Source organism: Drosophila obscura, unplaced genomic scaffold (assembly GCF_018151105.1).
Source record: "Drosophila obscura isolate BZ-5 IFL unplaced genomic scaffold, ASM1815110v1 contig_179, whole genome shotgun sequence".
NCBI lineage: Eukaryota > Metazoa > Arthropoda > Insecta > Diptera > Drosophilidae > Drosophila > Drosophila obscura.
This window is the reverse complement of record NW_024542766.1, coordinates 916,169-1,167,923: the sequence shown is the minus strand read 5'-3', so window position 1 is coordinate 1,167,923 and position 251,755 is coordinate 916,169. Positions and strand designations below refer to the sequence as shown.

At 44.0% G+C, this 251,755-nt stretch overlaps 46 protein-coding genes, 5 long non-coding RNA genes and 1 other non-coding gene across 74 annotated transcripts; 28 read left to right on the top strand and 24 right to left on the bottom strand.

The window, feature by feature from the left end:
- The first annotated feature begins 2,052 nt into the window (after positions 1-2,052).
- LOC111080792 lies at positions 2,053-3,664 on the top strand. Its single transcript, XM_022376608.2, has 2 exons — positions 2,053-3,288; positions 3,359-3,664. Exon 1 carries the CDS (start codon positions 2,246-2,248, stop codon positions 3,200-3,202), a length of 957 nt encoding a protein of 318 aa, XP_022232300.2. The 5' UTR covers positions 2,053-2,245; the 3' UTR covers positions 3,203-3,288; positions 3,359-3,664.
- An 846-nt stretch (positions 3,665-4,510) lies between these two features.
- On the top strand, positions 4,511-5,545 carry LOC111081783. Its single transcript, XM_022377923.2, has one exon. The coding sequence runs from the start codon at positions 4,753-4,755 to the stop codon at positions 5,422-5,424; it is 672 nt and encodes a 223-aa protein (XP_022233615.2). The 5' UTR covers positions 4,511-4,752; the 3' UTR covers positions 5,425-5,545.
- Positions 5,546-6,353: 808 nt separating this feature from the next.
- LOC111081784 (cytochrome b561 domain-containing protein 2) lies at positions 6,354-7,524 on the top strand. Its single transcript, XM_022377924.2, has 3 exons — positions 6,354-6,767; positions 6,842-7,034; positions 7,154-7,524. The coding sequence occupies exons 1-3, from the start codon at positions 6,459-6,461 to the stop codon at positions 7,462-7,464; spliced, it is 813 nt and encodes a 270-aa protein (XP_022233616.2). The 5' UTR covers positions 6,354-6,458; the 3' UTR covers positions 7,465-7,524.
- Positions 7,525-8,213: 689 nt separating this feature from the next.
- On the bottom strand, positions 8,214-17,721 carry LOC111080794 (protein spitz). Of its 2 annotated transcripts, none has more exons than XM_041592448.1 (3): positions 17,620-17,721; positions 12,076-12,289; positions 8,214-9,638 (listed from the first exon to the last, which is right to left on the bottom strand). In XM_041592448.1, the coding sequence occupies exon 3, from the start codon at positions 9,366-9,368 to the stop codon at positions 8,628-8,630; it is 741 nt and encodes a 246-aa protein (XP_041448382.1). In that variant the 5' UTR covers positions 9,369-9,638; positions 12,076-12,289; positions 17,620-17,721; the 3' UTR covers positions 8,214-8,627. The 2 variants fall into 2 exon arrangements, with proteins under 2 accessions (XP_041448382.1, XP_022232302.1); XM_022376610.2 differs by lacking the exon at positions 17,620-17,721 and adding an exon at positions 12,956-13,083.
- A 372-nt stretch (positions 17,722-18,093) lies between these two features.
- Positions 18,094-19,667, top strand: LOC111080544. Of its 2 annotated transcripts, none has more exons than XM_022376221.2 (2): positions 18,094-18,488; positions 18,546-19,667. In XM_022376221.2, the coding sequence occupies exons 1-2, from the start codon at positions 18,315-18,317 to the stop codon at positions 19,554-19,556; spliced, it is 1,185 nt and encodes a 394-aa protein (XP_022231913.2). In that variant the 5' UTR covers positions 18,094-18,314; the 3' UTR covers positions 19,557-19,667. The 2 variants fall into 2 exon arrangements, with proteins under 2 accessions (XP_022231913.2, XP_022231912.2); XM_022376220.2 differs by having other exon boundaries at positions 18,095-18,488; positions 18,537-19,667.
- An 858-nt stretch (positions 19,668-20,525) lies between these two features.
- On the top strand, positions 20,526-36,150 carry LOC121403975. Of its 5 annotated transcripts, none has more exons than XR_005967621.1 (3): positions 20,526-20,608; positions 22,307-22,619; positions 36,020-36,150. It is a non-coding gene; the product is annotated as an uncharacterized LOC121403975 (long non-coding RNA). The 5 variants fall into 5 exon arrangements; XR_005967620.1 differs by having other exon boundaries at positions 20,529-20,608; positions 22,188-22,619; XR_005967617.1 differs by having other exon boundaries at positions 20,531-20,608; positions 22,144-22,619.
- On the bottom strand, positions 27,291-28,329 carry LOC111080557. The gene has a single exon (XM_022376235.2). The coding sequence runs from the start codon at positions 28,235-28,237 to the stop codon at positions 27,359-27,361; it is 879 nt and encodes a 292-aa protein (XP_022231927.2). The 5' UTR covers positions 28,238-28,329; the 3' UTR covers positions 27,291-27,358.
- On the top strand, positions 28,311-29,260 carry LOC111080553. The gene is made up of 2 exons (XM_022376232.2): positions 28,311-28,756; positions 28,927-29,260. The coding sequence occupies exons 1-2, from the start codon at positions 28,414-28,416 to the stop codon at positions 29,250-29,252; spliced, it is 669 nt and encodes a 222-aa protein (XP_022231924.2). The 5' UTR covers positions 28,311-28,413; the 3' UTR covers positions 29,253-29,260.
- On the bottom strand, positions 29,307-30,216 carry LOC111080552. Its single transcript, XM_022376231.2, has 2 exons — positions 29,816-30,216; positions 29,307-29,756 (listed from the first exon to the last, which is right to left on the bottom strand). The coding sequence occupies exons 1-2, from the start codon at positions 30,099-30,101 to the stop codon at positions 29,338-29,340; spliced, it is 705 nt and encodes a 234-aa protein (XP_022231923.2). The 5' UTR covers positions 30,102-30,216; the 3' UTR covers positions 29,307-29,337.
- Positions 35,243-35,877, top strand: LOC111080560. The gene has a single exon (XM_022376241.2). The coding sequence runs from the start codon at positions 35,424-35,426 to the stop codon at positions 35,757-35,759; it is 336 nt and encodes a 111-aa protein (XP_022231933.1). The 5' UTR covers positions 35,243-35,423; the 3' UTR covers positions 35,760-35,877.
- Positions 36,151-37,206: 1,056 nt separating the features above from the next.
- Positions 37,207-38,095, bottom strand: LOC111080558. The gene is made up of 3 exons (XM_022376237.2): positions 37,827-38,095; positions 37,460-37,765; positions 37,207-37,404 (listed from the first exon to the last, which is right to left on the bottom strand). The coding sequence occupies exons 1-3, from the start codon at positions 37,899-37,901 to the stop codon at positions 37,240-37,242; spliced, it is 546 nt and encodes a 181-aa protein (XP_022231929.2). The 5' UTR covers positions 37,902-38,095; the 3' UTR covers positions 37,207-37,239.
- Positions 37,973-39,239, top strand: LOC121403976. The gene is made up of 3 exons (XR_005967622.1): positions 37,973-38,530; positions 38,625-38,692; positions 38,752-39,239. It is a non-coding gene; the product is annotated as an uncharacterized LOC121403976 (long non-coding RNA).
- LOC121403768 lies at positions 38,469-39,194 on the bottom strand. 2 transcript variants are annotated; one of them, XM_041592500.1, is made up of 2 exons: positions 38,805-39,194; positions 38,469-38,753 (listed from the first exon to the last, which is right to left on the bottom strand). In XM_041592500.1, the coding sequence occupies exons 1-2, from the start codon at positions 39,166-39,168 to the stop codon at positions 38,746-38,748; spliced, it is 372 nt and encodes a 123-aa protein (XP_041448434.1). In that variant the 5' UTR covers positions 39,169-39,194; the 3' UTR covers positions 38,469-38,745. The 2 variants fall into 2 exon arrangements, with proteins under 2 accessions (XP_041448434.1, XP_041448433.1); XM_041592499.1 differs by having other exon boundaries at positions 38,812-39,194.
- A 461-nt stretch (positions 39,240-39,700) lies between the features above and the next one.
- Positions 39,701-40,300, bottom strand: LOC111080542. The gene is made up of 2 exons (XM_022376218.2): positions 39,920-40,300; positions 39,701-39,856 (listed from the first exon to the last, which is right to left on the bottom strand). Exons 1-2 carry the CDS (start codon positions 40,298-40,300, stop codon positions 39,701-39,703), a joined length of 537 nt encoding a protein of 178 aa, XP_022231910.2.
- Positions 40,301-40,638: 338 nt separating this feature from the next.
- On the bottom strand, positions 40,639-41,084 carry LOC111080559. Its single transcript, XM_022376239.2, has 2 exons — positions 40,862-41,084; positions 40,639-40,794 (listed from the first exon to the last, which is right to left on the bottom strand). The coding sequence occupies exons 1-2, from the start codon at positions 41,033-41,035 to the stop codon at positions 40,639-40,641; spliced, it is 330 nt and encodes a 109-aa protein (XP_022231931.2). The 5' UTR covers positions 41,036-41,084.
- A 709-nt stretch (positions 41,085-41,793) lies between these two features.
- Positions 41,794-42,466, bottom strand: LOC111080543. The gene is made up of 2 exons (XM_022376219.2): positions 42,010-42,466; positions 41,794-41,949 (listed from the first exon to the last, which is right to left on the bottom strand). Exons 1-2 carry the CDS (start codon positions 42,397-42,399, stop codon positions 41,794-41,796), a joined length of 546 nt encoding a protein of 181 aa, XP_022231911.2. The 5' UTR covers positions 42,400-42,466.
- A 302-nt stretch (positions 42,467-42,768) lies between these two features.
- Positions 42,769-43,575, bottom strand: LOC111080556. The gene is made up of 2 exons (XM_022376234.2): positions 43,109-43,575; positions 42,769-43,041 (listed from the first exon to the last, which is right to left on the bottom strand). The coding sequence occupies exons 1-2, from the start codon at positions 43,568-43,570 to the stop codon at positions 42,889-42,891; spliced, it is 615 nt and encodes a 204-aa protein (XP_022231926.2). The 5' UTR covers positions 43,571-43,575; the 3' UTR covers positions 42,769-42,888.
- Positions 43,576-48,276: 4,701 nt separating this feature from the next.
- On the top strand, positions 48,277-49,147 carry LOC111080555. Its single transcript, XM_022376233.2, has 2 exons — positions 48,277-48,643; positions 48,701-49,147. Exons 1-2 carry the CDS (start codon positions 48,388-48,390, stop codon positions 49,057-49,059), a joined length of 615 nt encoding a protein of 204 aa, XP_022231925.2. The 5' UTR covers positions 48,277-48,387; the 3' UTR covers positions 49,060-49,147.
- Positions 49,148-52,518: 3,371 nt separating this feature from the next.
- Positions 52,519-60,501, top strand: LOC111080551. Its single transcript, XM_041592498.1, has 5 exons — positions 52,519-52,536; positions 52,634-53,110; positions 55,310-55,626; positions 55,682-56,084; positions 57,371-60,501. The coding sequence occupies exons 2-5, from the start codon at positions 52,834-52,836 to the stop codon at positions 59,596-59,598; spliced, it is 3,225 nt and encodes a 1,074-aa protein (XP_041448432.1). The 5' UTR covers positions 52,519-52,536; positions 52,634-52,833; the 3' UTR covers positions 59,599-60,501.
- Positions 60,502-63,561: 3,060 nt separating this feature from the next.
- Positions 63,562-90,783, bottom strand: LOC111080547 (mucin-16). Of its 3 annotated transcripts, XM_022376225.2 has the most exons (7): positions 79,830-80,135; positions 77,984-78,043; positions 67,381-67,488; positions 66,761-66,959; positions 66,512-66,690; positions 66,292-66,451; positions 63,562-66,231 (listed from the first exon to the last, which is right to left on the bottom strand). In XM_022376225.2, exons 1-7 carry the CDS (start codon positions 79,971-79,973, stop codon positions 65,033-65,035), a joined length of 2,049 nt encoding a protein of 682 aa, XP_022231917.2. In that variant the 5' UTR covers positions 79,974-80,135; the 3' UTR covers positions 63,562-65,032. The 3 variants fall into 3 exon arrangements, with proteins under 3 accessions (XP_022231917.2, XP_022231916.2, XP_022231919.2); XM_022376224.2 differs by lacking the exons at positions 77,984-78,043; positions 79,830-80,135 and adding an exon at positions 88,039-90,783; XM_022376227.2 differs by lacking the exon at positions 77,984-78,043.
- A 1,956-nt stretch (positions 90,784-92,739) lies between these two features.
- Positions 92,740-95,344, top strand: LOC111080549. 2 transcript variants are annotated; one of them, XR_002608514.2, is made up of 3 exons: positions 92,740-92,754; positions 93,802-94,333; positions 95,083-95,344. It is a non-coding gene; the product is annotated as an uncharacterized LOC111080549 (long non-coding RNA). The 2 variants fall into 2 exon arrangements; XR_002608513.2 differs by lacking the exon at positions 95,083-95,344 and adding an exon at positions 94,348-94,708 and having other exon boundaries at positions 93,802-94,281.
- Positions 95,345-97,468: 2,124 nt separating this feature from the next.
- Positions 97,469-144,898, bottom strand: LOC111072524. 2 transcript variants are annotated; one of them, XM_041592308.1, is made up of 4 exons: positions 144,328-144,898; positions 141,267-141,663; positions 113,602-113,810; positions 97,469-97,762 (listed from the first exon to the last, which is right to left on the bottom strand). In XM_041592308.1, exon 1 carries the CDS (start codon positions 144,725-144,727, stop codon positions 144,461-144,463), a length of 267 nt encoding a protein of 88 aa, XP_041448242.1. In that variant the 5' UTR covers positions 144,728-144,898; the 3' UTR covers positions 97,469-97,762; positions 113,602-113,810; positions 141,267-141,663; positions 144,328-144,460. The 2 variants fall into 2 exon arrangements, with proteins under 2 accessions (XP_041448242.1, XP_022220146.1); XM_022364454.2 differs by lacking the exons at positions 97,469-97,762; positions 113,602-113,810; positions 141,267-141,663 and adding an exon at positions 142,630-142,746.
- On the top strand, positions 110,996-112,876 carry LOC111072518 (heat shock protein 60A). Its single transcript, XM_022364444.2, has one exon. It carries the CDS (start codon positions 111,100-111,102, stop codon positions 112,783-112,785), a length of 1,686 nt encoding a protein of 561 aa, XP_022220136.2. The 5' UTR covers positions 110,996-111,099; the 3' UTR covers positions 112,786-112,876.
- LOC111072520 (very-long-chain (3R)-3-hydroxyacyl-CoA dehydratase 3) lies at positions 114,540-116,468 on the top strand. The gene is made up of 4 exons (XM_022364446.2): positions 114,540-114,687; positions 114,761-115,112; positions 115,175-115,520; positions 115,584-116,468. The coding sequence occupies exons 1-4, from the start codon at positions 114,607-114,609 to the stop codon at positions 115,915-115,917; spliced, it is 1,113 nt and encodes a 370-aa protein (XP_022220138.2). The 5' UTR covers positions 114,540-114,606; the 3' UTR covers positions 115,918-116,468.
- Positions 119,674-120,946, top strand: LOC111072521 (angiopoietin-related protein 3). The gene has a single exon (XM_041592307.1). The coding sequence runs from the start codon at positions 119,712-119,714 to the stop codon at positions 120,648-120,650; it is 939 nt and encodes a 312-aa protein (XP_041448241.1). The 5' UTR covers positions 119,674-119,711; the 3' UTR covers positions 120,651-120,946.
- On the bottom strand, positions 122,504-126,321 carry LOC111072517 (protein toll). Of its 2 annotated transcripts, none has more exons than XM_022364441.2 (3): positions 125,038-126,321; positions 123,043-124,403; positions 122,504-122,959 (listed from the first exon to the last, which is right to left on the bottom strand). In XM_022364441.2, the coding sequence occupies exons 1-2, from the start codon at positions 126,087-126,089 to the stop codon at positions 123,062-123,064; spliced, it is 2,394 nt and encodes a 797-aa protein (XP_022220133.1). In that variant the 5' UTR covers positions 126,090-126,321; the 3' UTR covers positions 122,504-122,959; positions 123,043-123,061. The 2 variants fall into 2 exon arrangements, with proteins under 2 accessions (XP_022220133.1, XP_022220134.1); XM_022364442.2 differs by having other exon boundaries at positions 123,062-124,403.
- Positions 137,419-139,446, top strand: LOC111072519 (sialin-like). The gene is made up of 5 exons (XM_022364445.2): positions 137,419-137,576; positions 137,641-138,278; positions 138,340-138,718; positions 138,789-139,027; positions 139,101-139,446. Exons 1-5 carry the CDS (start codon positions 137,525-137,527, stop codon positions 139,254-139,256), a joined length of 1,464 nt encoding a protein of 487 aa, XP_022220137.1. The 5' UTR covers positions 137,419-137,524; the 3' UTR covers positions 139,257-139,446.
- A 7,671-nt stretch (positions 144,899-152,569) lies between the features above and the next one.
- On the top strand, positions 152,570-153,492 carry LOC111072522. The gene is made up of 2 exons (XM_022364451.2): positions 152,570-152,719; positions 152,782-153,492. Exons 1-2 carry the CDS (start codon positions 152,622-152,624, stop codon positions 153,152-153,154), a joined length of 471 nt encoding a protein of 156 aa, XP_022220143.2. The 5' UTR covers positions 152,570-152,621; the 3' UTR covers positions 153,155-153,492.
- A 1,043-nt stretch (positions 153,493-154,535) lies between these two features.
- On the top strand, positions 154,536-155,005 carry LOC111072523 (vitelline membrane protein Vm34Ca). Its single transcript, XM_022364453.1, has one exon. It carries the CDS (start codon positions 154,574-154,576, stop codon positions 154,925-154,927), a length of 354 nt encoding a protein of 117 aa, XP_022220145.1. The 5' UTR covers positions 154,536-154,573; the 3' UTR covers positions 154,928-155,005.
- Positions 155,006-155,954: 949 nt separating this feature from the next.
- On the bottom strand, positions 155,955-163,893 carry LOC111072516. Of its 3 annotated transcripts, none has more exons than XM_022364438.2 (6): positions 163,328-163,893; positions 159,472-159,603; positions 158,910-159,367; positions 158,768-158,840; positions 156,524-157,810; positions 155,955-156,451 (listed from the first exon to the last, which is right to left on the bottom strand). In XM_022364438.2, exons 1-6 carry the CDS (start codon positions 163,748-163,750, stop codon positions 156,323-156,325), a joined length of 2,502 nt encoding a protein of 833 aa, XP_022220130.2. In that variant the 5' UTR covers positions 163,751-163,893; the 3' UTR covers positions 155,955-156,322. The 3 variants fall into 3 exon arrangements, with proteins under 3 accessions (XP_022220130.2, XP_022220132.1, XP_022220131.1); XM_022364440.2 differs by lacking the exon at positions 163,328-163,893 and adding an exon at positions 162,291-162,354 and having other exon boundaries at positions 155,956-156,451; XM_022364439.2 differs by lacking the exon at positions 163,328-163,893 and adding an exon at positions 162,276-162,332 and having other exon boundaries at positions 155,956-156,451.
- A 689-nt stretch (positions 163,894-164,582) lies between these two features.
- LOC111072525 (dynein intermediate chain 3, ciliary) lies at positions 164,583-166,741 on the top strand. Its single transcript, XM_022364455.2, has 2 exons — positions 164,583-166,248; positions 166,301-166,741. The coding sequence occupies exons 1-2, from the start codon at positions 164,704-164,706 to the stop codon at positions 166,628-166,630; spliced, it is 1,875 nt and encodes a 624-aa protein (XP_022220147.2). The 5' UTR covers positions 164,583-164,703; the 3' UTR covers positions 166,631-166,741.
- Positions 166,742-167,841: 1,100 nt separating this feature from the next.
- Positions 167,842-169,491, top strand: LOC111072544. Of its 2 annotated transcripts, none has more exons than XR_002607597.2 (3): positions 167,842-167,958; positions 168,702-168,777; positions 169,182-169,491. It is a non-coding gene; the product is annotated as an uncharacterized LOC111072544 (long non-coding RNA). The 2 variants fall into 2 exon arrangements; XR_002607598.1 differs by lacking the exon at positions 169,182-169,491 and adding an exon at positions 168,833-168,996.
- Positions 169,492-169,502: 11 nt separating this feature from the next.
- On the bottom strand, positions 169,503-171,579 carry LOC121403939 (zinc finger BED domain-containing protein 4-like). The gene is made up of 2 exons (XM_041592267.1): positions 171,428-171,579; positions 169,503-171,371 (listed from the first exon to the last, which is right to left on the bottom strand). Exon 2 carries the CDS (start codon positions 171,167-171,169, stop codon positions 169,550-169,552), a length of 1,620 nt encoding a protein of 539 aa, XP_041448201.1. The 5' UTR covers positions 171,170-171,371; positions 171,428-171,579; the 3' UTR covers positions 169,503-169,549.
- Positions 171,580-172,882: 1,303 nt separating this feature from the next.
- LOC111072493 (60S ribosomal protein L24) lies at positions 172,883-173,853 on the top strand. The gene is made up of 3 exons (XM_022364407.2): positions 172,883-172,916; positions 173,051-173,126; positions 173,192-173,853. The coding sequence occupies exons 1-3, from the start codon at positions 172,912-172,914 to the stop codon at positions 173,576-173,578; spliced, it is 468 nt and encodes a 155-aa protein (XP_022220099.1). The 5' UTR covers positions 172,883-172,911; the 3' UTR covers positions 173,579-173,853.
- LOC111072491 (general transcription factor 3C polypeptide 1) lies at positions 173,850-180,149 on the bottom strand. Its single transcript, XM_022364406.2, has 6 exons — positions 179,958-180,149; positions 179,346-179,898; positions 178,511-179,279; positions 176,398-178,434; positions 174,962-176,337; positions 173,850-174,903 (listed from the first exon to the last, which is right to left on the bottom strand). The coding sequence occupies exons 1-6, from the start codon at positions 180,040-180,042 to the stop codon at positions 173,961-173,963; spliced, it is 5,763 nt and encodes a 1,920-aa protein (XP_022220098.2). The 5' UTR covers positions 180,043-180,149; the 3' UTR covers positions 173,850-173,960.
- Positions 180,150-180,410: 261 nt separating this feature from the next.
- On the top strand, positions 180,411-181,907 carry LOC111072484 (inhibitor of growth protein 4). Of its 2 annotated transcripts, none has more exons than XM_022364397.2 (5): positions 180,411-180,521; positions 180,573-180,929; positions 180,995-181,161; positions 181,487-181,645; positions 181,707-181,907. In XM_022364397.2, the coding sequence occupies exons 1-5, from the start codon at positions 180,485-180,487 to the stop codon at positions 181,806-181,808; spliced, it is 822 nt and encodes a 273-aa protein (XP_022220089.1). In that variant the 5' UTR covers positions 180,411-180,484; the 3' UTR covers positions 181,809-181,907. The 2 variants fall into 2 exon arrangements, with proteins under 2 accessions (XP_022220089.1, XP_022220088.1); XM_022364396.2 differs by having other exon boundaries at positions 180,995-181,203.
- Positions 181,908-181,998: 91 nt separating this feature from the next.
- On the bottom strand, positions 181,999-184,273 carry LOC111072480 (interferon-inducible double-stranded RNA-dependent protein kinase activator A homolog). 4 transcript variants are annotated; one of them, XM_022364388.2, is made up of 4 exons: positions 183,595-184,273; positions 183,240-183,522; positions 182,611-182,748; positions 181,999-182,503 (listed from the first exon to the last, which is right to left on the bottom strand). In XM_022364388.2, the coding sequence occupies exons 1-4, from the start codon at positions 184,248-184,250 to the stop codon at positions 182,255-182,257; spliced, it is 1,326 nt and encodes a 441-aa protein (XP_022220080.2). In that variant the 5' UTR covers positions 184,251-184,273; the 3' UTR covers positions 181,999-182,254. The 4 variants fall into 4 exon arrangements, with proteins under 4 accessions (XP_022220080.2, XP_022220081.2, XP_022220083.2 ...); XM_022364389.2 differs by having other exon boundaries at positions 181,999-182,500; XM_022364391.2 differs by lacking the exon at positions 182,611-182,748.
- Positions 184,274-187,789: 3,516 nt separating this feature from the next.
- Positions 187,790-191,047, bottom strand: LOC111072475 (coatomer subunit beta'). The gene is made up of 4 exons (XM_022364383.2): positions 190,579-191,047; positions 189,886-190,505; positions 189,239-189,821; positions 187,790-189,175 (listed from the first exon to the last, which is right to left on the bottom strand). Exons 1-4 carry the CDS (start codon positions 190,931-190,933, stop codon positions 187,980-187,982), a joined length of 2,754 nt encoding a protein of 917 aa, XP_022220075.2. The 5' UTR covers positions 190,934-191,047; the 3' UTR covers positions 187,790-187,979.
- Positions 191,048-191,340: 293 nt separating this feature from the next.
- Positions 191,341-193,335, top strand: LOC111072479 (protein disulfide-isomerase A5). The gene is made up of 3 exons (XM_022364387.2): positions 191,341-192,165; positions 192,223-192,834; positions 192,895-193,335. The coding sequence occupies exons 1-3, from the start codon at positions 191,508-191,510 to the stop codon at positions 193,155-193,157; spliced, it is 1,533 nt and encodes a 510-aa protein (XP_022220079.2). The 5' UTR covers positions 191,341-191,507; the 3' UTR covers positions 193,158-193,335.
- A 156-nt stretch (positions 193,336-193,491) lies between these two features.
- Positions 193,492-195,496, bottom strand: LOC111072481. Its single transcript, XM_022364393.2, has 2 exons — positions 194,544-195,496; positions 193,492-194,475 (listed from the first exon to the last, which is right to left on the bottom strand). Exons 1-2 carry the CDS (start codon positions 195,204-195,206, stop codon positions 193,843-193,845), a joined length of 1,296 nt encoding a protein of 431 aa, XP_022220085.2. The 5' UTR covers positions 195,207-195,496; the 3' UTR covers positions 193,492-193,842.
- Positions 195,497-195,696: 200 nt separating this feature from the next.
- LOC111072477 (transcription factor TFIIIB component B'' homolog) lies at positions 195,697-198,096 on the top strand. The gene is made up of 3 exons (XM_022364385.2): positions 195,697-196,820; positions 196,880-197,208; positions 197,268-198,096. The coding sequence occupies exons 1-3, from the start codon at positions 195,827-195,829 to the stop codon at positions 198,018-198,020; spliced, it is 2,076 nt and encodes a 691-aa protein (XP_022220077.1). The 5' UTR covers positions 195,697-195,826; the 3' UTR covers positions 198,021-198,096.
- Positions 198,097-198,191: 95 nt separating this feature from the next.
- On the top strand, positions 198,192-198,921 carry LOC111072486 (NADH dehydrogenase [ubiquinone] 1 beta subcomplex subunit 9). Its single transcript, XM_022364400.2, has 3 exons — positions 198,192-198,379; positions 198,455-198,594; positions 198,655-198,921. The coding sequence occupies exons 1-3, from the start codon at positions 198,282-198,284 to the stop codon at positions 198,849-198,851; spliced, it is 435 nt and encodes a 144-aa protein (XP_022220092.1). The 5' UTR covers positions 198,192-198,281; the 3' UTR covers positions 198,852-198,921.
- A 4-nt stretch (positions 198,922-198,925) lies between these two features.
- Positions 198,926-199,709, bottom strand: LOC111072487 (DET1- and DDB1-associated protein 1). Of its 2 annotated transcripts, none has more exons than XM_022364402.2 (2): positions 199,580-199,709; positions 198,926-199,508 (listed from the first exon to the last, which is right to left on the bottom strand). In XM_022364402.2, the coding sequence occupies exon 2, from the start codon at positions 199,479-199,481 to the stop codon at positions 199,158-199,160; it is 324 nt and encodes a 107-aa protein (XP_022220094.1). In that variant the 5' UTR covers positions 199,482-199,508; positions 199,580-199,709; the 3' UTR covers positions 198,926-199,157. The 2 variants fall into 2 exon arrangements, with proteins under 2 accessions (XP_022220094.1, XP_022220093.1); XM_022364401.2 differs by having other exon boundaries at positions 199,573-199,708.
- Positions 199,710-199,830: 121 nt separating this feature from the next.
- LOC111072482 (immunoglobulin-binding protein 1) lies at positions 199,831-201,179 on the bottom strand. Its single transcript, XM_022364394.2, has 2 exons — positions 200,948-201,179; positions 199,831-200,877 (listed from the first exon to the last, which is right to left on the bottom strand). Exons 1-2 carry the CDS (start codon positions 201,080-201,082, stop codon positions 199,882-199,884), a joined length of 1,131 nt encoding a protein of 376 aa, XP_022220086.2. The 5' UTR covers positions 201,083-201,179; the 3' UTR covers positions 199,831-199,881.
- A 76-nt stretch (positions 201,180-201,255) lies between these two features.
- On the bottom strand, positions 201,256-202,231 carry LOC111072485 (glutaredoxin 3). The gene is made up of 3 exons (XM_022364398.2): positions 201,933-202,231; positions 201,602-201,864; positions 201,256-201,534 (listed from the first exon to the last, which is right to left on the bottom strand). The coding sequence occupies exons 1-3, from the start codon at positions 202,140-202,142 to the stop codon at positions 201,357-201,359; spliced, it is 651 nt and encodes a 216-aa protein (XP_022220090.1). The 5' UTR covers positions 202,143-202,231; the 3' UTR covers positions 201,256-201,356.
- A 101-nt stretch (positions 202,232-202,332) lies between these two features.
- Positions 202,333-205,068, top strand: LOC111072478 (ribosomal RNA processing protein 1 homolog). Its single transcript, XM_022364386.2, has one exon. The coding sequence runs from the start codon at positions 202,554-202,556 to the stop codon at positions 204,480-204,482; it is 1,929 nt and encodes a 642-aa protein (XP_022220078.1). The 5' UTR covers positions 202,333-202,553; the 3' UTR covers positions 204,483-205,068.
- Positions 205,069-205,528: 460 nt separating this feature from the next.
- Positions 205,529-206,768, top strand: LOC111072483 (phenoloxidase-activating factor 2). The gene is made up of 2 exons (XM_022364395.2): positions 205,529-205,777; positions 205,846-206,768. The coding sequence occupies exons 1-2, from the start codon at positions 205,562-205,564 to the stop codon at positions 206,698-206,700; spliced, it is 1,071 nt and encodes a 356-aa protein (XP_022220087.2). The 5' UTR covers positions 205,529-205,561; the 3' UTR covers positions 206,701-206,768.
- Positions 206,769-209,040: 2,272 nt separating this feature from the next.
- On the bottom strand, positions 209,041-211,281 carry LOC121403940. 3 transcript variants are annotated; one of them, XM_041592286.1, is made up of 3 exons: positions 210,911-211,281; positions 209,759-209,894; positions 209,041-209,696 (listed from the first exon to the last, which is right to left on the bottom strand). In XM_041592286.1, the coding sequence occupies exons 2-3, from the start codon at positions 209,872-209,874 to the stop codon at positions 209,405-209,407; spliced, it is 408 nt and encodes a 135-aa protein (XP_041448220.1). In that variant the 5' UTR covers positions 209,875-209,894; positions 210,911-211,281; the 3' UTR covers positions 209,041-209,404. The 3 variants fall into 3 exon arrangements, with proteins under 3 accessions (XP_041448220.1, XP_041448222.1, XP_041448221.1); XM_041592288.1 differs by having other exon boundaries at positions 209,041-209,672; XM_041592287.1 differs by having other exon boundaries at positions 210,999-211,281.
- Positions 211,282-213,789: 2,508 nt separating this feature from the next.
- Positions 213,790-218,936, top strand: LOC111072476. The gene is made up of 8 exons (XM_022364384.2): positions 213,790-214,386; positions 214,787-214,894; positions 215,730-215,817; positions 216,029-216,480; positions 216,682-217,388; positions 217,455-217,625; positions 217,688-217,841; positions 217,919-218,936. The coding sequence occupies exons 1-8, from the start codon at positions 214,006-214,008 to the stop codon at positions 218,471-218,473; spliced, it is 2,616 nt and encodes an 871-aa protein (XP_022220076.2). The 5' UTR covers positions 213,790-214,005; the 3' UTR covers positions 218,474-218,936.
- Positions 218,937-220,982: 2,046 nt separating this feature from the next.
- Positions 220,983-222,170, bottom strand: LOC111072494. Its single transcript, XM_022364408.2, has one exon. The coding sequence runs from the start codon at positions 222,131-222,133 to the stop codon at positions 221,048-221,050; it is 1,086 nt and encodes a 361-aa protein (XP_022220100.2). The 5' UTR covers positions 222,134-222,170; the 3' UTR covers positions 220,983-221,047.
- Positions 222,171-228,135: 5,965 nt separating this feature from the next.
- On the bottom strand, positions 228,136-228,208 carry Trnar-ccu. Its single transcript has one exon. It is a non-coding gene; the product is annotated as a tRNA-Arg (tRNA).
- An 8,959-nt stretch (positions 228,209-237,167) lies between these two features.
- LOC121403965 lies at positions 237,168-237,387 on the top strand. Its single transcript, XR_005967590.1, has 2 exons — positions 237,168-237,259; positions 237,334-237,387. It is a non-coding gene; the product is annotated as an uncharacterized LOC121403965 (long non-coding RNA).
- The last annotated feature ends 14,368 nt before the right edge of the window (positions 237,388-251,755 follow it).

The following is a 251,755-nucleotide window of genomic DNA, read 5'->3' as shown; positions in this document are numbered from 1 at the left end:
ATTTACAAATAAGAATTTTCGAATTTTAACTATCAAATAAAGCGGCAATTGAAAAGCCCCAAATCTTGTTGGCGGAGCTGTATCAGGTTATAAGGTTACAAAAGGCCATATCCTTATTGTCCTTGATGTCAAACTGGTTGTAACCCATCGAGGATCGGGATCACGAGAAAGTGTGTCACGTCTTGATCGGACGTAAAATGTGGGTTTCTTTTTATTTTATTGATTTAGCCAGCAGTGCTGCATGTCTTTTAAAAGCCGGATATATAAAAACCACTGCATAATTTTGGGGTTTCCTTTATTTACAAAAAGTATAGCATACTTTTGGGCTGGCCTATTCTGCCTTCATATTACAAAATTGCTTGTAACGGGCGTATCCATCCAGCCCTGAGGTCCTTGATGGATTCAAAAAATAGGCGAGACCTTTCCGCTCACGAGGACATGCATCACGTCTAAATCGGACGAAAAATGTCGGAGTTATAGAAATCTTATCCTTAATCCTTGATGTCCTTGATGCGAAACTGATTGCAAACGATCGGGGAGATTCTCCTGATCGCGAAAAAGTGTGGTGCGCCCAAATCGGTCGTCAATTAGCCGAGATATAGCGTCACAAAAAAATACTGGTTTTTTCTTTCCGATACTATATCTCGTCCAAATAGGGGCAGATCCTGGAAGGACCTACTTTTTCAGGATCGTGAGGATCCACACTATCGATCGGCATCCAAAAAAACGACATCCGAGGAATACTGGTTTTCGCAAAAATCATGATGTAACCATCATCCTTTTTGCGAAAACCAGTATTTGCCGAATGTCCTTTTTTTGATGCCAAGCGATGGAATGGGCTCTCCTGATTACAACAAGACATGCCACGCCCAGATTTGCCCCTATTTGGCAGAGATATAGCTTAATTTAAAAAAACCAGTATTTTAAATTTTTGGCAGCCAAAACTTTGGAACGCTATATCTCGGCCAAATGGGCTCGGATCGGGTCAGGACCAACTTTACCAGGATCGTTAGGATCCAAACTGTCCATCGCTATAGTTTTACCCCGATCAGATGGAGGCGTGGCCCGCCCTGGTCAAGCTAAATATGGCGAAGCAATAAAGGATTTCTAGCGTTTCCAAGGCAATATCCTTATTGTCCTTGATGTCAAACGATAGGGAACTATGTTCCGATCACGAGGAGGTGTGGCACGCCCAGATCGGACAGGAAATGGCAAAGTTATACGCATTTAAAAAACGCTATAAATTGCTGTTAGTTCCAGCAGTGGCCGTCTTCCATTCTGGGGGCTCCACTGTGCAAATTCAAATTTGTAGGTTGCACAGTGGCGTCCCATGATTACCGACGGCCTCTACTGGAACTAACTATTTGAAAATGCTTCGCTCAAATGCAAATTGATTCACAAAATCACGACTCTTCCCTTGTCTCTATTTAATTTCCGCTAAATTTGTTTTCACGCTAAATACATTGATTATTAATTAATTAACGGAAAATTTTAATTGAAAAACGTTCATTTTCAGTTTTTATTTATTCAAAAACTTTAAACAATGGTTTTATTACAGACACAAATATCCTATATATATTTACCCAATTGTTGGCGCCATCACACGGTAGTTGCCTGTTCCATGCTTAGTTCATGTAACTATCAAAAGAGGGCGCCAGAACAAAAATATATCGGTAGTTTGTGTAAAATACATGTCAAATTTGAAAATTAGCCAAGTTTTTTACCCAAAATAACAAAAAAATGCTAAACTTTTTTTTTTTTGTTTTTATGGTGTACGTTTATTTTGCAGTATTTTTTTTCTGTTTTTCAAGTAAAATTTTTGTAAAGATGCAGTTTAACAGTGTGACCGTACAAACGAATTCGAGCTAAATTTCTGGCAGCATCTTCCAGCACTGCAAATAGCTGATAAAATACACAAAATTTTCCTAAAACCTGCGTTTGTTTTCTACGTTATTTTATAAACAATCCAATAGAAGAGATCTTTAAAATAAGCCAATCTTGTAGAAAATTGATTCATCAATCGGATTAAATTAGATGCTTTGCGCTGAAAACTCTATGTAGCTAGTAACATTACACCGAATATCAAAATTGAGGAATATGATAGCACTGTACGTTGGACACCCTGTCTAGGTCAGACACCATTCCAGTAAAATTTCTGGCGGCAGCAAACAGCTGATGAAATCCACAACAAAACGCATTTCTAAAAAGTACAATTTAAGTGTGTTAAATATTGCCATATTTCGCCATGGAGACGCTAAACGACGATTGTGTGTGCCATATACTGGAGTACCTGCCACTGGTGGAACAAATAAAGATGTGCCGACTGTCGCCACGCTTCCGGGAGCTGCTCTGCCTGATTGTGTGGAGGAAGCCACGGTATCGGAATGTCTCCGTGTCGGATGCCATGCTGAAGCCGTTGAGCAAAGCGGACTACGTCTACTTCTTTGAGCTGACCAGCTCCGCCATGGAGGAGCTCTACATATGGAATGTGCATTCAAAGGCATTCGATTCGTACCTGGGACGCCACCTCATGCGCCCCGAACTGAGCTTCTATCTGCGCCGAGACTTTAGTAATCTGAAAGAGCTTTGCATTGCAGATGAGAACATGAACAACAGCATGGTCAATACCATAGCCAAGAACTGTCGCCAGCTGCGCTGTCTGAGCGTGTCCAGCGCCTATGTGACGGGCAAGCACATGATCGGCCTGACCAAGCTCGAGTCGCTGGTCGCCCGTGAATGCTCCATTGAGACGGAGTACTTAAGCGAGATACTGGATCAGCTGTCGCTGTCCCATCTGGACCTCACCGCCAACAGACACCAAGTGGAGGAGACTATCCTGCAGAGTGCGGGGGCCAAGCGGCTCCAGCGTCTGGGAATATCCGATGCCCAGGACTATGGCTTTCTACTGGCGGACAAGCTGCCGCAGCTAACCACGCTGGTGGTCAGCTACCACAAGGTGACGCCCCAAGATCAGCTTGATATGTTGGAAACCACACGCCGACGGGTTGAGGATTCTCCCGGCAAATTTCCCAAACGACTGCAATCGATCCTGTGCAATGTAGTGGATGTGGAGGTTGCTCTCGAGCAGATAGCGGGGCTCGAGAAGCGCCATCCCAGAGATACTCCGAAGTTTAGTGAGATATTGAAGATTATGTACTTCTTGTCCAAGCCAGTGGGGAGCGACAAGACGCCGCCTCCTTGAGATTGTTACTGGTCTAGATGTTTGCCCATGCTAACAGATAAATTTCACCCAAACGATGAGCCGCACTGACAGCAGTAGTATATGTAGTATGTATCTGTCGAATACCTACCGTGCTACCGGTAATTCCCCAGTCTAACTTTTACTCTCTATTGATAGGGCTCCATTATTTATGTTATGTTATGTTTTGCGGCAGCCTCTTTGTGCTTAGAGGAGGAACTCTGTCGGATGAGGCTGTGATAGTATTTTATTGACCTGTTAAACCTTTTCCTCAATTGATACGTGTGTATTTAAGTATAATATGTACTATGTAAATGTATGTCGTGACTTTCAATTAGGATTAAGATCGAGATTTGATAAACATTTGTAGACATACATACCCATATAAGCATTCGCTTCGCTTCTATCTGTATGCGGTAATTTGCTTGTAAATAAATGTTGTTTGTTCTCTAATCGTAAATTTGTGTATGCAGTAAAGCAGAGATTTGAATGAGGGACATCAATTCTGCAAGTGCCATCGGTTGCCGGCTCTTTACCTGATGAGTGACAATGACGATGACGAGTCCCTATCTCTCCCTCCACGGCTCTCCCAGTGAGATTCGTAGTCGTTACACTCTGAGTGAAAGGCAGATGCGAGCTATCTAAAGTAATTGAGTTAGATATGAGTTAAATAAATGTAGTGTTGCTATTTTTCTGTCTCTACCAACCTAAGATGTGCAGGACGATTCACGCAAGACAAGAGTCGTTAATTAATGTTCTATAATCAGAATCCAACCGATTGTCTGTCCAGACGCTGTGCCACAGACCTGAAACCACTTTCAGCTACCACCGAAATGCGAGTGTGCGTGCGAGTGTGTGAATGTCGGGCGAACCTTATCTCGGTACGTGCGATTTTGCATTTCGATAAGGGAGGGATGGAATGAATGACTTGCGCTCTAATCGAAATACATATGTTTCATTAAGTTGAGCAACTAACTGCTCAACTTAAATGTGCCTCCAATTACTGTTAATAACCTGTCTATATTTAGCTCCGGGCTCATGCCCAAGAGCGCCAATGGCAAACGTGCGTCCTAGCGCATAAGACTTTTCGATGGGGAGCTGCTTCCATACTAATCTTTGGTACTTACATCGTGACAGAGCGTATGGATAGCTCGTATACTTGGAATACTACGTTCAATGAGAACGTGAACGTGAACGTCCAGTTCCCCTATCAATTATATAGTATAATCCTTTGAGTCGAAGACATTAGAATGAAACGATAGCAAACAAATAGTCTGCCAGTTGAGTGCACTCAAAAAGTCGACTCGTTCTTTGTAGGCAATAAAAGCCTTTACCCCATTTCGTTAATATAGTTGAATGAAAAACCTTATGAAAAACGGTTCACAGGAGCTGTCGTTGCAGGGGTAGAACAAATTTTAAATTATCCTTTTCTAGGACATGAAAGGTGCTTAAAAGTGGAATCAAAAAGTTTAGGTCCTTGAACCATATAAAAGTAATCCTGTCGAAACCCAGAAAAATAACTCGGAGCCCAAGTTTAAATAATTGTTGCCAACATGAGTGAGAAAGAATCGAGTCCAAAAACCTCTGTGATGCAGCACATTGAAGCGGCTCTGTATGTCCTCAATCAATTGTGCATTGGCTTCGTGACCATTTGGGTGAGCTGGACGTGTTTGCGCCAGGGCCTGAGTGGCATACGCGTGCATGCGTGGCTGGTTACCTTCGGATTTATCTTCCTCATGGCCGAGGGCATGATGTGCTTCTACGACGGAAGCTGGCTAACTCTGCGCTACACTCGCAAATACAAAACGGCCATCCATGTCGTGCTGCAGGTGATCGGTGGCGGGATGGGTGTAGCCGGCTGCCTCATCCAACTGATTCGCGACAAGTGGTCCATTGGTGTTACCACACATGCCAGCCTGGGCTTTGCTGCCTTCGTCCTCTGCTTGATCTCGCTGCTGAGTGGACTGGCGGCCGTCCTGGCCCGAGCCATGAGCAGGGCGGTGTCGCCGCTAATCAACAAGACCTTTCACGTGACGCTGAGCTTTGCCGCCTATGTGATTGCCATGATGGCCCAATACTATGGATATGGACAGACCTCCATCTTCAAAGGACAGGGAGAGGACTTTGTTATCCTCATCCGAGTAGCCACACTCGTGTCCATGGTCTTGACTAGCATAGGAGCCATCAAATCGTTATACCAGAAAGTGCTCAGTTTGAATGGCTAAACCCGATGCTTGTTCAAAGGTTCCTGTGTAGTGTTCTGTGTTCCTCGTACATCCGTATTTTAAGCTATAATATTTATACAATTTAGGCTACAAATAAATAAATAAATACAACAAAATATATAAGTATAAATATATATGTACTAATGTATAATTGAAAACGATTAAATTTTTGTTTCTCTTAATTTTTCAGCCCCCATGCCTGTTCTCTGCAGCACATCATTGCCGGGAATGTACCATAAAACATGGCCATACATAGCCTGAATTGACCGGCACATGGCCTAGTAGTCAGATGGACTAAATAATATGCTTCCTGTCAATTATTCAGCGAATGAGCACAATATGACCAGGGAACAGTGGTAAGATCATTCATTCTGAAAAATGTTTAGTCAGCTTATTTAATTATTAATTTTTGCATTGCTCAGCTGCACTCAGCTAGTTACACTCAGTGATGTTAGCTGCCAACTGACAAATCGTCGCATCTACCGCCCATCAAATAAATGCAACGAGCACGATTGAAGGTCTACTTGCGGTTTAGTTTGCTATCTGATTTATGAGCAGCGCAGCGCAGCGTAGCACTTGAATAGCTTCACTTCACCAAGAGGAAACCGATACGAATTCAAATAAAAATTGTATTTATTTGTAGTAATCAAGAGCGGCGTGCGCTAATATGACGCTGCGAAAAAAGCTTCGCCAGTCGCACTCCAACACTGTTAGCGATTATTTAAATCAATTACGAACGGACGGACATAGTTCAATGGTCGTTTCGGGCCGCCTGTTGGCCGTACAATAAAGTGCGATCGGTGTTTAAATTTACGGTCTTTTACCGCTCTGGTACCAATAAATTAGTTTACAATAATTTGTCTGATGAGAGGCAGGACACATTTATCAGCTGGGAACAGTACAACAGCACTTGTACATACATATGTACCGTGTACTGAAAGCTTACTATATTAAACACGAAAATAACATTATGTCAACTCGCTGATAAGAGCTTAGAACAAATTTAAAACAGAAACTACAAAAATCAGCGTACCATGGCCGAGCCCGAGCAGCCGGTTGTTAGTAGATCACAGCGAGTTGTCGACTACGGCAGCACAATCCAGACGAGACCAGCACGCCGACTACCCTCATTTGTGTTAATCGAATCTCCGCGACGATATTCAAAAATGTCCCACAACAAACTGTCCCCGGACGAGCCACAGAATCGTTGGCAGAGATTGGAGTACTTTCTGAACGTTCTCAATCAAATCTGCATTGGTTTCGTGACCATCTATATTTCATATCTGACACTGCGCACTGGACTGCAAGGAACTAGCCTGCATGCTTGGCTGGTCACCATTGGGGTAACTACTCTAGAATTAAGGGGAAAAATCAGTCACCTGGGCAGTCTCTAAAGATCATCTCGTTCCATTGACAGTTCTCCTTCTTTATGGCCGAGGGTGTCATGGTCCACTATAGCGGCAATGTTCTCACACATAGCTACAAGCGGCATACAAAAACCACAATACACTGGATACTCCTGACACTGGGCGGATGCTGTGGAGCATCTGGGGCCCTTATCAAAATGATACAGAAAGGTTTTTCCCTGCACTCTACGCACGGGAAGCTGGGTGAGTAAACAAACTGTGACAGAGCGACACAATACGAGAGAGGGAATGCTCCATTATCTCGGAATGCTCAGCTGAATGAAATTTCCAGTGATGAACAGAATTTCGTGCTTCCCCCACAGGTTTCACTGCGTTTATACTGTGCATACTGGCCATGACCTCTGGCCTGAGTGCACTCTTCTCCACCCGGGTGAAAAGGCTGATTGCCCCATTGCTGAACAAGACGTTTCACAACTTTCTGGGCTTCGCTTGCTTTGTCATTGCATTGGTGACCCAGTATTACGGCTACCAGACGGGCTACTTTACGAGTCGCAGCGAGACGGACTTTCAAATTCTGATGAAGTGCCTCACCCTCACGTCGTTGGTTCTGTCAAGCTATGGCCCAATGAAGGCACTCTATCAGAAGTGTGAAAACATTTCGCGTCAGTTTTAAGGTGCATGATATCACCACGAATTTATCGAATGTGCATAAATATAATTTTTCATAATTTAATTCCCCACTGCCTTTCATTTAATGACAAACGGATATAGACCTGTCTACAAATTTATGGGGTCTACTTAATGAGCTTATCTTATCGTCGGTGATCGCCCCATAAACACGAGCAAATAGTTTAGCAGTGTTTCATTGCAATCTGGGAAAGCCCGCTGGGTATTGATCAATCAAACAGTCCCCCTTCCAAATAACAGCATGTCCAGAATGTCAGTCTGGTCAGAGTTGATAAAGAACCATCATAATTGAGTATTATCTTGATCATAGAATGCCCAGTACTGAAACCGCATTTATAGTCTTTCCTATAAAGACTATATGACAATAAAAAGGAGGAATTTCCAGCCCTATAAAGTAGCCCTCTGCTGAGGGTAAAACCAAGCTGACGCAGAATCGTTATATTGGTTGAACAACAGTCATGGAAACAATCGTTTCGCTGGAATAGGCAGCTGCAAGGCTCATCGAACGGCTTCGGTCGTTTCCTTAACTGTGAGTCTTTACATCCCCTTTCTGTATCGGCGTTGGATTTAATGTTCAAAAGCAACATAGCCTGGGACACCACTCCTATTTGGTCATCTAAGCCCCACAATGTTTCGACTCTAACAAGGGCAACCTTTTGGCTAAAATTTGTCAAAGTACAACGTTGTAGAAATAGTAACAGAACTTAAGTAGCTAAAAGGACAACATCTTCAACATTCATTTGCATCGTGCAGTTTCTTATGTTTATTCAGATTTTGTTTAAATAATATATATATTTCTTCCTCGCAATAAATAATACTTGGCGCGTGTTTTTCATTGTTTGTGTGTGTGTGTGTGTGGATACGTATATCAGGATAAAATAAATAGCCAGCGTAAGTAGCGTAAAATACATTCGATTTGATAATACAAAGGCTTGCTCTAGTAGGCATTTGTCTGGATTGAGAAAGTGGAATTATCTTCTATAGTAGACAAGATCTTTTTCACTGTGAACTGTGGACAGCATGTGGACAGCTTACAATTAACAATTAGTAAATAGGAATTTGGACTTTTGACTAAAGCACATTTAAAATTCGTTGAATGGAACAGTTTTTCTGTTACCCAAGGCATATTCCTGTCCGTGTCCAATTCATTCACAATTTTGTGGTGCGCCGTACGGCAAACGACATAAGGGCATGCTCCAGCCGCATGTGATAGGGCAACTTGCGTTCCTGGACGAGAGGCTCGTCGCCGGCAGCACAGCATTGATTGCGGCAGCACTCGCATTGATTCGGATCATCGCATTGATCATACTCATTATCCTCCTCCTGCTCCTGTTCCAGCTCGTAGGCCTTCTTGGCAGCGCGCTGCTCGAATCGGAGGTAGAATGCGAGGCATACGAACAGCATAAAGACCAGTGCACACATCGCACCACTCGCAATGCTGGCCTTCTCGAGCATGGGACGCGGACGCTTGGGCAGATAGGACCCGTCGATTTCCTTGTACTCGCACCGCTGACCCATGAATCCGATAGCGCACTCGCAGCTGTATACCGGAAGATCGCCGATCTTCACGGCAAAGCAATGGGCATCGTTCAGGCAGTACCAGGCATCAAATGTCTCTGGGCACTTGTACGTGGGGAATGTTATGTTGGGCCTGGGGGTCGTCGTTGTGGTGCGCACAGTGGTTGTGGTTGCTGGGGCCTGACTGGGCGGCAATGCTGTTCCCGACATGGACGACGATATGGAAGGACGCGGCTTGGGCACCGTGCGGCTGGAGCAGGCCTCAATGCAGGCCGGATATGCCAGGCAGCCGATCAACAGCAAGGCCAGCAAATACGGTCTTCCCATATTGTAGATCGTCTTCACACCAATTGTGCTTGTGGAATGCATCATTATTATTACAATTTGTAGCTTGTGTTTCGATTCGTTTCGTTTCCGGATTTTTTGGATATTTCGATATTGGTTTTCTTTTTGGCTTGCAATCGTTGTTTGGTTTCTTTAAAGCTTACAAATAAACTAGAAACTATCACAAAATAAATTAAAATGTATATTCTCCGCTCCGCTAAAGAGCGTCGTCAGCGTCGACTTTTGAATTGTGTGGCTTGAGCTCTACATATGCTGATGTTTGAACATAAAAGTTCAGTTCATGGGGCGCATGTGTATCTGCGGAGAAGACGAAATTGGCATTAGTAGTGATGATAAATAGGGTGAAGTCTATGTAGGCTCTAGAATTGTGTACTCGACTAAAACAAAGAAAAAGTATAACTGCATTAAATCAGAAATATGTACTCTATGTATAGACAATGTAATCAAAAACTGATCCGCAGCTATGGATCGTCATATGTATGATATAATACAGTTGATAAATTTTTTTAAAAATTTCTGCATTTTTCATGGGTATGTCCCCCCTTCCATATCACTTGTTGAGAATCACGACCAAATTCACTTTTTTGGGTTTTTTTTTTCAAAATCAATTTACGTTGTTTCCCGTTGATTATCCTAGCTCATCAAAGCTGGCTGTGATATGCGTTGGGTATCCATATCACAACCACTTGATGAGGCTTAGATAAGCAACATCATAATAGATGTGGCATCATTTTTGTTTTTGTTCATTGCAATGTTTAAATTATAAAAATATAGTATTGTAAATTAAAACGTGTAATGTTGTTAATATTTTGCACTCGATTATTTGCGGCGTTTGAACCAATTTCACACATCAACTCCCCCCGATAAGCTGATGGGTCTGATCGTCCGCATTACAGTCCTGGCCTGTAGACATTCAACAGCCAATTTGTTATAATTTCTGCGCATTTCGTGGGCCAAATACGTGGTGGTATTTATTTTTTTAATGAGTTAAAATTACTCTGAAATTTGTTTCAAACGCATGCAAGTGTTTTGATGTTCGTGGAAAAGATAATATGATTATTTCATTATTTGCAAAATATAAAATGGGAACGAAACGCTCGCTATAGAATCCCTATATAGAGATGTAAGTGCGTGTCGGGGTGTGCTGCATGTGGGGGTGGGGGGTGGATACATACGTATTATGATTGATGTACGATACATTACGCCGAGCTCATCAAAGCTGGCTGTGATATGCGGGCAAAGCAAAATGCATTTCACAACCACTTTGTGAGCCCAGCATGAATGTGCCAATAGTTTGTAGATAGGATTCTTCAGGATCATTGACTGCGGGATTTTAGAATTTTTCAATTTTGGATTAATGCTGATGTAATGATATATATACATATATATAAACGAAATAAACACACTTGCAACGTTACATACAATAAGCACTGTTTTCATTTTCTTGGATTTGAGTTTTTTGATTTGATTTTGTTGACGGTCTGGTCTGACGATTTATTTATCTTGTCTTGAGCATCGTGTCGCTCCTCAAAGCTGGCTGTGATATGAATAGGCATAAAAAGGCAAACATTTCACAACCACTTTGAAGAATGACACAAGGCTTCACCTTAGGCTTCTTCTGATTCGATTTCTTTGGACAGCCAGAGCGCCCCACAGATGGTGCTCGGCTGAGATTCACATTACGATTGTCTTTTCTCATGTTCTCACGGCCACGGACTGGCTTTGACTTGTACTTTTTTTGCCGCCACCGGCATAATAAATAAATATACAAAAAAAAAAAAATCGACGACAACATGATCATGATGATGCGTCTAGCGATAATACACAAATATGAATGGACATGAATGGCAGCGGCAGAAGGTACGTACAAATAGCTAATTTAGCAAATTTTCGACATTTCAACAGTAATAATATATGTAACGCGTAAACAACAATCACATACATTGATAAGAAACAAGAAACCAACAATAATGGTAGGATATATGGAATAGCCAGAATTCAAAGAGTATTTAGCTTGGGCCATACATACTGCACACACATCTGCAAATATACCCTTTGAACTCGACGAGTGCTAGGTATCAGAAACAGAACAACAACAAAACAAAAAACGGTCAACAAATTTTTGGCGCCAGTCTGTAGCAATTTGTCGCCAAATTCTTTGGCATTTCACGTGATAAGAAAGAGGATCAACGCGCAACCACGTCGCAAAAATACATTAATTACAATCGAGAAATGCGAGATGCATATGCATATAGTACATATGTACATATATGCATGGATGTGTGTGTGTGTTTTCACAGTTAACAATCGCAGCATTGCTGCACTCTCTCTTTCTCACCCAGCAGACATCTAGATTATTAAAATTTCCGTTATAAAAATTATAAGTGTGTGTTATGTGTGTGTGTGTGTACATACTACACATGTACATATTTCTTCGGGAGGAAGTAGGCAGAAATATGCGCAAAAAGCAAGTTGAATAACCATATAAATTGCGTTGAACTTGCGAGCGTGTAGGTCAAGATCAGCGGCTCGTCATTTCATTTTGATTCCATTTCTATCACAAAACAAGTTCGATGATCGTTTTCATTGCTACAACAACCTCGTAAAACTGAAAATACCTACGATTAAATGACAAATGCGTGCAACCAAAAAGTACAATAACAACAATACAAGCACAACAATAATAATAATACCAACAACATACTAAAAGCAACAAAACGGCGTGCATACATACATGACAACAACACTCGCTAATAAAATACTGTTGTACTGTTGGGGCAATCGGCATCTGCATCGGCACGGCGTCTTGTCTTCTTCTTCTCTACTTCTTTTCAGAGTTCGTTGTTGCTGTAATTTTCATGTTGCCTTGCTCTGTTCCATTCTTGGGCGTCGCTGCACGAGTTCGTTGCCTCTTCTTTTGGCGCTTGTGTGTGTGTGTGTTTAGAAAACTGTAAGGAAAGCAAAGTGTGTGATAAATATGGTTTAAGCGAAATTCCAGAACAAGAACAAATCCCAAGCAACGCTCTCTTCAAGTCTCTCTCACTGTGCAATTTAAAAAATTTACCGGTTTTTTGCAAGTTTTATGCTAAAAGAGAGCGAGAGACAACGCTTTAGCAGAGACACCAACCAATTGAGGTGTGTTGCGTGTATACACGAGAGTTCAAGTGCATGTGCCTGTATGTGTGTTGATGACCACACACAGACGCACTCTCTCTCGCTCTCTTTACCAGCAGCGTTCACGGGGGATGGAGTAAATGAAATTTGTTCACTGCGTCTGAGCGTGTACATGAATGTGTTGTATGCGTGTGTGTGTGTGTGTGCGCGCGGGAATGTTGTCAAGAATTCTAAGAATTTTGCACAAGCCGAAACGGGGCGCGGGCAAAAATCCACATCAAAAAGAGAAAACCATATTAAAATATATATTCTAGTCCGGTGCTTTATTAAATTTAAGCATAAATTTCACACAAACTAACGCACACAGCCATAAAAGGCTACTCTGTCACACAAAGAGAGGATGGAGGGGGAAAAGAGCGCGTGAGGGCGTTGACCACTTTGGAATATAGAAAAGTATACAATCTTCGACCATTTCCACAATCACAGCAAAAAACCATTACTTTTGCATAGCTGACAAATAACAAATTTTTTCAATCAAATTCGAAACCGGCCTGGCAAGGCAAAACGGCGAAAAACGTTCGCTGCCGCCGCAGCAGCTCAAAAACACAACCGCACCGCGAACAAACCGAAAACGAACTGCACAAAAATACCCCGGAGTGGCCAGACTGCTGCAATGAGAGGCGTCCATACACCGCTTCTTTTCTGGCTGCTCTCTCTCTCTCTCACTGCGAGACGAAAAATGAGGCTGAAGCGGCATAAATAACAACAATGCGGCGCGCGGCTTTCGAGCTTGTTTCGCAGTTTTGTTTTTGTTTTGGTGTTGCCACAAGATTTCGCACGATGTAGGATCAACATGTTATTGACATGCCGCCACTGCCGCCACCGACGCCATTGGAACGAGTTTGGGGGAGCAAAAAGGCACACAAACAAGAAGCGACGCAGCGCGGTGGTAAGATACGAAGGAAGGACAGGACAGAGACAAGGGACAGAGACCCGACCCGCCAGCCAGGCAGGTAGCCGGCCAAACGGGACGAACAGGATGAAGAAACGCAGACGACTTCAGACTCTTTCCCCCTCCCCATCCTGTGCTTGTGTTAGTGCCGTCGAATTCACGGAACTAGGGATTCTGGTTGCTTCAGTTCGTGCGCAGGCGCGCACGTAAACAACATTCCTCAGGAAATTTCTCGTCTCTCCCCCACCTTTCATGTAGTTGTACGTTAGATGCGCGCCAAAAAGCCAAACCAAAAAGGATGACCGCTGGCCATGGCGTTGCCAGACTGCCGAACCGGAGATACCTCATTTTGGTTTTGCGCTTAATAACGCCCACAACCATGTAGCAATTGTAATCATACATATACGTACATACATATGCACTGCACTACAACGACACGTTTCCGGTAGTCGAACAGACGGGGCTGGGAGTTCACTTTGAGTTGCAGCCGGGCCGGTTCCCCGTAAGTGGGCCGCCGACACCATTCCAAAGCCAATTGACGTCACATACAATACAACAACGAAGTGCCGAAGAGGAAAACGCCAACCTGACACAATGTTTTCTGGGTTACAGCTTACGGATGTTGTCTGGGTCTCTTTGTTGGAAGATATCAAACTGTTTATATAAATCGTTGGGAAGTTATATCTGTTGTTTTATCTGAGCAGATCTTGATACTTTCCTTATCCTGGATTAAGCAAACCTCAACCAAGCTAAATACCTCAACAAATTCCACAAATAAAACATTCTCTGGTAAGACCTGTAGACTCTGTGCAGTGGAGGAAGAAACAACAAAACATGTTCTTTGTGAATCCCATCCTACTTGTGCAACAATACAAGATACATAGCACCACACACCGCCCAAGATCAACTGTACAAAAGATGATGATGAAAATGTTAATAGATTGCCCTAGGACCTGCCCTCATTCTGTATCCATCTTGAACGCTACGCTTTTGCACTTGCATTTCCCTACAGGTTCTCCTTCTTCGTATTTTTATGCCGTGTACCTCGTAAGGTATATTGTATTTCTGCACTTCTAGTTCTTCTTATATACTTGATGGGCTGCGATGTCCTTCTGTACATATGTGGAGTCTCCCAGTAGCTCAAGTTTAATCGAGAAAAGTCCTCTGAAATCTTAAATATATATATTTATGGGCATCATTGCACCCAGAATAATGAAATGCATCTTCCCTGGCAAGTAAAATGTTCTAAAAAGCGGGTATTTCTTAGTCGGAATGCAGACTATAGTTATTACTTGTTTCTCCATTTTTTATGGTGGTGATGTTAATATTGTTGCACTTGTTGTGTGCGGTTAGGACATTGAACCAGAGGCAACACAACACAATGCACGCAAATCCATACAAACAAACACAGCGCAAATGTATACATACATATGTACGTACACAAGTGCAGATTCTACGTATGTACCTACATATCTACTATTAAAAATCAATAAAATAATGCTGCAGCTACATACATACATTTAGCGGCTTCTCTAATTTACATATTTAATAAACATACAAACAACGTAGAGTCAGTATTAGAGCGAGGCTGTGACGATAAAAGGTCAGGTTGAGAATATTTTCCAATTTCTGCTGCTGGGTCGTCTAGTCTGGGTCGCGAGACGTCTGACTAGACAACATGCAAATTGTAACGGTAATCATTAGACACATACACGTGCACACTCTCTCTCTCTATTTCACCACTCATACAATTGAACGTGCGTTCTCATATTCGTTTCATTTGCATGCATGCTCTCGCTCTTGCTCTCGCTCCCTCTCTATCTGTCACTACCTCTATTCTATGCTGAGTTCGACGGCCTTCTTACGTAAAAACAACAACACCGAATCAAATGCGCAGAGGCATTTTTCTTCCAATAAGCAAGTGAATGAAGGGGCGGGGTGGGGGGCTGGTCTCAAGGAGGGGAGCTAAACAGTGTTGCCATATCGACCGAGACATCAAACTCGTTTTCACTGTTTTTAGTGTAGTATGAGTGTGTGTGTGCATTCTGGTGAGAGAGTGTCTTTTGCAACTGTACAAGAACAATAAAAAAAAAACGACTAGCATAAAAAAAACAACCCAACACACTCTGCGCAGACGCCAAGCACACCGTTCCCTTGCTCCCGCTTTCTGTTAGCGATACAGCATAAACTGGCTGTCTGTCCGTTTGTCTGACCCGTCTCTTTATGCACGCTTGTGTGTGTCTGTGTGCAAGCGATTTTTATTTTTCTGAATGTAAAGGAAGTGGCACGTACTGTACTACTCAGCACACCGCCGCTCTGCTGCTACCGACAACAACAACAGTGACAGCCGGATCAGGCTGGGAATGAGAGCGGAGCGTCGCATTTGGGTGTTCTGATTCCACTTGGTTCCTAAACAGCGGTCAGAGGCCCAATGGTACGGTACAGTGGTTGAATAAAGTGAAATTTCAAGGAAGCTGAAATTCGTGGCAGATCGTATGCTTCTGGAAAATATGTTTCGATAGCGAGTTAAGAATAATCTGAAATATGACGTTTCTTGATCAGCATCAATTGCCGAGCCTATATCTGTCCGACTTGTTTTCTAGACTCATGTGATATTACACTGTTAAAATTTTATTTCAAAATTTCGCCACATGGTAGATGAAGATTTAGTTGACAGATGTAGCTGATGTAAAAAGTAGAGTCGTGGCCACAGGAGCGACTCACAACGTTCCTTCTCGTTTTGCTTCATTTTCAGCTTCTGTTGCCCACTGTGCAGCGTCTGAGCGGCCACACAGCCAGGCCGCGCCGCTCGCGCGCTGCTGCCGACAAGACAGACAAGTCTGTTTGTTGAAGTGGCAACGCAAGAAGAAGACGCCATGCGTATTGGGAGGCTTCCAAAGGAGGGTTGAATGACGAACGGACAGAAACCAGGGAAAGGCGACAGCGGGTGTGCCACAGCATTATAAACAGGAAATGGAATTTACAAACACAGACGCGCATGCACATGCACATGTACACGTCCACGTCCATACATATAAGTCTGTTTGCTCAGACATGTACTATGCTCATATGTATGTATAAATTGGTGATGAGCCGACAAACGGACGCGGTACTTAATTGATAAATGGGCACACGAGAGACAACAAACGAAGCCAGAGCAAAAGAGAAAGAGATGAAGATGGTGATTGAGAGCGAAAAGCGTATACAAAGTTGATTGAAATCAATAGTATACCAAAGCAAGTGTGTGATGTCTATGTATGTATGTATGTATTTACATGTGTGTTTTGAAGACGGCGCAGCGCGTGGAATGTGTGAAAAAAACGCGGCCAATGACGGCAATCAAACGGCAACGTCAAGAACAGAATGTTGAACTCTGGAATGTGGTTTGGCAGTTAAAGATGGACACGGACCTGGGGGACGGGACCGGGACCTAACCTAATAGGGAAATGTTCAGGTTACTGACTGTGTGGAGACTTATGTACGCACCTGATAAAACATAAAGATAGGTGGCAACCACACCCTGGCAGGCAAAGGCGGCAGCTGTCTTTTGAAACTATCAACATGTTGCACAATGTATGTACATACAGATTCACATGCATGACACTATACACACGCATACAGTGAAGCTATTGCAGATGGCGACGGCGTCCGCATCGTGTGTAATTTTTTTCTCAGAAATGAGCAATGAATGAAATTTTGTTGTTTTCAGCTTAAACTCACACAGGTATGCACACACACACACACGCGCGCTTTTAAGAGAGAAAGTCTAGACGACATGCGCGTTGCCAACGATGTGTAGACAATTTGTTTACTTTTTGCGCTACAATTAACAAATAAAAAAATGTCCGAAATATAAGAAAAAGCTGCAGCAGTATGTTTTAGTGCAGTGTAGTAACCTACATTTGTGCCTAGTCCTGCCAAAGTATCCGCACTCAAATAAACAAAAAGTGTCGGCAGTCGCAGGGGCAAAGCTGTATTTAAGCATGCTATTGTTAATGTGTATTTGCGGTGGCAGCACAACACACACACACAGATTATTCACGTAAAACTGTCTTATTTTTGCTTTTTGCATACACAACACTCACACACACTCAGGCATGCAGAAACTCTGGCACGCAATTTCATTCCCTCCAACACACGCGTCTTTTCTAACTACTTTGAGGATGGGAAAATATTTTATGCTAGCTAACTTTACATAAATGGTACACTTACTTTGTTGTTGGCCTCTTGTAATTTACTTTTTTCGCTTTCGTAGTAAAATTTTTTACAAATTTGTGTTGCAAGCAGCGTGACCGTGACGATAACGATAAAAAATACCATCCTGCCAAAAAATAAACACCATTAAATACCATTTCAGTATCGAGAAATACCATTTAAATACCATAAATTTAAAACATTAATTTCAAGTGTTTCTATTCCATAACTTTGATATTCCGTTTAATATTACTAGCTAGTTGGCCCTCTCAGCCCTAAACAAATAACGGTATCCATTTCCTCAATACATTTTGTTCTAGATTGGGTAGTTTTCAGAACTCTTTTTCATTGGATTGTTTACATATTAAGGTTCAAACAAAAACGGCCAAAGCATAAAACGTAAATGTTGACTAAATGTGACGTCATTGTTGCTGGTCAACCAAGTCCCAGCCCAGTCGGCTGTGTATTATTTATTACCTAAGCCTAACATTTGATATTTCATATTACGAGTATATTAATTTGAAGATGAATAAGTTCATCAACAAATAAATAAAGTCCTCCGATAGTGGGATTTTTCGACGCATCTATGAGACGAGTGAATAACGCTTTAGGAAATTTTACAGTATTGCCGAGTGGCAACCTTCAAGGGACGCCATTTGAAAACAAAAGCGCGGCAGCAAAATTTTACTAAAAATCAGATAAATTCCGATATAATGGGAGCCAAAGCGTCTAAAATTGAGGGCGAGTACTTGCCAGATACGCCAACATTGAATAAACTTCGGTTGGGCAGTTGTAAAGCCGAAAATTTGGAAATGACCACTCCAATTAAAGACAGCAACGCATTGCTCGACCCACGCTCGCCCAATGGCTGCCGTACACCCTTAAATGTGAGTTTTATACAAAGCCATTTACAGATTCACTATATTCCGCTGCAGTTCTTACAGCCAGAGCAGCAGGCACAACCTGTGAGGACAGCAGATCACCCCACATCGGCGCCGACCGAAAATGCATTTTCTCAGCTGCGCAAGCGTCTGCTAAAGGGATTCTCTCTGAACGATCCGCGTTCACCACAGCTAAATCGCACACCGCTCATACTAGATGAAGTGCGCTCCCTGAACCTGGATGACACATTTGCGGATCTCTTTGTGGATACACGTGCTCCAGCCCGACCAACAGCCGAGATGCCAGCAGCAAACAGCATCGATTCGCCATATCAGAGTCTATCACCAGCGTCTGCCGAACCAGGCGATGTAAGCTGCGACAGCTTTGGCACGCCGCCCCAGACACACCACAACAACAGCTCGCTGGAAATTGTTTCCCTGCCGTACGATGAGGAAGAGACCATGCCCTGCACGGCGGAGCTGCCGGGGACGCCGCCAGCGCAGGGGCACTATGATCCACGTTCGCCCAGCATTGGGGTCGAGCGCACGCCGATAATGTTCTGCGACGACGAAGAGGAAGAGGCACGCGAGTCAGAGATGCTGGAACAGATCTTGGAAACGCTCACACTCAATCTCAGTGCGGAGAGCAGCATGGCCTCGTTTGCCAGCGCTGGAACCGACACGAATCTGGAAGAGCCCCAAATACCAGGCACCTCGGAGAGGCAGCCGGCAAACAAGCACTTGGACCGAGTGCGACTGGGCAATAAGCGACGTGTGGCTCCCCGTAAGCCGGCACGCGCCAGCAAGACCAAGATCTATATGGATAAGGAGTCGTCACCCTCCGGCGCAAGTACACCGAAAACCACACCCCAAGCCACACCAAAGCGTACACCACTCAGCTGTGTCAAGAATCGGCCCCACTTGCGATCTCGCTCCGTGGAAAGGGAGCTGCGAAAATCGCAGTTGCCGCTGCATAGCTTCGATGATCAGTTGAATCATTCGGAGCGGTTCAATGGGTCCAGCCTGCGCAGGCTGATGTCGGGCACTGATTCCCAGATTGGCGCCATGTACTAATCCTATTTAGTAGTTCCCACCTGCCTTATGCCCAGCCATGAGCTACCAAATCATTATATCTAATCATACCCATATTCATTTCACTTTCAAATAAATCATTTTATTTCCATGCTTTTATTTAATTTGTTTTTCTATGCTTGTACATAATTTCACACAAAGGCTGCAATTACTGCTGGTCAAGAGTCCTGAAAATCTTGTTTAATTGTTTTCAATGCACAGGAAACGCATGAATATGGTCAATCCGAGAAAAGGACATTATTTAAATGTTTGCAAAAGCAGCTTGGAAAACAGCACTTAAACCTCATTTTATAAACTACTATCCAAGAAAAGAGAGTCCTGAAACTAACAAATCTTGTAGAAGTTGTATTTATCAATCGGATGGAATTTCCATATCCTAGCTGAAGCCAGTTGATCAGCATTCCGAACATACATTTCATTCCGTTCACACATTTCATTCAGGACACACATATGTGCGTTTTATGCCTCGGCCCATTTTTTTTAAACCTTATTTACTAAAAATAAACAATAAAAGAGACTCCTTAAAATTAGCCACCATTGTAGAAAATTGATTCATCCGTTTGATAAAACTATATATTCAGCGCTGAGAGGCCTAGAGAGCTGGTAATATTAAACGGAAAATCTAAATCAAGAAATGTGATTTCTGATCAACAAAATATAACGCTAACCCATTGTCGACAAGGGGGCATTTAAATTTACGCGCGAATATTGTGAAACCTGAAACATTTTAGCGCAGTTGAGGTGAAAGATGTCATGGTAATTTTTTTTTAAACTACCGGATAAGGATAATCTTGGATCTACAAGAAGGGTTTGAAATAGCATTATTTTTCGCGGCTGAACCTGTTTAAATAGTGCGGGCTTAAGTGGGTTAAGTTTCTGTTTCCTCGGTATATTTACGGCATTCTTCGGTTTATTTCTGAGGGGTCGACAGTTTATTTTATAAATCCGCGGTCACACCAGTGTGACCAGTTGCGTGTCGCTGCTGCTGCCCGCGTCCTAATGTAAAATGTAAAAGCAAAGCAGATTGTGCAAAGGTAAAGCCAAAACAAAGGCAAATAGTGAACGGTAGCGACAAAAGTGAATTCAAACACAAATAAATCAACAACAAATACAAGTTGTGAAATAGTTTCAGCGGCTGTCGCTGTCGGTGGCAAGTGGCAAGTGGCAGAGGCGATAAAAAAATAGTTCTTAACAAAAAACAGGTTTACTGTGGTGCCAGCGGAGGGGCGCGAGATGGAGTGTGTGTGTTTGTGTGCAAATGTTTGGCTGCAAGGCCCCCACTGTGCTGCACAGTGGGCAAACCTTAATGTGCCCCACTGTAGACTAGAACTTGTTTGGAGCCCGAAATCAATGGGAAGCACCGTTTGTCCGCCAGAGCCGTTAGTTTTTCGTTGCCTCCCATTGCCGATCAAATTCCAGGCAGCGTCCCTCCAACAACACCCATACCCCACCCCCACACACACACGAGCCACAATCAGCTGGCTCTGCAGCCGACGCAGCTTGGGGCAGAGGCAGTGGCAGCACCAGCTGCGGCGTCGGGCACCTAGCAACAGCGCGACCACCAGGAGCGGACTCGAAGCAGCCTTCAGACTTTTGGGGCGCGTCCATAAAGTGGCAAAAGGAAAAATAAAAATTGTAACGCTATTGGAACATCTGTCGTCGGACGACTCAAAATCCAATCAAAAGCAGCTACTGGAATACCATTAGTATTTTAGTATTCTACTACTTTGTCCTCTGATGTTCGCCCAATAGCGACTCCATTCCAGCCCTGCTTTTCGCTGCTGCTGCCCCCGTCAGCTGTGCGATCAGTGCGCAGGCGCCACACACAAACACTGACGCACGCACTCGCATATAGCCAGCAGAGCAGCCACAGCAGTCTTGTTACTGCCTAACTTTGTCCTGCAAAATTGCATTGCTGGCGTCCCGCTCGCACTCACTTACTTTGGCAGTAATGCTGCCGGAAAACGGTACTCGGCTCTCCGTTCAGTTGTCGGCACTCGGAGTCGCCCCGCAGTACCGTAGTCTCGGGTAGTCGGTTTTACATAAGTTGACATCCACATACTCGCGTGCCACACAACGCGGGGCTTACTCCGCTCCGGCTGTGGCTCTGACTGTGGGGGCCTCTGCTCTGGGGCTTCAGTGACCGGCTGCAGGTCCTTTGCTCAAGTTCTGGCCGCGCTTTCATTTCCACATTTCGAAATCAGCTGCTGCCAGTGTGTGACGTCTGTTCAGTTCAGTTCAGTTCAGTTATTTCCCCTCGTTTTTCCCCACGGAATTTTCCTCTTATTTTCCTATGTGTTTTGCGATTAGTAGTCGTATTTTTTTTTTGGGAAACCGGCTCTCTGAAAAGGTTCGCATTAACCATCATCATCATCATCATTATCATTATTATCATCAGCAGCAGCAGCAGCAGCAGCAGCAGCGTCGACAGTTGCTGTTTTTTCAGCTGTTCGTTTGGCTCGAAAAAAGTTGTTAAACTTCTTTTATTTTTTGTACTACACATTAATTTGTCTTTTTTTTCTATTATTTATGCCAACTATTTGCCGTTTGCGTGGGTCACTTTCAAAAGCGTTTTTTTCGTTCGTTTCTTTTGTGGTTCCATCATAAAACCAGAAACTTGATTTATAATCACGTACGTGCGGCCAGCAGTAAATCAATAAAAACAATATTAACCGATCGAAGAAATACCCAAGCAAATCAATTAATTTATATATTGTACAAACCAAATGCAGCCAAAGTGTTGATCGAGTAAAACAAAACAAAAATACAACAAAAAGACAGAAAATCCATCCACCAACATGTAAGGCAAGGCAGGCAGCTCCGCAAAGTTGGCTTTTGCCCCCACCCCCCTCGCCTCCTCCAAAGATGGCCGCCAGGATGTGCAGCAGCAGCAGCAGCGTTTCCATCGTCATCATTTAGCTGCAGCAGTCGCAGTCGCAGTCACAGCCGCAGCCGCAGCAGCATCCATGCAACATGTCTTCATACACATATACACACACAAATGTATATTACCAACGCACACTCTCGCATAGTCCACTCTTAAAGGTGAGTAGTACTTAAAGTTTTAAGTTTTAAATACTCTGCAGTCGTAAAAATTGGGTGAACAAAGAGTCTCTGCACTTAATGGCCAAGCAGAAGCACAAGAGACGGCGGTACAAGTCGCGTCAAAGTATGAGAAGTGCAAATTAAAAATAAAATAAATGCATACGAAGAACAACAAAAATCTATGGAATATTAATAGGTAACACACAAAGTATGATCAGAATTCTAGCGGTGCAGAGGTTCCAATACTAGTCCAAAATTTAAACGAAAAATTCATTTGAAATTGCATTGGGGAAAAGTTCTATTTAATATTTAACCAAATACCCAGAAAAAGTTTTCAATAAGTTTTTAAATTCTTGAACAATTTAGATGAAAATTAGAAAATGTGAAAACGTTTTAAATATATAATGTGCCAATTTGAGAACATTTTTGGGGTTTAGTTATTGTAAAAGAGAATCTCCCGCATACATAAATGTATATGTACGTACGTACATATGTATGAATGTGCATGAATGTATTTGGAAACCTTCGTCCATCGGAAACCCCTGAGATGTGTCCAATCAAGAGAATCGCATGATGAATGACCTCAGCACAGACTCCCCATCAATCTTCGCACACACACAATTGTCTACTTGCCCCGCACCAGCTCCCGGTTAATATTTGGCCTGGGATATTCTTTGATATTTGGCGACTCTCGTCTTGGGGCTTTTGTTTCCCTTTCGCTTGCGTGCTTAGAGCATCTCAAAGTCTAACATTTCTTTTTCGGTTTGGCAGCACACGAAATAATCTTGGTGGCAAGCGCGAATTTTTACGACTATTTTCGCTGGGAGTAAGACTCGAAATTGGAATCGGATTCGGACTCGGACATGGAGCTGGAGCTGGGAGCTGGAGATGGAGTTGGAGCTGGAGGCTGGGACCTGGTCAGAAGAGAGTTCAACCCAAGTGGAGGGCAGCAGCAGCAGTGGGGCTGAGTTTTTATTTTTATTTGGTCGCGAGCCCATTGAAAAAAAGCTCGTCAAACCAGTCGCCGCCGCCGTTGTTTTTGCTCTTGCTTTTCCTAGGCCTGGCCTGGGCAAACTGGCCCCCGTTGATGACTTTTTACATAGCCGTTGGCCCGAAGAGCGAGTGAGTGAGAGGGAGAGAGTGAGAGACGAGCGCTGCGCTACGCTGGATGGTTGGGCCAAAAGATATCAAGAGATACGATATACTCGGCACAAGAGCGGCAGACCCAAGCCCAAGCCCAAGCGGACACCCGACGACTCTGAGTCCGACTCTACAAACAGACAAAACACACGTATCTAAACTTGTTTGAAACGTGTTACATTTTAAGAACGTTCGCCGCAAGCGGCAAGTGGCAATAATCCTTTCAAACTTGACAGCGTTGCCATGATGTTCGGGTACATGGGGGCAAAGGGCTTTCTCAGTGGTGGTAGTCCCCGAGTGGGAGTGGCACATTGACTGAGTTCTTTTTTAGTGCCTCACATACATACATACATACATACATACATATATATGTACATGCATGCATTCAAGTATCTATGTATCTGGGGGATCGCTATATGCTATATGCTATATGTTGGCTGTCATTCGTTTTGGTTTTTCAGACATTTTGATTGCCGGTTTTGGGCTGCTTTTGTTGCCATCATTTTCTGTACCCTCCCCCGCCCCCCTTCTGTTGGGCCTTCGCCGTCGCCATTTTCATCTACACACAAACAAACACAAGAGTCCTTTTACCCAAATCCCACACAAAATAAAGCAAATCCAAAACGAAAGGCTGCTGCCATCGGGGAGCTTTCGAAGACCGAAACACCCTGGACAATCTCCCATTAGCGAAATGGAAGCGCTAATTTTGAATCACACGAGAGGCGCATATTTATTTCCAAATGTACTGAATATTGTCATTCGTAAGTGAAATTTGGATGTAGCATTCCAGTAGAACAGCGGCCAGCACGCTTCGAGCTCGAAAACGAACACGAACACGACATGTATTTTGTTTTTGAATTCCCGGGTATTCTCTTCAAGAGTGGACTGCATCCAAATCACAGAACAGAAGATAGGGTACAATAAAGAGTGGAGTTAAAAAAAAGTGAAATTGATATTTTCGCACAAATTGCCGTTAACAAGGATGGGGGTGGTGGTAAGGGATGGGAGCTGGGGTATGGGGGTGGGAACCTAGGCAACGTTAAACGAAATATTTCCCTGTCAAAATTTGGTTGAAAATGTTGTGGAGCAGCAGCAACAGCAGCGGCAGCGGGGAGAAGGAGGTGAAAAATCAAAATAAATGTGAGAGAAATAAAATAAAAGCGTTTTTTGGCGGAGAGGTGTGTGCACACGGAGAGAGGAAATTGTTTACCGTGGTTCCAGAATGATGTAATTTCGCGTGTTCGTGCAATTCAATTTCCTGCCGGCGGAAGCCCGCATGTCGCTCCGTTCCGCGTTCTCCGACCCATTGGAGGAGCCCCAAACATTCGTTCTCCCATCATAAAAGTACACCCATAGCCATGCAGAGCTGCAGCTCCAGTTCCAGTTCCAGCCCCAGGTCTAATAAAGTACTGTCCAAAAAACTGTTTGCCAATTCCACGTCTCTTTTTTTTTTAGTCTTCATTCAAACTTTAATTGTCCCCTCCAGAGCCGCCCCCCATGCGAAAACTGAGCTGCGGGAAATGGAAAATACATATGTACATGTGTATATATATTGTATATAGTATTGTCGTATATTCAATTTGGTGAAAATCTGCCATCTAAACAGTTTATCCGTTTTAGACAGCCTCCGCCTCCGCCCCCGCCTCCGCTTTCATGGCATTGGGAGGAGTCAATGAAAATCTCTTCTTATGGTACTCTATGTACCCGAAACATTCTTTGGGGCTCTTCCGCTTAGCTTATCGCTTTGTCAGACATTTAGATGACCATGTGCCGAGTATATTTAATATGCCAATATTTATAATTATGGATTTGTTGCAGAAATAACAAGCGAAAAAAGTAAAAGCTTCTTTAATGTTTATATACGAATATAGAGAGTATTTTTACTGAACAGATTACATAATGAATGTCCAAAGTGTATGAGAAGCTTCGTTGAATGGAATTTGTGAAAAATATTTGCCATATTTCGCATAAATAAATTATATTCAAAAGACCGACCGACCAACCGACCCCCGGTCAGGGCCTGCCGCCTGCTGGCAAGAGCCTGGAGGGGGGTAGGGGTAGGGGGCATTGCCTATATTAACAATAATTCCTTTGTGCCCCGGGCATCTTGCCAAAAAGTTGTGTGGCTGCCTCCTGCCCTGCCCAGCCCTGCCCTGCCCCACACAGCAGGCGACGAACGTTTTGTGGCCAATTTCCCGTACCCAAAGGCCCGACCGACGCTTTTTGTGTGTGTTCTGACCCATTGTCCGAGTCCAAGTCCAAGTTGAAGTCCAAGTTGAAGTCAAAGTCGAAGTCAAGTAAAGCCGGACGGACACAGGGCCTGGCCTGGGCCTGCTCTGTTCTGTTCTCCCCGTCTGACGTTTTGGGACTGGGACTGGAACTTTTTAAATTCAAAACTTTTCCAAATTGCAACCTCACGAACCCCGAAACCCGAAACCTTGCGAATGGCAGCAACCGGCGGCGGCAGCAGGACAATTGAACCTCCGCCTCGGATGGAACCGGTTTGGAGCAAGTGGCCCTGCAGCGGGATTCTCAAATGGCTGTTCGTTTGGTCGCTGAGCAGCGACCAGAAGCTGCGAGAGGCCGAAAAGGATCTGCTCGGCCACATGGCCACCCCATGCCAGACATTTTATATCGACATTGGCGATGTGGTGGGAAATTCGGACAGGATTTGGACACTGGCAATGAACACCGAGGACCCAAAGCATGTGCCTCTCGTGGCCTTGCACGGCCGCGGCGCGGGACTCGGCTCGTGGCTCCTGAATCTGGATTGCCTCGCCAGCCAGCGACCGGTCTATGCCATTGACATGCTCGGATTTGGTCGCAGCTCTCGTCCCATGTTCTCGGCCAAGGCGCACATATGTGAGATGCAGATGGTGCTGGCCCTGGAGGCGTGGCGCGAGGAGATGCGTCTGCCGCAGATGATACTCTTGGGCCACTGTCTGGGCGCCTTTGTGGCGATCTCTTATGCCCTGGCCTATCCGGATCGCGTCAAACATCTCATCCTGGCCGAGCCCTGGGGCTTTGAGGCGACTCCCTCGAAAGCCCTGGGCATGCTCAATATAATTTCGGGCTTTCTCAATCCCTACTGGATCCTGTGGAGTGTGGGGCCCCTGGCCAGCATTCTCCTGAACGACACACAGCCCCAGCCGCGTCTCAAGCAACAGTTTAGGGAACTTCTGGAAGACGATCTGAACCACTATCTGCAGCAGTGTACGGCGGCCACGCCCAGCGGAGAGTCAGCCTTCCAGACACTGGCCCAGGGGCAGGTCTCCTGCCACAACTGGCCGCACTGGCAGCGACAGTCACTGATGGAACGCACCAACGAATTGCCCAGCAATCTGGGCTTCTCCTTCATCTGTGGAGCGCAATCCCCCATGCACACGCTCCCCCATTTGGCCCTTGTCCAAGGATCGGGCCATTATGTGCATCTGGAGGAGCCGCAGGAGTTCAATCAGCATGTCCTGAACATTTGCCACACCATCGATGGCTGAAGCCCCCGCCAAAATGCCCCGAGCACACACAACACGACACACAGAAATTTTCTCGGACCAAATTTTAGTGTAAAATCCCTCAAAGAAGATGCCGTAAAAGTATGCTTATTGAAAGTGCTGCCGCTGTCTGTTATATATGTAGTAGTAGCCGCCATTGAAGCGGAGAGTGGCCACATCGTAGGCGCCCGTCGCTCCAGCGAACGGATCCCCGGCGGCGCGTGCCGTCGACGTGAAGTTGAGAGTGCGATAGAAGAAGGCCGTCAGGAAGCTGGCACTCACAACGAAGGCCACGAAGAAGCCCAGACAGAAGATGCAATCCTTGTTGATCTGCATGCACAGGCAGATGGCGGCCCCAAAGTCCCCCAAGGCTCGCAAAATGCGAGCGCCCAGGGACAGGCGACCCTGTTCGGCTGCCGCATTGGCAGGATTATTATTCGATCGGATCTGTATGGTGTGGTGGGTGCGCTCACAGGGTGGTCGCGTATCGGGCTGGTCGCTCGGCGGCGGTGGAGGTATGGCCTTCACCTCCACCCGCTGTCGGTGTGGCGGCCTTGTGACCGCCGTCTGGGTGCCCAGGTCGCAGATCTCTGGTATCTGAATAATCACCGCCGTACCAGAGTCCACCGTCACTGTGACTTGCTCTGGGTCGTTGGTTTCTTGATCCTCGCGCCGCACCTTCTCCTCGATTACGTCCAGGCGGAAGGTAAAGTTGTCCAGCATATCGATGAGGTGATTGAGGCGACCTTCAGACCTGCCAGTCTCCGGCTTTTGTTGGCTGGTGCTGGGCATCTCATTCAGCTGGCAGCAGGATGGTACAGCGGCGGGTACATCTGTTTCGGTGGCACCCACAGTGGCGTCTCTCAGCTGGACCACAAGACTGGCCGCTACAGGACTACTGGTCTCTGCGGCGGGGCTCTCTTCTGCTTCTGCCTCCGAGGACGCATCTTTCACATCATTCTTCGTCGTCGCTCTCTGAGGGTCCATCTTGTTTTTGAAATTAGAAATTTTGAAGGTCTCTCTTTAGTCTGCCAAGTCCTATTTCTGTGTGACAGCTGCCAGAACTCGATTGACTGACATTTAGCCGGAATAATGTTGACTCCAATATTGTAAAACCCCTTTTCGAACTCTTCTAAATTCCATCTGTGAACGTTAACTACTACATGGCGTGCAGAGAGCCGCAAGAAACCACCGCCGTTGTCGTTAATCAGCTTATTAGCGATCTGGTCCTGGAGGCAGTCAATGAACCTGCCCCCCATAAATTGCCCCCACCGTGCGGGTCCTCCACCTGCCAACGTCTCTTCGACATTTTGGGCTTTCAGCCATACGGCGACGAGGACGATGCTGATGTCGCAGTCGATGTCCGTGTCTATGTCGAGGACGATAAGAGCAGCCTCGATGCGGTCATCGCTCCCAGTTCCCGTACGCTGATGAACAGCAGCCTGCCACTGAACGATGACCGCATTGCCAATTGGCATAGTTGGGTGACCGAGGCCCTGGCTGAAGGTGAGTGTGCATCGCATCGCATCGCATCGCATCTAGCCAGAGAAAATGGAGGGAAATGGAACTCTCGCCCTCTGCTTCTCTCTCTCTCTCTCCCAGTGTGGCTCAGCAGTTGAGACGAGCGCACGCACACTGAGAACCGACCTCTAAGAAACATCCCCTGCCACCCACAGAGCATACCGAGGACGATTCAACGATCTACATGAAGGATGACGCCCGAAAGTCATGTACGCGGGCCGTGCAAACGGAACAGCCGCGCAGTCGTGCCAGATCCGATATCGGCTGCAACAGCATCCCAGGAGATCGTGTCTTCCTGCCCACGCCCTGTGAGCAGACGCGCCAAACGATCTACATCGACACCGTGTCGCCGCCCGTGCCGAACGTGTTGGCGCGACCCCCCCTGGCCGATCGCTTCTGCTACATGCTGACCGATTTCGCCTCGGCGCTCTACTGCAGTCTCGCCATCATGTGTTGTTGCACCCCCACTATGTTGCGATAAGTACCCCCACACCACCCCACCCCCACCCCACCCCAGTGATAAATCGATCCTGAATTTAATCGAGCGCAGCGAATCATTCATTTAACTACTTGGGGGGCTCAACCGCAATGATGTGATCGGTTAGGAACTTTCTGTAGTGTGCCAACAACAGGTAGAGGCACCAAACGCACACCAATATGAACAGCAAGTAGGGAACGTTTTCGCCCATCATTAACAAGCAGCCGATCAAAGCGTCCACGGCATTTAGAAGGACATGCCACAATCTGTGGTGCAGGGGCGCCCGTTGCATGTCTGTGGCCGATGTCACCGACGCCACTTCGATGTGTATGGTATGCTGCTGCAACCGGCTGGGCTTTTCCTTCGGCGACACTCCTTCCTCTGCTGCCTTGGAGTCGTTCTTCTGCTGTTCCAGCAGCGTCCAGGATGTCTGGATGCTCACCTCGCAGCTGGCGGCCTGAATGGTGCGTTCCGACGCAGTACCCGCCGACAGCCGCTCATTTTGATCTTTGGGAAACGGATTATAGATTAGAGATCAGATGGGATGATCGCTTCCCCACTCATACCATGGCTGGGAACACGCTTCAGTTGATTCGCAGCCACGCCCTCATGCTTCTGGTCTCCGTCCATGATCTTTGTGTAGCCCTCGAAGAGGTTCAGAAGTTCCGTAAAGCGTTTGTTGATCTGTTTGTGGCTCAGCTGCACCTGCACCAAGTAATGGGATGTGCTCTGGTCTGATGGCTGCTCGGAGTCGTTCAGCGATGCCACACTCGGATCCTCTGATGCATTCTCAGTGTGTGCGTACACGCTGGAGCTTGCCTCCCCTAGACTCTCGTCGTGAGGTTGCAGCATGATGTGTATGGCATGGGTTTGTTTGGTTGTTTCTCTGTTTGTGTTTGTTTGTTTTTGTTTTCTGTTGTTGTAGAATGTGTTTAGGTGAATTTTATTTTCTGTCTGCCATTTGTGTCATTCCCAAAATGTGAAAAAGGGTTGCCTGGCTGGCTGCTTGATGTATGTATCTCGGGTATCTGCTCGGGCGGTGGCCTGGGGCGGGGGTGCTCTTCTGCCATTGAGCTTCGTTGGCTAGTGGATAATTTTTGCGCTAAATTAAGCAATTTCCTGCCATGTCTGGGTCGGAAGCAGCCTCTCCTGGCTCTGGCTCTGGTCTGGGCTCCTGTCTCTAATCGTGGCCACTCCACTGTCCGTCCGTCCGTCCGTCCGTCCGTCCGTCCGTCCGTCCACTGACACTTCAGGCGCTTTGCCCCCTCCCCTCTCGGCTGTCGGCCATGGCATTTTCTGTCTAATATGACAATTATAACGGTCTAGTGCACTAATTCTATTTTGCATAAATGCATTTTGAGGAAGCCGAATCAAACGAAAGGGTCATCAGGGCGGTGCTGGGCCTCAGATTAAGTCTTCATTCAGCATGTGAATACGAGTAGAGTAGAGTAGAGTATGTAGATCCATTTGTCAGAGAATAATTATTGGAAGAACAAACAAGTCAGCGCAGGAAGAAAATATAATATATAACTGAAGGATCCCTCATGCAAATTTCCACCAAAGTACAGAAATAAAATGCCGCGCAATACCAAAAACTTCTTGGGTATACAAATATAATAAATTAATGAAAACTTTTGCTCTTTCACCTCACTCCACCCCACCCTACCACACCAAGCCCATAAACTAGCATTTTATTTTCTGATATTTTGTTCCTTTCTTTCCTTTTTTTCTTGTGGCTTTTTGAACAAATTTTAACCGCAATTTCCGTTCAATTCCAAAAAAAGCTGACTCCGCTGGTATATATTTCATAATTTGTTCGAGGGAAACTTTTCGATGAAACGAAACTCCATTAAAGCAGAGACATAATAAATTCATGGAATATCTGCCTCGGCAGGAGGTGGTGCATGCTGGTGGCATGGTGGCATGGTGGCATTGGTGGATGGTGCAAGACTACGCACATTTGTCCGCCAGCTGCTGGAACGGATTGGCACAGGGGGAACTTCTGTCGATGCCGTTGTCCTAAGTCCTACGGCTATTGGCGTCCTCTCTCCTGTGTCCTGTGTCCTGCGTCCTGCGTCCAGTTGGCGCACCTGCTACTCAGGGGTTGTCCTGTTCGGCTGCATCTTCTGCTACTGATGCTGCTGCTTCTGGGCGGTGGGGGCCATTGTTATCATTTAAAAGGCTTAAGTGCGCCAAAGATTTATATTTATATTTGAAAGGGAAGAAGGACACAAAAAAAAAAGAAACCAACAACGACGCATCCGTCCATGCAACGAGAAAATAAGATAAACCAACAAACACTTTATTGATTTTCCTCTTGCATGTGTCGCTTGTGACGCTCTCTCTCTCTCTCTGTGTGCGGCTGCTGTTGCCAGGCATGGGGCCTGTGGGGTCCCTTTTTCCGTAGTGCCGCAGTTTTGTCGCCTGTCCAAAAAAAATAAAAAAATTGGGGGGAAAGGGCCGCAGGGAAGAGCCCAGCCTCAGCCCCAGTCCCAGTCCCAGCCGCAGTCCCAGCTCCAGCTCCAGCACCAACGCCTGCGCTTGATTCATCTGCCAGCTGATTGGTGTTTGTGCGAAAGCGTTGGAGCAGAACAACTGTGTGGGATTGAGTGGCCGCCAGCCTTCCATCCATCATCATCCTGCACACACTCCTGCCCCATCCTTTCGTTTACCCTTTGGCTGTATGTTAAAGCTAATTTGTGTTGCCTGCTTCTGGGCGTGTTCCCCTGATCACTCGCTAGCCATATGTGCATCTATCACAAGCGGGAATCATCTGGCTTCTGAATGAATCAATCGGCAGGTTTAGATAAATAAATAAATATATATTTTCTACAACATATAATCATCCTTCTGTACAGAATTAATTAAGATCTAAGCTTTCTTTTGGTGAGGTTCCTCTCGCTGTTGTATTTTTATTTTTTGGCAATCATCCTGATTATTCTGGCCGGCCTCTTTCTCTAGAATTTATGAGGTGTTGCTGATTATTCTCAGTGGCACAAAACCCCCCCCAAAAAAAAAAAAATAATAATACTGCAACTGGCCAACAAATGGAGTAGGCGTCTAACCGTTGCCAAAACTCTCGAGACTCCGCCTCGTGCCTCTCCTCATCGCATCAGCTCGTAAATAATATTTGTTTAGAAATATTTTTGCCTTAATGCTTGTTTGTTTCCTATTACTCTTGGCCGGGTCGTTTATCATCGCTGGGCCAGCTCCAGCTGCAATTGCGGATGCTGCAAAACGGAGCCCATAGGACAACCCAAATCCAAGTCCAAGTCCAGGCGCAGCATGCATTCAATTAGCGCCTGGCAAGTAGTTTTGGATTTTCATCATGCCATTTTATCATTAAGCCCATAATTTCTCAACTCATTCTTGGACCGGCTTCTGCTCTAACTCGTGCTATTTATCATAATAATCGTGTGCCAAGATTTGTTACACTTTAGATTTGAAATCCTACTCGCAATTGGGAAAAACCTTGAGGGACAATTCCGATCCGAAATTCGATGAGAAAAACTTAGAGCTAGTCTTTCAATAACTCTGTTTAGATTAGTTAGTGCTTCTATCTATAATAGATTGCATCCAATTTCGTATTGTGGGTGCTCTATTCCATTCGGCTCAATGTACATAGAAGATAGTAGAGGTCCATGTCACAGTCGCTTACAGCTGCCAAAGTCCTCAAAGCGTTGTCAAAACGTTTGCCACTCTTGTCTATGGCAAAAGGTAAGTGAAATTTCCGGGTGAATCCTCCCCAAGGTCTCATGACGCTCAGGCCTCAGGCCGCCTGCCTTCTGTGGCAATCAGTGGCCGTGGAAGACTCTTACCTGGCCACTTGGGGCGCCTAGACCAGGGGTGTGCTTGTGCCCAGCCCCCCCACAGACCCCCCACAGCTGGTTAGTTGACATTTAATGGCATTTGACACTCTCCACGGTGTGTCCGCAAGACAGGAGCAAAAACATCACAGGCAAATACAAAATAAAGCGAAAAAAAAAAACACGGAGAAAGGAGAGAATAGAATATCCGTAATGGAAATATTGCTAAGAAAATCAATAGAAAATGGTAAAGGAGACAGCAGCAGCCACCAGGCAGGCACCAGGCAGGCACCAGGCAGGGGATGGAGCCGGTCGAGCACTTGCCTAATGAAGTTGTTGCCCAAAGAAGGGACAACAGCATCGAGGGAACGGGGAAAATAGAATAGTAGGAAGAAAACCAGTACTCGGGAAGCATCCCAGGAGCAGGAGTCCGAGCAGGAGTCCGCGTCCGCGTCCGAGTCCTAGACAACAGCAATAACAACATCAATGCACTTAATGCTCTTGTTTGCTTAACTTTATTTGATGTCCTTCCTTGCCTTTGCCTTGCTTATTTTTCGCCGTTCTTTTGGTTCATATGGGTGTGCGGATGGCAGGGTACCATCGCTATGACATACACCCTGGCAGGGGCAGGGTACCTGTGATGCAATACAAATTAAGGCCAATATTTCCATCTGCTTTTAAATACTTATAAATATAAATTAGTAAGGGAAATTGTTAATTTACATTTTTCTTAATTTTTTTTGCGTTCAGATTTAATGAAATTTACTCCTGGCAAGTGTATTCGACATTAGGTAGTTGTGTCCATTCTTCATGCTGGTTTCCTTGGCTGCGTTTTCTATTTGTTTTCCCTCGACAACTACACACACACACACACACACACATATATTTGATGTTTACGCAAAAGTCAGCAGCAGCAGCAGCAGGAGTAGAAGTAGTGGCAGTAGCAGTGGCAGTAGCAGGACTCCTGGCAGCACATGTTGACCACTTAGACTCGCAGCAACAGCAAACACAAAAAAAAACAAACACAGGAACAAAAACGAGAAAGAAAGAAAAAAGCGACACCAATTTTCTGGTCTCGAGTGTAATGCATTTAGCGATGGTCGAGCAAATGTACGTTGTCCGATACGGCTCGGCCCCCTGTCATGGCTGGGTACCGGATACTTTGCTTATTTTGCGGTCAAATTAATACCGCTGCAGGAGGCATGCAGGCAGCAGGCAGCAGGCTGTGGCAGGATGTCTGAAACTCGTTCACGTTGCATGTATTTTTAATTAATTGCGTGCCTCCTCCCTCTCTCTCTCCCTTTTGCTGGCCAGTGCAAGCAGATGGGTAGCAGGAGTCGAGTCGAGTCGAGTTGATTTGAGTCGACCATTGCATGCCATGTCCTCCCATGTGGCCAGAGCCAGAGCCTGCTCGCTCAAGTCCCTGTTCCTTGTGGTCCTTGTAGTCCTTGTACTCCTTGTGTGTGTGTGTGTGTGTGTGTGCTTGATCCTCATACTTTAATAGGTTTATGTCCACCTTTTTTGTGTGTGCGAATACCCTGCCTTAACGCAAAGGATGAAACAGAAATTCATCCTTTCCCACAGACTTTTGATATCAATTCTTTTGGGGTACATGTGAAATTATAAATTATTAAATATTGTAAATGTTTCAAATGCAATCGTATGCCGGTGGAGTGTCTCCAGTTACATAGCATCGAATAAGTATTTGAAAGCCCGTTCAGAGCTACTCAAAATATAATAAACAATGCTGGGAATATAATTTCAAACGTATTTTTGTGGAATAATTGTGATTAAATCAAAATAGATTGAAATATACACTGAAAGAAGTCGAAGCGACACTCAAGAGGCATTAGCCACTGCTGCTGGGATAGCAGGGCATATCATAGTCGTATCGTTTCAAACGCTTTACGACTGTTGGTCTTTTCGTCTGGCCTGAATCTGACCGCAAGCCAGAGCCGCCGCCGTCACCAGCAGCGCTACATCATTTGCGGTTAATTGTAATTAAAGTTCAACGGTATGCTCCACCGCACACATGCCCCCAACTCATCAGCACACTGCCCTGCCGCTCTCTGCCCCTCCTCTGCCACTCTGCCAGTCTGCCAGTCTGCCCCACTGTAGTATTCACATCGACATCCTGTGTGCGAGACCCCAGCAGTCGGTGTTCATTATGCCAAAAGTAAGTCAAACATTTTGATACGATTCGGTGCGCTTCAGACATACAACCCGAGACATATACGACAAATTTATATTGTATAAAATATTTTTGTACGAGTATATTGTCAGTGTACAGTGTCTCTCAGCATAGCGACTAATTTCGGCAAACAAAATTCTCTGAAACGTTAATTAAATACCAATTATCGCCGCAAGCATGCCGGAAACCAAAACCAAGACGATCCCCAGTCCCAGCGATGGACGCGACAACGCCGACAACGATGTGACAATGGCAGCCACCAATCGGCTGGTTGAACGCCCCCAGGCGGCGGCACCAACCAACAGTCGCCGCCAGCCACGCAGCCGCCTGACGCAGGGACGACGAGATGCCACCGACTTCACGGCCTCCCAGGAGGTGAAGCTAAAAGCCGGGGACATGCGCATGGCCAAGATCCAGATCAGTCTCTCCAATCTGCGGACCGAAATGGAGGAGACAAACAAGCAGCTGCAGAACCTCTGCAAAACCATCAAGGTTGACGTGGATGCCGAGTAGAAAAACGATTTTGGAGGGTTCCCGGATGTGTAGGATTTAGGATTGTTGCTGAGATGATATCTAAATTTATGTGAAATTCATTAAATAATTATGTAACATGCTTAAGAAGAATATAAAAGATTGGAAAAATCCATCGAATGTCTATTTTTATACAATCCCTTAAATGAGGGTTAAAAAATGCTACAAGAAATCTCTGACTTTCAGAGTTAAAGAAAATAAAAAAGAAAATTTCTTATTATTAACTTTTATACTCTTTTCAGGTGGCGTTTCTCGGAACCTGAGTCAGAGTTATTCCCGTGATTTGGCAACAGAACCAACTGTGAGGAGCATCCAACAAAAAGCATTCGGCTGCTGTTTCCCAGAACCAACAACGAGACAGAGAGAGAGAGAGAGACAGGTATGTGTACAAGAATATTGTATACAAAAGTTGCATTCATATGTTAATACCCATAAGTCCCTGCCTCAGTCTGTGCCCCGTGCCCCCCCGTCCTTCTGTTCCCTTACTCTCGTATACTTACCCCCAAATCCCTTTTGAACGTGAGAGGCAGCTTTTGGGGTGGAGAAGCCGGCGTGATGGCTTGATTTAAATTAAAAATTTATTGCATATTTTTTTGCGCCACCACTCCAACATTGCATATTGCTTCTGCATCTGTGTGTGTGTGTTTATGATGGAAAATATGTATTTGCATGTGTGTGTGTGTGTGTGTGTGTGTGTATAAATTAAATTTGTGTTCGCCGACGAACGCGCCCAGGGCCAACAACCGGCAACATGCATGAACATGCCATGAACTCAAATTTCGAACGTCAACGGGTTAAGGATGTGTCCAGGTCGGAGGGACAGGTATATCGTGAAAATGCAGGGAAGGGGACAGAAGCTAAGAAGCAGCCACGGTGGGTGCTCTGCCGAGTCGAGTCGAGTCAAGTCGAGTAGAGTTGAGTTGAGTAGAGTCGAGGCTCTGGCGGTCTGGCACTTCAGCAACCGTTTTGATTACTCGCATGTTTTCGCGTGCAACTAAATTAGCGCACGTGTAATCAAGTTCTGTTCGTTGCAAAAAACAAAAAAAAAAGCCCAGCAAAAAATACGAAGCAAATTTACATTGAAGCTTGTACAAACTCTTTCCTCTTTTCCATCCAAAAGGATTCACCCCATGCATCCATTAACCCCGCCGACCTCCTCGTGCTGAAGGGCTTCATATTTTTTGGGGTTTCTTGTCAACACAATGTTTTAAAAGTAAAGTAATTCTTTTGCAAGCCGAAAATGGGGGAAAATTTGATGGCACAACACCATCAATCACATCATAAAATATTAAACATAATGAGTGGGGAAAATTTGTGTTGCCTCATGCACCTCTCCAAGGCACATATCATTATTAATGACGCTCCCAATAGGCTTCTACTATATTTAAGATTATAGAAGACATCCACTGGTAGACAACTCTGCAGAGATATTTATTTTATTGCAAGTAAATATGATCTGTATTCAACGACCCGATTTTTGGCGAACTACGCGACCATACAGGATTAATTGAAACGCCTTCTTGTTGTATATTTTAATAGTGCAGTCCGATATGAAGTCAATTTCGGGCACATAGCTTGGTATCAACCTTGTATCGATTGTGTAGTCCTTGATATAGAATGGTGTATCCTGGAACGATAATAACGTGAAGGGGCTGCCTATAATTCGAGATGGAGCGACAAACCTTTTTGAAGGGGCAATGATTTGGGAAATTTCCAGCGCGTCGTAATTCTTCGGCAATCATTTTGATCAGATAATTTGAATATAATGCTTCGAGAGCCTCGCAATAATTGATATCCATGGTAATATAGTTGGATACCGCTGAGCCACGCTTTACACCCAAAATATATGTTCCATTGACATCTTTTACCGTGTGGGCCAACGAAAGCTCCACGGAGAATGTTCTGTTGCCATCCAAATGACAGCTGACATTTTTCATTAGTTGAGGCATATGATTCACGCACTCCATCTTGGTGAAGTAGGCATCCATCTGGTGATACATGAAAATAGGTTTCAATCCCTGGCAGCTGTAATATATCTACGTTCCTCACCTTTGCCCGAACATTGCCCATCAGGATCATCCAAATAAACAATGGAATCACATTCAGCCGCCAGCCCGCGTTCATTTTAATGGATCCGTTACACTGAACTGATTCATATTTTCGGAAAGTTATATCTCAGCAGCAAGTATTTTTGATTCCACTTTATAGAACAAATGGACTTTTAATTTAATTTTAAACGCTCAAAACCGATAAAACCATTTGAATCATTTCGCCTTCATTAATAGCGGGCGAAAGCGATTTTTAATTTACAAAATGGGAATGAATGAACTCATATTCACAGCTCAAACTTCTTGGCTGGCAGATGGCCACATTTCTATTCGTTTTAACGAGTAAGCTCCCATAAGCCGTGTATCGCAATACATGAACAATCCCTGTGTCCCAGCCTGATAAGAAATGTGTACTTTATTTTGTGGCTAAATTAATATATGATATCATGAACATAGCTGATAAAACAGCTGATACATACAGACATCTGCTATAGTATTATATGTACTTCATAAACGATAAAAAAGAGAGAGCCTAGAGCTGATAGTCATCCAAGATTTATATGCGGGCTGTAAATCAGTATAAAATCAAACTTTACTGCCAGACGGCTGGACCAACAAGTGGCCCAAGCGACGACACCAGGCCAAAGATTCCAGACAGCGGGAACATGGGAACATATGCAGGAAATGATCAAATTTGACTTATAGGTAACCTTTTTTGCAACATTTAAAATTTTTAAATGCGCTTGAATTTATTTCCCTGTTTTTTTTTCTATTCCATTTTTGGAATAAATCGTCCAAGCGTCACGGTTCGCGCACCGATTCCCTCTTTGTGTAAATACTCTACTACAGATCGGAACGAGCCAAAGGGTACGAATGTGGGAAGTTCCTCCTCATCAATATACATTTTTTCTATGGTGTAGTTAAAGTTCTGCAGGAGACGATTACTTGAATTATTTTCATCGAAATCAGAATCACCTACCGCTCACCGCTTTAAAGGGGCAACTCAGGTTCGAAAACTTTTTGAGTCCCTTTGCGTACATTTTAAACAAGCGATTCCGGTGACTTTTCCCGAGAAAGAGGCAGGCATCGACTTGTACATCGTATAGTCTCATTTGGCTAACCTTGCTGTTCTTCTTCGCAAAATCCAATGTGGCATGGGCACCCAAAGAGTCGACATTGCGTTTCAACACCATCTGAGAGTCAACGTAGCTCCGATTGTTTATCTGGGAGATTTGAAACTCGAACGTTTCGACAAAGTCCGGATCCAGCGACGACACGATGATCTCATCAAGGATAAAGCGAAAATTACGCTCTGTCCTCACGTCCCTGGGTGTGGAGAGCATGAGGAACCAGCAGATCCAAAACACAGTGCCCATAGCTAAGGGTAAGAATGTACTCGTGCTGTTCGTGAAATATATTTGTATTTATTTGCCAATACTGGCGGCGCTCATGATATCATTATTCATATGGGGGTCCATTTTAATTAATGAATGAATTAAAAATGTCTGAAAAGGTATTTCATTTTAAGTGAATATTTATTTTGTTTGTGTTACAAAATATTTGTGTATTATTATAAATGAGAGCTGGCTGCAGAGGCAGCTGCTGCTACTACTCCCAAATTGGTTGGCTTTCGGTGTGGTAGGCTCTCTTCCCCTGGTGAAGTGAAAAAATCCCTGAAATTTGAATGCCCTGGTGACTCCAGGTGGGAAATTGTAAAATGGAAATATTTGTTGCTTTTTTTGTTCTTTATTTAAATGTTCATTAAAGGACAATCATTTAGTTTTCATGCAATACATTAACTGGGAATACATTAATATAAAATATACATATACGATATACAGTATATCGATAGTGTTGCGGCACGTGGTACACCGTTTAAGGTTTTGCTGTAGTTTTGCCGTGTATTGTGAGACGTGCACTTAGTCGCTGTTTGGTTGAAAATTCTAAGAGACATAGAAATGGGGCTATCGGTACGAACGGAGGAAAATCCTGCTCATCAAAGAACAGTTTATTTAACGTATAATTGAAGTCCTGTATGAGATGATTTTATGATTATTAAATTGCATTTAAAAATTGAAAGTTTTTACCACTTACCGCTTGGAAGGGACAGCTTAGATTTGAGTGTTTCCTAATACCTTTTGCGAAAATTTTCAACAAGCGACTCTTAGTTCCAGCTTCCAGAATAGAACACCCCTCAAATTGTACATCATACACTTTGATTTTCTGCTTGTTTGGCTTCCAAAACTCCAGAGTGTTACGTACATTCCACTCCTTGAGATTATGCTTCAATGTCATTTGAGCGTCGATGTAACTGCGATTATTTATCTGGGTCAGTTGAAACTCCAAGTTTTCCATCAACTCCGGATCGAGATTAGTCACGCTGATCTCATCAAGAGCAATCTCAAAGTTGCGCTCTGTCCTCCCGTCATTTGGCAGAATGCACCAGCAGCAGATCCAAAACAAAGACCAGCTCATGGCAGAAGGTAAAAATATAATACTGACATGGGCTTATGGGAGTCGATTAAAGAGCTCAATGGAGGCAAAAACCATTTAAATATTTATATGAGGTATTATTAAAAATTTTATATGTATTCTAAAATTTCGTAGGGAATATTAATTATGCGTGAAACAGCCGGATGCATTTATATAATTTCGTAATTATTCCTACCCAAAAACACCGCTCATCACATGGGTGTTCAGGGAAACAAAATTATTTGTGTACCCGATATATAATATATATCCATTTGATAATACGAATACGAATATGCATTTATTATAAACCTTTTGGTTGAACATATACATAATATGGAAACTCAAGGTCTGGGTACAATTTTACCGCGGGTTATGATACGCGCAGTCAATTTATGTTTGCTTGAGTATTCGATCAGGGACCGAAAGCCGCCCAGCGGTATAAAGGAGGGCAACTGCTGTTCATCAATATAAAATTGGTTAAACGCGTAGATTAAATTCTGCAGAAAGCGATTGGAATAACAATGGAAATTATTGTTAAAAGTTTTGTTATCTGACACGACTCACCGCTTTGACGGGGCAACTCAGGTTTGAATATTTTCTTTGTGCCTTGGCAAAGACGTTAAACAATCGATTATTATGGGACACATCGAGGAAGAGACACGCATCCAATAGTACGTCGTACAGCCGAATTATTTGATTTCTGCTCTTCCACATATCCAGAGAGGTACGTGCAGTCATATCTTTAAAGTTACGTTTGAATATTATTTGGGCATCGACGTAGCTCCGATTATTCTTCTGGGTCAGCTGAATCTCCAACTTTTCCAACAAGTCCGGATCACGGTCCGACACGCTGATCTCATCGAGGATTACCCGAAAGTTGCGCTGCTCTGACATTGCGCCATTTATGATGAGCGACCAGAATATCCAAAGCACGGCGATCATGGCTAATGTTACGAAAATAATGGAGAATCTATATAAACCACCAGTATATACTCACTCGGATGAGGCGCAATTGCAGGGTCGATCGATTTGCATTTTCGAATAATCCATTGTAGAGTGGATCGATCGGAGTCAACAATTAGATATACAATTATATCCATATAAATGATTCTATAATTTCTCAATTTTCTGCTTTATATTTCAATTGATTTATCAAAAAAAAATGGTAGATATAATATATGTATATAGTATATATGTGAATAATTATATAAAATATAAATGATGCAAATATTTGGCTGAAAGCGGAGCAAAACTTTTTAGCAAAAATTGAGCTGCAGAACTTTTCAGAACATATCTCTCTCCCTCTCCCTATTTTTCTCCCTCTCTCTCTGTTCCAGTGTGACTTATCAGTAAAGAGTGGGCTTGTCTCTGGCGGACTGAGTAAACTAGCAGTGTGAATTGAGAAATATTTCAACGATCTCCAAGGGTGCAATTACAAGATTTCTGTTTATTTTTCAAAGTAAATAATAACTCAATAAATATTTGCTTATTTGAATCTAGTTCTTGTTCAAAAATTTACCCTGCGCGACTATGCGCGCTCCCAATTGTTTCTGGGTGAAATATTCGGTAATCGTACGGAATCTACCGACCGGAATAAATGGCGGTAGATCCTGTGCCTCCAATCGCCAATTGGACAACGTGTAGCTAAAATTCTGGGGTAAACGAATATGTATGCAAAATAAGTCACAATTCTGTCAATGGCATTTACTCACCGCCTTCATGGGACAAGTGAGATTTGCATTCAAATGCTTTTTAAAGCTTCTGAGGTAAACGTTGAAAAGCCGATTCTTATGAGCAGTTTTTAGCAGGAGACACCCATCGAATTGAACGTCGTAAATTTTCAATTTCTGATTGTTTGGCTTCCAAAAGTCCATGGCAGTTCGTACATTTATATCTCCGATACTCCGCTTCAGCACAAACTCAGCATTCACGTAGCTCCGATTGTCCATGTAGAACAGCTTGTAATCGACCTTCTCGAACAGATCAGTTGTCCAGTATTTTACGACGAACTCGTCAAAGTACACTGACATTTCCCCTGAAATGACTGGCTTCTTGAGGATGATGACCGATGCACTGATGATGATCCAAAACAAAGTGTTCATGGCTATGGCTTATGCTACAATGCTCTTTGGAGGCAGCAGAATCCGCGCTGACATGCAAATACATGGATACATACATATGTACATGACATGAATATAATAATCATAATTATGTATTTATTCTATTTGTCGATGGATGGTTATTCATATAGAATGATTCTATCATTTGAATTATCCATGCGGAACGTACTCGTGTACAGACATGTATATAGGCTCTAAACTATATAAAATTCTTGTGATAATAGAGGTTTCCTTTTAGATTAATATCACACAGCTGCATTTTGTTTTTGCATTCTCCAGCATTCTCTTTCACATTTTTCGCTTGTGTGTCTGCCGACGATTAAATCTCAGAGTAATGGGAGCAGTGGGAAATTGAAATTGGCTGAAATTTTGTTTTTCTCCAGTTTATTGAGTTGCCAATGATCCCAAAACCAATTTTCCATGCCCCAAATCGATGGGGCTAGTACTGATAATCCAATATATGTACTGCCATCAGGCCCTACTCAATCGGCCATCCAGTTGCATGTGAGCCAGTGGCTTGGACTTGTGATGAAAAATTAGCTTCATGCAGAAGGAGCATTGCGGCAGGAGCTCGGGCAGAACTTCTTCGTTCAAATAGGCGCGCGTCAGGGTGTAGTTGAAGTTCTGTTGAAGTATTCGTAATGCGGAAACTCTAATGCATATTTTATGGTCCTAAGAAATCTCTACTTACCGTCTTAATGGGACATAGGGGTTTATTGTTGAGAAATGAGGCATAACTATTGTAGAATATTTTGACAAAGCGATTCTTGTAAACATTGCTGATGACATGACAGACATTCAATTTAACATCGAAGAGTCGCAACTCCGGCAGTCGAGGACGACTGATATTCATTGAAGCACGCAGCATGATCTCGTTTAGCGATCGATTGAAGATCATATGTCCCGACAGATAGCTGCGGTTCTGCTCCTGCTCGGCGAAAGCACTTTGAGAGAGGATTATCGTGGGATCATCGACAACGAAGGTGAAATTATCCACGCGCAGCACATAGGCGGCCAGGCAGCAGCTGAAATATCCTCCGACTACCAGAAGATATAGACGGAGCAGCGACATCTGTGCTACTTGATAACTGGCTGGCGACACGGAAAAAACTACGATACCAATGGGGCATGGGCTATGAATGTGGGACTCCATTGTGCCCGGCAATTATGCGCTGCGCTGGCGGAGGCGGAGGCAGGCCCTAATGGCTTTTTAAATGGTGTCGTCTGGTCCAAATTGCCACAATCTCTCTCTCTCAATATGTCAACAATACATATTCATATTCATACTCGTACTCGTACTGTACGCACTCGTATGTGCATTAATAATTTCTTCCAGCTTGTTTTTGTATTTTTTGGTTCTTTGAGACGCATTCAAAAATGCAACAAAAATAAAAATAAAAATACATTCGTATGCACTAAAGTAAAATGAAAATGTTTCACGTGTGGCAAGATTGAGAGTTGAGAAAGCGGCTAAGTACATACATACACATTAAAAAGGGTAAAAAAAAACACACACACACAGAAGGGGAATGAAAATGAGTAAAAAGGGAAAAGAAAGCAAAAGGAAATGGTATTTTAATGCGGGTATATACGCTGGCTGTACCCTGTTTTCTACAATATAATGAAATTACTAACGCTATTTCTAGAGTGTGCAGTATTCTGATTCGAAGTGATTTTGATGCATTTTTTAAATATTTTTCAAACCCTCGAAAATTTTAACTAAACTAAAACAGGGTACTAGTGCGTTGGTAGTACTCTCTAGTAGTATACCCCTTCTATAGTATAGTACAGAAAACGCAACCCAAAGGATGTCAACAGAAATGTTAATAACACCAGTGCACCGCCAACGCAATCGCCATTGCCTTTGCCTTTGCCTCTGCCTTTGCCAAGTGCTGCTCCAGCCAGGATGAGGACGAGAACGCAGCTGTGAATAAGTCTAAGGATGAGCCGGGGATGGGCTGTGAGGATGGGCTGTGTGCCTGGTGCATAGTGCCCACCGAGGCAAAAACAGTGGCCGTAAAACAGAATAAGCAAAGTGAAGTAAAAGTAAAGTGAAGAAGCAACCCGGTCTGAGCAGCAGCAGCAGCCAGTCGAGTGTAGTTCAAACATCACACCTACCGTTGAGCGTCTACCGTCTGGGATCTGCGAACTGGGAACTGGGAACTGGAGGGTCTGCATCTGCGTCTGCAGATGGAGCTGTGGTCCATATTATGTAAACATTTGCTGCGTTTCAATATTTTTTTTTTTGTTTTCGCCCCTGTTTTTAGCCTGTCTTCTGGTTCTGCTCCTCTTTGATTCACACTGGCTGTGACTGTGCTGTGGGGGTGGAATTTGTTTTGTAGCCTGCTTTTGTCGGATTCCCCAGGCTCAAACGCTCTCAATCGAATACGTGTGGAGGCTTTTGCATGACAAGACAGAAACGGAATCGGTTTTTGTCTTTAAATAAACAGAAATTGTTGGTGGAATTTTTGGTTGGAGCAAATCCAACGAAATATATTGTCAATGTTCAACATAAATAAACAATTTGATGAAATATTAATTTGGATATTCTTCACGTGCAATTATTTTCCAAAGAGTGGAAAACAAACTAATTTTCGCATTTTCAAGTAACAATTTCCCTAAGTGACCAATTTGCTTGAATGCAATTAAAACAACAACGAGTAGCTGGTCGTCCGTTCTCCTTCTTAGGAGCGAAGCAGAAGAGAAATTTTCCGACATTTCCATTTGCATGACAAAGTCGTCAGTGCCTCTAACGGACGGGTTAACCACTGAAAACTACTGAAAACTTTTGTAGCGTTGCGTTGCGTTGTGTTGGGCTGCACTTTAAATATACATATCGCTATATATGTTATGCAAATTTGTGCAATTTTCATTCAGTCACCCCACGCCTGGAATGGGACGAGCTGGGCCACGCAGCCTGCGCCTCGATTGGGATTGAGCAAAAGCAGAGCAGGGCCCTAATTAGCCTTTGTGAGCGTGTGAGGCTCATTCCATATGCAAATTGCAGTCGATTGGTTTCGCATTACATAATTAATAATTCAATCAGAATGCATGTCAATCACTCGCACGAATATATGTACGTACACCCACCCACCAACGATGAGGCGGCAGAGAGACCGCCACGGCACCACTTAGAAGTCCGCGCAATATGTGGTTCTGTAGCGAATAGTTTTACCAACTGCTGGGTGTGAATATTCACAAGCACGGTGTACTGCGGAGCACCTTTTGCTGCAGTTTCCATGGCTCTACTAAATTATTACTGGACCTACCATTACAATTTCCATGCCTTGGAGCATACGTATAGCAGTTGCTGTATGGCACATTCGCAATAGGATCGTCCAATTATTGGCAGCGCCATGACAGAGGTATACTTATGGAAATTACTGTGTTTCTGCAAAATAATGAGGTCATCACAATGTCCTGCAAGTGAATAATACTAATAATAATACTTGTAATATCTGTGGTAATGGATCCAATGATTTATCAGCTTGGCTGCTATTTGTGGCACTAATTCCGTTGACTTCTCCCCAAAATAAAACCCACACGTATTCGATGGGCCATAGAATCTTGAAATTGTGTGCGTGGGCATCTATAGATAGGGGCACGGCCCCAAGGCCTTTTTTTTTTGCAATCAATAAATTTTACAGTTGAGTGCACAGGTGCTGCCATCCGCGATTTACGCGTTTAGTGGGTGGCATCAGCTGAATGCTGTATGGCTCTTTGGATTGGGTTTGGAAGATGTGGCACACCCACCTCCCGCAATCCTTTAATTTGTTTCGTTTGTGCTCTCGTTTAAGCCACGAATTTGGTTTGATTTTTAAACATATTACAGATGTTGCTGCAGCTCCCTGTCTCTCTCGTTGGACAGTCTTACACCCCCCCTCATGTCAGCAAACACTCGTTAAAAATCACTTAAAATTCCATCATCATAAATTTGTCAAAAATTGCACACTCGTTCGCTTCACGATGAGCGCTCGGAGCCTCGGAGCGCAAGCCTTAAAGTGCCGACATTAATGCCGTCTTTTGTCTACTATCCACAGTTCCGGGGGGAGGTGGGAGTGGGGCCTTGGGATTTTTGTTTTTCACTTCAACTTTATTTGCCGCAGACGAATGTCTTACTTTACCAAATTGTTTTTGTTGTGGAAAATCGTAATTTACAATGGCACTCCAAGGTCACAGCAAACATAAGATTCGGTGAACTTTTTAGCACATGTTTCACAATAAATTTGTTCCACTTGTTCGGTCATTAGAACTTCAAGATACTGTCAAATTACCCAATCGTGACACAATCTTTAATTTCCAGTGAACTTCTGACTTTATTTATCATTATACTGTCGTAATGAAAACCATATAGATAGGGCAAATCAAACAGCTGAGTACATAAGCACATATTTAATAATTTTTCAGTGTCTCTATTGATTGATGGCCCTTTTAAATTAATTAAATATTATTATTGATATTAAATATAAAAAATTAAATACCATACATGAAAACTCCTCCCACTGTCGTGCTAAGCCACTCTGTAACACTCCGTTCGAATTGTCATTTTAAATAGATCTGCTTTTATCCAAGCATTTTAAATTTGTTTAACAAAGAACGAGACAACATACAGACACACCCATGGCATATACTCGTAACTGCAATATGATGATATTTTTAAAACTCTGTACATGCTCTTGCCACATGCCCCAAGCGCCTCAAGCTCCAAGCCCCCAGAAACTTCTTCTAGACAAATGAGTTTTTCTTTAAGACCGTTCGCCGTCTGAGTTTTCTTATGACAACCTTTAGTTTATTACTTTTGGTTTGTGTTTTCGTCAGTTGGCCAAATGTTTTAGTTTTAGCGGCAGCAGTGGCAACAGCAGGGGGCAACAACTCCCATCCGCAGAGCCCATCTACAGCTTTTTGTGGCAAGGTCTTTCCTCTAGCTCCATGGCTCCATGGTGACTTCAATTTTTGGCAACAAAACGCAACCAAAAGTTGCTGCAACAGCAAAAAAAAAAAAAGAACAAAAAAAACAAGACTAAGAAAAAAAAAAAAATCCGCTCAAGGCAAAAAAGCAATAACAAAATATTATTATCAAAATCATTCATCATGTGGCTGCAGGCAATAAATTTTCGGCTTCTTGCTGCGAAATGCAGCAACAACAAAGGGAGGAAGAACTACAATTATTGTGGTATTGGTAGTGGTAGTAGTATTAGTAGTAGTAGTACTAGTTGTGGTAGGTACGGCAGCTAACTGTTAATAAATCGCAGCTACAGATATCAGCCAACAGTTATCACAGTTAGCAGCAGCAGCAACAGCAGCAACAGCAGCTGGTGTGGCGCCACAAGCAGCCCAGAGTGGAATTTCCTTCTATCCATGGACGCATAAAAGTTCGGGGCCCCGAAACGAACTTTAACTGGAAGCGAGGCGTGGCCAGCGCTATAAAGCATTAACATAAAACTCCCGAAATATACGTATACTAGAGAGAGCAGAAAGAAAATGGAAACAGTTAGTGCCCCAGCTAAGAATTTCCAATGTTGCTGCTGCTGCTGCTGCTGCTGCTGTGGCAGAGGGCACTGTCGCTGTGCTCGGCCAAGCTGTAAATTTTCACATTACTTAAGCGCTTTCATCAATTTCGTATTAAACAAGTTTCGCTCCATTTTCATTCTTTTGTCTCTGGTTCTCAGAAAACAGACGCCAAAAAAGAAACTCCGAATTCAATTCATTTAAGATTTCGACTGAATGAAATGCATTTTGAGATTTGGAAAATACAGCAAAAAACAAAAGCTGGTTTAAAGGGTCAAATTAATATAAGATACCCCTGCAACATGTAGTAACTTTTTGAACAACAAAGTGGATAAAACAGGAAGCAACCCGTCTTCAAAAATTCATACACACATTTCGGGAACGACACAAATAGTAGACAGAAAATAAAATTCACCTGAACACTGAACACTTTGCACTAAAAAATACAAACTCATACTCATCATGCCACAGTCCCAGGATGATGAGGGTCCAAAAGCCGAAAGCTCCACCGAGGTCGCACTGGCTGAGAATGCTTCGGAGGATGCAAGTGGAGGATGTCAGAACGGAGCTGAGCAGACACTAGATGGCAGTACATCCTATTATTTGGACCAGAAACAGATTAACAAACGCTTCACAGAACTGCTAAACTTCTTCGAGGGTTACGCCAAGATCATGGACGGAGACCAGAAACAACAACTTAAGCGCGCTCTAAGCCCTGGTATGAGTGAGGAAACTAGCATTTAATAAGCCCCAATCTATAACAGCCTTCCCAAAGATCATTCGGCGGGTATTGGTTCAGATCACACAATCAAGGCCGCCACCTGCGAGGTGAGCATTCAGACATCCCGGACACTCCTGGAACAACAGCAGAACGACTCCAAAGCAGTAGAGGAAGGAGGAGTGGCCGTGTGCACCAAGGAAAAGCCCAGCCAGCTCCAGCAGCATACCATACACATCGAGGTGGAGACAGTGCCATCGGAGACAGAGATGCACAGGGCGCCGCTGCGCCAGAGATTTGGCAACGTTCTGCTCCATGCTTTGGAAGGTCTTGTCAGCTGCTTGTACATGGTTGGCGACAATATCACCTATGTGATGCTGTTCGGTGTCCTCTGCATTTGGTGCTTCTATCGGTGATCAGCCAAATAAAATGTATTTTTCCTTTCCGTTAATTCGATTGAATCCTGGATCGGATTCTCGCATTTTGCTGATTTTTTTCATTCAATATCTCTATCAATAATTCATCAGTCCATCAGTGTTGCGTTTTCGTTTCCTCCGTCTTTTGCAGTTCCTCTTTGGAGTCCATTTTGCAAATTGCATTTCATTCTTCTACTTCCTCTCTGCCCATTGTCATTTGCAATCATCATTATCATCATTCTCATAATCAATTCACTTGTCATTCGAGAGCTGAATATAATGCAGTGCAGAGCAGTGCAGTGCAGAGCAGTGCAGTGCCCTTCCTCTGTCCCTCTGCTCCTCGCCCATCTGCTGCGTTGTTATTCTCTTTGCCACTTGTTTGATAAATAATTGTCCGTCGTTTAGGTAGGTACATAAACATGCAAAGTTAAGAGCATATTGTATATTGTATGTATATGCCCCCATACCCTTCCCCATTCTTGCGACCACATGCTGTGTGTTGTGTGCTCTCTCCGAGAATGCCTTGGCTAACGGCTCTTGCAAACCGCACGGCAAAGCTTCTCGCTGGGCCCCTGACCACATCATCAAATGCAAAATACGAAATGGTAAATGGGAAATGGTAAATGGGAAATACGAATTGCAGAACCAGAAGCAGAAGCAGCGTAATTGCCACCGCACCAGACCCAAAGCTGAAACCAATAAACCAGCACACGTCGATTAGTTGCACATGAATGCGGCAACATGGGCAACGGCGGCGGTGGCGGTGGCCTGGTCAGGTGATGGGGATGGGCATGGCGATGGGATGGCAATGGGCGAAGCTTAGCTGCTGGGCCATTTGGAGATCTGGTGGGGTAAATGCTGCCAAGACAGACAGTCACACGACGTTGAGCTCATTTAAGCCATGTCTTAAGAAGCTTTTGGCTATAACATTTTGCTGCTCTCCTTGGTGCCGCCAGTGGTACGGGGACTGTGCAGGCACTGGAAAACTAGAACCAAGGAGGGTTTGGGTTTGGGTTTTGACCCATGCGGCCCATAGGTAACCGACCAATTGGCAAAATGGTCGAACTATATATGTACATACATATGTATGTGTGTGTGTGTCGCCTGTCTGCTAGCCATGCCCCTGCCACGAGCGGAAGAGTAACCGCAACGGGACGTTGCCTGGCAACAGATTTCACATATTTGCGTAACCCCAGCGGGCCCCGTCAACCCTCTAACCAGCATCGACTAACCAAACTAACCGGCGATTGCTCATTCGTTCAGAGAGGAGTGGAACAGAGCGGAGCTGAGTGGAGCGCCTTCACCGCATTCCAGGCGAAGCGACGAGGAGAACGACCATGAATTTTGCATTTTCTGCTGTGTGTATTTTTAGCGGGGTCTGCCGTTGGGCAGGCCTGTGATTCATCAAAAGAGCGGCGACAGCTGACAGGCCGACAGCTACGCATAGAAATGAATTATACAAAAACTAGATAGACAATGGGCAACAATAATGCCTTACACCTCGCCCTCCCCATTACCACCCGCCCTAGCCCCCAGGGGGAAACACCTGAGGCGACGACGAAGCGAATGGCCTATGCTCATTCTTTATTAGTTGAACCCCCCCAAACCAGTTGACAAAAGGCAACGAACGCCGGTCAAAAGAGCCAAGTGAGAATCAAGATAAAGCCACAAAACCACACCGAACCTTGAATGCCCTCTGTTCCGAAATCCCTGGGGCTTATTTAAGATTTTAAATTTTGGAAATAAAATCAGAAATTTTGATAATTACGGGTATTACCCAAAATGTACATTTATAGGTCCCACTGCATTAATTTAAATCGCAATACTACATCATTTTTATATATTTTTTGTTGGGTTTTCGATACGACTTGTTCAAGGTCAGAACTATATTGTTTATTGGTTCAAAGAAAGTCGATGTAAAAATACTCTAACCGTTAGACCTGCTGTATTTGAAAATTCCATTAATTAAAGTACTTATCGAACATGTTTAGATGATTATCTCAAATTAGATCATTAAGATTGAGTGTCTAAAATAGCAATGGAATTCTCAACATTCTGCCCGGATACGGCACACATTTTTTGTATAAAATGCACATCTGCTTCCGACCATAAGTTCTTATATATGTACATACATACATAAGTATGTAAGCTATAAAATGTGTTTTATATGTTTCTATTTGTGTTTGTACAACAAGTCAACATTTTGCAGATCGTTAAACTTAATTTTTGATAGTTTCAATAGAAAAGCTTTGCATAGCAACCCCGCCAAGCGTACATTGTACAACCATATGTAGGATCGTTGGTTATGCCCCGTCATGCCGATCAAGACTCTTGTACATACATACGCCCTTATGTAAATATGTACTCAAGTACAGTGAAACCTACCACTGTTGTATTACTTTTGCCTGGGAGAAGCACAGTGGGAGTGTAAAAATATGAGAAGCTGGATTGGGATCCTCACAAATCTGTCCGTCAAGAGAACTTTTACTGTACCAGCATGTGCACATGTAATTGTGCACATGAGTTTGCAACATTCTGTTTGGGGTTTTTTTTATTTTGGCTTGCTGCCTTCTGGCTTTGCCTTCGCTCGAATGGCTTGCCAACATTATGACAAATATGATACTCTTTCCTGGGAAAGCACATAAAAAAGTATCAGAGCGAAGGCGAGACACACAACAAAAGCCAAAAGCATGCAGAACAATACGAGTACGTTTGTATGTTTGTATGAGTGTACATATGTTTGTACGTGCACCCCTCCCGGCACCCGATTACGTTGTCGCATAACGTTTGAAGATGACGCGCTGCTGCCAGTGCCAGACGTAGTGGCTCTTGGCTTGCCCGCTGCGATATAGGTTGGGTGGTGGGGTATTGTAGCTGGGTCGGGGTGGGTGTGGGAATCAGCTGAAAAGGTGCGGCGACATTGAACGGGCGGCCAACGAACGGGCAAGCGTCGCGACTCGCGAGAGCAGCAGAGTGTTTGCTTTGCGTCGTTTACTCTTCTGATAACGTCGTCATCGTTGCGCTAAGGCAATGTTAATTTATGCACCACACACGCACGGCCAGTCATCACACCGACAGCACACAGACAACGGCCATCAACAACAGAAGCAGCCCGGAGAGGAATACGATTTTTTTTAAAGCTCAAACTCTTTTACTTTTTTTTTATTATTGTTATTATACTCTAGGGTAGGGGTATAGGCATTTTTTATAGATGAGTTTGCTAAATCGATACCATTCAGTGAATTAATCAATGTATGAATTTATTATTTTCTGCTGAAAAAGCTGTTCGTTTATACAGCTTTACAGCTGTTTAGCTAGATAACAGCAGTGGAAATCAATATATTCTGATTTGATTAAATTACTCATAATCAAATAAAAATCAGTAGCTTGGTGTTCCAGATGCCTCGCTCGACTCTTATATCCAATAAATTTCTAAAATATCATTTGCTTTTTTAATCATTCTCACACCCAACCCTAGTAAGTGTATGCAAGCGTCATATTGTTTCTTGCTTTGTTATGTAAACTTCTCTCACTCATTTTTGCGCTCTCGCGCTCTCTCTCTTTCTCGTTACAGCTCGGCAAAAGATCGGCGCGGTGCTGCATTACTCTGCATTTCGTATTTCGTATTTGACAGTTGACAACGAGAGACGCTCGGGCGCGCACAAGCAGTTAACTTAGACCCGACGGCGACGCGTCGCAGCCGTCGTTCGTCGTCGCTTTCGCGTTTCCCTTTTGTTTTTTTTTTTTATTTCGCTCGCGGGTGTAATTGCGATTATGAACGAGACCTTCAAATTCTCCGAAATGCAACGCACTAATATCGAGTTTGAACGTCAGCGTCATTTGGCCAATTGGCTGGTGAAGAGCAGTCCGCACATGGCAGCAGCAGCAGCGGCAGGAGTATCCACACCCCCATTAGGGGCTGTGGCAAACACGGCAAATACTGGATCAACAGGAGGAGTTGGAGCAGCAGCGGCAGGAGGTGGTGCTGCGCAAGGCGGCGCGCCCAGCAACAGCGTCGCAGCTGCAACAGCAGTAGCAGCTGCATGTAACGGTAAGCATAAGCAAAGGGAAAACGGAGAGAAACGCTCGCAAGGCACGCGCTCCACACAGACAAACAGAGAGAGAGAGAGAGAGAGACGGTGTGTGAGAGCGAATAATTGAGGAAGGGAGAGAGTACGTTTTTTGTTTGCTCATTGACGTCGCTATTTATTCGCTTTAAAGAAGTATCAGCATTTTAGTTAGTGGTTTGTAACATATGGAAAATTAAAATTTCCTAATGGAAACTAATTCGGATCAACATTCCATTGTAGGCGATTCCGAGAAAAAAAATGCATAAACAAGTGTTAATATTGTATGCTTCATATGGCGAAAACATTGTTTGTTTGTGGCGCCTTCTGGGAATAGTTTAACATGAGCTTTCCACAGACACAGTTTGGTTGCCATGCATAGAAAAGAAAATATTAACTGGAAGGAAATATGAACTTGAAGATAGCGCTTGGGCATTTTTATACCCTTTGAGGACTGTCTGATGTATTTGACCATATGCCATATACACTTAATAGATTTTTTCTCGCAATCATCTGATATCCCGAAAGCTGGAAAGGGTATGAAAAGCTCGGCCTTCACTTTAGTTTTCTTGTTTGCTATTTCGTTGTTGTTGCTTCCACTGTGAATTTTGTTGGCTAGGCGCGCGCGTCGCTTCGCGTAATTTCACACGAAACGTGACGATGTCACACACCCCCCTCGCTATCGCTCTGCTCATTCTGCCATTGCCTTTGCCTCTCTCTCTCTCTCTCGCTCTACCTATCTCCTTCTGTCGTGTTGGCCGCAATTGCAATTGATATTTCACAAAAGATAAGCGCAAAACGTTTAGCTCTTTTGCTGTTATGCTGTGATTTCTGCCTCCGCATGCACTTACGTATGTACATACGTACAGATATGTATGTATTTGCGTATGTTTTTATTAAATTCGAATATGTGGTGTGTGTGTGTGTGAATGGTGCAAAAAATTAAGCCAAATGTGCGCAATTAGAGTGAGTAATGCGCCGACCGCCAATCGGTCGAAGGGAGTGGTGACTGAGGGGAGCAGTAGCAGTAAAAACCGCCCGCACCATGGGCAGCAATCGAACAATGAGCAATCAAAAGTCGCGATATCTCTTTTTAATTGCACCGTTTGAAGTTCAATGAAAACAGTGACAGACAATTGCTTTTTGGATGTCGATCCGATAGCCGATAACCGTTGTCATTGGGATGGTTGGGGGGCGGTGGTATCTGGTCGGGATCCAGAAATACTTAACTGTTTGTTTGGCTGTTAATCGCCTCAAGTGATAGACTCTTTTATTATTGCTTCAATGGAATGAACAGTGATATGGGATCTGATATTTAAGTACACTCAATGCCATTTGACCGAGAGTCATAGACCTTATGGTTTTGTTTCTTCCTGATTATCAGCTAGAGAGCTCCCAAAGCACATACGATATGTATGTATAGTCCCAAAAGCGGAAACGATTATGAAAAACATTTGAGAATCGTCTCTTTTATACAGTCCAATATTGGATACTGATTTCATTTCTCAGCTATTCTCAACTTCATATTATTCATGTTTCAAGATCCTTAATGCTCCAATTATTAATAAGAAGGTATTATTATTATTCAGGGTTTGCTGGGTCACAAAAATTTATTATTGAATGGCTTAAACTTTAAAGCGAATGGCAATTTAAATTCCCATTCAGATCATCCAAGTGAGTTTACAAATGGGAGCAATAAACTCATAGATCTTTTTCAAATAATATTGCAGACATATTTAAAAGAGGTAGAATTTAAAAAGATTAGTTTGAAATAAAAAGTTAATTTCCGTAATGGACCGGAGAGCACTTTCCACATTCTGTTGTATATATTTTTCTTGATTCTTTTATGGTCACGCTTTATGCCGATTTTCGCCCACTGTGTGTCATCGTCTCGTTGACCGTTGACTGAAAATTAGCTGCGCTTAGCAACAGTTTTGAACCACTTGCCAGTCCGTTGCGTCACGCCAAATGAAATTCGCGTTCAATGCGGCTGTGACTGTGACTGCGACTGTGGTCTCGGGGATGCACGACTACTCGTATATTTCGAGGTAGAAATAAATGTAGATGTATTCTGTGGACTGTGGTGTGGGTTTTTCCCACTGCCGACTACCGCGGCAATTATATTTTTACGCGATTACCTCACTAATGCTCACCCGCCGCCCGTTTGGCGTTTTTTGTTGCAGGTGGAGCACCAGCGGGCGCCCATCCCGGCCACATTGCTGCCGGAGCGCGCAAGCCCAAGCTGCGGCGCTTTAACTCCCACGACACCAGTTCCAACATGTTCTCGGTGGCAGAATTTGAGAACGCCCGACTGGCGCGCCGCAACGAGATCGAGCTAAACCAGAGGCTGGCCCGACGCCTGCGCAACAGCGCCAACGGCAGCTACGGCCTTGGTTCTGGCTCTGCCGCAGGCGGCGGTTACTCTGGCTTCTGTGGCGCTCTCAACGGCAGCGGCGACTACTCCACCGGCGACAGCAAGGCCTCCAAGGGGAGTAGCGAGGTGAGTTTGTCATTTCCCATAGTTCTTGCCTATCTTAAATGATTCGTCTTTGCAGTCACAGCAGGAGCCGCTGCCCGCCGACATATTCCTCGAGCGGTACTCGCTGCCCCGTGTCGTCCGCATCGTGCATGCGAGCAAGAGCTCCAACGAAACCCTGCAGTCCAGCTCCTCGCACGGCTCGTCAACGGCGGCCTCAAGCAGCTCTTCGACGGGACCGAAGCCAGTCAGTGGTGGTCCAACGACCACTAACAATACCGATACGGGCACTGGCACCCATTCATCCTCCAGCGCTGGGAGCGGCAACAACAACAGCAACAACCGGCCATGCAGCAACGGGCACGATGAGCTCTTCCTGCTCTACAGGCTGGTGCGACAACGGAATATTTATCATGGACACAATGCCAAGACTCAGGCGTCGCAGCGCAAGAAAACCGTGCTAATACCACAAGAGTTTCCAGGTGCGTTTCCGGAACATAGAGAGCGATGATTTATCGCCTCGATCGCTGTTAATTTAGTTCCCATTTACCTACTCGTAATCGTATGATAGTCGTAAGTGTAAGTGCCAGTGTTCTCTGATGACGAATGCATATTTTGAGGCATATTTGTGGCTGATTAAGTTTGTCCAGTCTCAGTTAGTCACTCACTCCTTTCTTCTACCATATGAGTAAATATCTCCCCTTGCGCTGAATTCGTTGTTTGCGTGTCACAGTCACAGTTCAACAATGAAAAGTAATCGCAACTATTGCTCATCATCACCCCACCATTATGCAATGTAGGTACGGGTGGCGGGGGCCTGCAATGGTGCTCTATGCGGGGTGCCAGTGCCAGTGGCAGTCAGTCAGTCAGTCAGTCAGTAGTAACTTCTTCTGGTGCCCTCACCCGCCATTGCGGTCGGTCACCCATTGTTTCAACTCAACGCGTAACGCCATGTGACTTTTCACAGCCATTTGGCATTTGTTGAGGCGCAAAGTAAACCAATGTGTGCAAATATTATGCAATCTGCCAATTTATAGACTGACTGACTGCAATCGGTGTATTATCATTTTTGCTCATTCAACTTTCAGTGCAGTGTACACAAAAGAGAAAAAAATCCAACTGGCTGGCAAATTGGAGTGATTCAATTTGTGTGTCCATATTGAATTTTGCTCCTCTGTTGATTCAATTACGATTTAAACGTTAATTGATTCGAATCATCCCCTTAGGCGTACATCAACGACAATGTTTTATACAATGAGATTGTAACTGCCACTCTTTATCGACTGTCTCTAAAAATAATTACTTTAATCAAGTTATTAATACGATAACTTGGGTTTACCTATGACGTTGTTCTACTAGCTGTCAGAATATCGCCCCCTGAATGGCAACTTGCCAATCTATTGAAATTTACCAGCTGTTTAGCTGTCATTCCATAAATTGGGATCTGTTTAATCTTTATCTCATTTAAAATTCTACAACTTGGGGGCAACCTTTCGTTTTTGCTGTTGCCTTTAAATGAAATCATTACCTTTTGGCAGCGTTGGGCAGGCTTTTTGACTTTGGAGTAGTTCAACAACAACAGCTAAATTGGTCATGTCAGGCACATGCCATGTATGTTGTTTTTGCAATTATGTTGGCCCTTTTGTCCATTTATATATTTATTATTCCATTCCACCTACACGATAAAAGTTTATTTATATGCTAAAATTACCTTTCTTTCATTTCTGACAACGTGTTTATCCTTCTCTTCCCTTTCTCTCTGGTACAGGCTATTTCTCGCTGCTCAATGAGAAGGGTCTGCCGACAGCCACGCTGTACAGCTCGCTGATGCATTTGGTACGGGAGCGAGTGTACAAGTTCGTTTCGGTGGACAATATGCCAGCTTTTACAGAGTCCTCGCCAGCGGGCAGCGCCAGTAGTCCCACTCACGAGGGCTGTTTGCCCGTCATCAAGGGACGGCCGCAGTATGTCAAAACGACGGCACGCGGCGGGCAGGTGTTCCGGCTGCTGGCCGTCTTCGAGGATGGCAAGCAGGAGCATGGACACGGCCAGGGACAGGGAAACTTGTCCCAGCACGGCAGTGGGAATATGGCCAAGTCCCATTCTAGTGGCTACATCGGGCGCGAAAAGGATAAGAACCGATACGCCCAGTTGCTGAACGAGAATCGTCAGGTGATGTACGTCCCCTTGGCCACCAAGGGAAAGTTCTACGAGATTGAGCCGGGTATACCGCAGTTGCTGCAGAAGCTGGGCGATGCTCAGCGCAAGCTCAATCCGGAGTGTGTGCACCGATTGGGGGCACTGGTGACGGCGTCTAAGCTGTTGCCAGTGACCCTGCGCTACATGTCGGGTCCCGCCGGACCGGAGATACCCGAACAGCTGTGCATCAGTCAGGTGGCCAAGGAGGATGTGGCCGTTGGCTGCCCCATCGAGGACGTGGACACGCAGACGCCGCTGCAGCTGAGGAAGTTCTACCCCAGTCGAGACATGCAGCTGATCAAGAGTTACCTGGGCTTCGACTCCGAGCAGAGAATGCTGGCCAACACCAATGTGCAGAACATGCTAAAGTTCTGCCAGTTTAACTGCGATCAGTTCTTGAGGCTGGTGGAGGTGGAGCTGGTGCAGCGTTCGGAGCGCTCTGGCAGCAAGAGCCGGGAGGGCCTCAGGATCCTGAAGCCCCTTCATTTGCCTAGGATTTTGAGACGGGAGAAGAGCTCCATGGCGGCGGCCCACGAAAAGGAGGATTCGATTATATTCCTTAGCAAAACTGATTTGGAAAATCTAGAGGCCAAGGAAGCGGCAGCGGCAGCAGCAGCTGCCTCCGGGGCGGATGCCGGAACCAATCGCATCTCGGAACGCATGAAGGTGTTTCAGTCCACCAAGAAGAAGTGGTTCGGCAAGCAACAACAGCAGCACCATGAGAAGCAGCAACCCGATTCGGAGCTGGATGTACAGGCCAAGCGAATGAGCATGGAACGCTATACGGACATGTCGAAGCTGCTGCAGGCGCGGTTCGGCTCAGATCACGAGCAGCCAGAGCGGGATGCCATCTCTTTGAATAGCGGCGGAGCCTCCGATACGGAGACCACAACTCTGACCACCATAGAGCCCAAGTCCTTGGACACGCTGCTGCAAAAGTCCATGTCGCTGCAGGACATCGAGCTGCTGAATGGCCAGTGCAAGCCTCGTCCCGACCTGCTGGTCACACACAGTCACACAGATGCCATCAGCGAGGCGGGCACCGAACCGGAAGATGTGGAGAATCAGACGCCGCCGCCGCAGTCGTTCATCACCGAGAAGCTCTATAATGAGTTTCACGTGAAGACGCGGCAGTACAGCAAGTCCTCGTCGAGTCTTCACCAAATGCGTCACTTCTCGCTGCCCCAGAAGCTGCAACTCCACGAGGAGGCGGAGCAGGAGGATCGCAGTCTGATGCAACTGAAGGCGCACCAGCAGTCCCTGACCAAGCAGCCCGTTACGGGCAGACGGGCGGCGGGCGGAGTCTGCCTGCTGGGAGGCGGATTGAACAATATACCGTCCCCGGCACCGATCTCACCCTTCTCCCTGGTGGAAGACGATCTGCCCTACTCGAGTGTCCGCGACTCCTTGGTCATGGTCAGCGATGGCAGTCTGCAGCCACAGGTTTCTGTAAGGTCGCGCACCCCAGTGGACTATACCAAGGAGAATATTTATGCGGAGATCTGTCCCTCGCACACCCTAGACACGTTCTCGGGAGCCACACAGTTTACCCATGTGCAGGAGGATGGCGATGGCGATGGGGATGGTGATGGTGATGGGGACTACGCCTCCCTCAGGTATCCGGCCAGTGGACCTCAGTCCGTCAGTCGCATCGAGATCAACGGTGGGGCATCTAAGAGCGCCATCAGCTACCACACAGTGTACTTGGGCGAGGAGCCGCTGGGGGAGAGGCATGCCGCGCATATTACCACCGTAGAGCTGGCCGGTGAGGACAACATATACAATACGCTCAAATGATGACTAATGTGATTCCGGCGACGTAAATTAGCCGGCGCAAAGGGACTGTTTTAAGGCACGTGGAGATGCAGATAGAAATGGGGCAAGCAAGTAGAAATCATTCATTCATATTATAATATAGTAAGTAATAGCTCGTGGAAGGGAAAGGTCTCATACTCGAACTGAATCAAAATATCATTCAAAATCAATCTCTTGGATCCCGAAATGTATTTCCAAGTATTTGAGACTTTGTTAGGACAACGGAAAGAGCAAAGAGACTTCTTGGGGCAGCTCGAACTGAACTGATAATTGAATATACATTATAATTTGAAATCTTTTTGTACACAGTCTCCAAAGGGCAGTCTTGTAATCTCTGAAAGCAAATGAATTTATGTTTTAATTTGTATGAAACGTTCTTATTCTTAAACAATTTGTCCATAAAACCACACAAAAACTGTATTATCATCATATATTTTTGATCATAGTTTTATCAAGGAATACAACATATAATTTTCATCGAATTTCCGCTAATTTTCCTTGCTTGCCCTCTGATTGAGACGCAAACAATCTGAAAATTGATGGCGCTATAGCACAAAATGAGAAATTGAGGTATTTTGAATATTTCACGTTTATCTTTGTCAGAGAAAGTGGAAAACTTCTTGGTTCAAAAATCAAAAAAGAAACATCCAAGAAAATGAGTAACGAAAAGGAAATCTCTGTCATAAAAAGAAGAAGTATATATAATATATATATATATATATTTGTAGCAATTAGTGTTAGTTATTAGCATATGGAACAACTTTGTAAATGAGACGTCCCTGTGGGCGACGAAAAACCCCTAGAAATGACAACTCAAATTGTAATATTATTATAAAATCAAGTGAAGACAAGCAATTTGTATTGTACATACGAGTATATACTAAATGTATGTACTAAATGACCCTGCCCCTGACCCTGAACTTCTGACCCTAACCCCCTGGACACTGTAACAAAGCAAAAAGATAATGAAACTGAACATTTGGAAATTGCAATATTATACAACTGTATACATTACTTATATATAGATATACCTTTATATATACAAAAAAAACAAACAAACAAACAAACACACACACATACATATACATATACTTATATAGAAATCTTAGTGCAACCTAAGGTATTATTAGCTCGTAGGCAATCAACAAGTCAAATCAAATCATAAGCGATATACACATATATCTGTACATATGCATTCGCATACGTATATACATACAAACATTAATACATACATACATCTATTGATTGTATATTTGTAAAATAGCAAGAAATTTGTAGGGCATCAGGCCAAACTTTTACACGATCTCTCGTATTTGTCGTTCTTTTTTGGAAGTGAAGTTACATTGGAGTGCGACATGTCCACATCGTACTGTGAATATTTTTTTATTATATGTAATAATGTGTAATGTACCATATGTCTGCTGGTCCGCTGCGCTGATCACCTGATGACGAAACTGTTGCGGCAGCCCTCAGGCAGTCCATATTTAAATGCATATTTAAATGCAGTCTCAAAGTAGAGTTTAGACGATAAGATCTTGGTATTTCTAGTCTAATCTGAAAAAAAACAAAAAAAAAACAAAACAGAAATTGGAATCTGGTCGATTGTCGGACATGTCGGGCTTTCGTTTTCGTAATGGATAATGGATAACTTCGGTTAGCCGAAGGACTCTTCAATATACATATACATTTTTTAATTGGGTACTACATAAATAAATATCTAGCAAGAATTATGAATTTTAAAAAACTGATTTTATTTTATTTTAATTTATCTAATTTGTTACCACACATTCAATACAAGAATGACTTTTGATTTGGAACGAAAGAACATTTGCTTTTTTATTTCCCCTTTCAAAATGGCAAACAATCAAGTTAGAACATAATAAAGAATCTAACGATAGATCTAGACTCTAGAGTAACCAGAGAACGAACCCTGTATAAAACGGAAGCAATACTCACCAAATAGCTATGATACTAGTTGTAAAACCCTTCTGACAGTGTCGACGGTGCCCACAAATGGGACAGCAACAGGATCAGTCAGTGTGTGTGATAGTAGCTAAGTAACGAGAGTACCATTTATATCGGTATTCGCATTCTGTATATAGGAATATGTACATATGGCCGAATACAGAGAGCCGTAAGGAATATTACAAATACAATATATGCATGTACAATATGTAGAATGTACTCAGAGTACTAAGTGGCATTTCATAGTTAGTAGACATGTAAGAAAGGCTTCGCTGGAGCGCAAGGGTGATACAATATTGGAGATCGTGTTGGGATCGTGTGATCGCCGACAATCCCCCTCTTTTTCCCTCTAACTGATAACTGATAATGGGTGATTCAGGGCAATGGCGATAGAGAGTTTGTATTATGATTACTATTAATTAAAGCAACTACCCGCCAGAATATAAATTGGTGTGATAAGAATGTATCGATAACAGTGGGCATCAGGGATTTTTTAATGGAGAAAATGGCAGAAAATGCCAGAGAAAGCACTGAAAAATGGGGAAATATCTCCATCTTCTAATTGTCCCGTTAAAATGCCGCCCGTGTAGGCCTTTTGAGCACATTGAGCAATACAATTTTCAATATGCTAGACACACACACAAAAATGGAAAGAAAAATTTTTTATTAAAGCGGAACGAAGTAAACCAAAAAATAAATAAATCCAGCTAAGTAATCATGTTTTTGGTGTCTATGTTAATCCCTAGAATTTCCACAAGCAATTAATCAATTAGATTTCAATGTCAAGCATTAGTAGAGCCCACACAAAAACCAATCCAAGTATATAAATATGTATATCAAATATATATTCATAAATTTCAGAATATAACCTTGTAGCACTTTTAGATTTTCGACAGAGGCAAGAGCCCAACATTTGGTATTTGTGAGAAGAGATGATTTTTTTTGGAACTGATCGCAGATCGATATTTTAGAAGAGCCCTCAGGCATGACTGAATTGATAAAATGCGAACTAAATTGATACGAATTGAATTCTAATGAAATGTTTGGTAATGGCCTACACAATCTCAGTCAAACAAACACTTACAAACACATACACACATATGCAAAAATATATATAGATATATACAAAACTGATATGATATTATTGTTGTAGTAGATCTTTTTCTAACCGCTGACCATTACAAAATAAACGAGAACTAAAACGACAAGTCTCTGTCTGCTTCACAGCAGCTTAACCGACCTCAGCAAAGGCAGCTCATTTCCACAGAATATCTCTAACTGAGGCCACCCAATCAACTCTAGCATACAAATTTATATTTCACGTTATACCTACTACATATATATGTATACCTAGATAACAACAAAAAAAGATTAATTAATAAACTCACAAGAAACCCTTTGGAAAACAAATTTAAGCCGATACAAGCGAAATAAATTAAAACAATACATTTTGAAGCTAAGGAATGTTTTTTCTCTGGAGATCTTCTGGGTATTTCCGTTAATATTTTTAATATTAGTTGCAAGTGCAAGTTTTTTTTACGTAATATATTTAAAATGCGAACTTTCGAAAAAACGTTGGAGACACTGGCGCCAGCTGTTGGTGGTGTTTAATTTAGTTCTATAAATGGGCGTTTTTCAAAACAATTTGATTTTACATGTAATATACATTTCTGTGGTGTAGAGTTCATGTAAAATTAATGTAGAAATTTACAAAATAACGGAAGAAAATAAAACGGTTATTTGAAATTTTTGTTTACAGTTGCAATTGCAGTATTCCATGGAAATCATCACACAGTTACACACACTTAATGCGATGGGAACAATTTAACCGAATGGGCTGTCCAGACCGCAGTCCACCACCACAAGGTAAGTTCAATTTCTTTTACGAACAATGCCTTTATATCCTTATCCTTGGCATTTTTTTTTGTATATATTTTTGCCCAGCTTTAGATTAAATCCAAGTTGCTTTTTTTTCTGAATTTCTTTTTATTTCTGCACATATAGAATACATACACACTAATTCATAAATTTTGTTTATAATTTTCTAAGTCTGCTGCTGCTTTGGTTGCTGTACAATACATGCCTCATACACAATATGTTAAACATTGATTCTTTCGTTTTGTTTTGTTTTGTTTCTTTGTTTGTTTTTTTATATTTTATGGCCACATTTGTGTCTATTGTAGTCTGCTTATTTTATATTTTTTATTTCGTACCTTTAGCAGCTGAAAGAGCAAGCAATTATTTCACACTGAATTTCTCAATAGCCTCAAAAAACGAAAAAAGTCGAAATGTGAATACCAAAACTGTTTTTTTTAAATTGCTTGAAATGGAAAACATTTTTCGGAACCAAAAATGAATGCAGAATTAATTTTGTTTTAATTTGTAATTGGTTGCACCGACTGTGTTTTGATTATTTCCTGCTTTGCTTTATTATGCAGACAGCATTGCTTAATACTTTTTGAACTCTCTGGGTTTCGGTTTGGGTTTTATTGAATACACATATCCAAATGCCTGGCATTGTTGGAACATATAGCCGCCTTTATCTGCGTTACATACCGTACTTGCATCGCCATTCCAATTTGGGATACATATCTAATTAGTTTTATAGTTTCATAGCTCTATACTCTGTGTTCTTTCCTTGTTATCTGCTTAGATGCGACGTCTTTCTCCGCTCACTTTTCTCCTCGAATTATATATGTATTTTATTTCGTATTATTTATGTTTCGCGTATTGAGTTAACGATATGTTTGGTATACAAACTTTATAATACCCTGGCTAAGTTTGGGGATAGTTTAGGACAGCGCGGGTTGGCAAATTTTGTTCTGGGCCACGTCAAGCATGGGGAACACGACGGACATTGGAAAGGAAAAGCTTGTTGCCACAGACACATGGGGATACATGCAACGGGTTGACATAGAAAAACAGAAAACAAACGGGACGGCGAATTATAAAAGAAGAAAGCCTCGGGGGAAATGTGTAGGATTTAGACACCGAAAGCTGTTTCTGGTTGAACAGGAGATACATATTGCATATCAAGCCGTGTTCTGAATTCGAATTCTGAATTACGAGCATCTGTACATACATATATTCCAGAAGCCCGATGGGATACCAGGTTTGCGATTGACTTGAGTTTGATTCCCAATTTCAGAGTGTTTCGAATTCAAAGCATGACTTTTAGTTGAATATTCGTGTGTGGTTTTTGTTTTTAGTTCTTCTTGTGGCACATTCAAAAGATAGTTCTAGAGTACATAAGTAATTACATTTGCTTCTCCCTCAATCTCGCACACTCATGCAGACAGCTCTAGCACACAGATACACTAACGCATTCACACAGAATAGAACCTAGACGTACACACATACACATGCATATACACTCGGACACACACGCACACACACTCGTACACCTGGTAGCTAACTAATATCGATCATTACTAAGCCTCACAATTCTACTCTACTGGCCCAGCTTCGCCGGACTGAGCACCAATTCCGGCTCACATTTACTCGATGTCGATGTCGATGCCGTAGATGTAGATGTCAACGCTTTTGGCGGCGCAAGGAGCTGGCCGCCACGCCCCCTTGTTGTGCTTGCGGATGACGGGTGTGATTTGTTTTCCGTGCTAAACGACGACGTGGACATGGCCATGCTCGACGCCGATGACGGCCGCATCGGCGTTGGCTGCATTAAGCTCAGACTCAGACTCGCGGTGTGCGTGGTGGTGGTGGTGTTGGTGCCTCCCTCCGGCACCTGGCCTGGGATACTGTGCATCGCCGTGGCCATTGTCGGTGGCGCCGGCAGCGGCAGCAGGCTGATCGTTGTCGTGGTGGGCGGCATGGCCGCGTATGCGGATGAGGTTGCGGATGCGGCTGCGGCTGCGGCTAATGGACCCACTTTGCTGGTGGGCATTGCGTAGGTTGACGTGCTCATGGACATGCCTAGGGGTCCGCGGACAGTCGCTGATGCGGAATAGGTGTGCGGCAGGGCGGGGGGTAGATCATAGCTCGTTGGATGTGACTGCGAGGTGGGCAGCCGGGCGCTGGTGGGCGTTGTCTTGGGCGTGGCGCCCGTCGAGATGCCCGGCCGCGTGGCTTGACTGGAGGTGAATGATACACTGTTGTTGGTTTTGAGTCTGGGTATGGCTCCCGTACTGCAGCTGCTCGGCAAGGGGGCAGGCGCTGATGCAGCAACTGAAACAGGAGCTGCAGCTGGAACTGGAACTGTGCCCGTGGCAACACTGGTGGCGTCTATCAGCGAGGTTTCCTCTACAACGACCATCCCATCCAGCGAATCCTTGACCGTGGACGAAGAGGATAGCGATTGCGACTTGCTGACTTGCTGTGCCGGGTGTTGCTCTTGTTTCACCTGCTGCTGCTGCTGTGGCTGCTGTCGCTGCTGCTGCAGGGCCACTCTCTGCCGCACCAGCTTGCTGTCGGGCCTCTCGTCCACGGTGCTCAGAGTCGTGGCCCTCGCTGCTTTTGTCGGTATTGTTGTTGTGGTTGGGTCTTTGGTGGTACTACTCGTTACGGCAGTTGTGGCTGTTGTTGTACGTTTGGCAATCTGCCGCTGCTGCCTGGCCTTCTCCTCCTGCTCCTCCTCACTCATCTCGCAGGCACTGAGCGCCGTCTGCAGCTTCTTCATTTCCAGTGGGGCATCTGCAAGCAACATTCACAAATGCTTTTAATCAGATCAAATTGACGGATGAATTCACTTACCGCCACTGTCCGGCTCGTTGATAATGGGCACCACGCGATTGATGGCCGTCTTTTGATCGTTTTGCATGAACAGCGATGTGGTGGCTATCTGGCGCAGTGCCTCCATTCCCTCATTGAGCATTTTGCTCTGGCTGCGCTTGTGGGCTATAGGATATTTGGGCTGCAAGAAATATTCCCTAATGATTTAATTCGATTATGGCTGGCAGAGGTAACCCCCCACCTGAACACTGGTTCCACGGGCAATTGACACCCGCTTGCTCTCGTTCCTGAGCAGCGACGTTGTGTGATCCGCATCGATCTTGTTGCCGTTTTTCTTGCGCGCCTTCTTGCTGGATGAGATGCAGTGCGATGGACAGATGCAGAAGAGGATGCGTAAAATGCAACAGATCAGGCCAATCCCTACAAGGATACGTAAGAGCGTGCTTTAGTATGAATACAAATCGGAGAAGAGAGTCAACTGTTATATTGCCTATGAGGGAGGGCCCTATAAGTCTTAGTTCCACAGTTTTGAAGCCCTTCTCGCCGGTTCCAACGAATGCTATGACCAATCCCAGCGCCACTGTGCCCAGTCCCACGTAGAGGAAGGCATTCGCGAAGGTGCTGGGGCCGCGCAGAACGCCCAGGAAATCTTCATCGTCCGAGGAGCCACCCAAAGAGGCGTCCTGAATCTGTCAATGGAAAATATTATTTCAGCAATAGGCAGGCACCTATCTTACAGGTGTGGGAAAATGTAAATCAGATTGTATAGAATTATTATGTTATATTTGGTATAGCCCTTGAGTTGAGTTGGTCAGGACCAGGGGTCAGGGGTCAGGGGTCATGAAAATCGCAGTTAAAATGAGAATGTTGAACGCGCTTTTCTTCTATGTTTTATCTTGCTGCGCCAGCTATCGGAGAATGCGCTGAACATCGAGAAAGTTGTGTGTGTGTGTGTGTGTGTGTGAGTGACAGGGAAGGAAGAATTAGCAGAGTGAGACAGATATATACGCATATTGTATGTAGTTAGCCATTGAATCGCCGCTCGGCACATGTACACAGCACACACACAGGCGTTGGGTTGGGTTGGGTTGGTGGATGGATGGGACTTACTCGGTTGCGCTTCACCCAGCGACGGGATAGGGTGGCCTGCTGTTGCTGCTGATCCTGGACACTGCAGCGTCGGCCGCGCTCCAACCATGCGGCTCGTCCCTGGGCGCACTTTGGTGTTCGTGATGGAGATCGAGAGACAACGGATAGCACACGGTGGCACACGGAGACCAAACACCAAGGCAACGACGACGACAGCACACACAGTGGTTGCGGTTGCGGTTGCGGTAGCGGTTTGTTTGGATTGGTTGGTTGGTGGTGTGGTGTTGGGGGCGGATGCATAGAAAATATATACAGTTTCAGTGATTAGTTTGGGCTGTGTGAGATCGGCTTTCGCTTGTGGTTTTTGGGGGGTATGGGGAATACATAAAGAATTTGGTTTTTGGTTTTTTGGTTTTCAAAAGCATACAAATAACAACTCATCACACAAGAGTAACGAACGTCTAATGCAAAAGCAATCAAATTTCGATATCAAAATTAATTTTTGGTTTTTTTTTTTTGGTTTTCTCTGGGAATCGTCATCAATTACAACATCGATAGGAAATTTAGATATTTAACTGGCAGCCAATTGATTGATAGATCTGTTCGGTTATTATAAGGCATAAACACACATGGAGGTAAACAATTAACAGTTAGGATTGAAAACATAAAATAGTCAAACAACAATTAATGGAAGAATAGAGACATAAAGAGGGGGGGAGACAGAAAGAGATTGGAAAAGTGGAACATCAAAAATGATAAACAAAGATAAACACTTAGACGGTTGTGGGGGGCGGCACACGGCAAGACACATGTCATCGTATATTGTATATTGTATATGGTATGGTAGTATTTATAGCATTAAATCATCATGCCTCTGCTGTAAGATTCAAACATCAAAGCGCACCAAAAGTTGGGGGTTCCACTGCAAACAAAACTCAAGTTCTCCAGCTCATGTCGGCCCGGCCATGCAGATATGTATATTGAAATTATATATAAAGAATCGAGCAGCCCACAAAATAATATTTAAAGATAAATAGGAAAAGAGTCAAAGAACTGCTCAAGAAAAAACTATTAATTAACATTAAGTTGGAACTGAAATGTAGCCTTTCTCATATTTATATTTACTTTATAGATCTGAGCACGTAAAAAGAGTATTTGTATATTTGGGATGCTTGGGAGATCTGAACCCTTGAAGGCTTAATAATTTTTTAATTGTTTGCTTAATGAACAGTGCCAAATGTAGCCATCTCGTCGCATACGTAATACACTTGCATTTGTTTGCCTTTCTAAAGTAAACTTCTGTCACACAACTTGCCGCGAGGCAAACAAACAAAAGTCAATGTCGCCTCAGCTAACACATATACAGGTACACAGGTACACTCACACACAGACCAGAATGTACATGCACGTGCAGTTGCTGCCAACATGTAGACATCCTAATGAGTGACTCGACTCTATTTGGTTCGATTCGAGCCTGGGGGGAGCATGGGGTGGGGGAGTCGCAACTCGCGACTATAAACAAGTCACTGCTACTAAGCCAGCTACTAAATATGCTGCGTGTCAGTAATAAGGCAAATAAAACGACTCACAGAGAGTGTCCTATATACCGAGGCGGAGGGAAACCAACAGATATATACGACTATATAGTTGGATTATATACATGTGTACATACGTATACATGATATATGTATGTACTATGTATGTATGTATGATGGACTTTTGTATGTAAAGCCACGTTTTCTGGTTTCGTTTGCTTTTCGTGTGCAAAATCGCAGTCACACAAAGCGAGAGGATGGTGCAGGGGGAGGAACAGAGCTGGCGAAAGGGAGTATCGATCGACTGCTCCACATAACTGTTACTGTAACTGTTGTCCTGCCCTTGACTTAATGTAGGTGTAATCAACAATTTGCGACGCTGATTGACGAACAGCGAGGAGACTCCACCGAAGGGCACCGAACAGGCCAGAGAGTCAAAGCCAACGCACGTACGCAAGAGGAGCGGCCCCCCTGAGAGGAGGCTTTCAAAATATTTTGTTCCGACCCCCACCTGATGGTCAGATATACTGGGGCAGTATGTGTGTGGGAGTGCTTTAGGCATTCTGAGCCAAAGTGAAAATTATACAATAATTCATCCATAAAAATGTTGCAAATTATTCATATTGCACAAGCGCTTGTTGGGGCACGTGGCACATTGAAAGTTTTCAGCAAATATTTGCCATTTAATTCGACCGAGCCAGCACGCACACGCCATGTGTTCATTAAACTTTCACCTTTGGCATTGTTCAATATTTGGCAAAGTCAACTTTCAATCATTGAAGAAGAAGAGCCCATATCTATGGCCGTCCATTCACTGTAGGTTTGCTATTTTTACTGTGTGTGGCAAGCGCTCCCTTGCTCCCCATACTCTTGCTAATAAGCCCGAAGCTCACGCAATGCGAGCGAATAAAATCCAACAAAAATAAAAGCGTCGAAAATGCTTTCATTCTGGCCCTGTGCATGGAGGCATGGAGGCGACAAAACGCTAATGAACCGCGCACACGGAAGCCACCGCGTGGAGTAGAGGGCCAGCCATTCTTCCTCTCTGCCGCAAGAAACAAAGCCCAAACATTTTTATGGTTTTTTTGTACGAAGCCTAATGGCAAATCGAAATACGCTAAAAAGTCAGCTAAAAAGAACAACAACACAAAAGTAACTTGAAGCATAGCTTAACCTGAAGCTCTGATAAAACAACACTGCTGGCGAGAACAATGACAGCCGTCACCAAGAGAGAGCGGGCATCTGCAGAACCCAGAGATGAAGAGAGTCGATCAATGACAGGCGTCATACAAAGAGAGCGGATTAATGACAGCGGCAAGAATGAGAGAGTGAAGAGAGAGCGGGCATCTGCAGAACCCAGAGAGGAAGAGAGTCGATCAATGACAGACGTCATACATACGGAGAGCAAAGCCCAAAGAGAGCGGATTAATGACAGCGGAAAGAATGAGAGATGACATGTCATGCTGTCATGATGAGAGTGGGCCTGGAGCGGCTTAGGAACTCAATATCAAAATGCGAAACTAGACGGTCATGGACTCCGCATCGTATTAAATAAGTGATCGGACATCGTTACCCCTCTCGGCACAACACGAGAAAACACAACAGCGAAAGACAAGCAGAACGGGGAACAGCAGGAACGACGAAGAAACCAAGAACAGCTCCGAAAAGAGTACAAATATGTAAGACGCAAATTTCTTCTTCTTTTTTGTTGATAAGCTTCGGGTACTCAAGTCACTTATTCGTAATTTGTCTTCCTCTCAAATTAATCTATAATTAAGTGAGCAGAAGACGCAATAATGTCTTTATAATTAATGATAATTGTTGAGTTCTGCGCACAGCTCAGTCTAGCGTTGGGGTTCTTTTTTCTATTCTGATTACCGCCATTGATTTTTGCTGCCATTGTGTAATAATAAATTGTTTCGCTGCAATTGCCTGTCGGCGTCGAAAATTAACATGTACTCGTCGAATTCCCAGAACTCCCGGCAGTGCGGGCCATTAATGACAGCAATTTATTTGGGCTTATTGATTGTATTTTTTGTTTGTTTTGATTGTTTGTTGTTTATCCAAGTGCTGGCCAGGCTGTTAATTTGTGGTAAATTGTGCCATTATATGTGGAAACAATTAACGTGCTATAATCGATGTTTGAGTAGGCTAAATATTTCATCGCAGTTGGGGTGGTTATTTAAGTACTGTAGCTTCATCTATCTTCGTTGCTTTCAGAAACTTAGAGCAATGTGGATAATTTAAGACCATTTATAATTTCTAGAAAATAAATCCAAAAATCACTTGTTGTGTTTGTGATTCAATTAAATATAATTTTAGCATCTTCCCACATATCATTCCATCTGTGGGAAATTGAAAACAAATCTGTAGAACTCCTTGTGCAGTCGCAATCATCCTCAGCATACACAGCATCTGGAGAGGCAGGCGTCGACAGTCCCGGCAATTTGGCCCGTGTACAATTTTATTATGCAGCTGCTGGCGAGGCAACGATTCGAGCTGAGCTGCGCAGAATCAAGTGCAAAATGCACTTGAAAAATCATCGCCAGAGGGTTGGGGGAGAGGAAAGAGGGAATCCTAGTCTGCCGGGATGCTTGGACAGGTGGGCCGAGCGCCAAACAACGTGGCTGGAAAAAAGTGCGCAGGCTAATGAAAAATGCAGAAGCAGAAGCAGCCGCAGCTGGAACTGACACACGACCAAGTCGTAAAGAAGGAAAGAAAAGCTAATGCTCTGCTGTGGTTAGACAATGCAGCAGCAGCCAACGGAGATTCAGGGACACCGACACAGATAGAGGAAGGGGAACGGGCATAGGCATGGACATCGAGACAGAGACATTACAGGCAATTTCACTAAATGACACTGAAAGACCGACTTTCGCAAGCTTCCCTTCCTTTCGATGTGTTGATGTTTCTTTTGTTTCTTGCCACTGTCCTGCAGCCCGGAGGCAAAGAGGCTCAAGGTGCTCCACAGCTTATGCGGCGAATCGGTTGGGGTTCTCAGTGTGTGAGTCCCGAAACTGGCACATGGCCAGGGCCATGGGGCGAATGTGGAGCAGCTTTGCAGCACATTTTTGGTACACAAATCAGCATTAAACGGTCCAGCCTCAGACCAGCACCAAAAAACAGTTCATTAGGACAACAAAATGCCTTGGGGCTCTCCTCCGCTTTGGACACTTCAAAGCAACCGAGAGCAAACCAACAACAGAGTGAAACCCCAATCAAAGGTCAGAAAAGTCAAAGAAAAGCCCGCCTTTTAAAGGTGTTTCAGTTCAAATTTAAAAAGGGATTTCGTATAATTATTTAAGAGCTTTTTGGGTAGAAATTGGTTGAAATTGAAGAAGTTATTGACCTGGAATTAGCGGAGTGTTAATCGATGAAAGATAATCGATGTGGATTATATATTTAACCATAAAACAAAATATTTTGATGTAAAGCTTACAAAGCTTTACAATGATTGAGTCTTGTTTTCTGGCACTTTCCATCATTTTTGTATTGATTTGCTTGCCCCAGATCTCTTATCGCATATATAATCGAAATTTGTTTGATTTAAAATTCAATTCACGTGAAACGCACAAATCGATGTGAACACATGCAACACATGGGCCATGCCACACAGGGCCCGTGCACAGGGCACACACAATCTAGACAAACGAAAATCCCAATTCAAGGACCAGGAAACCGAAGCGGAGAAATCTGCTTGGGTGGCCAACAAAACAATTTAAAGGCAAAGCCACAAAGAAAAGTGGCGAAGTTTCCCAAACGGAACTCGAGGAAGCCAAAAAAAAAAGTTGGCCTTTAAGCGCAGATTGTGTAATGAAATCAGACCAGCTGGATGTGGGTTTGGAATGGCGGGCTACAGCGCCCATGGCACCGCAAATTAAAGTCGTTTTGTGGCTAAATGCGAACTGGTGTGTGCGTATGTGTTAGTGTGTGCCTGTGTGCACGGGTTTTTTGGACTTCAAACGGAAGCAGACATTTCTTTCAGCTTTTCGTTTTTTTTTCTGCTGCAGGATTTCCGGCCATGAAATGTAAACGTCGTTTCCCAGTTTCTTCTCTTTGTTTGCCTAATGAAAATGTCAAACGATCGGCCATAGTCCAGAGTTAATTGAACGCATGTATGTACATACATATGTTTGTATACATATACATATTTATGCCTCTAGTTTCTGGAAAACTCAAGGAAACTGTGAAAAATCAAGCGTGTGCAGTAGTCAGCAGAAGCCATCGATCAGGTTCTGCTCCGCGCTCAATTTCACATTTGGCGACGACACTATAAATCAAGCCAAGTGTGGCAGAGCGCGTTGCAGCTCCGAAGAATATGCTACATAATTTGTTCGCAATAAAATTGTTAAAGTGCTGCGCCAAGCACAGCACAGCACAGACCCGACCAGACCCAGGGACCGAACCACCCGACACTCGACAGCTCTCAGGCGGAAAAACAATGAGCGAAAGGCGATGGAAGAGGAAAGGAAAATGCATGTCGCTGGTTTTTGGTTCCATTCGATTGCATTTCATTGGATTGCAAAGTTTTTGGCTTTCCGGAGCTCTTACTCTCCTTCCTTTTTCTCTTTGCTGTTGTTTTTGGCCGTCAGAGAGGAAGTAGTCTATGGCAGCTGAAACTTTTTGGCCACAAATGGCAGTAAGTCAAGTTGACAGAGGCAGCCAAGTCTAAGTCGAGCTTCTCAAGTGCACACACGAGTACGAGTGCTGCCAACCCAAGGCTTTCATTAGACACCCATCCAAAAATTGATTAACTCCAGCGATGGTTTTGAAATGTGATATGTGACATTACCGTTTACTTACACTGGCCTCTTCATGGCTAAGCTTACCACACGAATAAATACAGGTTGCGAGCGAGAAGAATCACATCGAAAAGGTTTTGGTGGGGCGGGGGGACAAGTGATTGGAATAGTGTTTTGATGGAAGACTGGAGTTTGAGGGATATACAATGTCTGGCCTGAATTTGTAGGGTGTCTTTAGTTCTATTCTGTCTATTTATGAGCAGGTAATGAACGCAATCCTTTAGCAGTCAATACTGGCTATCGAATACTGGCTTTGGCCGCAACTGAGCAACTCTACGTTGGTTGATTCAACATTTCCTATACCCTTAACCATATTCTAAGAAACTTTGCCAGGGCCATAAACCATTAAATACTTTTATGGAAACGTATAGGTATAGAGGTATAGATACAGATATGTAGTATTAGTATACTTAGGTATTGTGTGGGTTAGTCAATAATAAAACGCATTGTTGCAGTGCACAGTTCATGGATAAAATACTTTGGTAAGAGCTCACTTATGTACGAGTATGTGCTTTTGGTAAGTTAGTCCGCAATTGGCTTGTTCGATACACAAAGCATACTGTTTGTTTGGGTGTTTGTTTTTGTTGTTACGGTTTGGCTTGCATAAAAATAGCTTAATACGCAGCCAGTTGGCAGCCCGTTTGCCGACGCTGCAGAAATTGTAGTATAAATGTCATGCAATTGCTTTCTGGCCCACATATGCGAGTAAAAACCAAAGTCAACAAAGGGAAATCAAATGAAATAAATTTAAATGGATTTCTTGTTTATAATTAAGCGCATGCGAGCAATGCACAATGCACAGACTGCAAGATAGAGTCAGAAAAATAGATAGAAGGGAGCGTAAAAGAGATGGCAAGAGCAAATTAGAGCGAGACCGACAAGACAATTAAAATGCACGCAGTGGAACAACATTTGTTTTCATTTCACACAGATATGCAAAGAGAGAGAGAGAGAGAGAAAAGAAGGATATATAGGGGGACACAGAGATAAAGAGAGAGATACATATATATAGTGAAACAGAGGGTATATATATTTTATATATGACGAGCAGGGCAATGCAAACATGCAAGGAAAAATGTTGAAAATTATAAAATAGCTTTGTTTGGTTTTCAAATTCCAGTTTTTTACGGGGGTACAGGTTAGCAGTAGTGGTAGTAGTTTGTCCCAATAAGCTGGTATTCAATATGGCGCGCACACACACATACACACACTCTATAGCACGCACACTCGTACATAAATATTCATATACATATACATATACATATACATAGATGTAAGTATAAGCTACTAAACCTAGCACGCTACTAAGTTTTTAGTCACACAGAGCACGGGCCACAGCACAGACAGAGAGACAGTGTTACAGACAGAGAGAGAGAGAGAGAAACAGACAGATATATTGTATATATATTGAGAGACAGAGAGAGAGAGAGAGAGAGAGAAGGCATTGTGGTTAGACTGTTAGACACCAATATATAGGAAAATAATTGGCAAATTTGTGTGATTCACAATAACTTTGATCCTTAAATTTAGACTGTACCTAATTGTCTGTACGATTTGGCATTGTAATTCAGACTGAGCAAGCGTTGCATACTTTTGGGCGCTTTTTCGGGTGGGTGAGAGAGAAAGAGCATGATAAATTGATGTCGCGCACCTGCGTTTAAAAGAAATCAACAGTAAACGTGTACATAAGGTGTATGTGTGTGTGTGTGGTGGATGTGTCATTATTTTTTTTTTTGAATTTAGTGCGTGCTTCGCATTGAGGAAGAAAAAGTAGAGGAGAAAGTAGAGGAAACCATAAGCAAATCGTGTCGTATATGTGTGTGTGTGTGTTTGTTTGAAAACGAGGAAAATCTTAAAGTTAGCCTCAAATCAACATATAAAGCAAATATTGAAGCTCAGGCGGGAATATTTCCAGGAAAAGTGCCACATTTGGTCAACATAACCTTGATAATAAATATAGGAATGAAAACTATGAAATCAAATTAAAATGTGTAAGGATAGCCTATCCGTCTCAACGAAAGTAGTTGGGTTCCCTTTCGTATATAATAAATTTGATATATATATATATATATTTGATTATGCAAAGTGTGATGGAATGCGCTGAATTGGCTTGGTTTGGCGGGGTTTGGTTCTCTCATTGTTTGGTTTTTTTTCGGTCATTTCATGATTGGTTATTATTGGTTGGGTATTTGGCCGGCATAGCTGGATTCAAAGGCTTTCTAAACTACATAAAAAACAGTTCCTTATATCGTATTTATATAATGTATTTGTAAGATAGATAGCACGCCAACTCCGACTTACCCAGACCGCTGCAAAGGTATTTTTTTTTTATATTTATTATGACTTACAGAGCCCAGAACTAAAGGGACAACAATTCTTCCCCCCAAAAGAGCCCTTCAACTGCGGGTATACGTTTACGTAAACGCGTTTCAGTATATGTGTTCTCTTTGCTGAATTTTCATGCTTTGGTTTGGGTTGGTATTCCCTGGTTGTTTCTGGGTTTGTTTTAGTTTTCAGCGCTTGCTTCAACATGTGAATGTTCCACAAAAAAATGGTTTCGGGCCGAAATTAAAATGTGCATTTCAATTTGAGGCAAAGTTTTCGCTTTGGCAGCCGACACGACCCGACTCGGATCGGTTGGTATTGTCAAAGTGAAAATTTGTTTCGTTTTCAGTTTGCCGTTTTTGTAAAACATTCAATTTGAATTTATTTTCGTATTCTTTTGTATATCTTTTTCTTATGTTTTTTTCTTTTTTGTACATATGTTTGCAAAGCGTTTTTTTTTTGTTTTTGTACTTTTGGGTTTCGTGATTGGTTTGGCTTTGTGGAACAAATTTCGCAATTGAATCAAGTTGAGCTCCTAGATCGAAAACGGGAATGAGAGGCAAGTAAGCTTTACAGAATCTTTTGGGAAAACTTGATACCATTATTATTATTATTATATATTAATGCTGGTTGCTTGAGTGTTTTGTTTGGCGTTTGTTTATTGTTTTTGTTTTTGGGTTTTTGTTTTTTGTGGTTGCTGTTGGTGGTTTGTTTTTGGTTGTTAGTAAATGTTGCATACTTTCTTTTGGTTGATCGTTTGATTGGTTCATATGGTTGTTGTTCTTTTTTTGTTCTTTGTTTGCTTGATGACTACAAATGAAGGTTGAAGCTAACAGAATGAACTAAAAACTAGCTGAATTAATTGCTAATTGATATACTGAGAGAGAGAGAGAATGAGAGAGAGAGAGAGAGAGGGAGCGCGCACATAATGTGTTTTGTATGTAAATTAAGTTTGCCAAACTTGTTGAGTTTCAAAATTGATTTATGCTAATCATTGTGCCGATTTTATGTTAATTAGGCTGTCCTCAATTTGCATGGCCAAATAATAGCGTTAATTTGTGGCGAAATATCCCAAACAGAAGGCCGTTTCATAAATATGTATGTTTTTGAATCTTGTTAAAACTTTTCCGGGTACTGGAACATTCTGTGAGTGTTCCTTCTCCGTGCTCATGGATATGGCAATGATGGTTTGAGGGGTTCTTTGTTCACATGTTGCTCAAGTTTAGCTGGCAGTTCTTGCAGTATAGTCTAAAAAAAACGGCAGGGAACGGGTCGTTCAAATCAAGGCAATGAAAATGCTTGTAAATATTCAATGCAATTTGGACGTTAGGAACCTTTTCCTTGGCGGGCCCTGCTTTGCAGTTAATAAAATATTTAAAATATTTCATTGGTTTTGGCATAATGCTCAATGCTGGGCTGGGGGACTTACACACACCGATGCACACCAAGAAAAATATTTTAAATATTTCATGTGCAAATGCGTAGGGAATGTAGCAGAAAATTTTATGAACCAAGGCAAGTGTTTCAAATAAAAACCGAAAATTACAAAATTACAGAGGTTATGAAAAATACATTTAAAGAGAGACAGAGAGAGAGAGAGAGATGGTTTGAGAGTGAGAAATAGAGAAAGGAGTAGGCAGATGTTGTGGTTGTGGAAAGGGGAGAGGATCAAATGCAAAGCAAGATAATTATTTACAAGCATTTTCATTGTACTTTCAAGTTACAACCAACTGCAAGACGGCAACGTAAGCGGCACAACGTAATTGCATGGCGGCAATCACGCAGGTGATCATTACGTTACACATACACAAAGAAACACGTGAGACACTTGCACGTGATGAACAATAGAACGGAAGGAAACGTTTGGTTTGGTTTTGTTTTGTTTTGTTTTTTAATTTTTAGTTTTAGTTTGGGTTTCGGTTTGAAAATGAGTGTTTACGAAATGAAACTTTTGGCACTTACTTCCGGCGGTGGCGGCGGCGGCTGTGGCGGCGCCGGTGGCGTTGTCACGTATGTGTTTTTCTAGTTACGCAAATGGCAGGCGTTTCGATAACGCATTACGCAATAGCATCGACAGAGGCAAAAATCGAAAATCAAGAACGTAAGATATAATACAGATGTGAACTCTTACGCAATACGTGTGTACATGTACGTGTGCTACGATGTGTTACGTTACGTTACGTGAAAAGTATGTATGTATACTCGTACTATTCTCAGAAAGCAGAAGTGATAGTGTGGGGAATATTTTATTGGAGGAATGAGCGGTGACAGTGACAGATTTGTGTGGTTCTAGTGCGTGTTTTCAAACAGACTTATAATCGGTTGATCCTTGGACCCTAAGATCAGCTACGGATCCATGAATCAACTTTTGAGAACTGAATATCATAATATATGTATGTACATGTGGAGGATGTGTCAGTGTTGGTTAGCTATTAAAGTGTGTAAATGTGTTGGAAAATCATAAACTGGCTGATGTGCTTTTTATTTGTTATGTAGGTAGTTTGTATTTGATTTTCATAGCTCGTTTTTTGTTTGGTTAAATTGAAATCTGAGTTAGGTTGGGTTTAGTGGGATAGTTAGAAGCACTTTGCTGGGATACTCTTTAGTACTAATCGACTAGTTTGATAGGGTGCAGCGTGTGTGTGGGGGGAGGGGAGAGCGCACTAGATGTTTGTATTGTGGGTGAAGAACTACACACGTCTTTGATTATATTGAGTCTTATTTAGGCTTTACATGGAATTAAAGCAGGTGCAGAGTAGGCAAAAGTGTTGGGGTGGGGTGGGGTGGTGTGTTGCTTGAGTTGTGGTTAGAGGGGCTCGGTGGGTTTACTTGGAGTGGGTGTTGGGGGTCGGTGCAGTTGTTCAAGAGATAGAGAGTTGTACAGATTAGAGCTGTTATAGAGAGTTACATATAGTTGGATAGAGACAGAAATAGAGGCAGAAAGGCTAAACAGAGATAGATAGATAGCTATAGACAGAGAGAGAGAGAGCAGAGAGAGAGACAGATAGAGAGAGCGAGTGGTATAGTTGGACAGAGAGTAGTTGTAGAGCAAAAGCACTATAAATTGCTGAGAATTGAATAAAGGTGGTTTAAGCTAATTGTACAGCGCATTTAGTTTTGGCTGGCAGAGCTCTTAGTCTGGAAAAATATATATGTATCTATGGTATAACTGCTACTGAGTTGATATTTAGTATTAAGTATACGTTCCAAAGCGGCTCTACGTTCTATATTTTCGGGGGAGAGTTTGGGCACACGCTAGTTTAACTGCAAGATCAAGTAAATAGTTTGAGAACAATTGAATTCTATTATGTAAAACCTAGCATAGAGTTGCCACACTACTTAAGGAATGCGTATGCTCAGTTGGTTATTAACTCTGGGCTGGGGGCTTTGTTAAATCAAAATCAGTAGAGTGTGTGTCTTGGGCTCGGAACTGGGGAGATACAAATAGAGAAGGGGAGGGCTGGGGAGATAGATAGAGAGGCAGAAAAATAGATTGGAAAGATAGTCTGATGGTGGGTTTGGTTGGGTTAACGGGTTGGATAATTAAGGGCTGGAAATTAGAATTTCATTTTAGCTGATGATTTTCATTTGACGACTTTTTAGGGAATTGCGCTCATTGTTTTTAGTTTTTGGTACTTTGGTACTTTGGGTGGGGTGGGGCAGAGATTTTTGGCTTTTGCTTTGCTGAATTTAAGTATTTCATTTCTTATATTTTGAGTACTTCGGTTCAGAAAGAGAGAGAGAGAGATATTGAGAGAATGTGGTATAGATTTAATTAGGTATTTGGTTTGGTATTTTATATTATTACCCATGACTCAGGTGGATAACGAGGAAATGGAGCTATTTCTTTAGTTGCTACATTACTAGGCAACTCAAGTCTTCCACCTAATTTTCGTAGCTTTCTTCTTCTCGCCACCCGAGATTTCGATCTTAGCATCAATGCGGCCTGCATCTTGTTGTTGTTTTTTTTTTACGGTTTTTGTTCTTTTCTTAAGCTTGTTACAGCTTGTTGTTCGGTTAAATGGTAACGGTAGCGGTAATGGCAACAGTAACAGTAGCGTTAACAGTTACGGTTACGTTAGGAGGAGTAACGGTAGCGTCAGTACGTCACGTCACGTTGTATTGGGTGCGTTTAACCGTTCAAAATCAATGGTTGACACAGGTTACGTTTAGGAGCTTAATTACGACAAAACTAAACGTAAGTCACGTAAGTCGGTCGACTGCATCCGAAACTGTTACGTTCTGTTCGGTTACTCTCTACGACAGCGTAACGTTCGAGGACGTAATGAGCGCTCGTTAGATAGGCACAAAGAGGAGGAGTATAGAAATAGAAGCAAAGAGTAATTTTTTTTTTTTTAATATTCTGTGTGTTTGTAGTTCTTGTGGTAGTTGCTGTTGTGGTTGAAAAACTGCGTCAGCGGTGGGGCTGGCGCAGCTGAGTGGCGGGCTGAGGATGGGCTGCGTTGATCGCCAGTGGTCGGCTGCGTATCTAGCTCCGTTACGTCGTTGTCGTTGATGTGGACGTTGACGCTGACGCTGACTGACGCTGACGTTGTCCGGAACCGGAAGCAGCTTTTCCAACGATGATGCTTCTGACTGCGCTGACACCTGCGACGACGTCTCGTTCGGCGACGCTGTTGTGACTTCGACTTCGACCTCGACCGCGACTGCAGCTGCTGCGACTTTTGGTGACGTAATAGCGCGCGTTTAACTCGTAACTGGCGACACATAAACACGATCTACAACTATGTGAACTATGTCTATGGCAATGACTGTACGTTGATTGTGGGTCTTTGAGTTTGAGTGGCTTCTATTGGTCTATCGTTACGCGGCGTTACGTAACGCCGTGCTCTGCCGTGCTGCTACGTAGCGTTCACGTCACGCAGCATTGTGTTCGTTGGCGATTTCATTTTCGTTTGAATCTTGGCATTGAAAGCTATAAACATTTATTAATATCTATGAATTGACCGTTGCCGTTAGCGTTGGCGTAACGTTAACGTAAGCGCACTATGACGTAAGCGCATATATATATTTCTGCACTCCTTAGTCTATGCATTGCCTATGCCTATTTATCTACTGCTGCACGTAGAAAAGTCTTCTAATTCAGTTGTGTACTTATTGGGTTAATGATTTGGTTTTCTTAACCCTAGTTATTAACGTAAGTGGCTACGTAGTTTTTTTATTTTAGGCTACAATGAGAAGGCAATGTCGTTGTCGAATTTTATTGTTGAAGTAACTTGAATGTTCGTCGGTTAGATCACATTTGGTGCATTTAGTTTAGGTTTCATCAGGTAGAAAAAATATTTAAAGCTTTTTGTTGTTGTTGCACTGCACTGTAATTATAGTGTTTTATTTCTATCGTTAGGTATACAAAAGTCGCATCCAGAAACTTTATTCATTTTGATTTCGTTTCCGTTGTCTTCGTTTTTCTTGAATTTAAGAACATTACTTAGATCTGATTGTTTTAATTTTTTTTGGTTATTTGTTAATTTTTCATATCACATTTGTTGCGGTTTCTATTGGGGTTTCTGAATAGTTTTTCAAATTTTTTAAGAACGTTTTTTCTGAACTCTGCTGCTCCTTTAAATTTTTGCTGTTGGATTTGTTAGAATTTGTTTTGTTGCATTATTATGTTTATTATTTTGTTTGTTGGAGGCCGAAAAATTGAATACTTTGTGTTATGGAAAATTTAAAATTCATTTTTAAAACTCTTATGGAGATTGTGAAGATTCAATTAATTTACTTCAGACAGTCGTGGACTTTTCTTTAGTTTATGAATAGCTCTACCAAACAATGAGAGTCCAACCCATAAAGCAAATTATTCATTCATGAAGATAGCCTCTCTCGAATGCATTCTGGCAAATCTTCGACTTGAATCAATTTCCCCTTGACTGAAAAGTTGAGACAAGTCGAGTGCAAAGTTTCCAGGCCGTTGCAAATCACTTGCAAAAATCTGGTGAGTAATGCAAACATGGAAAATATTTATGGCATATAAGCCCTGTAGCTGCCCTGCAATGCCATAATTCAAATGGCAGAGCACCCCAGATGAAAGCCGTGCCCACAAAGCGCCAGACATGAGCCAGAGGGGTGGCAGGGAGGCAGGGGGGCAGCAGCAGGCCGAGAGTTACAGCACCACTGAGCTGCAGCTGGCGGAATTCATATGCAAATGCAGCAGTCGGGGAAAGCCTTTGTTAGGCAAGTGGAACACCAACCTAAGCAAAACTGGCAACTGCGAACCCAAAATTTCAATAATTCAACAGCGCAAAGCGGAAAAAGTCACTCGTTGAGCGATGCAGATGAAATTTTAATGAAATACAGATTCATGCAAAAACCACACACGCGCACAGATGAACACATACACTAGGAAAAACTTAAGTCTAAAATATCAAAATAAGTTTAAATTTAATGCATCAAGAAGGGAATTTGGCCCGCTTATAAGTTTTTATTAATATACATTTTTATGTTTCTCAACAGACTCAAACACACACCAATCCAAGATGTAATGGGACGTCGTATTTTTATGAGTGTGAGTGAGAGTCCCACTGGAAAAGAGCGGGTGAGTCATTTATTTTCTTCATTCTTTTTGGAACAATGTTTCAGTAATCAAGTAGAATCTAGTAATAATGATTTTGTGTCTATGGTTTGCTCGTATCTAAAAAATTGTGGAATTAGCAACTTCAGAAACCGTGGCTTAAATTTGTAATACACAAAGGTAATACACTCCCTGTTACCTCAAAATAATCCACTATGTGTTGCATTTTTGGGGAATTTTTTACTGTTTTAGCTCATCTGATTTTTCGTAGTGTACAAGCAGCAATGCAGTCCCAGGGCCGTTAATAGACAATAACATGGCACACACAAGCACCCATACACTCAGACAGCTGCAGTCGCTGACATGTCTGACTCCCAGACTGACTGCGTGTAACGTCTAAAAGATTGCTACATTTTCGCAATTAAACGCACAGATCCACATACCCAGAGCGCTGGCACTGGCACTGACTTCGCATCGTTTTCTGTGTATCTACGAGTATATGTATGTATCTGTGTGCGTTGCTACACATGTTGCTGTTTGGAAGCCAGTCGCCAGCAAAAGCAACAGCGACAATGGCACGCTGACAACATAAGCACATACAAGTATGTGTATACTATGAAAATTAATTTGTGTGCCATGATTTTGCCAAAGAGTACAGCATGACGGGCTTTGAAACGAGGATGAGAGAGGATGGGCCATTGCCCAATGGCAATGCGGACAGTAAGAGTGCAGTGCAAATAATATATGACATTTTATGGTAAATTTCATTAACACTGAAGTGCCCTATTGTTCTGTGAGATATTGTCTTTTGGGTAGCATGCCCAATTGTGTCAAGTGCATTACATGGAAATTTATTCAGATCTGCGCATAAAGTTAAGTGGGCATTTAAGAGATTTTATCCAAGAGAGTTTCAATCGAATCAGTCGTGTCATTAAATTGAATTATGATACTCATATTCATTCAATTTACTGCATCCATTCGCCCATTGTGTTCCTTTTGTGCCATTTCGTATTTATTGATTCATTTATGAGTCGGTAAAAATGCAATATGTCAGACTGCATGATGCAAGAAAATCACTGCCACTTTGAATATTCTTTAGCCGGACTTTTCGCACTCTGTTAAAGTGGAATCATCTGGTTTGAACGTCCCAGCAATCTTTCACCCCTAACCTTCATTCGCTAGCAGACTGCAGTCAGCTCTAGAAATACATAAGTTATTTCCTTATGCAAAGTCAACTTTCACATTTAGATGCCGCTAAGGTTGCGGGCTGCTAAAGGCTGCCAAATCAATAGCAGGTCAAAGGTGAAGTATGAAAAGCATCCGGCAAAGCCGCAGCAAAGTAGCCAACCAGATAACCTCAATCGACTGTTGCTCGGATGGCACTGGTTGTTGAGTAGCAGCTCGGGTTAATTAATGTGAATGGCAAAGCACAGTGGGATCTGCACCTGACGGGAACAGCGGCTTTTTGGCACAGCGCCCGTTGACTTGTTCACCTGCCAGTGCGGTGCTGCCGTTGTGCAGTGAGGTGCTCTCCACGGGCACCTTGTCTACAGGTAATTAAAGGCGAACGAGGCGCCCCTCGACGAAGAATTTGCATATGCCACATGCCGTGAGAAATGGCAACTGTCCTTGTTGAGAGTCATGTTATTTGATTGTCGACAGCAATTCAGGGGACTCTGCCAGTAGCTGGGTGTGTATCTGCGTGGGAAATTCTACCAGCTTTTGTGTGTGTGTGTGTGTGTGTGATGTTTGCTCAATGTGGGCTGGTTTCACCTGGAAATTCACCTAGGCCAATACACGTTAATTGAGCATAAGTTATTGAGCTTTTTGCAATATGGGGCGGGCCTAATCGTAGCTTAATTTGCGGTCAATTTGCCAGCTATTGGAGCTTGTTCCCTACACAAATATTTCCCCCCCCAATCAATTGCAAAATTAGCCATAAACTGCTGAATATAAATCGATTGATCTGAATTTTGCCTTTACTGCTGGGACTTTTTCGATTGTTTCCTCCATAAAAATGTCAAGCGATTTTTGTGCTGTCGAGAGCAGGGTGTAATTTGTGTCTTTTTAAATGATTTTTATTGTCGATGGCAGCGACAACAATCAAGTTTCTCTGCTGCTCTTTGCACACACACTGGCCAAACATCGAAGATAAATGTTGGCTGAAGGGCAATAAGAAAGCAGAAAACCATCGTGCCAAAATCGAAAATGAATTTAAATGTGGCTTTGTAATAAACGAGAAGGGTTCCGTTCCTTCTCTCCCCCTATCCCTCTCTCAATGACTTGTTGTTGTTGTCTGTTGTGTGTGTGAGACCATGAATTATGCAACCGCACATAAGTGAATGTAGCTACCGCACAGAATGCAATAAACAAGCCACTGTCGTTGGATCGGTGATTGGTGTTTGCTGGTTGTGGAAACAAGGATGATTATCGCTTCATTTGCGAGACAGACATGCCTTGCAGAAGGAGGCACTGTGAGGTACTGCAATTGCAATATGTCAGTTACAATTACGAAAAGAACCAAAATACAAGAACGACATGCCTGGCAAACAATTACCAAGGCAGCAACAAGAATTGTGAAAAACTGGAACAGCATGAACAGAATCCCCACTGATATGGACCCTGGAAAACAGAGCACGGACAGGGACTGTGACAGGGAAGATGGCGCCGGCCATGGGCGACAGTTTGAGTAATTATTGAGGCTGCATGCTGCAGTAGTAACAATCGCCAGAGCCGCACTTTTTGGCAGACATTTCGAGTAATTGAAAATTAAATTACGATGTCCCGAGGACAGCCCGGGCAAGCGCAAGCGGTTCATTGGGGACAACAGGACAACGAAAATCAAGGCATCTTGTTCATTTGGGCGTAATCGATTTGATTCATCAAATAGATATATAAAATCACAATCGAATGGCCTCGAACCGTTGATTGCACCAGAGAGCTGATACGCACTGAACTCAATCGACTGACCGTGGGTCAGATTTACGGCTAAAACGATTGCATTGTTCGACTCTCTGTGATGAGTGCTAATTGGCACTGAAAATAGATTCCGGCCAATGCAGCTGTTGTAGAATCTATAAAAAGTAACGAAGAACCTTGAAGCCACTGATTAAATTCCGAAAATATTATTGAGCATTCCAAGGACAATAAAGCACAAGAGCTTTAAGTACCCTTCATATTAGAGGGCTCGTTTCAATTAGGATCAAATTATCATCCAGCTAGCAAAACATTTATTTAGAAAAAACTATACCGTGATGCCCCACAGCCCCTCCGCCCCCTGTATGCATGCATAGTACAGTAGGCAATTAATGCTAATGCAGTTATTTATCTCAGTGTCGCCATTTTGCTTATTCATAAATTTGCCGGCTCCCCTCCCCCCCATTGCCATTTTCCACCTTTATTTCCACCTTTATTACAAGTTTTTTCGCCATTTTCATTTCACGAGACTTGCGAGGCGCACCGACAGCGGGGCGTGCGCGTGGGCGGGCGGACAAAATGGTGATGATGATATTTTTTCGCATTTCTGGCGTCCGCCATTTTGCCGCATACTTTTTTCGCTATTTGCCGGCTAATTTACTAGCTGTTGTTTTTGTGAACGCCCCGTTCAAAACTACAGACTTACCCTGCCACAATATTATACACTGGAAACACATACTTATACACAAGAAGAACACACACACACACACACACACACACACACACACTAAGATCTATGTCTCTCTTAGTGAGTAAAAGGGGGCTGAGGAGAAGGATGAGGATGGGGATGAGAATGAGAATGAGACGGAGGAAATAGAAGTGACGCTGGCGTGGGTGCCTGAGAATATAATAAATTTCAGCCGCCATTCGCTTTTGCCGTTTGCTTTCCTCGCTTATGTAGTTTCTTGTTGCCCCTTTTGTTTTTTTACACCCAGTTCTCGAAGAGTACACAGGGTACTTAAAGTGGATGGATGTACCGGGCTGTCGGAACTTCAGCTATTCCAAAACAGGAAACTGCCATATGGCTTATCAGGGTCATAAGCAGACATAGCCTCGCACTCCTATTCAACCATATATTTCTTGGAGATAGATTTACCCGGTCGTGGAATCTATTGTTATGCTGGGCATTCTATAGTCGAGCCGACATTCTTACTAGTTTTTTTTTTTTAACATTTTTCGTAGAAACCGTTCTTTCTTTTTTTTTGCAAGGCACTTCCGTCTTTTGCTCGAGCTTACAGAGATTTTCTTTTGTGCGGGAGTTTTGTTTAATTTCTGCTAGTTTTATATTCTATTTTGTGTAGATATTCGTATGTTTAGCGTGTTTCGCTGCTTATGCAAGCCAAATAATTGCACAGGGCTAAGTTTTTTAATTTTCCGTCTCTTATTCAGTGCTCGTTAAGTGAGTCATGAGCCAGCAGCCGAGTGCCGAGTGCCGAGAGTCGAGAGTTGTGTGGCGGCTTAAAGGAGAAAACTTTAAGTCGCTGCCGCCTCCACCTTGCACTTTTATGACACACATTCCGGGCTGCCATTAGCCTTTTACACAACATTTGGCAAACGGCGCCAGGCAGGGCCGGTAAAGGGCTGCGGGGGCGGTCGATGGCTGCCAAGCTTTTCGGGCACCGCATTATCAGGCCGATACAAAGGCACATTATGCACTTCCGATTCTCGGATTGTTGTTATGCATGCACTTGGCGTTATGGCATCGCCTCAAAACGGGGTTAGTTGGGAGGCAAGTTGCATGGACAGACATATCGAGCTTATTCACTCCTGCCAATGCAAACTTGTCCTTATTAGAGATATGACAACAGTCAGCAAGAGAATTCAGGGAGGAGGCGCAAACCATCGGCAATATATTATTTTTAAAACTTTCTTTCAATTATGAAATCAATAATATATTTATGTTTCCCACTGCAAGGAGAAACTTCGCTTCAATTGATAAAACTTGAGAAGTAAATAACTTTTGTTTGAGTAAAAATCTATTAAATATACCTACTAAAAGATCTATTGGGCGAACAATTTATTGCACTCAATTTTGTCAGGTCAAGGGAAATTTCAGAGAGAAATGTATCCATCCATCAGATATGGACCAGATACACAGATATTGTTTATATTTATAAATTGCACTAGGCAATACAGTCAATAAAAAGGCAATTCCCATTACTCCCAATTATAAATAATATTTGTATATGCCAGAATCTCTTACAATTAAAATAAATAAACTGATGAATTTCGAAATGAACTGGTGCCATCAAATCATAAGTGATACATTAGATTAATAGGATAATACTACACTGAATAACTTAGACATTGATTTAGTTGTAGAGCTTGGCTACCATTAACCCATTTACCACACTTTGGGCAGCATCGCAATGACATTTAAATACTGAAACACTGAAAATACAATTACTCGGCATGCACAACACAAAGAGGAGACACATAAACAGGCGGATTCCGTACGGAAATGGAGTTGTGGAATAGTTGGTTCTGGTCAGGATCTGCCGGAAATTACCTCGAGGTGCTCGCACACACAGATGCCCTCCTCGCAGTAGGCGCAGATCTGCCACTTGCGGCCATTGCCGAGACCCTTGAACAGCAGCTGGGGCTCGTCGGTGAGCAGGGGCTCGTACTGGGTCTGCTGGACACCCGTACTGAACTGGAGCTCCCGGAGCTGGCGCTTCAGGCCTCCGGTGACGCCGCCGTCGCCGTCGCCATCCTCGAAGGCATCGCTCCGACGCATGCGGTATACGCTGCACTTGCGCTCGAGCTGTCCGGGCGGCGGATGCATGGGCTCGTCCTCGTCGTAGGCCTCGCCGGCAGTGAGCGGTTGCCTCTCAGCAGCCGTTTCGGGCACCTCCTCCTCTGGCCCGGGACGACGCAGCTTGGTCACGTGGCCCGGCGAGGCCATGGGCGTGGCCGGCGTTACAATGATGGCATCATGGTGGGGTACAAACATGGCTGCGGCGCCAGCCAACTCTACCTCTATCGCAGCACCGGCCGATGCCGCTGCCGCGGCCGCCGAAGTACTGGCTAAGGGAGGAGACGTAGGCGTGGCTGTCGTTTTAACGCCGACCACAGCCGATGGCAACGCCGCCTCCATATCCATATCCATATGCGAGACAAGCGGCAGAGTGGCCGTGGCAGATTTGTGCAGCTGTCCAGCGGCCGCTGCAGCTGCCGCCGGATGGAACCCGGCACTGCTGCCCGAGTGCCGATGCACCAATTTCGGTGAGACGCGTCCGTGCGACGAGGCGAACTGCTGGTAAGGAGTCTGCGGCGGTCCCGGTGTGATGGCGGCCGCCCCCAGCAGGTGGCTAGGCTGCAGATGGCTGTGCGCATGCGCGTGGCCGTGGGCCAGCGGCCCGTGAGAGTGAGCGTGCGGATGCGCGTGCGAGTGGGAGTGCATGCGCAGCTGGAGCACCGACTGGGTGTCGCCCTCGTCGATTGGCAGTAGGAGCTTCGATTGCGTCGTATAGGTGGCGCTCAGTTTGCGCCCCAAAGCCTGCGGGGCGCGCAGGTAGGTCGTCGGCAGGTGGTGGAACTGGCGCGACGCGCTGCGGGTGGGGGTGGAGGCACCGCCGGCAAGATCGCCGGCATCCAGCCCCACAGCCCCGGGCGCTTTCGGTGGATGTAGTTTCGCTTGTAGTATTTTATTTTTCTTCTCCTGGCGCTGCTTCTGACGCGCTTGGCGCGAGGCCAGCGAAGCGCCACCAGCAGCTGCATACATGGTTGTGGGCGATGGACAGACAGGGAAAGGGACAGGGCTAGGATCGGGTGGTGTTGTACCTCTAGTTACAAACTACGCTAGTGGCTCTGAATCGCTTTAACATTCGGTTCTTTCGAGTGGCTTATATGTGTTGTTGTTTTTTGTTCGTTTGTTCGGTCGCAACCAGTCTTTGGTCGCTTCTCTCTACTCTATAGCTGATATATGTATGTAATGTTGGACTTAAGCCGGGCCCAAAACTTGATGTGAGTCCGTGTGCTACTAACCTTTGATTTCCCCTTGTTGTAACCCCTTTTTGATATTATCACCTCACTTTACTGTTTACTGTTGCTCCTCATTGACATTCACTCTGGTTGCTGGATGCTGGATGCACTTTCTCTTTGCTTAGTTCTTTTTAGAGTCCCGCCCCAACTGCAGATATTTCTAGTACTCTTCTGATTTTAGATCTGTAAATACTTTGTTTCCAACTCCTGATATAAAGCGGTTCGTAAATGAATTTCACAAAAATTGTTAGCAAAAAATTGTTCGGTTTTTTTTTTGGTTTTCTTTGGTTTGGTTTGTTTCTCGTTTGTCTATCCCTGTAAAGATGACACTTGCTGCCGTACCCCGTATGGATCCCCGTCTGAGAAGTGTGGTGCCAATGTGTGGTGTGTGTTTTGGTGTCCTGTTTGACATAAATGATTGTACTCTGGATTACTGGCTTACGCTTTAACCGAACGGTATTCGAAACGGCTCAAAAAAATTGTGGTGAAACCATCAAAATATACATAATATGTTAAGACCTAACTGAAAATATTGTTTCAACTTCAACTTAGGCTAGGGTTATCCAAAAGATATATGTTTTGTGCATATTCGCAGTGTTCACTTTTCCGTACCGTCTCTTTCTGTTTTGTTTTTGTATATCAAAAAATATGTTTCAAAAAATTTGTTATCGCTGTCTAGGTTTTGTATTTTGTCTTCAGTTTTATCTTTGGTTTTCTCTCTTTTGTTTCAGTGTCTATTAAAATATGTTTCACAAATATTTCCACTCTCTGCTTATAAACATTTAAAAAATATTCTCTGTCCACAATCAAATTGCATACTTTTGGGCGTATTGTCTGTGTGTATCCATCAACAACATCGTTATCGTTATCGTCATCCTCATCATTAACATCAAAATCAACTCATCTCATTCCATGTCGTCCTCCTTGTAGCTGGAGCTGTGTTTGGTTTGGTTTGGTTTTGTTTATTCTCGGGAGTATAACAAAATAATTCGAGTATTTTTCAAGCTGCCTGGGTTATTTGTAAAATTTGCTATGCATATTTTCTCTCTTTTGTCTAACTAATGTCCTTTATGGGGTATCAAAAAGCATATACTATACACACATATACATATACACATGCACATATTTAATATTGTTTGTTGTATTATTTTTGGGGGTTTTTTTTTTTAATGATTTCTTGCAGCTTCTTCTCGTATTAGTTAAGCTTAGCACAGAATCTTATCATGGAAGTGGCCTAGTTCTGTTGAATATTTTTGACTGTGTATTTTGTGTCCCTATATATATCATTATATATATATAACATTTAACATTTACAACTTTGACCAAACACACACACACATCAAGTACATCAGGTATTCATCATTTCATGTTACATTTTTTACTTGAATACGGCTTTTCTTTTGGTGAAAATGCCACTTTGAGCGCCACTTGGACCTGGCTCACTGCACAACATTCTCGGATAGTTTTCGATAGATAGGCTTTATCTAAACTTAGATTAGAGACGGATTTACTGCAAGGAACACCATATATATGAACAACATATTATGCATAACTTTACTTAATGTTAATGTATATATCTGATAGATACAAATGTTACAATTTATTAGCTAAGCAGCGCTGTAAAATATATTGGATTATGGGAGAGAAGAAAGCCATATATAGTAAATATGTTATTTAGTTTAGACCCAAACATCGTCATTGCAAAGTTCTCATTGATGCACCCAGCAAATTGGTAAATGGGTTAATATAGTTACGAGTAAATTAAGCTTAATAATAAAGATTGGAAATATAGTAAATTTAAATTAGAATACAAGTACCAGTTCATATGTACGAGTAAATCAAGATGGTGAGGGTCCACTTATATTTGTATGTTGTTTCCACAATTTAGAAAGTCAACCACATGAATGAAAACCATTTGCATGTATTCAGCGAACCTAAATTCAATAAAATAGAAATGTTTTACGAGCCCCTTACTTTTCCCTTTTCATTTGTGTGCCATAAAGTCCCAAGTTCAGTGTGTCAAAATCATTTTTACGATCGGCCCCGAAACGGAGAGTAAAACTACAGCATATGGCAGAGAGATATCGTATGCACATGCACATGACCCCAAAAAAGTACTGCATTCTTTTAGAAATAACTTCATTGATTAACATGCTGTTTCCTGTTTCCACTTACCGAATTTTGCTTTTAAATATTTTTTAAATGTTCTTGAGAGAAAAAAGCGAAATTCTCGGCCTCTTGTTTTATGAACATTTTGTTTTCATTTTAATGTTGGCATGCAATTTTGTCGTAAACACGCAAATTATAAAAGAAAAGGCCATCGCCCGCATTTCGCTTGTAGTTTTTTTCTGTAAGGACCTTAACATTTGCCATGGCGACTCTGACTGCATTAGCGGAGGGCGAAAGGGTTGCGAGGAATTCAGGGTCGCCAGCACTAGTATATGTATGCCAGAGAAACTTCTTCCACTTTTCCTGATTTCATTTCCCCTGCCATTTATTGCTTTACCCAGCTTTTCACTTTCTTTTTCCCTCTGCCTTTTTTTTTTCTGCAGCTCTGCACCTTTAGAACTATTATATTTTCCTCGTGGCCTGCGTACCCTTCATGTTAGCCAACTACAATAGGTGGCGACAATGTTTTAGGCCCTTAAAACACTTTGTTGGATGTGTGTATGTATTTATGTAACAATTTGTACGGCTTTTGGCTCAACCTAGCACGCACTCAAGGCTAATTAAAACTCAGCCACGGCAACGCCCCGAAAAAACTAAAAAAAAGTAAGCGACAAATATAAGGAAAATAGGGGAAAAATGGGACCGGGCACCACAGTGCCAGCTGGCAGGTATATAGGACGGCCCTGGTACGAGTATAGAGGAAAGTTGTCCCAAATTTGCTGACGCTGACGTGTTGCTTGGCTGTGCTTTTCATTATATTTTTGGCAAAAACAAAATTCCAAACAATGAGAGCAGGTAACGGCTAGGTTGGAACATCGATGGGTCAAAACATCATGAAAGTTGAAGGGGGTTCTTTGCCAACAATTAAATTAAATGCATTAGTTAAATAATTTTGAATGAATTCGTTTTTAGAACATTTTTCCAAACTACTAAAAATAAATATAATCAAAGAAATTTATGAGAAAAGCTACAAACATTTAATTTCATTTTAGGAAATCATTTCTTATTATAAAAGTGAACCGAAATCAGCCCCACCATGAAACCACACCAAGGAAACATTCAGAATCGTAAAGTAAATTATATTTAGCATTTTAAAAAGCTTTCAAGTCGCCAGGCATAAAGCCAATTAAAGGTTTTTTTATTTTTGCTAATTAACGAAGTTTGCACTGCCAGCATTTTAATTGCCAGCCTATTTACATATTGGCCATTTGTAAGCAAAAAGGTCAACGGGAAGCGATCTAACAGTTGGCAACACACCAATACACGCAGATTTCGCATGCAGACCGCAAATTAAACTGGGCCACAATAGCGTGGGGCAGGAAATATGAATTTAGATGATAGCAATTATGGCTACTCCAAGGCAGGTGGCAGGGCTGCGCTGCGCTGCACCTTCTGAAGAACAACAATGAAAATCAATAGTAGTGCATACCATCCTCCAGGGGAGCCAAGGCCACAGGCCACAAAGGTCCACAAGGGACCACACTCACACGGGCCACGAGATAAAGTGAGAAACACCAAAATCGTGTGCTAAATTATGCAAGTTCGGTAATTACAGTCTAGTGCCTTCTCATGCCCACGCGTATGCCATTATACTTAAAAAGGCCGCAATTGTTTTGTGGCAAAGACGCCCACACACGAGCTCTCAAACGCCTCCCTCCGCACACAAACATCAGATGACTCAACATGTGCCCAGTTACGCAAAGCGTGCTGTCTGACTGGCCACAGGAGACATCACATCAAGAGTCTGCCTTTCAGTATAGGACAGCGGGACGTATACGTCATATCACGAGGGGATAAGGCATGCAGCAGCAGCACCAGCCAAAAGGCAGGCAGGTAGAAATGAACCGTTGGCGAAGCGGTTCTCTTTATTCATTCATTGCGGATGCATACTCTCGTAAAAGCCGCTCAGCAATATACAAGCCATAATCATTTATAAATGGGATGTTCTGAAAAAAATGTTCGTTCACTTTTCAGAACAGTATTCCCCTGAAGAATTCTTTTTAATTTGAAGACAATCAATTTTATTATATTAACCTCAAATTAAAATAATCCAAAAACATTTGCTTCATTTGCTATAGATTTATAAAACAGGATAATTCAATAATTCCTATAATTTCAGGTGCTGTTTAAACCATGTTCCAGCAAAAACGGTTTATTTTGGCGACATTTGGTTGCAACAGATTTCCAGAACACGGGCGATTAAGTCATTTATGCTACAGTTTACCTCCCCACCCCCGGGTGCAGTGTGCACACACAGGCGTACAAAGGCCCACCGTATGCCCAGGGACCTGCCAATGGCTTCCATCAGACCGCACACATATATACACACACAAACACTGACACTGGAAAAGGCTGCTGTGTCACGGAAAGTTGTCTACGCAGCAGTGTCAAGCAGTCCGAAGGGAACGCGGAAAAAGATGGGTAAGGAAAATGGGAAAAGTGCTGCTTTCAGTACCGACACCGACACAGTCAGCTTTTGTATTACCGTCAACCGACTAGGACTCAGATTGAAATTAAAACTGAAATGTATTTAAAGTTTTACTCTACCAATCAAATTTAAAAGACGGATGTTCTTGGAGTTTTACAGTCTTAAAATTTGGTAAATGAGACACCGCTCACACTATTGGTATTCATTACCGATAAAAATAATGGTAAATATTACTAGCGCTTTGCACATGACGTCCTAAATTATAGACCTCTTGAGGTCACCTAAATCATAGATGTATAGGACACTGCTATTTATTGTTGACTCAAGTGGCCTTAAGAAAAGAAGAAAGTTGGTACAATATCAGCACCATTGCCATGCAAATTATCAATCAAATAATTTTCTACAAATGTGGAACAATCCACATAGCGCACACATTGAAATAGATATTGGAAATAAATTGAAATATGTGTAGTATATATACATATATACGAGCATATGCATGTCCGTATAGCTGAAAGAGGAACCGCCCAACCAGAGCCGGAAATATTATTGATTATCGCAAAGGCAAATGCCAATAAACGTTTATTTTCGTTCATTATTCTATTTCGATTTCAACTTCAATATTATGCATATTATATTTGCGCATTCAATGTGCAAGGGAAAAACATTTCTATTTGATAGCTCTCCCTTCTATATTTCCTTCTCTATTTTCTGGGAGTGTCTTTCCATCTCCTTTCCTGCTTCCACCTATTTTTGGCAGCAAGCCGTCGCTTGATTTCTTATGTAAGTGGAGCAAATGTTTTTCTCTTCCATTCGCATTCACATTCGACTACGGCTTGGCCTAATAATCAGGGATTTTCCCACTTTCAGTCTGCTGTCTAGTTCTCTGCTTCGTCGACACTTTCGATGGGAAAGGAACATAACATTTACTTCTTTTTTTCCTCTTTTTGATTCATATTTTTTTAATTAAAGTGTTGGAAGAACAAACTGACACCAGGCTCGTGTGCTCTACTAACTGACTGACGTGCATGGGTAGCTGCCTTGGCAAGCAGACACTGGCTCAAAGTAGTATGTAACCTATTCAAGAATGTGAAAGTAAGTTCAGAGCGCTCTCTGACACTGGCAATGGACTGGTTGTCAGCTCAGAATTAAAAGTGAACTTGAACTGCTCAATAGTTATGCATAGATTTACATTTACATTACATTTGTGAATATTTTTAAATAAATGAGAACTTTAAGAAATATGAACTCCAAAATTAGTAAATTTTGGTATCCTATGTAGCAGGCGATTGGGGGGATCCCGGCGATCGGGAGGACACGTATTACCGCCTGATCGGATGAGAAATGGCGGAGAAAAGTAAGTATGTATGACTGTGGAAAATATCCTTTATCCTCGATAAGGACGCCATCGGGAATGTTGCCATGGCGAATACTGGAGAAACTTAAATAGTTTGATCCTTGATGTCCTTGATCCTTGGCAAGGATTCCATAAAATCAAGGATATTCCCCCGATCACGAAAAGGTGTGGCACGCCCAGACCTTATGGGGAAAAGCGGAGCTTTGATGCGAAATAATGAGGAGATCCTGGCGATTACGGCCACGTATCACGTCCCGATCGGATGTGGAATGGCGGGGAATAGTAAGGATGACTGGGGACAAATATCCTTGATTCTGGTCCTTAAAAAGGACTCCATAATATCAAGAATTTTCTCTCGGTCACAAGATGCTGTGGCACGCCCCAATCGTATGAGGAATGGCGATGTTATAGCGATTTAAAGTCAATATCCCTATTGTCCTTTATGCGGTCGGGGACATCGTGCCGATCACAATAAGGTATAGCAAGGCCAGATCGAACGAGAAATGGCGGAGAAAAGTAAGTATGTATCACTGTGAAAAATATCCTTGATCCTTGGTAGGGACTCCACCAAGCCGCTGCACGACCCCATCGGGCCACAAATACAGGGATACAGTTAAAAACGGAAAATTGTAAAATTTGTTTGCCACAGTGGCGCCCCCAATACTCTGCCGGCCACTGCTGGAACTAACTTTTTGCAAATGCTTCGCTCAAATGGCCGAAAGCTAGAAAATTTTCAGACCGAGTACCAGGCCAACAGAAATCAGCAGAAGGTAGCTGGTTTTTCGTTTTTACATCAGGTCAAAAGCTGGCTGATACGAAACTGGCAGCAATTTATAGCGTTTTTTAAAATGCGTATAACTCTGCCATTTCCTGTCCGATCTGGGCGTGCCACACCTCCTCGTGATCGGAACACAGCTCCCTATCGTTTGACATCAAGGACAATAAGGATATTGCCTTGGAAACGCTAGAAATCCTTTATTGCTTCGCCATTTTTAGCTTGATCAGGGCGGGCCACGCCTCCATCTGATCGGGGAAAACCTATAGCCGATAGACAGTCTGGAACCTAAAGATTCTGGAAAGATAGGTCCTGCTCCGATCCGAGCCTATTTGGCCGAGATATAGCGTCCCAAAGTTTTGGCTGCCAAAAATTTAAAATACTGGTTTTTTTTAATGAAGCTATATCTTCGCCAAATAGGGGCAGATCTGGGCGTGGCATGTCTTGTTGTAATGAGAAGAGCCCATTCCATCGTTTGGCATCAAAAAAAAGGACATTCGGCAAATACTGGTTTTCGCAAAAAGGATGATGATCATGATCATGATCATGATTTTTGCGAAAACCAGTATTCCTCGGATGTCCTTTTTTTGGATGCCGATCGATAGTGTAGATCCTCACGATCCTGAAAAAGTAGGTCCTTCAAGGATCTGCCCCTATTTGGCCGAGATATAGCTTCGGAAAGGAAAAACCAGTATTTTTGTTGTGACGCTCTATCTCGGCTAATCGACAACCGATTTTGGCGCGCCACACCTTTTCGTGATCAGGAGAATCTCCCCGATCGTTTGCAATCAGTTTCGCATCAAGGACATCAAGGATTAAGGATTCAATTTCTATAACTCCGTCATTTCTCGTCCGATTTAGACGTGATTCATGTCCTCGTGAGCGGAAGGGTCTCTTCTATAGTTTGAATCCATCAAGGACCTCAGAACTACAAGGATTCGCCTTTTACAAGCAATTTTGTAATATATAGGCCGAATAGTCCAGCCTGAAAGTATGCCACACTTTTTTTAAATTACAACCCCCCAAAAGTATGCCATGGTTTTTTTTAATTCTGAATTTCTTTTAATGCCTTTTCACGTCTCCCCTCCACCAATTGCTATCATGGTCACGGCTACGAGCAGTTCTAGTCTGAACAGGAAGTGCCTCCTCGAGATCGGCACCGTATCTTCGATTGCTTGCAGCTAGTTTGTCATCAAGGACATAAAGGACACTGCCTTTTAATTTATTAGTTTTATTGCTATAGCTCCGCCATTTATTAAAAAATAAATACAAATTAAAAAATAAATACAAATAAACTCCGCCTTGTGATTCGAAAAAGGTCGCACATCCATTTGACATCATCAAGGGCAATAAGGATATGCCATTTCGTAAAAGACGCTAGTTAATTAAACGCTAGTATTTAATCGATTTTTAGTAAATTCGCTGTAACTCGGCCATATGCTATCCGATCCGGACGTGTCACGTATTATTGTAATCTGGAGAACGGCCTTGATTGAGTCATTTTCAAGGAACACTTCAGCCTGAAAGTATAAAATACTTTTATAATAAAACCAAACAAAAAGAAAATTAAAATCAGCCTGAAATACATAAAAACTAAATAAAATTTAAAAAAATAGGATGGTTTAAGATAAAAGATTTAAGATAAATAAAATTTTAAAAAATAGGATGGTTTAAGATCTTATTCCCAGGGAATAAGGCTGTCGATGTATCTCGGCAGAGTATCAGCATTTGCTTAACCAACGTGACGTCTGAGTCAGCTTTCACAATGTGTACCTGTAAGCCTTTATTTGACAAGGATAAAGTCAATTAGACGGCAGTCAAATAAAACTCACTGTAGTTAAGGATACAAGTTTACTGAATCAACATGAGGCTTGTGTCAGCTAGACCTTGATTGCAAGCCCAAGAAATCGAGAGAAAAGATGAATATTCAGTTTAAGTTTAAGTTTAAGTTTAAAAAAGTCGATTAAGAAGAATAGGATTCCGGATATACTATACGAATACACGCATGGTAACCGGCATTTATGATGATCTCGCACACTCATGTACTCTGTTTAGAAAGCCATCCTGGCGTGTACGTAATATGAGCTTGTGCCATTATTTCCGCTTAATTACAGCCGTAAAAAGTCGGCGAGCGCAATGTTGCGAAGAATAAGCCTCATATTAAGACAAAGCACCCATGCAAGCCGATGCACCGCCGGCAACAGGCCACTCCCGATCCCCTGCCCTTCACGCGTTCTCATAAATTACACGAGGAGGAAAACTGGTAAAAGAAAATCCAATGGCTAGGAAAAACTCCTATGAAGGGGCCCAGTTGGAGTGGCCCAGCTGTGCCCCCCTCCCTGATGGCTGTTACAGGCCCTGATGGCCCATGAACTGGCCACCAGAAGGAGGGGCAAAGGGGCAGAGCGCTGGACAGCCGAGTCGAGACTATTTGACCAGTTAAAAGCGCGCACGAAACTCGCTGCAAATGACATAAACTGCAAGTGAAGCCGACAGTGTTTATTGCTTTTTATGGTGGCGCTTAATGGTGACACTCGCATGGGGCGTGGCTGTGGCGACGTGAATGGAAGGTTCCTTGATGACGCTATGCAACAGTCGGACTACTAAGTCCGCCGCTTCAATGCAAATTGAGGGAAACTCTTTCAATCTGACTTTAACATTTTTCTACTGCATTTTTTGTGGACCCCGATAGATTATATGGTAGCTTTCCGACCCGTATGTATATATGTATGTATGTGTAGACGGTGCAACTTCTATTTTCCATTTATACCAATATATAGTATTTCTCTTCACCATTTGTTTCTTTATTTCCAGAAATTATAATGGCATCGTTTTTTATTTACTTGCACTGTGTGTCCTAGAAAGCCATAAAATATCACGCCTGGCCCGGTCCGGCCCGGCCCGTTCAGGTTTTAGTCGAGGAAGTTTGCCACTGGAAATGACCACGCCCTTTCATACCGTACCCCACTTGAAAGTTGCACTGCCATTTCGCTACCTGTTTCTTTCCCTCTCACTCTATTCTAGGCAGCCCGTCTCCCTCCAACAGTGCTGACCCCTTTGTGTGGGGGTGGGTGTCGAAGTCTCAGAATTTATTTTTGCATCTTCTGCATTCTCAACATTTTTGCAATTTATTGTTTTCTCTGTATTGAGGTCAGTTCGTTAGAAGCAGGCTCTTCCTTTGCCACTGCCTTTGTTGTCTCCTCAATACCAGCAAAAGGAAAAAAGTGAAGAGAAATGAGGTTAGTTGTGTTTAGACAACATGACCCAAGAGCGAAATACAATCAGCATATACTATATGCACTGCTTATATTAGGGGGAAGTCAAGACAAAGACAACGGCTGGCTGGCTGGGTCAGCATAAAATGTCTGACATATTGGCACACTTGGCGTTTGATTGATTTTCGTTGGCTCTGCTTCGACCTTTCAGCAGCCACTCACAGCTACAGACACTACCCTCGTCACTTACATATAAGCCTTTTGCGGAGAAGCTCCCCACTGAGCTAAGCAATTAATGGCAGCCGCACGGCGGGGAGGGTGGGCTAAAAGACTTGTTGATTCAACGCACCAGTCACCGCAGGAGGCGGTGATTTTTATGGTATTTGCACGCACACAAAACAAATCGGGAAACAAAAGAGCCGCCCCACCAATGATAACAGCACATTACTGCTGGGGTCTGGGTCTGGGTATGGGTCTGGGTCTGGGAAGGTGACAGGAGGGAGATAAAGTCACTACTGTGATATACTCGTACAAATAGATTGCTGTGTAAATACATCGAATGACACGAGAGCAGTCACAGCAACCGGCAACGGGCGATGGGCAACCAGGAGCGGTGGCAACTACAAGCAAACATCAACCAGAGCCCGTCATTGTCATTGTTATCTACTCAACGTGTTGGCTCCGCCCTTCGCCCTGTGACCCCTGATCCATCAGCCCGGCCACACTGACAATGACAGGTGAGTGTGCCAGCCAGCCAGTTAGTCAAACCAGTCAGCCAGGTGAAAATCGAAAGAGAAGTCGCGTTATGCAAATGCCAGCTGCAAATGGAAAATGTTACATTGTTGACACTGCAACAAGGAGCGACAATAGCGTGGATCAAACAAATGGTTAACCACTGGCATGGAAAAACAAAGTTGTACAAATAAATCTTCTGTTTCCATCAGAAAAACATGCTTAAGTACACAGAGTACATGGCACCGATTTCCATATATTTATCCACCTATTTTGGCTGGAGTTCTCAGGGACTGAAAGACCACTAACCGTTATAAATAGTGGGACAGCTGATTAGGAACATAATGTAGTGCTTCAGATAATATGTTTGTTTGGATTACAGATTCTATCTAATTTATGTCGAATCAGAGAACCGCAATAGTAAATGCACCGAATGCAAGCTGCCCCATTTCATTCACTACTCCCAAAGTCCGATACTGACCACAAAACAGCATTGGCAACAGCAGTTTCGGCCAACGGATGGCTTGCATTTAGGAGCTTAGTGAATAATGCAAGCCCTGGGCCAGACACAGGTATGCCACCCAGCCACACAGCTAGGCAGCCAGGCAGCCAGGCAGCAAGGCAGCCCCGGGGTGTATCTGTGCATCTTGTGGATACAAAGCACATAAACAGCTGAATGCAACTGTTATGGCTTGGATTTGTATTCCATTGTTTGCAAGAGTGCTTGTGTGTGTGGGCCAGTGCAAATGAAGTGCAGTTTAAGTGCCATCAACGTCATGGGCGATGGTGTCTGTCTGGTGGACAGACATTCTGGGCCGGAACGATGCCGGGACCCAGCCGAGGCGAACAAAACAGAGCTGAGCTGCGCTCAGCTGAGCTGACAACGAAGAGCATCTGGGGAGAACATAACCCAATTAGTTTTAGGCTCTTGCCACGACACATGCCAATTCATTTGACGGGGACACCTGAAGTGGCCACAACTGTGGGAGTTACTCTCTGATCTCTCTCTCCTCCCTCTTCTTGTCTCCCTCTCTAGCACTGGTCCTTACTCATTTGCATTTGCGTCACATTTTTAGATTTTTTTTATACCGGAATTCATTTAAGGCAAAAGAATGGAATGCTTAATGCATAAAACACAAAAGTCTTGCGAATGCAAATGAACAAATGACCCTGGCAGGCAGGTTTTTTTTTTCGAGGACAGCCACTCGAGCTCAGAGCTCGGGGCTCGAGTCGTTGCAGCCTCTAGTTGCAAAAGCAAAGCAACACTGCACAACACGGCACAGAAGAATGCGAAAAAGCTGCCTAAGTAGGCGTTGAGTGTTTGCTTCCTGCCACACAGCAGCAGGAGCGGCAGTAACAGCAACAACAATAACCGCATACAATGTCAACAGCTCGACTGAGACCAAGACCGAGACTGAGACTTAGACTGCGACTGAGTCTGGGTCTGAGGCTGAGACAGAGATAGGGTCTGAGGCCCACGTAAGTAGGCTACGGTTTACAGCCTAGAGAAGCTGCCGAGGCGAGGTCCCGAAAACAAAGCAACACTTAAAAGTTAAAGCAAATGGAAAAGTGTACTGCCTGACGAGGCCAGCAGCGAGGAAAATTACAAACATTGGAGCACACACACCCACACAATCTCTCCCTCCCCCCGCCCGCCTCCTGTAGTATGTATAGGGGCTCCAAATTAGCTCCTCAGTCATTAAGGGCTTGTTTGCGTTGCTTGAGTTAAGGGTTCGGGAATCTCAGAGTCAGAATTTACTTTGGATCAAGACAGATGGGAGGGAGGGACTGTGCTTAAAGATCTTTAAGATTGTGCGGGAGCGTTTACATTTTCCTGTGCTGCTTTATGCCGGGAAATATTATGCTTAATTTGTTGTTCTAGCTAATGTTTTCTTAGCCAACACCCCACACCCACAGCACTGTACCAGCGGGAAGCTTAAATGCAAATTCAAGTTAATAAATGACAGGCCTATCGCCACACAAACTGGGGCCATAAACAACCTTAAACCGGGCCAGCCCGAACGGGCTCAAATGGCTGATGGCTGACATTCGCCCCCCCGTTCTGTGCTACCCCAGTCCATGTCCCCGTCAATAAGCGTAAATTTGCCAAATACAAGTAATCTTTTTGTTTGGGCTCTCCCTTTAATCTGCCAGACTTAAAATCTCAACAAAAACCTGATAAACACAGAACATATACATTTGCGATTGCGATTCCGATTGCGATTGCAACAAGCGGAACGGTACGGCAGATTGTACAAAATTTAAATGAATTTAAAAATCAACGAATACTCGTAATAGAAATTGCATTCGGCTGCCAACTTGTCTGGAGCTGCCTTAGAGTGGATGGCTCCGGTCCGCTCCTCGAAGGCAACGGCTCGTGCAACAAGATCTCGGCACTCCACTTCCACTGACCCTCCAAGTTGGCCAAAAGTTTTTAAGTGGCGCACATTGCCTGATTGGCTGTTTCTGATTTAAGCTAATTGCATCATCAGAATGGGCAGGCGAAGGGGCAGGGGCAGGTCAGGGATTACTTGAACATTGTTGGGGATGGAATCCGGATGGAATTTCTACCAGAGTAAAACTGTACCTTGGAAGGATTTTAGTTGTATGTGTGAATATTTAATTTTTCGTGTAGACGCAAACCACCGACAGTAAAATAAACAGTCCCACTTGCAGAGCGGTCTATGTCTATGCGAAGAGAGAGTCAGCAAAACAACTCTAATAAGTTAGCCAGCAGAAAAGGCAGGAGCAGACAAACAGCACCGCATTTATCTCAGCCGCAAAACTGTCTGCCATATTTCATTTTAAATGCAGCACCTGCAGCTACACAGAGTGAAAAACTCGCATGGAAAACGCTGAAAACGAAATGTCAACGATGGGAAGCAGTGGACAAAAAAAATTCAAAGAAGGAGAAGGACGCGAGGAGGCCAGAGGAGGCCGACCACAAGAAGCAGCAGCTGTAATCAACAACATCAGAATAAACTTGGCTAAAGCACACGCACATCCCAGCTAGGGGCGGCTGTTGGAAAATCCGTGGAAAAGTTTTTCCTTTTCTCCTGCTTTCCCAGCTGCAGTGGGGGCGTGACCGAGAAGGAGACTGGCCCAACAAGACATATCTAATAACATTAAGTAGTTTGCGCGTCGTTTGAATTATGGCCACGTTCGCTGACGGCAACGGCAGCCTGTGCTATGAGTGGGCCGGTCGCCCATGCCTCATGCCTCATGCGAGCGAGCCTTTTTCTTGCCAACATTTAATTTCTATGCGTTTGCCGGTTAGCCACTTTGCACTACTAGCATTTGCGCTGCCGCTTAGCCAAAACTCAATTTTGAAAAATTGTGGCCAGACACGAATCGGAACGTGGCGAACGCTCCCTGAAGGTGAACTGGCAACCAGTGTAAGGAAATTAATGGAAAGGTTCCTAGAACAATATGAAAATGGTTGGCCATAAAATTTCAAGCAGCTGGGAACTAAAATATGGGCAGAAACGATTACAATATAATTAAACACAAGAAGGGCACTGCAATAATAAAACAATAATAATAAATAATAATAATGGAAAGTATTTTAACTGCTTTTTACGATCGAATTACATTCTTCAATAAGTCGTATTTTAATCCCCTACAATCCAATTAAGATATCAGGAAATCAAGAAACCAGCTGATGCTCTCAACTCTGAAGTAAACAAACTCTTAACGGAAAAACAAGTGCATTATGTGCATATACTTTTAAGAATATAATTTCCAAATTATATCATATCCTTTCGCAAACTGCTTTCATCTGCCAGAACAAAAATATAAAAAGGTCAAAGGTAGGTCCGCCCCAGGCAACCCTCAACACTCTTCACACAAAAAAGAAAACACCGAATACGTGTGCCACAAACAACCAACAGCACCTGAACAAAGTTGTCTCAACTGCCAGACAACGACGACGCCAAAAGCGAAAAAGCGAAAAACTTTCGCATAGAAAACTTTCCATTTGCATTTTTTCATATTTTGCAAGATGTGCGGCAGGATACTTTCACTACCCACTGTCTGTCTGTCCGTCTGTCTTTCCGTCTGTCAGTGTGTGTGTGCCCGTGTGTCTGACCTAATTAAAGCGGCTGTGGTGTTAATGTAATTGCCTGGAAATGAGTAACGCTCTTGTGGCAACAAATTAGCAGCACATTACAGGTAAACAACACAACACAGCTCTTCTGGCTATAATTTGCAATTTATTGCTATACTCGTAGTGAAAACTCAAATTTCTCATTAAAATTTCAACTAAAACGAATTGCTTAATTGCATCAATGAAGATGCAATACATAATTCCCTAAGGAAGAAAAATAAACGGATGCCAAATTCTATTAAAATTTGAAAAGTTATTTATGTATCAGCATATACATATACATATATGTATGTTTGTACATTGGTAAAGTTTTTGCAACAAAGTTACCCTCTCTTTTTGTTTTTATTTACCTATATATAGTCGCATATACTTAATACATTCACTTTTCACATTTCTGCTATGGGACGGCTGTCATTATCATTTTTCATACTGTCTGGCTGTATGTATTTGTTGGTGGCTGCTCATGGCTATGGCTAGGCAGCTGCCAGCTACAAATTCCCGACATTCCTCTTTTTGCTCGTTGGTTGGCGGACTGCATATTGCCAGTTTCGAGTTACCTTTTGTTATTATTTCCCCTTAATTCAATTTATCATTATTTATTCTTTATGAATTATTTTGATTATATAAAGGAATTTTTCGATTGTCCCACGGACATTTGATATATTACTGCGTGAATTCATAATTCAATTGCTATTAATCATTATACTAAATGGATAAAGACGAATTCAATATTCTGCAAAAGAATTACCAGCATCATCTGCCGCAACTCTATTTCATTGAACTGGTGGTCTCTTCTGATTGAATTCTAACCCTTATCCCCAATGTCCCCTAATCAGAAGATTACAAATTAAGATTTTAGCTCGCTGGTATCGAGAACACAAGCTGTAAGATTTATCCATAAGATATTGCGTTCAAAATCACTCGATTAAATATATTTATATTAAGAGATAATATTTTGTCAGGATTCCATTTCTTAATTTTTGTGTGGCATTTTTGATCACAGCTTTACACAACTCTCTTTTATTTTGAATATCTTCACCAACTCCATAAAAATATATATTAAATTTGCAAATGCATAAATTTGAATTGACTTGGAATATTTATGATAAATCGCATCAACTACTATTATTTCATTTTCAATAATTCGATTTGTATATTTTGCTTGTATTCCCAGATGGTTGTTATAATTTGATCCGATTCCAAATTCAATTTTTCGGCCTTCCCTATTTTCATTTATATATAATGCACGCGTGTCAATCAAAGCAATTGACGGTGGAAATTTAGAGGGTTTTGCACTTGTTATTGATTGATTTGATTTCAGTTGTTGTTTGAGGTTGTTTTGCATATCTGCAGTTGTCACTCATGCGTCGCCATTCGGAGGGAGGAGTCGGAGTTCGCGGCGGTGCCTGGTTCCCAGCTCCTGCTCGTCTTACCTGTATCCGTACATGCACCCTGAACCTGCCTCTGCTCCTGTACGGTAGCGACGTCTGAGTGACAATAACAGTATTTGATTCTGGTATCGCAGTCGTTTGTTGTGGTCACCTTGATCCGTTTGTAATTGCGATTCCATATTACATTTGCACTGCAATTTTTACATTATTTATTTTGCACGGGACTTGCACAGACAAACGAATGAATCATTAATCGCTTTCCCCATACTGCGGGGCACACACAACTATCTTTGGTAGGCGTTAAACTTAAATTATCTGAGCGAATTCCAGGGAAATCGAACTTTTTTTTGAATATTGTATTACGAGTATTTGCGAACGAGTAGAAAAATGGTAGAAATTGGATTTTTACAGGAGCGGACGCGTCGCGTCGCGTAGCGACTTTGCAAACTGCAGCTCCCTAGACCTGTGTCCTGCTGCTACTTCTGCTGCTACTGTGCTGCCGACGAGGATGACGAGGGCGAGGACGACGACAGCAGGAAACGCGCGAACCAGCACAACAAAAACACGACTGAGGCCGCCCAACGGCCACCAACGAATAACGGGGCGCAACTGAAAGCGAAGGCAGCCACGCCGATTGCGAGTGCGAGTCCGAGACCGACTTCCATTCGGATTCGGATTCGTTTCGGTTTCAGGTTGAACGAAATTGAAAGCGGCCGTCGCCACCGATACACTACCGAAGTGGGTCGCATCCTTCGTGCGTCCTGCACTGCAGCAGGAGTAGGAGCGGGAGCAGTGCGCCCAGTGGACTTGTAAACAAAGCTGGAACCCGAAGCTGGAGCAGGCGTTTGGCCAGGTGGGGCCGCCTGTTCTCTCCAGTGAGAGCGGTGCTCCGCACGAAAGCTCATTCGCTCTCCCTGGCCCCGCAACAGCTGTGCGTGGGCGTTGCAAACAGCTGATGCAAGCTCTTTCCTCTCTGTGGCCTAATTCGCTGACATTGCTTAGGTGAAAGCTTCCCCACACGAACCACACTGCCGTCCGCCCTGCGCCCGTTATCCTGGCTGACATTGTAAACATGACCAAAATGCATGTTCCCCAAGGTGCCTCTGCCTCTGCCTGTGTCTGTCACTGTATGTGTGGGTGTCTGTGTGCAGGGGGCGTAAAGCCACATTTGACGTGCCACTGCCACATTCATTTGCATATCTGAGAGCATTTTCTGGCTTATGCGTGGAGCAGAGTAAGTTTCCGAGGAAGAGCGAGCGAGAGAGAGAGAGAGAGAGAGAGAGAGCCCACTCTCTCAATTCTCATGTGTAGAGCATAGATAAGTTCGACTTAATTAAAGTTTCAGGAGGGGACACAACGTTGACTGCCTGGTTTTTCGGCTTTCGTTTCATAAATTATGACAATTTGCCAACAAGACCTTGCCTACTTGTCCTTTATCGTCATCATCGTAATTACCATGAGATGTTTCATTATTTATGTATCGTACGTATCACACTTCTACTGGTATCCGTGTATACGAGTACCTTTATAAATTTGTGCATTTTGTGTTTAAAGGTAAAGTTATAAAAGCTCTGCTGCAGTACTTAAAACTTTATATGAAAAGTGGCTTGGAGTATTTATTTATGGAAAGGACTTGGAAGCAGAGCAGAGGAAGCAAAGGTGAAGCAGATTAAAATACTTTTTTCTACTATCAGCTGGATCTAACTGAAATTGTACTGTTAGTGGACGAAGGAGAGGAATCTGCTTAGTACCAGTCGCCCACATAGATAACATAGAAAAAACACAAACGCATTCTCACTTGTCAAGTGTTCATTGGTTCAGATGGAACACAAAGTAAAGGTAAATTGTGATAATATTATTGACAAATGCATAAAAAACTTAATCGCGTTATAGATGTGATATATGTTTCGCCTCATCATGGCTGGATCTTTCCCCATAGTGGCGCATCTTCTTCATCTCATGCTCCTTTGCTGCCTGTCTGATTATCTCATTCACACGAGGTCCAGCCGAATTGGGTAGTGGATCCTCGGTTGGGAGCTGCAACTGATTTCCGCTACGGATCTCCACATAGGCAGCCGGCTCGATGCAGTGCCATGAATAGGCAGCCAGAATGATGGGGAATGGGATGTGTATGATTGCGAAGAGAGACAGCTCGCCGGCCTGGCTGGTTGCCCACAACGAAATGGCCAGCGAGTCTGATAACTTATATGGTTGGGTTTGCAGTCGCAGACGTTTTTCTAAAGTATCAAAATTCAGCGAAAACAATCATCGGACTCAGTCGGCGGCTAATATAAACAAAGGGAAATGTCGGATATCAAATCGTATCAACAAGTTTGCCAGTCCCTCCATCTATTATTTTATTCTAAGCCCCCAATCCCCATCTCAGTTTTCAATAACAATTGCGATACGGTACTGGTACTGGAACTCTTCCCTAAGGAACAGAGTGTCCGTTGAAATAATATATGGTATATAATAGCAATGACTTTGGGATTTCAAGGCAGCAGAACGCCAACAACAGGAGGAGGAGAAAGATGCAGAGAAGAAGTAGAAGTAAGTAGGCGGTCACCAGCAGTGACTACGAATGATGCTTAAGATCCGGGCCCTCTCAGCTGCATTCATTACGAGACTAAAAGCCTCAAGGAGCACTTCCAGTAGTGGGTGGACTTTTCTCAGTTCCATTGGTGATGTGACATGGAAAATGGGAGCACACACACACACTCGCAGCTGAATTTCAAACACCAGAAAAGCTCGCGAGAGAGCTTTTTACGGTTTTTATCTCCACTTTGGCTCCATTGGTTCATGTAGAATTCCTATGTGTATAATCCATGTAAAAATCAAGTAGAAGTTCCACGTTTTTTTTTGGTCTGGCGGCGGCTTTTGTTTGGTTCTGCCCCCCTCAACGTATTTTTTCAATAGCTGCTTCCCACTGTTCCTAGTGGATTGGTTTTACTGTCTTTCGGGCTCTTCTTTAATAATAGAGTTGGGTCGATTTTGGAAAATTCCAAGCCTGCAACAGGTTTTTCGTGGTAGGCATGTACATGGAAATATATGTATGTCCTTTTTGGCTCACTTACCCCACTTTGGTTTCTCCTTGGTAGTTAATAGTTATTCACTGAATACAAATTGTGCTAAATAAATAAGCTCTTCTGGCTAAATATATCATGTCAAGGCCGAGCATTACGGCTTATTGATTAGTGTAACCGGTGTCAGTCCCGCCGCCCCAATCCCAGTCCCAGTCTCAGTCCGAGACGAAAACAAGTGCCGCCCTAAGCATTGAATTAATTATGGGCTTGTACGCTCTGTGCGCCAGCGAAATGTTCGTCACGCATCGTAATAGCAGAATAATGGAAGGTGCCATTGCATCCGAGAACCAAAACAAAACAGGAGTCGAAAAGCGAGCCAAGCCAAGCCCACCAGTCGTAGTCCACCTATTCAATTATCGCCCAAACCATTACCGTTGTCGGGCAACACGTATTAAAAATTCCATTTGGTGTTCATGGTCTGACCAAGTGGTGTGATAAACACTATATTCAGCCCAGACATGGCACGCACCTTCATCGGTATTGACAGCGCAGCCATCAAGTAAATTAAAGAATACAAAAATCACAAACATTTGAAATTAATTGACTTGAATTAATTGACTAGAAAAAGGCTTCAAATACTAAAATAATAAATTTATTTGTTGTAAGAGATTATATGCCGATAAAACTATAATTTTGAATATATGTATATTTTCGTTATCACTGGTCTGCTCTCCACTGCCAGTAAATGTAAACTTTAATGCTCGTCACATGTCCAATAATCTCGTCTGACAGCCGGGGGTAGACAACCCCGGAGAAAAACACACATTCTACGACCCAACCATGACCAGGACCAACAACAAAAATGGGACCCAACATCTCAGCACACAATGTGCCGCAGAATGTTGGCGCCAGCGAGAGCAGAGTGAAAAGGCAAATATGTAGGGGATAGGCGAGAAGAAGTAGGCAAGTCGCCCGCCATACTGGCCGCAAATGGCAGTGGCAGGAGAACAGGGATTCCCGTTCTGTTATGCATGCAATGGACTAACCGTTGCACAAACTTGTTGCACTCACTTTTGCATTGCCGCTTTCAGCGTCCTGCTGCTCCAAGGGCCGTTGCAGCTGGGTGGCTGTGGGGGCTACTGGCTGATGCTGCGGCTGCGGCTGCTCATTGCCGCAGTACTCCGCCACGCTGGGCACCAGCAGGACTCCAACCTTATTTCGTGCAACCTGCGAATGGGTGCGACGATGCCGAGAGGGCAGCATCATGCGATGGGCCACCAGAGCCATGATCAACACTGAATATTAAGCACTGTGCACAATTTGGTTCGGGGATAAATTCGAAATTTTCTTGTATTTTCTTAACGCACTGAGCGGAAAAACTGCGGAGGGAAAATCAGAGCCGCGTTTGCCTTAAGGAAATGCTCGCCGCCAACTGAAAGACACCAAAAAACTAAAAACAAAAAAACGAAAAGGAAAAACATCGAGCGAACGAAAAACGAAAAGCGAAACTTTCAACGCACCGGAAAGAGGCGAAAGGAAATGTCCGACATCTATCTCGCTCGCTCTTTCACATATTGAAATTGGGTTTGTATGGGTGTGTATCTGTGTGTGTGTGTGTGTGTGGCCGGTGTGCTGTGTGTGTTTGCGTACTAAACGCCGCATGTTTGATGAGTGTTTTGTTGTTGTTTCGTTAACGTTGTTAATATTAATGTCGGACTGGCATTGTCTGCCTTCGGCATGTCTCTGTATGGGTGAGTGTCTGAAGGCGACTTTCGTGTTTCCTGTTCAACTGTGTGTGTGTGTGGTGCCTGTCTGTGTCTCATTCTCCCTCTCTCTGTCTCTCTGTTTTTCTGTATCTGTGTTTGTGTGGTAGTTTACCAACACGTGCACGCTACATTTAATAAACGAATCCCGAAAACAAGCAGGAAACATGCCACAAATGTAATATTTGTTGTTAAAATAAAATGACGAAAAGGAAAACAAGTTGTAACATAATAAAATATGAAGCGTAAAAGAACGACATGGACATACCCTACGTAAGAGTTAGAGCAGTGTGGTGTGCCTTCAACCAATCAAATTGAGGCACTAATAGGCATTTTGTGCCTAATTTATTACATTTATTATTTACATATTTTTAAGTATTTTCTTTCTACAGTCCTTGCTTTATAGCCAAGTCAAAGCAATGGTAAATCTGGGGGATTTAAAAACCTTAAAACCCTGAAAAACCTTCTTGGCATAATCTCAAAAGAAAAAGAAAGAAAAAAGTAATCTCCCATTCACTTTTTATTCAAAAACAAATTTAAATTATTTAGTTACATTTGATTTCAAATTTCGATTATAGCGATAAAATTTCCTGTGAACCAAAACTAAAAGAAACATTGAAAGAGAAAAATGCTGAAGCGCTGTGGACGCCGCTATATCGTCGGGGCCATCCGCACTTATGCCAAGGACATACGCTTTGGTCCGGAGGCGAGGGGACTGCTGCTGAAGGGCGTGGATATCATGGCCAATGCAGTGTCCGCCACCCTGGGTCCGAGGGGAAGGAATGTCTTGATCGAGCAGCTCATGATTTCGCCGAGGATCACCAAGGATGGGATCACAGTGGCGAACAATGTCCAGCTGGAGGATCGACGCTGCAACATGGGAGCCCAGCTGCTGAGACAAACAACCTCAAACACCAACAACGAAGTGGGCGATGGCACCACGACGGCGACGATTCTGGCCAAAGGTATGGCCAGCCAGGGATTGGAGGTCATCCGCCAGGGGCAGGTCAATGTCCATGCGCTGAGGGAGGGCATGCTCGAAGCATCGAGGGTGGTGTGCGAGGAGCTCCAGAGCATGTCCCAGATAGTCGAAACGATCGGCGAAGTGGAGGCCGTCGCCACGATTGCGCTCAACGGAGACAAACGATTGTCCGACATGATTGGCGACGCTATACTGAAGCTGGGCGAGGGCGGAGTGTTCCTGCTGAAGGAGTCAAAGTGCCTCAACGATGAGCTTAAGGTTCAGGAGGGTGTCACTCTGCCGGAGGGATTCGTGTCGCCTCTGTTTGCCAACCAGGGGAATGGGAATCGAGTGGAGTACAGCAATGTCCTTCTGTTGGCCACTCTGGCCAACATTGAACGGCTGGATGAAATTCTGCCCGCTCTAGAGTTGGCCAAGAGCAAGGAACAACCGCTCCTGATCATAGCCAATGATATATCAGCAGACGTAGTGAAGGCTTTGGTAATGAATCAGCTGCGAAATTGCCTGCGAGTGTGCGCCGTCAAGGCCCCCAGCCACGGTTCAGAGCAGCGAGATCAGATGCAGGATCTGGCATTGGCCATGGGGGCCAATCTACTGGAGAATGCAACTGGTCTGTCTGCGATAGAGGCTGAGGACCTGGGGGTAGTAAGCGAGGTGATTGTCGACTCCAGCTCCACCCACCTTCTCCACCCACGCATCCACAACGAGGATCAGGTGCATGCAAGGGTCCAACACATCAGAGCCCTGATGGAGGAGGCGATCACCGACGAGGAGGTGGACAAGCTCAACGAGCGTATGGGGCGACTCTTTGGCTATCTGGCCACCATCTACGTAGGCGGGGCCAACGAGCTGGAGGTCAGCGAGAAGAAGGATCGACTCAATGATGCTCTCCATGCGGTGCATGGGGCCATCAGTGATGGCATTGTGCCAGGCGGCGGCACTGCCTATCTCAGATGCATTCCCGCGCTGGAGTCGCTGGCCCCATCCGAGACACCGGAGCACCAAATTGGCAGGGACATTGTCAGGAATTCCCTTCGCCTGCCCTGCTACACCATAGCCCGCAATGCTGGCGTCAATCCGGACGAAGTCATCCGCCAAGTGCTGGAGGGGAGCGGCAACTTTGGCTATGACGCGGCCGCAGGGCAGTTCTGTGATCTCAAGGAGCGCGGCATTGTCGATCCCACAGGTGCCCTGCGATCCGCCATGTCAGAAGCCGCAGGGATTGCCTCCTTGCTTGCCACCACCGAGGTGCTTATAACAGAGGAGCGTATCCGGCCAAAGGTACCCAGGAATCAAGTGACCAAAGATCTTGCCGGCCTCATTGGAATGTAGAAAGATCTGACAAATACTCTGCTTAGCGATCGGACATTCGTCTAAATTTAGCATGTATTTCAATGTAAGAAACTAAATCATTTAAAGTGTCGATTATTGTTTTGTTTTTCCTGATACTATTCTGGCCTGTATTTTTGAAAATTCGTATTGCTGTTCTTTTACAGTGTATATACTCCTAGCTGTTGTATTTAATGCTAGACTCAATATCTAGCTCCTATTCTGACCAACGCTTGAGGTGCGAATGCGCCTATTCACCCACTCCTGCTGGACTTGACCTTAACCATTTGCTGCGTTTTGTTTGGTCGCAGGCAACCATAATGTCAAAAGGGACAGACAGCATTTTTATTAACGAGTATCTAGATATGTATACTCGTATGTACATGCATGCACACTTTATATAACCATGTAGCAAGGTGATTAGGCGCAATTAAAGGGAGACAAGAAAAGCCCCGCACGTACAGACATATATATGTATGTATGCATGTATGTATGTACATATATGTATGCCATTGTGGCCCAACAAACTGAAACATCTGTTTATTAAATCCCCACCTCCCCCTCAGCCCACACCTCACATACGGCGAAAGTATGCATAATTTAGACCTGGATAATTTTTGGTTCTCGTCCATTTAGAGGTCGTTGTTCGTATTCGCTCGCATGCCCCTCAAATTGCATTTTGAATAATGTAGAATACCGAAAATCACACGGAAATAAATATAATACTTATACTCGCATTTGAAAAGGTGTCGCCTGAGAACTTTGCAATGCTTACGATGTTGGATGTTGTTCCAGTATATAAAATATGAAGAAACTTACCTTTACACGGAGATACAGATTCAGCTAAGCATTTACACATATGTATGTATGGATAGGTAGATAGATGGGCGCAGCACGATAACTAAATCTGGACAGACCCAATGTCTAACGATTCTTGAGAAAGCGCAACATATTCTGTCGCCCGCGCCTGCGTCTGTGCCTATGTCTGTCGCGGTGTGCAAAATGATATGGATATGTGCGTGCGATGGCTGCAAAATAGATACAGAAGAAAATACTGGTCAGGATTAGCATTGGTTTTCTCAATTCCTAGCACTGATCTCACACGTATGCCCCATTGTGATTGCTTTGGTAGTATTAGTAGCTGTTGATGAATTCTAAATACAAAATACAATATCCAGTGGCAGAACATGCTTGACAAGTGGTCGCCTTTTGTTTTGCCAACGCCCACAGCCCAGAAAAAGGAAGGAAACCGGAAAACAAGGCAAAACAAAAAATAACAACAGCACACACTGACAAGTCGTGTCTATGGCCACAGAAACGCTGGGTCCCCCATTGTGGAGGGTTGGCTGTTGGTTCTACTCCTTGTTTTTGTTATGTTTGCTGGACAACTTCCGATTTTCGCGGTGGCGACATCATAAATCAAAATGTCCGAATTAGTTACAGAGCGAAAGCGGATGACAAAAATTGATTGAATTTATGCAGTAAAATGTTCACTATAAGATTTTCCCACAAAATTTAATTTCTTCAAATATTGCATTCTCAACCGAAATCAATAAATAAAGTCTTTTGGTTTGGTGCCAAGCATTCAAATTCAAATTCTCGCGGCTAACTTATCACAGCGTATCATAGCAGTTAGCTTGCGACAGCTGAAAACACTAGCGATGAGCAACAGTCGATACATTCGGTATATAATGGTATATTTTCTCAGTTTTAGGTATATTACGGTATGTTTCCGAGGGTCTGTCGGTATATTTGTTTTATAAACCCGCGGTCACACTTCTGCAAAATAACAACCATAATAAATGTTTAAAATTGTGCCGAAAAATGGCACAATTAAGCCCCCTGGTCTATTGGTCACAGACCAAACAAACGCTGCAGCTGAAGGTGGATCTCAAGGATGCAAAGGTGTGTGGATGAGCCCCACAAGAAAACTTCTTAGGGCGCGAAAAATCAATAATGTGCACCAAAATTTTCACAGGGCGCCATAGCGGACTTTTCGCCGGTTTCAGTTTCCTTTAGTGCAAACGGTCATGGGGCTAGGGGTGTGAATGCATACAAATTCGAACTGCATTTCTATGCTCTGATTGATGACGAGAACGCCACCTTTGTGGTGAGCGACAACAAAATAGAGCTGCAGATAAGAAAACTGGAGCCGTCATGGTGGCCCCGTCTTGTGGCCACTCCCCAGAAACCCCACTGGCTGAAGATAGACTTTGACCGCTGGCGCACAGAAGACGATGTGGAGGTAGAGGAGGCACCGCGCGATGTGCGACAGGACTATGAGAAGGAATACAACGACCTGCAGAGGCGCGAGCTCGGTTATGTCAAGGGTGAGTAGGGATTGGCATTTAAACTAAGAGTTTCCCCAGCTTCAATGAAACATTATCTATAGAGAAAACCAAAAAGGTATACCTGATGTTTTACAACCTGGCTATGTTTGTGGGATACTTGTATGTGGTGTCTGTCATGGGCGTGCTCTACTACCGCGATGGCTCGGACAGCATAACCAAGACGTACGCCCATGTGGGAAATGCTTTCAAATTTGTCCAGCTGCTGCAATACCTGGAGGTTATGCACCCGCTCTTTGGCTACACCAAGGGAAGCCCCCTAGTACCCTTCTTCCAGGTATCGGGACGCAATTTCATTTTGTTTTTGATGATCGAATTGGAGCCCCGTATGCATGCCAAGCCAGTGGTGTTCTATGTGTTCATCATTTGGTCCCTGGTTGAGCTTATACGGTACGTTATCTGCCCCTTAAAATTAGCATCAAATCGTATTAATTTTCTTTACTCTTCGCGCAGCTATCCATTCTATCTCAGTCAGCTGTTAGGCCGCGAGGTTGGACTTCTCACCTGGCTGCGCTACACCATCTGGATACCGCTCTACCCCATGGGTATCGTTTGCGAGGGCATAATCGTGCTGCGAAACATTCCCTACATCGAGGAAACGAAACGTTTTACAGTGGAAATGCCCAACAAACTGAACATCACCTTTGACATGGTTCTCTTCCTGAAACTCTACCTCCTACTGCTCATCTTGCCGGGCACTTATCTCGTCATGTCGCACATGTCCAAGCTGCGTGCCAAGAAGCTTGGACGAGGTCGCGGCAAACGCAGGCAACTACACGCCGATTAGTTTACGCACTGCCAGGTGCAATGTTTCGTTCCTTTTACGACAACTCGTTTAGTTGTTATACCCTTGCAAAGGCTCTTGTAAAGTTTCCCTTCTGTAACGCACAGACAAGACAATTTCCGACCGGAAAAACCCGAATTTATCTAGCCATGTCCGTCTGGCTCGATGCATGCAAATATGTCTATAAGCTTACAGCGATATCGTTGTAACTGTTCACATTTTATTATCCATAATATCATAGGGTAGAGAGACTTTTAAAGATAATCCATTCCTTGCTTTCACACTGTGTTTCTGTATATTTTTCATGTTGCCCATGTGTGCATATGTATGGGAAAAGCTATCTGGTTCACGTGAGAATTGTAACCCCATCTGTCCAGAAACAGCTAAACAAACAGATTTTTGGTTAACCCTGTCGCCCAGCTGCAAGGGTATTTTGTACTTCGGCGTGCCGATGGTATTTTTATGCATTTTCTAGTTGCGTTTTATAGAGCATGAAACCCAAAGAATTACCTATACATATTAATTATTGATGATCATTAAATTTTTTCCTTATTACAAATTCATTTTGGATTAATTGCTTGATTTATATTGTGGGATAAGGTAATATTTCATAGAATCCCATATTGGGTTTATTAGAACCACCTAAGGATATATCAACTAAATGTGCGAAATTACTATTTCATAAATAAATAATCAAACAATAGCAATACATGTCAGTGAATATAGCTGTCATAGCAAGGCCCGATCTTCAAGCATATTGAAAACATTAGCCCCTGAAGCGAGTCCTTCCTTCTGGTAACATCAGAAATAGTACTTATTGAAATTTAAAGTGTATAAAGTGTTTACCTTCTGTGCATTGATGACCTAGTCGTATTTTAAGGTCCTCAAGGCACAAAGCCAGTTGAATTGATTGATAAAGTAACATCAGCACAAAGCTCTTTTTCAAGTAGAGAATTTTGGTTTTATATACAGAGTTGGAATGTGTGTGCACTGTATAGTAGGTGTGTATGAATACAATATCTAAGCCGACATACCAATAGACTACGTGCACTGAGGGTTAACATTCTGCCAGGCGATGACTCGTCTGCGTCTGCGTCTGCCTTTTGTGCTGTTTGATGGGTAATCCAATTTGCACTCGAGAGCGATGCACAAGTAGCTGCTGATCCACTCGACTGGGAACTGGCTCTGATTTCTATCTGGCACTCGTTTTCAGCTCCTGTCTCTGTCATTTTGAGTTGAGTGGCTCACATGCGGTCCAATTATTATTTATGAGAAATATCGCGTGGATAGACCCAGACCTTTAACTCGGTTCGAATTCCCTTTGTATTTGGGTCATCAATTTGTAAGAAACGGCTGCGACAGAAACTGAGGCCGTTCGTTACTTAGGTCTGACAAAGTGGAGTACTAATGGATTTGACGCAAGTGCAGCCAGCAATTGGTGACCTGGTGAGTGAAACAAATGATCCCAGCCCAGGCGAGCAATTAATTCAGGCCTGCAGTTGGCTTCTTTACAAATGAAATATTCAATGCAATTTGCAGTTTGTAATCTACGTTCGGTTTTTTTGCTGTTATTTTTATTTTGGGAAAAATCGCATGGCACCGCACAAGGAACTGAGCCGCACCGGGGTTAACGCACAACTAATCACTAGCCATGGCCGACGGGCAGCTAAAACACCACACGAAGGGAGAAGGCTACCCACTTGCTGATAAATTAGTTTTTGATTAATGCCGAGCACGGTACACTGCGATTGATTTACAGGCACTGACCAGCCGAGTCGAGCCCGCAGCTTGGGCTCCAATCCAGAGGCAGACAAATGGTTGGACTTATGCCACATGATGGCTAGCCAGCAGGGGGTGAGAGACGAAGCTGAAGATGAGTAGCTGCAGACGTCAGCAGTTTGCTTGCATTTATGATTTAGCTCCTACTGTCCACTTTTTCCTGCACCCCCTTTGGGGGGGTGGGTCATTTATCAACCACGCCACTGGCAACTGGCAGCAGCACTGGGCGGAATGGTCAGAACAGCCACGCACCAAAAAATCCTAAAATATGAACAATTGCCCTAGCGTGAACTGCACACAATCAAAGATAAGTGTCGGTCCTGGCAGTACAGAATATATAGAATTCCAATACATAAATCTGTCTGTGGGAAGGTAGTGAATGTGTTAAGATGGCGGGAGGTGATCAATCAATTTAATGAATTAAGGGCAACAAAAATAACAGACAACTGTGTTCAAAATATACTTTTTAAATCCTTGATGGGGCTTCAAGATGTTCATTCATATACATATGTACATATGTATGCATGTATGTGTGAGCATTGCTGCAAACTGGTAGCTTCACTTTAGCCAACGCCTTAAGGCCACTGAAAACCAAAAGTTGAGGGAAACCGCACCCGAGACCACTCTCTGGACTTGTTAATGACCCCTTTGTGTCGGAAAACGAAATGCATTTTCCGTGACGACCACATGGCACGGCACTGAAACTGCTGTGAAACGAGCACTAATTGCAGAACACAACCGCAACGAGGCTACTGCCACACACCACAGTTGAAAGAGCTGGCAATAAAATGCAATAAAATCGAATTTTGCCAAATGCCAACACCACCCACGTTCTCTTACAATGCAGGCGTCAGCAAATAATATTCGGATATATTCTTATACATATATATGAGGATTTGTGTGCTGAAATGGCAGGGGACATCGTCAATGGAGCCACCAAATCACACTCAGGGCCAGCAACAATTTTTGGATCCGGGCCGGGGCAGAGTCATTGATGCACCCATCCACTCCTACACACAAATATATTAGGTCTTAGCCCCCCTTGAGAGACCCCGTTCTATTTTCGGGCAACCAGTTCATCGACAAGCATCTGCAGTATTTGAATTTCGGCTAAGAGAAGCGAAAACAAAAAACTATTCGCCATCAGGTCACGTCGGTCACAGGGACTTTTGGGTAAGGGTCGACAAACACATTTTTATAAAGTTTCTTTTCACAAAAGTTATGATAAATGAAAAGCAGTTGCAAACAGATGTTTGTGATAACTACTCAGACCGGAGTCAGACCCATACCCAGACTGCTAATGCTTTGGCTTTCAGGTTATGAAAAATGAGCGAAAATGATTATTTTATGGCAGCTTCAAAGTGTTGGGGCAGCAATCAATTGTCATTACTTAAAAGCTGCTAAGAAATCGAAAGCAGAATAACAATAAATGTAGAAAATACTTGAAATTTTAGAGGACCTTTCATATATTGAGTTCGTAGATGGACCTTAAACCATATCGCACAATACTCATATGATACACTATGAACACCGCCATGATTTTATACGATTACCCGCAGAAGATTAAAACAGTAATAGATGTTGTTCGTGAAAATAGTCATAAGAGCCAGAGACTAACCATAAGATAGATGCCTACTCGCTGTACTTCTGAAAAATGTATACTTTCCTGTTATATGCTGATAGGTACATTGTACATGCAATACTTCTGTAAGTACATACAATACTTACATATGTATATACACAAAATGCTATTTAAACGCAAAAATGCCAAATTTCAATTTTACAATAAACAATATACAGCCGACAAGGAATATTATTCACTTAGTTGATAGCCTGAGATCAAACACATAGCTTATCATGCATTGGTTATCAGTTCCAGGAATACACTATGTATATGTATGTATGTACATATGTATGTATATGTACATATAGTATGAATTGCAATTGAGAATTGATATATTTAAATGGGCATCGGATCCATTTCCCTCAGTTTGGTTTTGAATCGACAGTACGCGAACATGAACAACTTGGGCTTTGTGGCAATCATCTGCTTGCTTTTGCTGCAAGGTAATGTGGCGAAGGAAATTACCTTCCAGGAGCAGTGCAATGGATATTGTTTCTCAGTTGTCCAGCCATTCCTCGATAGTTTAGTCCAGTTAAAAGAGGCAACAGATGCCAATAATGAAATCAAAGACAAAATTCACTCATTGGAGCTGACCATCAACAATTTGCAGAGTCAGTTAGTAAATAGTGGGACCGAAATTAAAATCAAAGACGAGCAAATGAAGGATCTCAGAGAGCAAATCAAGGACAAAAACGAACAAATTAAAAGAAAAGACGAACAAATCCAGGAAAAAGACAAACAACTAAAGGAAAAAGACGAACAAATTAAAGGAAAAGAGGAACAAATCTTGCGTGCTGAAAAAAATTATCAGCTATCGAAATTTAATCAAACGACGGAGAATCTTCCCGACACATGTCCCAATGGGGGCCCAAATGGAATTTTCCAGATAAAGATCAAGGGAATGGAGCCGTTCCAAGTTCCCTGCGATTCTCATGGATGGACGGTCATTCAAAGGCGAATCGACGGGAGTGTGGACTTTAATCGAAACTGGACGGAGTACAAAGAGGGATTTGGAGACATGCGTGGAGAGTTCTTCATTGGGCTGGAAAAATTGCACTTTATGACCGCAGCTCAGCCTCATGAATTGTATATACAACTGCGAGATGTTAATGGCACTTATCGCCATGCCAGATATGACAACTTCATCGTGGGAAGCGAAGAAGAAAGCTTTATTCTTAAATCGCTGGGTGAATATTCGGGAAATGCAGGAGACTCCCTAAAGGAACACAAGGGAGCAATTTTCTATACTTTGGATCGGGACAGCGTTAGCAATTGCGTTCGTATTTTCAGCGGTCCGTGGTGGTTTGATGGTTTGGATTGCGGAAGAAGGTAATTCTTCTATTATTTTTTTTAGAGAGAACTCGCTTAATGTTAATTAATTTCATTTATTTTTCAGTTCGTTAAACGGTAAATATTTCAGAGAAGGTATCGCCAATGAAAAAAATGGAATTAGTTGGGGCCATTGGACTTCGTTTGATTACACAATATCACTGACTTTTGTGAAAATTACTATAAGACCTATGACTCCACAGACGTGAGGAATATGTCAAAATAAGCTTAAAATCATCGTTGGATCGAGAAATTCAAATTCAATAAAATTGATCACTTTTTATTTATGAAGAACTAAAATGGAAAAGCCCTTCTGTTTTTCGGAATATGAAAGTCCTTAATCGGGTCTTAAGTTTTTTAGTTTCAAGAATAGTTAACGTTCTTTGCGGCATTTGTCGTTGGGCGTTTTGCCTGGGCCGCAGATTGGCAATAGCTTTACCAATTCCTGGGAGATTTCCTCACAACGCTTCAAGTTTCTCTTTTTCTTCCGACAACCTCCAGAGGGTAACTTCAGCTCGTCGGGCAAACATTTTCGTCTTGCAGTCTGGCAATATCCATGGTCCAATATGTAACCTGGCTCGCACTTCTTCAACGCGAACGTTGATACTACTTCCACATCTCGGCATGCGTTACAAAACTTTATTTGCGGCGGCTTGCACCTCAGCGGTTCACGACCAAGCATCAGGACCGAGACGAAGGCCAACTGCAGCAGCAGCAGCAGCAGCATCAACTTTACGTTCATGATGCGATTGAGTAGGGAATGATGGCTTCAGGTTAATAAGTATTACACATTTACATCGTTCACGCATCATTGGTCGGGGATAGTACCGAGGCATTTCAATTGGTTCCGCACAAACAATGAAATGCAACTGCTAGTTAGATGATAACTATAAAGGGGCTATAGATAGAGAAGCAGGTAAAAAGGAGATATATAATATACATATTATAATCACATACATGGGAGGATTTAAATGCGTTTCATTCTAGTTGAATTATTTCAGTTATTAGAATAATTGCCTTGCTGAACGGAAGTTTTCCACTTGCCTTATGACACTCGCCTTTTCAGACGCGTCGCCCACAGCGGAACGTTGGCCAACGGCAGGCAATGAATCTTCAAAGACGCCAAAAGACCCAGACCCAGACCCCGCTCAACCCAAAAGGGTGACGGGGCGCGACAGACAAATGCCAGGCAATTGTGTGGCGAAAGGACCAAATGCTTTTTTCCCCTCTTTATATTACACACATATATTTTCACTTATTGCTGGCTGAAAATTGGCTTGGCTGGGACTTGCAATGTGCCTGGGCATAGTCCTCAATTCAGCAACGAAGGCCAACGCCTGTACTGAACTGGATAATTAGAGTTTGACGCTGGCGAGGGCTTTTTATTAAAGAGTGTGACTGAATAAATATTTAAGCAAGTTTATGGAACGGAAAGAAACTTTCCTTTGATTATTCAAGTGTGAAATATTTTGGTCGGTGTCTGAAGATAATAACAAATACAAAAAAAATACATGCATACACACATATATGTTAGCCATGGGATATGCATTCATCTATGCAGACATGGAAGCAAAAAGATAGAATTAAAAAATTCTTTTATTAATTTGACTCTCCCCAGGAAGCAGATGTAATTTATTTTCGTCTTTTTTTGTTGTAAGTATACACACAACAGTTGCCTGCATTCCATAAATGCTGATATTTAAAACCTGAATGGAATTCCTAAGAGGAATTCAAATTTATCCAACAATGTCTAGAATTTTAATTAAAAATGTACCACAAAGTGATAAAATAAAATTGTTCGCCCATAAATCTTAGAAGCAGAACAATAAGTAAAGAGGCTCCCACAAAAAGGCAGACTTAATCCAGCAGAGGTTTTTATTCTCAAGCACAGGCGTCGTCCCCTATACTTAGACGAATTATTAATTCAGAGAATAATTCAAAATTAATTTGGTTTACGTCGTAAGGCTGTCATCTTCACGGCTGCACTTTTTATTCCCTGAGCAAAAAATTGTAAAATAAATTCTTAGAAATTGTATGGCAGCGATTTAATATTAGCTTAAAATATTTGTTGTTGTTTTTTTGTATTATTAATATTGCTTTATTGTTTATCACCCGATGAAATTTCCTCTGAAAACTTCATGAATATCAAGTAGAAATAATACATTGACTCCGAATCGAATTCGACCTGCAGGCAATGGATCCAAACGTACAGAATCTAAGCATTTTCGGATACAGGTTCAGGGTATTTTCCAGGGTTTGTCCTTATCTTACAGTCCGTACGTAGAACTGAAGGATTTCTGGATCGGTGCCCACCTGAAGGAAGAAACGCTCATTAAGACCCGAGTAGAGCAGCCACAGAGTACAATATATCCGAATATATAGACTCAAATATGTACATATATGTATATCCATTACTCAGACGAGGGGGCCAGCATGCTTCTTTTGGCCCTTGAGCACACGTCGATTGTGGGGCATGGCATAGCAGAGTTTGCTCCAGAAGAGTGGATCGCCCCACTTGAGGTAGGTGTTGAGCTTGAGGTACGCCCGCAGCTCGCTGTCAATGCCATTCATGTTGTCCAGCTCCCTGTAGAGGATAATGATGATGCGCTTGCGCTTGTCCTGCAGCGTGGCCTGATAGGCAATGCGGAACTCCATGCGGGCCCACACAGAGTCGATGAAGTGCTGCGACAGGATGATGATCACCCTCTTGGAGTCGTCGACGGTGCGCACGATCTGCTCCGGAATGCAGTCACCCACCAGCCAGTCGCGATCGTGCAGACATATGCGGAAGGGATGCGGGCCACACTCAAGCTTGGGCAGGAGTTTGCTAATCAGCTCTTCGTCCTTGTGCGAGTACGAAATGAATGCATCGTAGGTCTTGTCCTTGTCCAGCTCCTCTTCCGAGACCCACCACAGGCACAGGTTGTTGTTGTACAGCCAAATCTTGAGCTCCATCTGGAACATAAGGTAGAACACGCTGATCAGGCAGACCACAATCACGAGGCCGCCCACAATGCAGCTGATGAGCAGAACATACGACGGGCACAGATCGAAGGCCTCCATTTGCTGGAGAGCCTTGTTCTGGCGACTGCACTGCAGCTCGCCAATGTCGTCCACCCGCTGGGGACTAGTTCTGACAAAGAAGAGCAGTGGCAGGGCGTCGCAGTCGCAGATTAAGGGATTGCCCGACAGCGAAATGGTCATTGAGTTATTCTCCTGCTGCAAAAATGTGATGAACTCCTCGGTGACGACACTTATTTGGTTTCGGCGCACATCCAAGTAGCTCAGGTTGACGGGAAGCTGTGCCCCCGACCCCAGACTGGTAATCTGATTGTCTGCCAACAGGAGGCCACTCACATTGGCATAGCCAGCGTGCTGGCTGGAAGTGGGCAGATGGGTGAGGCTGTTGTTTCCCACCTTCACCACCGTGCTGACGAGCGTTGTGTGGGGCAGCACTGGCAGCTCCTCCATACTGGTTCCCCTGCAGTCCACGATCAGCTTGAACGAGTCTCGCTGCACCCAGCAAATGCAGCGCTGGTCGCACTGCCACTCCTCCGACTTGTACTGGCACGTCTCGTCGTTGGTGCAGACTATTGCCTCATAGCTCATCAGCAGAGTGGCCCCGTAGAACTGGGTGTTCGTCATGTCAATAAAGTTCAAGCTTCGCACCTCTTGAAATACGTTCGGCGCCAGAGCAGTCAGGGAGTTCTTGTTCAACACTAATACATTCAGCGAAGTGAGTGGTATAAATATTGTGCTGGTGGATTAATAAGAAAGGATTATTAGACTGCGATTGATACATATACGAGTATGTGCTATGTATGGATTTTATGTTTGCTTGGGTCTGTGCCAGGGCTCTCTCTCTCTCTAGATATCTAACTATCTATTTCCTGTTTGCAACTGCCATTTATCCACTCAATGAGTGGCACTATTTATGGCCCGTTCCTATGACACACTCTGTTTACTTATGTAGGTGGATATGTGTGAGTGAGTAGCAGCTCTGAGCTTACTCTTGGGAATCACTAACACAATCGCAATACTACCGAAAAAGGTTTTTCAGCCTGGGTGCTGGGTGCTGGGTATGGGTATGGGTATCTCAACGTAGCATCGATGGAACTGTGATAACACCATTTGACTGTCTTGAGAGACACGGAATAGTCGTTGAGCTATCGCTCTGCCACAGCTGATAAGAGATAGCAGCAGCCAGACCCAGCGATAGGGCTACGGCTCCGCAGCGGAGACCCTGTTTTATTTTTGTTTTGATTAATTACTCTGGCAGTACTTCTGGCGAGAGGGAGGGCCATCTTTTAATCAGCAAAGCACAGCACAGCACAGCACAAGCATGTGACAAATGAGGCGAAACAAGAGAGCAGAGCAAGAGTACCCCCCACCTTGATAAATTGGTGAGTCTATTTTTGGATAGATCCAGACTGGTTAGGTTTCCCAGACCATAGAAGACTTGCTCCGACAGTCTGCTCAGCCCGTTGCAGGATAGATCCAGAGTGTTTAAATTCGCCTGATCTGCGAACAGTTGGCCGGGCAGCGATTCGAGGTCATCGTTGCCTTTGATTCGGATTAGTCGCAACTTTTCGCTGCCCCTGAACATTTTCCTGTTTACGTGGCCAGTGGCCTGGAACAAACGCACCTCCTCCAGCTGCTTCATGGAGCTGAAGAGATGGGGCTGCAGCTCGTCGTTGCGCCCACGTTGGGGGTTCGTCAGCTCCAGGCTGAGATTGCGCAGCTGCTGGAGCTCTCGCAGCAGAGGCGTGTGGAACTGCACCATGCCGGGACTCTCGATGGTCAGCGTCTCCAGGCTACCCGTGACCGAGGAGAGCAATTTTCCCGGCAAGAATAACACATTCACACAGAGGTCCAGATCGGTGAGGCTGTCGAAGGCCTGGAATATCGACTCCTGGAGCTCCTTGACATCACTGACAAACTTCAGCTTCTTCAGCCCGGGAACTGCTCCGAACAGCCATGTTGAGGTGTTCCCCGGAGCGACAGTGCTCTCGTGCTGATCGAACAAGGGCCCGTTGAAAATATCTTTCGTCACCACCGTCTCGGAGGTGCGGTCACGGAAGCGCATGGTATTCACTGTCTCCACTCCCAGGCCCGCGAGCAGGTCGTCGAGAAAGGTCTCCGGCCAGAAGTTGTACGCGTCGAACTCGATCTTGACCAGCTCGGTGATGTTGAAGCGCGGCAGCCAGTGCAGCCCGTCTACGGCGTAGTAGCTGACGTAAAGTGAGGCCCCCAGCTCGGACATCTCCAGCAGCAGGGCGTACTCGTTGGGGCAGTGGAACCGCACCACATTAGCCTCGGCCGCGCAGCTGCAGCTCTGGTCCACCTGCTGGCAGAACGTCGGCAGCGGTATGATCTGTCCAGAGACTGAGAGTCTCCGCGAAATGGCCCACAAGAGCCACACAACCATCACATATCTGAACATGTCTTCAGCACTTTGCACCACTATTTATTGGCATTTATTTATTGATATTTATTATTGTTACGCGACGAGGCAAATCGAACGCCGTTGGACGATGGCTGGGTGAACACGGCAACGCTTCGGCTATGACTAAATCACAGCTGTTTGGGTACCAGTACCACCAGTCAGCCGCGGTGATAACGGGGCCAATTGGCGCTTGGCCCGTACTTGTTCTCTTATTTTGTAGCCCCTTATCAAACTGTTTCGTATCGGAGTCGCCATGTGAAACCACAGCCAATGCCAGCGCAAATATCAAACTAGGGATGGCAACTTCAAGTGGCCGGTCCGATTTATATCTTAATAATGAAATACTGAGGAAAATTTGGCCTTAAATCTACGAGTATCCCGTGCTTCAGATGTTCAACGTTGAATAAGCAAAAATTACATTTAAACAAATTTTCGAATAATTTCTTTTTTTAGTGGCTTCCATCTCTAATCGACTGTTCACAAATTTACCGCACATCTTAACTGCTTAAGCAGCAAATCGATGATTTATTTGAATATAACTATCCTAATTTGACAATAATCCTGGTCTCAGAGACACATTACTTTCCCGATAATGAGCACGGAGCAACTCATTAAAATTTTGTAAGCTCAAAATGTCATAAAGTTAATGGTCGTTTTGTGTTTTTCGGCAAACTTATAGAGTCAAAGCAGCGCGCAAACAGCGAGCCGATTACAAATTGTTTATATTTTTTTTTTGGGGTTTTTTTAGCTCCGAATTCGTTGAGAATTTTTTATCAAAGAATGCGGTGACTTTCAAGTATTTGCACAGCTATTAATGGCTCACATGAGTCAATGGCCAAGTTCTGTTCCCGAAGTGCACAAAAAAAGTGTGGCAGACTTTGAGGGAGTCGGTAGACGCGACGCGACTCGACATATTTTCCCCCTGTGGTCATCAGCTAGCATTCAGAGTAAATATTAGAGTAAATGCTTGAAAATAATTCAATAATGTATAAGACAGTTAGAACTTCTGTTGGAACTCTTTAATTTTTGAAATAAATAATTGTGGGACTTCATAGAAATTCAATGAAGGAGCAAACAATACTTAGGGCTAGGCCGCACCCCCTGTCTGCTGTCTGTCACGCACTGGCCTCCACAGCTGCGCGGCCACCCACGCTTTAGTCTCAGGTATCATGTCATCTGATAGGCGGACAGACGCCGCCACGCATACTTGAAAATAAATAAGCCCCTTGTCGCACTGGGCTAAGTCAATCACTTGAATGGCAGGCAGGGCTTCTGTGTCGGCCTTGAACCCGCCAAGGACATTCGGCTGTTATGGACTCTCTGGCTCATTGTCGAGTTGTCAAAGTTGCCACATCAAAGTTTAGTCGTCGTCCGAGAAAGTTGCTCCTAATTTAAGGCGCGTTGGCGGCTTAAACTCAATTAAATAAATAGTTTTGCTCTTCGTTCTGGGTCATTGGGCGAAGCTTTTGAGCGGCATTTTAATTGGGAGAGCCCCATGTACTTGTACAATGCAGCACCGCCACAGGACACACATCAAAAGTGACCTTTTGGGGCTGGCTGGCTGGCTAAATGTGAAAAGGCAAACACAATTACACGCCCAATTACACAGATGCGAAGCTGCAAAGGACCGAGGCCCCTCATACCATCCCCCCCCATCAGTAGATATAAACGCACAAGCACACACACTGTCGCTGGCATTACGCATAGGCACATGGGCACTGTGTCACACCTTGTTGGGCCCTCTTCCACCACTCTGCACCCTTAGAGCCCGCCACGCATCAATGACAGGAATGCCAAAAGTGAACTGGAACCTCTAAGTGGCTTTCAAAACTGGCAAGTGAACAAAATTAAATTATTCGACACAATTAAAATCCAAACGGAGTACATTTCAAGCATGCAAGTAAGTGTTCTAATTTATAATTAACTAATGTTTTATATTTATTTAAACAGTATTAATTATTGGATTTATAATGCAGGGAATTCCCTGCTCTAATCACCCATACGATTTTGGAACTAGTTCCCTGACCACCGCCCTTTTCGAAATGCGCTCATGTTGAATGTGTTTTATCTCGCCCTGAACACTCGCCACGAGCTGTGGACATGCGGGCTATCTACGCATATGCATCTGTGGAGCTGGCCATCGTCCAAACACCAATCTGGAGGCTGCTTAATGCCAGTGGGGAAACAATAGAGCCCCTGACTTTTGACTTTTGGCTGGGGTCCCTACGGTCAGCGAAACATTGAGCAGTTCTCGTTCTGCAAATGTTAATGAGGAGACGACATCCATCTATCAGAGCTGAGCTTAAGCAGCAGTTAAAAGGTCATCTCCCATAAATGTCAACACTAAATTAACGCAAAATACAGACACTCATCTCACAGTCGCATAGAAGACGATTTGTGGGCTAATTTGTGTTCAGGATCTGGCAGTAGCAGGATTTTGAATTGTCTGTCAACTGTCAGCTAATGCGATTGTGATGGCAGCTGGGATTGGCTCTAACCCATTTGACATTTGGCAAATTGCATGCCAGCCCAACAGCCCAACAGGAAATGCATTTTGGTTAGCACATTGCAAATTAAATCAAAATATACACAGAGAAATGACAACGGATAAGCTGTGTGGATAAACATCAGCAGCCAGGCCAGGCCAGGACAGCCAGCCAGCCAGCAGAACGACAATGGCATTTTAAGATGTGCTTCCCTTGCAGTTTTCCAACGCAACCGCAAATACATTTTGCTCTACTCTGCCAAAGCAATTTTTGGATGAGTGGCTTTCGGGTCTGTCTCTGTCTCTGTGCCTGGAAAATCAAATCAAATCTACTCCGAAAAAAATGCGAGAGAATGCCAAGGAATAAGAATGGGGAGCAAGATCAACTTTTAGCAACAAATCAATAAACTTTTGTGTTTTGTTACCAGATTGCCAGCTGAGAGGCTTCTCTGCCCCACTTCCCTCGAAATGTGCAACGTTGCGTATACGAAATCTGGGCAAATTTGTGAGTGAAGTCAGCCAACAAACGAACAAGTACAATTTGTTTTCCTACTAGGGTTTTAGAGCATGGAAAAGCACACAGCACTGCCACTACACAAAATGCACTTGAGTCAGGCTTCTGGGTGAGCGGGTGGGCGGGTGGTCGGTCGGAAGGTAATAGAAAATGCAAAAAGGGAATCGCTTTAAGTGGAAACGAATTCTCGGTACTTTGCCGAAAATTTGTCAAGATTCACAGAACTTCCAGTCTGCCAAATATTCCCATGGAATTTACTCGACTTTGCATAGAAGAATCATGTGTGGCATAGGGGAGCAATTATTCATTTTGTTATTTTGCTGTCTCTCTTGGAGATATAATTTGATAGTAATGCCAATAATAGCATGGGCAATCTTGTTGAGAATCTAAAGAATTTAAAGTTTGTTTTTCCATCTTTAATGTGGAAAACATTATTGGCAGGCTTTTAAATCATTATGTTAAATTTATTGTAAGTATTCCAAACTGCACTGCAAACCAATTTTTAAGGCTAAGCCACCCTTGGCTTTAATCGGCGACATCTCATTTCTCATTGTGTCCCAGGCCTTATATATTGAGCGTACGCCCTGCCATGTCTGCCTCTTCCACAATGGCCCCACATGATGCCGGAGCATCCTCCTGCACCAACTGCTTTCGTCTCCTCTGTGCCAGATACTGCTTGCGCCACATTAAATGGCAAAATTGTCAAAATGCCGCAACAAATGGCGACCGTGGCACGTCCGGTTATTGTTGCTGTTGCAGTTGCTTTTTCCTTGTTTTTTCCGACATTTTCTTTATATTTTGAAGGCCGATGGCTCTTTGTTGTAGGTGTTTGCTCCCGGGCACTGGGGAAATGGGGGGATTTGGTGGCGTGGAGCCTGTAGAGAATGGGCAGAGCAACTGCATCCATGTGTGTAGCCCACGCGTCGTCCGATTGTCGTTCCAGTTTCATGCCTTGGGTGCTGTTGTTCCTATTGCAACTCCATTGTCGTGTGCAACAGCAGAAAATGTCGTCAACATTTCTTGCGGCCAGGCACATGTGTTGTCCTTTGTCTCAGTCTCAGTGTCAGTCTTCAGCAGCATCCTATGTATCTCCTGCCTCTGTCTTTTGGTCGGATTGCATTTTGTAATTTGTGCGCTACATTAAACGATTCTGTGGCTTTTGGGCAAATTCCTGTTTGATTGCTATCTTTATCTTGTTGGTAATTTAGTTTGAGCTCCAGTCCCGCCCCTAGGGAAAGTTGTATCCTTTTATCTCAGATATTATGCTTCGATTTATAGCCTGGATATTATCGATTCTCCTGATGGAAGGTGTTACATCTGCAGCAATCTAAACTAACTTTATTGTTCTTGTGCGGTGACCGCAATAAGAACATTTTAAAAATGTAACCAAGCTGACGCAAATACCTGTACCCCAAGGACATGCCTGCACATGTGAATGAAAGTTCGTCGAAATTAAACAGCCGCTCAACGAATGTCTCTTTCCCCTGGTGGTCCGTTTCCTGAATACTGGATGGCAACTTCTTTTTTTCCCGTATATTATTTGGATGCAGATGTGTCGGGGCAGCAGCGCAAGTGTTCGAATGCAACGGGGCATGAAGCAACTACGACAAAATAGAGAAAAATCCAACTGCAACAGCGGCAGCGGCAGCAGCAGCAGCAGCAGTCAGCAGGAAGTAGGGGCAGCAACAAATTCGACAGCAAACAGCGCGAAAAGAAAAGCTGAACAAAAAAAACGCGAACAACAAGAACGAAAAAGAAAAACTACGAAATGCCAGGGCAACAAAGTTGCAAGTTGAGTTCAGCAAACAGCGCGCAGCATGCCTCCTCTATATGTATATATATACATACAACTATACATATATATGGAAGAGTACGTATGTATCCAAGTCCTAGTACGAGTATCTGCAGCTGCAGGCTCTGCCCTCCTCTACCTGTGGCGCACTGAAGATAGAACGGCTATGGATCCAGCGAAGGAGAGGCAAACTTGTTCAAGTGCTGTTGAGTCTCCCTCTCTGCTACAGCTACAGTTTTTCCATCCCGCAGTTCTTGCTCCGTCGCTTTTCTTGGGTTATTCCTTTTTGCTCCTTTTGGAGCCAAGTTTAAACAACTGCAAGAGACAGGACAAGCCGTCGTCCAGCGGATGTGTAGGGTAAACTTTTTACTTAAAATTCGACAGGCAGAAAATAATAATAATAATAATACTATTGTGCTTAAGCATCGGACCGACCTCCTTCTCCTTCAGCCGAGTGCTGCGAGTCTGCAAGTTCAAGACGGGAAACTCTTGCCAGATGTTGCGGACAATGGAAAAGGGAAGCAAATTAATGCTTTTTAGGGGAGCCTCACAAATAGAGAAGTACTTGTACAGATAGCTATAAGGAGAGTTGCTGCTGGACTATCGATGGTGCTTATATTCAGAGATTCGATCCTCAATAATCTGGGATCATTTTATGCCCCAACAAAAAGGTAAAGAATTATTATTCATAGCATGATTAATTTATATTCAATTAATTCAAACAATTCTCTGTTTTTAGCCAACTCCAGTCAAGCAGATCTACCCCACTGTACAGTGTACACCATCCTCATGGATGTGCTCTGGCTAGATTACTTTTTGCAGGTTTGCCCAAAACAACTGCAGCGCATAAATTTTGCAATAGCAAACACATATCCCACGTGTGGGTGTGGACCTTTCAGTCAGCTGCATCTTTGCCACTTTTATTTGCATAAGCGAGGGCAAGTTGCACGAAATTCGGTGCGTGCCGCAGTCCTGCCAGGGACCCCGACCTGCCTTTCACTCATTTTGCATTCCACATTTGGCATGCGCTCAAGTGAAAGGCAAACATACAATAAATTATAAGCGCCCACACACAGTGCCACTCACACCCGCTACATGCCACATGGCCGCCGAGCAGCTTGATGTTGCAACTGCAGTGCTAGTGGAAATTAATGAGACGAAAGCAAAAGGTGCGCCCCGCACAAACGCAGTTTAGCAGCTGCATCATTCGATTCAGCGAACTGCAACATTCTCATTGCAAAAATTTCACATTTGACTGGGCCACGGGTGGCGGGTGGGGGCTCGGGGAATTGCCTATCTGGGTAAATTTTACTGCAGGAGAAACATTTTTTGCGAATTCGCATTAGACAAGGAAACAGAAGAGGAAAGTTGTTTCAGCAGCTTGGAAATTTCATGGCATCCGTACGTACTTTTCTCCGAAAGGAAACTCTGTAGGGGGAATTCAACTAATGATCTCCCTGCGTAGAGTTCTCAATTTTAAAATCTATCAATATTATTTAAGCAACGTAGTCTCGTACATATATGTTTATACCACACACATATATACGTATGTACTATCAGAATATTCTCCTAATTATTATCAGCTTTAGACACATTCTCAACATTTTACTCATTTCATTTCCTTGCGGCAGGCGAACTTTTTGGCCAATAAATAAAGGCAAAAAGTTTGCACAACTCTTCCAATATGGGTAAAGATACCAACTAAAAGCTAATCAACGTCAGCTTAATCATTCTCACTATAATCATCATCATCATCAGCAGCAGCAGACACCAGCAGCAACTCCGAATGCAATTAGCTGCGACAACGTAAAACTTTGCAGCTTTTCCCCTATTTTCCCCCACTCCACCCCACCCCACAAAACCCTCACACACTCGACTGCCTAATTAGGAACTTTTTTCGCATAGATGGAGGCGGGTAGAAGTCGCTCCGCTCCGTACTTTGTTATATAATGTGCCGAGAAGTGCCCGGCAGCATGAATACTCGTACTTTCAGCAGTCATCAGCTGTGACTCGTGTGTCAGCACGGCAGGAAGCAGCCTGACAGCCCCAACAGCCCCAACAGCAACATTTACCTCCTATGGATGAACCAGTTCTGTCGAGATTGCGGAAACTGCAGCCTCGATTATGTCATTCGAGTGGCGTCCCATAACCGCAGTGGCCCCCACACGCTCTCCACATCACTCTCCACATTTGTTATATCGCCATAATGCATGTCTTATCTGTGGTGGCATCGACAACATCAGCTACAGCAGCGCCACCCAGCAACATCGGCCCCAGCGACATGCAACAGTTCTGTGCGTGTGTTTTTGTTAATGTTTGCTCGTTTACTCGTTTGCTTATAAGGGGCATGCGATAATAATGAAATTACATCCAAGTGGGAGAGTAAGGAGGGTTCTGTTTAAATATTTTCAGATTTTACATCTTCATTAACCAAGCCAACAGGAAAGAGCACACAACTTGGCAATCGTTAGGACTGGCGTTTGCTGTGAGACCCACTTTGTCGAAACATTTCTTGTATTCACAAATATCCTTCTAGATTTCTACAATTATGGCAAGCATGTGTGTCCCCTAATTTGCATCTTAGTTCGGTGACTAGTGCAAATTTACTACTTTAAGCTCACTGAGAGTATGGTTTGAATAATACGGAATTAATATCTTTTTGGGCCATATGTTTTCACTGTAGTTTGTTTTTCAAAATCTATTCAATTTTTTGTGTGATTTTGTCGTAAGTCCCACTCCAGTGGAATCCTTTCGATCCAGTGTGCAATCAATATTGGCTGGCAATACCAAGTGCCTCTCAAATTTGGTCAAATTAATGCGATTTTATAGCCGCCATTGTCTACTGCCGCGGCGGCATGGTGTGACGCCATCCGACTCCGACTGGAGGCCATGTGGAGACCCTCTCTGCCTCGCAGGCAGCTATTGGGGCCATATATTTATGTGTGTACCCGGCGTAGTTGCGTATACGCAATGCCATTAAATTAAGACTGACATCGTTATTATGACTACAAACAAATATCAATTAAATTTGAATAAAAATGCAATGCACATAAATCCAGTTCGGTGGAAGAGAGTGTTTATGGGTGCATGGATACGAGGACGAGTGTAAGCCATCCCATCCAGCAGCCAGCGGCCAGCAACCAGCAGCCAGCAGCCAGCGGAAATAAAGATGCATGGAGTGCCAAATGAGGCGCAACCACTTATGGCTTCTGCCTGAATCCGCTGCCGCTCGGCCCGCACTTACTGACACGCATCCCGTCACGCATTATAAGTTTATTATGTGCTTTTTGGCCCTCGCTGCACTTGATTTTGCCACCAAGCCAGACCGGAGCCCTTCGTTCTGGCTATCCATCTGGCAGTGGTTCTCGCTCTGGTTCTGCCTCGGGTTCGGGGACATTTCCCATTCGCTTTTATGCTGGCATAAATGTGCATAATTTGTCGGCATAAATCCTCGACTACTCCTCGGACAAGTTGGGGTCTCATTTCGGTTCGTGGCCTAATTGAGCGAATCGCAGGCGGCATCCGTTCGTCCGTTGCATTGCCAGGAGCCAATGAGGAGCTACTTACTTTAGCAGTAGAGAATATTTATTCGCTTATTCATTGTGTTTATGAAAGCTTCCCCAAATTTATTTAATTTAAATGCAAATTCTGATGGGAGAACTTACTTTTTCACGTGCTTGGACCAAGGCCAGGTGGCATTCAGAAACTCACATGATTACCAAATTGTTCTTGGTAGAGCACTCCCCACGCTCCTGCCTAGATCCTGTCAGAGCCAGAAGTGGAGTCTGACCTTCCAATGTCAACCCAAGGCATTTCAAACTAAAGCCCTCCGTGTGCAACAGTTCAAATAAGAGCAAAGGCAGGTGGCTGCTCCAGCAAAAAGGTGAAAGCCAAAACAAAACTTTGTGTTTTGGCTAATTCAGGGGCAAGCACGCATGCACTTTCCGCCCCCCATATGCTCTTAGTCGGATCAGAGCAGAGGCGGAATCAGGGGCGTGGACACGAGCCGGGGAGCACAACATTTCGTAATTGAAGCTCAAGTTTTTGATGCCATGATAAGTTCAAATGCAGCCTCGTCCTGCCTCAACGCTTTGCATGACTGCCATACAATGCCACACATGCGGCGATTAGGAAGGGCTGGATGGATGGCTGGGTGGCTGGGTGGCAGGATGGCTAGGTGGGGACACGGCTGACTGGGCGCTGCAAGACGCCAACGCGTCCTTGAGCGTACTTTCCTGCCACTTGCCTTCTATTTGTAATTTTAACGAGCTTGCTTTCGCTTTGCCTTTGCCTTTGCTTTTGTTTCTGTTCCTCTTTCTGTTTTTGCTGCTGTTTTGCTTACTGTTTGTTTGTGCAGCTCAACGAGTGTCGAGCACTTGTGCAACAATATTTGCAGCAAGCAAAGGCCCTGCCACCATATTCTCCTGCTATTTGTGTTCACTTTTTTAGTCATCCATTTTCCTTTCAAATGTTTTTTAGTGCCGAGCGTGTCTCAAAAGAAAATGAGTTTTCTTTGGCATTTCCTGACTGTCTCGCTGTGCATTTGAGGAGGATTTTATATGCGACACATACACACACACACACAGAGCCATATTCCCCTCTCTTCCGTCCCACCTTTGGCAATTTCCGGCGGAAGCGCGAAAAAAACTTTTGCAGGTATTTAAGTGGCCTCTCCTTTGCCGAGCTGCAAGTTGGCGAAAAATTCCCTTAGACAAGAACTCAGCTTGGCCTATACACCCCATTCTAGATGTCGGCTCCTCGGCCTTTCGCCATTCTTCAATGTGCACACTTCCGTTTCCGGTCGTGGGCATCGAGCAGGGCAATGAAAAAAAAACTGCAAGCCCTACAACTGCTTGAGTGGAACTGGTTCTGAGTTCTGAACTTCAATTAATTTCAATTGAATTCAGATTCCGAATCTCCGTCTTCTCTTTCGCATCCCACGGACTTGGTGATACGATGATGCAAAGAATATTCACACCTAATTGTATTGAAGTTTTTAAAGCTGCCAAATCAAAATTGAAATGAAAAACAAAGTAAATTCAATCTATATGATAATAGTCCTACATCGACTATTGGAATCCACTATTAGATATGATAAATATGTTTAAAAAATATATAATATAATAACTAACATTCAAATATTAACTAAAACAATTTCAATTCAGATATCAAAACTCTGATTGGAAAACTTAAAACTTGTGCCGAAGAGGCCTGTACGCTGACCAGCTGCCAGTTACCATAATCTTCAGGACATTTAGTGGTTTTCTTTGTTAGTAATATAAACCAACGAGTACTTGGTGGAAAATTTATAAACAATATTAATAAATTGTGCTTCAAGTGCTGCCAATATATTTGGAGATCTTAAGAGAACTAAGCCACAGGAACCAGCTCATCGGGAGAACTATAACAGTCACATAAAGTATCTATATGTACGAGTATGTATGTGTATGTATTATGTACATATATTCTTGTCTTTTTCTTTGCTGAAGTTCGAGTATGTGTATGCCAAAACATACTTAAGTGCAGAGTGCTACGAGTATAGTGATTTGCATATGTCTCTCCGCTGTCGGGCCCTGGCATGAAATACGGTTTCGTATTTACTTCAACAGCAAATTGCTTTTAGTGGCTCGGACTTGGACGCGCCTAACAAATTATGTAAGCGTTTTCGCTGTCGCTGTTGTCCGGGTACGGGAGTGGGAGGTGTGGCTGTGGTGTGTGATTTATTAACAACTAATGTCTGCGACTTGCCAAAAGGAAAGAAGAAACCAACCGCAGGTCAGGTGCTGGCGCACATAAGCCAATTTTAATTAAGGGAAACATTTCAAGTGAAGTGAAATGAAAGTGCAGGAAGAATGCAATAAAAAAACGTGGCACAAACTAGGTGAATGGAAAATGTGTCATGGAAATGCGAAAAATGCCATTTGCCGTGTGAAAAGTGAAAGCAGAAAAGTATTCACCCCCGTCCCTTGCCAACTCCGACAGGGTCAAATGGCGAGCCCCGAAGGCAGACTACTGATGAATGCAATGGGGCGGAGTGGGCGTGGGGAATAAGCACATCCTTGGTACCTCAAGGACCTCTTAACTTTCCTCAACTTTAAACCGAAAATAAATTTTTCAGGCAAATTTGTTTGGGCTAAGCAGAAAAATATCTATTAAATAAATATTCTGGAAGCACTACTACTGCAAGATCGGTCTATATCCTGCCCGACTAGGAAGAGAGAGTGCGAGAGAGAATGGGAAGCCCGAAATAAAAGTGTAGCCAGGAGCATTTTTTTTCTTCACTCCAAATATTAATCCTACGCTCTGTTTCTGGCTGTTACATGTGTACATACAGAAGAATTTAATATACATATTTATGCACCCCTGTACATCCCCTTAGATACATCTTTAGTTGGTTTTTATTTTTAGCTATTCAGTGGTGCGCATTTGTTACCCATTTGGTAATGATCGTCAGAAGCCAGTTCAAACTCTATATAAACCCCGAAATCCATTAGGGCGAGTAGGATGTTTTTTTGGTGTCAAAGTATAACTCCATTTCAAGCAGTTAGGAAATTATTACAACAGATACATCTATTGATGTGAACACACAAATAATTTTTACATTTTGAAAATTTCTCAGAGAAGTCACGAGAATACCCGAAATGGATCACCGAGAGGACAGCAGACCAGAATGGGGAAAATCAGTTAGTAAGGGTAAGTGCAATGCGAGATAAAACATTATTGCATATTTGTATTCTGACACCCATGGGGCGGGCAGTCTGCCTGATGCCCCAACGTGTTGTGCTGGTGTTGATGGGATTCTTCAGCCTCATCTGCACCTTCACCTGTCGCGTGTCCTTGTCCCATGCCATCACTATATTGGCGGTATCAAATAAGACCAAACAGAATACTACCGACGAGCTGCCAGAAGGCGTTTGCCCACAGGAAGAGGAGGGGAAAGACGCTGTGGTGCATAAGGGAATATACACGTGGAGCGAGACTGAGAAGGGCTTCATCCTAGGCAGCTTCTACTTTGGCTACCTTATCTCCCATTTGCCAGGAGGCGTTTTGGCCGATAAGTACGGTGCCAAATGGGTGGTGGCCTTCTGCGTGGGGGTGACGGGGATTTGTGAACTCCTCAGCCCCGCATCCATTTCCTGGGGACCGTACGCTTTGATTACCCTTCGTGTGCTGATGGGCATTGCCCAAGGTCCGATATTTCCCGGATTGAATGGTCTCCTATCCTCTTGGGTCCCGAAGAAGGAGAGAGGCACCCTAGGCACCCTGTGCTTTGGCGGCAGTACAATGGGCATCATATTAAGCAATGCCTGCTCCGGCATGCTCCTGCATCACTTTCACTGGTCCGTCATGTTCTATGTATTCGGAACTCTGTCAGTAATTTGGTTTATTATCTTTGTAAGTATTTCAAGTAAATTAAAGTAAATGTAAATTTCAGAGTAATTATTGTTTCCCATAGGCCGTCATCTGCACTAGTTCCCCGTACTCCCATCCGTTCATTAAGCCCAAGGAGCGCGAGTATCTGGCCGACGAAGTTGGAAACGTCAATAAGGATAAGCCTGCAATACCCTGGAAGCCACTGATGCTCAGCATCCCGATGCTCAGCCTGATCATCAGTCAGATGGGCCACGATTGGGGATACTACGTGATGGTTACCAATCTGCCCCTCTACATGGCCGATGTAATTCGTTTTTCCATACGCTCCAATGGACTGGCCACCGCCCTTCCCTACATCGCCATGTGGATAGCTTCCATAATCAGTGGCCTTGTGGCTGACTGGCTTATTCGTAAGGAAAAGCTGAAACTGGTCACCGTGCGAAAACTATTCACACTTCTGTGTAAGTCATACTTTATATGTATATGGATCATCCCACATCGTATATCCTATATCATTGCTTCCCTACGCAGCCGCCGTCTTGCCTGGCATCTTCATGATAGCTGCCTCGTATGCGGGCTGCAACAAGGCGCTTGTCGTCGCCTTGTTCACAATATCCATGTTTACCATGGGCATGTACTATGCTGGCCAGAAGTTGTCGGCCCTGGATATAAGTCCCAGCTACTCCAGCACCATAACGGCTGTCATCAACGGTCTCGGCTCCTTTACAGGCCTATTCGCTCCTCCCATAATTGGACTTATTACTCCAGATGTATGTATACAAAACCCTCAAAATCTGGTATTTTTACCCTCAAATTCTACCCTGTACTTACTCCCCTATCCAGAAAAACAATACTCAATGGCGTATTGTATTTTGGATTTCTGCCATAATATTGACATTGTCGGCCATCGTCTTCTGGGTAATCGGAAGCGCTGACGTTCAACCCTATGATCCCATGTACGAAAAAAAAGACAAGCCCGAAGAAAACAAGAATAAATAATCAAATTTCCATCTACGGTGCGCGAAGGCACCTTCAAAATTTCTAATATTCATAAAATTCTGTTCAAAATTCGTAAAATTTAATTGGCGTTTCGAACCGATTCGCCTACTAATGACAACTCAAAAGAAGACGATTTTCCCTTCGAACTAGTGATGTTATGTTTACCCGAATCCTAGCTATAGAACTTACTATGTTTAATAAATAAAATCAATGTTGTACTGAATCAAAACCTTTTAATATATAATCAGTAAATCTAAAGTCAAGCCAAAATTAAACTGCATAAATAGGTTGAACATGCACCTACAATTACATTCTGCACTATAGAAAACGTTTTGAAATAAATACTTCGTGCTTAAGGAATCTAAAATGTGATCGCCGCACTGTTTATATATTTTTATAGCATTTAATTAATAGTCCCGCACTAAAAATGGCATCGATTTTCAGGGAGAAGACCGTTTATTTTGTGGCTCCGACACGAACGGTAAAAGTGAAAGCAAATCGATTTTCACCCAGTCGTAGCCTACCGGCCGCTTTTAAGGTGTGTCCCGTTCTGTAGGGGAGAGGTAAGCGTGACCAGGCGAATTACTTAATTAACGCACTTCACTGACAAAGCCAAACCTGGTCCTCGTCTCTGTCTACGACTGCGTCTTCGTCGCCATAGCATACCCTTCCTGCCATACTTCGGTGAGTAATCTGCAGTGGAAGACCTCGACCTTGTTACCCACAGACGAAATTGTGTGTAAATGTCATTGGTTTTGGCGTGAAGTTGTCAAACTTGACCTCCTGACCTCTCCGTAGTAGCCGACCGACCGACCAGTTTAAAATGACTCGAAAAAAATCAATATAATTCGTGATACCCTAATCACAGGGCTGTCAGCAACAGAATCTCCCATGGAGATGCCAAAGCCTTTAGTTTTGGTGGCCCCAATTGACAGGCCTCCATTAGTGTGATCAAATATGCAGACATTGCCAATTAGATGAATTTTTCATGTGCCCAACAAATATGCCATAAATAGTGTCAACATGTCCCACACACACACATACACACACCACGTGAGACACACACATGTATGGTTTTGACAGGAAAATAGGAAACAAAATAAAAAACAACAGGAAAAACAAAAGTTTTCCTTCTTTCATAATCTTGATCTACTTTTCATGTACCGTGCAACGAGCTCTTTGGTTTATTATTTATTGGCTTTTCGATAAGCCAAATTGCCGAGTGAGCATCGCGTAGCGTCTGTTTCTTTTTTTTCTGACATTCTTTATGACTTTATAATGCCCGCTCAGTGCGCCGAGTGGTTCGCATAAATCTTGTGATTATAGTTTGGGTTGTTTTCTGGCTCTGATTTGTTTGTGGCTCCTCCGAGTGCCATAAAACAATTACCCGGACTTGTTTAAAATTTTAAATTGGATTTCCTATTGACAAAGGTTTGGCAGGAAAGGGCAAACAGGACACAAGTCAACACACAAGCCCAGTCACAATCACGGGTCTGTTGACTGTTTACTGACTATGATTTTCCGTTTTGAAACATTTTGTTTGCCCAGCCCTGGGACAATTGTCGCATGTCAGTCAACAGATTTCCCAAATTTACTTTGCCATTTAATATTGTTGTTTGTCAAACATTTTCGGTCGAGTGGCGCACAGGGCGTATGCGCCATGAGCGAGAATGCATTACCCATACGCCCAGTGGTACGAAATTAGTGAAATTCTAAGATTTCTAGCATTACAATGGAGCATACGTGTGAGAATATTAGTTTAATGTTCACTTAACTAAATTACAACAATTCTAAGCATCATGCATTTGTTGGTCTAGAAATTGGATTTCCCTGCTAACCAATCAATGTTGATAATTGGAACTATTGTCTAGATACCTACAAATGCCTTGACTACGTGATAACCAAATTGTTGGCTAATATGATTATGGCCATAATAGACAGTTTGTGTGGAAGATTGAAGAATAATAAAATAAAAATCAATACGAGCAGTGTGCCTGCTATAGTACTCACATTAATTCAGCAATTGTTTCATAAACAGCGCCATTCGCCGTGACTGTCCACAAGAGGCCGTTTTCAATTTTTCGTTTTCATTGCGGGAGAATTGTGGTAATTATCATTGTGTTACCGGTTGCGTTGTGTTGTTTGGTTTGCTGAAAGCTTTTCACTTGCCTGGCTCTGGCACGTGCACACAATTGAAAACTGAATTTCCAATGGATATGATGAAAAAATTCACTTTGCACACACGCACACCATCTCACTATACTTTTTAGCTCAATGTGAAAATATTTTGCGTTAACATATAGCAGCTACTTCTATTGGATAGATACATGACAATACGTGGCATGGCATATACGTGTTTTAGGTAGCTGATGGATTATTTTACTGACACCAATCGATTGATTCGTAGCTGAAAGTAGACAAGAAAGGAATATATCGTATTAGCTAATATATATATGTATACATACACTGGTATGTATCCTTATTCTAGTCACATACACGTACCCTAATTTCCCCAAAAGCAATTCCACGACCTTGCCAAAAGCATTTATACCCATTATCCCTCATCTAATTTGTTGTAAATGCACGCGTAAGCGCCGCTAACCCAAAAGCAACGCCCACCAAACAATTTGATTGCACAATGGCTAGACATAGCCATAGCCATAGCCCCCAACAGCAACAAATTGACAGGATCCACTCACACTATGTAAATACATACATACATACAACATTGTCTGTGTACGGTTAGATAAATATATAAAGGGTAATAAAGGGTTTAGTTACGCAGACAAGGGCAAAGCACATCCATAGATATGCGACTGTGTGTAAACTGAATGAAAAGAGGCATCGTGTTGCACAGTGGCACCAAAGTTTCAATTTTAGGCCAGAGAAATACTACTTTCTGGTGCCTTTATAGAGATTACAAACATTTCTCAGCTTAATATTAACAATAAGGACGCGGAAAACTGTTCATGATTATCCCTGAAGTTCCTGGCCAACAATTCTATCAAAATCTTATCTATCCATTAATTTTATCCAGTGGACACTGTGCTTTATTGGAAATATTTTTCCAACACTTTCCTTCCTCTTTTTTGTTTGTCTGTGTGGGAACAGCTGTGCCATCGCCTGTCAGCCATACGACATCGAACATAAGGTCTTGAGTTTGAGTCACCCAATTTATATTTTGTTTTTTTCTGGAAGCATTTAATGCACGTTTTTCACATACTCAATGAATTTTGAATTTTATTTTTTTGGGGTAGGCTGTGAAGTGGTGGAGTGGCTTGCATAAGAGCGTTGGTCTACGCGAGAAAAAGGATTTAAAGTCGCGTAAAAACCCGGTGCTGAAGGGGCCACGCGAACTGCATATTAACTTTAGCCATAAAGTCCGATGATATAAAAATAAATTCGAAGCTGACAATATCGGTGAAGGAGCAGCCGCCATTCCTTTGCATTTACGAGCAGACCAGCATGTGAGGGCGTTCCACGAGTACGACTACATATATGGGAGAGCATTAAACATAAAACCAAAAATGGGTTCGGGCGTGTGTGCGTATTCTTGAAGCTAATTTAGGGGTTATTGTTTTGTCGAATTCTGAGTGCTTTCATGCCTGTATAACCAATATGACGTCTATGCACATGTGCATACTCAATTAAATGGGCATACTCGTACAACTCTCTACCAATCCATTTTCATTTGCTGTGCTCTTCTTTGGCCAAACACAATGAATTATTTGCCACACCGTTCAGGGGCTCGTCAAAATTTAAATGCACCTTAAATTATTCATGGGAAATATTTAAACACTTGCGACTCGCTGGATTAATGAATTTCTTGGCCGTAAACGCATTTGCATGCCACATAAATTATGCCCTGCGGCCGGCCATATTTCTCCTATTTTTTTTACAAACCTGTGGCCTGACCAGAAACTGCGCCAACAACAATAGGAGCCCGCCCACACATGTCCGAAATGTAGGTCAGCAATGTGAATTGAAAATCAAAGTAAAAGCTTGTTTGGTTTCTATGTAGATGTCCATGTTTTAGCTACCCTTACGGGTACTACTATAGTTCCTATACACTAGATTGTTTGAACACAAGAGTTTTCTAATGTTTTAAATTTTTGTTTGACCGATCGTGCGTCTGATACACATTATATAGTGATGATAGTTCGGATAGTTGCGACTTTACTAAATCGAAATACCTTCTTCTAGGGTATCTTTAAACACGCTCACACATTTCAGCCCCACATGTAAATATGTATGTGTGTATGTACATGAGTGTACTTTGAGCTTTGTCGCAGTGTAAAATCAATTTTCATGAAATGTGCCACGCGTCGTGTGAGTAATCAGCGGAGAACAGGACAACAAATAAAGCTGAGGCCAGAACGTATGCGTAATGCGTGCATAGACGGCGCTAACATATTGTGCCATAAATCAATTTAGCGCTAATTTCAATAAATCGAACTGCCACACAAAACAGCAAATTAAATAATTGGATAAATAATAGCACAGATTGGCACTAAAGCAGACAAACTAATGGTAAAGTGGTGGCTGGGTCTCATTTATTTTTAGTTAACCTTGCTCAGTAAATTAGCCCCAATGCGGCTTAGCTGAATAAGTAATGGGTACTTACTTAGTATAAATCTATGCAGCCAATACAAAAAAAAAAAAAACAAACAATCAACGCAGTAAAGCAAATTCCCGTTGGTTACTTCTTGTTTTGCATTTTCCTGAGAGCCAAAGAGCGACAGAGCGCGAGAGCGTGAGTCGTCTTACCAGAATGTGGGTGCATGGGTGTTTTTCTAGCAATGAATGCGTGGATCGGACATGATCGGACATAAACAAAAGAGCAGAGAGCAACAGAGAAACGAATTAACAGAACAACTGACAATTTTAGCTTGGAATATACAGCACAGAGCATGATAATAGCAACAAGCGATTATGATAAAAGTAATATTCAATATGTGCATACATATGTACCATACATAGGTACGAGTGTTCCTATTCATGTGCTTGTCGGAGAAGAACAAACGTACATATGTACATATATTTGTATGCATAGAATTGCATTGTATTTTACCTGCTTTTAGAGTTGGGCCGAGATTAAAATATATGTATGTAGCATTCTATTATAATTGTTTCATGTGGTATTCAGTTTGTGTCTGCTTGTAGTTTTTAGACGTAGAAGTGTATGTAGTTTTAATTGCAGTTCTTCAAATCATCAGGACTATAATGATGAAGTAGCAACAGCACATAAGAATCTTAAAGTTTGACAATTTGTGTCCTTTGACTGGCTTTTGCCTCTTTCTGTTCAGCTCGGACTGCAATTGCAATTTTAATTTAAAGTTCTCGTACTGCAGGTCGGATGTATGGATGACGTTATTCTCTCCACCCTCGACGACGGCAACTTTGTCTTGGGCGTCGTGGTCGCTGCCGTTAGTGTCGCAGATTTTGATGTTGTCGCAGTTTTGTATGCACATTTTCCACGGTTGACCTTTCCGCTGGTACTTTTCTTTTGGGTAATTTATTTGATTGCACTTTCACAGTTTCACAATTGCATATCCTCGTGTGCGCTTTATAGTTTGTTATCAAAGTCAGCGGATTTCATGGCCGCACAAAATTCGGTTTCTCCTTCATCAGGGTAATTTACAAAAAATATGCGAACAAAAATACCAAAGAGAAAACTTTAGTTAAAGTTAGCCCAAGTTGAACAAACATTTGCTGGCCCGAAAGAGGTTAATAAACATAAAATTGAAGCACCAGCGCAGACTGAAAGGGAATGCAAATGATTGGTCATTGAGGAAGAACAACAGCCAGAAAGGAGGGGCACTCGGACATGGCGTGGCATGTCCCTCGGACACCAACAATATGGAAATTTAAATGGCAAAAAATCCATTATCAGCAGAGGAATTTGTGAATATTCATTCTTTGAATAATCCAACGCGCAAAATAAAAGAATCCCAATTATATTACTTTGAAAATTTCTCATTGTTTTTTTGCCTGTTGTGACCAATCCCTACAATAATATTAGCCCTGAACACCCAGAGAGTCATCCCAGGACAAGCCTCAATTCATTTTACTAAACCCACAAACTTGATACATACAGTAGTTCATTTTCTTGGCCATGAACATTCCGTTTATGCTAAAATAGTTGACTTAATCACGCAGTCATCCCGATTCGCATTGCGGAAGGCTGTGGCATTGCAAGTTCGTTATGGCCAACGTTCGTTACGACAGAGAACGCGAAGCCAACGCGCTTAATTCAATCTAGCTGTGAAATATCATAGAAAAGCCACGTAGGCCTGTCAGTCAGTCTGGCAGCCTGGAATTCTGCCGTCCTGGCCCACCTTGCGGAAAGGAGGAATAAATTTTTGCAAAACTTTTGCCAACTTTCACTTTTCACTTCATTTGACGCGAATTTTAGCGCTCCTTTTATTGGTGCCTCTGTGTCCTGTTGCCGTTGTGTGGCATACACGATGGACTCGCTGCCGTTTTGTATACTAATGGGCAACGGCGGTGACAGGATGCCAACCAGCTGCGTCCGCAGGTCCTGTGGGAAGACGACCCCTCTCTATCTTTCTCACTCTCTCACAATCTCTCTGATTCTCTGGATGTGTCTCTCTTCTCTTCGTTTGAGTGCGCGCGCAGTGTATTCGGGAGAGCTGCCCCGTTCGCGGGTTCCTGGCTTGTTTATACCAACAACTGTAGGAGCCAGCAGCGGGAAGTCAGTGTACAGGCCAAGTCGTTGATTGTTGTTGGTTCCCTTTTTTTTCGGTATGTGCCTTCTGTGTCTTCTGTCGCTGATGCTGTTGCAACTGCACCTGCCTGCTGGACTTCGCATAAACTTTCACTGCCTTCTTGGCAGTTGCTAGTAAAAGACCTCTAGGAATTTAGAAGGATTTCACTTCATGCTGAGACATTCAGGCGTTGGCCCGACCGAAATTCCCTGTCCCAAACACACACACCCATATGTGAATGGGCCCCATCCTCTGCCTTGCGCGGACAACACGCCCACGAAATGACTTTGAAACAAATTCATGCTGGCCTTTGCCTCTGGCATTGGCCACTCGCATTAAAGCCAGAAGTTATAGCCTTCTTTGGCAAAGAGACACAATATATTATTACGTTTTTATAACATACATACGTATGTATATAGCATACTCGTATTTCCCATCAAGTTGACTAATTCGATGCTTTCAGCTTAGTGTCTGTCAATGGGTCTATAATAGAAGGCAAACAAGTGACCAGAATGGGGGGTGGAAGCTGGAAGAGTCCTACACCAAATGGATTTAAATCAACTCAAGAATGTTGTGTGGTAAAAACCAGTCATGTACAATAACTATGCTGAATTTCTAAAACACTATCAGTAAAACGTAAAATCTTGGGAACAGTTTGGTCTATTTAAATTGAAATTATACTTGAAGGTTGAGGCCAATATTTCTATACTTATGTAAGCTGTGACCTTGTGATTCGTTTTCCTTTGACGCCATTTCGATATAGGGTTGTAGTTGTAAGACAAATGCTAATTTAATCACTCTTAATTTTGTTGTCTTCTACGGTTGCGTTTTGGTTCCAAGATATGGGGACAACGCTTGAAATATCTCATCTTTTTTCGACAATTTCCATCAGGAGTCTTCCGCTCGTCGTCCTTACAAACTCTCCTGCCTGATCTTCTTGACTGCCGAGTCTGGCAGAACCCTTCCACTATATGGTAGCCGGGCTTGCATTCCTTCAGCGCCGTTTCTGATATAATGTTGGGATCTTGGCAGGCGTTACAGTACTCAATTTTGGGCGGTTTGCAGTTCAGTTTTTGGGCCCCCACCAGGAAAGTGAGGAAAGCGAAAAGGTGCAGCAGCACCAGCTTCATCTTCGGGCGATTGAATACGCAGGGAAGAATTCCGTTGGCTTTTATACGTTTACTTCGTTCACGCATGAGTGCTTTTTGACAATACTGAGACATTTCAATTGGTTCCGGCAGATATACTAAACATATTACTTCCAGTCACGGTTTAATGCCAATTCTTTAAGCCCTAACGCAACGAAATGTTAATTGATCGTTCCCTCAGCCCATTGTTGGCCCCTTACTCTGGGGTAGCTACTATGATATGCTGTATTTCTTCCATGGGCAATAATGATTGGCCAATAAAGAGATGGTTCTAAGAAACTACTTGTCGCTGACTTAGGAGTACGTATGAAAAATTTAAGCAGTAGCAGTATATACATATAGTATATAATGTATTAAATGATTAATTAAAAGGTCAAAACACACACATTTTTAAATATATTTATTCGTGTAATTTATCTAAGGCATTTTTTTTTTGTAAAGAAAAGCCTGCCTGTGGCAATAGTCTATCAAGTGCAATGGAGGATTGGCGCACCTTTTTGACGGTATCACTCTTGGCTCTATTTTCGGTTGCTCAATTGATTGGACCAGCACCAGGAAAGCGAGGGCGACAAGTTGCAGTACAATCCACTTCATGTTTGGGCGATTGAATAAATGGGAGGAATTCGGTTGATGTTTATACATTTTTACAACGTTCACGGCTCAATTAAATGGGTTACGACATTGCCACGGGCAGTATTTGGTATTTAGCAAAATTAAAATTGTGACGAACGAATTAAATGGCAAATTAAAAACATATATGTCGCGAAAACGACAATCATCCGGATCAACCACTTCATGTTTGGGAGGAATTTACGGTCTAAGGTTGGAATTTAGTTTTCTTTAATACTTCTACATAGTTTATGGATCACTTGTTATGGATTAAACCAAATACCAAACAATGCTTTGTCAGGAGCAGGAAATTTAGTAGCTGCCGAGTCGTATGGGCATGTAAATAAGTCTTAGCCACCAAGATCGGAAATATCGCTCGAAAACCAAATGAGAGCAAGTTGTAGTTTTATATGTTTGTTCAAGACTAAACCAAGTCCTATCAAACCCAGATAAGTATATCCTATCTATCCGAGCTGCATCCACTTGTTTATCGTTTTTCTGTTACATTTTTCATAGCGAAATTCTCACCATGTCTAAGAAGTTGTTGAATTTTTTGCTGTAGCTATTTTTCGTCTTTCTCTTACAAGTAGGTTTGTTGATTTAATTCATTCAAGTGTGTGCTTGGGTTCGGTTTTGGCCTTTGCGAGAGCCGTTCTTATATCTGTTTTGCATATCAGCTCAGCACTTAGCACTCCCAGAGCACCCGACCCCGACTCCGCCTTACGAGCTTATGCAGAGCGAGTCGGGGCCGAGTTGTGTATTCAACGAAATTATCATCTCGCTGTGCACGCCTCGTCCTCGTACGTGCCGCCGCCTGGAATGGACGAGCTGTACGAGTCTGTCCTTGGGCCATGGATGGAGAACCTCAGACTTTCAGACCGCCATGGTCAAGCTGCTTATCTCATGCAAAACACTGGTTGCTTTAGTGAGGAAAAAGCCAAATGGGAGCCAACTCGCCAAACAGGAACTGGGGCAAAAAATTACAAAAGTGAAATGTCGAATTCATTTCCAGCCATAAGAAAGAGGGAAAAAAGATTCCTAAAAATTATCCACAAGCCAATGAATGGTGTGCCAAGAAACTGTATGTAGACCATACAACTTGCTGAGTTGTGACTGTGCCTCAACAAGTTTCTTGTTGGGCACAATAGTGGGCGAAGGCCTTTTGGCCTGACTTAAAGCCACCAAGCCACCTAGGGGTGGAGGCTATAAAACAATCCAGGAACTGGAATTGGCAATACCTTGGTACATGCATAAAAGGCCAGAGTGGAGGGCAGGGCAGGGCAGTTAAAAGCCAGTTTTATATTCATTACAACAAGTCAAGCAGCAGGAGCAACAGCAACATCAACAATTTACGACTCCGGAGTCCGGACCGAGTGGGTCGCCTTTTTTTATAGTCACCCATCGCCCTCTCTCTGTCTCTATTTCTCTATGTATCTCTCTCCTGCTCAAGCGCACCCAACCACCCCACACGTCACGCACCCACAAACTCTATCAACATGGCCGATGGCCAAACACTAAAAAACTTCCGCCCTCTGATGCTACTCTAGTGTCAGATTGTTCTACGTTAGTTCTTGAATCCTAGAATCTCTACGAGTATCAAAGATGAGCATGCCACGAATATTTTTCAAAACGATTGCATATTATATTTATAAGTACAATCAGTTTCTCAAGTGCTTTCAGTCAGCATAAATATGGCAAAAGTAAATTTTATTTACCAATTAAAATATTCAACATATATAAAATCAACACAATAAACACACAATTATTTGAGAACAAGCCAGTCAATAAGTTACCTATTATTGTTGTTGTTGTTCTCAAATACTTAAAGCCAAAATATAAATAAATTCATTAAATGTTATAAAATCTGCTAAACCTTCATCACAAATTCTCCCCTCCCATGCTATATAGGTACATTTGTATCTGCTCTTTGCGTCGTATCTCAACAGTTTTAATGTTAAAAGTCTGAGCAGCAAGTTAGCTAGCCCCAACAGAGGTTGTGTAAGAGTGAAGCTAACGGCAAAATTATTGAAGGACGAGTCCGCGCCCCCATACACACCGTAGACACACCTAAAGGGGGGCCCCCGACTCGACCTAGACAGGAGCAAGCAGAACACTGCAGTGCAAAAAGCGAAAGTAATGGGCAGGCGAAAAACTTTTTCTCTCGCTTAACTAACTCAACGAAAACTCAGATGAAGCTCAACTCTACTCAGCTCATTCTGAAGGACTTTCTGGTTCGCAGAGTCTGTTGTTGTTTTTTTTCTTTTTTGGCTCCTGCAAAAGAATTGCCTATTTGTTTTGCGCTAAAAATTAAACGGCAGCGGCAACGAAAAGTTTGTGGGTTGGTAAATTGCTTTACACGCCACTTGAACACGCAGGCAACGAATGAACTAACGAACGGACTTACGGACGTACGGACGGCCGCTGAACAAGTTTAATTAAATTAAAAATACTAGATAATACCAGAAGCCTTAAACCGAAACCGAAAGGAAAACTTTCAAACACTTAAAGTACTCACCTACTGAACAAACAAACTCCAACACAGCTAACACAGCCCCTCCTAACCAAATAAACATTTAAATATTTAAATATACGAGTATGTAGTACCACGCAAAAGATGTTAACCAAAGATTGTCCAAATTTTAATAATTTCTGGGTAGATCGTGCCACACCTGTGATTGCTTAAAGCTATTTAAAAAGGACGCAACTAGTTCTTGTTATACTCTTCATCTCAGGTTGCAACAGTTTCTCGTAAAAAATGTGTGTGGCTCGCAAATAACTTTATTTTTCACCTAGAGTTCCCTCAATGAAACAGAATCCGATCCGATGGCCAAACAAACTCAGCACCAAAGTATCCTTCACTGAGAGCAGTCCGAAATAATTGACACAGAGCCCATCAATTATATTGACTATAAAGTTTCAATACGAATATTATTGGGGACCAAACACTGCAATTACTCAGCCCACAAAGCTGATACAGAAGTGAGCCATTTCGGTGACAAGCGAAAATAAAAGAAAAGTGAAATTGTTAAATTCCCGCAGTTTGGCCGCGTCTCTAGTGGGTAATTTTATCAGGCCGCTTCTGGCTGTTTGCCATTAAAGTGGCACGCATAAACGAAGCTGCCTGATAAGAGATACATTTTTTTTACATACATTCGGTTAAAGTTACTGCGACGACAGCCACAAGAACAACAAGATGACGACGAAGGAGACGAGGAGGATATTGCTATTTGCACTTGACACGCACTTCGGCATTTAATTTAATATAATTTAATTGAATTTAGTTTAATTTATTTAACATATTAACACTTTTTATTTTGATAACAACACACAGAAACATCCAAGCTCTTTAGGTTATATTTTTGCACGATGAATTACGAATATGTAGGTATATGTATATTTTAACTATATTTATGGGGATTTGTTTTAGCTACTGTTGCTGTTTCTTCTGTATTTGGTTTGATTTTTTGTGCTGTGAGTGTGTTAACGAAATGAGGAAAGATTGTCTACTGAGTGTGCAGAGTTGGGTCGAGTCGTGTCGAGCCAGAGGACCAGAGAGTTGCTTTCGGCGTACCACCGTATGCGTATGTGTGATATGCGTCTCGGGTTTCCTTTTTCCTTGGGAAAGTGCGCGCGCAAAATGGCTTTGGCATCGGCAAAGGCCCCACAACAGCTGTGCTGCTCCAGCTGCTGCCGAGAGAGAGAGAGAGAGCAGGAGAGAGAGAGAAAGTGCGCTGCCGCCGAGGGCGCAGGCCCAGTGAAAGAGCGGGTCAGTGCCAAAGTGAAAGTAGTTTTGTTGATTAACATCCTTCAGAGTTTACCCACATTAGAAAGGTCGCCAATTTCACTGATAATAGCTTTTCCCCCTGCTGGCAATGCTGCAACAACCAGTGGGAGAGCCACAGAAGCCCCACAGAAAGAGAGACAGAGGGAGAGAGAGAGCAAAAGAGGCAGGTGAGAAGAGAGAAAGCAGACAGGAAGTGACTTTGGTAAGTGGCATTTCCCCAAACAAATTCAAGAGGCCACAATTCCATTCGCTAGAAAATAAACGAAACGCAACTAAAATATGCAAAAATTGAGCTTCGAATTGAATCGAATGGAAAATAATGTAACTATTCTAGCAGAACCTATTATTCATTAGCGAACTTCTCACTTAAAGTAAGAATACTCGTAAGTTAACCTCATGCCTTTGGGTCTTTTTATTATCTGGGAATAAGTGAGGGACTCAAGTACCTTGAAAATCTTCAAATCACCCACCCAAGATATAATATAATTTCAATTTAAAAGATCTATATCTTAATCTATATCTTTGTGCAGTTAATTTTCACACTGCCACTGATCGAATCGGCCTCACCCCTAAACCCAGAAACCGTGACCGATCTTCTTTTTTAGTTCTCGAATTCCCGGTTTGTAGTAATTGGACCTGCACTGTTCAAATTCCCATTGAATTGTGTCTGCAGATGCGGAAACACTTGAAGTGTTTGTCTGTGGCTATTTGCACTCACGAACGGCATGCAACTGGTGGATTTTCCTTTCTGTACCTTTTGCTTGACATTCAGTTTGTCTTAAATGATTTGATTTGTGTGTGTTCAGATGAAGTTAATATTACTTTATATTGATTATATTTCTTTTAAGATTCGCAATATCAACTATAGTGCACCTACGAGCTCTTGTTATAACTGAGACTGTAATCCACACCACAAACGTGACGCTCCATCGCGAGTGATAGATATCTGAGAAGTTCCGTTTTGGGGAATCGAAATCATTGTCGGTTGCTACGCCGAACACGAAGCCCATCGTACAGAAATATATAAAAAAAAACTATCTATCGTATATAACCAAGTGCAGTTGAAAATTTGCTTCACTCAGCGAAATCTGTTGAAATGTGGAACAAACCAAACCTGGCAATTATTCTCCTCGTTTTGTTGGCCAGCGGCGGGAACGCGCTGCCAACCGACGTAGCCAGATACAATAAATTGGGGTGTGTTCCCTTAAATAACAAATAATAAAAGCAGCAAGTAAGAAAACTCAATCTACCCACAGCCAAAGCCCACCAACACCAACTGACTGCAGGAACAGCAGTACGGATTCTACGACCAATCAGCTGGGTCTGGATACTGAGGGCACGACGTCGCCACCGGACTTTGAGTACGCGCTGCTCGGTCAGGATCCTAAGGATCAGCATTGGTATCGTGTCAGTCTCACGCCCACAAAGAACCAGACTGTCTTTCGTGCCCAGTTCGCCACCCGGAAGCAGCCGCCCTTCGATGAGCAAATGGCGCACAGGCATGACAAGACCATTGGCGAACTGCTGGATTGGCTGGACCACTCCGAGGAACGCAATCTACTCCAAGTGTACCGTAACCTATTGGAGGACGAGCAAAAGGAGACAAGACACATACCAAAAACTGGATAATGAAATCGAAAGTACAACCAATTTGAGGCCCAGAAAGAAGTATTACCAAGAGAGCAACCAGCAGCTGCAGCTGGCGGCAGAGGACGCAACAACCACATCGCCAGAAAAAAGTCCAAATGAAATTGAGCCAAAGGCAGTAGAGAACTTTGTATACTTCATAAAGGGATTAAAATGAGTCCACAAATATTTTACTCGTTAGTAAAACAGTCTCTTAAAGTTCGTAAAAATTTAATGATTTAAATGAAATCCAAAACATTTTAACACAGAGTTCTTTGAACTTTTTTTTGTAGCCCCATTAGAACCCTTAGAGGAAATTTTATAAAATTAATAATCTGCATTTTAAAAATTATTCATTTTTGTATTTCTTACAATTATTACTCACAAATTCATATAAGAACTGTTTATTTAAATATTAGACCCCGAGCTTTCACCACAAAGCCGCAGCTTTTCACCATGCGCTCTCTTATACACGTGCTCTCGAATCGAGGAGGGCAACATGGCCCATCCCCCAACATGGCCAAAACGAGGCCTCGACGAAGAGTTAACTGACACTTGCTGCTCCACTTGGGAGACCATGGCCCATTTCGGAACTTTAAAGCGGGGCAGCGAAACGAAACACTCTAAGCATGGCACGAATCGGATGGTTTTTATTTGAAGATGATTTATATTTTATATTCCAGTTTATGGCTATCGCATATTTACTGCCTATTCTCATCCCGGTTCCACGCTCCACGCGGCTATCCTTCAGCTCGTGCACTCGGATTGAGGTGCGTGGTACTGCGGTCACCTAGCGACGTGAAGCCCTAATCATAGAGGCAACAGTAGGGCAGATTATGCGCTCGAATAAAGTTACAAATGTCGTGATAGATGGAAGCACAGCATTATCTCGTTCGGCTCAGCGGCGACAGCGGCAGCCCATTGGTTGCTGAAATATTCTGCTCCAGAATTTCAAAAATTTCAATAAACAAATTCAGAAAACTTAATCTGTTGAATCTGTTATCTGTTGAATAGATAAATATTTCCGTAAACTGCTGAACAATAATCCCCAAAAATGTTTTAGTCCGCCTGTTTTTGGTCATTATCTTTTTTTAGCCCAAGTACCTAATTTTTCATCAATTTATTTTTGCAAATCTGGCTTGAGGGTAGTCCAACTGAAAGATTGTTGACTTGACAAGTTCTGTGGCCCACAAATAAGTGGAGGAAATATTTGTAAATGTCGCTTTCTGTTGGCCGTGCAAAAAGTAGACTCTGCCAGTGGAGGGGGTCATTGGGTAAAGCGGAAAACTTGGGTCACTGCTTGACTCGGCAATTTCCGCGAGCCACAGCCGACAAGCTATCCAGCATATAAAGCTGTTGGGGCCAGCCGAAGAACATCGCAGTCTGCTTCCAGCCAGTCTAAGAAATCAACACACAATCAAAATGAAGTTCATCGCTATTATCGCCACCGTGTGCCTGCTGGCCACATCCGTTGCCGCCGAGAAGAGGCAGACCGTGGGCTCAGCCTACGGCGGTGGATACGAGAAGCCGGCAGCAGCTCCATCCTACTCTGCCCCCGCAGCTGCTCCGGCGTACGCTGCCGCACCCGCTGCCCCTGCCTACGCAGCCCCCGCTCCGGTTTCCATTCCGGCCCCACCTTGCCCAAAGAACTATCTGTTCAGCTGCCAGCCCAACCTGGCTCCTGTCCCATGCAGTGCTCCGGCACCAAGCTACGGATCCGCGGGCGCCTACTCGCAGTACGCCCCCGTCTACGCACCCCATCCCGTCCACTGGTGATGAGATCATGAGCATCCACAAGCATTCAAGAGCAGAAAATGGCAAAAATAAATAAAAGTTGTATTTTGCAACATAAAATTTCGATTCATTTTTTATACCCAGGTACTCAAAGAGTAAAGGGTAAAAGTAAAGTCAATGCGTGTAGATTTACATGTGCAACAGGCAGAAGAAAGAGGTTTTTTTTGCTTTTATAACATATTATAAACTAAGAATTTATTTTTGCGTTCACGGCAGCTACGAAGCATCAACAGCCCTAAGCAGAACCACAAACAGCAGAATCAACATCGTCGGTTTTTAGAACGACCACAATGTCACGATAATCATCAATCTCTGAACAATGCAACTCTCTTTCGATAATGTCAACGTCAATTGACCATGGCCATCCATGCGCCAACTTCAGCGAAAATCCAAGAATCTGTATTCGCAAGCAGAGCTCTAACATATCCAATGAATCGAGTCCAAGTGCTACAATGAACGGCAGCTAAATCCAAAGGAGAACTATCTTCGCCTCTATCCCGAAACGACTGAGCGCAGAGTTCAAAATTCTGGTCGCTTTTTAGGTCAGTTCCACGACAGCTATCGAATGGCCGCTCCCGAAATCGTACATCTGGTCAAGTGAATTCCGGGAGTTGTGCTGCAATCCGATCGGACTTAGCAACAACCAAACAAGCAATCAATAATCGTTGAATAATCTTTGTTACACGGGGATGGGGGTTGCTTAAACTCGAAACCCAATCTGGTTAGAAAATCGCCATAAATATCAACATATTGTGAGTCAACGAACTGCCTGATAAATTCATTGTATAAGTACTTTAAATCCATCGAATAAATTATTATGAGTAACGACACGATAGCGGAAGATGTACGAATTGACGTCAATGGAATCGGAAGATATAGAAATGGAATGAACCTTAACTAAAGCCATAACTATGTAAACTGAATATACGATCAAATGTTTGCAAAGAAAACCATTAAAACGAAAGTTAAAATTAAAAAAAAAAAACCCACGCAGATAACAATTATTTATAAACCTTTAAAAAATGTTTATTCACGATAAGTTTTTGTTTAATTGCAACTTTCTAGTTACCACATCAGTGATCAGTGATCTGTGGCTATTAAATATTTTTGTATAAAAGAACCAAAAAAAATATTGAACAAACCGAATGGCCTATGCAATTAGTGTGCTGCCTGAAGCAGCCGAAGCACTTGGAATCAGCTTACTATAGGACTAAGCATTAACTACTAAATAAGTTATCCACGAAACCAAAAACGAGCAATGGCAAATGTCTCAAAAGGTGAAGAGTTCAAAGAAAATTAAATTCGTTTTACTCTGATAAATAACGTGTGGAAATCTAAACGAAGACATCATTTGCATCTCTATGTGTTGGTAATCCCTCAATAATCATCGGGTTCGGCAGCATCCTCAAAGAATCGGGCAGCCTGTAACTGTTTGCGGATGGCTCCCACCTGAGTAAGGATTTTGGGCGATGAGGTGGAAACGGTGAACTTTTGCACGGCAGGCACCTGCAGAATACAAATAAGAATTTTCCTTTTCCTTCCCAAACTATTCGATAGCTGAAATATTAAGAAACATACCTCCCAACGCTTTTTGAGACTGTCGATGCTCCGCTGGCCGGGATTCATGGGCTGTGTGGCGCCCGTCTCCTTGCGCGTCATTTTGGGCATTTCACGCAGCAGCGGCATCGAGAGATTATGACCCGGAGCCTCCCTCAGGACCACATCCCGTCTGGCCAAAGATTGCGGCGTCGTTTGAGTTCCACGATGACGGGACTCACTCTTGCTGCGGTGCAGCTGCAGCTGGTCCTGCTTCATGAGCTTCTTTTGCTGCTTGGAAGCCAGATCTCCGTAGTTCTGGAGATAGCGCGATAAGCGCTGATCCGTTTGCCTTCGCACACGCTCCATGGCCTCCTCGTCAGCGCTGTCCAGCTCAAGGCTTGCGTTGGCACTCCCCGAAAATGTGGGCAGCTCCTCCACAAAGGATGGCTTGACAGGCGTCGGCTTGTAGTCGGAATGGAACACAGAGTTGCGTGCAATGTTGACGGAGTAGGGAGGCGACCCGTCGGATGGCATAAGGTTGCTGGCCGTTGACTCCTTGGCTGCTGGCACTGCAAAATTCAATTCCAGCACTCGAAAGGCATTGTCCGAATGTGGCTCTCTGTCAGCCTCCGTCTCATTGACATGCGTGCGTTCGGTGTTCCGGCCACAGGCGACCTCCTCGAGGCAAAACGAACACAAATTGCGGCGACAGTTCATGCAGACATTCCGCTCTCGCTGGCACGCTCGACACACATCGCTCTTGGCCAGGCACTGGCTGCACATGGCGTACAGGCGCTCGCACTTGTGGCAGACCAGCGCATAGCTGCTCTCACAGTTGTGCAGGGGGTCGTCCTCTGGATCCTGCTCGTCCATTCCATTCCCGTTTTGCTCCTGCGTCTGCTTCTCGTTGCCGTTTTCCGTCTGCTTCAGTTTGACTGCCAGCTTTCGCTGGCAACGCAAACAGCAGCTCTCGTAGCTCTTCAGGGGCTCATCGCATAGCGGGCATATCTTCTCGCACAGATGGAAGCACTCTCTTTCGATCTTGGCCATTTGCGGCAGCTCAAAGTCCAGCTCAACGGCCGGCGGCAGCGGCTGGCCACGTCTGTATTCGTGGTGTGCAGAGTTACTAAAGTATTTATACACCTTGTTGGCGGTTGCTTCGGTGCTAATATTACTGGTGCTGTTGTGAATGTTTTTACTCCGATGCGATCTTGGCGTTTCGGCCAGGTTGTTGCTCTCCTTGACCAGCAGCAGCTGTGCGTCCTGCTCCAGCTTGGCCAGCAACTGGTCTCGCATCAAGCGGTTGTGTTCCGAGTCGATGCGAGCCTGACAGCACAATAAGGGAAATAAATATAGAGCGGATTAGTCGAGTAAATTTCAATTAACGGCCCACTGCCAACTGCCACTGGATGCGATAACACTCGGGGCTAACTCAAATCAAATGCTCCAATATCAATTACAATTTACTTTGGCTGTCGAACGGTGTTTGTATCACGAGGACTTAGATCATAAATCTAATGGTAATACCAATCAAGGGCTATTAAGTTTAATCGGATATTAGGAAACGCCATCAAAATCTAACTGTATAAATACATTCAAGGTTCCATATTCCCTTGGCTTCCCCTCCCCCAGCCCAGCCCAAAAGGTATATTAATAGTTCCTGGTTCACTAAATGAATAGCAGCCCAGAAGAACTGGAGAATTTTTGGGATAAACAGGCACGCCAATTGGGCATGGGTACGATTTATACTAATCGAACGAGTGACCCCATATAAATAGTGGGCCATAAGGCGCTTAGATTGTAAAATATAGTGGAAATCCACTGCTGACCCAAATAAATATGCAACAGGCAGCGGTATTGAGCTGTGATTAACCCCATAATATGAGTAATGACTCATAGAATATCTGTAGACATAAGTAAACAATTTAAACCATCGAAATTGTATACAAAACGCACATTTGAAGGCTTATCTGTAGACTTATTTAGTGGAAATTCTTCCTCCAGTGAAAGTAGCTCAAGTGAAAAGCTTGAATTCGCCTTAAAGCCGGTCCAAGAGGCTCGGAGAAAAATCCCCAAATCCCCCTATGGTCGAAAGGTGATCATGATTGTATGATCACCAATCCTGTGCTCCACTATCTACTTGTGTCCTATAGCCAGACGCTATAAGTTTAATTTAAGGCATGAAAGGGCAGCTTGGTCTTACGATTAACAGCATGAGCATGAGCTATTATCCAATATTGGGTTTCTTCAAGCAAATAATGTAAATTTCAAATTTGATTTTACCTTTTCAATACGCAGACGCTCCTTTTCCAATTGCTCCTCTAGCTGTATGGTTTTCAGTTGTGTCTCCAGACGCCTAAGCAGATAAATACATTTAACATTTCTGATTCACAAAGGGATCCATACAATCCATACAAAAACCTACCTGGTCAATGCCTCCTCCTGTCGACGCTCCTTCTCCCTGAGCAGCTCGATGGAGCGGCGCTTCTCCTCAATCTGTAGCATAAGATCGCGTTGATAATCCTTTTTGCGGGCCGTCTCCAGCTCGGCGCTACGCAGATTACGCTCCATAATCCCGTCGCCCGTTACAATATTCGACAGCTCCACGTGGCCCAGATCCTGCAGCAGCTTGTTACGTGTGGTGGTCGAACGGACTTTGGGCGGCACATAATTCGGGTTACTATTTACAATTAACTCTAAGTCAGTCTTGTCCGTGGTGCTGTGATTCGAGGTGCTTGTGCTGGATTCGCTGGAACGCGCTTGGGTGGAAGCCAAAGCAGGAGCTGGACCTGAAGCTGGAGCTGGAGCTGGAGCAGGAGGCGGTTGCGATGGCTTCCTCACTTGTCCCGGTCGCTGATGCTTTGTGACCGGCGGATGAAGCATCTGCAATGGTACAAACATTAGTCGCGAGCTCGTAAAATTCACACTGATTACCATAACGAGGCATTCCGCACACAATCGGATATATTTTCACGGCAATCTCTCACCTGGTGCTTGAGAAAGTTCTGCTGGTTCTCGCGCTGTCGCTCACGCAAATAAGTTTGCCGTTTCTGATTTTCATTGTTAAAGCCGGGGAAATACGAATAAAATGTGTCCGTAACCCATTGCTCCATATCATCCTGCGCGGGAAAGAGAAAAAAACAACTAATGTGAGTGGGCGGCCTACAAATATATATGTATGTATATCCATATTTATTATATATGTATGTAGTTTTTGTCGCGCGCTTTCTTTTCTTAATTTTCTAGGTTTTTTTTTCGGCACCACTAACCACCAGCAAGAAGCTTGTGTACATTTTCGTATGGCCGATAAGGCCAGCAAAGCCAGCAAATTATTCTAGCTCCGTTTTCCCTCTGTTTTTGGGGTCAGCAACACTTTCAGCAGGAGCAGGAGCCGGAGCTGCTCTAGCGAACACTCCACAATGCCTACTGCCATTTTGCACATAATTTTTATGCCGTAAACGTCGCAAATCGCGTGCACCGATGGCATCAACAAAATTATATACAATCCGGACACCATAGTCAATAGCCGGGTATTCGAATGGAAATATTCCCAGTAAAACTGAAGAGAGAAATTCAAATAAATAAAGTCTTGATCAATAATTCGTGTGCCCATCAAAAGGTTGCGTCAACAATTTACCATGAGATAAATTAAAGTACCAAATTACATTATTAGTATTATTCCCATTATTTCTAAATAACATGTAAGTATACCCTAGCACCTCGGTTCCGCGTTGTAAAAATAAACATAAACCAGACGAAGGGTTCGTTCGTAGCACGACTAAAGGCGCTCTCCGTGCTCGGCTGAGAGTAGCTCAGCCAATGGCACTTTATCAACCAGGCCCAGCTGTTTCAGCCTGCTCTGGCTCTTGTAGGCTCCACTTCTACTTATTGGCTGCATGCAGTGCGCTTCACTCTCTATTAGCCAGCATGATGGCCACTTAATTAAAGCTCCTTTTAACGTGTTCATCATTTGAGTGGCCGGAGAGAAGAGCCAAGCATAATTAAGAGCCATTTGCAAATAAGAGGGATATTCAGAGTGGCACATTTACGGCCCTAGCTGGGGAACCAACATACATACATAATAAAATACTTTAATTCAGGTCAAGGAAACTATCAAAATGAAGACTTGAAATCCCAAAGGGGTGGAACGGGTGGCGTGGCTCGTCTAGAGCTATTTCGGGTCACGCAGTTCATCTCAGGTGGGGCAAAAATGGTGGCAAGTCTGGAGTTGGTTCTGCTTACGCAGTCGATCCAAGGAGCTGACTACAGTGGGGTGCACAGAACACTCACTTGAGACGCTCACTCACTTTCAAATTATATTTTACATGTAATTAAGATTTTCCCCTTAGAAATACCGATTGTGGATTCTCATAAGAACCTTTCACACATCGATGTACTCCACAGTACTCCCTTCAATGGGTCTGTTTACTACGCCCATTCATTGGGTACGGTTGCGTGCTAGTTCCAAATTGGGTTAACTAAGTGCCAGCTTCTGCCATTTGGGGTACAAAAAGTGCGAAAACTAATGTAAATGCGTGTCGAAGCTGAACTGGAATGGATCCATCTGTCGCCACGCGTAAGTTCAAGGACAGACGATGGAATTTAAATTGAATTTCATCCCTATTTTAAGAGAGTGCACATAGAGTATACATTTTGAATGGTTCATTCGTGATGGTGTGACCTCAAGCTATCCTACACTCGAAATGTAGCTTAATTAAGCCCTGACTGTTCACAACCTTGTCCAGGTCATGACTTTCTTTCACAGTACCATCAGAGTACACACACACACAGTCGTTACTAGAGTCGGGTTTCTCAGTTCAACCGCATTTAATTCAGAAGTTTGTTCAACTGGCCTCTAGCCAAACCCTTGGGGCAAATGAACTTAGCTAAAGGATTCATTTGTGAAGGAGATTTAATACTCATCGGAAAATCTTATTGTAGATCACATTAAAAAGGCATAATCTCGCTGGTTAAATATTAAACTGCGTATTTGGATCAGAAATAACTAATCAAAGTGAAACCTATGATCGAATTAAATTTGCAAGCGTTAAATATACCTACAATATACATATGTAGTTGAAATAACTATTCAGTTCAGCCAAGTCATTCGTTTGAGCTCCTCTCTGAACCGAACTAACGCTTTGTCCCACCTCCAAAATCCATTATCATTACCAATTAATGAGAGGCGCCATAAGGCGGAGCTGACAGTTGGGTGTGTCGTGGTCTACACACGTACTGTACATACATGGATTTCCACACCATGCCCACCTCAACGAGGAAGTGAGTCGGCAGAACAAAAAGCCACTTCGGGCCACCTGGGCACTTTGTCAACAGAATTGCATGACTGGGCTCTCCTAATTTCTAATCAAACTTTAAATCACTCGCCAAAAGGAAAATAAAAGAGCAACATAAAGAATGGGAATGAGGGGACTGGACTGTACGTACCACTGTACAAAATTTCGAGCAGAAAATTACCTGAACATTAAACCTTAAATATAATGGCAAAAAACTATCTTTGGGTAGTCTGCGATATCTATGATTATTTCAAGAGACCACTGGATGCAAATCATGCGATTTCTAATTTTCCGTTTTGGTTTGCCGTACCGTTATTTAGAATATTTTTAGAAAACGTTCAATTTTTCATTGTTTGTTTTGCGTCACTTTGATTTTTGGGTCAACTCGCGGCATGGCCAAATTAAGTCAATTAGAGGGCCCCCCAATTCCATTTGGTTCCGTTCCGTTCGATGGTTTTGATTTGCCCGTAATCCGGGGCAAGCCCCCCTCACCTCACCTCGTGTATGTATACCTCATTTATATATCAAACAAAATATAATGTATGCAAAGCAATTTCAAGTTCAGGCCAAAACAGAAGCAAACGCAACAAACGAGCTTCAAATTACAACTGAGCTGAGAGCGGTGCCAGTAAATTCATTAAACGAATGGCTCGTCCACAGCAGAGCCAGCAGCAGGTAACTGGAGCACGGAAGGGGCGCCAACAGCAGAACCGAACCACCAACAATGGGGCATGCAACATTGATAGCGGAAGGAAACGAGGCCACGCCGAAAACGCAACAAAGCACAGTAAAGTCCAAACAACTAAATGCTGAATAATTAAAATGCCCAACTAATTTCGCCATAATCACAGGCCCCTAAACTTAGAGGGTAGGTAGGATGCGGACCTGGACAGGCAACGACTCGCCAATAACCCAATAAATAATGCATATGGAAATTGAAAAGTGAAAAGGTGGGAGAGCTGGCGGCAAACAACAAGTCCACCAAAGCGCTAAATCTATCAACAAACTGACAGCAATGGCTGCAACGATTTAAAAAATTATACAAATATTCCAGTTGCTTTGTATTTAAATTAATTGCACGTGGAACGATCTCTAGAGAGACATGAACGTAACTTATAGAAATTTTGTAATTTTTTAATCATTCCATGTGCATGCCAAGGAATGATATATTATAGATGCACACGTGCATCTCATGAGAAGATCTTTGGTCAGAGTTAGGGGAGCATTAGCACGGTTTGAAGCGCATGCAGTCCACAAACAGATGGACATGGCCCTTAGAAGACTCACCAAGGTGGGAACACAGAAGGCCAGAGGCTAGAACACTACGAAATCTAATATGCAACTGATACTTGCAAGAAGATTACGAAAGATATTTGGCAGAGCTTCAGTTTTCCGATTTCTTCAAGTGGCTCAACGAGGCGTAGAGAAACGAATTTCGCACATTTATGGCAATCTTCCAGATAATTGGCGATGCGCCAGTGAAGCGCAACACACATTCTGGAGCACATCGTGCTCGTCAAATCCCCAATTGTGGCCTCCCCCTACTCACCGTGCGCCGGATTGGCAAGCGATTCTCACTTAGCGGTCGCCCGCTTTCCAAATTGCGTCGCGACGACACATCTGGCGATTTGTATTGACGGGCGCTTCCGACGAGCAGCTGACGCTGATTCGCAAATTCCTTAGTCGATTTGGATGGGCTGGCATTCCCCTCGGTCGGCGAGTCTGACCCACCCAGGCGCCTCAAGTCCAAGTGAAGTTGTTCGCTTAAGTTTTGGTTGCCCGTTGCTAGGGAAGACGATTCCGACAGGAGTTCATTGGACTCCTTGGCCCTGCGCTGACATTGCATTGGCACGTAGTCGGTGTTTTGCATTAGCAGGGCGGCGGGGCATTTCTGGGCCGCCGCCGCGGAGAGACGCTCACGATCCTTCTGCAATTGCTTGCGCTCCAAGGAAAGAAACTGTTGCAGGTCCATGTCTCCACGCTCCGTAATTCATTGCACACTTTTAATTCACTCAACAAACACTCTCCATATTGAAGTTGGCTACAGTTTTTAGTTCATACTAACTTAATTCATATTAAATGCGCCAAATTGGCTAAACTAGTGATTAGTGTGACCGCGGATTTCTCGATCAAATATACCGCCAGACCCGCCAAATACCGTATACCGATGGACGCGACGACTTATTTCCTCAATTTTAATATTCGGTTTAATATTACTAGCTAGTTGCCCCTCTCAGCCCTAAACAAATAATTTTATCCGATAGATACATCAATTTTCTACAAGATTGGCAAGTTTTCAGAAGTCCTGTTTATTGGAATATTTACATATTAAGGTTCAAACAAAAACAACATAAAACGAATGTGGCGTCGTTTTTGTGGCGCTGCCAGACTCGTGCAATTCTTAGTTGCTGCGGGCTGCCGTACTATGATATTTTGTGATATAAAATTCGTCAATTTTGATATTCAGTTTAATATTACTAGATAGTTGGCCCTCTCAGCCCTAAAAAAATAATTTTATCCAATTCCTAAATAAATTTTGTTGAGGATTGGCTAGTTTTCAGAACTATTTTTAATTGGATTGTTTACATAATAAGGTTCAAACAAAAGCCGCCAAACCAGACCATTAGAAATATACCGGACCAACCAGTTACTTCTGTTACTCTTCACATATATTTTTAACAATAAAAGTCACGGTTACTGTTTTAACAAGTGACTTTGTTCTCCATCCCTGGCTTGAGTAATTTTCAAACGCTTCACAGCACTAAAAACAACTGCTTGATGGCTTGGCGCCAAACTTCAATTCAAACGTCCGACGCCAAGAACTCACATCAGTATCAAACAGATCAGTGCCGTGCCTTTTTGTTGTGAATCAAATTTATATATATTTTGTAAAGTACAACAGCAGGAGCTGTACGAAGCCTAACCATGATGGGAATGATGGGAAATCAGTTCATATTTTCACGGGAGCGCAGCCGCTTCGGGCGGCAGTGCTTGTTCACCGATCGCAACGAGCTGCTGCTGAGCGTGCACCCAAGTGGACGCCTCCGCCTGAAGTACGTGCTGGGAAACCCATGCAACACGAAGACTCAGTTGGCCAAGCAGATGGCCTTGAGCACTGCGCTAACAGAGAACGTGTCCTTGGACCATCACGGCATGTACCACTACGAGGGCGGCTGGAATGTGAAGGAGGTGAATATACTGGACGAAGAGTCCACGCTGCGGTACCGCAAGAAGGTGGAGCGCGACGACGACTGGGGCGTCGAGGTGGGCCACTTGCTGCGGGATTGCATGTCGATGAGCTCACAAAACAACGCCATAAACATATATCAAGACTTCTTCGCTGACCTGGACGAGGACCTGGGCAGTGGCATCAAGATGAAGATCGCGGCCCGCGGCATTAACATCTTCCACGACTTGTGGCTTCCGCAAAGAAAACTGACCATGTGCGATTGGATGCCCAACAACCCCAAACAGTTCTTGGCCACATTTAACAACCGCAAGCGCCCATTGAAGCCGAGCCTGGAACCAATCAACCTGTTACTTGACTTTGGCAACGAGAACGCCTTATATCTATGGGATATCAGAGATCCGACGCGACCGGTTGCCTACTTTGACACCAAGGAGATTGTGTCACTGGCCAAGCTGTGCCCCAAGGACGATACCTTCATGGCTGGAGGCTTGTATTCGGGCAAGGTGTGCCTCTGGAATGTCGCAGAGTTCGGCCCGGCCAAGCAGATGTGTCCGCTGGAGGCGGCTCACAGGGAGGTCACCTCGGCACTGTGCTGGGTGCACTCCAAGTCCAACACGGAGTTCTACTCGGGCTCCCTCGACGGCTCCATTAAATACTGGGACACACGCGACATGATGATGTCCATACAGGATCTGCTGCTCGAACCAAACACGAAGGACATCCAGAAGCGGGCCGATTCGCACGGTGTGACTGTCTTGGAGTTTGAGTACACCATTCCGGTGCGCTACATCATGGGCAGCGATATGGGTTGCATTTTTGTGGGCAATCGCAAGGCCGTGACTCCGTCGGATACAATCCTCGGCCATTTCCAGCTGTTTGCCGGCCCCGTTCGCAGCATCGTGCGCAATCCGTTCTTCGTGAAGAACTTCCTGTGCGTGGCCGACTGGCGATGGCGCATCTGGTCCGAGGAGATCAAGCACTGCCCCAGCACCCTGTACTTCAAGAAGCGGAATCAACTCACCTGTGGCACCTGGAGCACGGGCCGCTGCTCGCTGTTCGTTACCGGCGACGACAAGGGCACTCTGGACTTTTGGGACCTGCTCATGAGCCATCGCACACCCATTCTGTCTGTTAAGTTCAATCAGAGGATTACACACGTGGCTTTTCGCCCAGATGGCCTACTGCTCACCGTGAGCCTGGCTGGCGGTAACACAATGATGCTCCTCGTCGAGGATGCCATGAGGACGGCCACCGGAAAGGAAAAGGCTCTCATGGCAGCGGTTAATTATGCTGAAAATTTTCCTATTTCCCCTTCTCATTGTCTGTCCACAGCTTTTCGAGCGGGAGATCTTACGCGGCAAGCTTCTGGAACAGCGCGAGGAGGAAATGAAGCTGAAGAAGCGGACCAGCAAACTGTTGGTGGAGGAGGAAATTCGATCTAAAGAGAATGCCCCCAAGCCCATTATAAAGTTTGATATTAATAGTCCCGAGCTATTCGTCAAACTCATTGAAGAAGACCAAGAGTTTAGCAAATCCCTGTTGGAATTCAACGAATCAATTGACCTCGTCGCTATTAAGCGCTCCAAAAGAGTTTTTCCCATTGAGCGCACAGTCTTTGAGCTGGAACCGGATTCTCAAGACCCCGACCCAGCCACTGAATAGTTATTTTTTGTTTTGATCTTGTCTTGTCATTTTTAAATATGTGCTATAGTTTATGTGTCTGTATACTTTTGCATCTTTATACCTTGCAAAATAATTTTGCATGAAGTTTAATGGCGGAGTTTATTTTGTATTATTTGCGGCCATTTTGTAAAAATAGTGGTGAGGGGAAATGTGAACCACTTTTAACAGGGAATTGTGAGCCTCTCGGTTTGTGACATATAACAAGGTAACTTTTATTGTTTGATATTTCTTAATTATTGTTTATGCAAAATGTTGAGAAATTAGCCACTGCAACGTCTACGATCGCGAATTACATTTGAAATTGACCGCCACCTATTGGATTTGCAAGCAGTGTATTTCAGATTGATTTTCTATATTTTATAATTTTCTTCTTATTGATTAACAACTATTTTTCCATTCAGAAATATAAATAAACCTTTCGTAAATAATATTTAGATCTCACTCGATGCCACTTAATAGAATATATTAGATTTAAAATTTAAGGGTATATTAAAGAACACACATAGGGTATCGAAGCTTCCATACGCAGGTTTTTTCAATTTGCGAAATTTCCGCTGTATGTGTGTGTGTGTTCGGCAAACCAGAATTGGCTTGCGCTTGTAGCATCCGAACGGAGCTACTGACCCTCCAACTCCAATTATTATTACACCAGCCAGCAAACGATATTTTTAGTTGTAATTTTTGATTTTCGGAGAATTGGTCAAACAATTTTAGCTTATCCGCTTACCCGTAGATACCTAAAACGACGCCTAATTAATGTACCTATAAAAGAAAAATATGAATGCCCAAAAAATATTTTTTTTCGACCTTTTCTGAGTTTATAAATTCAACATTTCGTTAAAAATAACCGCGCCATTTTTAATTTGAAAGTTAATTGTTCCCAGACAGTAAGTCGAAGCTAAAGATTGAGGTTTAGGTAAAACAAAAATAAACCATAATAAAACAAAAATTCATTAAAATTTTAATTTTGTTGCCTAGTGTTATTACATCTGGCAGCTCATGCGTGGGATATCTCTTCTTCTACACACACACTCTGTTTTTGTTGTTCGCCTATACATATATGTACAGCTGCTCACGCATACATCGATGCGTTCCGTTTTTGCATTGGGACCGTCGCGTGGCGTGATTTCAATTCCCTTTTGGCTCGACTTCTTTTCGCGGAGTTGAGTCAGTCGCAAATTTTAGTTGAGACGAACCGCACGCGAATTCGAATGAATTCCGCCCCCGGTACATGCTGCCCCGCAACATTTGATAACGGATGTAAACCTGGAGTTATTAATGAGTCCCGTCCCCCCCTAGTAATAGAGGTGATAGTTTTTTTATACCCGCACCCAAAAAAGAGTTAAGGGTTATATTAGATTTGTGGTAAAAGTGGATGTGTGTAACACAGAGAAGGAAACGTTTCCGACCCCATAACGTATATATATTCTTGATCAGCATCAATAGTCGAGTCGATATACCCATGTCTGTCTGTCCGTCTGTCGTGTCGTCGTGTATTGGGGATAATTCGTTGCTGTATATCACACTGTGTTCTTTTTCCGCAAATCCCCTCCTGATCCAATCATTATTGATATCATTCATAGTGTTTTTTATACAGATGACTTGGACAGCTTCATAGTCCAGATTAATTATAAGGAAAACTGTTGTGTTTATGTATTTTAATGATTGCACGTACCTTGTTGTCTCGTTTGATCGTAGTAAACGTAATTTTTTTTTCTTTTTTAGTTGCATGTATCTGTGTTTTTTTTCTTTCTATATAAATCCATTAATCTATATTCTACTTGCCAATAATAGTTAGATGATTGCGGTGCCTTAATGTTTGCCATATGTTGGAACTGAGTGTTTGTTTACATTTGTAAATGCCACTCTTCTTCTTGCCAGTCCATGTTCCAGCTTCTCCAATACAAATCACATTTGCAAATGCACGCACATCCCCCACCCTCTCTCCATAACTCTTACCTTTTTCCTTTTCCTTGTAGTTAGTTTCTGTTGTATCATAGTAGTTTTGTTGTATTTTAATTTGTTCTGTGTGCTTTTTTCCTTCTTCCAGCTGCACAAGTTTCTTCCATGGTCCAATTCTCTGCCTGCCTAGGAATATGTGCTTATTCAAAAAGAGTGTCCTCAGTGTGGGTATATCCATTTTGTCCTGTTGTCTTCGACTGATTTACTGAACTATTTCAGTCCACTATATATACAACAAAATCTAGGTAGAATCCGCCTATTTTGGAGATTCCACAAAAAACCCCGAACCCCTCATATAATAGTATATGTATATAATTGTAGTTGACTTTTGTCCGTTGGATATATGTATTTAATCAAGTTCCAATCTGTTTATTAGCGCACAAAAAATACTGACATAATTTTTATTCATTCCATACGCGTTCCCGTAAGATACATTTGATTTGTATGGAAAAAATTTCATCAACATGGGGAATTGAATAGGCAGCATTGTTGTGCTACTTTGGCACGAAATTCTGAATACCTTAAGAAAATTGATATTATGGACTTTCGATATTGTTTGTAATTTCAGGCTCCAATTAATGCAGAAAGATATTAACGAAACTTTGCAGCTTATGGGTATCAATTAGAGGTTTACGCCGACTGTGTTAGCTTCGGCGGCGGCGTAGAGGCCAAAAAATATCGGCGGCGGCGGCTTAGCCGACGAACTAGTCGGCGGCGGCGGCGTAAGCAATAAATAAATAACACTTTTCTTTTTTAACTTAAAAAAATATCACTTCATGTGTTTATTAAGTATTCAAAAAAATTAAAATTACAACAAATTAACAGTAGTCCTTCATGGACTTTCCTTACTAATATAAAAATTTAAGTCTTCATTTATATTTGACATATGAATTGAGATCTAAATTTCTTTTTGCAAAGTTAAAAAAAAATAATAAATTAAGATAAGTTTTCTTTGCAAACAATTTTATTAACGTTGTGAGGACTGAGCTGCGACCGTTTATGTGTTATTGTTAGACCTGCTATAGAAAAGACTCGCTCACTGGGTGTGCTTGTTGCTGGAATACACAGAACTTTTCTTGCAAGCATAGATAATAAGGGCATTGCAGATGCCTTTTCCCTCCAGAAACTTAAAACGTCTTGGCATGAAGACAAACTTAAAAGTAGATGGCATTCAGCTTCCAAATTGCTATTTTTGGTATTTGTAGAATGTCGCTGAGCAAGCTTTAATATTTTGCTTACAGATGGAGATTCACTTAAACTATCCTGCTGATCGCTAGCTTGTTGTACATCGCCAATCAGCTCTTTAAACATTTTTAGCAAAAAATCAGATTTTGTTAAATTTTGGTCTTTACAGTACTCTAACACACAATCTAGTGAGCTAAATCGCGGATCTAGTAAGGATGCGCAGACTAGAATATCTGATATTGGGAATCTCGAATCCAATTTACTCTTTATATTATTTTTCATTTCAAACAAAGAAAGCGGTTCATTGCTCTCAGCTTCACCCAAAATTGAGACGATCTCTGTTCTGATAACTAACGCAAGGCTTATGGATGAATACAAATCTCCAGACAGAATATTTACTGCGTCTTTAAATTTTTGCAAGAAGTCACGAAGCTTATATAAAAGCTGTACTTCAGTCTCTAATAGTATCAAATCAATCTTGTTGCTGCTAGTGAGCAATTTATTTATTGCAGCTCTTTGGCACCCAAGACTGTGAAGCATGGCTAAAACGCTGTGCCACCTAGTTGGGACCGAGTTTTTAAGAGAAACATTCCTCTTGTCCACCAAACTACTTCGCAAGTCATTAGTGTTGTTAATGTTTTTATAAGTTTGCAAGGGAACATCATCCAACGGTCCAAAATCATCATCGTAGTCAACCCATTCAGTGTCTTCGGATGCAAGCAGCTCTTCTAAATTGTCGATATTTGACAAAACTTCATTTTGAAGTGCGTCAGCTTGACATCTTAAAACATGTGTCTTAAATCGTAAAGCTCTCACAATACTTTTGCACTTCACAATTAAGTTTTTAATTTCCGACACGGAATTGTAGCCATCTACATTTAGCAAATTGTGTAGTCCATGTCCAAGGCAGAAATGGTTGTTTAAACACCCCAAATTAATAGCTTTTTTGATATTGCTACCTTGGTCGGTTACGACGAAATTAGATTCCATTTGCAAATTATAAATTTGAGTTACATCTTGAAGCTCTGTTAAAATATTACTTGCGGAGTGAGATTTTGACAAGTATTTTGTTTCCAGCGTGAAATGCTTCATACCAAAATTCGGTGACAGATAATGGAATGTAAATGTGATATAACTTCTTCTTCTATAATTGTCCGTCCACAAATCAAAGGTTAAGGCAAAGTGTTTTTGTCCAGATACTATCCGTATAACTGCTTTTAAAACGCATTCATACACATCGTCTAGTGCAGTTGTTGAAAGTGTTTTGTAATGTGGAATATCATCAGCAGTTACCACAACTTTATATTTGGTTAAGAAATCTTTAATTCCATTGTGGCTAATTGTATGAAATGGGAGCAGATCTCTAGCCATCCACAAAGCTAGCTCTCGTCCCAGCGCCCATTTACTATCTCTTAGAGACCTTATTGGCGTGGATTTGTTGAAAAAATTTGATATCGTTCCACCTGTAGCTAATGAAGTGCTAGAATCGATATCGCGAACATTGTGTTCGTTTTTAAGGTGACGAGTTAAGTTCCCTGTTGAGCAGTTCTTGGAATACGACTGAATTTTAGCACTGAAAAAATTGTCAAACACTTATATTGAACTTAAAAAAGTGAAATTAATTATTACCATGACAATATTATTGTTTCGTCGTTCTTTTTCTGCTCATCCAAACATAATTTACAAAAAACCTTGTCCTCTTCAATGCATTTGCTTTCGGTTGTCGTTGTCACTTGCAAGATGCCAAAAAGCTCCCATACTACAGCTGTTCTAGAGATGGAACAGGCAGATGGGAGATGAGACATGAGAATTATTCGAATAATTCGAGACGACTATTTTGCAACTTTATACGATATATTTCAAATTTTTTAATTTTTTTTTATTTGTCACATCTTTACAAAAATGTATGACGCCGAACGCCGCCGCCGCCGCCGCCGCGCCGATATTTTCGTGAGTCGGCGGCGGCGCATCAGAAAAGTAAAAAATCGGCGGCGGCGGCGGCGTGGCGCGGCGGCGTACACGTCTAGTATCAATAAAGGTATCGCGACCGGAATAAATGTATTTATAAAAAAAAAACATATGCCTTAATAGGTAAAAAACATGTCAATGTAGGATAATATATCATTATTGTTTCAGTGGAGCTTGGAACAACAAATTAAACATATATTAAAGGAAATATGGTATAAAAAATTCCATACGCATAGAAGAATTTTGGTTGACCAGCAACAATGACGTCACATTTAGTCAACATTTACATTTTATAACTTGGCCGTTTTTGTTTGAACCTTATTATGTAAACAATCCAATGAAAAAAAGCTCTGAAAACTAACCAAACCTGAATAAAATTTGTTGAGCAATTCGATCAAATTATTTGTTTAGGACTGAGAGGGCCACCTAGCCTGTAATATTAAACAGAATATCAAAATTAAGGAATATCACTGCATCCGTCAGTATATATACGGTAAATTTTGATAATGGCATGGTATATTTCGGTATATTTCTGGGGGTCAGGCGGTTTATTTTACCTATCAATCCGCGGATTGATAGAGCTGTCAAACGATTGATAGTTGAGCCATCGATAGTTTCGAGTGTTTTGAAAAAAACAATCGGTAATATCGTGATAGTATCGGGCTCAAATAATTATTACTAAAAAATTATATTAGACGCCATTTTTTTATGCGAAATAATACAAAGATTGTTCAAAATTAAACAGTTTATTCATACTCTCAAAATATACTATGTTACTAAGTGTTTGTTTCCGCATTGTTGGTCTGCAAAACTGCTCACGTTCTTCTTGGACCTCGATGTCTTCTTTTCCCGCATTTTCCTTGCCATGCATGTGTAAATGACATAAAAACTTTTAATAGATGCTCTATAATATTGTGCATATCTTATGTTCCATTGAACTCTTTTAGGAACTTGTCCATTGTAAAAATTAGATGTCACCAATTGATTTGTTTACAAATTTGTCTTCGTATTTTAGAGTAGCTCGATACTATCATGATAGTCGCAAAACCATCGATAGTAGCGGCTAGCAGCAAAACATCGATACTATCGATAGTGCCCTCGATGGTTTGACACTTCCGTTTCTTTTCTTTTCTACGCCCAGCAAGATGAAGTAAGTGTCAAAAATAATTTTGGATAATCGTAGGCATCAATGAACCGAAGCCGGCGATAAATACAGCTTCAGATAGTTAACAGTGCTAACTTATGTTTACTGATGAAATTTTTGAAAATGTAATCTCCTTTCAGAATTGGCTTGTGTGCATTCAGCGGGTACAAAATCTACCCTGGCCATGGCAAGACCATGGTCAAGATTGATGGCAAGGTAAGTAAACAAATCAGATATGAGCTAATTATGAGAGTATTAACAAACGGTTGGGATTTTTGTAGAGCTTCACCTTCCTGGACAAGAAGTGCGAGCGCTCCTACCTGATGAAGCGTAACCCGCGCAAGGTTACCTGGACTGTGCTCTACCGCCGCAAGCACCGCAAGGGCATTGAGGAGGAGGCCTCCAAGAAGCGCACCCGCCGCACACAGAAATTCCAGCGCGCTATTGTCGGCGCTTCCCTCGCCGAGATCATGGCCAAGCGCAACATGAAGCCGGAGGTGCGAAAGGCCCAGCGCGATCAGGCCATCAAGGTCGCCAAGGAACAGAAGCGCGCCACCAAGGCAGCCAAGAAGGCGTCAGCCCCAGCTCCCGCCAAGAAGTCTGCTCCCAAGACGAAGGCCGCCAAGGTTACGCAGAAGTCTGCTCCCCGCGTCGGTGGCAAGCGGTAAACAACACCCACGCAGAGAGACGGTAGTGAAGTGCTAATGTTTTAACAAGATTTAAGGAAACAAAGAAGTGAAACAACAAATTAAACGCTGCGAATGCAAATTTGCAGTTAAAAAAAAAGTTCAAACGCGTTTTTGATTTTTTCAAAAGTTCCCAACCAAAGTTATTTCTCTATTGCTATTGCCCGCAATGCCCAACGATATTTCCATGGTGGAAATATGTGAAAAAGTTCCCCATTATTGTGCACCGCTTAAATAAACAGTTGTCTGGAATTGGATCGGGATAGTTTGAGAGGAGCAACTTTATTAAGTGGTTAAAAGAAGGTTGACAAGGTCGTCCGTCTTATTTTCTGCATGGATTCTGATATCTGGCAGATCAGTGAACTTAAATGAACTCGGTGCTATACTTTTTGCGTCCGATGAAGCTGGTGAGGCGTCCGATAGCATCGCCGTGGGCAATGATATAGGTGAGGGTAGGCTCATACAGCTCGGTGACTGGCTGCTCACCGCACTGTTCATCCTGCGTGGTCTCCACGTGGACTTTGTGCGTCTGCAGCTCCATCAAGTGAAGGCAGCCCAAATCGGCGAGCAGCTCGAGCAGGAACATGAGATCCACTGGCACGAGGTACGGAAAGCGCAGAAACAAACTGTGGACGGTGCATCCAATGCGGGAAATGCACTCGCTGAGGACGGCGCCCAGCCAGCGGTCCAGGACACGACGGTTGAGCGAGGCATTCAGTCGAATCCATGGCTGCGGTCGCATCACAATTGCATCATGAGAGGCTTCGTTTCGCACCGCGTTCACATATGGTTCTTTCTTGGTGGATCTCCTGGGTCGCTTAGGCAAAGATTCCGCTGCCGCTTCATCGCTTTCCGAATCGCTGCTGTTCTGCTCTGCCAGTTTAATCTTTTTGGGCGGATTCGCCTGCTCCTGCTGCGCCTCCTCTTTGCGCTTTTGGCCAATGACTGCCTGCATTGTCGCGGGTGCTGCCGCCACCTGAGTCTGCACCTTTTCCCGCTCCAGCCGCTTGATGTGGAACGTGTGCACCACCCAGTTGCGTATGTGGCGCTTGTGCACGTACATGTGACTGGCGACGCCCACGCGCTTGATCAGATCGTGGTCGGCGAGGGCATGCAGGGCCTCCAGTAGGAAATCCCCCAGGGGAAAACTCGCTCGCAGCTCCATCGCAGGCACCCCCAATGGCTGCCGCTCAATGTAGTTGAGTATGTCCTCCATGTGTCGGATGGCATTGGCATCGTAGCACCGTTCCTTTAATGCTGGCAGAAGCGTCGCAACGGTGTTCTCGGTATAGCGCCAGTATGTGGCCCTGAAAGGAAGAGAAATATTCAGTTGGAAAGCGGCTTCCCAGATCTGTCCCTACTTACTTGAGCACCTTTGCCAGCAGAGCGGTGCGGAGGGTATCCGCCTCCTGTTTGGCCTGCTGATGATCCTCTTGCTGAAGAGCGTGCATGCCAATGGCCGGCAGATGGACCACGAATACGTCTTGCACCCTGGCGCGCTCCTCCTTGTTCATGGCCGGTTCGAACTCTTGCGAGCGCTCTGCCTCCCATATGTGCGCCTCGTAGTCGATTAGTTCCGAGCAGAGGACCCGCCAATCGGTGAGCTTGTGGAGGGTTTTCTCCGCCAGCAGTTTGCCCAGATCCTTGCACTCTAGCGGTTGCTGGATCTGCCGCCAATAGGCCTCCAGCTGCTGGGTCAGGGCCAGAATGTTCGACACGTCTACTGTGAGGGCTGTGCCCTCCAAATGGGCCTCCAGCTGGAACTGCGCCTGGGGTAGGGCATCGGCCACCAGTTGCTTCAGCAGGGGCCGGTGCTCATGGACAATCCGCTCCACAGCATTGAGATAGTTGCCACTCCGCATGATGCAATTTGTAAAGGGACAGTCGCCCTGTTCCAGGCGCGTGCTGCTGATGGTTACCGAATCGCCCAAGGCGTCGAAGGCACAAAAGAAGTGCATGACACGCAGGGGCAGCTTTGAGAGCTGAATATACGGACAGGACTGAATGCGATAGCTCAGGTTGGCGGGATGGAAGCGCACCCGCGAGGCCTGACGACTGCTACACTCGCTCTCCAACCGTTTGGAGTACTCCGTCTGCGGGGCGTTGTCCAAAATGCAGCTGTAGTGATCCAGAATGCGATCGGTCGAGGAGCCACTCGGCCTGGACATGCTCGTGGTGTCGACGGTCAGAATGTTGGCGGGCAAGTGCAGCGACAGCCTCAACTTGCCCTTGGCCACCCACTCGCCCAAGAGCAGCAGCTGCGCGAAATGGGGCGAGGGCAGGTGCTGCTCCTTCTCCAAATTGAGCTTCTGCTCAAACACGAAGTAGCTGTCGAAGACGGAATGGGCCAGCTTCACATAGGTCAATCGGTACTTGTACTTAGAGCTCAGCACGTGGGCTGGGCCAGAGATCTGGCGGTTCGACACGGCCTGGATGTTGCGTCGCTTCACTGCCACCAGCAGCGAATCCGCGCGAGCCTTGCTGAACGCGGCATTGAGCACCTCCTCGGAGAAGTGCTTGTATATCTCGAAGGTCTGCAGATTGAACAGCGTCTTGTCCTTGGCACAGCAGACCTGGCTGTGCAGCACACCGTGGGCAATGGCCGCCTGCAGCTCCGTTTCCGTGCTGGGATTGCTGTACAACACCTGCTGATCGTCGTTCAAGCGGCTGCACTCCCTCAGCTGGCTCCGATATTCATCTACCGTGTCGGGCAGCATAAACTGATTCCGCACAGTGCCATGCTACAAACCAAAAAGAGATTAATAAAGCGATAGAGTGAATGAACTTGGAATGGCACTCACCGAGTTCGTGATCATCTGATGTAGCTTGCTTAGGACGAGCACAAAGTGCACCAGCAGTGCCTCGTTTTGTTCGGTTTTGGTGGGATACTCTCGCTTCAGGCTGCCCATGAATCGATCGTTGTAGATCGAATTGAATTGCGGCTGCGTCTGCATCAGGTATATCCAGCTGGGCACGTCCGGGGCATCGCGCTTCATGCGCATGAGGAACTGCAATCGCCGCACACAGGCCTGCGTGGTCTTGTTGCAGATGCCAAGGTAGCGCCGGATGACGTCGCGGCAAACGAGGCCCACATTGTTGAGGGCAAACGATAGCACCGGAGCGTCAAAGAACAGATACACAGCGCGTCCCATCTTGAGTACGCGATCCTCCTCGGGCAGCCAGTGGACGCGCAGTGTGCGCATATTCCTCATGGCATCCCGATCGATATCATCCCGTGGGCCGCATTTCCTTCGCGGCATCTTGGCGCTGCTGGCCGTGCCTCCCGCAGCTCTGCGAATTGGCAGCTTGGGCGTCACCTTTATGCGGGTCAACGCTCCCAGTTTCCGCGTTTTGCCGGCATACGTTTTCAGAGCTCCGGCGGCGGCGCCCTTGCCCGGCTTCGTCTGCACCCACGACCAATTGCGGAACTGATGGGCAAAGAGAAGCGAGCTGAGGCCAGCGGCGCCCAGCTGGTCGCCCGGCACTGTGCCATTGTCCAGCTCCAGCGCCTGGTCAAAGCGTCCAGGCCCAAAAAAGGACAGGGGCTTGAGGCGGGCCGCCGTTTTCTTCTTGTCGGCCAGCTCCTTGCGGAATCCTAGCTTTGTGTAGACGCAGATGTGCTGCAGCTTGGCCCAGTACTGGGCTATTTGGTCGCGATTCTGGAACTCAAACCGCAACTCCATGTAGGTGCGATCAGCGCTGACCTTCTGGTAGTTGTGCTCGCTGCTGGCGGTCGTGTCGAGGAGTCGGGCACGCTTATTCAGATACACCCACCGCTGGACGGAGTCGCGGCCCAGCTGCAGGTCGCTCACCTGAATCAGTCCCATGTGGTTGAGCAGGCAGAGGGTGCGGGCATACAGCTTCTGCAGACGCGAGCGAGAGACTATGTTCTCCAGTTTGAGCTGGGAGAGCAGGTAGTGCTGCCGTATGGGATGCTTTAGCTGCAGCCGCAGTCTCTCCGCGCTATCCTCGCGCTCAATGCGACAGATGCGCAGCAGCAGCGAGAGCGGCATGCGATCCATGGCGTCCATAAAGAACACCCAACCCGTGGGCTTGTCCACATAGCTCGGAAGCGGCGGTATAAAGGTGCGCCAGCTTATCTCAGAGTTATAGGGCAGCACGGGCGTCTCGTCCGCCCGCCACTCTTCCAGAAACTGACGCGTCTCGAGAGCGGGCTCCACCTTCTGCCATTGCTCGACCAGATCCGCCGTCATGGCCAATGGTCTCTGCTCCCTGGGCATCTCGTAGATCACGTAGTAGAGGAACTCGTGCAGCGTTCTGGCCAACAGCAGCTTAGGGGCCGGCGTCTTGGCTGCCTGGGCCTTCTGCCGGTCAGCGTTAAGCTTCTTGCTGAGCATCAACTGTTTGCGCTCCTTGGGCGGCAGCTGCGCGGGTCGTTGCAGCCGCTCCTCGGTCATTAGGTGGAAATTACTCTTGAATCGCAGGATCTCCCTTCTAAGGAGTTCATGATCGGAGCCGATTTTGGGATGCGTCACCAAGCGGTAGACGCGCAGCCGTTGCTCATACTGCAGCGTCACCTCGTACACATTCACGATACCAGCATCGATCATGGACCGCAGCAGACGATAGAGTGAGCGGCGACACAAGGTGTCCTCGTAGCCGGCTTTGCGCTCCTCCTTCTTAATGCTGCTCGACACATTCATCAGTTGCACGATGCAACTGTCGTCAATCATTTTCACAATCTGCTCCTTGCGACGCAGGTGACGCTGCGTTTGCCTGTCCAGTTTGACGTCCTTCAAGTTGAAGCTAAATGGATTAACAGTCGCCACAATCTCGGTCACATCTCGAACCATCACGTCCGAGCTTTCAGGAATATTCTGCAAAACATTGGGGAAGGTTTATTGCTTGTCCACTGGCTACCAAGGATCAAGAGTATCTCATCATCGCCCTTACCGGCTCATCCTTGCACTGAAGCTGGAGTAGCGTCTGCTGCAGTTCGATCTTTTTTATTTCGACTTCAGGCGCTTGGGCACTGGCCACGTACCGTATGATGCGCATCCTGCCCAGCTGCTCGGAGTAGTCCTTGATCTGGCCGAGCTTCATCAGGTGCTTGAGGAAGCCGCGGATCGCCAGCATGCTGATGCCCACATACTGGCACAACTCGTTGGCGGTCAGTCCACGATTTCCGAATCGTGCAATGGCCCGATGGCACTCCCGTTCCGGCGGCATATCCAAAAAGCTGTGCTGGTGATCAAGAAAATCGAGCTCCAGCTTGTCCTCCCTGCTATCCTGATCGTTCTCGTAGAGATCCTTATACGCCAGATCGGGGTTCCTCAGCTGCAGCACAACCTGTTTGCGCTTCGATGGCTTTGGCTCCTTATTCGATTTGGGGTTGGAGCTGGAGCTGGAGCTAGCAGCTTCTGGGGCGGCGCGCGTCACGTGATTTGTCTCGAAGAACTTTCGAATGTTGTGGGTCAAGAGGAGCTTCTTCACCTGCTTGCGACTGATGTGGCCCAGCCGCTCGGGTATTTCGGTCAGCGGTATGTGGCGACTGCTGCTCTGCGTGATATCCAGATACAGCCTGTCAATGCTCTTCTGTGTGTGGCTCTTGTATATGCGAAAGAATCGGGGCAGCATCAGCAGCGACGAGTTGGTGAAGCGACCCTTGTGACGCTCATTGTACACTTGGGCGGCAATCAGTTGGAGGGCCAGCAGCTTGTTCCTATACGGGGTCAAATCAGATTCTCAGGTCAATTATGGGTTGAAATGGATGGAATGCTTTCCTCACTTGATGTAGAACACGACGCTGGCGTCCTTGCAGTAGTTGCTCAGCCCCCAGGGACCGACTGTCGTCAGTCCATTATAGCGCGAGCGTCCTATCGCCTCCCAGCACACGTATTGCTGCACGGGCATGTCCTTGGGCGTCATCAAATTGAGCGGTGTCAGGGCCATGTGCCGCAGCTCTTGTGAGGCTACCGCAACGAGTCTCTGGTCCCAGTGCTCCGTGGCCTGGGCGGCCGTCCATGAGCGTAGCTGGGCCGCCTTGACACGCTTGCGGGTCTTGTAGTCTTCACAATTGCCCATTACGTTGCCCTCCTGCACGGGGGTGTTGCGGTAGAGCAGATAGGGGCACTGCTCTGCCACCGTGGCCACGCCGAGCTCTGGATCCTGATCGTTGGAGCGATCGTAGGGGGGCATTAACGGTCGCGGCGAGGGCAGCTCATAGAATTCCACTTTGCCGGGGCAAGAGCGCAGCAGCAGGGTCCACACCTGATCCCGCAAATTGTCGGGCAGCGGGGAGGGATCAAATTCCAGTCGCACCGCCAGTAAGCGCCACAGGTCTGCGGATTGCACCGTATGTAAATTACAAGTCTCTGTCTCAGTGGGGCGAGTGTCTTACCTGGCAGCGTGACGCCCTCCAGGCCTTCCAGAGCAATTTCATCGAAGATCGCGTTGATCCAAGATCCCTCCGAGGTGGCACACATGCTAGACGCTAGTCAGTGTTTATCTTTTAGCCACAGCAGAGCAGGAAAACAAGTAATTAAATTTGTTGCACTTATTTTGCATTTGTTTGCCAATCACATTAAAAGTTATCGATAGTTGTTGATAGTAAAGTCATCGATAGTTTTGAATGTTTTGAAAAACAATCGATAGTATCGGGTTAAAATAATTCTTATTAAAAAACCATTGAAACCTTTTAGGAACTTGTCCTTTGTAAAAATTAGATGCCACTTGTCGATTTGCTTACAAATTTGTCTTCGTATTTTATAGCAGCCAATCCAAACATATCAAAAGCGCAACGACTGTGGCTCGATACTATCATGATAGTCGCAAAACCGTCGATAGTAGAGGCTAGCAGTAAAATATCGATACTATCGATGGTGCCCTCTTTGGTTTGACACTTCTATATCCCACAAACACCAGAAAATGTCCTCCGCCATGTACTTGGAGAACTATCTGGATGGTGAGCCCATTATTAGCGTAAAAGTACCTGCGTGTAACCTATTTTATCCAGGACTGGAGAGTCTGCCCACCGAACTGGAGCGGAACTTCAAGCTGATGCGAAAGTTGGACGATCGCGCCCAAACGGCAATGAAGAGCATTGACAGCCATGCGAAGGACTTTATGCGCAAGCTGGCCGAGAGCGGTGCCCTGGGCGAGGAGGAGCGTAAAGAGCGTTTGGAGGATATCAAGGCGCTCTTCGGCAAGGCCAAGGAATACAGCGACGACAAAGTGCAGCTGGCCATACAGACGTACGAGCTGGTCGACAAGCAGATCCGCCGTCTCGACAATGATTTGGCGCGATTCGAGGGCGAGATCCAAGAGAAGGCCTCGTCGACGCGCGCCAAATCCGAGGAAGCTGTGGCCAAAAGTAAGTGTAGCCTCATTTGGCTTGCTCAGATGCGTGTAACCCGTTCCGTTCTCTGGCTATTGCAGAGGGTCGAAAGAAAGCAAAGGACGGCAAGGTGACGGGGAAAAAGAAAAAGTCTGCCTCCTCGGATGAGGAAACTGGGCGCGGCGGCAGCACCCAAACCAATGCCAATGTCAGCCTCAACTCCAGCAGCAATGCTGGAGGCCAAGGTACCAAAAAGAAAAAGTCAAAGGTAAATCAAGAAAAAGAAACACGCAAGGGGGGCGCACAAAAGGTAAATCATCATCATCAACATTTCGTCTATGAATCTTTTAGAGTTTTAGTTTGATTGCCTTCCGTTTAGTTCCGTTTCGATTCGTTTCGGTTAGCCAATTGTACTCGTACTCGTAGTCCTCCTGCCTGGTAATCGCACAATATCCCACGTATTCATTTCCATCAGCCTTCTAACTAATCATTTCTATCAGTTGCATTACTCATTTTTCCCCCCACTCTCTGCACGTGTCAACCATTTGAAATCGCCTGCTCACTGACGCACACTACTCCCTTTGATCCCACAGAAAGTCGTCGAAGCGGATGACTCGGAGAAGGACTCCTGCCACACGGCCGCCACACATCCGAGCGATGTCATGGACATGCCAGTGGACCCCAATGAACCAACGTACTGCCTATGCCACCAGGTCTCCTATGGCGAGATGATTGGCTGCGATAATCCCGATGTGAGTGTAACCCCCCCATCCATTCATTGTAAACTCCAATTTCATTCCATCCTTTTTGCAGTGTCCCATCGAATGGTTCCACTTTGCCTGCGTCGGTCTCACCACGAAGCCCAAGGGCAAGTGGTTCTGCCCCAAGTGTACGCAGGACCGAAAAAAGAAATAGAACAATTCGCTGATAGTAACATACTTAGTCGCTAGCTAGTTTAAGTACACGTACAATTTTAAATAAAGGTCTACCTCCCAATGTGGAACATCAATCTGAGATTAACCACCAAAAGGTGTTTTATTGTTTATAGCCATCTGGCTGTCTTGTTTTCGAAGCCTCCTTCTGGCTGTTAAAACTCGGCTTTTAGTCAGTTTCTGTATGTTTATTGTAGTTAACGTTGTTGTTAATTTCAATTTTTTCAATTCATTGGTTTAAAAATAGAAGAAAAGAAAACCTTATCCAAGGTACATACTACAATATAACTGTCAAATCAAAGTTAGAAATAAGGAACGAAAAATGATAGATAAAACGAGCTCCTGCTCAATGATTGCTTTGGGAGTTGGCGTCTATCCATATCCTCCATATGTAGTAGCGTGTTGTGCGTTTAGATTTTGCTATGGTCTTTACTTTTTGGTCATTATCTTCAGATACTCGAGCGCATTTTGGGCGGCATGCCGTTGTGCATCCTTAGACGTGGGCCCAGTGCCGTGGCAGACGCCAACGGGCAGCGTGGACAGCTGCACCAAGCACTGGAATTGGCCCGTGAAGGTCTTCTCCTCGATGTCCACGTAGGTGACCTCGAACTGGTTCTCGGCTGCAATATCGGTCAGAAGCTTGGGATGATCGACTGTGGCGTTCTTCAGGCATGTCTTCTGAAATGAAATAGGTGAACAAATTATAATATATATCTTTATTATTATATAGAATCGAGGGGTGGGCAAAGCGCGTCGGCTGGCCATCGATTCGCGATTGAAATTACCTGTAGTTTAAGCAGTTTTTTGCCCGTCGCATTTTTGAGGGTCTTGTGGAACTGTGACACTTTGTTACTGTGCTGCGTGGTCAGCGTCGGCACAGTGATATCTTTCAAATCACCATAATAATTATCATTAATGCGAGACTGTAAATAAGAGCGCAGCGTTTTCTGTTTACATTTTGTACTCTTTGCACGAACCAAACACCACACACCCAGAGTTAAATGGTGAGTTGAAATATATCACTTGGGAGTGAGTATGGACTGGGGACTGAATGGTGCAGAATTAACCAATCAACACAAAATATAACAAATAATTACAGCCACCAACTAAACAACATGGGAACAGCATATAGTAACCGATGCTGATGGTAGACAATGCATTTAAAGGATTGCCAATTTAGAAACAAGGAACATAACTAAAGGTATAAGTAAACGTAAAATAAAAAGAAAATGCAACTGGTTAGATCTACATTCAATTTAATTGACATTTGATAGACATATAAGTTTATAAAATTAAAAATCGTGGAAGTGGAACATTTGGAAAGGGAAAATGTTTTTGAAACATGCATCTAGATTTCGAGCAATTCAAATTTGGAACTAATAGTGTGGTAGGGTTCGTTAACTTGTATACTCACATCGCCCTCAAGCTCGTTGCAGACGTCTGGTATCTTTTCTGCATCGATGGGCGTGTCCTGCAGGCGACTCCACATTTTGTGAGCGGCCAAACGTTTGGCTATCTTCTTGCTCTTGCCCTTGCCAATCTCACGGTGTTGCAGTATTGTGCAAGCGATGGTAAAGAGCCGCTCATGGGGCAAACCCATTTCGGTTTCAGTCAAATACGATGGCGGCGGCCACCGGCGCTGCATACACAACTCCTGCAGCAAACCAATGGGATTGCCCACAATCTTGTCGCTAACGCTGTTAAAACAAAAACCAAATGTTTTCTGTGCATGGAATACAGGGTTGCGGTGTCGCAGGGGTTATACTTACTCGCCAACTGCTACATTGCAATCTCCGCCACTTCCAGCGGCCGTGGCGTCAGCCACAGATGTGGCGGTGCTACTGCTAGCAGCCTCCGTCAGCTGGGCTCCCATTAGTTTGTCAATCAGAGCACGAGCCGCGGCATGCTTGGCCTCCTTTTTTGAGCGTCCGGCTCCCATGGCCGTAAAGGGCGTGTCCTTGTCCTTGAATGACACGCGAAAGCGAAACGTTGGCTCGTGTATGGCCCCCTCGATTTGGACCAGCTCGTAGCCGGGCGTGATGCCACGGCGACTGAGGATCTCCTGTAGTATGCTAACGGGCGTCTTCATGGCCAGTCCATTGGCATCGGTTTCGCTGACAAATGTCATGGCATCGTCGGTCGACGATGACGCGTCTATTTCGGTCATCTGCATCTGGATCTGCTGCTGTGGCTGCAGCGGCTGAGGCGACTGTCCTGTTGTCGAACTCTCCTTCTTCACTTTGCTCGGCCGTTGGGTCCTTGCGTTGGATCTGTCGACATTGCCATTTGTCAAACTCCCAGCTGTCGAGCTGGCCGATGTGTCATACTGACGCCGGGGAGCAAAGCCAGTCTGGACGGGCTGCGACGATGTTGGTTGCTGCTGCTGCTGCTGCAATGGCTGCATTGGGTGCTGCTGTTGCTGCATTGGGTGCTGCTGCGGTGGCTGCTGCTCTTGCTGCGGCCGCTGCATCTGCATCTGGTGAACGTGGTTCTGGTTCTGTTGGTGATGCATGTTCTGCAGCTGATTCGGCAGACCGTGACCATGATAGTTCGTCTGCTCCATATTTTGAAATGTATTCCAAACGTATCTGACTGGGAAAAATAATGTTGATGAAAAATCAATATTTACGGCCATGCTCATGCTCGGGCAAAAAATTGGAGCTGCCAAGCTGCTCCCCTTGCCAGAGTGTTTCCTCTGAGTGATTTGATTACTTACGGCTGATGACCGATTTTAGCTGCCTTTTATTTAATAATAATTTATTAACGGTTAAGTTAATAATTTATTCTTAAATAAAATACACCAAAATCAAGTCGTAGTCCGATTTATTATACCCGTCTGACTCCCAATATACCGAAATATACTTCTCATGCTAAGAAAATACCGTAAATATACCGAGAAAAACAAGGAACTTAGCCCACTTAACCCCTGTCTATTTATACAGGTGAACATCTTGAGTTAAACCGCGAAAAATAATGCTTCTTGTAAACCCTTCTTGTATATCCTTTATTTTCTTTACTAACAAAACAAAAACGACCGCAATATCTTTCAACTGAACTGCAGTAAAAATTTTAAAGTTTCATGATATTCGCGCATAAATTAAAATACCCCCTGGTCGAGAATGGGTTAGCGCTCTGTCTTGTTGATTGGAAATTATATATCTCTATTATGATATTCCGTTTAATATTACCAGCTAGCTATGCCTCTCAGCACTGAATATATGACTTCATCAGATGAATGAATTAATTTTCTAGAATAGTAGCTAATTTAAATCAGTCTCCTTTATTGAATTTTTTAGGAAATGAGGATTAAACAAAATGGGCCAGCTAACGCACTAAGGTGTCCTGAAGAGGCGGAATGAGTAGTATGTTGGTTGCTGGTCAACCGGCTTCAGCTATGATATGGAAATTCCATCTGATTGATAATATTATATTCTACAAGATTGGCTAATTTTAAGGACTCCCTTTTACGGAATTGTTTTTCAAGTTTCATAATATTTTCGCGTAAATTATAATATCTCCGGCGACAATGGGCTAGCTTTTAACGGAATTATATTTCTCTATTTTGATGTTCAGTCTTATATTATCAGCTAGCTAGGCCTCTCAGCACTGAATTTTTCATTTTATTAGATAGATGAATCAATTTTCTAGAATGGTGGCTGATAGAAAGCAGTCTCTTTTATTGAATTTTTTAGGAAATAAGGTTTAAACAAAATGGGCCAATGCATAAAACGCACATAAGTGTGTCCTGAATGAAATATGTGAACGGAATAAAATGTTCTATGTTCGGATTGCTGATAAACCGGTTTCAGCTATGATATGGATATTTTATCTGATTGATCATATAATATTCTACAAGATTGGCTAATTTTAAGGACTCCCTTTTACATAATTTTTTTTCAAGTTTCATAATATTTTCGCGTAAATTATAATACATATCTCCTGGTCGACAATCGGCTAGCGTTCTTTTCTGTTGTTTGGAAATTATATTTCTCGATTTTGATATTCAGTTTAATATTATCAGCCAACTAGGCCTCTCAGCACTGAATATATAACTTCATCAGATAGGTGAATCAATTTTCTAGAATGGTAGCTAATTTTAAGAAGTCTCTTTTATTGGATGTTTTAGAAAAAAGGGTTTCAAATGGGCCAAGCATAAACGCACTAAGGGCCTGAATGATAGGCGGAGTTTAGTGGGCTATAACCGGTTCAGCTAGTATGGAATTTTTCTGATTGACATATTATTCCAGATTGGCTAATTTTAAGGCCCTTATACATAATTGTTTTTCAAGTCTCATAATTTTTCGCGTTTTATATCTGGCGAAATCGGCTGCGCTTCGTGTTGGTTTATTTCTCTATTTTGATGTTCGTTTTTATTATCAGCTAGCTAGGCCTTTCAGCACTGAATTTATAATTTTATTAGATAGATGAATAAATTTTCTAGAATGGTGGCTGATTTAAAGAAGTCTTTTTTATTAGATGTTAAAGAAAATAGGGGCTAAACAAAATGGGCCAATGCATGAAACGTACATTTGTGTGTCCTGATTGAAATATGTGAACGGAATAAAATGTTCTATGTTCGGATTGCTGGTCAACCGGTTTCAGCTATGATATGGATATTTTATCTGATTGATAATATAATATTCTACAAGATTCGCTAATTTTAAAGACTCCCTTTTACAGAATTGTTTTTCAAGTTTCATAATATTTTCGCGTAAATTATAATATCTCCTGGTCGACAATGGGCTAGCATTCTTTTCTGTTGTTTGGAAATTATATTTCTCTATTTTGATGTTCAGTTTTATATTATCAGCTAGCTAGGCCTCTCAGCACTGAATTTATAATTTTATTAGATAGATAAATCAATTTTCTAGAATGGTGGCTGATTTAAAGAAGTTTCTTTTATTAGATGTTTAAGAAAATAGGGTTTAAACAAAATGGGCCAATGCATGAAACGTACATTTGTGTGTCCTGATTGAAATATGTGAACGGAATAAAATGTTCTATGTTCGGATTGCTGGTCAACCGGTTTCAGCTATGATATGGAAATTCCATCTGATTGATCATATAATATTCTACAAGATTGGCTAATTTTAAGGACTCCCTTTTACATAATTGTTTTTCAAGTTTCATAATATTTTCGCGTAAATTATAATATCTCCTGGTCGACAATCGGCTAGCATTCTTTTCTCTTAATCGGAATTTATATTTCTCCATTTTGATGTTCAGTCTAATATTATCAGCTAGCTAGGCCTCTCAGCGCTGAATTTATAATTTTATTAGATAGATAAATCAATTTTCTAGAATGGTGGCTGATTTAAAGAAGTCTCTTTTGTTAGATGTTAAAGAAAATAGGGTTTAAACAAAATGGGCCAATGCATGAAACGTACATTTGTGTGTCCTGATTGAAATATGTGAACGGAATTAAATGTTCTATGTTCGGATTGCTGGTCAATCGGTTTCAGCTATAAATATAGACATTTTATCTGATTGATAATTTAATTTTCTACAAGATTGGACTGGATTGTTTATAAAAAAAGGTTAACTTTACACAGAAAAGGTCAACAACAAAATAAAAGCATAAAGTAGGCCTGAAATGAAATGTCACTTAGCACTTGTTGCTTTTCTACTGGTACTATGGAAATCTTTAATTAATTTCATTTATTTCCTTTAATCAATGCTAAACAATATCATTTTTCGAGCTTCTTTGTACTCTGACGGTCTATTGGGGAGCTTCTGGATTATATTATGTTTTGATGTAGCTGATCCAATACAAAGAATGTTGCGTCCTGTGCCTAATTTTCAATCAAAGCTAATAATAGTAAAACTAAATCTACACGGGGTAGTGAAGTGTCTTATTTCGTACGATTCTGCTTTGTCCATTGAATGTCTGGTTTGATAATACATTCTTCCATGAATACCCATACTTATACTGATTTTTAATACCCATATTTAATTATTGCTCCATTTGTTGTACATATTATATATTTATTTTACTGTTGTATAGGTAATGCACGGGAAACAACATTCAATCAAATCAAATGCGATTGCATGCGCGGAATTGTGTAGCTTGAAATGCTCGTGTGGGACTCCCCTAGCAATAAACAAAGAATTTTATAGTATTTCTAAATCTGGCGCTCCACCTCATCTGCTTCATCTAATCATCGCTTAAAAAGTCATCATCGAGATTGACATCTGTCGTATCTATGTTATCATCCAGTGTTATGCCGTCAATCTCCAGATCCAGGTCGTCATCGTCGTCGTCGTCGTCCACAACATTGACGGCTGAGCTGGCTTCCTGGGCGCTGGCCACGGGAACCTGAGCGGAGAGAGGGGCCGCCTTTATTTTCTCTTCCGGCTGGCCTCCACTCTGCCGCTCGGCTGAGTTCAGTTCCTCGAGAGGATTGCGCTCGCTATTCAAGGGCAGCTGTCCAGCCAAGCGGGCTGGCACCCTGCGAGTCCTTTCCTCCTGCAGATGCTGCTCCACGCGCAGGGCATCAGTCAGCCCAGGAAAGAGATTTGTATACTGAGCTGGATCGGCCAGCGATTGGCCGGCCTTCTCGTTGACCTTGCCCAGCTCCTCGCGCCACAGCGCAACCACACGCGACATCTGGCTGGGCAGATATGTGCGGGCAAAGAATGCCGCCTCGGGCAAGCGGTTGTTTTCGATGAGAAGGTCGAGGCAACGGTGCACGTCCGAACGCAGGAATGCGGCCAGGAAGGAGGCGTTGTGACGTGCCATTACAGAGGAGACAGCCTCCACCTCCTCGAGCATCTGTGCATCGCCCGAGGCAGTGGAGAGCATCAGCAATCCACTGAAGTCATTCGCCTTCCTCATGCACTCCTGGACCAACGCCATGTTATTCTTGCGCGCCGCCACATCCGCCAGCTGTGACCATTTCTGGGAGTTCTCGGCCTCGCGGGCCAGCCTCAGGGCTATGTCCAGCTCATCGATTTGCAGGGCCAGGTCAAACTTGTGGTCAGCGTCGGTGGAGACCTGCAGAGCCTGAGACTTGAAGCCCTGCTTCTCGAGAAAGTGTGCCACTCTGGTGCGATGCTCTTTGGGTATGGTCGGCAGCACCTGATCGGCCCGCTCAAAATCGCGACGCATCACGGCCGTCTGGTATTCCAGCACCGACAACTGTAGGCAGAAGCTGATCACATTCAGCTCCTTGTCGCCCAAATACAAGCGGTTATCCTTGGGCACGTAGCCCAGCAAGTACATGGTGCGATCCAAATGCGACACGGTCACAATTTCACCGCCCACATAATAGTTGATGCGATTCACAGAGTTCGTATAGATGAAGCAGTCGCCAACCCACAGTCCCGTCTTCACAGATTCAGAGACCTCGCCTGCAAGCACACAACAGCGTTAGATGCTGGTCTCAGCAGATCTGGTTTGTATTGTGGTCTTACCTAATACATTGAAAGCACTTTCCACACCATCATCCTCCAGACCCTCCTTGGATTCGACGGCATTCGCTACTTGGGCCGTGTCCACGCCCAGTATGAAGTAGGAATCGTCTGTGGCCAAGCAAACGAGGCTGCCGCTCTCATTCCAGAACACGTTCTTTGGCTGCACCTCAATGCGACGCACCAGCTGGAGGGTCTCCCAGTCGTAGAAGGCCAGGCCCGACGAGGTCTTCACGCCAAAGTAGTATCCACCGTAAATACTCTCGGCCCCGTACTCGGGTGTGAAGCTCTTGCGCTCCTTGAAGTTGCGGAACAACCGCACGGTGCCATTGTTCTCGCGTATGGCATACTCGTTGCTCTCCAGTGCCCAAACGAATTCCTGGGCCGAGCCAAAAGCCTTGTTGCGCAGAGCCATCGATGTGTAGATTATGTATTCGCCATCGCCGCAAACAACTACAAAGCGGCCATTCGGATTATGGGCAATCGTCTGTGGGTAGATCTCGCAGGCGCCCATGTCCTTGACGGCAACGGGCAAGCGTTCGCCATCCTTAATCTCAGTGCCGTCGGCAATGGTCTTTAGATTCACCTGCAGGAGCAAAACAAAATCAGTTAATCTTGCGAAAAATCAAGGATTAGATGGGATCGCTCACCTGCTGCATTTCCGAGTGTTTGGCCCAAACGATTTTACCGCCAACTACATCCATAGACATAGCGGGCTCCTCACGGCCCACCTTGATGATGATGGAGCCCTCATCATAGCCGAGGGCCACGTTGTTGGTGCCACGCATGCTGGCAATGGTCCACACGCGTTCGAAGCCATAGTTGAGGCAGGTCTCCAGGCGGTATGTGCCGGAATGCCAAATGCGAACGGTGCCGTCCTCGGAGCCTGTCAGCACAATCGGCAATTCGGGATGGAAACAGACTGCAGAAATGTTCTGTGCGTGTCCCTCCAATGTTTGCACACACGTCTTGTTCTGATAGTCCCAGATCTTGACCAATCGGTCATCGGCGCCCGAAATCAAGTAGGGCTTATCCCCGCCATGATAATAATCGACACAATTGACGCCCTTTTCGTGTCCCTCCAGCGTAAAGTTGGCAAAATTGGAGCCCAACTGCCAGACCTTGACCGTGCGGTCCAACGAGGCAGAGGCAAATGTATTGTTATCCTTCGGATTGAACACGATCTGCATCACATAGTGGGTGTGACCCTCGAAGACACGTTGGCAGGCCCACAGCTTCTCCCAGTTCCACAGCTTGATGAGCATGTCGTCTGATGCAATTCGAGGTACGAAAGTGAAACCAAAATTATTGTGGAATGAGCTGATTAGTGCTGTGCAACCTACCGCTACTGGTCAGCACGAGCGGCTGCGTGGGATGCACGGCAATGCAGCGCAGGTAGTCCGAGTGCGCCTCATACGAGTGCACCTTCTCCAGAGTGTTGTAGTTGAAAATACGGATTTGCATATCATCCGATCCTGTTATGATCCAGTTCTTGCGTGCCACGAAACGGGCGGAGCGTACAGGGACGTCGCATACCTCGAAATCTTTAACCATTTGCTGGTTTTCATAGTTCATGATGTGTACGTGGCCATTGTATAGGGCGCACAACATCCACGGCTCGGCTGGATGCAGATCCACGCACTTGACGCGATCCGAGCGCGACGTCAGGCGACGCTTGATGTCCAGTTTGAGAGGCATCGCTTACCAATTAAACCAACCCAAACTCTGTTCAAAGAATAGTATTGCGGCGAGATGAAGAAAACTCTTTTGCTGTGCCTACGGCTCGCTCTTCTTCTTGAATGTTAATGTGTCAGACCTGTGCTAGAGTTGTCGCCTGCCACGTTCGAAAGGCAATCGATATTTCGTTGACGCTATCGGTGCTCCAACTGGTCGTATATTATTCCCGTTTTTGCAGCAAAAGGTAATGTCATATGTTGAATAATACATTTCCTTCAAGGGAACGTTCATTAATTATTAATATAGACATCTTTCTATGTATATATCGTATAACGCTAACAAACATAATTGCTAAGCAGCTGGTATCGATATATCGATATGAAGCATTTAGCGATATATCGATATGAAGTATTTAGCGATATATCATGCCATTCAACAACCCTACACGTCCACGTCCTCTTCTGACTGCATTTGGCTATATATTGAATTGCCGCTTTAAAACTGTATAAAACATGTAATTGCTCAGTTAACAGAACAAAGAGTATCTCAAGATAAGCACATAAAGCCCATTAAGCGAGGAGTGCGAACAGCCCTGATGTGGATCTCGGGCCAGCTAGTGTTGCTCCTTCTGGTGGCACTTGTTGCCGCTAAAACAAAAACTTCTGCTGTGCAGGAGGACGTGTCCGAATACAAGGACTTTAAGAAACTACTGCGCACCAAGAACAATGTCCTGGCGCTCTATGTGACTAGTGCAAAGGCAGCGGCCTCCGAACTGAGGGTGTTCCGTGAGGCTGCAGAGGCGATACGAGGCACCGGTACCATGTTGCTGGTGGATTGTGGACAGCAGGACAGAAAGAAATTGTGTAAAAAGCTGAAAGTCACACCGGACCGGTACACGCTCAAGCACTACAAAGATGGCGACTATCACAAGGACTACGATCGACAGGTGAGTGTCGGTTCCATTGTGACGTTCATGCGTGATCCGTCCGGCGATTTGCCCTGGGAAGAGGATGCTGACGGCAACGATGTGCTGCACTTCAGTGACTCTGCCACATTCACGAAACACCTGCGCAAGGACATACGACCCATGCTGGTTATGTTCTATGTGCCCTGGTGTGGCTTCTGCAAGAAAATGAAGCCCGACTACGGCAAGGCGGCCACAGAGCTCAAGTCCCAGGGCGGCTATCTGCTGGCAGCCATGAATGTGGAGCGCCAGGAGAATGCACCTGTACGCAGACTATTCAACATAACAGGTAAGCCCTCTCTCGTATGCAAACTGCGCACCACAGCCTAAACATTTTGTTTCTCAGGATTCCCCACACTAATCTACTTTGAGAACGGCAAGCTTCGCTTCACCTACGAGGGGGAGAACACCAAGGACGCCTTGGTGGCGTTCATGCTGAATCCCAATATAAAACCCACGCCCAAGCCCAAGGAGCCCGAGTGGTCAGCTGATACCAACTCGGAGATAGTTCATCTCACCAGCCAAGGCTTTGAGCCCGCACTGAAAGATGAAAAGTCCGCCTTGGTCATGTTCTATGCGCCCTGGTGCGGCCACTGCAAGCGCATGAAGCCCGAGTATGAAAAGGCAGCCCTGGAGATGAAGCAGCAGAAGGTGCCCGGTCTATTGGCCGCCTTGGATGCCACCAAAGAGCAGCCGATTGCCGAGAAGCACAAGGTGAAGGGATACCCAACGGTCAAGTACTTTGCGAATGGCGTCTACAAGTTTGATGTCAATGTGCGCGAAGCATCGAAAATTGTTGATTTTATGCGGGATCCCAGGGAGCCGCCGCCGCCACCACCACCAGAAAAGAGCTGGGAGGAGGAAGATGACAGCAAAGAGGTGCTCTTTCTCAACGACGAGACCTTCAGCTCGACGCTGAAGCGCAAGAAGCATGCGCTGGTCATGTTCTACGCCCCCTGTAAGTACGAAAAAGAGTCCACAATTGGATCAAATATTATATTTCTGTCTATTTGCTCAGGGTGTGGACACTGTAAGCACACCAAGCCAGAGTTTACAGCGGCCGCCACAGCGCTGCAGGATGATCCACGCGTTGCATTTGTCGCCATTGACTGTACCAAGCATTCCGCACTCTGTGCCAAATACAATGTCCGTGGATATCCAACAATTCTGTATTTCTCCTACCTGAAGATCAAGCTGGACTACAATGGTGGACGCACCAGCAAGGACTTTATTGCCTACGTGAACAATCCGCCGAGCACAACGGACCACACTGAGCTGTGATACGCTGTCGACACACCTAACTAACGATAGTTCTTTCTCATTATTTAGCAATCTCAGTTCGTGTAATAATTCTAGTTGTATTCCATTTCTATTATTAATTTCCCCATTAACCGCAAAGTATATATGTATGTATCTATGCCCACGCCTTGGCTAACTAATAAATTACGTTTAAGCTTCATTGGAACTTACTGGACAACAGTGGCACATTGATGCGTCTCTCGAGACCGGGCGACTGTTGTCTGTCTCTGATGTGGGTTGCTAAAAAACATCGTCGAACTGCAATTCAAAGAAGGTGATATATGCATATGCATATTCATATGCTTATGAAGTATAATTATTTGCAATTCTTTTATTGTACAAGTGTAATTTCAATAGTTTCTATTTGCTTTTAAAACAATATTTAACCTTATATTAATATATTTTGAATTCAATAGCTATGTAGAGTTATATAAAGCCTTATCCTTGTGGCACACATTTCATGGTGGCAAATTGCATGCACACTCTAGTATATTGCACATTCGCTTCGCTGTGGTGTTCTATGAAATTTGATTTAGGTTTTTTTTTTTTTGCCAAAATGGTTGAAATGGTCGCAAGAAATAGGAGAACGGATCGAAGGGTCTGTTTTGAAGGGCAGGGAGGGGGAGGAGCATTGTGAATGGGAATCAAAGAGGAGATCGAACTTAACTTAACGCTTCGTCTCATCATCGCGACTTTGGACCTTGCTCCGGCTCAGACTGCCCAGCCAGCTGCCTCGCTGGGCATTGGCCGTGTACTCCTCGTTGATCAGATTAAAGTTGCTGAACATGTCCTTCATTTTGAGGGCACGCGTGCAGGAGTAGTTCTTTGTGGCCACATACATTTTGGTTAGAAATTCGGGCATTTGCTTCTGCGTTACCCAGGACTTGATGTTCTGCGGTATGGGTATGCCAGGGTCATCGTAATAGGTGAGTATGAAATGCAGGCCAGGCTCTTGGAATCCGCGAAATGGCTTGATAACCATAAGGCTCCAGTAGTCGGTTACCCTCACCTTTCCGGACAGGTCTGGATATGTGCTGTGCTTGGCCCCCCGATTGCAAATGAATATCATCTTCCGCGTCTCATCCTTGATGTAGCGTCGACAGTAGACATAATCCCGGTTCGCAAACAGTCGAGGCCACTGCATTTCCCAATAGATCAAATGCGAATTGCTCCCCGGCACGGGATCCTCGCTTATAAGCTCAAGTCTAAGGGCCGTGTCGTCCCACTGCCGGCGATAGTCAAGATCTGTTTGCACATGGAGGAAATCGTCTGCTGTGATGTCATCAAATCGCGCATATACCTAGTGATATTGGTAGGGAACCACAAGCATTACAAGCTTTAAATTTCAGAATTTCCACTTAAGTTTACCTTATATGAGTACAAAGAGGACCGTTCCTCCCGCCTCCATATGCTAAACTCATTTTTACTAAAGTACGGCTCCCATTTGTGGTCGTCCTGAGCCTGAATCCGAACCACTCCCGCTGGCGCGTCCCGAGTATCGAACCCCATGGGTGTATGACAGTTTCGTATGGAGCCGGTGTCCGGACCAGCGTCCGGGCCCAGCCCCTGCTTGCTCGTCGACGGGACTGTTGCACCGCTCTTCCGGCACTTCTGATTCCCCAGCTGACAGTAGCAGTATTTCATTTTCTTTGCCTTGCAGCGTTCACATAGCTGGTTATTTGGCAGTGTGTTGATGAACTCAATGTCCCGGCGACACATGTCAAAATTGGAGAGTGCCAAGCGCTCCTTGTTCCAGTCGAAGCCATCGCTGCCCATCCGCTTTATGTTCAATCCCATGAGACCCACCGCACTCAGCATTAATCCACGTATGGGCGGTTGGAGCTCTCGACGGTAGTAGGTGCGCCATAGCTGCTTGAGACCCTGTGTGCCGTAGACCGACTGATAGAATGTCAGCAACTGCTGGATGCGACGAGAGCGTTGGGCGAAGATGGACTCGCACTGATAGCTCCAGGCGCGCAGAGTCTCCCGGGACTGGGTCTTTATTGCCAAGACAAATCGATTGAGCAGCATGCCGGCTAATTCAATTGTCTGCCCCCTGCTTGCATAACAGCTGAATGGGGGACGGGGCTGCTCACTGTTATTAATGGTCCTCCACGATAATTTACTCGCACACTTTGTCACATTCGTTGATTTCAAACTGATAATTTTGTTTCTGTGTCCTGGCTATTGACTTGACAGGTGTCCCAATGCACGACAGGTTGGTTATGTTATTGCTACGCTTATCATTTCTAACCAATTAAAAAAACGTGCATGCTGCACATTTGCTATGCTTATGTTATTGTTGGTGTTGTTGTGTCGTTACAGGGTGAAGTGTTGTGAAATGTGTTGTGGCAGCACTGAACAGTGGAAACATTAAACAAATATATATATAATATATATGTGTATTTACCGAGATGCCTGATAAGCAAATTGTTTCGTGCTATCTGTTTTTTCTTGTATGTAAATTATATGTTTTTCACACGTGCATTTCGACGGGCCTGGTACCACTGTCCTGCCATGTTTAGAGTTTACCAACACTAGGCCAAAGAAACTCGTGGTGCGATTTTGTGTTTGTTGCACCGATTTGTATTTCCATTCGATGTGTGAAATTGCATTTCAGCTGGAAAAGGATCTAATAAAACACGGAGAGGATGTCAATGCGGCGCCAGCGCTTCAAGGCTATGGCCAATCTTTCGCACATCAAGCGTAAGGCGCGTAAGGAAGATCTGGTGCCAAAGGAAGAGCCAGAGGAGCAGGCAATGTCAATTGGGGCAGACGTTGAAGAAGAAGCTATTGCGGCCACCGGGGAGCTGGACGATGCTGATGCAATGGCTTTCAAAATGCCCGTCAGCTCGGCTGGGCAACTGGAGGAGGTGATTCACTCTGAGATCGAGGATAATGTGATACAAATGGATTTGCAGAAAACCGCCAATGGATTTCCCATGTCCCCGAGCAAGACTCAGGCACGCCAACGTGTGCGTCCGACCCCTGTGTTTGGACAGCGAAGGAATAGTTTCGTTGGTTCGCCCATGGCCGGCGACTACGATGGGGAGTATCAATCTCCGGCAACGCCCACACGCAGGGAGCGCTATCTCAGCGGCTCGTCGATGGGCACGCCGCAGCAGGTCGCCTCGCCCATGCCACCGTCTCCGTACAAATATTTTCCACCTGTAATGAGTCCTGGAATGGGACGCATACGCACGGAATCCACTTGTTCCGCTTACTCGGAAGGCGGCGGAAAGCAGCGCAAGGGCGACGATAAGAGCCAGGCCATGCAGGCGGGACAGCGAGTGAACGCTCGCAGAGACTTCGAGACGCGCTTCAACAACGGTATTCCAGACAAATCCACTTTCAAAATGTTCGACATGATTTTCTACAATCCCCTAAACAATCCCATGGAACAAAAGCCCTTGGTAACCACAATCAAAGCCGAGTCCAGTGCCGAGGAAACGAAGCCCACTCCAGATCAGCTGATAGACGCCAAAGAAGAGGCCACATCAGCCATGCCCGTTCCCCAATTAAAACTCGACGCCAACGGGGAGATGATCATTGATGAAAAGACCCTGGAGATCGAAACCACAGCTGAGGTGGAAGCCCGCAAGGTGCTCGCCAACTCCTCGCTAATTCTCATGGATGAGACTACTGGTAGGGCTGCAACATGTTTGCAACTCGCATATTTTAATATTTTCATATCTATTGCTTAGGGGACAATGGATTTTACAAGCGTCACAGGCGCACGCCGTACTGGTCGGCCGAGGAGACAGTACGCTTCTACCGCAGCCTGCAGATTATCGGCACAGACTTCTCGCTGATGTGCCAAATGTTTCCGCAGCGCACGCGGCGTGATCTCAAGCTCAAGTACAAGAGGGAGGAGCGCACCAATAGCCAGCTGATCAACAAGGCTCTGCTCTATCCCAAAGCCTTTAACATACAGGAGCTAAAGGATCAGCTGGAGCAGGAGGATCGCGATCGTGTGGAAAAAGAGCGCCAGTGGCATGATATTATGTCTGTTCAGGCTGGGAACACCAAGAAGGTGGGTTTCAGTCGTCCCAAAATATGATTTAAAAATCTTAAAAATTGTTCCCATTTTAGCGTACAAAATCGCTGGGAAGCAAAGCAGCGCGAAGCTTGAGTGATGGAGATACGGTCTATGAAAATGAGCATGTGACTAAAAAGATGTTTGGCAAGCACGCCTGGGCCAAGAGATGCAAGGCTTTGGAGGCGGATGAGAATGAAGGAGTCGGTGTCGGTACGGCCAAGCGAAAGCCACGGCAACGCGTCTCAAAGAAGAAACAAATGGAGGATCAGGCGTCACTGAAATCGATTAAGGAAGAAGCAGTTATCAAAACAGAACAAACTGGATGTAATAATGTGAATAGGGGAGAGCTGGAGGAGCAGGAGGATTTAAATGCGCTTTTATCAGACGATCAAGAGTATATAGTAGATATAAGTAAGTCACGTGATAAAACCATCATTAATATGGACGATGGTACCCTAAGCTATGTCAGCGACGTTGAGCCTGCAACTGATGGGCCAACGGGACAACCAACAGAGGCATTTATAATTGATTTCATTGCCGATCAAACATTACCTTTACAAACAACAGTAAGCACTGACGAGCCAGTCGCGTCGCCTGCCACCGAACATGGCATAGAACAAATCCTTTCCGAGCTGGCAGAAGGATCATTGGTCCTTGTGTCGTCCCTGGATCCAGAGAACGAGGATCGAGTCGTCAATGAAATTTACATGTACGACAAAAAGACGGGCGACTTGTGCGAGAGCCCACTGAATATACCCGATCATATTGTTCAGTGCATCATGAATGTTATGCAGCTAGAAGATTAAGATGCATTTTGTATATATATTTGGACACCTACTTTTAATTTAATTGCTTATGAATAATTTATTAAATATTTTTGTTTGATACATATTCATAAAACTGTTAAAGCGAGGGGAAAAACGTTTCGCAGCACTCAAACGTTGTTGGTGCTGTCAGATGAATGCAAACTGCGACGTTGTGCCACACTACTGTTTGACAGCTGTGTTTGTTGTTGCTGTGCTGAGCAGTAATTTTATAGAATTTAACAAATTTAGCCCATTAAAACGATGGCCCAAGTCCCCTTGGCAATTGCTTCGCACAAGCGCCAGGTGTGCAGCTTGTACAAGCGTGCCCTGCGCAACCTGGAGGCGTGGTACGACCGACGGCAAGTGTAGTTTAACATGTCTGCTGCAGATTATATAATGACGAAGTGCATCTTGATGCTTTAACTCCCCAATAGAAATGACTACCGCTATCGTGCTGTGCAGATGCGGGCACGTTTCGACGAGAACCGCAGCAAGGATCTGGGTGAAGGCATTCGACTGTTGGCCTGTGGCCAGAAGGAGCTCTTCGAGACGAAGCATTTCCAGCCCAAGACCTGTAAACAAATCCACCCGCTCTAATTGTAACGCGCAACTATTAATCATTTACCATTTACAGTTGCCAACAGCGCTGGTGGGTGCGCCTTCGAGCGTGAGGTCATCCCACCCGACTGGCTCTTGGATTACTGGCATCCCTTGGAGAAGGCCCAGTTTCCCGAGTATTTCGCCAAGCGGGAGCAACGAAAGAAGGAGTACGTGATCTGGTGGGAGAAGCAGCATGGCAAGCCAGACCCAAAGGACCTGGGACACCATTAGCTAGCCGTTAAAGTAATATAGTAAAGTCCAATCATTGTCTTTAAAGAGTAAAATACATTGGAGCGCCTCATATATGGGTTTTATAATTTTTATTTTGGGTTACAGCATGTCTGCTCCTTTGACTGAGTGTGTAAGCAGGAAATCTGGTAATTGGACATCTGTTTAATACATGTGTATCCCTAAATATTTTTGTACTTGGCGAATTGAATAAAACATATTTATGTGTGTACAGTGTACAGTGAGGGGGATAAACGTAAGTATGTATGCGTGTGTAGGTTTCTTCAAAATGGGTCGGTGTCCTGCCACTCAGTTCAGCTCATTGGGATCTATTCGTGGGCGCTTTTTGCTGTTGCTGCCATTGCCATTTGGGGTGGAGCTGTTGACGCTGCCCTCGTTGCCATGCTCACGCTTACGCTGCAATGTAATCTTCTTGTCCCAGCTTTGGGTTAGATAGCGCAAAAGAACGCATCTCTTGTCCATTACAATGAGTTGCTCCGAGGCCTCGTCTTCGGTGGGCAAATATACAGAGGCACGCTTTTGCGAAGTTCGTATTCCGTGCTCGTTGCTGAGGTGAGTGAAATTATTGGAATCGTGGATTGGCAGGCCCTTGATAAAATCGGTCACAGACATCTTGGTGCTTTTTGTGTTGTGTTGTATCTACGGAATAACCCAAATATTTCGTTTTCACTTTCGTTATCAGGATAACTCGATGGTACTCAACTGCCTACTTGTGCGGGGTGTTTGCTTAACTGTTTGCAATTGCGTATTTGTGCTTAAGCAAGACTTTTGTTAATTTGTATGTGCCTCAAGCCTTTTTTTGTTGTTATTACTGGGGGTTGTGGAGTTGGAATGTGACGTGCAGTGCTGTGAAGAACCACACGGCCGTCTGACACTGCAGACTGTTGTTGTTCAACACTGCAGTATGACCGCGGAAAATTTAAATAAAAATCATTCTTAATAAAAAACTGCACGCGGAGTATTGAGTACTGATTCTTTTTATTATTTAAATACAAAAATACAAATGAGTTTCTTAGCTGCGATTGTGACGATTTCCGTCCCCACGGCGCACCACATCTTTGTACTCATCCATGCGTCGCATACGGGCCAGATTCTCTGGATCGTCCTCTTCAATTAGCTGGTCCTCCACAGCCTTTTCCTCATCCTCCTGCTCGTTGGGGTCGCGGGCAGCCGCTATTGCCTGCGCCTGATTCATTTTGGCCGACTTCTCCGCATCGGGGAATATGCCTTCGTCAACGCGCTGCTGATAAAACTCATCCACGCTCATGACTGGCAAGCTGGGATAGCCCAAGCCAAAGACGGCCTTCTGAGTGGCATTACGTGTGATGATAAATGGTTGCAGTGGCTTTGGTTTGGGCCCATGCTGATGGTGATGACTGTGGCCATGGCCATGACTGTGGCCTCGTGATCCCGACGGCTGGCCAGATGGAGCTGGAGTGTCATCATCAGTGGTGGCTTCGCCACCTGCCAGTCGAGCAATACGCATTTTACATAGCTCCGTTATCATGCGCAATGATTCCAATTCCTGCTTGCTGTCTATGATGCTCCTGTCCAGGTATTTCAAAAAGAACTCCCTGCGCACCTCATCGTCCGCCGTCTTATTTTTGACGGCAGCCCGCATTCTTATCAAGTACTCATCGATTTCCTTCATCTTGCGATACTGAGCAATTTTATCATTGCGGTTGAAGGCGGCCTCCATGAGTTCCCGATGCTCGCTCTTTTCCAAGTTGTTGTCCTTTTGCACCGTCCCTTTGGGGGCCTCGCACAGGTCGTATTCCTGACAACGTTGCAGATGATCCTTGAAATAAATTACTCCCAGATCCAAGATCTCTGTGCTGTTGGGATTGTTAATTTTGGTGGTAAGTTTGCCCAAAAAGTATGGCAGCAACATAAACGGCAGCGAATCGGTGGAGACTTCGTCAATCAGCTCGTTGGGACTGAACATGGCGACTTGATTCACAATCACTGTTGCCTCCTCAAAGAGGCCCAAGGCAGTTTTTACCTTATTCTGTAGATACAAATTACATCAATTTACATACTCGTATATGTACATACATCTGTATGTATGTATATCTCACCTGGAGTTCGCTGCCATTGAATGGAAGATCGCTAGTTTCTAGCTCGTCATAAAGATTCCAGCCCGTTAGGAAAATATCGGACAGCTTCTTATCCTCGCCACCTGCAGCAGCCACAGCGGAATTTGCTTCAGCCATTGATATTATTATGGATTGGACGACGCCAAGCCAAAAATTTATATATACAGTAGCACGAAAATTTGTGAAATAATTTGACGCCGGTGACACAGCTGATGGTGTTGTACAACGACCGTTGTAGTTGTCAGTTCAGTGTTACAAAAGTCCAAGCCCAAGGGAGAGTTTGAAACGTATTTTGTTGAATTCATTTTATTAAATTATATAAAAGAAGTCAATGGACATAGCGTAATTGTTCCTGATTTTGTTGAGTTGAGTCTAATGGAAGGAAAATGCGTTAACCTTTGAGAGTGGCTTCAAGCTCCTTGTTGGCAAGCAGTTCCTTTATAATATCCAGGCCACCAATCAGTTCACCTTTCACATACACCTGTGGGTATGTGGGCCAGTCGGAGTAGGACTTCAGGCCCTGGCGTACTTCCTCATCACTGAGGATGTCAAAGGTTTCATAAGGCAAACTGTAAATAGATAAATCCAGTTTAAAAAGTAGAGTTGACTCAACAATTAACTTGAACATTTGCGTACCTAGTGTCATTTACAATAGCAATCAGTTGTTTTGAGAACCCGCAGCGTGGAGCATTACGATCGCCCTTCATGAATATCATTAGGGGAGCCGTATTGACCAAGGCCTTTAGGCGGTCATCCAGTGATTGTCCCGTGGCTTCCGCACTGCTTGCACTCTCGGCCAACTTCTTGGATTTGCTACTGATAGCGGCAATGTCCACACCGTCCACTCGGTCCACAGCCGAGCCTTTGGCAAAGAAAATAACTGTGGGAACGGCTTCAATCTTGGTGAACCAAACCCACAAATGGTTAGCAAACATCCGTTTCGTTTAATATACCTGATATTACTCACCTGATGCTTGATGGAAATCTCTGGAAATTGTTCGGCATTTAGGCTAATAAATTGCAATTTGTCACCTAGCAGTTTCGACAGTTCTTCTAGCACATCTTTCACCTGAGCACACTGCTCGGCCCAGTCGGCGGCAAACAGCGCCACCGTTGTCTTGTCGGCATTAATGTATGTTTGATATTCCTCGGCTTTCGACACGCTCAGAACAGGCATTTTGAACACAATTTTTTGTTTTATTTTAATTTATTGAAATGTTAAATGAAATAAAAGCAAGCTGTTTCTTATATCAGCTGGGAGTAGTGTTGGTAAGCGCGTTGATGAAAACAACGAGTAATAATGGCATAAAAAAAACACACTTTTATAAATCAATGCAATATTAATTTTAAATAAAAAATAGTCTAAATATTTGTAAGCGTATGTGCCATTTCTGGAGAAAGAAACATACCCCACCTAAAGAAATTTTACCTTTTTCGCACTTCGCACTGTCCATTACCGTGTTGTCAAACGCCGCGAGGCGCTATCCACTAATCGATTTGTTTCAACACAACACGTGCAGAGGCCGCATTCAATACACACAGCATACGAATTTTTGCAATTGAAATTAAAAGTTGATTTAAAGCAGAAATGGTGACAAGGAAGAAACCAATCAAGCGCAGTGCCGAAGTGGCGGCCATTGATAAAGACGAGGAGGAGCCCACACAGCCAAAGGTTCCGAAGGAGCTACTCGTCATAGCACAAGAAGTGAAAATTGTCCGCGCCCTGGCCTGCAACGATGTGACAAAAAGGAATCGCCAAATACGCAAACTACGCAAATGGTTCAAGCTGCGGGCCAACAGCTCCTTTTCCTTCACCGAAGACGACTTTCTGAGGATTTGGAAGGGGCTGTACTACAATATGTGGATGTCGGACAAGCCGCTGGTGCAGGAGGAGCTCGCAGAGCAGTTGGCCCAAATGGTGGACAGCTTCGACGGTAATACGTCTTGCAGTCTGTTGTACTTCAGCGCTTTTATGCGCACCATGTGCCAGGAGTGGTTCGGCATTGACCAATGGAGAATGGACAAATTCCTGATGCTTGTGCGTCGCATGCTGAGGTACGTTTTGCGGCTGCTAAAGCAGAGCAAGTGGTCGACAGAGCTGATCGAAGCGTTCAACAGCAGCATGCTGCAGTCTGTCCTAGCGGAACAGCCCAAAAGCCGTGGCTTGACAATGCATTACTTGGATGTGTTCTTCGAGGAACTGGCCAAAGCGGCCGATGGAGAGATTACAGCCGGCCAAGTCAATCTCTTTCTGCGCCCATTTGTCAACTATGTGGGAACTCAGCGCGATGCCAAGCTGGTGGCCCAGTGCCGGACAAGAGTTCTCTATCATTTGCTGTACCAAAGCGAATTGGGCCGAGACTATAGCGAAAAATACAACGCCTGGAAGCAAATGGGCTTTCCGACCGCTTCCATCGATGACATAGAGAAACACGACTCGGGCTTTGATGAAGAAGATGACGAGGGCAACAGTGAGGAGGAGCCCCAGCGAGCCACTTCCCTTGATCCGCGCGCTGGCAATGTTGATGTCCACATGCCAGAGCTTCCCCTCAATTCGGATTGTGTATTGGATGAGCTGCAGACACTGCTGCGCACAAACGATTTCAACAGCAAACGTCGCAAGGGCTTGCGCAAGCTCCTCCAAGTCTTTGAGACCTATAAAAATGGAGAATTCCCATTGGGTGTGCGCACCATGCCCAAGGTGGAAGGCGCAACCCTATCCGAATTGGTGGAGCAGAAGGTAGCCGACATTGAGGAGATGGAGGACGAGGTCTTTGGCACTGGCAGAAAACTAAAAAAACTCAACAAATCCAAGCGCAAGCGTCTGCTGCAGTCCATCAACTTTGAGGAGGTCGATGAGCACAACTACGACGACATAATTGGCAAGGCCCTGCCACCAGAGCTGCAGAAGAAGGTAAAACGCAATGCAAAGGTGCGTTCCAGCATCAACAACGCCTGGGTAGTGGAGGAGGTCAATGACGCCGAGGAGGGCGTCAAGCAGGTCAAGGAAAAGCAAGCCAAGGAAGCTAAGGAAGCCAAGGAAGAGAAGCAGGCCAAACCTAAGGCAAAGAAGGTAAAGAAAGTAGAGCAGCCACAGCCCAAGCCGCAGCCAGAAACAAAAACGGCAGCTAAGAAAGCTGCCGACCCTCCAAAGCCAACCAATGGTTGGGAAGCTCCTCTCGAGACTGGTGAGCAGGAGTTTTTTGTGCCCTCGCGCAAACAGCAACTGAAACAGGTAAACAGCACACTTCAGAAGTCCACGCCGCAGCCAGCCCAGTGTCTTCCAGCCCAAGCGTCCACGCCCCAGACGGGCAGTGCCAAGCGGGTCCAGATCCAAATCAAGCGTAACAGCTTCTATCCCAAAAGCGATTACTATCGCCAGTTGAAGCTATCCCCCGCATTGCCATACGATGCGGACCGTTTGCCTGGCAAGAGCGCCCTCAAGCCGCACGTGTTGCCTGGACCCATAAATCCCAGTTACAAGGGCGGCAAGCGACTCTTCAATGACACCCTGTGACGTTGCGTCCGCTGGCTGGGATTTGGACAAGGACGTTGATGTGATTGCTCGAATGTAAACTGCAGTAATCATTCACGGATTGCCACGGATAGGCATATCCCCTAACAACAACCACAAGCCAAACTCCATTCTTGCTCTCTGGTAAATACGAAGAGAATGTCTCAAATAGCCTCCATGATATTTGAAAAGTTCTGTCGCAATATTAAAGTGAAAGATCGGAGCCCAGGCATATTATTTAGGGTTATATCTTCTGTAGGTCTTATACAATTATACAATTTCTAAATATTCGTATACTACCTACCGCTTGCATTAGGTATTCTGTTGGATTACATTGAATATTGATTCTATATGTAAGACCATTTTGTTAGATTTAGCACTGATGATATGCATCATATCCCCACATGTACTTTGGTTACTTTTATTTTGCCTACTCCAGATCCAGCGCTAAATCAAGAGACATTTTATGTACGCATATGCATACCCATATTTTAATGCTTCCTTTAATTGATTGTAGACCCCCTTCTTAAGTTCTTAGGTTGCTATCTTTTGAGCCATGATTGAAATAAAAGCTACCATAAATGTGTAATATGTGTAACACGAATCATTGAATCTATGCTATATCTACGCCATTGAAGCCACTATCGAACAGTCTCGAAACTATTCTGTCTGCGTCCCACATCATACTTACTCGCTGAGTGTTGCATGCCTGCCTCGAGCCTCGTGTATTAAAACTTGTCGAAATTTTATTCAATTTACGTGCACTTAGGTGACGATTGTGCACCAAGATATGACGCAGAAGTTGAACTAGTCCACAGCTGATCCACCTCCATATCCCCTGTCCATCATCGCAGCATTCAAATGCTCGTATTACGTATACGTGTTGTCGGCACGGTGTATTGTGCAGGAAGATGCAATTCTCACCCACTTATCCAGCCCAGACTGGTCTATTTATAGCTCTTTAATGGGTCACTGTAGGCTAAGTTATATTTAACCCAATCAAGAGGTTGGCCACCGCCTGACCCTTGATGAGGCTATAAAAGCCACTGGTCGAGCCGCACAGTTCAAGTTCAAGTGCAACGATGTGGTTCACTCCGATGGTGGTTGGGTGCCTGCTAGGCTGCCTTGCGCCGGACGCTTTGGGATACAAGAGCTGCGCTCCGGAAAAGCATTGTGTGCCCTCCGAGCAGTGCAACGAGGGTCTCATGGTGGACGGGCACTTCTATCCGGATCGCAGCAGAACCATGTTGGATGAGCAGTGCCATTATATGGAGAAGTGCTGCAATGCCCACGAAACGGTGAGTACAGATCCATATTGAACCCGACGGCAGACGGACACTCAAGTACTCGTACACTACTCCAACAGCTCCCCACAGCCAGAACTCTGGAGGGAGCGAACTCCTGGCAATGCGGAGGACGTCATGATCTTTGGTACTATCTCCGCCCGTTGGGGTACAAGCAGCAGGAGGCGAAATTCGGCGAGTTCCCGTGGCTGGTGGCCATTTATGGGGCCGATGGTTATCTGTGCAGTGGAGCCCTCATATCACCCCAAGCTGTCCTTACCACGGCTCGTTGCGTGCAGAACGAGACTGCCGAGAATCTTCGCCTGGTGGCAGGAGAATGGGATGCCGCCGTACAGCTGGAGCCGCAGCCCCATCAGACCCGTGGGGCGGCCGAGTTGCTGCTGCATCCCAATTATACGCAGACACCAGTGGCCCACAACATAGCAGTGCTGCTGGTGGCTAAGGAGACGCCTCCCTTCGAGCTGGCACCCAATGTGCAGTTGATTTGCTTGCCTCCGCCCCAGATGGTGTACAATTACAGCCAGTGCTATGTTTCCGGCTGGCGTCGAAGCGATTTCGGTGGTTCCGTGACCCTGCCCAAGCGCTGGACTCTCTACGCCCTGCCGCGGGATCAGTGCATGGCGAAACTACGGCTGTCCTACCTGGGTCGTCGGTACTCCCTCAATGACACGCTGCTCTGCGCTGGCGGGGACAAGGGGGACTTTGTCTGTGGCGATGGCGGCATGGATGGAGTGCCCCTGATGTGTCCGCTCCCTGGCCACGACGATCGCTTCGTTTTGGCCGGCCTGCTGGCCAGGCCTGGGCGCTGCGAAGGCCCGCAGCTGCTTGGAATTTACACGAACTTGCAGTTCTACAGACAGTGGATAGACCAGAAGCTCAGGGAACGCGATCTCGACATACGGCAGTACATGGTGTAACCAGATTGGGTATCGTATCGACTGTAAGCCAAACCCATATAAACAATGATTATTCCAACGAAAAACTATTCTGTGTGTGTAATTGTTTCCAAGACCGATCGGATGGCATTCACCTGACCAGACGGAGCATTGCCAGTCGTGGAATTGGCATAGCCAACGATCAAGCTTTTGGCTTCAGTCGTTTCCGGACAGAGGCATAGTTAAGTTCAGTTTTGTTTAAGCTGCCAAATATTGTAGAACTTGGGGATGTTGGGACTCTGCTTGCTGATACAGATGCTGGGTCTTGCGCTGATGCCTGGATCGTTGCATGGATGGCCTCTTGAGGAATTTTTTCATCAGGATGACTTGGTCAGTGATAACCCTAAAATTTGTAAATCCTGTGTGATGAATTATCGAGACTTTGTGGTCGTCATGGACATGGAAAAGGGTGTGGAAAAAAAAGCTGCCATCTATCCGTATATTCTTTGGATGTGGCTCAGTTTCGGGCTACTGTTGATCCTTCGCCACTACCGTCAACGCCGTTATAAAGTTTAAACAAAAAACAAATATGTTCTTCAAACTTTATACATTTATGAAGGAAACGCATAACATATATTCTATTAAATTATATGTACGATAATGGGAAATATTCAAATAATTGTATGAGTCGAAATGTTGTATTGGTGTCCCATTTATCTGCTTTTTTATTTTGTCTCATGTTAGGGGACTTGCAGGAGTCCAATTGCAGTTAAGAGAGTCGCTGGCATGAGCCATGAATATTATGCTCCACTCACAACTGAGTTGAGTGTGTGCCGGAGCCAAAATGCAGTTAAGAGAGCCACAAAAACGGAGTGGAGTGCGTGCTGGAGTCAAAAGGCAGCTAAGAGAGTCGCTCTAGCCGCTTTGCAGTTAACGTTGAGTGATAGATTTGGTCTCAAGAGAGTCTCTAGTGGTGACTCAACTCAATTTTGATTTGTGCTCAAAGCTGAGTAGATCAGAAAATCATTGAGAATGAGTTATTTAAGTGGAGTAAATTTCGGAATAAATGGTGGCTAGCTGAAGCCTTTTTTCCTGTCATAGGTTGAATTTCTAATCAACTCTTCGAGCGAGTGTTAGGCCAATTTACATAGAAATAATATTTTAGCACTGATTAAAAAATGAGTTGCATATTTACACGTTTATTACAGCAATTCTTTTTAGCATTGGGGGTGTATAAATCACATAGCTACCTGGTTACATATGTACATACATGAATATAATGTTATTCCCATCAACGCAAAATGAACTTCCGATTCGTTCAACAAAGGGATATAATAAATTTTCATATCACAATAATTGAAATTTTCACACCGCAAAACTGAATGCTGTAGTGGGGCGGGATGTGAGGGTGTTGTGTCCATAAATTGGCATCTAGTTTGAGATACGAGGATGTACATTGAACATGTGTATAATGAAACAATAGCCGTACTCGTAGGAGGCTGGGAATCGACAATAATAGTATTCATTTCCTCGAGGATAACATCTGTTCCGAAGTGTTGGGACATGATTCAACAAATTAAGTTTGCATGGCAGCAGCAGGCACAGGACACAGGTTTACTTTCTACACATTTGACGCATGTCGTGTCCCAGCCCCTTCCCCAAACATACTTCTTCCACCTCATTGCATCCTTCACAAATGTTGTTGACAATCTGTTTAAGTTGCGTAAATCTCCGCCAATGAAGTCTGTGCAACAAATTTGCACACATGTACATACGTACAGTGCGCGACTAGGTCTATTGTATGGACTCGCATTTAAGTCGTGTGTCTATCGAACAGTCTCGAAACTATTCCCACTTCCATCTGCATCTGCATCTACATCCCAATCTGTCTACACACCAATTTCTCGCTGAGTGTTGTATGCCTGCCTCGTGCTTGTGTACTAAAACTTGTCGAAATTTTATTCAATTTAGGTGCACTTAGGCGACGATTGTGCACCAAGATATGACGCAGAAGTTGAACTAGTCCACAGCTGATCCACCTCCATATCCCCTGTCCATCATCGCAGCATTCAAATGCTCGGTAATAGATACGTATTACGTATACGTGTTGTCGGCAGGGTGTATTGTGCAGGAAGATGCAATTCTCACCCACTTATCCAGCCCAGACTGGTCTATTTATAGCTCTTTAATGGGTCACTGTAGGTTAAGTTATATTTAACCCAATCCAGGGGTGACAGTGGACAGTGGATAGACCAGAATTTCAAGTGCGGAAACTGCAGCTGCCCCTTAGAGATCACCATTAAATCACAGGACTCAGCAATACGGTTGGTATACCTTTTAAATTCCCTGTTTTAGAAATCGGTTCGAGTGTGTGGATTCTTCTTTAAGACATAGTTCGAATTCAGCTATTTTATTGTTCATTAATGGCCATATTTGAATGTTAATGTGTTAACGGTGTGATCTGGCTGAACCAGACCTGCCACGGAATTGTTTGGTTACACCCTGCTGTGTGTGTCTTTTGGGCAGAAACGGGCTTTTTGGCAACTCCAGATGAATTATGGTGTCGGGCGATATGTGGCTGCTGTTTTGCATGTCCTCATCCAACCCAAGGGATGCTGTTGTCCTTGCTGCCCAAATTGAAAATTTAAAAATTGCTTATTGCAAATTTGTTGCCGCAATCGCTTGGCCAAAACTGCGCGAAGCGGACAGAACAGGAGTAACGGCAGAGAAGAATAGCGAAATAGCGTTACATGTCCTTTGCTCTTTTGAACTTCCGCTTGCCATTTGGGCGTAGTGCACGTGCCGGACAACGGACAACGGAGCTCTGCCCGTTGTCCACCCGCTGGCTGATGCTGATGCTGTTGCTGCTCCCGTTTCCTGTGCGAGAATTTAGCAATATATTTTTCTTATTTCGTTTGACGTCCCTCGTATCTGGCGAACTGCAACTGCCAGAGCACTGGCCACTGGGGCTGGCAATGGCAATGGCATTGGCAATATCGAGAGCAACACCGACGCTAAGGGAAAAGGAAAGCAGAAAACTTTTGCATATTTCGTACTTTATGCTTGAAATATTTATGATCTCATGCAATTTGTGGCTTACTTCTTGGTCTTGGCATGGCAACTGTCTGTGCTGCTGTCCTGTCCTGTTCTGTCCTGTGATGGTGTGGTCTGGTCTGGTCTGGTTGGTTGGTTCTCCGGTTGGCCACAGGACCACATCTAGCGACGTGTCTGCCAATCTGTGAAATATGCTGCTAATGCACTTATTGCCATCGTTCTATTGAATTTATGTCGAAATCGTCTCAGACTTGTGGCCTCTGCATTTGATAGCACCACCCCCCACGCAGCCCCCCTACTCAACCTCTTCCGTTTCCTCTTTTCACACTAATTTGAAGAAAACTTTTCTGAAGAAGACGAAGACGAAGAAAACTAACCAGGCACTCAGCCTAATTGTGCATCCGTTTGGGGGGCCCCCACTTAACAGCCTGACCACCAATCCCAGAGCAATCAAATATTTACGAGTATCTCCCGCTCGATGTGGTGCTAATCCATGTTATCAAATAATTTCTTTAGAAATATTTGGAGCTAAAAAGGGGACCAGAAATGTCCCCTGCTGAATCCAATGTGGCACAAAAAAACTGTAATGCACTTTGAGCGAACTGCGGGACACCCGGACGTGGGCAGATTAATTGCCCATCCATTGGATTTTGTCGGTTCTGCTCTGGCCCCCATGGATATTCTTGCTACAGCAATGCACTCGTATATGCCCATTGGAGACAGGCAGAGAGACAGACAGATTCAAGGGGACTCCCTGTCGTTGACACGGCTGGCTGTGGAAAAAATCTGTTGCCTAATTTATGGCGAAACGAAACGAAACGAAAAGAAGTCCCCAGAGTGCATTTGAAGAGTGTCGAAGAGCAGCACTGGAGAAGTTAAAGGCCACCGAATAGGGGTCGATCAGGGCGTGTTTGGTCTCCACGATTTGTTTCACATTTGCCTACCAATCGACTTGGATCCAGGCTCCAGCGTCCAGTGGACAAGATGTGGCCTTTGCTTGGTGAATTTCGAGATTTGGTGTTTGCCCACAAGTGTCTAATCAATTGGAAAAGGCTGTGGGCTCCATGAGCACCGAATCGGGATATATGCACAATTTTGTAGCAACCGGAATTTGGCAAACAAATTTTGTGCTTAAGCCATTTTTACACATTTTTCCCACATACTTAAACAACACACTATCAAACATTGACCATCTCACTGCCCCTCCACTGTTGGCTCCGTCTGCTGGCAGCTGCAGATCCTGCGGCTGCTCCTGCAACTGCATGCACATCCGTTAAGGAAATTACCAAACAAGCCGCGCATCCGGCAGATATGCGCCTGCAGTGATGCAAGGCAAGCCATTTCCAGACATCATTGTCTCCATCCCCTTACGTGTGCTCTGCCTCTGCCTCTGCCCCGTCCTAGTCCACAACTTCCCACACATATTCGTACGATAGGGAGAGCATCAAAATGAAGTGAAATTAATGAAATGCCCCGAAGCATGCCAACAGCTATCCATAGATACCAGGAAAGTAAAAGATAATTAAAAATCGGTTGGAAATAATTGCTCGGGGTTCTATGGATCGAAAATATCTGTCTGTTTTACATTAGTAGAGTAAGAATTTTGTAGAATATAACGCAAAGTTTCCCATAGAAATAAGTTATTATACTTTAGGGTCAAGACTTGGAATCGAAATATGGATTGTGGGTTCAGTAGTCCCTCTAAGCGTTCAATTAACATCAGATCAAACAGTGGTAGATCCGTGCTAATATTTGCCCATGTCTCCTCGTCGTTTTCGTTATTTTAATCATAATTTCAAACGCACTCAACTGCAGCTGGCAGAAGGCTGGAGGCACAGGTACATAAGTCCGCACTTGGCCCTCTTCGGCAATATACGAGTAACCCATCCACGTTTCTACTTTTTACTTTGCAAACTCATCAAAGTTAAGTTGCCTATGCCCGGGCAGTGCGGCTGGAGGATGGTGGTTGGGGATTGGTGTGGAGTGGCAGTATCTTAAGCTGCCACAACGGCACTTCAACGGGAAAGTTGCCGGCAAATATACGTACAAGTATGAGAATTCTATGTATATAAATGATATATTTTCGTTGAGCAAGAGGAAGGAGAATGTATCTCATAGATGCTGGCAATAGCTTGTTCCCTTCCGAATTTGTTTGCCTTGCTGAATTTTCATTTCAATTTCGTTGCAGTTTTATTTAATCTCACTTGAGGTGCAACGACGAATGCATTCGAGTGCCTGCCTCTTTGTGGGCTAGGATTAGGGTTGGGGTGCAGACTGAAGTGCATTCTGGCTATTTGTATTGCCAAGGTACTGCCACATTCTCATTTTTGTCCTTTACCCAATCTCTTAGTTGGTTCGTGCTGAAATTGAATGTGAATAGTTCGAATATTTCCCTCATTTTTTTCATTGTTAATTGATTCAATTGATGATTGCCTCTTATTAAATTATGTTTTAACGACTCTTATTGGAATGATGTCCTGTTAGATGCTGTCAGATACTGTCTTTTATATCCAAACCATATCTCCATTGGTCCTTAATCCACAGGAATATCATCCACTGTGCAGAGACTGCTGCATTGCTGACACCTTTCCTTTTTCTGGGAATTTTTGGCGAGTGCAGTGCCATTGTTAGCTTCGCAACCCAACGATGACTATACAATGACAAAAGTTTAGCAAACAAAACTGTTTTTCCCGCTGGTTCTTCGAGCACCTTTTTCTTTGCATATTTGTTTTGCAAACTTTTCGATTGCTTGGCTAAAATGTTCACACAAATGGAGAGATGCACACAGAGGGATAATGGGCGGAGGTCGTACTCGATATCCGCATACATATATTCACACATAGTATATGTACATATATGTACATATGTATGTATGTATATGCTCGCTTCTCTTTTGTCCGATTTTCTAGCTGGTCGCTTTTGCCTGTTGCAATTTGTTCCCAATTGATTTCCAAACACTTTGAATTTATTGGTTTTCAAAAAGTTTGCGAAAGTTTATTGTTTCCGCTAATTTCTTTTGTCCAGCCAGGGCTTGAGCAGAAATATTTAGTTGCCAGCCATGAGATGCCGTGTGGGATGGACCCACTCTTCAGCCACAAAGTTGCACCGGAAATGAAAGAAGCCATCGAATTGAAGCACTTTCTGTGGTGCCGAGTACAAGCGAGTGTGTGGCCAGGGAATGTGCTTCATCGTTGGCCTAAGTATATGGACTTAATGGATTTAATTTTGCTGAAAATAATTGGTGGGTTTTTCGACTGAGAATACTGTTTCCTAAAATGTATAATAAAGGTAAAGGAAGCATTTAGATATGTGAATTGGTGAATGGTTCTAGGCAGAGCACGGGAGACCGTTCTCTTCTTTGCTCCTCATGTAATGTTTCCATCAACTAAATGTAGGACTAAGTTTCCGTTAATTCGATTTGTTCTATTCTAGATGGTGGGTAGGTCTGGCAACGCATGCCCTCGAACAGCTGCTTCCCTCTGACAATGTCCTGTGCGCATGTCCTTGGAGCTGTGGTGCTCAGCTGGTGCCGCATTGTTTTCCTGCTGCTTTTGCCGAGTGTTAAATATTTTGGACTTTTTTCGGGAAATCGGTGTAGGCCATTATTTGTATAAAAAGTTATTGGCCAAAGAAATTGTTAAGTGCATATCGAAATCGGTTGCCAGGGTAAAGTGAAACGAAAATTTGTCCTGGCAGCGCAGGTTAAGTGCCGAGTGGAATGCTGTACAAAGGTGATGAAAGTTGAAGTGTGCATCTGCCGGAAGATCACCTGGGGAGCAATGTACATAAATCATCGCATAGAGATCAATCCGAACCACCAATAGAGTAATTATAATAATCAAATGGGATTGTGTCCCGTGCTTTCATGGTGAATCGTTTCGGGCAAAGCCTTGCACAGATTTTTATTGATTTTTCACTTCTAATTGGCCAACGAGGAAAAGTTCGAGTACCAAGAGAGCGCACCACTCTCTCTGTCTCTCTGTCTGTCTCTGGATTTCCCTCGCTCTCAGAGGCTTTTCTTTTTGGACTTTTGTTTTGCTCCGCTTATCCGTTAAACATATGAGAATCATTTCCCAGCTTATTTACGAAAATTGAAATGGAAATAAAATAAAATAAAATGACAAACAAATTAATAAATAAATATAAATACCGAATCATCAATCGCTTATCGCCATCATAAAGTGCACAGAGAAAATAAATATCTATAAAATCGTAAAATTGAAATTAAAAATAAAATAAACTGTTGTCTGAAAGCTGTAACTAATACCCCTGCTCCCTGCACTCCAATATAATATGCTGAATAGCCGGAGCCCCCCTCAGTACAAGCAGCAGGCAAGGGGGGGCTCCGTTAGCTCCGCCAGCTCCACCAGCTCCGTAAACACCTCGGGCTCTACGGCCTCCTTGCTGGGCCATTATCAAACAACCTACGAACATCAAGGACACTCACACGCCTGCTATCAGCATCATCAGCAACAGCAACAGCAGCAGCAGCAGCAGCAAGCCCAGCGACAGCAACAGAATCAGCAGCAGCATCATCATCACAGTGGCCGCACCTCACTGACACCCACAATGAAGCGGGGCAAGAAGCAGTGGGGCACCAGGGAGCGATCCGGCATGAGTTTCCTCATTGTCATTACCTTCTTTGCCGTCTTCGGGCTGATCATCTTGACCGAGGTGAGTGAGCTCTAGATTAACATATGATCGTATGTATAGGACTCTTGATTTTAAAATATTTATCCGCTAGCGAACTCGTTTCTTTTCCGACCACTAACTGCTAGTCGACTAATGGTTTTAATCTCCCGATACCCCATTTTTATAGGACTGATATCGTGTAGTTATATATTTATAATCCAACAGCTTTCCGCCTGCTATGCAGCTATGCAACTTAAATATTATCAAATGGGAGGAAAAGTGTAAAATTAACTTAAATTTAATATTCAGCTGAGGGCTTCATTATGTGAGTGAGGGTGGGGGAGTTTGGGAGCTGAGGAAATTAACTTGAAATTCAAATTTTTAGCCACAGTAAACATTTCCATATTGCATATTCTGTGCCTTTGTCTCCGTTTCGTTGCAGGTCTTCATGATCGACGACCGCATGCACAGCGGCACACGGCAGGTCGGTGGCGGTGGCGGCCTGCTCGGACGAATGGGCGACTCGATGCCCGATTATGATAATGTTAAGGTAAGTTTTTCTATGCAAATCTGCTATGGCTGCAAAAGCCTGCACTTGTTCAGCAGTTAAGCAGTGAAGGCTGTGGGAACACAAAAGATGTTTTTGCCGGAATATGCCAATTCTGGCGCATATTTTTTAGCTGGCTGGCCGGGCAAAGGGATTTGCATTTTTAATACGAATCTATGGGTGCCACAATTAGCACTTCAACCGCTTCGGTATGGCCCTTAAATTTGCGCATATTTTGCCGCCCAGAGGACAAAACTTTATGGAATGGCAACTGAGATGAGAACATCGCAATGTCTTATCTATGATTCTCTCTCCACCCAACGCAGGTAGCGTGAGTGCAATAATGTTCCATAATGGATGAGGCAGAAGGGGGAGTACAGGCGATAATGAGCATAGAAAAGGTATACATACACACGTATCAATTAAATGTGATGCTTTTCTATGCAATTCTCATGTGTCGTACATATCTATATGTACATATATTGTATATAAGAAAATATTAATTTTTGGTAATTAAATGAATTAAGCGAGTAAGCTATACTTTTATCCACCTGTCTATCAATCTACATACATTTATTACTATCTTTATATTTATTTGTATTATTAAATGGTATTTCCAGTAGTTAATTGACATGGAATTGACACCTCTAAGCCAAATAAATGTGCTGCTGTTATACTTTCAAATGTACATACATACATGTGTACATACATTAAATTACACAAAAACCTTATCGAAATTGTATCGAAGTGCTTCTCGCCGAATGCGCAGCGTTCTTTGCCATTCTTTGCATCAAAGGAAATGAATTATTTTTCCCTTGGATTTTTTTTTCATTTGCAGGAAGACTACGATCTACTGGATGACAGCATTCTGAGTGATAATAAGTTAGGTTTTGTACAGCTTCGTGACAATAAACTAAAAATTCAAGGTAAGTAGAAGCCAAAGTATCCGCATCCGCATCCGCACAGCATCCCTGCCTGCCTTCCCAAAGCAATCATTGACACAATGGCCCGGTCGAAATCGTTCAGCGAGCATAATGCAATTTGAGGAGCATTCGATTGCAAAGGAGATGAGATGAGATGACAAAAGGGGCCATTACGTATACGCCGCATGTCTCATGCATTTCGCAATTTTCACAGAAGCCGCAGGCGCCGATGGTCAACGCTCGGCCGGCATGCTGCTCAATGGCGCCAGAGTTGGAGCTGCAGCTGGACATGGACCTGGACCTGGACCTGGCGGCGGCACTGGAGTGGGTGCATTTGGTGTGAATGTCCCGCTTATACCCTGGGGCCAGATGCTGCCCGACAAGGTGGAGGAGACGCTGCCCCACTTTCCATTTGGCACGGCGCCCAGCGATGGTGCCTGGCAAATTGTCAACGGCACCCGCTTCAAGTTCTTTGTGTACTCCGCCTACTTTGATCGGCGCGAGGGAGCACGTCTGGTGCGCATTGTCGGTGCCACAAAGACACGTGGTCCAGAACGTGTCTGGTGCCGATTCTGGTTCGGTCCGCCCCCCGCCAACGGCACTGAGCCAGGGGCATCCGCATCCCGTGCCAAATATAACTCAGCCACAGTGATGGCCCGCGTCAAGGTGAGTCCAAGACGTTTCCTCTAAAAGTCCTCATATACAGGGTTCCTGGCAACTCAAAGAAGCTAACAAAGAGGCTGAAATTAATTTTAAATCTTACCAGAAACGGTCTAAAACTAATTTAAGATTAATAGAATGAAAAACGGTTTTGTTTTAATTTATGAAAAGTCTAAATTTATTTGGCATTGAAACATTGAATCGCAGATCATACGTGAGAACTGGAACCTGAAGTACAGCGCCTGCTTCATCCTCTGCCCGGTGCGAGCCCCACCCCTGGATGCACCACGGTATGTGAGCGTCGTGTCCCGGCTTCGGGCGCCGCCTGGCAATCTGCTTACACTTCGCAACACTGATCAGGATCGGGACTTTCCACCGCATCAGCGTAATGCGAGCGGCACTGGCGACAGCAAAAGGGGAAATGTGCCGCCTCGGGCGCCGCCCAGCGGCGATAATATACCCGACCGCATAGCCGTCTGCGTGAAGCCTTTCCATTTTAACTACGACAAGGCGCTGTATCTGATGGAGTACCTGGAGTTCTACGCCCTGCTCGGAGTCTCGCACTTCACCTTCTACAATCACACTCTGGGACCGCACGCCTCCTGCGTATTGCAGAGCTATCAGCAGGGCCTGGTGCCTGGGAACCTGACCGCCTTCGATATGGAGCCGGCGAGCCTGGCGAACAATGCCACGCCAAAAGTGTTCAAATCGCTGCACTACCAACGGCCCACGGTCAGCATTCTGCCGTGGAATCTGCGCATGCGCAGTCAGAAGGAGATCCGCACCGAAGGCCTGTTCGCGGCCCTCAACGACTGCCTCTACCGCACCATGTACCGATACAAGTATCTGGCTCTCGTGGATCTGGATGAGTTTATTGTGCCGCGCTACTCGGACACCCTCAACGAGCTCATTGGGTGAGTTGGCACGCACCCAAATTGTTGTCGCCGTCTGTTCTCATCGCTGTTGCCGATTCCTTTCAGCTCCCTGAATCAACGCTTTCGCAACCGCAACACCGGAGCCTATTCCTTCCAAAATGCCTTCTACTACCTTCAGTTCACCGACGATCCGCTGGCCAGTTCCGGAATCGTGGGAGGCAATGAACAGCTCGCCAATGTACGGGCATCGCTGGTAACCCAACGCAAGACGCGCAGGTTAGTAATCCCCTGAGGAGTACGAAGAATCAGAGTTGTGTTTATTTGTGTGTGTTCCACAGGCGCTTTAAGCTGCATCCACAAAAGCAACGATCCAAGTACATCTGCAAGCCAGAGGCCGTGGTCGAGGCGGGCAATCATTTTGTGTGGGAGTTCTCACCAGGCCAGGTATCCCTCAATGTGCCCCCCAAGGAGGCCATTTTGCAGCATTATCGTGTAAGTTCAATCAAATGAGTATGTATATTCTCCCCCATTTGATTTAAATATCGGTATGTTCTTCGCTTGAATTTAAGGTGTGCGAGTTCGGTGGCAATGACTGCATTAAAGCCCCATCCGTGGTAGATCGTACGACCTCCAAGTATGTGAACCGCCTGGTGCAGCGGGTGGAGACCGTGTACCGCCATCTGCGTCAGCGCTGCGATCTGCCAGCACTGCCAACGATGCCACAGCCCAGACCCAAAGAGGCCGATGCACAGCCCGAGATGCAGCCCAACGAGAAGCCAAAGGCACTGCATCAGATACTGCATCAGGCCCGGGCTCAAGAGAGCGCAACAACGAAGCCAAGCAAGGCCCCACCCGCGGGATCCACAACCAGAACCACAACGACTACAACGACAAAAAGGACGACGACAACAACGACAACGAAGAGAGCGGAAGTGAGGAAAGAGAAACCGATCCCAGAGCCAGTGCCAGTGCCAATCTCGACGAGCAGCACAACAGGGACCACGGCAGCGGCACCCCTGAAGCAACCGCATCACCAGTCGTCCAATGTGCGCAAGAAACGAAAGCTGATCGTATTCGAAGTCAACGATTTTGGGTTGCCCGTGGCCAGGGTGGAGTATCAATGAGTGAGGGACTGCACTGGCAACATTTAACCGCAGTCCGTGCTTTCGTTTCTGTGCCAATGGGTGGAGTCTGGGAGTCCATTTTGGTTGTGCTTCAGTGCGGTTGTCTGACCACATTTATCCATTGCCAACATGCTCAATAACGCAATCAACATCGACCCCCTTCTGAAAGATGTTTTGCTCACCTTAAAAAGAAAAGGAAATCCGCTTCAGAATTAAGTTCAACCAAAGCAATGGCTTTAAAGGTGGAAATTATATATAGATAAATATATACAACGTACCCCGTATATACATACACATACCAGTCCCTATATGTACAATGAATCGTACAATTTGATGTAAGCTGTATTTTACATAGAAGCTTGATAGAAGACTCCAATCCACATATACTGAGAACTAATTGGTAAGCACTAAGATAAATTTCATTTGGTTGTATTATGGATAGACATGATATTAGAAGCAACTCCAACTCCCATCCCCACGTTTCATTACTCTGGGCACAATGAACAACTTGCAACTTATGAACCTTATGAAACGAAAATCAACAAACAACAAATAACAATGAGACTTTATGTTGTCTAATACTTTGGTGAAATATTTTGGTGATTTTGGTACTACTAATGCAAAATTATTCCTATGCTAAATTCAGATAATTCCTAAAGAGAAATACATAAGATCTTAACCATTAATTCGTGCTAAGCGAGTACTAGTGCACAAAACTACTTATACTTAGATATAGATACGAGTATGAACAGAATATGAACTCCCTATGAACTGTTAGTTGTACGAGTAGGAAGGCATTTTAGTTGCAAGCCGATATGGGGGATACTTCCTCTGAGCTAAGCTAAGCGCATAGACTCTGAGTCGATGGGTTGATGATAGTTTAGGCCACTTTTGCTAATCCCTAGTCTAGTGCTATCCATAATCAAATTAGGTAAGGCAAACTACACAACTGAAACGAATTTTCAATGCTTCGAACTTTATGGTACACCTCGGTTTGTTTGGCTTAGGCGCGCAGTGACATCTATGAGTATAAGATACTAAATGAACGAATTCCACAACTAATTATAAAAAATACAGTGTATCTAGTTGTTAAGTAAATAAATTAAAAAAACCCCAATAACTAGTGGGTATTATGTATTCGATTACCATAACGTAAATAAACAGAAATACAACAAGGCAATCTGAGTTTGTCCCCAAGGGGATGTTACGTATACGCAATATAAGTTGCAAGTAAAGGAAATTATTATGGCTGATGTATAAAAGTAGTGGCGCCTCGGTGGCTATTTCTCGAACTAAATCCCCAAGATTTTATAGCAAATATAAGCAGAGTTACTGTTAGAACAGTTATTTTGTAGCTAAAACTTTATGAACACGATACTTGATATAGCACTTTTAACACCGTTACATGGCGCTATATTCATTCGAAACATTTAACTATAAAAAGGAGAAATAATATGAGTATATCCGAAGGTCGAAAATTACTTTTAGGGGAACCCAAGAATTCATTCTGCAATTAAATCTATAAAAAGGAGAAATGCTCTGAGTGTACATACCTATCTGACTTGAGTTGAGTGCATTTTCCGTTTTTATGCGTCCATAACAACTGTTTCAATTAGCTTCTTTTATAGTTAAAAGTATTATGAGAATTATTTGACTTGATTCAATATTGTCGTCGTCTGGCCAATCAGTAAACACATTTTATAATCAGAAGAGTAACAATATACGAAGCTAGAGTTATAGGCACCACACAATGAACACATGTGGCAACACAGTTGCATTTGCAAATATTAATAGGAAAATAATTAAATAAATAAGTTGAAAATTAAGTGCATTATGAGTACAGTCCCAGGATTGCTGAGCAATAAATTGCTGGCTGCCTCCCAATACACACAGCCATACTCCAGTAGAACTCCAAAAAGCTCCCGGCCAGATTCAAGCGACGACGATGCTAAAAAGATACCGGAAATGTAACAGGAAACAAAATGACTTAATGGTCGCGATTGGCGAAATGGCCGAGCTGACTCCTGACTCTTGACTCCCGACCATCGACCACCATCGCCCACCATCCCCACTGCCTGACTCCTGGTTCAATGGCGTCACTGAATTTGCACTTAAAAAGGCGATGCACGTTGCGCTTGGGTCAGCGCAAAAATTGCACATTTCGTGTCCAGTGGCAAGGCGGCCAATGCCAAATGACATCATAATTGCAATTAAATTGAATGCGTAAGCAGACCACACAAAAATGTGTGGATCCTTTGATGAAGTTAATCGCTAGCTGACACTGCCATACCATCGTTATTCTTACGTTTAGCTGCAGGTGTGGGACATGTCTTTTGATCGTTCTTGTGCCTGCATGAAGAGGTATCACTTGTTATATGTATTTGGCTTCTGCTTTAAATGTGGGACCATTTTTGTTTGATATACTTTCTCCTTGTAATGGTTATATTCGAATAAAACAGAAATCAGCTGGAGAATACATTTAAGCATGAAAAAACTTCAGCAAAATGTATTGCATTGAAAGTGATTTTTATTATTTTGCAGCTATACCCCACACCAGCTAATATTTACACGTAGTTATGTAGTGGTTGTTATCACTTCGGTGGAAGTGTCATCTTCGGAGGAAGAGCTCTCGTCGGAGGAAGAGCTCTCATCGGAGGAAGAGCTGTCTTCGGAAGAAGAGCTCTTATCGGAGGAAGATTCCTGATAGCGCTCAATGATCTCCTCCAGCTGGCGCAGCACACTGGGCTTTTCAAGAGCATATTCGGCCACGGTCTGGCCTACACAGTTACTGGCATCGAGACCCACGCCCAGTAGTTGCAAGCCCTGCAGCTTTAGGCTGAGTAGTGCTTTGGGTGCATCCCTTAGCTGGTTGAGGGCCTTATTGATGCCCCTGCGGCATGAGATGCTTCCGGAAGTGCGCTTCAGGCAGATATTGATTTGTCCAACCAGATCGTTGGTGGCGTTTTGGAACTGAGTGATGGTTTCGTGGACCTTCTGCTCGTACTGGCCCTGGCGAGCTTGCAACTCCTCCAGGCAGCTGTGCAGATAGGCCGTATAGCGATTCTGCAACTCGTTGATGATGTCCTCGGCCTCGGCGTTGCCACTACCGTTGGTCTGCTCATCGACGCGCTCCAGCTGTTCGGCTGCCCAGTCGTTCCACTGCTCCTTGATTTCCCCGGCATACTTCTGCCTCTGCTCTTCCAGCTGCTCGTTAATTTCGGCAATTGAGGCCTCCAGCTCTACGGCCGAGGCATTGAGTCTTTCGAGAGTTTTCAGGGCCTGTTGCAGGGCGTTGCGCCTAACTCGGTCGGACACCTTCCGTATACCACCACGCAGATTCTGCAGCGCAGCCTGCACGTTCGAGGAGAAGCCTGAGAGCGTATCAGCGACTGCCTTGTGGAGAGCTTGGGCGAGCTGTTCTCCAAAATTGGCAGCATCCTGGGCGAACTGACTGGTGGAGTTCTTCAGGCTATCCAAGAAGTCCTCAGCAATGGCCGATCCATTCTTCCCGACACCAATGATACCGTCGACGATGTGCTGGCTCGCATTCCCCAATTGGTCCCACAGCCCCTCAAGGAGGAATGGCTCCGGCTTGGCCAGAACACATCCAGCGCTGACGGTTAGGACGAGCAAGAGTAGCGTTGTCTTGTTCAAATGCATCTTCTCGATCGACTGTTGGCCAAATGAAACTCTCTTACCGACAGTTCTCCGACATTTTATACCATTTCTGGGAGCTTGGTCAATGGGATTGCCGTCTACTAATTCAATATTGGATTAAAGATTACATCTATTTAATTAGTTTAAATCTATTTAGTTAGTTAATATTTGAGCAGCTGCTTGCCCATGCTGACGTGCAACGCGTGAAAGTGCATGCGGGTTGGCTAATGATATAACGGATATATATCATATCAAATCAGACATATATAGATGAGTATGAATGGAGTTTTTGAGTGATTCTTTCGTATATATACATATATGGGACACATTTGAGATCCACAATAATCGAATGGACTAATTTTAATTGCTGTAATTTTTAAATTGAATAAGCAAATTATTCGATAACGCGAATTGCGAGCTGACCAACTGCTTTGATGCGGGTTCAGCACACATTCCTTTATGTATCAACACACACACACGCACACACACACCCACATATCCTTCGGTGACAAAGGCAAAGGTTAAACTTTGCTTTAATTTTGAAATTTATATGCCTGCAAAACAAAGGGAACGACGCGGGGGCGACCATCAACGTCATGTTTACGCTCGGGTTGTACCCTTTTGTGCTGAACTTTATGCATAACTAACCGAAAGCAGAGTGGGCGAAAGAACGTGGGAGAGGGAGAGGGAGAGGGAGAGGAAGGTGGCCTTTTGGGGCAGGTGGAGAAGGACAGGTATAATGATTGTCTGCTTTTATTATGACTTTAATTGTCGCTTGACAAACGTCGACACACACACAGAGGCGAAGAACGTTTAAGAAGAAGAGAGAGAGAGAGAGAGAGAGATAGATGCAAAGATAGAGCGAGAGCGAGAGAGGTGGCAAGGCCTTGAGCGACATGCAGTATATACATTTTATTAGTCTGCTGTTAGTTTTGTTTAATTATGCTGTCATTAACTTTGTCACACAGATACGCTGGCGCACACAGATACCCATACACACACAAACACACGCATGACCGTATAACAAAAGCTTACATGTCTAAACGCAATTATTGCCGGAGCGGAGGAGGCCAACAAAGAGCTCCGCTCTGCGAGTGGACAAGGAACGACAAACGTGGGGCAGCACCAGCACCAGCAGCAGCAGCACCGACCATAAGTCGACTGTGCCAGATGGTCCTGCCTTGTCCCTGTCCCTGTCCCTGCCCCTGCCACCCACAGCACTCTCTGTCTGTCTACCTCCTCGCACCCTGTGCAGACAGCCAAAGCAGACATTTAATTTTGCATTTTCCACTAATTGGCTGGCATACTTGCCACATTCTCGCTTCGCTTAATTAATTTAATTAGAAATATGTTTGGGCACAAAAGAAATTCAAACCTCAAAATCGTTTCCATATTATGCAGCCCAGTGTAGCTTATGATAATTATGTGGCCAGTGCAATTACGTCTACGTGGTTGAGCGGTGGCTGGGTATGCACGGGACAGCCAGAGCCCGTAACTTGCTCATTTGGTGGCTCATCATCGGTTTCATTCAAAGGCGGCTGCCAGCGGTTCATTGAACGATAGGACTTTTATAGATGCTGGCCGTTGAGGCACATTGAATTCCTCACCTGCTTTGGCATGGGCTTAATCAAATATTGAAATTAAAACAGCATCAAATTGAAACTCTCTTCTGGCAACAACTCTCAATAAGAATATAAATGATGTACATATTTAATATTTCGATTTGTGAAAGAGCATAGCAGTCATGCCATAGCAGCGATAACCTTTCCATTATGCTTTTATGCTGACCTCGGCAACTGCAATGAATGGCCAGCATGGCCAGCAGGCCATGGACCATGGACCATGGACCATGGACCAAGGAGCAACGAGCAAGGACCAGAGGACCAGAAGACCAGAGGACGATGTCTGAAACGATTCCATGCCGTGGCAATCGCGGCCATTAAGTCATTTTGTTTCCTGTAACATTTCCGGTATCTTTTTAGCGTCGTCGCCGCTTCGAGTGTTGCGGGCTGCCAAATGGTTGGGGAGGGGGGGGAGGGGAGGGGAGGGGAGAGGCTATGACCATCCCGGGTGGATCTCTGCTAGTGGCACGAACGGTGGCTGGAGGTGGAGTGCCCGGATTGGGTGGGGCAACAAATGCTTTTAAAGTAGATGATGGCGTTGGCTGCTTGGTCAATTTATTGCTTACCAAATGTGTTGCTGGTCCGGTCCGGTCCTGTCCGGGGTCTGAATGCAACTGACTCTCCAAATTGCACCACGTAAAGTGTTCTCTGAAATTAACTTTGGCCTCTTCAGGCCTGCCCCTGCCGCCGATAAAAAGTAAAACAAAAATTGTTAAATAATGGTTGCATTAATGCTGGGCCTTCGTATTTCGTGCAATTTATTGGAATTGCTGTGTATATGCTGTGTGTATGGAATATGCATCCGAATCAGATACGGTCGATGATTTATTGCGGCTCAAGCCGTGCAATCCAAAGGTGTGCAATTATTTGAGCATTATCCCAAGTACCCATCCCATCCCATCCCACCTCATTCCACAATCTACTTTCCAGCTATCATAAATACTAATTTGTCGGAAAATCAGAACGAAATGCGCCTTCGCATTCAGATATACTTGTACGTATAATTTTTGTGAGATTCACTTGGACTAAGTGAATCCAGCGAGCATAAGAGTAGTGTGCGCATTATTTTGCATATGCCAGGCCAGGCCAGGGCCAGAGCATTGCTCATACGCAGCGTTGCCCGAGCCAAAGAAACAGTCGGGGAACTGCAGCGGATGTTTGGCTGAGCTGGTCCCGCGCGTCCCTGGGCGCACATACAGCAGATTTAGTATGGCAGCTTTTATCTTGTCGCGTTGTTCGCTCTGGGGATCAAGCGCCAGGTAGGAGAGCAAGTCGTGTACATTTGTTCATGTGAAAGTGCCAGCAGCGTCCATGGCATGCTCGCCTCTAACTGCGGCTGTACCTGTACCTGTATCTGTATCCGTATCTGTAGCTTTAGCTTTAGCTGTATCTGTGTCTCCATATCACCCGGCAATCCCATCAGCCTCCGCTAAATGTGTAACAGCAGTCACTTAGCGTACCCTTAGCCCATCCACATCCAAGCCACATCCCCCACATCGCTAAAGCAGAGTGTGTGCGGTCGGGTCGTTACTTCATTGGCACAATCCCCAGACTCGCAACTCGTAACTGGGAGCTGGGAACTGGGAACTGGGAAAGCGCGCTGCCATTGTTTAGCTGTGCATTTTATTTTCCACTTTTTTCCCCGCCACGTATTTTCTTTTAATGCGCTGCGGATTTGCTGTGAAATATGCAAAGGGGTGGGTTGGTGGGTGCACCAGAGAGCGTCTGTATCTGCCGCAGCCACGCTGCAACATAACCCCCCGCCCACCTGGTCTCTATCTAGCTCCCTGTTGGCCCAACACTCTTATGCTAATTAAGTTTATGCTAATTTAACTTATTGCCACTAAGTTGGCCCACATATGCGGCCAGCCGCAGAAGCCGTCACTTTTTTTTTTCTGTTTCGGCTCCCTCTGCGGCATCCGAAAATTGCGCAGCGCCATCCAAGGACTACAAAATTTGGAATCGAAGTAATTTATGCAATTAAATGCAACGCATCACTATAATCCAGCTGCCAAAGGTAGTGAACCCGAGGAGTTTCATGTGCAACGTGGTCATCCAATAGATTCGTCTAAGGATCAGTTTGGCATCTTATAAGAGTCCTTCGAAAGGTCAATATATTAAGGTGTAATTTATTCTCCCTAAAACTGAGAAAATCTCATTATCTCTTTCGAATCTTTGTGGAATATATTTGTGGGTAAAACTCCTGCATAGCCTGTATTTCATGCGTTCATATTTGGATTGGTTTACAACATTTTCACTCACTTGCGCAATATTTACAACTTACGTATTCAAAAGCGTTCCGTTTTTCCCCATTGCTCCACATTTTCAGCCCAAACTTACTGTCTGATTTTTATGTAAATTGCATTTAAAGCAATAAATCAGTTTTAATCAGCACACGGGTCCGGGCAGCTGAGCCGTCCTCGTCGTCGTCGTCGCATCGCCGTCGTTGTCGTTGTCGCTGTCTCTGTAGTTGGGTCTGTGTCGTGTCTGTTGGACGCATGATAGGACTCTACATACATGTGCATACTCGTACTGGCATTGTGTATGCGCGGGGCTTTATTAAAAAAAACTGACCAATAAATGAATTTCTGGAAATGGCTGCGAATCGAAATTCGTTCATTAAAGAGCACAAAATGGAAAGTTGCGCTCACAGAGAGGAAAGCCAATCGATAATGTCAAACGTAAGACAGTGAATGGATAATACGAAATGGAATTCATTAACAATACGAGTACTCAATGGAAAGAAGGATACAGATACGCAATATATGTGGGTTCTGCACGGAGACATCCGATTCTATATTCTCTGTAACAATCTGGCCCTCTTTTGAGTCCGTCACCCATGCGCACCACAAATATTTTGGCATCCGTCGCGCCAGTAGCCAAAATGAAGAGCTTATTTGTCGGGGAAAACATTGCACTGGCATCTCGACTGCAGCCGGCCAAATACCGCTTTCCAACTATTTGCAAAAGGGAGACACACGAAAGCCGCTAATTAAATTAGCGAACGCCAACAACTGTGGTGCTGGCATTTAATTTTGCAGCATAAATCAACGCACAAAGGGCAACACACAGCAGGGCAGGGCCGAGAGACTCGAACAAGGGCTGGCCAAAAAATGTGATCAAACTTTTGTCAGAGCCAAATTATTTTGCGCATGTAAAACTGTCGTCCAGCTCCAGCTCCAGCTCGCACAAACAAAAGCAAAAACAAAAACAGCAACGGAACACACACATCCAGTTGAGTGGGCAGCAGTTCCAGAAACGTTGTCGCTGGTATACGTACTATATACGGGCTTTGGGAAGCAAAAACAAAAAGTTAATTCGAGGCAATTATGTTGACATGCCAAATGTCCTGGTGACTGGTCGGGGTTCGAGCTTGGGTTAAGGTCCTGGTCCTGGTCCTGGCACCACGCCATCGCTGAATCATTGGGCTATGTGCTGGAATTCCCTTGTCCGTCCCGCTCTATCATTCTCTGGCGGTGCGTTTTTGAATTATTCCCATGGCAGACTTGCGCTCAAAGCGCTGGCACAACATTCCTGAAAAAGAAACATACACACAAAATAAGGTAAAAGGTATTCGAATTTTATAGACTCCCTGTGTAGAGATCCGGGAATTTTAGTTGCTGGAACCTCTATGTCTTATACCTCGTATCAAATATATATTTCCAGATTCGGTGATTCCACTTAATCGGTATTATGAATTAACAAAATTAGCTTAGTAGGTTAATACTTAAACTGAGACAAGCCAAAAATATAGAAACGGGTATCAAAAAGTCAAGCTAAGTCATCCGTTGAAACGTTTTTTTGCTGTTGACTTTTGGTTATTCCTCTTCGGGCCATCCTCCTTCGCCCACGCGTTTTGCAGTTAATTTGATTTAAAACAGCAGAATTTGATTTTGAAACGTTTTCCATGTGCTGGTAACATCAGCTGGAACAACCCAAACACGAAAACCGCTACCCTGCCCCTGCGCTAGCGCATTGTTATCAAATTTTCTCGGTGCTCGGTTTTTGTTATGTTTTTGTGAGTTTCTGCGGCATTTTTTTGTCGCTTTGTTTCGAAGTTTTTTTTTTGAAGTGATTTGTTGTTCTGAATATGCAAGTTAAGTTAGTTTTAGTGTGTTTTTTTTACTATTGCAGAGTATCGAGATTTTCGTCGACTCCATACGCTATGTGCATATATATCTATTATCTGTATACCTCAGATCGATCGTAAAATCAGACTTCGTGTCGTTGCTTTTATTCGATTAAAATAAATTATCTAAGCATTCATGGGTGCAGGGTATTCTTAAGTAATATGAGCAGATTCATTTTACTTCTGTACTCCCTGACCACCAGCCACTAAAATCTAAATAGCTAAAACCACGAAAAAAAAAGTATTTCACTTAAAACCCCAGGTGGGACTTGAACCCACAATCTCCGGCTTAGGAGGCCGGCGCCTTCTCCATTAGGCCACTGGGGCTTGTTTTGAAAGTAAAAAAAGCGCCTATATAACCCTTCCGCACATCCTGTTTTCCTGCACACCATATATATTCTCAGGAACCATCATGAATGATCGCGATCGTTTGAAACAGAAATCTTTGTGGTAACAAATTCTTCACTATATCATATATTTAGGTATGTAAGTAAAGATGGACGATGTGTCGATGTGTGCATAGAAAATGTTGATGAAAATCGGACAGCTATGCCTGCTATGATTCATATGCTGCTGCCATTAGAGCGATGCATTTGCAAGAGTGCTTCAAGTTTAGGTCAGCGAATCTAGTTTGGTTTTTCTTGTGCCTACTGTGGGTTGTTGCTTCTGGGTTGTATTTCAGTGCTGTTGTTGCTGCTGCTCCTGCGGATGTTTCAATTGTTGTTGTTATTTGCCCTCGAACATTTTTTGCTGACATGCCAAACTTTTTGCTTCAATAAAGTTTTGATATTTTTGGCAGAATGTTAGTCAGTGAAGAGGGGCCGGAGCAGATACGGCACTTACATGAAAATGCATTTATTATTTCAACCAATTTGTTGTTTATGCAATGTGTGAAATTCATGATATGATGGCGGGGATGTCGACAACGTCCTTGCCACAAATACTTTTTTTTTTTCTGTGTTTGCATTTTTTGATATAGGCCAAATTGATAACTTTCTATTGCACTCTGAAACATTTTGATGAATTTACATTTACATGGTGGAAATTTCAGATTGAACTATATTTAGGAGATTTAGTTTGGAGGTTAATGAATAACCACGTGGTCATGAGCCTGTAGTTGCGATATTTCACAGTTTGATGTCTATAAAATAGTATAAACAATAACAGAAGGTCTTTAAAAAATAAATAGTAGGTACATTTTTCATTTAAATTGACTATGCCATTAAATTCTGTCACCATGATGATAAATATTCAATTGTGTACAATTTCGGCTTTATTGTGGTTTGTTTTCTCAATTTATCCCCAATAGCATGAATTTGCTTCAATCTCTCTATTTTACTTTTCTTTTATAATACTGAAATTCAAATGTTCCCTTTTTGTGCTTGCCTGCCCACAGGGCCATAGATCATTATTAGGAAAAATAATAAAGTCACCTGAAGAAAATTTATCAAAATCATAAATCATTGCAAATTGCTACCATTTTTTATTCACCTGCATTCATGCGTGCATGTGGGCGTGAGCGTGTGATTTTCCCTCTGTGTGGGTGCAATAATTTCTCAATACATGCCACATGTCGGTGTTGCAATATTTGCAACCTGGCGCTGAAATGTATGCTATGGAAAATAGTGTGCCGAGTGTGCAGAGCTTCTAAGTGAGTTTCGCTCGGAGTAAATTATTTTAGCTCAAGAGAATAACTTGAGTTTGAGCTGAAATTCGTGCTCTTCATTGGTGCTAAGAGAAACGGAGTCGTTTATTTTAAGAGAATCCTTACGTTGAGTGGAGCTCATAAATATTGAGTGCTGCAGAAATTTTAACAGCAGAGAAGAAATCAGTTTAAATTTAATGGACTAAAATAACAGTTGAGTCAAAGTTAATTTGAGTGCACTCAATTAATTTAAAACATATTGTTTTGCCCAATAAATTAATAATACGGGCATTGAGGGTTTATCAAAATTATGAAGTGGTTTAGGTACTTCGAAATCTATAACTTTCCATGCATGTACATATTATCATAATAGAAAAAATTGTTTTAGTATATGTAAGGATGGACTTGTATACTTTTTAAGCTCTTAAATGTGTTTATAGGGTATGGAGACGTTGTTACAGTCATCTACTTAATGAGTAAGGGAAAAGGGAAAGTGCGGCGAGTCCACAGGAGACCGGCTGCATTTAATTAAGAATTTAATCAATTCAATTCAATCAAGTGATACTACGATGGCTTGAGCGATAATCGGCGAGGCAACAAAAAAATATATATTTTTATCGCATTTATAACTAAAGCCTCTTTAATCCACAAATATGTGGGTTGGCGGGAAACTTTGGTAGAGGACTGCAGACCAGAGTCTCAAACAAGCAAACAAAATGAAGCCATAAATACATTTGGCATCGGACGATGGCCACTTGAATTGATGGTGGATGGACTCGACCGATTCGCTTTGTGACGGAGACTTTTTAATTAAAATAAAAATGCAATCCACACATGCCGCGGCACGGATGATGGTGGCGATGAGAATGGGGTTGATGATGCTGAGAGAGTGGGAAAATCACGACAACAATAAAAATTAAGTTAAAACGCATTTTATATGCCAGTAGAGCCCAGCTCCAATCCCCGTCCCTCGCGGTCCATCCCGACGGGACGAGGCATGAAATTAATGCGCATAAGTTTAATGCAATTCACACAAACGGACCCTGGTCACGGCCATATTTTGTCGGCAAAGCAACAAACAATTGAAAATAAATAAGAGTGATATTAATTTTTCCCTTTTTATTTACAGTTTTTGTTGTTCAATAATAGGCTTATAAAATATTTTAATTGATGGTAGCATACAACATTCCAGCCGTCTGGTGAGTAACCCATTCAGGAAGGTGTTGGAAATTGAAAGAAACCGTTTTGAAACAATACTTTATTGCAGGATAAATGCTGTGAATTCATTTTGGTTGACTTTTGATGTTGCTGGTTAACTCCTACAAGGGAGACTAAATGAAGCGCTTTAAGTTCGAGAAGGAAAAGTATAATTAAGTGATGATGCGTGTTGTCTTCTTTTGTCTCCAGCTTATTCAACATCGCTTATACGCCACGTGGATTCGGCCTCAGAGTCTCGCCTCATTCATGGAGTCGTCAAGTACAAGTGCATTTGCATCGAAATTGATTGCTCCCAAAACTGCCGATCTGGCAAAATTGCCAGTTCTGGGTGCCCAACTGCATTGTGTTGGCCCCAGTGGGCGCGGCCATGGTAGGCGTGTGCGTCTGCTGATACCGTTGCAGGGGCCAATGCTGCCTCAACAGTTTGTTGATTAAAAGTGCGTTCACACAAAATGGAAAGTGGCCGTCGATTTAAGAGTGAGTGCCACACGTGATGCCGCTCGTGTTGGATCTCGGAGACTAGCATAGAAGTATAAATCGCTTTATTTGTTCCGAAGTAGCCCGTGGACACAGGTACCCTGGAACTGTTCTGGTACTGTTTTATGTAGGACCTTTTGACATTTGCCGGAACCACCTACCATCAAACAGCCGCCCCCGCCGCTCCTCATTGGCAGATGAAAATGCACCCGTAGGCCGTGTATGTAATTAGTTTTTGGCGTGTTGAGAGGTCATTTTTGAAAATTTTGGCAAATTTCTTTTTTTATGCGACAGCCAGCCAGTGGCAGTGCCAGTCGACGCAACCCACGTGGGGGCGGGTGGCCGAGAGGTGAGACCGATTTTGAAGGCTGCCAAAATCGCTGTGCCTAATTGCAGGCAATCATATTTTGTTTGCCAAAAGCTAGACGTACGCGGCGGCTGCTTGAGTGAAGTGGTGCTGGGGATTGCGGTGGGCGGGATGCAATCAAGAGGCTCTGTCAGTGGCAGGACTGCACGTCCTGCACGACCTGTTCATGTTTGCTTATGCACTCGCACACCCACTCACAAACACGGCCAGGGGTGAGGCCGCTCTTCGGAGGCCGCTTATCGCCTCGGCTAGGCAAATCAATCAATTTAAAAGCAATTGCCGTTAATGTGCAACGTTTGTTTGGCAGCTGTCAAAAATTTGCAAACACACACACACACACACACACACATGGAGAGAAGCACAGTCACAGATACACCCCTTCAAATACTGGCTGCCAGGACCCTCGAGTCCTTGAGTCTTTGGTTTATTAGTTCGAGGCCAACTGAATCGTCGATGTCTGCGTCTTTGGGGTCAATCGTTTGGCGTCTGCCACTGTGGCCGCTGATTGATGTTCAAAGCAGCCATAATTGGCCTTTCCAAAATGGAACTACTGAATGTTGAATGTATCCTCCTGCATATAAGTATGTAAGTATCTTTTGGGTGTATCTGTGTGCCAATTGCCAACTACTACTTATGTGCGCAAGGCGATTGGCGGCTCAATGGCTTCGCCTGGGCCTGGGCCTGGGCCTCGGCCTGATTGATGTTTGCTGTCGGGGAGCCGGCTTCAATGATGAGCCATCATGTCTGGGTGTCTTCCTTATTTAGGAAGCATTTCTTTCATTGGTTTATTTGCATTTAAGTGTAAAGAATAGCATCCTTCTGGCACAATTATTTAATCCACTAAAAAGACTTTAAAGTCCTCTGCACCTTTAGTTTTTTAGTCGCAAAAACTGCTATTGGAAAAAAATGTTAATTCAAATTTAAATAAATTATTAGCAGAGTGGGGTCAAGGGTCATTTGAAATTTCGTTTCAACATTAATTGGACAAATATTGTTGAGTTTTATAGACTGGTATGCAAACAATGAATAAATTACGAGCGAAGCGTTCGTTGTATGTATTATCTGAATCGTATTAGCGAAATCTTTATTATTATTGAAAAATATTATTAAAACATAAAAATAACTTCATACATAGCTAAAATACGAACGGTACCACACCTACAAAGTGTAATCTCTGTGAACGCAAAGATACATTACCCGAAACCGAATGGAAGGCGGTTTGCTAATAAATTTCTAATTGAATAAGCCCTGAGCAAATCCGGCAAGCACGGACACTCGCACTCGCACTTGAGTAACTTACAATGCCATTCGAATGGCTTAAAAGCGTTATCATATCTTCATGTCTTGGTGGTCGGACAAAAGAGGCAAAAAAGAGTAGAATATTGTATGCATAACGCATATGACCAACAAGGCGAAAGCCAGGGCAGGGCAGGTCAGACACAGACACAGACACAGTCGGCGTAGAAGGGGGCGGTGTCGCATTTGCATTTTACAAACAATTGAAAAAGTAGTTAAAGTTTTTCTCTTTGCTCTGCAGCTCACACATACACATGAACTCACACACATTAGCACAGTCGCTTCTGGAATATGCAACATGTTTTTTTTTTCCCCATTTCGTTTCGTGCATAAGCAATGGTCGAAGCGAGGTTTTTAGCTTTGGCTTGTGTTTGGCATATTATAGTCAATGTCAAGCCCAGCCCAGCCACTTCCCGCTCTCCGCCACTCAACCACCTGTCAAAGGTTTTCCTGTTTTTGTTCCTTATTTTGTTGCAAGGAGCCACGAACTGTACATCATATGGTGCTTTGGTCTGTTTTTTGTTTCTCACACTTTTGGCGCAACATTTTGCACACTTTCGCTGCACGGGAACGGGTCTGATATGCAGTTGCTCGCCGGTTTTATGTAGGTACATATACACACATGCCGTATCGCGGCTGACACATTTCTTTCGGTAAGCAAATGCAGATGCAGTTGCAGTTGTCACTCCTGGAATTCCACATGCTCAACGGATTTAATATTTAATAATAAGATAAGGAAGAATATCTACGCATTATACAATTTAGTACATAGATAGGAGAAAAATTGATCCAACTTTGCCAAATGCTCTTCGTAATCAGGCTAGCAGATCAATTAGCTGCTCTCAAGCAAACCTGCGACGGAAACAGAAACTGAAACCCTAACTATGCAAATGAAATCGTTCATTATTTCGACTATCAATAACTGATTTACATTCGTGCTAAAGCTGCCCCAAATAAGCTGCAACAAGCAGCGAAACAGAGGAAGACAGCGGAAGTAGTGAGAAGGAGGCAATTGGGCGCCCTGGGAAGCGGAACTGAATGCGGATGCGGACGCATTGCAAACAATGGCAACAAAATATGCTGCTGCTGCGCTTAAATGAAATGCCAACAAAACCAAACAGTTAAATCGCTTGGGTAAGGGCTGCGCAGGAATGCCAGCGAGGGGCCAGGGATGGAGATGGGGCTTAGTCCTGGAACTGGGGACAGGGACAAGGACTGGGATTGAGACTGGGACTGGGACTGGTAGGGCTCAACTGGACTGACGTTGGCCTCGGGGCGCGACTTGAAAACCAGCTTCATTTTAGCGTATAATTGAGCGAGCACGAAATATGCGACAAGCGACAGAAGCCAGGGGGCGGTCGGTGGCACCAGAATGTGGGCATGGCAGCCACCAAAGACACCCTCTGGTGTATGTGTGAGTGGGGATAACAAAGATTTTGCGGAAGTATGAAATTTTACTATTACTTTGTCGCAGCAAATAGAGCGGAAGTCAGTCAACGAATGGCAATACCAAGTTCAGACGACTTGATTGTGTCTTTGACTGTGAGGGAGCGGCAGAGAGGCGGAGAAAATATGCGGTAAAGAAATGGAGAATAGCTGAGAAGCCGAAGAGCCGGAGGCAAGGAAGTGTCTGCGTGGAAATCAATGCAAGTTGCAACAGAACAGGCTGCTCCTTTTGGGTGTTTGTGGTTTTGTGTGTGGGAATATTTTTGGCATATAGTTGAACTATAATAAACTTCTAAATTGCTGGCCCACTATGCAGGAACACTGAGATTTGACTGGCAGGTAATGGGCTGCGATGGCACCTGAGTGACTGCTGCAACGGAAACCTTTCCACTGGCAATGAATGAATTTGTTCACTTGAATTACATATTTAAAATGCCATTGTGCAATGATCTGTGGCCTATTTGGCTATAAAATGATGGATGGATGCATCTGGGACTGCAAGACTAAACGGCATCTACTCATCGGAGTAAATTAAAATAATACCTTCAGAAATAAATTGTGTGCAGTTCATTCGAAATACAATACAAACTTAACTTCCTAAACGATACCACAATATTGTGAGAACTCCTCTAGCAACTGTTCCCTTTGCTTGATTGCTGTACATTCGGCATGTCATTTCCGAATGAGAAAGCCCTTTGTCGTTAATCAGTTGATGGTCTCGATTCCCCCTCAGAGTTGTCATCTCTTTGCTGTCAGTTTCGATGCGCTGCGCTCATTATTTGCTCTGTCTGTAATTTATCGATGAAATACATGCCCATGCACACATACGAGCATGCATATATCTCTCCATCTGAGTGAAATTTCAGCTTAATAGTTAATTAGTGACATTTGCGCAAACGTTAATTGTTCTTGTCGTGTTGTAAATTTACTTGGCATAGGCCAGCACAGGCCATAATTGTTTATCGAGACCCAATGACCGCGCAAAGACAACCAGCTCTGGCTCTGGCTCTGGCTATGGCTTTGGTTCTGGCTCCAGACCAATTCCAAGCCCAGCCTCCGAGCCAAACGCTGATGCTCTCTCGCCCACTCTCCCTCGGTCCTGTCCCTGTCTTGCGGGGTCTTTGGGTGTGTGCCACATAAATTGTTGCATACGAATACCAAGCAGGCGCTTTAAGGCACTCGGGCATGGCGTGCTGCGGTTTGAAGCCTCAATTGCATAGCAATCTCATGCATCGCATACATGTGTGTGTGGCGTTTTGTTGATTGATGGTTAACCGGAAAATCAATATCACTATGCTAATGAGACTAGCATACTCGTCTCGTCTATGTACGAGTGTGTATGTATGCACAAACGTATGAAAGATGGAGAGCCTTGGTAATGAACTCTGCCGGCAATTAGGCAAAGAACCTGGGCGAGCCGCCTCTTTCCCACTCGATGCCAGCCGGACCCAACTGATTAGCCATTAGACCCACGTTAAAGACAATCAAATGTTTAAGTGTCAAACGACCAAGCTCAGCCGAACCCTTCTCATTCAATTACATATTCAGTTCTCTATGCGTTCTCAGTGATGCGTAATGAGTCGACTTTTGTCTCTCATTGCTTGTATTCATTCATTTTGTCAATTGTCTGGCCGACTGCTAATTTAATTAGATTTTAATTTATAATCATATATGTTTTGGTTCGTGCCGTGTAATTATTTCATTTTTTTCGCATAGGCTTTATTCCGCTGTGCATTATTCCAGTCGGCTAATTACAAAACGTTTCAAATGACACGCGCCTCTGGTCATGCGTTTGTCTATTAATAATAAATTCCCCACACCATTCCCCTTGGCCTGCGGAACATTGGTCGCTTCATTTGGTCCACTGACAGTCCTTTGTCTCGCACATAATTTCAAACTGAAGTTTAAAATATAATTTTCAATGGAATCACAAAATGTTGAACCCTTTTAAGCGGCAGAGGCATATAATCTGTGCATGCGTACACATTCCCTTCGCATGATAGCTGCGACTCTTGCTCCCGTCGCGTGACTGCAGTGGAATGACTTACAGCATTTATTTATCATAAATTTAATTTATAATTAATCGGCTTTGCACCTTAATCGGCGCTGACAGTAGGCAACCGCCTGTCAATTATATTACGCATTGGACTCCACATTGGAATTCCCATTCCTATCATCCCTTGGGCTGGACAACTTTTACTCCAAACTGTGGCGGGCATTTTAATTATTCTGACATTTCGCCATTAGCTGTGAAATATAATTAACTGCAGCAAACACGATTTAAATGAAAATAAACAAAGGCTTAACAACTTATATGTCTACAGGTATATGCAATCAGGAAAAAATATGTGGAGCTCATCTTGGAGGGAAAAGAAAAATATTAAACTCAAATATATATATATATGTACATAGCGAATGACATATGTGTGCTTATTTATAGAACAGTATTTGATTACATTCATATGTATATTTATCGCGATGTAAAAGACCGAAGCGAATTTCCAAGCACCAATTGTATAGCATTTTAATTATATTTTGCTGTTTTTCGACTGCGACAAATGCAGAAAATAATTGCATTAATGTGTACACACGCATACTCATCACTTATGTATGTATTCATAGATGCACTGTAGATGGGTGGGTGTATTTATCAATTAATTGAGTAATACGGCATTACATAAATATTTGGTCTGCTGTCGCCCTAGGCATAAGCGCATTAAAGTGCCACAAAATATGCAAAAATTACATACTACCATATGTACTCGTATATAGCTGAACTGAATTGGTTTATGAAACGGTCGATGTGGATTGATGGCGGCTGGCAATCAGAGGGCTGCCAGGACGGACTCTCCGGCTTACAGCACTTACTGGAAAATCTTTAGAAATGGAAGTGGAAAAAGTAGGCAATCCAAATATGTCAAATAATCTAGTAAGTTAATAACTTATTTTATGGAGTTATTGAATATTTTGCCATTCGGCGTGACTGTCTTTATATTTTAACAGACTTCTCCGATTTATTGTCAGCATGTCAGACATCCACACCTCTCGTTGGTACAACAAGTGGTACAATATAATCATGGACATACCAGTACATATAATATCAGTGCTCATATACCACAAGATATCCAGAGTAAAGCTGAGTCGCCATGGTATTCAACAATCAGAGCGTCATGGCCCCAATACACGAATGGAACATGAGCCAAATGAGCAAATGAAAGATCAACCTTAGGGAACAGAGGATCATAAGCCTGGTCGAAAATTGCATACATTTATTAATGTATTCTAGAGTATTAAATTCTTGCTGGTTTCTATTTTATTATCAGAGCATATCTTCCTTGTCGAATTTTTAATTCAAATCGAATTGGCTGTTAGACTTTTAATATGCCAGACGACAACCTTGCCACATCACTGTAAATCGTTTAGCTTTCAGCTTTCACAAACTTTCCCAGAGCTTTCACTGCTTTCAAAGCAACTTTTTTAGATTTAAGTGCTGGTAAATGCTTACATCTTAGTGGCAGTTACTTCTTCAAACAAAATTCAAACAGAACGGTGCCGGAAATATACAAAAATTGATTCTACCCATAGGTATTAATTCCATCGCGTTGCTTCCTTTAAATCTACTACTCAGCGCATAAATTAATTTATTTTAATAACAATTTTGCTTTACCATTTACAGGCTTGGCATAGGGGAGGATTGTGCAAAAGAACACTTCGGAGAACTTTGCCAATTACGGACAGTTCTAGGCTTTCCACGGCAAGTGGCTGCTAATAAAATTTTAATGCAACAATGCCAACCTGCCAGCGCAGCAGTGATAACAATCGCCGGGGCTTGCAATTAAGCGGAGATGCCACCAGGCAGGGGCAGGACTCTGCTAAAAGGGAAAGTCTGCGGGCCAGAGGGACGAGCACTTTCACTTTGTCAGAGAGACCTCCCCACCTCCAACCCCCGGCTGCTGGCCTAGGTTGGGTGGGCAAACAACAAAGGGATAGGATAGCTTCATTTATCTTGTGTTTGGTTGCCACTTCGGCTTCTTCGGCTCCCCGGTTGCAGCCACATTTTGCAACTCTGGCCGATGCCGAGTCTCCGAGTCGTGATGTGTGTGGCAGTCAAGGTCTGTGGCGCAGCCACGCCCACGCCTCTTGCAAAAAGCACAACGCGCAGCTTTTGTCTGTTAAAAATTTGATGCTGCAGCAGCCGGGCCAACAAGAACAACAACCACAACTAACCTTTCCTAATAAAAAACGATTCCGACGGCCTTCAGCCGCTGACGATGTTGCCAGGCCACCGCCCGCCCCAGACAGGAAGCGCCCTGCATATTGCATGGGGGCCAGGCCAGAATAGAATGTGTTACATCAAATTTGGCGAAGAGCTTTTGCGGGAGAGCACAGCAGCTTTTCATTGAGCACGAACATTGGGGCAGGTACGTGCTGGCTCTAACTGAGGCGTCCTTTCGACTACCCACCCAGCTCTCACTGCGAGAGAACACCAGAGAGAGAGAGAAAGAGACAAAGAGAGAGCATTGGCGCTGAGAGCAGACGCCGCTGTGTCTGACTGAATTGAATGGCAGGGACTGTAGGCGTCTCTGCAGGGCGCCAAGGCAGTCAGAGCTTTAGAGTTAAGATCGGCTAAGAAGGGTTAGGAACCCCGAGACGAGCTGCTTATGCGAAAATCCACCATGAAGTCATCTTTAACGGCACAGTACCTCTGGTCTGACTTTTATGCCAATACACTTCTGTTCCGAGTATATTGTGGTGCTCGAGTTATGATTGTGCCACAAACCACTGTCAGATGAAAGAGCTTGACTTTTTGTTAAGTAAACGCCATCATCACGTTTTGTATCCAACTTCAATCGATTTTCAGCATTTGGCAAAGCAGACCTTCACTTCTGACTAATGACTCATCCATCATTTATAAGCCCACCTGCTTGAAATCGCGTTTTGCGGTCTTACCCTTCGAAGCAACCAATATAAATAATCGTATGTATGTAGTTGCCTTTTTATCCCTTAAACTTTCCTACTTCTGACACATTCCCATCCTTCTACTACCAGCTAACAGCTACCAGCTACCACTACCACTACCATTGCAGAGAACCGGCTTTTTGCAACAAAACAACAACCAGAAAATAAATGTAGAAAAAAGTGACGCCACATCAGGTGACGTGAAGCTCGAATGGAAGCGAGAGAGAGCCAGAGAGCTTTGAGAGCGGCTTGGCTTGAAGAGGCAATTATGCTTTTGGCATGTCTCGCGCGGCCTCCCTTCGGCGTGGCACAGCTGACGCACGTTCACGTGGCTCCTGCCACCAACACACTCTCACCTCACTTTCACCTCTCTCTCTCTCTCTCTCTCTCACGCTCACTCACACACACAAATGGAAACAGAAACACGCACTCTTCGTGATAGCTTTTCTGCATTCACCGATGGCTTGGAACGGTCTGCTGCTCCGCTCTCGAGTTCAGTTGGGCGACAGACTCTGCAAACGCAAGACACGACGAAATCGAGAGCTTGGGAGACGCATCGAAAGCTGTGGCCCGTGTAAAATATCTGAATAATGCCTGCAAATGTTTGGTGACAGCCAACCCGAGAGCTGAGAGTCCTCGAAGGATATGCTTTAAAGTGTGTGTCGAAAGGACAGAATAGTTTGCTAACTAAGAGAATTATTTTATCGCAGCAACAATAAATACGCATGCAACATGCGAAGTGCTCAAAGCGTGTGAAAACCGAGTGTTAAATCCGTTTAGAAGCCATTTCAAGAAGTCGTTCCCCGAATCCAATGTAGCGCCAAAAGTTCAGGTAAGAAAATTGATAAACTTGCTGCAGATTTGTGGGCCATCTTCAATTTCTGGGAATAAAAACATTGGACAGGAAGAGAAGTGGCAACAACAATTGGGCCTGCAGCATGCTGCAGGCAGCCAATCAGCGAGTGGCGTTCTCTGACATTGGCTGCCACAAATGTTGCTGTTGTTGCTGCTGCCTCTGCTTCTGCTTCTGTGCTGCTGCTCCTGGTCCTGGTGGTGCCTCTGTTGTTGCTGTAGTCAGTGGCTCGTATCAAGCTTAAATGTCAGGGGCATGTGCACCCAGCAAGCAGAGGATATTATAAATGCCTCTTCTATTCGCAATATCCGCCCCTGTTTTACTCTCGATTTCTTTAAAATTTTACTTTCACTCAACAGCAACATTCTAAAAAATAAATTACAATTATTTTGTTCAAGAATTTCCAAAAATTGCGTGCAGCACGAGTTTTTTTGTGGCCGGCTGCTGACCAATAACAAAACAAATTAAAATACATAAAAACAAATTATAGGTGAACCTTTTTTGCTCTTCCTTTCCCCTCTCCCCCCATCCAACTCTGCCGATCCCTGGCTCTACCCGACACGCATGAATGGCCACCAACAATTCCGCTCGCTATCGCTATCCTGCCTCCTCTCCGAGCCATGCCTTGGTCCTGGCCAGGTTAACACGCGACTTTCTGGCTGATTATGCCAAATAATTGTGAGTCAAATTCAAGACGCAACAAAGACGAGCCGAGAAATGCCGAAAACTTTTAATGAGATTTTTGGCCAAAGTTGTTCATACTCTTCGCCTCTTAGGCATATGCGCTTGGACAGCAGCATAATCTGCTTAGCTTGATATTGATTGCAAGAAGAATCTATGCGTTTATTTATCCAAACATATTTAAACATTATCATTAGTCCATATACATACATGTCATACTTTGTTATCATGATGAGCAATGAATCAGTTAAATGGGGCTTATCTAAATGATTAATAAGATTTATCCCAAAACAAATTTATTTTATACATATTTGCTAGTCCAATTAATGATGCCAATTAGTAATGTATCAATTTTATCCATAGATAATTTTTGTCACAAAAAGGATGCTTCTGATTGATTGAATTTAATATATAACTGTATAGTACTAACCTTACTATGACTATCTCTATGAATTTGTATGAATACCATGAAACACCAGAGTAAACTTATTCGTTGTTCTCCAACTGAAAATCCGCTTCCTGAGATGTTTTGGCTTTTTTTGCGTAGAAAAACAATCGAACGCGGAATGCTTTCAAAAGACTCGACAGCAATCAGCAGCTGGCTAGAACTGCGCGATTTGCATGCTAAATGAAATTAGACCGGGCTAAGAGCGATGTAGGTGTGAGGTGTGGGGTAGTTAGGGAGGGGCTTTGGTTTGGTTTGGGTTTGGGCCAGCTCGGCAGGATAAGCTGGCAACAAAGATAAGCGCATAATTACCCAATGCGCAAAGTTTTTCCGTCTTCCTTTTGCTGTACGGTCTGTTAAAGTTTTTCGTTTGCCAGGAACCAGAAGCCATGATGTTGGATGTAAAAAAAAAGCAGAAATTAAAAATTAATGCCAGGCTAGTTTGCAGATTCTTGGCAATGAGTTGCCATGGACTTTGGTCATTAAATTTGATTTTGTGAAATTGTTTTGCAAATTTCTAGCCTCCACAGATTATTTCTCAAAGCGTACAGCAGGCTCTGTATTTAGTAACAAGACCCTAAGGCCAGAATTATTGAGCAGAAACTTGAGTTGGCCTTCGTTAGAATTTAAAAGTTTCTGTTATACTTCGCTTGAAAATTGTATATCAGAATCTAATAATAATAAATAATAAAATATATATAAATATTCGTAATTAGCTGAAGCCCATAAAACATTATGCTCCAAAAATAAATTAGAAATAAAAACCGCAAATTCTCGAGGTTCAGCTGAAGTTCCATTTGTCTTACTGGGATATAATAAATTTCAATTTCTTGATATACGAGTATTTCATTAAAGCCTTAGCCACAGTACTGCTCGGTTTTCCACTCGGCAGGGAGGCGCAGGGACCCAGGCTTGCTTGCGCCTAATGCATTTTAATGGACGACAAATGAAAATGAAATGTTTTGGCAGTGCAAGAAGTACTTTCCCCTGCCCAGTCCCTAAAAGAATACTGCAAATGGAAATAGAGGGAGCGGGAACCAGAGCTGAAACCAAAACAAATTAGTGGAATGCAACGCAATGAAATTAAAATGGGGTTTTATTTTCGGTACACGTCAGGAGAGTGTCTGTGTGTGTCTGTGTGTGTGCCGGCCTGCCGCCGTTGCATACTTTGGTGGATGTTTGCTATTTTTGGACCCACGCTGCAGCGTGCTGGCAGGGATGTCCTTGGGCCGCACTTGGCCACCCGCACCGGGGGAATTATTTAAGCTGACGGCATAAATTTTCCGCAGGCCTCGGCCGCTGTTGCACTCGTTTATTTGGTTAATTCTGCGGCAAGCCCTCTCGCGCACGTTGCTGCACGTGTGCGGCAGATGCGTCGCTCTTAATTGTCATCTGTGCAACCTTGGGGTCACGCATACGCCGTGTCGCACTTTCTTTATAGAGATCAGAGACTGGGCCGAGTGGGCCGGCTGAGCTCCCACGCCGATGAGTTTATTGCATGTGCGACGTCACCGTGTCGGTCAATTAATTTGAACCAAGACAGCAATAGAACGCGATCACGATCGTAATGGCTCGATTGATCAATGTGCCCCAAATTGGGGGGCAACTTTCGTTCGCATGTGGCAAGCAGCACCTCCAATTGACACGATGCTCTGACTTACCTTGCTGGCCCCGGCTCGGATCAATCATTGGGCAATGTCAAAGTCAATGCATCCCATCCAGCAACATCCTCTTCCCCACTCCGATCACTCCGATCGATCAGTTTGCATAATTGGCCTGATTTATAATTTATGAGGGGCGCAGCCAACTGATTCAATTGAATCAATTAAGCATATATTGAATTATCTGTTGATATTGACAAATGGCAGCCAAATTGCAATCGAAATTTGTGGGAAAATGTTTGCACCCTTAATAAAGTGCGTACGATCGGAAACACATTAATTTCAATTTCAATTGACCGACAGGGATTGAAGTCAATTGAATGATTTGGCAGAATTTTAAACAATCTTTTGGCATCCCCCAGCCACATGTCCAGAAGTACATAAATGAATATATACTTTGGGTCTATGCTCTTTAAACTTGTTCTTTAAAATGACAGATTTCTATAGCTGTACCTTAATGAACATTATAGAATAATAAAAGCATTGGCCATAAATCAGATGCTTATTTTCCGATTCGATTGCTACAACGGCTGAAATAGCAAAAATATGTTTTCATTGCATTAACTCTTTACATGCTCGAGTGACCTGTCACACTTTCCCTGCCACCTCCCCTTCAATGGATGACAAAATGCTTTGTTTTTACGAATTTTAATATTTTGTTTTGACACGCTTCGAAGAGCAATGCAAATGAATCAAAACAGTAAAATTTATTCAAATAATAACAAATAATTATCAAAAATAAAAAGTAAAAAAGAATGTCCATTAATATGGCCAGATTATCAGTTAATGTTAAGGCGGAATGGCCTATTACATGGCTCACTGGATTTCCGTGAAAATGAGGGTTTCCGAGAGATGGTATCACATTCGGAGGGGCAGATGAATAAATAATTACTAAAAAATATTATCTGGTCTTGAGCATCGAGACTGGCACGCTAAAAATAACCTGAATCCGAAATGCTGTCATAAATATTTCAATTAATGTTGCAGCAAAGGTATATGTAGTCTCAGCCATCGCCAACAATTCCAAATTGTTATATGCCTCCAGAAAAAAAGAAATAAAAATCAAGTGTGGAAAGATTCTCGCAACAATGGGGCACCACTGATACCCTACAGATTGATTTTCAGCTAGTTGGTGCGAAGGAACTCTTGCTGAAAACTACATAAATATTCTTTGTCTTCATTTCTTTAAAGATCTCATATTTTTTTAATGATAAAAGTAATAAGTATCTTCCGTGCAGCACATTCCCTTTAGGTTGCAAGTACCAGGTTTATTTTGAAATATCTTTTCATGGAGTATACACGTTCGGGTCTGCCCTTGTGCTTCTCATTTAATGGGTTCTCTTTTCTTGCTGTTGTTATGCCTGGCACGCGTTTTATACAAAATAAATATTGCATACTTTACGGCACGCCAGGCAGGACCTCCACCTCCAGCTCCGACTCCGGCTACGACTCAAGCCCACACTCCGGGCAGTTGACTTTTCGTCAACGCTGTTGGCTTTTGTGTGCCTGAAGTATTTTCGTCTTTTATGACCCGGCAACAACAGCCGCGCGAGCGCCAACAATGTTCATTATGCTTTGCGCTGTGCAAATTTGCTGCCATCTCTCATTCAACATTCAACATTTAACCCTCTTTCGTAGAGCCCCCCAGCTCTCCGCTTGTGTTTGTGTTTTTCCCACGATATTTAACATGTGGCATTGATTTTATGGCACAGTACCGCCAGCTGCTGCCAAACCCAAACGGGCCTACTCGAGTGTCGGCCCAAATTAATTTCTGGATAGGTGCGAAAAGGGCAGCCATGATGCTCCAGCAGGAAGCATCTATGTATTTAATTGCCAGAAATTGTGTTGCGAATCCAAGAGCCTGTGAAAGTGGGGTAGAAATAGAGTGGGTAAACCTATTTGTTAATAAACAAAATATTTGCCTATCAAACAAACGCAAATAGAGATAAATAGTTACGTACATAGACATATATGTAGTCTATCTAGTCTTCTTATATGTTTGCTTATTGAATTGATTTTTAAAAGGAAACACTGGCAGAACTGATGCACAAAGTGATTTAAGCTTGGGTTAATAAAAATAGCCCACGTATCCGGTGCGATGAAGCATCCGCTTTGGGGAAATGCATTAAATCTAAAAATACTTACAACAAAAAGGAGAAATGACTTCCTTTATCCTCGAAGCAGCTTTTTTATGACACAAGTTGGGAAATTAAATAGATTTATTCGATAACTTTTTACGTTTCCTCTGACTAGATTTCCCTTTCAATTTGATTTCAGTTGATTCATTCACTGATGCACGACTTCAATTTATTTTTAAATATAGTTTAAACCCAAAACCTCTAAAATAAAAGTGAAAGATCATGGCATAGAAGGTTGAATATATTTTTATCCATTAAGGGGCATAATTAACAGACCTCAAACCACTTTTCAAGTACATTCACCTCACACAGAACGGCATTTGAGAAATTATACCCCCGATAAAAAACCTAACCACAGAGCTAATTAGACCTCAACCCCCTACACTCCATGACCATTACAGGCTGCAGTCAAGCGCGTAAATGGCCAAAATAATTCAAAGCTAATGTGCCGTTATATAATTGACTATAATTTAAAACAAATTTTCTGCCATTTTCCTTGTACACACACACACACATACACACAACACAGTTGTTGCTTTTATTTATTTTTTTTGGTAATCATGCCGAATAAGATTTGCATACATTAAAAAACGCTTGGCCAAAACAAACAAAGCCGCTTAATAGGCAATCAATCATGGGGGCTGACTTTTATTTTCTTTTATTTCATTTCCCCAACTAAGTGTAATTAAACACACAAATTCTATCAAGGAAGAGATACTCAGATACCCAAAAGAGGAAATCCCACAGGATTTTGTATAACTTTTATGTTGGACTTCGTTTTTTGCGGGTCAAAATGAGGGACGAGAGTACGGACGGCAGGCTGCGATACAAAGAAAAGCTTTTAGGCTAAGTATTCTATCGACAATAGCAGGAGGCAATCAATGAGATAATAATTTCCTTAAAGTGAAATTTCAAATCGAGCTTTAAGGAGGGCTGTGAAGGGGGATAGGTATTTTAAGTGGTGGAGGTTTTTCGCCCTTGGTATCTACTGGAGCCTCATTTGAGCTTCGGCAGAGTCTGGGGATTTACACAGGGTTTCTCGAATTTATTAAAACAGCCAAGGTTTTCCTATGCTCCTGATTTGACTCCTTCGTTCGACAATGGCGCAGTACACCAAATCATTATCACACATACGCCATACGCCGTGTCTTGTAATTGCTATTTACACATTTTCCGCATGATTTGCCAATTTTAATGAGCATTGCTTGTACCCATCTCCAGCACCTGCAGCAGCATCAACAGCATCTCCTAAGATAGACAATAACAAGGCCACAGCATTGGATCCAATCCATGGGAATGGTAGCATTGGAAAAACTACGCAATTGCCATCCATCCCTTTACATACGAGAGTCGATTAAACATTCACAAAGTCTGTGAAAACCGATGGTTAGGAGCTCACCCAAGTTTATTGCACTTCTGGTTTGAAAAATTGCCATCAGAAAAGGTCGTACCTCTGCGAATTAATCGAATATTTCCAATATATGTACAATGTACATCCCTAGGCTTTGCAAGGGACTTGTTGAGAGACCCTCGCAGCATCCAGTGTATGTGTGTCTGAATGGAAATTGAATTCGCTCATGATTGATTGCGCAGGAGCCCCAAAACAGGCCACCTTCTCGAATGCTCGAATTCTCGCATGCTTTAAAGCAACGCACACACATCCTCAGACCCACTTCAATCCTCAATACACAACATCATCTCGCTCTCTCGGCTGCAGTTCATCGGAATTCGTTTACATTTTGTTTCAATTTAAATTTACCTGCAGCTTTGCTCTGCACCACGCAGTGTTTGCATAAAAAAATAATTTGAAAGGGAATGGGTACCGTTAGGAGGGAGGCATGAGGATGATGGTCGGTAGTAGTAGGCAGAAGCGCTTGTTAGAAGATGGTTGTTAGAAGCTCCCCAGATCCCTTTCAACACAGGGGAATGACGGGGGGCGGTCAGAGGGAAAAGGAGTTCGTATGTTAAAGTATTCAACTTTCTATGTAGCCTAAATGGTTGACCTGTTTTGTAGGAATAAGCTTTTTAGTATATGTAAGTATTAACATTGGATAGGTTAAGCATTTACTTGAGGAGATTTTTTTTTTATATTAGTTACACGGCCAGGAGAGCCAGTTCAGTTAATTTGAATTAGTGAATCACCTTCGGGAGGATACTGATAGGCCAGCATTACTGCTCTCGAGAGCAATGACAGCCGCCACCAAGAGAGAGTGGGCATCTGCAGAACCAAGAGAGAAAGAGAGTCGATCAATGACAGCCGTCAATCATGCACAGAGAGAGTGAGAGAGAGCCGAGCAGTGACAACCAACAGCCATACACACTGAGAACCACGAAAGAGAGCGGTGAATGACAGCTGGAATAATGGGAGGGGTGGAGCGATGAAGTGTGGAGAGCGGCTTGGGAAGTCAATATCGAAGTGCGAAACGGGACGGTCGTGAGCGCGGAACGCAATAATTGATTGGACAACGAAATTCGTATCTCTAGTGTGTGTAATGATTATATTTGAGGATCTGATATTGAAATAAAGATTCATATTTGTATGTAAAGCAAGCCTCGTAAGCCTTCCAGTTCTCCTTCTTTCATTCTAACCTAACTATCATCGGTGAAATTCTATTTATTATTTAAAAGCCAACTTGCTAAACTTTATCCGTGTCTTCACCGTCAACATTAATTATTTGACTTTGTAAATAGTAGCTCTTACCCTTGCATTTGACCATTCCGGACAAAAAGCCACCAGGTTATCTTAAATATACTGTTCAATTCATTCATATTTATACAAAATCCATTTGAATTGATTGACAAAAACAATCGCTCTTCCGAATCGGCATTGAAAACTCAAATGTTGTCGTAAGGGGGAGGCATGGGGCATTCCTCAACAAAAAGGAAAAATAAATAGGAAACCATTTTTCTGTTAAATGTTGTTTGATATTTTTTCAACATGTGTTTTTATGACACTTTTTTGGAACGGAAATTCGAGGCTGAAATGGCTATGAATGTGGTTCATGTTTGTTATTTACGAGTATCACCAGCAACAGAAATATGTTATAATAGCCACATTGAGGCTTGCAAATTTTGTTTCCTCAATTTTGTCAATGGCAACAGTTTAAGCAAATAGATTTTTTATGCCCTTGGCAATATAAATCCTCACGCACAATTGTTTCATTTTATATAAATACTATAAAGAATATTCTTTTTTATATTTACAAGTGTGCGAATAGTGAAATAATTTGTGTTGCATATTTCTTATTTGATCTACTCTACCCTTCTGGAGGGAATTACAATTTTTTGTAAAAAGATGCCAGCGCAGGAAATATATATTTTTCGATTCTTTAAAAGTATGTACATAAGTATGGCTCGTAGTTTATAGCTTTCGTTATACCGCAGATATTAAATAGCTGCCAAGAATTTAGATAATTCAGGTATTCGGAGTGGATTTTGCGATTTACATGCCGACAGCATTCAAAGTAAACTTAACAAATCCATTAGCTACATTAAATTGCTGAACCATCGACCTGCAAGGGTACCTAGTGATTCGGCTCTCGGAATGTTTCCTTCTTGTTAAATGTGCAAATATACACATGTTGGTATTTCGGGGTTTTAGTTTCCGTTTCCTTTTTTTCTCTTTCGTTTCCAGTTGGGCGAATCTTTCTGGGAAATAATTATATGAAGTATTTTTGTATGTGGTCGAATGCAATTTGCCACAGAATAGTCAGGAATTTGGAAACTGCTATGGAGAGCGTGACCCTCCCACAGAGCCTGTCAAGTTGGAGGCGTCTCTGGGGGGCGAGTTGTGTCAATTTTTGTTAAATTGTTTTGCAGGCATGTGAAAGGGGATCGGAATCGGAGGCTGAAGTATGGGCGGAGCCGTTGTGCGTCAGAGGGAGTGCAACCTCGCTGTAGAAAGTTGTCCCCTGTGCCCCGACAAATACAAAAAGATAGTTATATAGTATAGGTCTGTGTGTCTTTGTATCTGTGAACTTGTGAGTGCGTGCGTTTTGCATTTTGCCAGCACACATTTGCCATGGCGTTTTTGCTGCGGCTTTTGACGCTCCTCGCTGTCGTTTGGCAAACTTGTATCTCCTTTGGCTAAAATTGGAGGCACCTCTTCCTCGTAATTTTCAACTTCTACTCCTTATTGTATTTCCACCAACCCAACTAAAACTATTTGTCCTTCTTCCACGCCCCGGCACACCCAGTAGGAGGAGTTGGCAGTTTGTTGTCGCAATTCAAATTGCATTTTAAATCGACATACGTAAAACGCAAAAACTGCACAGCTCTGTGTGCATGCGACAGAGAGTAAGGACGTGAGATAGAGTAAAAAAGAAAGAGGTAAATAGAGTGCGCGAGAAGGAGAGACACACAGTGACACACAGTTCCGCTGTCCTTCGGCTTAGCATCCCTCGAGGTATGCAAGGATTGCCAGAAACAGTCAAGTGAAATCCATTTGCCAAATTTGTTGCCAACATTTACAAAACTGGCTGCGGGCTGGGGCAGCGATGGCAGAAGATATCCAACAGGGAGAAGTCACAAATGCAGATAGATCAATAGGTACGATGAATCAGAAGCTTAAGTTCCGATTCAATGATTCGGATAGCTGTAAAACAAGTAAAGGCAAAGAGTCCTCTAAAATTCCGAATCCAAATTATTTTTTATTGAACCTTATATTTAGTGATCTATGATTTGGTGCATATGTAGTCGTTTTATGGTCGACATAAGCGTGCTGTTGGGAGAATGCTTTAGGCGAATATTCGAGAAAACCCAAAAGCCCACACACCACGACTAAAATAATCAGAAATGTTTCATTTATTTGACCTCGAGAATCTTTTCCTATTCTCGTATTGTGGGTCATCTCTAAAACATTTCAATTCTCTGTCAGCAAAGCAAAAATAGCAACTTACGATTTAGTTGTGCAAACATACCTACATAGATATACCTACATATACGCTCTGGCAACGGGGTGGAGAAACGGGGAGAGATTCAGCAGTAGATCATGGTTAGCTCTGCACATAATTGCAAAAACAAAAAGTAATCAATTGTCTGCTTATAAATATGAAATGAGCTTTCCAGTTGCACAGGCAGGTGGCATCTGACTGGCTACGGATTCGATCCGGGGATATCCTGTAACTGCTTTCAAGCGGTCAAGTCAGGTAATGCAAGCATTTATATTCCTGGCTATTATTGCACTTCAATTTGTACCTGCCAGCCCTGCTTTGCCTGTCCACCTGTCGCTCATAAGAAAGTTAATTTCCAGTTCCGTTGCCTACTTTCCTCTGCACAGCCATTGCAATGGCAATTTGTGTCTGTCGGTGCTGCAGCTGTTGGACCTGATGTTTCTGTTGTTGCTGCTGCTGTGCTGTTTTGTGGCTGCTTCAAAATGCGTCACAGTTGCACTTGTCTGTTTATTATGAGGCCACTCGAGTCTGAGGGCTGATACTGAGACCACAGATCCTTGAGCCTGCCACTTGGGATGCTCAGTCGCCTTTGACGTGGCCTGGCCGTGCTCCTTTGAATTAAATTTATTGTTTTCGTTTGTTTCTGCTGTTTGCCCCTACCCCATTCTATCTGCCTCGCGTTTCAAGTGTCACAACAATGTCGCAGTCGCTTTTATTGCAACAAAAAAATGCGTATTTTTTTTGCGCACTTATTTGCGCTAATTTAATTTCTTGTGTAATTTTATTTTTATGTAGTCGACTGAAGGCGGCGGCTGCCTTGAAACTGAGACGACCTCCCCTTCCCGTCTCCCCGGCACCGCTGCGGCGCCTGCCACACAGCCTTCTTCGCTTTGTTTGCCTTGAGGCAAACTTTGTCAACAATTTCGCGTACAACATTGAAAATTTCTGCTGTTGTTGCGAAAAAAAGGCCGCGCTCGACTGAGACAGAGAGAGAGGACAGCGCGAAAAAAGCATCTCATCATTATGAACACGAGCCTTGCCTTCCTACCCAGCTTACCGCCTGCCTAGTGGGTGCATGGGTGTGGGGCGTGAGGCGTGGCAGTGTCTCTGCGAGTGGTTCACTTTCTCCAGCGACAAACATGAATCCCAGTCCCAGCCCCAGCACAAGAGCCTCCGTCCTGTTTGGCTCTGAGTGGCTCTCAGGATTCGCCTTTTGCGCCCTAAGGTCAAGCGTCGTTTTTGTCATCTGGCATTGCCAACTTTCGGGCGCAGTGCGCGCAAATAACAAATAGAATTGAATGGAGAATGGGTAAAATGGATTCCGGCACTTAACATAATTCAAAATGCCGTCGCTAGATGGCGCCAATTGTCTATTACCTGTTAAAGTTCAGTCTGGCCTGCCAAAAAGGGAAGCACAATGAAAGGAGAGCCAAGTGGGCGCCACAATGTCCCAATGCCGTTGCAGTCAGACGCCTATTATGGCCTCTGTGCAATAACTTTTGTACTTCTGCATTTGGTTTCCTAATTAGGGTCTAGAAAGACTCAAAGTAAAGTGCCATGGAAAGTGAAATTCAATTCAATTCAGTTCTCGATTGCTGTTCAGATTGATTTAATTTTGGTAATGCTGTCATCAGACCAGAACTAAAACTTTTACAAGCCCAGCTAGCCCAACTAAGACCTGGGGTGCAATGTTGAACTTTTAATTAGGACTAAGTAAACCTTAGAAAGAAACCATAACGCCTACCGTGCGGTGCCATTTTGTAACCATTCTCTAGACCACTTATACCACTCAGCCA

Excerpts from the sequence above, each read along its gene's own strand:
- LOC111080556 (XM_022376234.2), bottom strand. The coding sequence starts at position 43,570 with ATGGAGTCCCACATTCATAGCCCATGCCCCATTGGTATCGTAGTTTTT. Across the intron at positions 43,042-43,108 it reads CCCTATGTCCCATTAAGACG|AACTTCAACTACACCCTGAC; the intron begins GTAAGTAGAGAT and ends ATACTTCAACAG.
- LOC111072485 (XM_022364398.2), bottom strand. The coding sequence starts at position 202,142 with ATGCCTGTTCTGAGCGTGTCGAAAGCCGAGGAATATCAAACATACATT. Across the intron at positions 201,865-201,932 it reads AGATTTCCATCAAGCATCAG|ATTGAAGCCGTTCCCACAGT; the intron begins GTGAGTAATATC and ends TGGTTCACCAAG. Across the intron at positions 201,535-201,601 it reads GCTATTGTAAATGACACTAG|TTTGCCTTATGAAACCTTTG; the intron begins GTACGCAAATGT and ends ATCTATTTACAG.
- LOC111080547 (XM_022376224.2), bottom strand. The coding sequence starts at position 89,253 with ATGTATGCAGCTGCTGGTGGCGCTTCGCTGGCCTCGCGCCAAGCGCGT. Across the intron at positions 66,960-67,380 it reads GCTGGGTGAAGCGCAACCGA|ATTCAGGACGCCTCTTTGGG; the intron begins GTAAGTCCCATC and ends TTCCATTGACAG. Across the intron at positions 66,232-66,291 it reads CAACGAGCCGGACAGTGGCG|ATGCCCCACTGGAAATGAAG; the intron begins GTAAGTGAATTC and ends TGTTGCTTGCAG.
- LOC111072479 (XM_022364387.2), top strand. The coding sequence starts at position 191,508 with ATGTGGATCTCGGGCCAGCTAGTGTTGCTCCTTCTGGTGGCACTTGTT. Across the intron at positions 192,166-192,222 it reads CAGACTATTCAACATAACAG|GATTCCCCACACTAATCTAC; the intron begins GTAAGCCCTCTC and ends TTTGTTTCTCAG. Across the intron at positions 192,835-192,894 it reads GGTCATGTTCTACGCCCCCT|GGTGTGGACACTGTAAGCAC; the intron begins GTAAGTACGAAA and ends CTATTTGCTCAG.
- LOC111072521 (XM_041592307.1), top strand. The coding sequence starts at position 119,712 with ATGAACAACTTGGGCTTTGTGGCAATCATCTGCTTGCTTTTGCTGCAA.
- LOC111080551 (XM_041592498.1), top strand. The coding sequence starts at position 52,834 with ATGAACGAGACCTTCAAATTCTCCGAAATGCAACGCACTAATATCGAG. Across the intron at positions 53,111-55,309 it reads AGTAGCAGCTGCATGTAACG|GTGGAGCACCAGCGGGCGCC; the intron begins GTAAGCATAAGC and ends TTTTTGTTGCAG. Across the intron at positions 56,085-57,370 it reads AATACCACAAGAGTTTCCAG|GCTATTTCTCGCTGCTCAAT; the intron begins GTGCGTTTCCGG and ends TCTCTGGTACAG.
- LOC111072484 (XM_022364396.2), top strand. The coding sequence starts at position 180,485 with ATGTCCTCCGCCATGTACTTGGAGAACTATCTGGATG. Across the intron at positions 180,522-180,572 it reads CTTGGAGAACTATCTGGATG|GACTGGAGAGTCTGCCCACC; the intron begins GTGAGCCCATTA and ends TATTTTATCCAG. Across the intron at positions 181,204-181,486 it reads GCAAGGGGGGCGCACAAAAG|AAAGTCGTCGAAGCGGATGA; the intron begins GTAAATCATCAT and ends TTGATCCCACAG.
- LOC111072494 (XM_022364408.2), bottom strand. The coding sequence starts at position 222,133 with ATGCATTTGAACAAGACAACGCTACTCTTGCTCGTCCTAACCGTCAGC.
- LOC111072491 (XM_022364406.2), bottom strand. The coding sequence starts at position 180,042 with ATGTGTGCCACCTCGGAGGGATCTTGGATCAACGCGATCTTCGATGAA. Across the intron at positions 179,280-179,345 it reads AGCGTCGTGTTCTACATCAA|GAACAAGCTGCTGGCCCTCC; the intron begins GTGAGGAAAGCA and ends GACCCCGTATAG. Across the intron at positions 176,338-176,397 it reads ATCAGATGATCACGAACTCG|CATGGCACTGTGCGGAATCA; the intron begins GTGAGTGCCATT and ends TTTGGTTTGTAG.
- LOC111072524 (XM_041592308.1), bottom strand. The coding sequence starts at position 144,727 with ATGTGCATACAAAACTGCGACAACATCAAAATCTGCGACACTAACGGC.
- LOC111080544 (XM_022376220.2), top strand. The coding sequence starts at position 18,315 with ATGGGAGCCAAAGCGTCTAAAATTGAGGGCGAGTACTTGCCAGATACG. Across the intron at positions 18,489-18,536 it reads GCTGCCGTACACCCTTAAAT|TTCTTACAGCCAGAGCAGCA; the intron begins GTGAGTTTTATA and ends ATTCCGCTGCAG.
- LOC111072476 (XM_022364384.2), top strand. The coding sequence starts at position 214,006 with ATGCTGAATAGCCGGAGCCCCCCTCAGTACAAGCAGCAGGCAAGGGGG. Across the intron at positions 215,818-216,028 it reads CAATAAACTAAAAATTCAAG|AAGCCGCAGGCGCCGATGGT; the intron begins GTAAGTAGAAGC and ends CAATTTTCACAG. Across the intron at positions 216,481-216,681 it reads CAGTGATGGCCCGCGTCAAG|ATCATACGTGAGAACTGGAA; the intron begins GTGAGTCCAAGA and ends ATTGAATCGCAG.
- LOC111080543 (XM_022376219.2), bottom strand. The coding sequence starts at position 42,399 with ATGAACACTTTGTTTTGGATCATCATCAGTGCATCGGTCATCATCCTC. Across the intron at positions 41,950-42,009 it reads TCACTTGTCCCATGAAGGCG|AATTTTAGCTACACGTTGTC; the intron begins GTGAGTAAATGC and ends CGTTTACCCCAG.
- LOC111080560 (XM_022376241.2), top strand. The coding sequence starts at position 35,424 with ATGCCGGAAACCAAAACCAAGACGATCCCCAGTCCCAGCGATGGACGC.
- LOC111072523 (XM_022364453.1), top strand. The coding sequence starts at position 154,574 with ATGAAGTTCATCGCTATTATCGCCACCGTGTGCCTGCTGGCCACATCC.
- LOC111080559 (XM_022376239.2), bottom strand. The coding sequence starts at position 41,035 with ATGACTGCACGTACCTCTCTGGATATGTGGAAGAGCAGAAATCAAATA. Across the intron at positions 40,795-40,861 it reads TGAGTTGCCCCGTCAAAGCG|AATTTAATCTACGCGTTTAA; the intron begins GTGAGTCGTGTC and ends CGCTTTCTGCAG.
- LOC111072475 (XM_022364383.2), bottom strand. The coding sequence starts at position 190,933 with ATGCCTCTCAAACTGGACATCAAGCGTCGCCTGACGTCGCGCTCGGAT. Across the intron at positions 190,506-190,578 it reads GCTCGTGCTGACCAGTAGCG|ACGACATGCTCATCAAGCTG; the intron begins GTAGGTTGCACA and ends GAATTGCATCAG. Across the intron at positions 189,176-189,238 it reads AAGTGCTTTCAATGTATTAG|GCGAGGTCTCTGAATCTGTG; the intron begins GTAAGACCACAA and ends GTGTGCTTGCAG.
- LOC111080552 (XM_022376231.2), bottom strand. The coding sequence starts at position 30,101 with ATGCTGCAACCTCACGACGAGAGTCTAGGGGAGGCAAGCTCCAGCGTG. Across the intron at positions 29,757-29,815 it reads GAAGCGTGTTCCCAGCCATG|ATCAAAATGAGCGGCTGTCG; the intron begins GTATGAGTGGGG and ends CGTTTCCCAAAG.
- LOC111080557 (XM_022376235.2), bottom strand. The coding sequence starts at position 28,237 with ATGGACCCTCAGAGAGCGACGACGAAGAATGATGTGAAAGATGCGTCC.
- LOC111072480 (XM_022364388.2), bottom strand. The coding sequence starts at position 184,250 with ATGCAGCAACAGCAGCACCCAATGCAGCCATTGCAGCAGCAGCAGCAG. Across the intron at positions 182,749-183,239 it reads GCAACGAGCTTGAGGGCGAT|TCTCGCATTAATGATAATTA; the intron begins GTGAGTATACAA and ends TCTTATTTACAG. Across the intron at positions 182,504-182,610 it reads AAAAACTGCTTAAACTACAG|AAGACATGCCTGAAGAACGC; the intron begins GTAATTTCAATC and ends ATTTCATTTCAG.
- LOC121403768 (XM_041592499.1), bottom strand. The coding sequence starts at position 39,168 with ATGCTCTCCACACCCAGGGACGTGAGGACAGAGCGTAATTTTCGCTTT. Across the intron at positions 38,754-38,811 it reads TGAGTTGCCCCTTTAAAGCG|AACTTTAACTACACCATAGA; the intron begins GTGAGCGGTAGG and ends CGTCTCCTGCAG.
- LOC111072493 (XM_022364407.2), top strand. Across the intron at positions 173,127-173,191 it reads TGGTCAAGATTGATGGCAAG|AGCTTCACCTTCCTGGACAA; the intron begins GTAAGTAAACAA and ends GGATTTTTGTAG.
- LOC111072525 (XM_022364455.2), top strand. The coding sequence starts at position 164,704 with ATGATGGGAATGATGGGAAATCAGTTCATATTTTCACGGGAGCGCAGC. Across the intron at positions 166,249-166,300 it reads AAAAGGCTCTCATGGCAGCG|CTTTTCGAGCGGGAGATCTT; the intron begins GTTAATTATGCT and ends GTCTGTCCACAG.
- LOC111072477 (XM_022364385.2), top strand. The coding sequence starts at position 195,827 with ATGTCAATGCGGCGCCAGCGCTTCAAGGCTATGGCCAATCTTTCGCAC. Across the intron at positions 196,821-196,879 it reads TCTCATGGATGAGACTACTG|GGGACAATGGATTTTACAAG; the intron begins GTAGGGCTGCAA and ends TCTATTGCTTAG. Across the intron at positions 197,209-197,267 it reads AGGCTGGGAACACCAAGAAG|CGTACAAAATCGCTGGGAAG; the intron begins GTGGGTTTCAGT and ends TTCCCATTTTAG.
- LOC111072522 (XM_022364451.2), top strand. The coding sequence starts at position 152,622 with ATGTGGAACAAACCAAACCTGGCAATTATTCTCCTCGTTTTGTTGGCC. Across the intron at positions 152,720-152,781 it reads GCCAGATACAATAAATTGGG|CCAAAGCCCACCAACACCAA; the intron begins GTGTGTTCCCTT and ends ATCTACCCACAG.
- LOC111080542 (XM_022376218.2), bottom strand. The coding sequence starts at position 40,300 with ATGAGCTGGTCTTTGTTTTGGATCTGCTGCTGGTGCATTCTGCCAAAT. Across the intron at positions 39,857-39,919 it reads TAAGCTGTCCCTTCCAAGCG|GACTTCAATTATACGTTAAA; the intron begins GTAAGTGGTAAA and ends CATCTCATACAG.
- LOC111080553 (XM_022376232.2), top strand. The coding sequence starts at position 28,414 with ATGGCGTGCAGAGAGCCGCAAGAAACCACCGCCGTTGTCGTTAATCAG. Across the intron at positions 28,757-28,926 it reads GACCGAGGCCCTGGCTGAAG|AGCATACCGAGGACGATTCA; the intron begins GTGAGTGTGCAT and ends TGCCACCCACAG.
- LOC111072517 (XM_022364441.2), bottom strand. The coding sequence starts at position 126,089 with ATGTTCAGATATGTGATGGTTGTGTGGCTCTTGTGGGCCATTTCGCGG. Across the intron at positions 124,404-125,037 it reads AGACTCACCAATTTATCAAG|CACAATATTTATACCACTCA; the intron begins GTGGGGGGTACT and ends TTAATCCACCAG.
- LOC111072516 (XM_022364438.2), bottom strand. The coding sequence starts at position 163,750 with ATGGACCTGCAACAGTTTCTTTCCTTGGAGCGCAAGCAATTGCAGAAG. Across the intron at positions 159,604-163,327 it reads GCTTGCCAATCCGGCGCACG|GATGATATGGAGCAATGGGT; the intron begins GTGAGTAGGGGG and ends TTTCCCGCGCAG. Across the intron at positions 156,452-156,523 it reads GTCTCAAAAAGCGTTGGGAG|GTGCCTGCCGTGCAAAAGTT; the intron begins GTATGTTTCTTA and ends TGTATTCTGCAG.
- LOC111081784 (XM_022377924.2), top strand. The coding sequence starts at position 6,459 with ATGGCCGAGCCCGAGCAGCCGGTTGTTAGTAGATCACAGCGAGTTGTC. Across the intron at positions 6,768-6,841 it reads CTTGGCTGGTCACCATTGGG|TTCTCCTTCTTTATGGCCGA; the intron begins GTAACTACTCTA and ends TTCCATTGACAG. Across the intron at positions 7,035-7,153 it reads CTCTACGCACGGGAAGCTGG|GTTTCACTGCGTTTATACTG; the intron begins GTGAGTAAACAA and ends CTTCCCCCACAG.
- LOC111081783 (XM_022377923.2), top strand. The coding sequence starts at position 4,753 with ATGAGTGAGAAAGAATCGAGTCCAAAAACCTCTGTGATGCAGCACATT.
- LOC111072483 (XM_022364395.2), top strand. The coding sequence starts at position 205,562 with ATGTGGTTCACTCCGATGGTGGTTGGGTGCCTGCTAGGCTGCCTTGCG. Across the intron at positions 205,778-205,845 it reads GCTGCAATGCCCACGAAACG|CTCCCCACAGCCAGAACTCT; the intron begins GTGAGTACAGAT and ends CTACTCCAACAG.
- LOC111072487 (XM_022364402.2), bottom strand. The coding sequence starts at position 199,481 with ATGTCTGTGACCGATTTTATCAAGGGCCTGCCAATCCACGATTCCAAT.
- LOC121403939 (XM_041592267.1), bottom strand. The coding sequence starts at position 171,169 with ATGGCTAGAGATCTGCTCCCATTTCATACAATTAGCCACAATGGAATT.
- LOC111080792 (XM_022376608.2), top strand. The coding sequence starts at position 2,246 with ATGGAGACGCTAAACGACGATTGTGTGTGCCATATACTGGAGTACCTG.
- LOC121403940 (XM_041592286.1), bottom strand. The coding sequence starts at position 209,874 with ATGTGGTCCTGTGGCCAACCGGAGAACCAACCAACCAGACCAGACCAG. Across the intron at positions 209,697-209,758 it reads TGCCATGCCAAGACCAAGAA|TTTTCTGCTTTCCTTTTCCC; the intron begins GTAAGCCACAAA and ends AATATGCAAAAG.
- LOC111072519 (XM_022364445.2), top strand. The coding sequence starts at position 137,525 with ATGGATCACCGAGAGGACAGCAGACCAGAATGGGGAAAATCAGTTAGT. Across the intron at positions 138,719-138,788 it reads AAAACTATTCACACTTCTGT|CCGCCGTCTTGCCTGGCATC; the intron begins GTAAGTCATACT and ends TTCCCTACGCAG. Across the intron at positions 139,028-139,100 it reads TTGGACTTATTACTCCAGAT|AAAAACAATACTCAATGGCG; the intron begins GTATGTATACAA and ends TCCCCTATCCAG.
- LOC111072478 (XM_022364386.2), top strand. The coding sequence starts at position 202,554 with ATGGTGACAAGGAAGAAACCAATCAAGCGCAGTGCCGAAGTGGCGGCC.
- LOC111072486 (XM_022364400.2), top strand. The coding sequence starts at position 198,282 with ATGGCCCAAGTCCCCTTGGCAATTGCTTCGCACAAGCGCCAGGTGTGC. Across the intron at positions 198,380-198,454 it reads GAGGCGTGGTACGACCGACG|AAATGACTACCGCTATCGTG; the intron begins GCAAGTGTAGTT and ends ACTCCCCAATAG. Across the intron at positions 198,595-198,654 it reads GCATTTCCAGCCCAAGACCT|TTGCCAACAGCGCTGGTGGG; the intron begins GTAAACAAATCC and ends TACCATTTACAG.
- LOC111072482 (XM_022364394.2), bottom strand. The coding sequence starts at position 201,082 with ATGGCTGAAGCAAATTCCGCTGTGGCTGCTGCAGGTGGCGAGGATAAG. Across the intron at positions 200,878-200,947 it reads TCAATGGCAGCGAACTCCAG|AATAAGGTAAAAACTGCCTT; the intron begins GTGAGATATACA and ends TTGTATCTACAG.
- LOC111080558 (XM_022376237.2), bottom strand. The coding sequence starts at position 37,901 with ATGAACGCGGGCTGGCGGCTGAATGTGATTCCATTGTTTATTTGGATG. Across the intron at positions 37,766-37,826 it reads TGGGCAATGTTCGGGCAAAG|ATGGATGCCTACTTCACCAA; the intron begins GTGAGGAACGTA and ends ATGTATCACCAG. Across the intron at positions 37,405-37,459 it reads ATCATTGCCCCTTCAAAAAG|GATACACCATTCTATATCAA; the intron begins GTTTGTCGCTCC and ends TTATCGTTCCAG.
- LOC111072481 (XM_022364393.2), bottom strand. The coding sequence starts at position 195,206 with ATGCTGCTCAATCGATTTGTCTTGGCAATAAAGACCCAGTCCCGGGAG. Across the intron at positions 194,476-194,543 it reads CCTCTTTGTACTCATATAAG|GTATATGCGCGATTTGATGA; the intron begins GTAAACTTAAGT and ends CAATATCACTAG.
- LOC111072518 (XM_022364444.2), top strand. The coding sequence starts at position 111,100 with ATGCTGAAGCGCTGTGGACGCCGCTATATCGTCGGGGCCATCCGCACT.
- LOC111080555 (XM_022376233.2), top strand. The coding sequence starts at position 48,388 with ATGCCACAGTCCCAGGATGATGAGGGTCCAAAAGCCGAAAGCTCCACC. Across the intron at positions 48,644-48,700 it reads TAAGCGCGCTCTAAGCCCTG|ATCATTCGGCGGGTATTGGT; the intron begins GTATGAGTGAGG and ends GCCTTCCCAAAG.
- LOC111072520 (XM_022364446.2), top strand. The coding sequence starts at position 114,607 with ATGGCACAATTAAGCCCCCTGGTCTATTGGTCACAGACCAAACAAACG. Across the intron at positions 114,688-114,760 it reads TGGATCTCAAGGATGCAAAG|GGCGCCATAGCGGACTTTTC; the intron begins GTGTGTGGATGA and ends AAATTTTCACAG. Across the intron at positions 115,521-115,583 it reads TCCCTGGTTGAGCTTATACG|CTATCCATTCTATCTCAGTC; the intron begins GTACGTTATCTG and ends CTCTTCGCGCAG.
- LOC111080794 (XM_041592448.1), bottom strand. The coding sequence starts at position 9,368 with ATGATGCATTCCACAAGCACAATTGGTGTGAAGACGATCTACAATATG.